The sequence below is a fragment of the Vidua chalybeata genome, chromosome Z (genome assembly GCF_026979565.1).
Source record: "Vidua chalybeata isolate OUT-0048 chromosome Z, bVidCha1 merged haplotype, whole genome shotgun sequence".
Taxonomy (NCBI): domain Eukaryota; kingdom Metazoa; phylum Chordata; class Aves; order Passeriformes; family Viduidae; genus Vidua; species Vidua chalybeata.
The window spans coordinates 29,406,979-29,640,676 of record NC_071570.1 but is presented as its reverse complement, the minus strand read 5'-3'; the positions used below and the strand labels follow the sequence as shown (position 1 = coordinate 29,640,676).

Below are 233,698 nucleotides of genomic sequence, written 5' to 3'. Positions count from 1 at the left end.
GGTGCCAGAAGCCTGATCCCACTCCCATTTTAGTCAGTAAGGATTTTACTACAGAAACTGAGGCTGGATAAGACCTTTTGTGTGAAAAAATTCAGTCCTGTTAAGTAGCTTCTTATCCTATAGTTAAGAAAACAGCTCATAAAGATGCTGCATATCAGAAGTTATATATAAATACAGGCTTTAATAATATGCAAGCCAGACATGCAAATTTGGATTTTTTTCAAATCTGCATGGGAACATTTTAATCTGTGAGCTCAGACTTCCTAGACCTCAAACGTCTCTATCACAAAAGAAGGTAGTGTGTCCTGAATAGAATGCAATGCAAATACTACTGCACTTCCCTGTGTGTTAAATTGAATGTTTAATGGCAGTTTGGGCAATCCTGCAGCACTGCGCCATACTGACAGTCCTGACAGAGGCACAGATCCAATAGGGAAAAGAAAGGAGGTGATCATGTAATTTAAGACTATATCATAAAGCACAGTCACCAGTGGGTGTAATTATGGTTGAACATAATTATGTACCTCCTAACCTTATGTACCTTAATTATAGCACCTCCTGACTCTGCATACTTGCCTTGAAACTCAGTCTGGTGTAACTGTGCTGGCCCACAAAATGCACCATGGTTGTATCAGCTGTGATCCTCTTACAGCTAAAGACAGTTACTTGACTAATGCAAGCATCAGTGGGTTTTCTCTATCTATCTAACTTTTTAAAGCTAGTTAGTGAAGAAATTTGGCAGTCGACTGTGAATAAAGTAAAGCTGTTGCTGAGGGCTTTGCCTGCTTTGTTTTTCTGGGGAATGAGAGTTATTTGGGAGGGCTCTGGGTAGCAGCTGGGGAGCCTAGGAATTTTGGAAGCATCTTGGAGCATCTGGAGCAGCCAGCATGATTTTGGAAAATGTCCAAACTGTGTGTTGGAGCAAAACACAGTACCTAGCAGCCACAGTACACTCTGACACACAGAGTCACATGGCATGACAGTTCCCTCCACACAGGTGATCTTCACCACTCTTGCCTCTACTTACTTCTCTTTCTGGGAAAAAGGCTCCGTCTTCTCTGAAATGAGCCATTATAAAATGTGTGTCTTTCACGTGCACAAATGTCTCAAGGGTGCTCTATTGTAAGGAAGCCGTCCAGCCAGTTACGTCTATGTAGTCATGGGGAAAGCAGAGAAGGGCTCCACCCACAGCAATGTTTTGCCCTTAGTGGAAGAACTTGGCCTAACTCCACACTTATTTGAAAGCGTTTAACAGCAGTAGGCAGGGAGATGGACTATGACAAATGCATCTGGATGATAGAATCTTTTTTCTCAATGGTATTTTGTTGAAGAATAACAGCAATTTTAGATCTCAGTGTCTTTACAAAAAATTCCTGCACTGAATAAGTAGAAGAAAATTACTTGATATCTTAAAAGGTCCTGAAAATCCAGATGCGTGAGAAACAGCTGTACAACACATAGCTTAAAGCAGCACATTTCCCCCCCGCCACTGTACTCCCCTATATTTAGCCAACAAAATAAAAGTTCACTATGCTACCTTACATCACTGTTGATGGGGATAGGAAGAGCAAAGACACTTTATTTGCTCTGCTGTGTAGTGACCAAATTGTGTGATAATGCCTAAGTAACAAGATGCTCAAAGGGAATAGACAGGGGGGTATGAACACACTAACAAGTAGGACTTGCATAAAAGACATCCCCCGGGAAACAGCTTCATTTCACAGGTTCTGCCCAGAGTTTGGCTCTGCTGCCGAGCCCTACCCAAAGGCAGCCTGAAAGAACAGTATGGAATGAACATAGGTAATTAATAGTTTTTGGGTTGCTTTTTTTTTTTTTAATAACAAATATGTGTTTAGAGATTGTCAATATACACTAGTAAGCCAGTAAATTTACAGAATTTTCTTACTATCTTGCCCTATTTTTCTGCAGGGTGTTCATCAGTTCCTTCTGAAAGTGTGTCTTTTTCTACTAAATAACCACAGCCAGAACTTTTCAGGCTGTATCCAGCCAAATGTTAATGTTTTTAGAAGCAGTGATAATTATGCAAGGAGTCTCTTCACTGGTCACTGAAGGTGAGTTCTGTATTCAACCTAAATACAGGCAGGCTATTGTGGAAGAATTGAAGAAGCATAAAATTGTACCAAATTCCAAAATTCCCTTCTGACCCTCCGTAGTTAAAAATGTTGTTGGAAACACTGAGAGACCTTTGAAGGCTTTTGCATTGTCGTAGAAACCAGTACAGATCATAGTGTACTAACTGCTACACTCACTGTCTGGATGAAAGATTTGTGCATAGGGACTAGGTAGCACTGCTCTGATGAGCATTTTTTTGTCTAGGTATTTCATTCAGACAGTTGCAGTATGATAAGAAACACTGTACTTAGATTTCTCCACTAGTTTTTTCCTCTCGATGATCTCAAATTTTGTTCCTGTAATGACTTCTTTCCCTTCCCCTCTTCTGCAAATTTCATTGAGCCATCTCCAGGAGCTTCTCTTCACTTTAGTATCCTTTCTCTTGACGCTGAATTAATTAAGGATGAAACTGGAGCAGTGACTCATAGCAAAGAAGCAGAGTTCCTTATTAGTAATAAGCAAAGAAGGCCACAGGAACCCACTGCTTCCCGGTTCCAACAATGCCTTCCTTTTGTGTGTCATTCCCACATTGATCATGTTAACTGATGCCTCTTTAGACACTAATTGTTATATTGATGAGTCTGAATTGGATGGTTTCACTATTTGGGAGCTTTTGGGGATGCAATCTCCAAAAAGGTGAAAGTGCTAATTACATTGGTAATTACTTTAAAGCTCTAATCCTACTTTTGCCAGTGTCCATTCCCATGGTAACAGTAGCAGGTACAGCAGCATTCAGCCGAGCAGCATTCAGAGCTCTTGGCTATGTCAGCAGTGGCTGAGGTTGGAAAGACTATACAAATTGTTCATACAGATGTTCTAAGATTCCATAGATTTCTTCGCCACAGACCTAACTTAAAATGCCAAAAACAGCAATGCCAAAATTTCATTTCTTTCTTTATGAGCTATATTGGCTATATTGGCTTTTTAAAATCTTTGCTTTTGCCCTTAGATGTGCTGGCAGGTCTTCCAGAGGCTGGTCTGCAGCCAGAGTCCTCAGGGGAAATTCTGTCTGACTCAGCAACTGTCTTTTTTCCTGCAGCCTCCTGGGCTGAGAACAACAGCTTTGCCACTTCCTGACTCTTGGGTCTTGTCTACCAGGCAAATTTTGAGAATGAAATTCCCACCAGTGCTTTGAGCATGTCTGAAATTGTAAATGGATTGTATTTAGAATGGTTTATGTCGCTGACTTAACATTCAGTATTAAACCTACTTAGTCTGCCATGAGCTACAGGAACTTCTAGATACTTAAGCTTTTACTGTGTAATTGTGATGTTTCCCTGAATGTTGTAAATGCAAATTATTAAAATTTTCTTTATGAAGTAGCACAGATTCTGTGCTGTGGTAGTTGACAATTCATTGTGCTCAGCAAAGGCAAGCATGACATTTCTGTGCCCTGGACTGAAAGTTCTGAAGCGATCTGAGTGGAGTGGTGAGCAAGATAAAATGATAAGGTATCTTGGTTTTTGCCTCAGTGAGCTTCAGAACTCAAAATCAGCTCCAACAAAAGTACTTCAACAGTGCACTTTAACAACTCACTTCAAGAGAGAGTGTTTGGCTTTACAGACAGGTTCCTCCACAGGGTGTTTTAAATTACATCATAATTCAATAAGGATCATAAAGATTCTGTAGTATAAATTCCTTTTCGGTGATTCTGGAAGTCTTAACAGCCAGAAATATTTTTTTTCTGGTATTAGCACTGATACATTTTAAAATAAAATGTCACCTAATACATTTCTTTTCATTTAAGATAAATAAAGTTTATTTAATTCTGCAATTCATACTAAATTTCACTTTTGAGAAAATCTGCTGTTTACAGTGAGATTATACCTATTCTATTTACTTAAATAAAAACAATAGGGAAATTAGCGATACTAATATATGGTGCCTTAAGATCCAAGGAGGAACTGGATGATCATAAATTTTGAAGATCAGGACACTTTATTTATTTCTATCAAAATATTGTAGCTTAAATATTTGCATTTGTTTTAGTTACTTCCTTTTATTTTTGGCATAGCTTTTATGACACAGGATCAGTTTTCTAGTTTTAGATACCTGAAATAAGTGAGAGTTAATTGGGCATGTTTTATCTTCCCTGATTTCAAGCAAGGAAAGATTAAAGTTCATAGGACTTTTTCATGCTGAGACATATATACTTGTAAGTTCTACTGTTCTCTACTTGGCAAGGCCCTTAATGTGCTAGCAAAGGAAAAAATTCCCAAGTGATGGGTCTACCTGAAGAAGGGAAAGGGAATGGAAAAAGAAAAGGAAAGGAAAAGTTGCTTTTGAGAAAAATGTTTTTTTCATGGCTAGCAAACTTGAGAGCAGGGAAGGAAAAGGAACTGTTGACAATGACATTCATAGTGCTGCTGTTATTTTACTGACAAGTGTCATGGTTAGTAAATCACAACTAGTCCCTGTATTGGGGTAGTGAAGCTACCCCAGTGGTGGGGTGGTATCACAGTTGGACTCTATGAACCTTAGTGTTTCTGTGTTTTCCTTCAATCATTCTACTTACACAAACAAACCATGTTATTGAGTATCAGAGTCTGATAGGGTGTTTACAAAAAGGCAACAGTGTGAGACATCTTGTACCATCCTCTTGTCCTCATTTGGCTTATGATTATTTTAGATGTCCTCATACCTGGGGTTAAAGGCCCATCATGTTTCTCTTGTGTTTTCTGTGTGGTTGCACATTAGCTACAAATTGCCTTGTCGTATGCAACATATCTGTCTGACAAATATTCCAGCTCCATAGGAGTTGGAATAAAGCAGAGGAGGTATCTCATTCATTGTCTCTGTCATAGTGCTTTAAAGACAACTTCTAGAAAGAGAAACCTGGGAAAACTGATTCTTTATAATCTCCTCTGCCTCTGAGCAGACAGCTATGGAGCCTGATCTGCCATCTCCCAGAAAACTCAAGAGTCCTCTGCAGCTGTAAAACAAGCAGGCTAAATGAGAGCATATGATGTTGTTTTGCGTCCTGGCAGAGAGCTGGCTATCACCCTGATTTTCCTCATGGAGACATTTAGTAGGTGAACTGGGGATAGAATACTCATAAATGTGTACAAATGAAATAGCAGGATTAAGGATGTTTAATCAGTTTACACAGAAGTAACAATGATCTGAAACTGCAAAACTGAAAGAAAGTCTGATCTGAATATCCAATAGCATACTCTGCTCAACTTCAATTGTGTTCTGCAGAGCAGGCAAACGACTGGCATCAGGAGATGGAGAATCTAACACAGCAAGCCTGCAGATGGCTGGGTCAGAGAAAAGGACACTTGTTCTGGTTTGTTGAACACTTAAAATTTACATGCAGAATATCTAATAATGACTACTTCATTTCAAGTGCCATTTGTATTTGACAGTAAAACTCTTATGAAGCAGAACTAGAAGAGACAGGGGGGAAAAAGGAGGGAGAGCAGAGAGAATTGTGTGAACAGCAAATGGATGTGCTTTAGTGGAGAGGGAAGACCTGGAGAGGGTGGGAGAAGATAAACCTGTGCCATTTGCACATGATGCACATGGCTCAGACTGGTACTTTGGAGAACCATTTCTATGTTGGCACTCATGTTTAAGTCCACTTTGCAGAAACAAAATTATAAATTCTCTCTATTAGAGAGAACCCCTCTCCAGTCATGCTGCAGGCTGTTTCCCATTGAAACATGCTTCCCATGTTTGGATTTGTCTTCATTTGTACCTTCAGTAATGAGGCCTTGGGCTGTGCTGACAACAAAGCCATTGACCTGGGCTTCTCCTGACCTTGAGTTTGTCCTCATATACTTTTCTTTATTCCCTTCACCTGTCCTTGGCTATGTGGCTTTTTGCCCTTTTTAGAGAAAGCTGTGCAACCACTTGTTCTTATTGGCAGACTGAATTGGCAAAATGTTTCTCAAAGGCCTGAGGCTGACTTACAGGGAAGAAAACAACCAAACACAAAGCATATTGTGCCCTTCACCACCTCTCAGCAATGAAGTGCAGCATCGGAAGCTTTTGTAAGGCAGGTGGCATGCCAAAGTCCATGCAGTGGCTATGGCGACCCTAGGAGTTTTGAATGGCTAAGGAAAATACATATGCTGTTCTTCTGGTAAGCTATTACCATAGTGTTTAGATGTCACGAGTCTGCAAGTGTAGAAACTTATCCGGTTTATCAAGCTGAACTGCTTTTTAAATTTATTTATCTTATTTTGGTCCCCTGCCATGTCTAAGCAGTTTGTGGTTTCCCTGGGGCCTTCAGCAGCAAGGAGAGGAGCAGCACGGCAGCTCCACTGCTGGCCAGCAGTTGTGGGGGACTCGCTTCTCAGATGCCAGAAGCAGAAGGTTCAGCTGTACCAGTCCCCATGCTGCCAGTCATGCTCCACTGGTCACCACCACCAAAGAGCCCTGCAGACCGAGCACCGCTGCAGCTCTGTGCTGGGTGACCCAGCTGCATCTGTCAGCCACATTTCCTGCGGCAGCTTAGCAGATATTGACACACCAACAACAGTTCATTGACTTTGACAGGTTCCTCCCACACTGCAGCACTTATGATTTGTATTAAAATGGCATACCAAGTCCTGCAAATGCTAAATAAGGGAGGTTCCCTCTCCCAGGTTGTGTACCATCCAAGGCTGGAGGGATTGCTGCACTCCTGCTACCCGTGGTCCGTGGCAGACCAGGATAGAATTCAGAGCTTCTAAATCCTAAATTAGCGAATTAACAAGATTATCCTTTCACTCTGAAAACAAGATTGAGAGAGACATTTTGGTAACATCCAAAACTAGTTACATTAAATTGCCTGTAACTGTAAAACATTTCGATTTTATGCTTAAGGAAAAAACCAACCTACCCACCACTCTGTTGGTAAAGTGTAGAAGTCCCATCTTGATCACACAGATACAGGCACATGTTAGTTGCAAGACTGTTTGAAAGTTATACTACTGACATGTCTTTTATTTTTAATAGCTCATGATATTATGAATGCCTTCATAATGAAAATAATTTGTTCCATGAAAGAGTAGATATCCTAGTACTTAAATACATGCTGCTGCCATGCCAGAGTCTTTGGCTTAATGGCAGCAGTTTGTCCTGATCAACAGTTCTGCTAATATTCTAGATGCCACAGAGAGCCAGAACAGGTGGATCCCCATAAAAACGAGTTTTTATGGGACAGGTTTTGTACAAAGTGCTGGGTGTATACAGTTCCACAGAGCCACTTCCAGCACTGGGTACTTAGGCTTCTCTACACATTTCTATTATAAATTATTTTCTGACATTTATGATATGTCTATTTGAATAATTGTGTTACACCCAAGCAATATAGCTCTAGCCAGACAAAAGCAATGAATTGTTTAAGAGAAAGAAAAAGTCAGAGACAAATCTTAAATTTAAAATATATCTTTGGCACAGAAATCTGTAAATCCAAAAATTTACAAATCCAAATCTGTAAGTCCTTCCTCTTCACACATTTTTCAACAGACCAATTCCCTTCTTTACAGTATTGCCACCTACAGCCTCTGTGGTTTTTGGGGTCTCCTGAGGATGAGGAAACAGAGTGCCCCTCTGTGACCAGTTTCTTGCAGGTGTGAGAAGATTGCAACAGATACAGCCTGTGCATGTCTGTGAGTGGTGTGAGGATACCACAGGCCAGGCTGGATGGGGCCTTGAGCAACATGATCCAGTGGGTGGCATCTCTACCCACAGCAGGGGAGTTAGAACTAGATAATCTTTAAGATCTCTCCCTACCCAAGCCATTCGATCATACTATGTTAGGGCCTGGCCTCTATTGGGCTCCGTCCCACACACTTTGGTCAAACTATGGCAGCACTTCAGTGCAGTGACAGAGGTGTCAGGACATCCAGACTGCTCCTCTCATGGCAGAACGTGGTGGATAGTCACTGTTAGCATTACACAGCAGCATGCCCTTCTGGTTGCCTGGTATGCATGTGGGGAATGCATATACCCACCAAGAGACTACTTATGCACCCTTTATGGAGGCAAAAGCTATGTCCAGCCATGTTCCCTGTCACATGGCTGGATGTGTACTCAGCATTTGGTGGGAGTTACGAAGAGTTTCATCATGTCAGCTTTAAATTCAGAACATACCATAGAAGGAGCTTTATCCATGTCTCCCTTCACTGTTCCCCTTAAAAGGCTCCGTTGTCCTGAGCTGGTGTCAGAGTGCTTCATTTCAATCCCAAACACCAATTTTTGAGTACAATGAGGGCTGTGCCCAGGAGCTGGCGGGACTGCCTAGCAGGGCCTTGAGGAGAGAGAGGAGAAAAGATCAGGTAATTGTAGATATGTTTGCTTGAAACTTGTGTGTTAGGAATATGAGCAGTGGAAAAACTGCCATTAACATGCTTGTAGAACTGGATCTGTTCTCCCATCAGTATTTATCACAATGAGAAAAACTATCTGTGCTATCCAGTAAAATAATAATAATAATAATAACAACAACAAAACCAGCAAAAATAACAATAATATATTTTAGCCCAATTCCATGAGACTTTATTGCTTTATCATTTAGTTTATTAGTATTATCTGCATTTCCAGTAAAACTAAGGCAGTCCATGATAATGAGGGAAAGCAGAGTTGTACCAAGGGCAAATGGCCCACTCCCATATTACCATATTCCCAAAGCAAGGAATTTCTACTTTTCCACTGAAATCCAATTTTAGTTGTTTAAATACACATTTCTATTGTATTGTTCCATTAATTTTTTCTAAGGTTTATGATTTGCATGAAATCCACCATAAATCAGAAATATGCAATATCTAGACTGTGTTAGGAATGTCCATGCTCCAGGAAGGGATTTTATAGATTTAGAAATCAGCAATTTAGAAATTGCATTGTCTGGCTGCAGCAGAGCAGCTGCGGGACATCAGCCTTCCCCTCGAGCTGTTTCATGCCTCTGCCACTGCCTTTTGGCTGACAAGGGTAAATGTCACTTGTGTGCTGTGCTGCAGCCCACACATTTGTCAGGGCCAAAGTGCAAGCCTTACAGCCTGGGTCAGGAGCAGGCAACATATGCCTGTTTCTTTCATTACCCTGCGAGACTGGAGGCCCTGATTGTTGCAGCACTGGGTCCCTCTGGCTGGGACCCTGCTCCCACTCCATCACAGGAGCACTGTTTACCCAGGGTACCCACAGCTGTCTTCCTCCAGCTCCGGGATCAAGAGGCTCCTCTTGCCACCACAGTGCTCTGTGTCTGAAGTGTGTCTGCGCTGGAGGATTGGAAAAGTTTTTCTTTTTTTCCCTACAGGGTGTTTTTAGTTTTGAAAACTAAATCTGCAGAGAAAAGAGTACAGAGATTCTGCTACTGGAGCCAAGTCTTCGTGCCAGATTTTGCAATATAGTATATACACCTTCAAAGTCTCATCTTATTTTGCTCATTAAAGAATTCTTTGCATGGAGAGGCTTTGATTCTGCATGAGCGGATAAACTGTTGGCATGAAATTTCTTTCCTTCTTTAACAAACTACTATTATATATGGATTTTACACTGAATCTTAAATTACCCTACATAGTCATCTGACAATTCTGTACTGTATTTTGGCCTAAACATGCCTTAATGTCACTCTCTTTTTTAACTTTAATTTCACTTGTTAAATTCTTTTGCCTGGAAAATGCCACATGAACACTGGGGAGAAACACCTCAGTTATTTGAAAGATAAAAGTAATTTGAAGTGGAAGAGCTTCAACAGTGTGCTTTAGACCTGAACACTTATGCCAACACCAAATTTCAGCAGGAATTCAGTAAGATACTATCAAATTGAAATAGTTAATATACATTTCTGAAACTACTAGCACATGGATATACCAGCAGTTTTTTCAATAAAGATTGCTCAGCAACTGAGGTTAAAAAGCAACAGGGTAGGATTATTACAAATGAGCAGAACCCTAAAAATATATATTTACCATGTTAACTTTGAAAGATTTGCATCCTCCTGCATATTTTAGAACAACAAAACTTTAGTGGACCTAAGGGTTCCATGAATTCAACAAAATGTTACAGCCACTTCGGATCATTTTAGTCGAGTATTTAGACTACGCTGTTTATTTGATTTGCTGTTTGCTTATTCAATGCTCATTTTTAGTGCACCTCTTCCATAAAGCCTTTTTATCTTCAAAAGCAGCAAAATACACTAGTGACGTGTAATATGGTTAGAACAGGTGATCCTGAGTGTTCATCATTGTCCTTTTCTGGATCTCTGTGACCTCTGTGAAAGTCTGCAATTTTTTTCTATGTGGCTAAGTGTAGTATCATTGGTGGAGGTAGTGGTGGAAACAATACAAACCCACTTAGCAGTTGATCAAGCAGAAGAATGGTTCAGAAAGAAAAACAATTATCACTCAAAGTCAGAGGAGTATGTTCAAAGTCAGAGGAGTAATAAAAGTAATGGTGACCTGTCTACCTTAGTGCTGCAGTCCTTCTTGAACTGAACCTAGGAGAAGTAATAAACCATTTATACATATTTTCCCAGCAAATAAATATTAGAAATTATTTCTAATAAAATAATGGGCTTTCACTTTTTAATGAAGCTGAAGGACCAAGAAAAAGACTGTTGTATCTCTGTTAAATCTGCAATAATGCCACAGCATGAGTCCTATTTCTTAAAGCATTTTCTAAAAGTGATGCATGAATGAATACTGTACAGGCATCAGATTTGGAACAGAATTGGGGTTGTTTATTGTAATCATAAAACCTGCTTTCCTGTGTCCTAAAGGTTTTTTTTTTTAAATCAGCCAAAATATCGGATTACTTATGATTAGAAAAAAAAACCCTACCAAACAAAAAGCCCTAAGTCCAAACTAAAGAAAAAAACTCCTTACTTGTTCTGCTTGCTTTCTTCAGCTGACCAAAAAATGAATTTCTGTTCTTATATTACCTAAATTATATTAGCATAGATGCTGTAGAACTGTATTTTAACCAATGTGAAAGAATTGTCTTTGAATTTCTTCAAGTAAAATATTGCTTAAATGGTAGATGCATTCAGAAAAAATATTTTACTGGACAAAATAGTACTGGGTCTTGGGTAAAAAAATTAAAAACAAATTAAATGTGATTAAGTAATGTCATGGTTTGACACTGGCCAAACACCAGGCATCCACGAGAGCTGTTCATTTACTTTCTCTGGCTACAGTTGGGCAGAGGAGAGGGAAAAAAAATTAATGAAGGGCTCATGAGTTGAGATAAGGATTGGGAGAAAAATACTTTAAGGGCAAAACAGGTTCAAATTTAAAGGTATAAAGTAAATTTATTATTAACAGAGTAAGAGGAGGATAATGAGAAGTAAACAAGCCTTTTAAACACCTTTTTCCTCCCAGCCTCTCCCTCCTTCCTACCGACAGTGCAGGGAGGCAGGGCCTGGGGTTTTGGTCAGTTCATCACTGGAGATGATTTTCTGTTCACTCAGGGAGAGCAGTGTTTTCTCTGCCATGCCATGGCATCCCTCCCATGGGCAAACAGTCTTCCCAAAAACTGGTGTGGTGTGGGTCATTCGTCCACAGGGTGCAATCCTCTAAGGATGGGCTGCTGTACTTTGGAAGCAAGGGCCCTCTGTCTCTGGAAGCAGAGGCCCTCTCCCTCCATTCAGGTCTCCAATTGCATCACAGCCCCCTCCAACATCCACCTGCTTCAGCATGAGCACTTTTCCTACTTTTCACCCATGCACTTCATGCATTACAGGGGGACAGCCTTTTTCACCATGGTCCTCACCACAGCTTGCAGGGGAATCTTGGCTCTAACATTTGGAGCATCTCCTCCCCCTCCTTCTGCACTGACCTTGGTGCTGCCATGTTATTTTCCTTCACATCTCCTCACTTCTTCCTCTATCTAGAAGTAAAACTGCTGTTCGTAGGTACCATTGCCAACAAGTTCCACTAATGCAACAATTCCTGCAGGATCCCACAGCACCAAGAAGTTGATCTCACCTAGGTTCCGTGTTGGGGAGTCGTTTGCCGTGTTTTCGCCATCAGCCATATGGCCGTGCCAGCACCACGTGAACAGTGGTGGCTGCCACAGAGCTGGCACTGTTTAACGCTTCTCCTCCTGCAGGATGCTGGGAGGGGGAAGCCCCTCCTGCCCCTGCCCTCTTTGCCAGCAGCACAGCTGGCTTGGGGCACGGGCCAGGCAAGGGGAAGCCATGGGCTGCACCCAGATGGTGGCATCCATGCTGCCTCACCACCCCAGGGAAAAATATGTGTGTGTGTTTATCGCCCTGTTCTTTAAAAAGTTTTAAAGTTCTTCTAAAAGTTTTCTATGCCTTCTGATGTTTACATATTTCTACTGGAGTTTCTCATGCACTGTCATGTAAATAATGATTGTTTTACATTGTTCTTTGTGGGAAGAGAGAATTGATGGACTATTGGTTTGACCAGTGTGGTTGGAGAGGTGGTAATTTCGTCCTCCAGTCCACTGTCAGTTTTGGAATTCTATATATTGCAAGGTCAGAAATAAAACTTGCTTCCTTTTGCTCTTTTGATCTTAGCATGCATGTGTGAACTATTTTGTGTCATAGTGCGACATGCACTGTTTTGATTTTCTTCTTAAATGTCATCACAGAGGTGTTACCAACCTCTCTAATTGGGCCAACAGCATGTCCATCTTCAGAGCCATCAGAGTTTGGCTCTGCTGGACATGGTAGGACTTTCTGGAAGCTTCTCACAGAAGCTACCCCTTTAGCCCCCCTTTGCCACTACCAAAAAATGAGACTGTGCCAAATCAATACAATTAATTAATTGCCTCTACTTCTTTTAGTATATCAATTAGCAGCCCTAACATCTGAATGATTAGTCTGTATTTTATAGTCAAGATGCATGGCACAGAAGATCTCTAAGCAAATGTATTTATACTTTCACCATATTGTGCTTAGCTTTATTACACTAAAAATGCACATTCCTTCTCCATTGCAGCCTAAACAAAATCAGTGCCTTGTGATCTAAATCAGTGCCTTGTGATCTGATCAATTTTCAGTAAGAGATCTAAGCAAGACTCTCTTTTTTTCAGCTGGTAGTAGAATTTGGAGATTCTTATTCTTTATTGCATAGACACTTATTACAGTAATTCTTAGTTTAGTTTGAGGTGTAAGTCAGCAGAAAATTCCCAGCACTAACAGGTGCTGCTCAGAGTCTCAGGATTTTCAGAAGCACTGTTTAAATGAGAAAACCCAACATACCTTTTCTGGAAAAAAAAATCTTAATTCGGAAAATACAAGATAAAATAATTTCAATTTCATGCTGCATATATAAAATTTAAGTTAATGTTAGCTTAAGGTATATTGATTTTGAGTTTTCTGGTTGAAGACTGATGATCATAACAGGGCATTTATTTTGCAACTGAAAACATTTTTGACTGAGATTTTGGAAAACATGGGCATCTTTTAATGATTTTACATTGGTCAGAGAGTGGGCTACTCTATCACTTTTCCTGTATGAAGCTATCTACATGGGAGAGTTAGTTATTTCTTAATGAATCTGCCATTTTAAGAATTTTTTTCAAGAACATTTTTAAGAGAAAGGAATATAGACTTACATTGAAAGTCTGTCTTCAGTCTTTGTTCTATTGTATTTACTGCACTGGTAGCTTTTAAACTTCTGCTTTGCCACTCTTCCCCTGCACTGTCAAACTGCTGCAGGGCATTAACAGTTTTTTATGATCACTTGACAAGTATAAAACTGTCTTTCACTTTTTGGAAAGTAACATCTTGTACTGTATATAAACAGAACATTGACCTCACACAACAGTGTCATTAGAAATGCTGTATTTGTACTCAAACTAATTGTCATTCTGTATATAGATAGGATATGTGTTATTTACTATGGGATATCCCATCTGGAAAATAATGGTATGTATTGCAGAAAATAAAAAGACGGGGACAGGTTGTATTTAAGTGGGGTTAAATCAAGCTCATTTTATCACTGCTGTGTTTATGTTATGTCAGGTTATGCTATGTTTTGTAACTGAAATCTACACAAAAATATCTGGGTGTGGAAGAGAGAAACAGCAAAGTATTTCTGTGAGTTATTACTCCCCAAACGTCATAAGGAACTAATTTTAACATAGGTTTCTGTTATGTAAATTGCCATCAATGGAAATGGGAAAATTATTGTTCCATGTAATTTTTAAATTCAGTGTGACTTGTCCACTCCTTTAATATTTTTATCAGCAAAGTTTAACGAGTATTCATAAAGATGTATTTTACAATGCTGTTGGCTATATATGAACCTTCTTCAAAAAGATACTGTTCTTTAAAAATGGTCATCTTCAATATATATGAAAATGTTTCTTAAAAAACAAAACAAAAACCAACAAAAAAGAGTATTTGCAGAGTAATTTTTGTTTAAAACACCTAGTGAATAGATGCCTCTCTCTCTATATATAAAATACTTTCTCTCTTTAAAATTTATGTGATTTAGACAGCAAAGACCACATGAACTGAAACTCAACCTTTTATGATTCAGAAGTCAGTAAAGGAAAATTAAAAAAGTGTACAAAACATTCAAAATTACAAATAGATACATATAATTTTAAAATGTCTAATACTTCAGTTATATAAAAGGCTAACAATTATATAAAAAAACATTTTTGTGCAATATGATTCATGTGGATGCCTCAACATATTTAACACCTGACTAATTAATTTCAACCATTAAAAACAACTAAAATATATCCCAGTTTAATTTTTTAACCTGAGTACTAGGTGAATAGTATATCTGAGTATGTCTCATGAAGTACAAGCAAAATATCCTTTATTTAGATGAGCCACATTTGCTGCCCTGTCATACTGCCATAGTGGATTTTTCCTACAACTGATGAGAACTGTCAAGTGGCATAAATTTGCAGAGTCCTAGGGCCTCCATTGTAACTGTACTTTCTGTGAGTAACACATCCAACTCACACCAGAGGAAGTATTTAGGAATCTTACTTCCCCTAAAATAAATGGAATTAAATGCCAAAATACATTTACTGGCTCTAGGTTCTAACCTTTTGTTCAAAAGTCTGTACTTCATTTCAGTCTTTTATCCTCAAGAGGCTGTAAACAACCACAAGGCTCTTGTAGAACTTTGTAAGGCCGAAAACAGAAAAGTACTGAAATCAAATTTAAATCCTTTGCCAGAAGTTCCAGAGAACTGATGTTATGTATTTATTGATTTCATTAAGTGGAAAATTATATTTGTGTAGGTCTGTAGTTTTCTTTTTGGAATGGTGTGCTGGGCCAAAAGTGGTTATTTTATTACCTACCGCTTCTGTCCTCTTTCCCTACCCTTCCCTCCTTTCTGTCCTTCCACTTACTAATCTCCCTCTCCTTCACAGTCATATTCACCACAGATTTAATGACTTTTCCCACTCCTTTGGTTGTCTTTACTTCATTTACCTCATCAGACTATCTCTTCTGCTCTTCATTAAAGCCCTAGGAGAAAAAAGCAAGTTACCCTGAAGAGAGAGATGGATGATGAAACAGTTGCAGAAAGGGTGGTGTGACTATTGCACTGTGGTAAGAAAGCATGGACATGGCAGCCTTATGTCTAACATGGTCTTCACCCCAATTGCATGTCTCTGCTTGTTCTGCAGAATGAGAATGCCCATGTTTTCCCAGACACATATGACTATACTAATTTTGAAAATTAGTTCATGTCCTTTCATTTCCTTTTCCAGCTTACCTGTTTTCCCAAGACAAGGCCACTGAATAGCCTTCTGTTCTACTTAATAATATTTATTTTCATTTATATCCTTCATTTCTTCACAGTTGTACATTAACTTGAGAGTAAATACTAACTCCTCACATCGATTTCCTCTGTAGTAACCAACAGGTATTACTTTCTAAGTATTATTCCTCATGTTTCTCAATGTCAGCAGCTTCTCCCTACTGTAGACTTCTTAGTAGAATCTGTACTTATATTTCTTTCCTAAAAGATGATTCTTACAGTTTTCAGCATGCTGATTCTTCCATTACAAAGAACCCTAACATCTGCATCTCCAGAAGCCTGTATGCACAAGCAGCATAACTGAAATTTGCCAGGACTTTTATCTGCTTCACACACAAGAAAATAAAACAACTATTGGGACACCTGCATGATATTTGGATGTGGTAAAACTGGGCCCCACTCATTCCACAGTGGTTTGCTGGGACAGACTTATCTATTCCCAAAGCAACACTCTCCTTCACCGGACACCAAAACACCTCTGTTTATCATTCTGCTTTTCACCATTCAAAGGCTGGTTCTCTGAATGACAGCTGAACTACCTCATTCAGCTCCAGAAAGGTCTTCAGTATTCATTAGCAGCTAATCAATCTCCTTTTTATTGCAGTCCTGTAAATAGGACAGAGAATGCAGCACTGGCTCTGGGTGATTTCCCTCTTCATGCAATCATTATGGAAAGAAAGGATTCATAGGACATTTTCTATAAGTAGTTGAACAGAAGCAGTCTAATCTCTGGAAGCACAGTCACTGCTTTCAATGTTGGAATAAGGGACAAGACAGCTATACAGTAATAATTTTGGCATCTTAAATTTAGTTTTTAATTCCCCTAAGAAATGCTCTTTTTGCAGTGAAGCTTGGTTATTTAAAATTTCAGTAGCTAACAGTGAAGAAGAGGTTCATGTCTCTTCTTTTATTGGTGAAGGATGATGGTGGAGAATTTTGACATGTTTGCTGCACTACTGAGATTTCCAGGACTTTTACCTTCTAAGATCAAGCAGTTGAGAGGGAGGGGAGGAAGGAAAAAGTGTGTATTGTGGGGGAGAAGAGGAAGGGAAAGAAAGGAGTGTTTTCCACTGAACATCTGAGAGCAACTATTGCATTTGCTGAGACACCATTATTTTTAACTAGCTCTTGAAACTTCTAGTATGATCACTGTTTGGAATGTAGAAATGAAGGCAACTGAGCAGTTAGGGGAAGAAGAAATCTGCAGACTGCAGCTGGTTGTTAGGAGCAGAGGAATTTTAAATGCCTACAAGTAACACTGCAAGTCATACTCCCTCACCTGCTACCTCTTCCATAGCTTTTCACATTAACCTGGCATATTAACCAGGCAAAACAAGATGTACTGGCTGATGTTCCCTTCTCAGGATTGCCAGCACAAGTAGTCTATAATATGGGCAAATTGAACACTTGCTCTGCTCCCCTTGCATGTATCCAGCCAAGACACTTACGCAGTCAGACAAAATGGTCCTGGATTTTATCTGAGTCTTGTTGATATGTCACATCATGTATCAGCCTTGGAGTCCTCATTGTGTACACTGGTATCAGCACTGCCTACAGCAAACTGATTTTGGTGCATCTTTCCTTGACAAAAGCCAGTCAGGCTTCTCCTAATATATGCAGCTAAATGCAGGATTGCTGGTGATCTATTTTTGTTCTTGGAAGTAGATTATGATATTTTATTTAGCATGGCAATAGAGCAGCAGAACAAATGCTGTGAGCTGCCTATGGCAGCCAGACATTGTGGTCTTCATTTCAACAAGGTCTAAGCTCCTTCCACTGTATGAGGAGACTGTTTGTTGTAAGTGTCTGTAAGTGCCCTCTGAAGCTCTGTATTTGATTTCTGCTGAACAAGGAGATGAAAATGGCTTGCTGTGCTGTTATGAGCCTGTAATGTCATAATGAGGAAGTGAAGTTCAGGGGCAAGGAGGACCTTTCTTAGCTTCCTAATCATTCCAATATATTCTCTTTGGAAAGCTTTGGACAGGCAGGAAGGCAGTAGTTCAGAAAAACATGTGTGCCTCATTTAATAAGTACCAGATGGGTACTTACTTAAGGCTTTACCTTATCTCAACAGTGAGTACTGTATCACATGGAATTAAGGTGTTTCAATGTACACAGTGTTAGTATACTTTTCTGATTCAGAGTAAACAAGTCCTTAGGTAATTGATCTAGAGATAGGTGTAGCATCTTATTTCAATTAGCAATATCAGTGAAGGCAATAAACTTGCTCCTGTGAAAAATATCTGTGCATTTGAAAAAGCAGATCCTTATATTTTAAATCTCTGTGACAGTAGCATATCTATTAAATTACCTGACTTTCTGGCACATTACTTACCTTTCCTAGACATATGTGTGATTCACATAGCTTTTGTGTCTATATATTTTTATTGACATTTATCGTCTTAAAATCAAAGAGGAATTACATCTATACCATAAGCATTTCACACTGTAAGGATGAATGCTTTCACTTCAATATTTGTGCACATATGTATGCATATACATATGTGTATATATGTACATGAGACATTGATTTATATACATAAATGTCTCATAATATTTCAGATTTAGGCTTTCATGGATCAATTTTATATATATATATATATATATATGTATATATATATAAAACTGTTACTTGTTTTATGTTTGTATTAACACATAAAGACATGGCTGAACTAGAAGCAAAATAGCTTATATAGTCAAAATAGATATGTGATGGAAAAGAACACAACCACACCCTGGCAATTTCGCATTTCTTCAGAGTATGACAAGAAAATGTCTGCATAGTTCTAAAATGCTGAACAGCCTGACAAGAACAGTGCCATTTACATTTGAATGTCTTAAAAAGCAGTTTATGAATATTCACATCTTAAAGGATTTCTCTCCCAAACGTCTCTTGGACGTGCAGGGGCTTAATTCAAGATGGTTTCTGTCAAAGATAAAGAAAGAACTTGAAACAAGAACAATTGTTTCTCTCATTTAATACAATATTGACACACCTAAGTTGGTGGTTTTCAGATGAAGGTGCCTACTACTCATGAAGAACTGTGGAAATCATAGGAGAGAGCAACCAAAGCTTGAACATATTTTAAAATGTATCCCTCATACCAGTAATGGCATCATATTCATGAACTACTCATGGGAAAGTATTTCAAAGGACAGTGCCACTAAACCTCACCTAAACTTATCCACAGATTTTCACTGCTAAATTAAGAATTTATTGCTTTTTGTGTACTAGAAGATGAACATCACCTTTCTAGATTACACGGCTGGCAAAAAGTGACAATACAAAGTACCTCGTAGAGGAATGCACAAATCAACAAACTTCAGAAGATTAGCCACTATGTGAGACACTAGAAAAAAAGTCTCCGAACTACCTTGCAAGGAGCAGGCCTTGCATTTGAATTAACCTCCCAAATACCACCTATCAGTGTAATAATTCAAAATGGAAGACCTCATTGATAAAATATTCCTGTCTATTGCATAATACTCAATGCTGGTATATATAAAACAACTGTTAGATAATTACAGCATTTACACCTCCTTGAAGACTCCTTCTTTCCCACATCTCTTTTAAACAATGGTTCCTGTATTAAACTCACAATCCAAAGCAGACCTCCCCTGTACTAACAAACACTCATTAGAATGAAACCTTGCTGGCACAGCCAAAGTAAACTTCATGAATACTGACGTATTTAACATGATTGATATCAGTGACCAGAATTAATGGAAATTAATGGAAATTAATTCTTTTAGGTTTTCTTCATACTCTTTAAAATGTGATATATTACACTATCACACATCCTCATAAGAATTATATGCATGGAACTCATCAACTGTTATTCACTGCACTGAACTAGCACAGATCACAGACAAAACACAGCAAAGGGTAGGAGAAAAATTATGTCATTACAAAAAATAATCTATTTCTTGTACAGAGCAGGGACTAACAAGGGACCTCCAAGTCATGTTTAAAAAATAATCATGGAGACAGTAGCAACATTGTTTTTAAAGCTGACAGCTTTCTTACTGATTCATCCTCTGTACATTCATGTTAGCAGCTGTTTTCTCACTAGTGGTTTAATTGATTAAAATATACATCTCACTTGTATTTAGTTTGGATTTTCTTCCTTCTCAGTTCTCATTAATGATGTCAGTCAAGTCAAAACCTTTTTCTCCATTTCTGTCAGTTGATCTAGTGGAAGGTATCACCTTTTCTACAAACTTTGTCTAATTTATACCCCAGTATCAAAATTCATGGAAGGTCTGTCTCACCTGAGCTGTGTGCCTGTTCAATCTGAATGTATACTGTTTAATCACAGCAGTTAGAAATATGTTCATAGAAACGGGTTGAGTCAATGTTGTCATGATGCTCAGAAGTATACTCTGCTACACTGCTAATAACATGGTTAAACAGAAGCTATGCATTTTCACTTTTGTCTAAGAAATATTTTAATTTTTTTTTCTAAAAATAGAAACAATTACACCTCTAGACTGAAGTGCACTTCTCAAAGTACTCAGTAAAGCCAAGCTCTCTGTTGAGCACTTTTGCTTGTTTGCAGGAATAGAAATGAGTTAATAGACAACTTTTTCACTTTTGTGGCCTGGAAAGTGACTATTTCCTTACTGATGTGGAACAATGCTGTATAATATTCTGCCATGTAAAGATGTATAAAAATATCCTTTGATGGAGGAAAACAGTAGATGAAACCTGTGAACTAAAACATAAAAAATTTATTGTTTATGTCTTCCATGCCTTAGAACATAGGACAGATACAACTGAAAAAAAAAACTTATTTGAAATTTTAAAAAATACTCTGAAACCATTTTTGACAAAGGAAAATTAAAAATATATATAATGTTTCTATAAGGCTTTCAGTGATACTAGTGGTAAAGTGTGATTTCTAATATTTCTAATATTCTAATTCAAAATATTTCTAATGTTTTGTTTGTTCCAAGGGAAAGGGATAAAATATTCAAAAAACGAGAACATTTTAGCACTTAGAACTATGTCATCTGTACTGATTGTGTGAGGAGAAAAAAGGCAAAAAATAAGTAAAAAAGGGGAACTGAAGACTTCATAAAGAGGATAAATGGGGAAGACAAAATTATTCTTTTTTAATTGAACTTAAAATTGAATTTCATATGTAATGAAAGAAATCTGCAATTGCTCTAACAGATTCTAAAAAAAATTAATAATTTTCCCCAAAATGAAATAATCTTTTATCATGAACCATATTTTGCAGATGGGCAATAATCAAAAGGATTTTTAGAACTCTCCTTAAAACGGTCCATGGTGGCTTTTGTAGAAATCAAAAACTCTTTTCTTAAAGTACAATCTGTCAGTTTAGCTGGTCAGGAGACAGAATAGTTTGTCTCACTGGACTGTTTGCATGTCCTAGCTTTGAAAAGATTTACCTTGTGATTCCAAATATGGTAGTCCATAAGAAATTAAATTTGAAATATCATTGAACCAACACTGAAATCAAGAATTCACACATTTTTAGCATTTATTTTTACATGATAGACATTATTCCAGAAAAAGACAAGGGAAAAGTAAAAAATTTATGTGTGCATACACACAACACTCTGCTAAAGACTACTAAGAGATTTGTATTGTCAGCATTAGCATCTTCTAAGAAAAATTAATTGTCAAAATAGAGGTAAGCCATAAAATGTAAAATAAATGCAATTCATCCCACAATTAGAGAAGTCTGGTTTTATTTAATGCTTGTGTGATGCTGGGTCCTATAGAGCTGACATAATTGATTTTCCATAGAAGAGTATTCCCAGATATGACTAGAAGCTGGTACAGCATTCTTTTAGGATTTATATTTGGACACAAACAACCTCAACAGCATTAATTGCTACCCTTCTAGATTCAAGAACTTAGCAAAGGCAGTCCAAAACTACCATCGGTGCATAGGCAACATACTGAGCATATGGTTTATTTTAGGCAACTTTGCAGTTGGCTCTTTCTGCCAACTTAATGTGTAACTCTTTGTCTTAAACTAGTCAGCAAAGAATTTTTGGTTATGATCTACAGATGTCAGTGTCCTCACATAGTATGGCTTCATTTTCATTCCTTTCTCTTTGTTTTCACCAGCACAAGATTTATGTGGTGGCATCAGCTGTCAAAACAGACCCGTAGGCTAAAAGGCTGCAGCATAGCTTAAAATCAGTGTTAAGGAGACTGGCCAGGAGCAAAGCAGTCCAAACCAGGAAAGCATAAAAGTACCTAAACACCACCTTTTTGTCTTTTCTCTTTCACATGAAATGCTCCTTTATGTCCCAAATGTTCCTCAGAATTCACCAGCTCTCCCATGCTAACCAAGGAAGATAAATACAAGCAAAAAGTCACAATGTAATGGTTAAAAATAACTCTAAAACATTCCTAACCATTTCTAGAACACATCATATAAAAAATAGGTTGTGGCGTTACCAAGGTTTTCTATTGGTACTTGCATAATAATTCATCACTTTGATTTTACTGTTTGAGAAACAAAGCAACCAAATACAGAAAAAACTTATTTGTGTGGTGTATTTAGCCAGTGTATATTTAGGATTGTACTGAAATTAGACTGAACAGAAGTTGTTTACTTAGCTTCTACAGTAGAAATGCATTATGCATTTAGATGTTATAGCAGTACACTTCTAAGACTTAATTGCCACTGAATTATACCAGTTTTGTGTTAATTTCACCAGCATAAATGTGGTGTCATCCAGTTGTGAACCACATAAATTCAGAAAATGCTACAGTAAGATATTTTGGCATGTTTAAATTATGGAATACTTAAAATAAACTTCAATATATCCTTGTTAAAGAAAAAAAAATACTTATTGTCTCTTTGTGTCTTTCAGGTGGTTATTATTTCCACTAATTATTATTTAATATTTGTATTGCAATCATGCCCAGAAGTCCCACTTCAAATCAATTTGAAATCCACCATTCAAGTCATTACCTGAGCATTTAATAAGCAGAAGTGCTTACCCAGAGGCCTTTCAATCTCTTTGAAAAGTGGAAATCTCTCTAGAAAAGTGGAAACATGCAATCATAATGAACAACAGTAGTAAGAATAGGGAAAACCATCAGTTAAACCCTGTCACTCAGAAGAAACTATGTAGTAATTGTTCAGACCACTTAACTCCTGAGAGACAAACATACAGGTGACTGTTTCACCAAATGTTCTTTCGATTTAGCTGCATGTTGTTGCAGTATTTACTAGTGCTCCTGTTCAAATATAAAAATAAAAATTAAAATGAGAGGAGTTTGGGGTTCATGTCCAGCATGAAAGTGTGTATAAAGGATTTGTTTAAATGTTCAGTGGGATCAGATGCATTGTCTCACTTGAAAGACTTATTATGTAACTCTGTATTTTGTACTTTGTGCACCTAATCTGTAATTATTTGGTAACTGGGATACCAACTCTGGGGATTAATATTGCTGGGGACTCTGCTGGAGCTGAAATCTAAATACTGTGTTGATAGTTATTTAGATCTCTAGGATAACTCTCGGTATTTTCTTAATTTGTACAGGTAGTTGTATCTTGTCTGTGCAAAATGTCTTCAGTAGTTTTGCTCCAGCTAGCTGTAGTTTCAGCAGACTTTGGATAGGCTTTTATTTTGTTGGCTAAAATTGTAAGTGAAACAGCATCTTACACTGCAACTAATGTTAACAACTCTGGGAGATTCCCCATCTGAGCAACAGCTACTATAAATTCTCACACCCACCTATTACGCTGCTTCATTAATAAATGCCCTGGGCAATTTGCAATAAACAGTTTAAAAATACTTTCACATTAAAAAGTTGTGATAATTCACATAAGAAAGTGCCTTGTAGAGTTCATGATGGAGGGCATCAGTTGCAGAGAGCTAGTCACATTAATTATGATAAGGATATGTTATGTGGTATACGACAGGAATGATCAATCATTTGCAAGAGATTTTTTTAAAAATAAGTAATTTTATTATAGACACAGTGTAGGGCACTACTGCAGGGTACTGTAGTGAGAAATTCTAAATCTGTTGTCAGTGGGGGTAAAGTTCTCTTGCTTGGACTTAATCCAAAGCTGACTCATTTGAAGAAAATGGCTTTTCTGAACAAGAAGAAATAGAAGCGATTTAATGTTTTGGGAAATATTATATTTGGGAAATATAATATATTTGGGAAATATACACATACAATTCTCTTTTTTATAAACTCTGATGATTACATTTGATTTAGTTTAATTACTTAAATTTAGGCAGAGATGTAGTACCCAAAGTAGGGCTGTATGCTGTGTGAAGATGGAGAAAAGTAAAGAAACAGTAAGTGAATATTATTATCCTGGTAGAAATGCATGCTTATTTTTTTGATCTGGATACAAGCTGGATATTTGAACATACAATTCCCATATATAGGCAAGAAGTTTAAAATTAATAACACTATTGTTAAACACAGTGTGTTAAACACAGTGGACTTTTATAAAAATGTGATCATCTCTATGTTTTATTGCTAAAGATTAAACCCTTCATTCAAAACCCTATGAGAAAATAGATGAAGCAAACAATGATCCTGAACAGGAAATATCAATTTGAGTTACTGTCAAGGACTGGTAGGGGTGTGAACAACTTTTCTTATCTAGTCCTATGTTAAAATCAGGGACAGGTCAATAGTAACATGACATACCATTTCCCTTGCTGTTCAGCGTCTCCTATAACACTTCTTAGCATTTTGCCAATTTCTCAGTAAACCGATTATCATCATAAAACACTATTCCATCTTAGTTGGTGGCAGTCCCAGTAGAGTAGCCAGGGATTAAATTAGTGTGAAAACAAAACTACCTCTGTCCTTAGATCTGGTCTCTGCTGAGCACAATTAAGGAGCATAAGGTGAGCAGCATGTACAATTCCACCCTGCTGTCAGCTTCATGTGCTCTGTTATGGCTGAGCAGAACTACAGGCTCCAGGACTGTTAAAGTGGCATATTGCTTACACAATAGGTTATCAAATACCCATTTCAAACAATCCAGGAAATTAAACAGAAACTCACTGTTTCTGTTCAGATCACAACTGTACTATTGCAATCCAAATCCAACTAATACCAAAGCCTAGTAATCTATGTGCTGCCTGCTTTTCAAACATGTATTTGTACATGACTCTGTCAGTCCACACGCATTTTCAGTACCATTGTATTGTACTGACAGTGTTGAAATACTTGGAAGAGAAAGTACAGCAGTGTTCTAGGGTTTATGTGAAACATTGTGACAATATGGGCGGCATTATTTTAATTGTTGATGTTTGTATCCAAGTTTAACGTACCATACCCAAACACCAAAGCGTGGGTGGAGGCTGTCAGTTTTTCCCTTGGATGTGTTCGTTCTCTCAGACCCTTGGTTAACTCCGAGTCAGGCAGCACAAGGTGCGGGAGCAGGGGTCGGATGGCCACGAAGGCACAACGGCCAGCGCCTGATGGCGTGAGCCGGCGCCCCAACGCTTTCTAACAGAGAGTGTGCAACCATAAATTACGGAGCTGCGCTGCTAACGAGGAAACTTCTGTCATTCAGGTCTGAATTTGTCAGTGCGACTAACGCTCCCCTGCAGAAGACAAACTAGGACAGGCCCCACACCGGGCAGCAGCGGGAGGAGCCACTCCGCGGCGGCGAGACGGAGCCCCCGCCCGGCGCCACTCCCGCCTCCCTCTGGCCCGCGCCTGCCCCAAGCCCGCGCCAGCGCCCCCCATCCCGCCTCGCCGTGTTCCTGCACAGCCCGCCCCCGCCGCTCCCCATTGGCCGCAGCGCCCGTCCCTCACAGCCTTCCCCCAGCTCGGACCCCAGCCCGGCGCTGTCCGCCCATCCCTCCTCCCGCCCGGCACAGCCAGTGCGGGCGCGTCCGCCGCGCCTGCTTGCTCCTGCTTCTGCTCCCGCTCCCGCCCGATCCCGCTCCCGCCTCCGCCAGGTCTCGGCCCGGGCTCTGCTCCCGCTCCGCCCCCCGTGCCGCTGCAGTGCCTCCCCCGTCTGGCCAGCGGAGCGCGACGCCGGCAGCAGCAGGGGCGCGGCTACCTCCCCTTCCCCCCGCCGCGTGTCTGCCCGGGACGTTCATTCCCTCTTCCCACAGCTCCGCCGCCTCCCCCGGCCGCCCGCTGCCGAGGCCGGGGAGGGGGGCGGGAGGCTGAAGCCGCGGGAGAAGGAGGAAGTGTGCGAGAGGAGGCGGGGAGCGAGGGCGGCGGCAGGCAGGTGAGGCAGGCGGCCATCCCGCTTCCCTTCAGCCCATTGCTCGGGCAGCGCGACCCCGGGTGTGCAGCCGGCGGGGAGCGGGGGTGCCCGTCGCGCCGGGGGAGCGGGCGGGCGAGGAGCGGCGGCGGGTGGGCTGGTCCAGGCCAGGCCGGGCCGCGCTGGGTGGTGGGGGGCGCTGCGGTGTCGCCGCCGGGCGGGGCCGGCGCGACGTGGGGCCGGCCGCGGGGCAGACCTCGGCGGGGGCCGGGAGGAGTCTGGCTTTTCTGGAGCCCTCTCCCCGTGCTCACGAACTCCCTCGTCCTCGGCGAAAGCTGCTAACATTCCTTCTCCTCCTCTCCCCGTTTTCTGCCCTTGTTCTCCGTGAAGAAGAAAACTCGATTGGATTTAACTTGGGGTCGGAAGAAACTCCTGCCTCCTGGATCTAGTTTCGACGCCCCGACAGCTAAGGTAAATATGGAAGGCTTGGGATCAACAGCAACAAAAAAAATAGAAAAATCCTTCCTCTGGGAAGGGGGTGGAGAAAAAAAGCAAGGAGTTCAGGCTTCGTTTTATATCCTGTTTTTGGCCTTTATATTTTGTCTCTGTTTTCCGCCTTGGCCTGCCCTGTTTAGCAGCTCATTGTGTTTCTCCCCGTCTCGCTTGAACGGGTGAACCGAGGCGCTGGTTTCATGGAAGCCGAGAAAGAGTCTGTGAGACCGAAAGTTTTTAATCTTATCGGACACAGAAGTTTCTTTGTTCTGTCCGAGAAAGCACTGAGCTGAAGCTGCTCGACTGCGTAACTGCTTCTTCAGCTCTCCCTTGCAAAACGTTTGGTAACCCTGCGAGTACAATTAACTTACCGGGAAATGAGAAAGTCATGGAGGAGGTAATATTTCTTATTTAATCGAAAGCTCTTGAGGCTTTGTGCTTATGTCTGTGTTGTTTTCTGGAATATCGGTTAGTGGCTGGCTGGACTTCTTCAGGGTTGCTGTTAAGTTTCTTTATAAAAATATGCCCTCCTGGTCATCTGTAAATGTCGCAGTTTTTCCACCTTCGATTGCTGCAGTCACCCGTCTTCTTCCCCTTTACCTTCTCTGTTCTCAAACCAACGGGTTGGACTGCTTGTTTTTCAGCTTGTATAGCAGAGGTCTATCCTGCATTTTGATCCTGGCAAAGTTCATCTTAAGAACCTTCATTTAAAACAAAGAACAAAACCAAAGCAGATAGCTAGTTGTCTGACTTCTTTAAAGTGCATGCAATTGAAGCTGTTACTGCAGCCTTGTTGGCTTTGGTGACCACTTTCCCCTTTCTAATTTTTGAAAGAACTCCTTTTTTTAAGCTGTTGAAGAGGAAATTAAATGTGAAGTTTTAGTGTAAGATTTTGTACCTCTAGTGCTTGTTACACCAACTAACTAGATGCACTGTTTATTTCTCATGCATCAAAGGGACAATTACAGGTTAGTTCTTTCGTGAAGGCAAGGAGTTTCTCATATTGTGAATGTTTAGAACGAGGTAGAAACCATAGCTCTGGAATGTTTGTTCCTATTTGTCAAACTCAGAAGCAACATGTTGGTCAGATAGGATGTGTATGCTTCAGTCTTGCCAATGTGTGACATGTATTGGTATTTGGGATTCTTGGACAAAGTCATTTCTGTGCAAAATTTTTAATACTCCTTCATAGATAGTTCTTCAACATCGTGGAGTAATTTAGTGCTTTAAGAAAAAATAATCCAACTCCTGCTTGATATATTGTAAGGAAAAATGTTAACATATAAATGCCTAAAGTGGGTTCAGTGGCTGATAACAAATAAATTATTTGACTTGCAATTTATAGACTTACCTTTCTAGGCAGCAGTAAGGGTTATTCTTAGGCATCAGAAAGATCTGGACAAAATAAATGGCAATGAACTTTGCTTTCCTTATGTGGCTGATGCTTGGCAGAAAGTCTGAATAGAGTAATCCTTTTACAAAGAGCCATCCCTTTCCAGAGCAGTGTTTCAGTCCCAATAATGACTTGAGATTCTTGAGGGGAGGGTGAGGAGTTGTAGCGTTGCATGACAAATTTAGCTGTAAACCAGTATGTTCATAATCAAGGCAATTTTGTTTCTTTTCAGGCCTTTTGTGTCTCTCATGATGCACTTGATATTTTTCAATGCCGTGCAGAAGAATAGTTCCTTGTAGTGGAGGCACAACTTTTTTTAGTGTTTTGTCACCATGGTAGCTATGGATAAGGCCCTTTTTAATGATGAAAGTGTGATTCAGTCCTGCTTACAGCTCATGGTTATATCATTGAATGCCATTATGTCATTAACATAGTTTGGGAGTAATATGAAGGGATGTGTTCTTTCTTGAGGTCAACGATCGCAACTAAAAATCAGTCTGACATTGATATTCTTATTATGAACAAAATTATTTAATCTTACACATAGTAGTGCATGTGCTTGAAATAGCACTTTATATTATAGTTATGTGTTGATGGCTTGGGGAAACGTTCTTTTGACCTGACTGGTTCTTATTAATGAATTAAATTAAGCTTGAGTAAACATCACTAATTTTAAGAAGGTATGCTTGCAATCAGAGAGCTAGAAGTTGCAGTATATGGCATATTATGGAATGTGATTATCATTAAGATGATAATTATATTAGTAAAATATGAATAGATTTGTCTTATGCATAAGCTGCACATTAGATAATGCTTAGTGTAAACATAAAGCTCTGTAGGGTATCAATTTGCACAGCATGTTCATATAGAGTGGATAAGGGGGCTCTGTGGAGAAAATACTAAGGATAGTTTCTTAGTGTATTACATTGGTGGTCTCAGAAAACAGTGTTATGATTTGTTCTCGGTAGAATTTGTTGAGAGTTTTTAGTCCCAGTCATTAAGAGCTATGCTTGGAAGATCAAAGCTAAGGAAAGCCTTGCACATGTGTAACATACATTATACCTCACGTGTTAGCAGTAGGCCCTAGAAATAGAAGGGGATGGGAGCAAATTTGTCAACTTGGCTTTCCGGTAGGGCTGTAATGAATCACTGTCTGTCTGCTTTGCGTTCTTGTTTTGTTTTTGTCCTTCCTGCTCCTAAGCAAAAAGGAAAATCTTTTTGGGAAAATGTTATGTGAAGATCAAATAGTTGATATGTCATATCTTCAGCAGATTCTCCCTATAGAATAACCTGATCTGCTTAAGAAGTGCCTGACATTTAATCCACATAGAGGAATTAGAAATCTAACCTTTTCCAAATTAGTTACTTGTGGAGTTGTCCGAAGAGTTACTCATACGGACATGAAAATAGTAGACAGTATTCCTATGTGAGCATGCAAATATTCATGGTGACATTTGAAATAGATAGTTAAATGAAGATCATCTGGAAAATGAAGATTTATAAACATTCCTATTTTACCTTGTTGGCTTTTGAGTAAGTGAAATAATGTGTCAAAGGACACTTTTCATATCAGAATGAAAACATTGAAGGTAGTTTGAGTAGTAAATAGTCTGTATTTAACCTTGGTAATGGGACTTTTTTTAGGATTTTTTAATTGTAAAAAGGTTACTTCACTGAAATAGAGCTTTCACATTGAACTAAGAATACAGTGTTTGGATATTGAGTTAAATCTTAAAAATACAAGATTTCAAAATATGGATGCAGATTTAGGAGAGATTTATGTATGTCTCGTCTAATTAAAATGGAAAAAATTGTTATGCTGGAATCAATAGTATTTTTCTTTTCTAGTAATCTCAGGATAATTAGGCTTTTTCTGCTGGCTTGCCTTCAGTGTTGCCAGATGAAAAATCGTTTGCACCTGATAGGCTAATACAATGCTTATTCTTAAAAAACCACTGGCCTATGGAACTGCACAATACATATTCTTTAGGAAGAAATGGAAAGCAATCAGCCCAGTTGTGCCAACTTTTACCAGTTCCCAAGCAGTCAGCTATGGCTTTGGGGTTGGTGACCACCAGGGACCACCAAAGAGACCCCCAGGACAGAAGGACGCATGTGGAAAGGGGAGGGAAAATATGTTAATGATTTTGGGGAAATGGTTATCATATGTATGTTTTTTCCAGGAAATCAGTGAATATGTATGTAAAATACAGTGTATAATCAGGAGATTTTTCTGTACTCAGCATGCATGGTATTTTGGAGGAGATACCCTCTCATGCATCCAGCCACATAAAGAATGCCTGGTTCTTAATGCTGCCCTTGGGGGTAAGGAGTTTTTTATTTTTACCGATTTTTGGTAACAGTTTTGCTGACCAGATGGGACTTAGTCCTGAATTTCAGTGGATCCAAAGGAACATCATCAAAGTCAGGTTTTTTTAAAATTCTTGTTTCTCTGATGCTTGAATTTCAGTACAGGTGTTTGAATTATTACTCTTTGTACTTTCCATAAAGGGGATACAGAAGTGTGATATTTCAACACTAGGCTGCAATTCTGCCTTCAAAAATACACTGCAACTTCACATAATTGAGAAATAAAACTGAACAAACCTCTTCCTTTGGTCTAAATGAAACCAAACTGAAGTGTACTTATATTGGAGAACACCAGCATTGCAGCTGTCCTGCCTAGGGTAAAAAGTTAAAGTTAAAAATCTAAGTTAAAAAGTAGATTAGTTTTTTTCTGTTCCTGGAAGGAATTTGTAGGTGCTTGACACTAAGTGATCACTATGTGTAGGAACAAACAGTGATGATTAAGCAGAGTTTGAGGGCGGTCTAAGCAATCTTGGCTGCTGTGGAAATTCTGGTACTTGTAATAATGTCAGAAGGTAACTGAGCCTTATAAGGTTCAATCTTACTAGATAAGATGGTTTGTATAGGTTGGGGTATAACTGTCTTGCTGTGAGCTTGTAGTGCTCAAGAGCTACTTCTTGTGTCAGTTGTCTGTGGCCAGCTTTAGGAATGAAAAAAGCTCAGAGATGGTTTAAAGTATTAGTAAAAGTTAGAAATACTTGAAGTGAAACATTTATAATTTGGGTGTTAATTTGGAATGGGTGGTATTTTCCTGCAAAGTGGCCAGGGCTTATTCTCCTTGCTGGGGAAAGCTCTAATCCCAATAAATAAATAAATTCAAAATATTTGCAGTTCTGGTATTGCATTAAAGATAGATGCAGAAGGGCGGTCTTGTTTTTCTGAAGTAATGTGCTTTGGGTTTTACTGCTGCCTTTGGAATCTTCTCACCAGTTTTCATCTCTAAGTTGGCATGAGTAGTTCCTGTAGCAACTGTGAAAGGGGTTCCATCTTGGCAGATAGTTATGGAAGAGAAGTTTCATATTATTCCTTTGTCCTCTGCCCCATGATGTGGGGTATGTGATTAGTACATTTGCAGAAATTATTTCTTCAGCATTCTTTGCCCTTCTTGTCCATGGAGTTTTTCAGTACATATCTTCCAAAACTTCCAAGTTTTAAGAAGCAGAAGAGAGGGCATAGGTGCTTTGAGCTATATCAGTGCATCTACAGAAACATCTAAAACTCAGTGCCAGATGATTGAATGTCATTCACAGGTTTGGTCATGTAGAATGACTGTAGATATCATTGTAAGTGTTTGAATGGTGGAAAGTGTTTCCAGGCTTGTCTAGAAGACTTCTGATAGACTGCTAAGGTTTGAGAGCTGCTGCTTATTCCCCATGTGGCTGTTGTCTTCCTGGCGTTACTCTATCAAAGGGAGAAGTAATGATTCAGAAGATCAATCAAATGATCAATTGCCAAATGATCAAATTTATCAATTTGATCAAGTTACTGCAGGTCTTTTGTCTTACAGGTAACCCTGAAGGTAACATGGATTTTTATATTTGAAACTGGGTATCAGAGAATATTTATTATTAGGAATTACAAGTTTTTTATGTCTGTGGAAAGTTGTTGCTTAAAAAGTCTGTATGTGCTTATGCACACTTATGGTGCAGCAAAACAAAAAAAAAACACGTGGCTGCAATATTATTTACAAGACTGAGGCCTGTATTTTCAGTAAAATTAGACTAAAAAGTGTGTCAGCATAGCAATCTAAATCATTTGTGACTTAAATGCTTTGTAAATGCTTGCTTTCCATGCTTATGCTACTGAGTATGATATTTAGATATTTAATTTACTTAGGTTTCACTTTGGTTTCACTTTGAGATGGGTCTCCTTGAAGGAGGATCAGTGAACGTGCAGACGGCAGATAATGTTCACTGGTCTCCTCTTGGTGGTATGTTAGTTTGCTGTGGCATGTTAGTCTGTGGTGGCCTGGAATGTGAGGTTGATAGTTAGCTCCTTTTGGGAGAACATACTCATTTTGGGTTACTTCTGGTCACAAAATCATATGTGGTGCTAACCCTGGAGCTCTGTTGGTTATTTAATTTCTGAACTGCTCTATATTTTTGGGGGATTGGCAATAAAATTTCATTACTGAGGGAGAAAATTCAGAAGTTAATTTCTTCCTGGTTCATACCTATTCAATCTTTATACCATGCCTGCTATGCTGTAGTAAACGTATACAGGATGATTTATTCCAAGTAATTAATGAGTTCTTTAAACCTCTTTGAGGAGTTACAGGCAAAAGGAATCGAGTGTGCAGTGCTAGAAAACAGGGTTTGGAACAAACCTACATTTTTTCTTGTGACTTTTGCCAGGTCACTGTTATTGGTTCACATATGGGTGTTGGGAAACTGTTTAAAAAAAAGTAACAAAAAATAAGGACTATAAGTAAGAAGAGGTGAAAAGGTATGTAAATAAATGTTTAACCATCTTCTCAGAATGTGACAAGGAGAGAGAATCAGTTGGAACTCAAAATTTGTCAATCCATCTGTCTCTGATCCTGATGGATAAGATTGGAAACATTGATATGGGGGAAAAAAATCCTTCAGAGCTTTTCTATTTTACTGTAATATTTTTTATCTCTAGTGCATCTTACTTGTGTTTTTTAGGAGAGTTTTGTTTTCCTGAACATTTTGTGAGGATGTGAGCTTTCTATGGCTATTAGACAATCCTGTTCTTCCAGTATGTTACTATTGATTTAGATGTTAAGACTTTTGGTCTGGTATCAGGTATTTCATCTATCTAAATGAAAATGTAAGTAATACAAGTACTAGAAAAGCAAGATATACTTAAAATTGAATTTAATAGACTTGGCACTAATTTACTCTTTCATTTTTATTTATCTGAGTGTGTTCATCAATTTTTCAGGGAGCATTTCTTTTGTTTTGCTTTACTGAAACAAAGCAGAAGAAATGCTGAGGATCCTGGCATTATTCTGTGGTTTTGCAATGCTGTTCTTATGAGAAAAAGACAGTAAAGCAGGCAAACATTTCTGTGGGATATTTCTGTGGGAAGTTGTGGGATCTGTTGGAGATGTGTTGTCAACATTTCAAATATCCTGTAGTCTTTCATGATGTCAGTTACTGAATTGGTTTTGCAGCAGCAGGTGGTGATGTGTCAAGGGAAATATTATGGCCTTGTCAATGGAGCAGGTTAGAAGAAAGTGTAACAGAGTGGGAGAGAAACATATTGTTAATATTTTTCTCTTCTCTTTCTTACTTTGCTTTTCCCGTTACATAAACTAATCAATGAAAAACCAACAAATTGTTCCTTAACCTTTTAAAAAAATCTCTCTTGTCTGTGAAGAGTCCCTGCTTACTTCCACTGAATTTAAATATATGTTTGCTTAGTTTAGATTTGTAGCTCACACGTCCTTCCACAGGTGTTGAATTTCTAGATTTTAAATTTCAGCTTCAGAGCATGAAATATCTGCAGAGGAATAACTTTCCCTCAAAATCAGAATGTTACTAATTTCCTCCAGTTTTGTATTAACATGGTTTTAATCTTTGAGAAGTCTGAAGTACGCATTGGATGGTTCAAATTAATTGAAGTCACAGCTATGAAATTCTCTGGAATTCCTGCATTGTGTTCTTCAGTCACTTTTTCTTGTTCTGAGAAAAGAGGGTGACATGTTAATAGCAAATCAGCATGGCAGTGTCCCTTTTTACTTTGGTAGTGTCAAAGTAGTATTGTACCTTTATTTTTTTCTCATGCTGGAGAGCACAGGGTATCAGAAGTTAAGTAACACTTTAAGTTGGGAATTATTAAATCAACTTCAAATTCAGCATTTTGATGAGAAAGAAGATTCTTTTAGTGCATCTTAAATCTCCTGTGAGGAGAAAAGCTTGTTTTTGGCTTCCGATAGTGAATTGTTATCCCTATTGAAAACAACACTTTTAAGAGAAAGTGTAATTAAATATAATTGTCTAAATTCTAAGTTATTCATAGAAGTTTTATTGTAAGCAGTGCACTCTTGTTATTCCCTATCTAAAGAGGCAAAAATACTTTATATGCTATTCAAAAATAGCCTTCTGTTTTTTTTTTTTTTTTGTATCAGTTGCTTATGTGATCTGCAAAATATCTGAGAGTAAAATAAAAATAACATAACAGCTCTCTTTAATCATCATCTATTCACTTAGAGGAACAGAACACTAAGTAAAGCAAAAAAATTAGTACAAAAATACTAACTCAAATTTTTCATCACTTTGTTGGCAGTGAAAAGAGATTATAAATTGGCAAAAATCAAACATGCATTGTGAGAGAAAAGCTGAGTAAATAGAGGACAAGAATAACAGTGCTTACCCACATGGAAGACGTGAAAAATGTTGTAGTTAGAAAGAACCCCAGCCAATGCAGAGAGGTGTAATTCTTCTGCATCACTGTTACAAACAGCAAACTGGCATGTATTGGGATCCATGTAAGTAAAATTAAAGTAAAGAAAAACCATAGACAGAGGTAAGTAGCTTCAGGGGTTCCTTTATATGTTCAGGACAGTAATTCTTAAAACTGTTGAGAATTATATTGAGATAATATGTAGCATAATTATTGTAGAAACTAGAGGGACGAGATGCTTAGAGTCTGGAAAATACAACTTATTTCTGTTTCAGTTTTTGAACCTTTGCTTTTTTTTAAAACTAGTGGCTACTTCTTATTCTAGCCACTCCTTATTGTAATGAAAAAGGCATATTAAAGTGAAACTGTATTTAAAGCTGCATTATGAATAAAGGCTTCTGCTTTTAGTACAGCATTTTATAGTAAACATGTAAGAACAAAAACCAAACTGGCTTGTTGAAGTGGATAATACTTAGAAGACAGACAGAAGTGTTCTTTAAAGGAAGAGAAATTATAAAGTAAAATGGAAGTCCAGTTCTATATACTATTTCTCTTCAAGTAGTAACTTGTACTAGTGCACTGTATAGTCTTTTAAATGTTGGGGTGCATGTTTATTTGTAGTTTTTGGTATGACATATTTTTTTGATATCTGCCAAATTCAAAATAGGAAATGAATATATATACCCCCACGTACTTCCTTTGAACTCTGATCTATGAATGTGTTTCCATTTATCTTCCTGTTACCATAAATAGAATTATGTAACCTGTCTGGATTTGTTTTTTTTTGAGCAGTTACTAGCTAGAGGGTTTTGAGTGTGGTTCTTCCTTCCCCCTCCTGTGTACCCAACACTGCTTACTTTGTATTTCAAGTGTTCTGCACCTGCTGTGTTATTCTGATCTCTGTTGTTTGATCCTTCCTAGCTTTTAGGTAGGAATTCTGGGAATTGCATTTTTGAGGGAGAGGGCATGTAAGACAGGGCATTGGGGACTGGATTTTTTTGTGTAGACCATACAATTTAGTAAGCATTTAAATAATCAGTAACCTTCTGATAAGAAATAGTATATTTTAAATTTTTTTCCCCTTTTTTGTTTCTGTACTGACATGTTTTATGTTGCAGATCACCTGAATTTATCTGCAGGCAATTATGTGCAGAGTCTGATTAATAGATGAGAACTTTTCTTTTATATTTAAATACTGCATATTTACAGCAGTGCAGCTTGCTTGTCAAAAACCTTTCGTGTCTGCTGCAGATGGCTGCAGAGTCTTGAGGAGTGGCTTCCTGGCTGCATTGTACATGAAGTGCCAAACGCTGAGAGCGGTTTTGTTCTGGAATGCCAAAATACATTAAATCCATTCAGGAAACAGCATATGTCAAACGAATAAAAATACCATAGTCACGTGAAACTGACTGACTGAAAGAATGTGGTAATTATGTTTTTCAAACATATTTTATTTCCTGAGTTAAGAGCATAAAGAGAGCTTTTCGTATTGAGGATGGTATTAACTACCAATTGCTGACTTACACTGTTAGCATTTTCACTACTGTTTGTTTTCCCCATCCCCTATTTTTTCTTTCTTTTACATATGCCATAGCTAGAAGTTGAAAGCAGGAGTCTATCAATACGAGTGAAGGAAGAGGAAAACCATAATTATATTTTCCTCCTTGGATATCTAGGCCTGTGCACAGTATGCAGGTTTTTGGTGGGTGAATTTTTTTTTTTTTTTTTTTTTTTTTTGGTTTGGTGGAGGTTTTGGTTTTATTTGTAGGGTTTGTTTGTTTTAAGGCTAGTAGTGTATGTGGTCTTTACAACACCGAGAGAAGTATGTAGTTACTTAATAATGCGGGAAGAAAGCCATGGTTGATAAAAATAACCAGTGAAGGATTTTGCTTCTGCTCAATATCTTAATTCCAACAAGTTCTCAAGACAAGGAGTAAGAACATTTACTAGCTCCAAATATTGCAGGGTTTTGTTATTATAAAGACACAAGCCCAAGGCCAAGCGTTTTGTTGCTTGTTATTCCATGTTGGCAAAGTAGGTGGGAATTCACTTTAATTTCTTCTAGTTAGAAGGCAAAGGTATTAAAAAGTGCATTGACAGAAAAATACATGTATATCTAAAAGCTGTAATTTCATCTGATTAGTTTCTAACTAGTATATTGCATAATTTTTACTGATCTGAAATAATTTAACAGCCTCTTTAAGACAGAGGAATGAAGTATGTATATTTTAAAAGCAATTTTGCTTGTTCTTTCTGAATGTAATTTTTCTCTTGTTTTTTTCTTGTTGTTCAATCCCTGTGATTAGAAATGGAGTTAAAAATTAACTTCAGTAAATTAACTTGCATAACATCCTAATTGCTGTTCAGTCTTGTGTAAGAAATGAGAGGTCCTTGAAAGAGAAGAGAGGGCAAATATTTTACTTCCATAGCTGTGGAAAGCACGGATTTGTTTAAAACAAGCATTTACTAATAAAGTAGCTTCATGTGAAGCAGAGTCTGTAGCAGAGGCCGTAACTGCTGTAGTTTTTTGGGGTGATTGTAAGAGATCTGTTGTAAAGCAGGGTTGGAAGCATGATACATTCATGTCTCTCGAGTTGAAAAGGTGGTGCTGCTATGTTTGTTTTCTGGTTTAAATTCCAGTCCCTGAGATTTTTAGCTGTCCAATGATAATGGTACCACCATTTAAAGATTTGCTCATCTGCTGAGAGATGAGACAAATCCTGGAGTTGCCTGTTTGTATCTTGGTCCAAGCCAGCTGGGTTATTGATTGCTTATGTATCTATTCTGGCAGTCCAGCTGCCTTCCCTGATTGTGATGTGTGTTAGTTTGATTGGTCTCAGCCTTCTTTGGGATAAGTATGAGAAAATCTACAGACATATGTTCAGGTACACATGAGCTTTCCTCCTCCTCAGCCTTTGTTCTTCTTTGAAGTTTGGTGTTTATCTTCATTCTAGTTATCAAATTTTGTGTTTCATGAAGGAGTAGTGGTCCTGTTAGCCACAGAGAGGCCTCACCTGTTCAAGCACAGTTAATTCCAGTGTTTCTGCTTGTCTCCCAGCTATCAGTGGCTACAGGAGTGGTCTGTAGCTATTGAATTGTAGGAAGTATCAGAAGTAGTAACTCAGAGAAATGTTTTCCCAGGTCTATGTTTTCCTTTTGTTCTTTAGTGTATCTGAAATGTACTTCAGGTGTACAGGCAATTGTCTATGGGTGTTCCTCTCCTCCCTGCACCTTAGACCTATGTGTTCATTCTCTTGAGTCTGGCCTGGTTCACTGACATTTTCCGTGTGAAATACTAAGTTGAATCTTACTTGCACTTTAGCCCATGTCATCATGAGTAGCAGGGATTGATTTTCAAACAGACTTGGAAATTAGTTCACAGACCTGTCTTCAAGTTGGACTTGCTGCTGTCATAGTGTTAATGCAGTTGTCCAGAAAGCATAAGCTTGAAATAAAATTTGGGTTTTGCCTTTTGGAACATGTAAACCTTGCAGATTGCAGTGCACTTGCAAGAGTTATAATGTATTGTCTTTTCTCACTCTATAACCAACTGCAGCCGTCATCAAAGTACCTGTCATTTCTGGTTTTAATAGACAAATAATGCTATGGAATCTACAGGGTTTTTTTTTTCCCTCCTTGGCATTTATTCCAATTTTTTTTCCAAGATTTTCCTGTGCTGTTGGTTGTAAATACCTATTTTATACCTCTCCATTAAACAGTTGAGTTATTTTATCTTTGGTTGTTTTTGTTTCTTTTTGAGGTACTTTGTAACTTAATTTTACCCTGTAATTTAATTTACATGGCTTTATAACTGTTGTAACTTTTAAAAGCATATTGACTGTTACACTTTTGTTTCATTGTTTCTTGTGGTTTCTTCCTGAAGATGTACATTCTCCTTAAGCTCTCTAAGACTTTGGTAATGTTTATTTGAGGGCAAAACAGCAGACAGCATCATGGAAGAATTCTTTTTAATGAAAAAAAAGCTGTTTCTATTCCTTCTTATCAAGATATACTGTTAAGTCTGTTTTTGAGGTGCATGGTGTGGGTGGCTCTAGGTTAATCAGTTGGTATGAGGGGCTGTAGAAGAGGAATTTAGATGAGAAATTTGGGTGCAGTGTAGAGACAGGTTTTGTTCATAGCAATTACTAGCCTTGCTTTATATCCAAGCATCTGAAGTCTATTAGGAAATGTCATATTTTGTGGACTTGATTTAGGACAAATCACCTTTACTGTCAATACTGGAAATAGGTTGCATTCTCCTCTAAGTTATGGGCATCATGGGCTATAAAGTGGCAGCTTTCTGATACTCTAGGAATTTGGCATTTTTTGTACCTTCACTACATTTTAAAAACAGTAGGACATGTGAAAGAAAGATACATCTAAATTAGTGGTGCTGTTGTGTATATATAAATATCAATTTTTATAAATCTATTCAGTGTATCTATTTATGGTTTGAGTTGCAGGTTGATATTAATTGAAGATTTTTCTAAATGTTTTTTTAACCTTAATATTAGGCCAAAGTAAACAACTGAGACTTTCCCTTAATAGTGCTTCTTTGCAAAACACCTCCTTGTATTGATCACTTTAAAATCTATAAATGGTTTTTGCTTTGGTTAAAAGAAAGAAAGTGTATGTAAATTTTGAACCTACCATGTTGGGGAGGATGATCTGTATACTTTTGTGTGCTTTATCCTCATTCCCTCAAGTCTCTTTTAATTTAAAGTGTTGCTTTGTAGGCAAGTAATTGAGTTTTCATTGCAAAAACATGCGCAGCACTTGCTGAGCCACAGTGTCTTGAAGTTCAGACCACATCCTGTGAATATTTCTTTCAGTTTTGTAGAGTAAAAAAAGTACTGGTACAGTCAGTGTCTGGACCAAACTGTTCACTGGATTCACTGAGTATCCTTGTTTATTCTTGGTTGCCTGTAGATATTTATCATGGTTAATTTTTTTTTTAATTCTTCCCTCCTGCCCCCTCCACTAAAACTATGAATCCAAGGCGGACTAAAATATAAATGTGACACACATTAATGAATTTTGCCATCAACATGTGCTATTGTGAGCATTAAAATATGCTTGCATATATTTTTTGATACATTTATTTGTGCTAAAAAAATACCAGTAATAATGAAGTTATCACCTTTACTTTAAAGGAGTTTTAATTTATAAAGCCTCTGGCTAAATGTCTAACATTCTGCTGCATCTGCTTTGCACACTTCCTCCTTGCTTCCAATGTGGTTCTTTGCATCAGAAGGAAGACAAGGTATTGAAAGTGAAGACAAGGTATTGAAAGTGAAGACAAGGTATTGAAGGTGGAGATATGGTACTGAAGGTCAGTGAGTTGTTGAGCAAACTGATCTAAATGAAAAAAAATTCTCCTCAACGTCTTGCAGGTTTAGGCTTTTTGGATCAGTTACTGATTGGACTTACATTGTGATTATGAAACCCTTGCTTTAATAAAAGGCAGGTGTGAGGGAGAAGCAGCAGGCTGTAGTTTGAATTTTGCATGATGGAGATTGACTTGTCTTTTGAGTTCCAGTTGCTGAATTGGAATAGTCTTCCACTTACACACAATAAATGTAAATGTTGCTATTCATCATCAGTGATTTGATCCTTGATAATATGTACATAAAAGTCAAAAGTGCAGTTAAAAACTGGGATATTTACCCAGTTACATCTTCTTTTCAGCAGATTTATAGTCTACCACCTCCCATCTCTCCTACTTTTTCTTGCCATAGGCAGATTGACTTCTAGACTTGAGACGGTAGGCTGGGATTTTCATGTTTCTTTGTAAAATGGTTTTTAATTGCTGCAGGAGTGCAGCCATGGAAAAGAAGAAGAAACTAACCATGGAAAAGGAGAAGAAACAGTGAAGACCTTTTCTTCTGAAAGCTACGTTTCAGAACACTTGCTTTTGAGACTTATATATCTAGCCTCTTTAGTTCGTTGAGGTTTCTGGTTTCATTGTGTTTTTCATTATCTAGAGGAATCTCTTGATCGAAATGTGTAGGTCAACAGTATTTGAATGTGGCATGCTATTCCTTCAGATTAGACCTTAAGCCTAGTGTGAGTGGAGAACAGACAGGTGATGGGCATTTGGTATGATTAGTAAACAAGTTCATATGTTATGTATTACGACAAAATGACGGACTTAGGTCTGTCACCTAGAATGTGCCATGCCTTTATGGTGTTTTACTTTTTCAGTTTCAGATGGGCAGGATAGAGTCACCTTTATTCATGGAGGGATTGAAAGTGCGAGATAATTTAGGGGCAGAGGATGGAAGAAGAGAGGACATTTAGCTTCATCATTCTCAAATCTTCTAGGAAGATTGCTAGCTGGGTGTGGAGGTGCTTTGGGTCTGTACTGAGAAGCCATGTATAGTGGCCTCTCTTGACTGTACTGCAGTTATGAAATGCAGGTGACTTCTGATCTTTCCCTCCTGTTTCAGAAGGGCCAAGCCCCTATATGAGAGAGGAGGTGGCACTCATGGGCATGAAGTGAACAGAAAGAGCTGGTATTTGTGCTGTTACCTACTTTTTAAGACTCTGATACTGTGCTTATGTCTGCTTCTCAGGAGAGACTACAGTGCAGTGATATATTAAGGCACTAGTGAGTTTAAAATGTATTTCTTGTTATCTGAGTTTAAATTGCTCCCTGCAATGCATTTCTTAGAGTCATCGCATGAAAAACGTTTAAATTGAGTTGTGAGGACTTTTTCCTTCTCCAGGCACACCAGTGTTAGTAGCAATTACTTCTGATAGCTTAGCTGTACACTGCCTGCTTGCTGGAATCCTAAGGTGTCAAATGGATAGTTCTCAGCACATCCTTAAGCAGTTAAGCTATTTCTTATGACAGCAGTTGTCTATTTGTATGTCCTGCTCTTTTTTTCTGTAGAATAACACCTTACCTTCTGGTTGATTGATAAGTATTTGATGTAGCATTTCAGGGGAAATAGTGTTTGCTGTTAAGATAATTTATTTTCCTGGAGTTCGAAGGCAGAAAAAAAGTTCAGAATATATTAAGTCCCAAATTTTCTTGAACATTATAATTGGGAAGATAACTTATGTATTAGGCTTTTTCTTTCAAATGATGCAGTACAAGGATTAAGTGGTGCAGGATTTGGAGATACTGAATTCTTCCTGAAGATTGTTTCTGAATGATGAACTTCTGCATACTTGAGAATAACTAGAATAATGGTATTAATCTCTCTGGGACTGGAATTTTTGTTCCAGTGATGCAAAGGTTGGTTGTTTCATTTCCTTCACTCACCCCCAGATTAAAAATATACTAGGATTTTTTTCTTAAATGCATTCATAGTCTAGTTAGTTATTAAGATACTGAAGTATCTGTTGACCTTGCAAATGAGCATGGGAAAAGTTGCACTTTTTTTGTTTCCTTCATTTGTTATTTGATTTTTGAGAGTCTATCTGTAATAAGAATCTAGAGTGTGGTAAATTGAAATTGAACCTGAGGGCAGGTATATTTTTTTTGGTACAGTTTCATGTTTGCATTAATCCCTTCCCCTCTAAGTGAATGTGTGACTGAAATAGTATCAACTGCATTCACTTTTACTGTTTTTAGAATTATCTTTTTCCTGCATTTTTCTCCACTTAAAACACAAAATTTTTTTTTTCTTTTTTTTTTTGATGCTACAGTTTTGGGCTTTGGGGGAAGAGTCAGATTTTGAGAGACTGGTGTATAGTTTCAGTGCATCTGGCATATGTTAAAATGCTGGGCAGGAAAGGTCTGTGAAAGATAGCTATGTATTTTTACATTTGTTCTGCTGTGTAGTTGGAAGGCAAGTTGACACTGCTTTTTGGGTGTATGTGCCTGTATTTATATCTCTGTATCTTGAAATAAGCAGGGGGTGCAGGGGGACAATATTTAAAGATCCATAAAAATTACTCATTCTCTCTCTGCTGTGGTGATCTCTTTTCTGAGATCTAAGCTGAGCCTAGTAAGGGTATTATGTACTGCTGGAGTGGATTTCTTCCTATCCTTTCCTTGAGTCATTGATCTAGAGGAGTCCTTAGGATCCAATGAAGAATTTAAGTCTTAAGGTTGTGTACAAATCAGTCAGCTACTCAACGTAAAATAAAAAAAGCTCACAAAGTATCTGCTAGTTGATGCCCTCTCCTGCCCATCACCTAGCTTCTAATAACTAGACTATCTTTTAACACTTTTAATGGTAGTAGTCAAGTGTGTTTAAGCACTTATTACTGGATTTTTAAAAGTAGAATAAATACGAATCAAAGCAACTTCTTGTAATATAGGCTAACTAATTTTTGTTACCTGTAATTATATGCATCCTCTGTTTGTCCAACTTAATGGAAAAAAAATACTAAGTATTTACTTCCTTTCAGAAAGCAGTTGAGGAAACCTTTTTTTTCAGTTCATGACTAGCTGCATTAATGTAATTGCTGAAGTATTGATTTTGTGTGTGCACTGCTAGTAATTATGCCCATATATTCCTAAGTTCCTATTTTTCTTATTTGGCACTTTAGATTCAGCTAAACTATGCTTTAAAAAAAAAATCTAAATAGCATTTTAAAATTTATCATGGTAGATGAATAAAATGGAGGGGAAGAATCCTGTGGTACTAAATGATTTTTTTTCTTGTTCATTGTGAAATCAAAATGTTACATTTTATGCATAGATCTACTGATTCAGTAGAACTGACTTAATAAATATCTCATCTAATCTTTTTTACAATATTAAAACTTGATTAATAGAATATTTCTAAATTAATTTTGCTGCTTTAAGCTATCTTTTCCATTACTCACTGCTATCATTAGTTGCTCTTATATTGCTAAGATAGTGGTGTGATGATGCTTCTTGGCTCTGGGTGAAAATGAAAGTAGCATCCATTGCGGTGTTCCATCTGACACTTTTTTCCAGTAAGTGTAGCCAAAGTGATAGATACCCTTGGTTTATAATGTAATATTACCAGTCAATTTAGCATAGGCTCTCAGATACATTCTTGCAAACTCTGAAGTACTTGATAGCAGTAGTAACCACATCTAAATTTTCACAGGACTTCAACAAAATTTCATGTAGATAAGCAAACCCTGATTATTCATGTCATATATTGAAAAAAATGGAGTAACAGTAACAGCGGATTAGATACAGTAAAATGGAAAAAAATTGTTCTGTGTCTCAAGTAATACTTTTTAAATGCAGCATGGTTTTCACAAGTGTGATAGTAGAGTAAAATCCAAGTTGATTCTTTTCCTAATTGTATTTGCAGCCACAAAAGCTCCAACATATTGTCTGCAAGGGATGATTTAGGTATTCAGCAGAACAAATTTGTCTACTTCTGAAAAGTTCTGGCTGTTCATAATTGTTCTGAAATGGGTTTTTAACTCAAATGTAGTATGGGTCCTTCTTCCTGGAGTGACCTGTCCATCAGGGATTTGAGTTGGATTGCCTTGTTGATACTAATTAAGTAGTGTGTTTTAATTAAAAATTACAAGTCTCTGATAATGAAAAACTAGAAGTAGACCATAGCCTTAGTTCTACTTTCTAAGTTACCCTATTGTGGGGAATATGGCATTAGGAGAAGTGTCAAAGGTCTCTCTTCTAATGATGTGTAAAATTCTTATGTTTTTACTCTTCCTCAGCTATTAACTTTTGGAGTCTACATCACCACAGAGCTCTTGTATCATGGATGCCAGGTAGTCACAAGCTTGAATAGGTAATCTGGAAGAGACAGCATATTCAACAGTCCATTCTTCATCTGTAAAAATACCACTTACATTTCAAATTGAACTGAATCTTCTTTGGAAGATCACAAGACAAGAGAGAGGGAAGTTAGCTCTCCTTAGTTAAGAGCTAAAAAAGCTGTTCCAGGCTTTACATCATAGACCATCAATTCCTAAACAGGGTGTGTATGAAGGGAGTTGCTGGCTAGATATAAACTTGATTTAAGGTGATACTTATGTTAGTATTTTCAACCATGCAAGAATTTTGGTTATAGGTGGGAAAGCAGTAGGAAAATTTTCTAAGGAAAATTCAGAGCCACTGCTTTAAGGGGCAGCAGCCCAATTTTTTCTATTCCTGAGAAAGCCAGGAAAGTAGCAGTGCAGTCATCAACTGTGGCATCCTTCAGAGTTTCTAGCTGGGGTGTCCATGGCACCCTGGGGAGCTGGTAAAACAAATATTTTGGAAAAGGTAGCTAAGATCTATTAAACAACTGTATTACTATGGATGCTTCATGGTTTGTTAAATCTCACAGTGTTCTGCCAGCGGCAGAAACACTTATTTTCTTGGCAATTGCTGCTGTTTGTTGTAGAAACTTTAGGAATTACAAAACTCCAGGAATCGTGAAACTCAGTTTTGTGGCTGTGTATTAAGAACTAATCAGGATCTGATCTCCTGAATAATAGCTTCTTTCAGGAGAGATTCCATTTATCAACACAGAAACCTATATTTAATAGACCATTTTCTTTTGGGTGAGATGTGTTAGCTGTTTTAAAACCAGATGAGAAACCATTCTTCTGTATTTTGGCACTGTATTTGAACTGTCTTCAACAAATGTCACCAAGATGAGGCCATGGGTGTGTTTCACAGGCATCTCAGATTTACTGCATTATTCTGGCCTACTAGCCAGGACCACATATTAAAACTTTGTTTTCTCAACATACAGAGTATACGGCAATATTCCACAAAAGCTCACCAGGCAGAGTAAGCTTCTGAGAAATAGATCCAGCTACTTGTAAGCAACTGTCTCCACTCTTGTCAATAGCTGTGGCTGCAGACCTTCAGTAAAATATGATGTTAAGCTAAATCAAAGGCACCTGGCAGGTCCAGTTAAATAATTGAAGCTTTTTTTAAATGCTCATTTGTTGCAGTGAGTTTTATTTCCCCATGAGGGTTGTGGGAGCATTTGTGTCTGTGTGGGTGGTGTAGATTCTCTTTCAGAGAACATGCTTGAGATTCATCAGAACTTTAAAGAGGAAGTCATTCAGTCCAGGTCCTGCACATAACTGCTTGTTGGTTTTGGTTACATTTTGTTAATCTGATAATTGACTCCATTCATAGAAATAACAGAGAGCTGTTCTGAACTCTAGCTTGCAAGTGTATGTTTCAGTTTTGGCTGCCATAGAAGGAGGAGATTGTAATCAGTTCTACCTTTTCTGTGTTTTGACACACTGCTTTTTCTGGTTGCATTATGTTCAGATTTGACAAAGAAAAAAAATTAATGTTGATAGAATGGTGGTTGTTCTGGTAAGCTACATATTATTGTTTCTGTGTTGTCTGTGTTTGATTCTGGTGTAGAACAAAGTAAATGTGTGGATTTGAAACTGTTGTAGTTTTGTGCAAGGCCGCTTACACCCATCATTTTGAAAACAGTTCTTAATTATCTTTCACAGATCCATGTGGATGGTTTAATAAACTGTTCGATGTCCTCGTGAATCTATGGTCCCAGCTGAGAAGTTGATTCAGGCTCCTATGGTGTAAGTTGGCAGTGGTGGAGTGATTTGGGTAGGTGACTGTCTACATATATTAAAGGAGATAAGGGAAATAAATGTTTTGGTACACTTTTTGTTTCAGTTACACTCTTAAGTGTGCTATTAATATCTTCTCCCACTCACATGTAAGAATGACAAATTTTTAACTGCTGAATTTGTATTACAGTAGCTTGTAGGGATGATGCCTAAGAAATGTGAATTATATTTGTTTTCTCTCAAGGAAAGCTGGGAATATTTGCTATACTGGCACTGTCTGATGCACTTGGGTCATAGAGCATGGTCTGTTTGTATTTTAAAGTTGGTACAGCTCTATGTGAGCACTTGTATAGAATGACTTCCATTGCTTCTGCTCTATTTTTCTGCATTATTTGCTTACTTTGAATTCATAACCCATTTTATGGTAATGTATTCAGGTAGCTTTGTGCAAGAAATAAAATTAATTTCAAGAAAATATTTCTGCCCTGGATAAGCTAACTTAAATGCTGTTGTTCTATCTAGGGAAAAGTTAGAGTGATTTGGGTTGGTTTTATTTTTGTGTTGGGGAAGTAATCTTTTTTTTTTCAGTTGAATGTGTATACTGTTGTGGTTCTATATCTTTGTTAATGGTATGTTTAAGGTGGGCTAAGATTGAAAGCATGTTTTTTTTTTTAACTTAATTTTCATTGCATTATTTAATAGCAAATGCACATAGATGCTCAGAAAGGAATCATACCAGAATAAGGAAAAACTGATTAGAATGATGTGGCCCTTTTTTTATTGTCCAGTTTTTGTCCCCTAATTGAAGTGCCACAAAAATCTTTGGTAAATTACAGTATATACTGGAGTAGGATAATACACTGTCTTAGTCCTAATAAAGACTGTTGAGCAAATGCATTTTTTTTATTCTGCTATCACCATCTTTTGCTCTGATTCAAGAATATAGTTAGAATGCACCCACAAATATGTGTAACTAGCCACAGAAAATGTTTGACTTTTGAGAGGGGAAATATTTTAATGGCAAAAATAATGTTTTAAATGCTTAATAATTGCTGAAACTGTGTGCTTGGAAATAGAGATGTTATGATACTTAAATTAGGTACAATTGTGGAAAGACAATACCAGGTGTAGGAACTTTTTATTGAAAATGAATTCATGGGGAAAGAGTGGGTTTTAATGAAAAAAAGTTAGATTTTGAGGAGCATATTCTTTTTTTGAGAGGAAAATCCTATATATGTATGTGTATATATATATATAAAGTACTTGATGATCTGTGTGAGGGCTTCACAATTATTTCTGTAGATCCTTGTTTACAGAATGTTAAGAAGTGCCATTTTTCTCTGTTAAACTTCAGAGATTTCTTTCATAATTCTCTGACTAGAGAGTGATATTATGGAAAAAATTGTCACAAAAGAGAAACAATTTTATCATTTGGATAGGCTGGGACTTCTAGTAAACTGCTACTGCCAAGCTAACCACAAAGTGGAGAGTTCAGGCAGCAGTGCACAGCTTGGATTTAGTGGGTGTTCTTTCTTTTTTATGCTACTAATATTGTTCAATAACATTGATTATGGGTAAGATAATAGGCAAATACACATATTTAAATGTTGCTAATAATTTTATGTTAAATTAGAACATTGCTTTATAATCCTAGTGTCATTGTGAATCTGCTTGTTTTTACTTGGAAACATGCTTAGATCTAGATTTTGTTTCTTGCTTTGCAGTAGTTTGCTCTTAAGTCTAGTCCCCTTTTCATTCCTAACAGTTGATTCATTAGCAGCTGTGATTAATGAGTCTTTATTGGAGGAAGAAAATCTCTACCTGCTAAAAAGAACAGGATTGTGAAGGAAATGCTTTTTGATAAGCTTGTGGCTGCACACATAGCTTCAATAGCTGAATTGTAAAGCATGCTGTAATGAAAAATTTACTGTAGGCATTACAAAAGACCTAATAAGTGTTCCTCACGTTTTGTGATCATCTTGAATAGAGGCATTTTAATGCCAATTTTTAGTGCATGTTCTCTGGCTTCTCAAAAGCTTTTTGTAATGAGTAGGTTTCTGGAAAAGTTGCTGTATTTGTCAAGCTGCTAAATTCATAGTGAGCACAATGTTAAATGCTTAGATCCAATGTAAACGTAATGTATCAACATGTATTTACAGGTACTGAAATATGACATGGAAATAGAAACCATAAACAAGTTTTTACTTGAGAACAGCCAAAGTATATGAAAGAAACATAAGACTAAAAGTTGTCAGAGTTCTTTTATTTTTTTTAACTTTTTGTAGTTGTCTGATAGGTGAATTTGACAAAACTCTGTAATCTTCACTCTTAAGAGTGTATAGCAGCTTCTTTTGAGATGTATTTGGAGTATATTTGGTCTTTCGACAATGCTTTATTTAAGGATGCAATTTTGAAGCTGTGTGATTACAGTTAGTTAAGAAAATTCCTATTTCATTGTCTTGCTATCAAGACTTCCACCTGAATAAAGAAAATTGTTGACTAAAAAGGATCCCCTGTATCCCATCCCTTTGGTGTTCTTGTGACTTATTTATTTTGGACATGTTCCAAGATTCTTACATAAACTCTGGTTTGCTTATTTAATCTCTGAGCTGTCTTGACTTGCTGATTCATTTCTCCTTGTAGGAATAAATGCTGCCCCAAATTCTCCCCCTTCATAGTTATATTTGACAAGTTATGGCATGAAATGCCTGCTCAAACATATCTCAGCTGTGTTTCAGCTGTGAAGGTTAAACTAGTCAGCATGAGATATATTTTATCTTGGCAATACACTTGGGGAACTCATTGTTCTGTGACCCTCGTGTTCCCTATAGTGTAGGTGAGGTTATGGACATGCTGTCTCTATAACTCACATGTTTCTCAGACCCATAGGCACTTCCATTAACATATTCTAGACTGCTTTGTTGAATGTTTTTTTCTTTAGGTCACAGAAGGAATAGTAGTTAGTTTGTCCCTTAAAATGTGTGCCCTGCTAAAGAGTCTAAAGGAGATTAGGTTATCATAAGGTGGACTTGTGTAACAAGCTTGCTGGCTGTCACATGGTCAGAATTGGGTATTATAAGGAAAGCATCCTGCCTCCATAGAGGCAACTTTGTTTAAATCTGTGCAAAAGGTAGATGTTGGGATACTCATGCTTGCATTATGTAAGCAGTTCTTGAATCTTGCTTGTCAATTTAGCAGCTAGCAAATAAAAAACTTCTTAAACAGTGTCATAAATGTGTGGTGGTGTCAGAGGGGAAGTGTGCAGAGAACATTCTGGCTTCCTCTTCCCTCTATCCTTTTCCATCTGCATTATTCCATGGAGATAGAATCAAGTGCTACCTAATGTAGGCAAGTTAACTTGCTTTTGACAGTTGTCTTTGAATGTCAGTGCCTATTTATTCAGTTAAGATACTGCTTCTGTGTCAGTCACACACCTCTCTGGCAATTTCCTCCTTTCCTTTTGTTCCTTGTTTCCCCCGCTAACCCCAGGATATTTTTTTCATAATGGTCCAGTTGTATACATTATAATATGAAAGTATATTTTCCTCCTTCTGGGAAGAAGTGATGGTGAAACTGAATTGTCTGATAGAATAGCTCACTTTCAGTGATGTCATAAGCAGCTGTGGGTAGTTGTAATGGATGTGCCGTAGTTTGTTTTTCTGCCAAAATACTTGTCTTAATTGTATGAGTTTACAAATTTAATTGTACAAGCTTATATAAAAATTATGATTTTCTTCCTGTATCATTGCTGTGTCAGAAGGATCGTACAACAATGGTGTGGAGAGCTGGATAGATGTTTTATAGAATTCTACATCAGAATGAGAAATACTGGATTTCATTAAATAAGACCAGGTAAATTTGAAGCTAGCCAATCTGCATCAAGTTCAGTCCAAAGAAGCCTTGTACATAGAAAGCAAAAAGAATGAGTTGCTTTGATTTATAGGGAAGGAGTAGCATGGTAAGTAAGTGCTGTGTGTTTTGGAATGCTATTGATGATGCTGTACTATAGATTACATATCTCTGAAGACTCTAGCCATCCAAGACAGACAGACAGGCAGTCGTGTTTTTATAAATGGACAAAAACCATACTGTTTCTGCAGGTCCAAGTGGTCTTCTGATACTTCTGTTGATAAGCAAATGAGGACAAAGATGATAAGAGTGAGCTAGCTGACTAGGTAAGTGGTGTAAAAGGAGTGGGTTTTCCTGTTATGAACCAGCAGCTTGATTTTAGGGTGAAAAGAGATGACAGATTTTCCTCAAAGAAAAAAGACTTGAAGTAAACATCAGTTACAGAAAAGAGGCAAGTAGAATATCTCTTAAACACGTGCAGAAGGAAAAATATCCAACTTCTTTCTAATACAAATGCAAGATACTGGAAATACTGCTCATGAAAGACTGATGAATAATTCTATAATTAAGAAAAAAGTGTTAAGTACTCAGTTTGAAGGAGAAAAGAAAACGCTTAAGGTTGATCTGTGTAGTGTCGCTGACCCATGGTAGAAAAAGTGATGTGTTTGGTGGTTAAAATAGCTGCTTGTAATTTAGGAATGGCAAAGTGAAGAAAAAGGACAATTCTATTTTGATGAGAACTGAAAATAAAAAAAAATAACATCAATTGGTTTTCCCTGTGGCCACAGCAGAAATAGCTTGCTATGGACTATCAAATTGCAGTTATATACAGGATGACTAACTCCCTAAGTACAGGAAACTTAATTTTATGTGCAGTTGGTCTTGTACTACTAATATTAAAATGTTCATTAAAAAAGATGATGGATGCGGTATTTTTAGAAGTAATTATAAAAGTATTTGGAGTCACACCTATTATTGAAAGGAGCCGAATAACTAGTAGTGTATTTAAAACCTCCTTGTTTTTGATAATGCATAAATGACTGTGAATTGACTTTGATTGTACGTAATAAACATGAAGTTTAATCAGCAGCATTTATTTGTTCCTTTTTATAAAGATCACTTGGAAGCCATTCAGTGAAATCATCTGTATAGAAATTCCTTTTCTACTAAGTTTTGAAGGGAAATCAGTTAAAGGATGTTTTACTAGATGCTTAGAAAACATTGAATCTAAAACAGGCTAATACAGTAGTGAGAAGTGTGCATCTGTTAATTAAATGAAGGGGGGGAAAGCTATAGCAATGAATTGTGGGTTAGAAGAGGAAGACTTCAGAAAGTAAAGGATGATGGGGGTCTATCTAAGATATCTAGGAGGCTAATATTAGGACCACTAAAGTGAATGAGAATAAGATAAAATATACCAAAATATACTTACTTCTTATAAATTTAAAATATATGTTTAATTTGCTTGGCAAAATAGGAGACTTTTTTAATTATGAAAGTTGAGAAGAACTTGATGATCAACTGACAAATGGTTCACATTTTAAATTTTTTGATAATTTGGAAAATTGTTTGATTGTAATCCTGTAATTAGATAGGTTCATTCTGGATTTATAGAAGAGGATTAATATTTTCCCCAGATATCATGTAAAACTCTTGTTTTACTCTTGTGCTTCCTTTCTCTACCCCTTGAACTAATTGTCTAAGTGAGAAAGGAGCACTGCTTACCTTTTGCATTATCTGCTGCTGTTTGAGGATACAAATCTGCTTGATTTGACTCTTGGCTAGGTGGAGAAGCCTCTCTGGTCTTTCTGCTAATACCAAGCCATTTTAAATTCAACCAAGAGAATGTTCTTGCTCAGTTTAGATGTTTGTATGGTTTCTGCTTCAGTCCTTCCTTACTTTTTGTGCTGAAATGCAGACTTCAAGTAAAAAGTATTCCAGAGTTATTCTGAATCTCTATTCACAGTTAAAAATGCTGTAATTTATTTTGGAATAATACCTCCCCTTGAATCCAGAGGTAAAACTTTCTGAAAGTTTGGACCTTTTATAGTAGGTCTGTTTCATGTAGGGCCATGAAAATGATTGGAGGGCTAAGGCACCTCTTCCGTGAAGACAGGCTGAGAGAGTTGGGGTTCTTCAGACTGGAAAAGAGAAGACACAGAAACCTTACAGCACCTTTCAGTATCTGGAGGATGCCTACAATAAAGATGGAGAGGGACTTTTTGCAAGAGTGTGTGGTGATAGGAGAAGGGGGAGTGGCTTTAAACGGAAAGAGGGTAGGTTTAAATTGGATATTGGAAAGAAATTCTTTCCTGTGAGGATTGTGAGGCACTGAAACAGGTTGCCCAGAGGAGCTAGGAATGACCCATCTCAGACTAGATCAGGCTTTGAGCAACCTGATATAGTGGAAAGTGCTTTTGCCTGTGGCAAAATGGTTGGAACTAATGATCTTTAAGGTCCCTTCCAGCACCAGCCATTCTATGATTCTGTAGCTGACCTAATTGGAGCACAAGGGGGAAAAAATTTACCTTCTTGCAGATATCAAGAAAATCGGTTGCCTCCTGCCTCTCATGGTAGAATTGTGGGCTTGTTCTTCTCCCTGAATAAAAAAAATTAGGACTCAAAGTATTTCTTCACTTGGATGGTATGTTTTTTATTAAACTTAAATTGTATTTTTGCTTACTATGATTTGGAACAGTAAAGAAACAGACCAGGGAGATATGTCTGCTTTAAATTTTCTTTTTAGAAAGCCTAAATGTTTGTACCAGCATAGCTGTCCTATTTGTTTTTTATACATGTATTTGTAGAGGTGTAACATATGTAGTGCATTTCCATTCAGGATGGGTAAAAACAATTTTTTCCAAAGCATTATGATTAGCCTTTGTGTAATCTAAAGGACTTTCAGTAAACAAACTGGAATTGCCTCTCATGATTCAACACAAGTGTAGGATAGACAACAGGTTGATTGTCCTTCAGAACAGGTTAGGGTGACTTAGCTCAGTAGAGGAGCACATGATGTGGGGGATGGTGATGGTAAACACTGTTTAGTTTGATGAGCAGTAGTATTTCCACAACAGCAGCCTGGAAGCTGTTGGGATTTTATTTATAAGCGTTGTTGTGAAGGCAAGAAGCAAGGAAAATGCAGTGAATACTTTTTATATATCTCTGTGGGAATGCTGTGGATAGTTACTGTGAAAAATGGGTGAAGCTAGATGTCTTGGTTTGAAAAGACAGGTGTTTGCTAAGGAAGGCAGGAGCCTCCCCTGAAATAGAAAATGTAAAACCCCTCCCTCCGAATTATTATAATTTTTGAAATTAAGAGGCTCTCAGGCAAAGATATGGGAATAGGAATAACAGTTCTTTACTAGGAAAATTAAAAATACAAATGCAATAGTACAACAAAAAAAACCCTTCTGACCAAAGTCAGAATGTGACTTGACACCTTGTGGTGTCGGTGTTGGTAGCAGTTTGATTAAATGTTGGCTGCAGTCCTCCTGGAGTGACAGCTGTGGTTCTGTTGAAGCAGTGATCCTGTAGAAGGGTGGAATTTTCTTCTGAAGGTCCTGTGGTGGTGTAGATGGGCCTGGTCTTCCTCTGTGAATCCAGTGGAGAAGACAGCTGCTCCTCTTGGAATCCAGTGGGAAAAGGCTGACTTTGGTCTTCCAGATCTCTCATTATATCCAGGTAGGAATGTTCGGCTCCTCTGGGCATCGTATCTCCCAGTGGATGATGTAATTTTATCAGTCATGCAGTGAGGCTCAATGGCCCATTAACAGAAGATCTCTCTGGAGGGAGGATTGGTTGTGGGGGAGATAAAGAAAACTGCCCAATTAACAGAGGATAACTTCCCCACCTCTAACAGATGGGAAATAGAATATCCCCAGACCATATCTTACAACACAGGAGACTGGATAGGTGGTGGTAGAAGCTAACTTTATTGACTGAGGAGTCTCCCTTTTGATTTTGAATGAGAAAATAGTTTAAAAAATAAGAGAAATAAACTGCTTATATCATCACAGGAAAAGGGGCAAAATAGGAGTACTTAAACCAACAATACAGTTAAGCAGTGTTCTAGAAATTAGTTTTGTAGCAAGTTTGGGAGTTAAGGTTTTGTTTTGGGTGTTTGGGGCTGGGGACGGATGTGACTACAGGGATTCAAAGGATGAAGAAGGAAGGAGAATTGTGGGCCAGAGTAATGGACAGGGTACTGGTGATTTTCAGAAGTAAGCAAAGCATGTGATAAACTCAACCATCAGCAACAATGTTTTTATGTTTGGTTTTATATGCATTGAATGTAAGTTGACAATTCCCAGCTGTGCTTATCATCTGGATGATAACACTCTTTGAGATGGAAGCATGTCAGGGACACTAGTATTAGAAAGGCAGGGGAAGCAAATTATGGTATGGAAAAAAATACATTGAAACAGAAGAAACAGTGGAAGAGTGGAGAGGAGTGGACTGACCAACAGCAGAAGAAATCACAGTGGTATGATAAGGAAGCAAGAGAGGTGACTCTTTAGGGGCTCTCATGATTATTGAAGACTTTGTCACTGGAAGGATCACCTGTAGACCTGTACTAGGTCTCTGAGAAGTCTTGGACTGATAGGAGATATCAGCAATCCAACCCAGCTTTTCTTTTCCCTTTTTTGTATTTTGGTATTTCCCTTTTCCTTATTTTCCTTTTTAGTTCCATACCTCTGAAAGAGTCAAATTTTTACTTAGGGTCAGTACTCCTCATTTTCAAGCATGTGAACTGTAGTTTTCTTCACATGTATTTAAAGCAAACAGTAACCATAGGAGATAAAGATTTGGTATCTGTAGGGTGCGATTACCCACACATTTTTACATCTAGCAAGATTTAAGTTTTAGGCTCATTAGACTTAAACTAGTGAGTAGGTGATAGATAAATTGGTTAAGCTCTGTTTCAGTATTTGCTATTACAGATTTAGATGCTGGTCTGCTAGTCTAGTCAAAGCTGTTGAAAATGTTTCTTTTTAAATGAGGTGCTAATAACACTACTGCTATCTAACTGCTAATGCTCATTCTGGTTTCTTTATGTGCCATACTGTTAATGTTTATTCTCAGCCCAGTCTCTTGTGAACACCAGAAAAGATTAAATTCATGTGCATTATTTTTTGGATTTCTGTAATTTTATGGGAAAGCTGGACTATATGCATTGTCATAGAGCACATACATTAATACTGTTGAGTGATTTTGTCCATCATTTTAAATCTGTCTAAATTCTAAACCCTTAATGGTATTAAAATGAAAGCTGGTATCTAGAATGAAATAAGTCCATTAATCTCACTATTGATCTTTAGTACTGAGGTTTTTTCCATACTAGAAAATATTCTAGTGCTTTTTCAACTGTTAACTGAGCTGACTGGCATGTTAGGAATCAACCTGTTGGAAAGGGTTGATTTTACGGTCTTTTTTAGTTACTGTGTCTTGCTGCTGGACAGAATATTGCATAGAGGTGTAATCTAAAGCAGTTTTTCTCCTAGAAATTGGAATCCAGTAATCTGCACATAAACAGGTGGCTTCCTTTATTGCTAGGAAAGCTTTGAATACAGACTTAATTGATTTGCCCAGATCTTGTACTAGCTTATTGAAGATCTGGAAGATTCAGAGAACTTAGATTAAACAGATGTTAGGTTGTTTTCAAAGCTCAGAACTGAGAATGGACCAGTGTCTAGAAGCCAGAAACCCCTAAGAACATCCATTGTTTGGCTATCAGATTTAATAATGCATTTCAAATATTACTGGAAGACCTTTTGAACTGGAATGGGCAACTACAGCGAAAAGGATTTTGGAAGATGTATGGATATAATATTCAAATGCATTTTAGGGCATACATTTTGGTAGTGCTTCTATCAGTATATGATACTTCAGACTACACACAAACAGCCTTTCTGCATGTGATGCTATGTTGGTTTAAATTAAACTTAAAAAAAGGGTAAGAACTGAGACAAAAAAATCCTCACTGCAATCTCATTATTGAAGGGAATATAATAAACTCATATGCTGCTCCTTTCCAGAGACTACCGTCCATACATGGTTTTTAAGTAACTATTGTGGGTTTGTTTTTTTTTTTTTTTTTTTCAGATTGAGAAGCTATGTCCACATTGGTTACTTCAAATTCAATCAGCAGAGGGTTTTTTTTAGGCAGGAACAACTAGGGCTATTTTCCAGTCATAAATTCAGCATATTAATTTCCTTAAAATATATTGTGAGCTGGGGATTAATTACCTTGCAGCTCTGTAATTTCAAACAACATTTTTTTTATTACCTTAATAAGCTGTTTGCCTTTTAGTTCAGGTATGGGCCCTGGATTGTTTTGTGTGTTAGAGGAGGATTGTTATCCTATTACATAGCAAAAATCCAGGGGGATTCTATAGCTTCTTTTAATCTGTGAAACAAATCACCTTAACAGTGTTTGCAGAATATAAATTAGCTGCAACAAAGGGGTTGAGCAGTTTTAAATTGTTGATTAAAAGTGACAATTGTGCTCCATCATTGTTTCTCAGGCAGGTAGTGAGATCTGACAGCGAGCCAAGGCTTAGTGTTTAGAAATCGGCTCAAACCATGAGATTAGGCAGTAGCATTAGTCTTTTTGAGAGTAATGTGATAATGTCACAGAGTTACAGATCATACCTCGGTGACAGATGGTGCATGCCTGTGTGAAGTGTAGTAGAGTAAAAATACTTACTGGTTTGATGTTTTATATGTTTAGTCATAATCTGTAGCTGTTGTAGTTAGTTAAAAATTTAATATCAATTCAAACAGGAAACACCAGCTTCCAGGAAGACACCTGTTCAATTGCCCAGAGCTTACAAATAAGTTTTGATACTGGACATTTGCCTTCAGATCAGTGTGTTTTTAAAAATTCATATCTCTGATTCTTCTTTGTTGCTGCTTGACTGTATAATTTCCATTTTCAATATAGAAATGTATTATTCCTCCTGGTGTGTTTGTTACTGTTTACAGACAACACTGACTTTCAAGTTGGCATGTGCAATAATTGACAATTTAAGCTCTAATAAGTATCTGATGGTTCTTTTTTTTATTTAAACCCACTCAGACAAGCAATTACACAGAAATATTTTTGTTTCTCTTCACATGTTAAGAGCACAGCTGAAGTTAATTTCCTTCGTGGCTATGAATATTTAGCAATTTTGCAAGCATGTTGTCAGATTGCTGATTGTAGTTGTAATCAAACTGGCCAGTGATGTCTCCTAATTCAATTTTGTAAAGCAGTGAGGAACAAAATAAAAGCAGATGGAAGTAAAAGGTTCATAATAGCAATTGTTAATTGGAAAGTTATGCACATGTTGGGGAGGGAAATGACATCTAAAAATAGCTTTAAATGTTGCTTGACTAGCACTGCTCACCTCTGCCCTGAAAGGAAAGGGAACTCAGGAATTTACATACCCTAACAATGACTTGGCTGGTAGTGTGAGATCTATAATTAAGTATACAATTATATACAACAGCAACTGTTTGCTGTTAGTTTCTTTTATTTTTGAGATCATTTAAATATGAAATCTCCATTATGATATAAATTTTTGTTTCTTAACAATGTGAAATATAAAAGACTCATCCAATTCCTAATATCAATTTCATAACATATTAAGACAACTTAGATCTTATTACTTCTAAGAATTCCGTATTTTATGCATAATTTGGTAATTTCTAGTATAAAGCCTTAGCTGTTTAACAGGTCAAACTGTGTTGTAGTATCTTCTGGACCAACCAGTAGCCATAAAAGGCCACAGACACAAGATGAATTCAAACATTTGATGCCACAAACATTCTCAGAATTGTTAAAATTTGTAGTCCGAATTCTGTCATGACCATCTGTATTTTATTGGTTTGAAACAGCTCTAGAGTTTGGTTTTGTGCATAAGCTGTGTCATAACTGGCAGAGTATCTGCCTGAATGCAGGAGGTGTTATCAAATGTCTATCTGACTGCCTAGGTTTTAAATGGAGATAAATATACCATCTTTATTGGTCTTGCTATTGGGGTGTAAGCAATAGGTGGTTCATCTGCAGTGCAGGGAGCCTATACTCAAAATGTTGTCCAAGAGGACTTGAACCTTAGGTCGATTGTCTTTCAGGACAAGAATACACTGTCTGTGACAATCTTGGGTTCATTCAGATGGAGGACTTATTCTAGGATTTACTTGATTAAGTTTCACATGTTTTTGGAGAATTGAGTATACAGGTTTTTATTCCTTGCGCTTTCTCTCATCCTTGCATATGCTTGCTTTAATATCTAAATTGCTTCTTTTTTCCTCATATTAAGTAGCTAACATGTTATCTGTTAGTGACTCAGCATCTACTTAAAGCAATATTTAGACAAGTGCTGTTTGCACACAGAAGTGTGGGTGTTGGCTGCCACCAGCATTTTATATATGCCCATGGTCTCTATAAGACTTGGTGCCATATTTCTGAAGTACTGCACAAATAAAATTAGATAAGCCTCCCTGAAGTATTTCAATATCTAATAAAAGATATGAGTGTGATGAAGTAGGGGAGGAAAAAGGGTTTATCTGATGAATGGCAGTATGCAAAAAGAAATTAGGATCATGATAACAGCATAATACAAGTGAGCCACCTACTTAATTTTGATCAAGTATGACTTTTCTAGAAACAGTGGTGTACGTTCTGGTGTTGTTTAGTATATATATATACTAGTATTATATATATATATATACTACTATTAGTAGTATATATATATTATTAGTATATTATACTACTATTATTATACTATATATATATATATATACTACTATTTAGTATATATATATATATGACTGAGTTTTGTGATTTTAGTTATAATTATTACAACGGATTCAATTGGCATATTATTTTATGTATTCTTATTCTCTTAGTCACTTGTTTTCCAAATTTTCCACATTCCTCATCTTTCCCCTCATCAGTCTCTCTTGTTCTGCAGTGAAAAAAAGCTGAGTTCTGACCACATTTGCTGTGGCTAACAACAATAGGACTGAAAAAGCTTTGACCTTTTGGAGTGGTTACTGTCTAGGATCCATGTGCTGATGGAAAACTAAAGAATGAAGGGGTGCAGGATGAACAGGAACATGGCCACATCGGAGTATAGGGTGAGGGCACCAGATCTAAATAGTTTTCTCTTGGATTTGCAGTCTCTCTTGTTATACTAAGTGCTTGTGTCACGTTGTTTGTGGTGTTAATTGGCCTTCTGATATCACATAGATATGTTCAGTTATCTCAAAAGTTAATGTCAGTTCAGTAGCAGTGGAAATCTTTGGAATGGCTGAAGCTTGTGTGAAAGTTATAGCTTGAAAAAAAATCTTTTTTTCTTTTTAATTCCTATATTAAATCAAGTTGGATTCTTTCTGTTGCCACTAAAAACAGAGCTTCTTCAGGGTTAACTGGACCTCAGTGTGTAGCTTGGCACAGCTGCTGACTTTTAGTCATTGAGCTAGTACAACTGTCACTTTTAGAAAAATGGTTTGGTAAAGAATTGTGACACTGCACAGGGTACAGATTGTTGCTATTCTGAAATATGTTGGTTTTGTCCCTAAGAATGATCTGTGAGGCCAAGATAAATGGTCTACAAAACCATCTCCGGTAGTTTTCTATTGTGTATGGGGTTTTTGGTTTGGTTTGGGATTTTTTTTGGTTTGTTGTGGGGTTTTTTTTTTTTTTTGTTTGGTTTTTTTTTGTTTGTTTGGGTTTTTTTGTTTGTTTTGTTTTTGTTTTTTTTTTTGGTGGGGGGAGTGTTGGGGTTTTTTTTGTTTCTTGTTTGTTCGGTTAGTTTTTTATTAAGTTCAGGTATTGCTATATTGTATACGTCAAAGAGAAGACTCAAGTTCTTATGAAGAGATCACTAAACTTGTTTATTTTGTGTTAAAACAGGTATATATTAAATGAGTACAGTGTTTAAGGATGCTGTGAATAGTAATATTTTAAAGCCTTCCTAAAATTCTTAATTTTTAGCATTAAGTTGGACAGTGTTGGTTCAGTTTTCTGTGTTTTCATTTCTGTTTTGGTTTCTGGTTTCTTGAGCTAATGTAATGGCATCAAGTAACAGAAACAGTAGACATTAGTAATGCCTTAAGCACAATGATTAGGAACAGCATACAGTAACAGTTTAATCCCCCTCACATTTACCATTCTAGAAAGCAATCTCCATTTATAGATTTTAATAAATTGTAAGTCTGTGAAAACCAACCCTACTTTCTTGTAAAGCAGAATATACTGATATAAGCGGTCATAGTTCTGCAAAGAGATTTGCCTGATACCTTTTTTTTTTTAACGTGAGCTGGAACATTTTACATTATGCATTCATGTATGATTGAATCAATATGTGATTATTCAGTTGCTTTAATAAGACTTGGAAAATGACTACCTAAGATAGTAATTACATTGACTGGACAATTTTGCTAGAGTGGCCATGTACCGCCATGTTAGCAAAAACCACCAAGTCTCAGCTTTATCCCCTGTAAATGTTTCCAAGTAATCCAACTGATCTCCTTCCTTTTTTACAAACTGACATTGACCTTAACTCAGAAGTAGAGTTTGACTTCGTACCATCTGATGTTGGTTTGCTCTGATGTGGTAGGCTGGGTGGTAGATTGGACCAAATGATCTGGAGAGGTGCCTAAGAACCTCCCTCATTCTGCAGTTTTCAGTGTTTGGGAAAGAAAATAAAATAGTGCTATATCTTACTGCTCCTCTGGAGAATATAGAGTTTAAAGGCAATTAAAAGTCACAATGTGATTCTTACCTGCAACAGCTATACCTTCTGAGGGTGTTGTGGATCTAACTGTTTATGTTTAATAACAACATGGTATTTTGTTCTTTGCATTATTGAATAACTTTTCACAGCATATGAGCTGAGGCTTATGCTTTGGGAAGCAGGCATCTTGATTTCTAAATGATTTCTTGTAGTCTGATGAGATCTAAAACTCCTCCAATCTGGTGCATATGCATTATAGCAGTTTTTCACTGATGAGATCAAATGCAGACATACTGGTCAGTTCTGCATCAACTGCACTGTTATAGAAGGGAGTTTTGAACACCAGATAATTTTCCTAGGTCTAGGTATGTTTGTTTTATTGCAAAACCACAATTTGCACTCAGAACACTAAGACAAGGTTTTTGTAGCTATATCCACAGAGGTGGAAATGCTGCCTTTAAAAAAATTGAGGTCACAGGTGCAGTCTTCATTTATGACTTGGAGACCCTTTTTTGACCAGCTTTCCCAAGGAAAAGTAGTCAACCACAAAATCCAGCAGCTCTGATTTATTTGTGTGTGCACAGCTATGAATGTGTTTCCTTAACTGTCTTGTGCAAAAGTGCTGTTGTGATATGGAAAATAACAAAATTTCACTTTATTGCACTCTACGCAGTCCATTAAGTTTTAAGATAATTAAAAAGACCTCTAATAGAACTGTAGATGATCTGGCAGAACAGTGAAACTCTTAATATTAAAATATAAGTCATATAAGAAGTTAGCCATTCCAGGGACCTGTCATAGTGCTTTTTGCATTCCATATGTTGATAAGCATACCCTTAGCCCTTGGCAGAACACTTTTGAACTGCATGTCTCCTGTAGTACACCAGCAGGTTATTTTGGGGCATTCTGGAAGCAAATGTGAACCTTTGTGTGCCTGCTTAGAATGTGCCATCAGCTGTCCTCTTCCTGCATTAAAGGATTCTGGTCGTCAGCAGCTCTGACAGCGTTGGTACTAGGAGGTAACAAATTGTCAAGCAGGTCAGTCTCATGCTGATTGAGGTAATGTTTTGTTATTAATATCTCAGACTTGTCCACCCCAAATCAGTAGAAAGATAGTTCTGCTCCCTGAAACTTGCTAGATTTCTGTCAGTGAGACAGTTCAATGTTCCTTTGCTTTACTCTAAATGTCTGACTTTGGTTCAGATACTGAAACAACAAGAAACAGTGGGACAGGATGACAGCATCTGCTTCCAGGAAAAGCAAGATGAATTTGTTTTTGAGAGTGGTCTCTGGATCCTTTGTGTCTCCCTGGTCCTTCTCTCTTATCTCTTTGTTCCCCAGTCTGGGAATCTGAGATGGACTAAGCAGTCTGTGGTGTACAGGCCTTTCTACTTTGTGCAAAATATGTTTCATTTCAAAAGATATATTGTCTAGAGATAAATATTTTCTCAGCTGTGTTTATCTTTTGTTTCCTCAATCAAAATCATATGTTGTTTTGTTTGTTCAAGTTAGCTCACTGTAAGGCACACATTTCCCTCCAATGTGGCAGGTTGTGAATTAGGTTGCTTCTTGTGAGTAAACACTGACAGTAAAACTCATTTATTATCATTGTGTATGAAATGATTATGCTCATCTTCATGTACTCCCCTGACACTTTAAAAAAAAAAAATCTGGTTATGGGTATCCTTTGGCAGGCAGAGTCTTCTTGTACAATGACACCAATGGTGAATACAGTTGCTCTTTCTCAGTCTTTGGAATGCCTCAACTTCCTCATCCCCATTACAAAGGGCAAAAAATCAACTGATCTCCTTGCCCTAAATTTGTTTTTTGTTTACTAGACTGATTTTAGTGGTTCACTATGGGATCTCTTTCTGCTTAATATGAGTCTCTGGTATGGATGATTTCAGTGTTTAAAATGGAGGATGGTTATCGAGAGGCTGTCTAAAATGTCTCTGAAGCAAGCAGTTTTTAAGATACTTATTTCCAACCCTTCCTAAAATGAAGAGCACGTTGTGGTTTGCGCACTCTATTGCTCTCTCCCTTTTTGTTTGTTTGTTTGTGTTTGTTTTGGTTGTTGTTGCTTGTTTTTTTTGTTTTGGGGGGGTGGTTTGTTTGTTTTTGTTTTGTTTTTTGTTTCCTTAAACAGCTTGGAGAAAGTAAAAACTGCTTGGGCCTCATTCATTGTACTGCAGTATTACCCTACATCCTGATCTGTTGTATGAAAGTTCGCTACATGTTCTGGGTACATCAGTATTCTTTCCAAGTTGACCTCCAAAACCAATTGAAAGAATTATGAGGATATGAGGTAAATTGTAGCCCTATTGTAGAAGGCAGCCACATTTGTCAGACATGACTTCTCCTTAGTTAAGACATGCTGGATGTCACAAATCACCTCCTTGTTTTCTGTGTGCCTGAACCGAGTTTTCGGGAGGATCTGCTCAATGATTTTTAGGAGCAGTGAGATGAGACCTGACTGACTTGTAAATTTTATGGGTTTTTATTTTCCTTTTAAAAAATTGTGATTATGTGTCCTTTTTCCAGTCATTAAGACTTCCACAACTCCTCAAGTATGATAGGTAGTGGCTTATCTACTTCCTTTGCCAATTCCAGGATCTATGGATGTACCTCATTGGATGCCATGGACTTGTAAACCTTCATATTCACTTAGATGGTCAAAAAACAGATCTTCTTCTACAGCAGGTAGTTAGTTCTTCATTCTTCCAGTCCCTGCCTTAGTCTTCTGCAGCTCAGGTGAGGTGGCTGGAGAACTTGCTGGTGAAGACTGAGACAAAAAAAGTAATTGAGTGCTTTGGCTTTCTCCATGTCCCAGATAACCAGTTCTCCCATTTCCTCTGGAGAGGAGCCACATTTTCATAGTCTTCCTTTTTTCACCCATGTGCCTATAGAAATAATAGAAATCACCTTCCTTCTGTAAGGAAGGAACCTTAAAGATCATCAAGTTCACACCCTTCTTCTCTGGACACTTCCAAGGATGGGGCATCCACAGCTTCTCCAGGGCAGTCTGTTCCAGTGCTTCATCACCTTCATGGTAATGAATTTCTTGTACTGGACATGATACTCCTGGTGGGGTGTTAAAAAGGCAGAGAAAAGGGGCAGAATCAGCTCCCCCAGTTGCTGTTTTGATACAGACCAGGATACAGTTGGCTTTATGGGCTGTGAGCACACACTCTTGTCCAGCTTTTTATCCAGGAGAACCCTAAAGTCCTTCTTGACAGGGCTGCTCTCACTGAGTTTGCCCCTCAGTCTGTGTTCATGTCTGGGATTGCCCTGAACCAAGTGCAGCACCTTGCATTTGGCCTTGTTGAACTTTGAGATTCTTGTGGATCTGCTTCTGAAGTTTATCCAATTCCCTCTGTATGACAAAGAAGGTTTTCTAGTTGCCTTTGATGCCCCTGGCCAGATTTAGTTTTACCAGTGCTTTAGTTTTCCCAACCTGATCTTTGACTGCTCAGACAGCCTTTCACAATTTTTCTTAGGCTGTCTGTCCTTGTTTTCACCTCCATAGGCTAAAGCCAGTGTAAGTTGGAAATGAAATACTTTGTGAAATGAAAAATACTTGCCTACTTAGTTGTGAGCAGCCCCTGGAGTAGAGTGATTGGAATGGCTGCTCTGAGTCAGACTGGCAGTCCATCTGGCAAGCATTGCTAGTAGCATTTGGATTTTAACTGAGAAAGAGTACAAAAAGGACGGATACCTAAAATAGTTCCCCGAAGTACTCTCTCCATAAAATCTGAGTGCTAGAGATTTTTTTGTTAGAGAATCATATTGAGACTCAGTCTGATGTGATTGATATAATTTGCTAGAGTATGGTTAAATAAGATTTCATTGGGTATTTTTACCTTGAGGGTAAGTTACCTCTAGTCATCTAAAACACCTGTTACCACTTCTGCAAAACAACTAGAAAAGTGGTGAACTGAACTAGCTGAGGTCTTTGTGATGTTGCACCCTTAGGGGGAGGGGAGCACCCAAGATTTGTTGATACTCATTGGTTGAAAGGAATGAGAAGTCAGATGATCCACAAAAGCTTATGAAATTTTATTAGTAAATTACACACTTGGTTTGGAAATTGGTATGTTAGTATGTACCCTGGCCTCTTATATAAGCACATGACCCTGGATTTTGGATAATGGGGTAGTGTGTAAGGGAAGAGAGAGAGATTAATTAAAGAGGGGGAGAAAGGAAGGAAAGAAGAAAAGAGATTACCAGTCCTGGCTGCAGCATCAATTCAGCTGATGGCATGTCCTGGGGCCACTTCCTGGGCTTAAATCAGGGTACCTATAAATAGATAAGCTTTCCCTGCCCTGGGGATGTGTCACGCTTTCTATGTAAATTACTTACTACTCACAGTCCAATCTTCCAGGTCCTTGTGGAAATGGGTCAGAGGGCTTTGGGTCTTTGGTGGTCTTGTTCCCCCCATACAGTCCGTGCCTGCTTCTCCACCTCATTTCTCTGTTTGTGCTGTACTGAGCTGTGCTTATCTCCAGGAGGTAGATCAAAGACCTTTGTCCCAGAAAAGTGCTGTCCTACCTCCATATGGCCCCTTGTCCAGTCACTTCTTGTTCTTTCTCACAGCATGTTACTGCCAACAGTCCTTGGCTGGTGCCACAACCTCCCTGCTATTGGTGTTTGAGGCAAACACATTAGCCCCTTGTCTTCTAGATTTCTGCAGTTCTGGTGCATGGTTACTTTGAGCTCCTCCAAATATCCCAGTTTCTTTTCTTAGAGAGGTTGTTTCCTGCAAACTGTGTGGTGATCGGAGGTTTCTGCTATTGCAAACTCATCAGTGCTTACAGCTGTAGTTACAGCACATCCTGAGCTGGCGTCTTTTGATCGAGGCTTAAGGTAATGTGACTCAGTGTCACAGTTTCAAGTGACATTACGTAAAGATCAGTTGCACTGAGTTCATTGCTTTTGTTTGATTTTGTAACTGATGTCTCTTATTCAGAGACTTGTGTAGCTGCTAAATCTCTATAAAGCAGCGTGACCTGAAATATCCAGGTAGCCTTATGTATTCTTCCCCTCACACACACACTTGCTGTATTATTGCCTCTGGATATTTGAGATTGGATGAGTTCCTTCTGCTTGTGTTGGAAGTCTGCAAACAGTTCAAATGATAATGACTCCCTACCACTAGATTTTATTCTTTTAGATATTTCAATAGAGGCAGCCAAACAGGTGTCAGGAAATGATGCAAGAGTAATCCCTTTTTGTTTATTGTTTTTGTGATTATAGGGCTAGCTATTTCTTTGATAATTTTTCTACTGTGAATGATTTGCCTGCAGACTCTTGACCTTAAGTCTTTATCTGTCAGAGGCATGGTCACCTGACTGTCTCTTTGTCAGATCCAGCTCTGCACTGTTGTGTTCTCTGGATGAATTCTGCTTATCCTAGCAGAACTATTGCAGACCTGCATTTCTTCTGTTTGGGAGTTTGTGTACAGTGCCTCTGAAATAGTTTTTGTAAAGATCACAGTTTTGCAATAGGAGCAAAGTGGTGTGGGAAAGAAGCCTGCAGCCATGGCAATTTGACTGACTCTTTTAGAGACCAAGTTTCAGAATCTGGTTTGATCATTGATATCTTTCTTGATATTTTTGTCTTGAGTGGTTCTGCTGTTCTGCTCTGCATTTCTGAGACTGGCTAAACTAATAGAATTTTTTTTTCAGTAGGAAGCTTGAAAGACTTGTGGCTTTTAATATTACTTTTAACCCTTGCTATTTGCATGTCTTGGATGCCCTTCTATTGAAAATAACTGTACAGATGTGTGTAGTGCACTGGAGTTCATTTGGTATGATGCAGAAGCTGACACTATTGACTCCCAAATGAAGAACAGGACATGCGATATACGAAAGTTGATTGTAGTACAATCCTGCTGTGAGTGTCCTGACTTCTGTGGGAGTTCATTGTCCTGTTTATTACCCCAAAACAAGGAACTTGCTTTTCTCCTGGAAAAAGTTGATTTTAAAATACCTTTCAGGATCTATTTATTAATTTTATGGTGGCCTAATTCTGCTTTTATTGGAAAGAAATGAAATATAGTTCCATTTTTAGGCAAATCCTTTGAATGAAGCTACTACCTGAGATCCTCACAACATAAATTCTTTTCTAGATACTGTGAATTTGACAGATTATACTCTGCTTGACTTAGCTTCTTATCTGCTCTACATAACTTTGTGTTCCATTAGAAGATCTGTCTGACTACAGTTGACATTTAATCCCTCTGAAGATATGTTCTACTTCTGCCTTTGTTGGAGGCAAAATGAATCCTTCCCATCACTCTAGCCAACTAATTTTGTGTTTGTTCAGTCAAAAACACTGGATGCCTTCATGTGTTTTTAATTGTTCTACATCAGTGAAGTTAGCATCAGAGATCTTTTACGCCTTATGTTGCAACTTCCTAAAAAATTCCTAAAGTTAACAATGAAAAAATGTGCTCTTCTCATCTTTGGTTAGTATTTGATGTTTTTTTTCTTGGAATTCTTCAGAATTGTGTGCAAGAGAAATCTGTGTGATACTTAATATTTTTATATAGTAACTATAAAAGGAGTAAAAATGAAACAACTTTGTAGACAGAGAGCTTTAAAATAAAAACAGGGTAAAAAGCAATGTTTTGTAAACAAAAGAATGATCTCCTTTAAAAGAATATATGCAGTCTTGGAAGTCTTTCAAGTACTCTGAAATATTCAAGCTGTTGTTCATACACATGTAAAGCTTTTCTTTTAACAAAACCAAAACTGTGAAAGCCAAAAAATATCTAATACAATACAATAAACCACTAGTTTGCTCTTATCTAGTAGTGATAGGATTTACTAAAATTTGTCCCTTTGTCTTAAACAGAATGTTGACTTTGAAAGCTCAGGGAAGAAGCAGCAGGGAGAAGAAAGTAACACAGTGGTAAGTACATTATTTTTCTTTCCTCTGGACCAACTGCCTAATGTGTTAAAATAGAAATCCTCTTGTTTATTCATATTTTGTTATAATTGCCTTCAAAGCAATTGAATTTAATTCTGCATCACATCTCATGTTACTTTGAAGGCTGGTTTTTTTTAGCTCTGAATATCTATTGAAGACCCAAGTAAATTATATTTATTTACATGCATTTGTGTGCTTATATAGAAGGGGAAATATATGAAAAAGTAAAATAATTATGTTTTAAAGCTCAGAGTCCATTAAGTGTTTTGGCTTAAGAACTTTAGAATACTGAGTTTTGTATTTTTTTTTCAGTTCTTAAAAATTATAAGCATATTTTTCCTGAAAACTTGGATAAAAGGTGCTTGAAAAAATGCTAGAAATTTTTGTTGAGCCTCCTGCTGTCCTTTTTGGTTTGCTGCTCTAAAGCCTAGACATACAGTACATCATATACTTTGTCTCTTACTGGTGTGTTGACATTTTTTAGCTAGAGAGCATATATAAAAATGTGAAAAGTGTTAACAAGACAAAGTTTGATTTGCTTTCAAAGCTCTATGGAAAAGCAACACATGTTCAGAATCAGCTTTTTTCTTTATTAAATGATGCTAATGCAGATGGCACTAACTGGCTTTTGCCTCATAGTGTAAGGCTTTGTAGAGGCAAGTATTTTCCATGAATAAAAAGAGTACCCAGTAGAATATTTAGTCGTTGTAAGTTCTATATGAATTCCTGTAGAGGAACTGTTACTGCCGAGTCCCCCTCCTGCCCCAGAAAAAAAACCCCAACATAATATGACAGCAGCTTCCATCTCCTCTGATTTTATTAATAGTGCTGCTCAGATTGTGGAAATACTAATAAATATTGACCCCTCAATTACTTTAATTTTGAGACTATAAAATACTGGTTCAAAGGATACAAAATTTTCTGCATATTTTATCTGGCATTTCTATAAACAGCAATGCATAAGTAGAGAGAAGCATGTGCACATGCTTTTGTTTTCTAAACTTTTGTGTAGCCTACAATGCTGTAAGGTTTGTGTGCTTTGGCATTCTCCACTGAGCTAATAATCCATGCTGTTGCTGCACTGCCTCAGCTGTGCTTGCTGCACCATAAGGTTTGTTGCTTCTTGTGGGCATATGACTAGCACTGCCTCTGGCCTTTACTTTCGCTGTGCTCGTTCATCTCTTTTGACTGTGGTGGTATAACTAGAGGAATTAAGACAGTATCTCTTCCTTTCTGCTGGAATAGATGGTAACTGTATGTGCTAAAATATTTTCTCATACAGTAGTAATCCTTCAAAAAACTAAACCTGAATCATAAGTTGTTTATTATGGTTTTTTACCTTTGCCTGAAGCTTGCCATCTTTTAGTCTGGTTGCTTTGTGTATTTAATTTTCATTGTTTTCTTTGTATAGAAAGTCAGGAGTTCGTTTCCGTGGATCTTTTTCACAGTAGCAGTGAAAGAAAATGAGGCTATTTGACATAGAAATTAGTGGATTTGGAAAGCAAAGCAGTTCTGAAGTAGCTTAGTTCCAGATAGCTACACCAAATAGCTGTGATTACTAGGTATATAGTAGCTGTGATTATTTCCACTGCATATTTAAAAAAAAGATGTGGCTAGTGGGGGATGGAGTGCACTTCAGTGTCCTGTTGGGATAAATATTTCATATTTCTGGCTATGTATTAACTTAAAAATGAGAAAAATTAAATCTGTCTCAGTTTGATAATGTAAAGGAATTTATCAGCCATCTGAAAACATCAGAGTTGAAATACTGAAATATCAATGTCATGGCTTTTAAAGAAGCTTGGGTTGTTGCATATTCCATGAAGATTTGTGGGACTCCTGCAGTTTCCTTCGGACTTAGTTTGCTGTTTTAAAAATCACTGCATTTATATGGTGTTTCTTTTTTCTTTTTGATTTAAGGAAGAGAATTGGATGAGATTCAAATGCAGTAGTTTTAAAAATCAATTTATTCCTCCCTCTTAAGGCTTTCTTAGTAGCACGACAAATACACACCCAAAGAATATGCAATCAAGTGAAACATCAGAAATGAAGCTCAGATCTAATGCTAATCTCAGCAGTGTTGTTAATGGTATCCAATTAGAAACCATTCTTAGAGGAAGTGCTACACTGGCACTTACTTGGATAGATTTACTGTCCAGATGGAAGTTATTTTCTAGGGCTGTCACAGAAAAAGAGCAAAAGAAAATGTGTGAGAACATATTTGCAGCTACTGGGCTGCAATTGTGTTATGACAGTGTGTGTGTGTGTGTGTGTTGCTGTGTATTGTTAAATAGTGTTATTATGAAAAGTCAATATAAATACTTAAAAAAAAAGTAACAAGTACAGTTGCTTGGTTATCTGAATATTTTAAAATATAATGTTTTCCAGTAAACTTAAACTGTAATTTTTCACTCTCCCTTTTTTTGTACGGTTATTGCTGTGAATGATCTTGCCTTAAATACACAGAATCACAGAAGAGTTACAGTTACAATGACATCACCTCATCCAAGGCAGGTTCACCTAGAGCAGGTTACAAAGGAACAGGTCTATCTGGGTTTTGAATATCTTCAGAGAGGGAGGCTCTATGACCTCCGTGGGCAGCCTGTCTAGTGCTCTGCCACCCTCGACATAAAGAAATTTTCCTCATCTTGAGGTGAAATTTCTTGTGTTTTAGTTTATTGCCATTGCTTCTTGTCCAGTATCTGGGCACCACTGAAAAGAGTCTGGCACCATCCTCTTGGCACCCACCTTTCAGTTATTTATATGCAGTGATGAGATCCCCCCTCTCAGTCTTCTCTTCTCTAGACTAAACAGGCCCAGCTCTCTCAGTCTCTCCTCGTAAGAGAGGTGCTCCAGACCCCTCATCATCTCTGTGACATTCAGTAATTCTGCCTTCTCTCTGTCTTCCTTCACCAGGACAACTATCTGATTCAGCAGTGACCCCACATTTTACCTAGTATTCCTTTTGCTGCTGATCTACTTGTAGAAGCCCTGCTTGTTGTCCTTGATATTCCTTTTACAGACTCAACTGGAAGTGGGTTTTGGCCTTTCTTGTTACCTCCTTGCATTCTGTGACAATGTTCCTGTCATGCTCCCATGTGGCCTGTCCTGTTTTCCACATTCCATAAATTTAATTCTTCTGTTCAAGATTTGTTAGAAATCCCCTGCTCATCCATAAATGGTTCCTGCCCCCTTTGTTTAATTTTTGGTTCATGGGAATGCACTGATTTCAAGCTTGGAGGAAATAAATAATGCTTGAATATTGACCAGCTTTCTTGGACCCCCTTCTTCTCTAGAGCCCTAACCCATGACATTCTGCTAAGCCAGTCTTAGAAGAGACGGAAGTTAGCTCTTTGGAAGTTCAGGGTTCTAGTCCTGATTGCTGATTTGCTTCCTCTGCACCTGGTCGTCTTGAGTTCCACCATCTCCTGGTTGCCCCTACACACAGTCCTTCTTGGCTTGTTTGTACAGTACAAAGTCCAACAACACACCTTTCCTTGTTGGCTTTTCTATCACTTATGTCAAAAAGCTACTGTCAATGATCTGCAGGAACTTCTTGGACTGTGTGCTGAGTCATGTTGTCTCTCTCCAAAAAATACTAGGGTGATTGAAATACAGATCTATATTCCCACATACATCTGACTTACTGATGTCTTGGTCTAGGCTTATAAGGATATTGAGTATTACTGCATTTCAGCTAAAGGCTGCACTTGAAATAGAACATTTTATTACATAGGTAATTTGCCAGAGATTTTCTTCTTTTCACTTTAAAAATAATGCTTGTGTTCTGTTTTGACAGAGTCATTCTGGTTTTGTCATTGTTAAGCTTTTTCCATGATAAGGCCAAGTACTGCTGACTGCTTTATTTTGGAAAATAAATAGAAATAATTATTCTAAAGAGTTTTTTTGATATGCTTAGGGTGGATTTTACTTGTTAAAATTAACTCCTGAGGTTGGTTTTAGTGTAGGCAGTTTAGATTAACTTTTCAGCTAAAAAGTATCTGTTACAATACATAGTCTAGTCAGAGATTCTTTCACTCCAGTAAAGCAGGAAAATGCTGTTGTTGAATAAAGAAAATGTTAGGGATACAGGTAACAGCACTGTAACTGCAACAAGTAAAGAGATTTTATAGTATGGGTTGATAAGAAGCTTCTCATTCTAATTACGTAAAGGATTTCTGATTATTTTAAATCAAAGCAAAATAGAAATTTGGTTGGAATTTATTTATAGAATGGAAAAAAAAGAGATAATTTAAGCAAATGTCTCTAGAATTCATGCCTGACATTGCTTTTCTGGCAATTAACTGAAATTATCTTGCTGCCCTGGCCCTTGGAGATGGGTGGATGGTTTTGGGTGGTTTGTTTTGGTTATTTTAATGTGTAGAGGCACTGAGAACTTGCAAAGTAGTTAACCCCAAGAAAAACTTTGAACTTGATATTTATTAAGCTAGGAGTAGAGAATGGCTGGGTTTGGTAACATTCTGGTATGCTGGATCAGTAAAACAATCTAAATTCTGTGCTCTCTGTTCTCTTAGCTTGCTCAAAAAATTTAGCAAGCATCCTTAATATTTTCTCATTTAACAATTGGCCATTCACTGTATTTATAACATGTTCTTCCTCCTGTTGTTACCATTCACTATTGTTGTTTCAAGAGTAATGGCTTTTATTTCTTTTTCTCTGAATGTTGTCTGTGAGCAAGCACAGCATGTTTTTTGATGTTCCTTGCCTGCATGAGGACACACAGCCATGGATGCATTTGAGCATTGTTTTTATGCCAGAACCAGGGAGCCTCAAACTATAGCTTCATATTAAAATGGTGCCCATTTTATTTCCAGCCACTTGTTCTTTCTCCAGAGTGCAGTACTTTGGTTCATTTGTTTCTACTGGTATGTTTGCCAGTTTCATTCAGTGAAATGTATGACATAATCAGTCCTGTTTGGGGATTTTTTTTTTCCCTAGAAGAGACACAAAGAAATAGCTTGGATGAAAAGGGAGGAAGCAGTGAAAATACCTGAAGTTGGCATTGTAGCCAAATGAGGTTTCACCAGCTCAACCAGAGAATGCCAGTGATCCTTAAAAAGGGAAGGCTTCTTCATAGTGCAGGCTGTTTTTGCATGTTTCAGGTCCTTTTCCATGGCCATCAGGTTTGAGCCATCCTTTTGTTTCCCAAAGGTGACAATAAAAAGGATTGAAGAGAAACACACTTTCAAGCTAGGGTGTGCAAAATGGTGGTTGCAGTTTGTTATTTTAAGAGTTCACCTTTCCTGCACAAGAGGATGGGATTGATCTTAGGGGGCGTCTGTACCAAGCCTTAGTGCCACCCCCTACACATTTTCCCCACCCCGTTCCTGACAAGTAAGAGGTGGCAAGTACTTTGGGTTTAAAGAGTGAATAATTCTGTGCTCTGTTTACTGTAAAAACCTAGGTTGTTTTTTGTTCCTTCTAGAAACAACTATATTGTTTATAGTTTTCCCAAGTTCATGAGAACTAGTGCTGTTTTTAACTGTACATTCATGTACATTGTGCTGTTACTTTTCACAATATAGCATGTCTCATTGAGAAACCAAAAAGTCTGTGTTTTGGTGTCTTCTGTGGTGCTTGGTGCTGCTTTAGGCAGAGAAAAACCCCTTGCAGTTTTTTTCATAATTCTTTGTTTCAACATGAAAATGTTGGGACTTCTGTCAGTTGGTCAGTTAAGCCTTTCTGTATTTGTTAGGCAGCATGTTTGGTTACATACTCCTCAACACAATTTTCCCCTTTTCTTTGTTTACATGTGCTCAGCTCCATAATTCTGCATTAGTTTGTAGACAGTGAGGTGGACTAAAAAGTACTTCACTGTGTATTTTGTGTGCCTAGTTCGTCTTGCCTTTCTGTATAGACATCTGATACCCGGTTTCATTTTCAACTGCTGTTGATGTAACATCCTTTTATGAGGCCTGCAAGGGGGAAGCAGTGCTTTCTTGACCGTCAGTGATCCCATCCTGTTAGCATCAGACAGGAAATCTAAGGGACTAATTTCAAAACAAATTAACATAGACTGAGGACAAAATTACTGTGATCCTAAGCTCTTCTTGAGGTTAAACTGAAAATATCCCATGGGGTTCTGGCAGGTCTCTGGATGCTGTTGAACTGCCAGGTACATGGGTGATGAGAGTATGCAGGGAATCATCAGAGTTAAAGGGAAGAGTCATGGTTAACTAAATGATGCTAGTCTCTTCTGGATTAGAATTTAGTGTATATCCAAGCTTGCTGTTGATCTTGTTATCTTTGACTGTTTTCAAACCAATGCTTTTCTTTTCAGCTTCATTTTGCAATAATTTACATGATTGTATTCTATTCAGTTTTACTGTTCATAGTTTGTATTGGGTGTAGGTGGCATGGATTTAGTAGTTGGGGTATGATGTCCCACCTGAAAGGGGAAGGGAGAACCCAAGATTTGTAGATGCTTTTCAAAAGGAATAAGTGAAATTAGAGAGTCCACAGAAGCTTATGAAGTTTTGTTAGTTAATTAAACATGGCGTGCAAGTTGGTATGTTAGTCCTACACCTCCTAATGTAAGTATACATCAGTGGATTTTGGATAAATGGGGTAGGGTGAAAAGAAGGAGAAAAAGAGACAAACTAAAGATGGAGAGAGAGGGAGTAAGAGAGACAGAGCCAGTCCTGGCTCCAGTATTGATCTAGCCAATAGGATGTCCAGGGACTAGGGGCACCTATGCACTTGGGCTTGGTTTTGGGTGGCTTTTTAATTGGTAAGCTTTCCTGGACCTGGAGAAAAGTTTTGGATTTTCTATGTTAATTAGTAATCATGCACTGTCTGTTTTTCCAGGTCTTTGTGGAAATGGGTCAGAGGGCTTTGGAGGTCTTTGGTGGTCTTGTTCCCCCAGTACAGTTTGTGCCTGCTTCTCCACCTCATTTCTCTGTTTGTGTTGTACTGAGCTGTGCTTATCTCCAGGAGGTAGATCAAAGACCTTTGTCCCAGAAAAGTGCTGTCCTACCTCCATATGGCCCCTTGTCCAGTCACATCTTGTTCTTTCTCACAGCATGTTACTGCCAACAGTCCTTGGCTGTTGTTACCTAAAGTCCTTGGTGCCACAGCCACTGTGCTACTTGTGTTTGAGACAAACACATTAGCCCCTTATCTTCTGGGATTCTACAGGGGATCTGCAGGTGTGACTTCACCACATGCAGAAGCTGCCTGAAGCTGCCCCCATGCTGGTTGGAACTAATTCCAGCTGTTTCCAAGATGGGCCCGCTACTGGCCAAAGCTGAGTCAGTCAGCAATTGTGGTAGCACCTCTGTGATAATATATTTAAGGAAGCATTAAAACCAACTGTACAATAGCCAGCCAAGAAAAGTGAGAATATGTGAGACAACCCTGCAGACACCAGAGCCACTGAAGGAGGGGGTTAAAGGTGCTTCAGGCACTTGAACAGAGATTCCCCTGCAGACCATTGTTCACGGTGGAGCACATATACACCTGCAGCCTGTACAGAGTGATTTTTTTCCCCTTCCTATTCCTTCAAGAAGTGAAAAAAAATGCAAAACAACCCAAGAACTATATAAAGGTCATAATTTTCCCGTTGGCTGTGAACACTGTTTTATGGGCAGGAAAAAAATCACTATCTTTTGTGTCACCTTATACATTCTGTGTATTTACAGTGTGTATTTACAAACGAAACATGGAGAAGTTCCTATTTGAGCAACATAGGAAAAGCATATGTGTCTGAAATTACATTTTCCTGTCTTTGATAGTTCTAACAGTGGATTCTCTTCAGTATTTTCTCATTCCTTTCCTCCATTACAACTTTTCTGCTTGGGCAACTGACCACAAGACTGGTAGACAGAGACAGATAAGTGCATATGTCTGACTGTTGGTTTATAAAATATATATTGTAGAGGAGTGACAGTGGGGAATGCTTCCTGCCACTATCCTGACGCACCCATTTCTTATTATTGGCAGCCATCTCTGTTGTAGAACATGAGTGTTAAACAGTTCTTCCTGTATCTGTAGATAAGTAAAATTTGAACAGACATAAAATCATTTTGAAATAAATCACATTGCAGTTTCCTGCCTTCACCTAAATGAAGCTTTTTTGGTTCATTCTGGGTTTTGAAGAGTTACCGTTAGATATATACCTAGGTTGGTCAAATCAGTGCTTTAGGGGGTGTTTGTTTATTTGATGCTTAATATGAGTTTTGACTGTTTTGGCTTAAGATGTGATGTGAGCTTAGCTACTTAAAGGTACATGGTAACTGAAGGAGATACGACCCAGCACTGTGATATTGTCCAGGCATTTGTTTACTAATCTGTTTATAGTGCTGTGGATGCATGTGATCTTTTACCAGATCCTTTTTCCCCCACGCCTTCCAAAACCTCAAGATCTCTCTTACAAAATAAAGAAGTTAGGAAAACTAGGTATGTGTGGGTTTTGCATTGTTAGGCTTTATGAGTTTTGATGCTTCAGAAACTGTAGAGACATGGTCAAGTAGAACTCTGTGTGAAAAGAACAGCCACTGAAGAAGTGTAATGAAAAAAAAAACAGTGTAATGAATGTGTTTTTTGAGGGATTTGAATAACAAGTAGTATCTTTTTTGTTATTTATATGAAGCATGTAGTAAACTTCTTAATATTCTGCTTTCAAAATATAGTTATCAGAAGTTGAAATGGCTGAACTTATTGACAGCTGCAGCTGGTGCGATATAGGTGTGCCTTTCCCTGCCAGACTTCTGGTAATCAATTCATATGTACAATCTCTGCTTCCAATGCTTGTTTCCATGACATATGTTCTTCTGTTTATACTCCTCTTTAAAGAGACTGCTGTTGATGCTTCTTTTGGAAGTATTGTGTTTTTCCACAGCTGTGCCATTCTCTGAACTACTAGCAAAATGAGACAAAATTTCTTTTTTGTCAGAAGCTTTTTTGTTTTTAGATGTTGGCCAGGGAATTCAACTTGTGATTTCATGTGCAGCAGAGAAGGCATGGATAACTTTGACCAGTGAGCACATCAGCTTCCATAGCATCTTTGGCATCTGTCTGTGGGTGGCTGGAGGATGTAATTCTTGAGCCTTTTCCTGTGAAAGAGGCAGGAGGAGGTTATGCTGTCTGTTTTGCTGACTTTTCCATTTTGTGAGGATCCTCAGTGTGAAATTTGGAGTTTCCAATCTCTTCGTATTGCAGTACAGTCAAATAGTTAAAAAAAAATTAGATCACTTCTTGTTTAACTAATATGGCTGCAGTTTTATGGGAAATACTGTGTTCTAATAATCAATGTTGTAACAAAATTCTAGCAACATGGAAGCATTGTTAAACAAATAGGTTTTGACATCCCACTATTCTAATGAAAAGTTTTCTTCCATTTTTTTAATGGATGTATGTAGAATACGACTGTTCACAGCCTAAGTGATAAATTCTACTTCTGGTTAATGAAAACACTAAAGTATAGCAGTCCCTTGATCTGTTGCCATATGAATTATACATACCGTGAAGTATCTGCAAAGTTAAGCTGCACATAGAGGAAAATTGAAGTGCATTACTTGTTTCTGTGTATTAGTGAGAAAAGGGGTCTTGCTTGTGACTTTACACAGTGCCATGGGCATGGTATTTTATGTTCTCCCTGAATTACTAACATACTGTCTGAAAGTTGAAGTGCAGTCTACTAAATGTGTCTGAAAGACTTTTTTGGCATTTGGAGGAGAAACTTTCCTGTCACTCGTCCAGAAATTGAAATATAATTTCAGCAGTTCAAAAAAAAAAAGGAGATAAAAAAGGCATATTTTCATTTGGAGTGTTGGCAGTTTGAAAAAATAAATACTCAGTGCTGTTTTGGGGAAGAATGTACTTTTAGGCCAATTTCCTGAGGAAATGAAGCTGACATGATCATGGTGTTCGTCTGCATATGTTGGTCCTTCTTGAAAAATCAAGTCTGTCGTCTAATTTCAGCCAAACTTGAAACCTGAGGTAACATTCTGAAGATTTTGTGAAAATCCATTGTTTATTAGAGAAAGAGACCTAAACTTGTGCTGTTGCGGAGAAGAAAAGAGGCAGGAACATTGCTGGTGTATGTTGTCAGTGATTAGCGAGTCAGCACCATTTAGGTTTGCCTTCTCTGGCTAAATAGGGATAATGTAGAAGTCATGGAGAATAGAATGAACTGTTGTAACAATGAGTTTAAAGGAAGAAAGGTACATTCCCATAGCAAGCTGAAGTTTTCTTGTTCCAGTGTGCGCAGCAAGATGTGTTGAAGTTTTCCAAGAGGAGTGAAGTTGCAAGAAGAGGTCGTCTTGTTATCTCTGAACTTGGAAACCTGTCTGTTTAAACTGCAGATAGAGCAGTTAGTAGGAACTGGTCTTTTTTATTGTATTCTGTCATTAAATGAGGGATTTGGAATTAAGGTATGTGAATTTACATGTACAAAAAAAAAAACCTGATTAGATTTCCTATAGCTACATTTTAATTCTCTGTAGAGGGTGAATTTTGTTGTGCTAAAAAAAAAATCCCACTGACCATTGTAAAGGTGTGATAAGCTGTACTGTAAAGGCACAATTAACAGTTCAGAAATGCCCGTTTCAAAGTTCTCTGATTCTCTGCAGTGTAGTTGGTGGATTGTGTTAGTTGGTGACGAATCATAGGCTAAACTTTGGCTTCATCTTCTGGTATCTGCACATGTGTTAACCCCATTTAATGTCAGAGTTTTGTTGTATTTAAAAGAAAGTAAGTCCGTGCTCCTCACTGTGTCTTATGTGTATACAAATATATATGCAGAAACATATATATGCTACTTCTTTTCAGTATTTTGCAGCTGGTGGAAGTTTGAGAAACTGCACGTGAGAATTTCTGAGGTTGTCCTGGTTTATAAATCGACCAATTTCCCTTTTGCAGTGCCTGAAAATGACAACAAAGCGGAATTTGTTTTTGCGGCTAGTGCCATGCCGCTGTCTGCGTGGAGAGGAGGAAACTGTGACTACACTTGATTATTCTCACTGCAGCCTGGAGCAGGTGCCTAAGGAGATTTTTACTTTTGAAAAGACCTTGGAAGAACTGTATTTAGATGCTAATCAGATTGAAGAGCTTCCAAAGGTATGTTGGATGATTTTCCTTTTAAGTACACTTACTATATCTTTACTTTACTAGCATTGTAGTAGAAGATAATAGTGTCCAGCTTCAGCTTTTGGACCACAGTTTGCCATGAAGCAGCCTTGGTAGACTGAAAGTTTATGCATTCCAGCTGGATGATTTTGTTTTATGAATTGGAATGAAATTGTTCAAGCAACAGATCCGGCTCAAGAGAGTTAAAAAGCAGAAAAGACTGGCTAATAAATCTTTCTGTGCACCGTGAAGTGGGTAGGCTACCACTTGCCATGGTCTAGTCTACAGTTTAATTATCCATGTGATTATAAAGATTGCTTGAACATTTGTCTTTTGTTCATTTTTGGGTTTTGGTTTTATTTTCTTAACTGCAGGGATGTGTAATAGCCTACACTTGCTTGAAGTGTATGTGTTTTTATATTAGAATAAGTCATACTTAAAGGCATATTTCTGAGAAACTAAAGTTTTTTTTTTCCCAGCTTTTAAGTAATTTTGGTCATTATTTTTTGCTTCCCTTTCAATTTTCAAAAGAAAACACTCCCACATATAAATTCAAATATGGCAAAAGACACAAGCAGAGAGATTAGGGGTAGTGAAGTGTTGTCAAATGATTTTTATTCATTTGACCAAATTTTTTATAATTAAACTTCCAAGAAGAAATATAGGGGAATGCCTGTAATATTTGAAATTCTTAGCCAATATCGAGATAAGAGTTTCAAGCTGTGTATTCCTTTTCTGTTCTATTTAGTCTTCCAACTCTGAAAAAGGCTTTTAATTAAGCCATTTCAAATATGAAGGGTGTGATACTTATCAGGCCCTCTCTAGTTTTCTGAAACCCTGTCAAGACATTCCCACTCTCACCTTTCCTCTTTGCCCCAGTAGTGTTTTGTGATCTGTTTTGAGACTGCTTGTCAACCTTATGACCCATCAGTGTGGCTGTTGTATTTTTTTAATTGCTCTGAATCTTTTCAGAATTCTAGCTTATTTGAAAAGTCAGTTCTTACAGTATAACTCCTTAATTTAGCTGACTTGTCAAGGGCACAGTATGAGCAAGCTGGAGGAGAAAAAAGTTGTGGTAGGGAAGGAATTGACTTTACATGAAATGTTGGTGTGTAGTTTCAGCTTCAAAATTGACTTGGCACTTGAAATTACTTCATCCTCCTTCATCCTATATACTAAATCACATCTGAAAAAGTACCCTGCTTTACTCCAGGAGCCACAGTGTGCATTTGGGCTGAAAAGTTCAAACTGTAACAGTTTTACTTCTATTACTCTGTTTGGAAGAAATAAGAATTATTTAGTAAAACAGTCTTTAATTATGTGGCTTCCTGCATTTACTGCTAGTAATTATGAATATATAAACACTGAAAAAGAACAACAAAAGGAATGACTGCAAAGTCAACATCATCCTCCCTTCCCCTTCCATTTTCCTTTAGGAGATTTTGCAATACCTTGTGCTGCAAGTGCCTTGACCTGAGTTATCAAAGAAAATTTTAATGATTCCAAGAGTTTAGATTATTGCTTTCTAGGGAAAGAGTCTAAGTATATATTCTTGAAATAAGACCTGAGCACATCAGTGTCTTAAGTGACTTGTAACTCTTCAAAGCCTTAATGATAAATGAGTTCTAACAGAAAAATTTTGGTCAAACTAAGCCCATGGCATGGTAGTGATTGAGATAATTTTTTTTAGTCAATAAACCCTTCCTGTTTATTATATTTTCTCAGAATTCCAAAACAGAAAATAACTAAGTCAAGGCATTTATGAATGATTTTATCCAAAGCTGTCGTGAAAGGAATACTCATCATCAATTTTTCAGATGAATCTTTTCAACTTCTTTCTTAGAGATATTTATTTTATACTATATGTAAGTTTCCTGCATATCTTGAGGTTTTCTTTTCATTACGTTAAGATTATTTGCCCTGCTTTGTCAATTTCTTAAGCTTTTGAGGAAGAATCTCTAGGTACCCTGCATTTAAGAAAAGATCTGGCTCTGAGGTAGTATTTGATAAGAATGGTAATGCATGTATACAGAAGAGATTAGACAGTTTTCTGTACCCCTAGCTTGACTAGTTTCAATTTTTTCACTAGTTCAATATTTTTCACTAGTTTTCAAGTTTTTTTCAACTTTTTTTGGATTTTTTTCGTACTTAAGGCAGGAAGTATGAACAGAAAGAAATATTAGAAGACATAACAAAATGAAATTTATACTTTTAGATGAGGTGCATACCTACTGAAATCTTGTGTTCAGAACGATTTGACTTCAAAAGATGTGTCTGTCAATTTTTTCTTCTCTTTCTTCAATAAACTCTACTCACCTCTGGGTTGTAACATGGCATGTCTATTAAAGAAAATGTTTTGCAATGTTTGCAGGTCTATATGTAACTACAGGTCACAGTTTCTGAGATCCTGGAAGGAATTTGTAGGAAGTATTAAGCATAACTACTGCCTTGTAACCATCTACAGTTTTTTGCTTTCTTATGTGTTGTAATATGAGTCAATTTTCAAGGAAACTAGTTAAAAATTTTTGGTAGACAAAAACTCTAAATAGCTTGGTCTTCAGGCCGTGAGGTTAGAAGTTTCAAGGGGTTAAAAACAAAAGCTGTATAGAGAAAACTGTGAGAAAATCAAATTAACTTTTTCCTTTGTTTCAATAGCAACTTTTTAACTGTCAGTCTCTACACAAGCTGAGTTTGCCAGACAATGATCTAACCACATTGCCAGCATCCATTGCAAATCTCATTAATCTCAGGGAACTGGATGTCAGCAAGAATGGTAAGTCACTTTGCTTATTGTATTAAGGTAACTAAAAGGCGAACCACCACTGACTGTACTAAGACACTAGCGAAACTATAACTTCTAGAAGCTGCACAGCTAGTAATTTTAAAACTACTACTCTAAATCCCTTCTTACAATAAAAAGATCTCTTTTATGATCTGATTGTGATATTTAATTGTATCTCTTACATTGATTGATTTGTAGACAATGCTGTCTGGCTTTTTATATTCTCTCAAAATGCGTAAGCTCAAATATTAATTTTAGTAACTTTTGTCATCTGTCACTATATTGAAGAAAGTTTGCTCAAGTTTGCACAACTTGTAAATTTTGCTGGCTTTTATTAGTATTATTTATTTAATATGAAAATTGATTTGGGTTTATTTTTATAAGCTCTTGGAATATTGTAGTATAGTAGGACTTGGCTTTGCTGTCCTGCTCTGGGGATGGTAACTTCTATTGCATGGGGAAGTGTACTTATGTGTCCACAGACGTGACTTGGTTCACTTGCCTGACTTATTAAAAATCTGTAATTCTGTGGAAGTCAGACTTTTATGAGGTATGAAATGTTTTCAGCCAAGTATTGTATTCATGGGGTTTTACTGATGGTGCTGCTTTGGTAAGCTCGCAGATGTGTGCGACTGTGAGGAAATTGAAATAACATTGTCACTGAACTTAGCTGTGTGACTTACATGAGAGAGAAGTCACGCTAATTGAGGAGAATAGAATAGTTCTGTCTTACTAATTTAAAATAAAGTAAGAGGATACTTCATTGAAATAATACTTGAAAATAAGAATTACATAAATATTCCAAAGATTTTGTAATTCAATTTATTCTTTTATTTGGGCTGCTAAGTAATTATGACTCCACAAAGAGAAGTTCAGCTTTACTAAGAAAGCATTCCAGTTGTTGCGGTGTTGGTATTTTCCTTTGTTGTTTGTTTTAGCCCAATCTGTACTTAAACTCTTACTCTATTATCTCTATTTAATGAACACAGCATTTAGTGTGATAAATTGTTACTGATGTGTTCCTGGTACAAGTGGATTGATAGTCTTTCTTAAAGAATGCTGGCATTAAAACTGTCACAGTGACACACAAGAGAGAAAGAATCACCTTTTTGTCCTGGACTGAACTGTTGAAAGTATTAACTGTTTGCAACACAGGTTCTCAATGCAGAAGACTTAAAAGCAGCAAAATGGAATTTGTGTGCTGCTGTTAACGAATTCCATAGTTCATGTACATAAATAGGCAGCTGAAGCCAGAGACCTACTTGTCTGTCTAAAATGTCATGGCCCTGAACTAAGCCTACAGAGGTCAGTGCTGAAAGAGCACTTGTTCCTCTGAGGCATATGATACACTATCCCAGTAAACTATCTGTCTCTGTTTTCTAGAGGTTGGGTTTTTTTTAACACCCTTCAAAGAAATGGCAGGGAGTACAAGCTTATTTAAACTATTATCATGTGCCTGGTGTCAGACTTATCACAATTTGGATAGCTTCTCTGACTAGTGTTGCACATAAAAAATAGTTCTGAGGTCACAAGTTTGTTTACTGAGGTCATTTTGTCTTCCAGTAGTTCTAAAACCTCTGTAAAATTAAAAGAACCAAATTATTGTCCCTGTTTGTTCCTGCTGGGTGAAGTAAGAAATAGTGGTATTTATTCTGTAATAAATTTGGTATTATTTGAGACCTTGCTTGTTGGCATAAGTACCTTTCCCTTTCTCTTCAGCTCTCCACTGTTTCAACGATGAAAAATTTTGCTCTTGACATCTGCGAGCCTACTCTCCTCCCCTGTGTCTGTTTTTTTCTTTGTAAGAATTTACTGCTCACTTTATCACTCACACCCATTGTTCTAATGGGTGTCTTTAAAAGAGCCAAATAGGAGGTATTTTACTACTTTTCTAAGAATAGCAAAATTTATCAAATATGCAGTTCTTTCTTTTTCTGTTATATCTCAAAAGAATAGAATGTGGACTTCTGTGGAAAGAATTGCTTTTTTTTTTAGTTTATGAAAAAAAGCATCATTAGTGGAGATTAGGCCCAAAAAGTGCAGCATGATGAAAGATACCAAATTCTAAAATAATTCAGTGGTTTTCACATTCCTGCGGTTGTGGCAAGTGAATGGTGATAGTTCCTCTGTTTTTCTTGAAGTATTGATATACCATTAAGTCTTTCCTTCTGAGACGGATTGGGCGACATCATGAAGTGCAGATGCCTTGACATCAAATATGCATTTATTTTTAAAGGTTGTATTTTTAGAAGAACAGTTAGACTTTAATTTTCAAATACCAGTGCACATGAAATATGATAGGACTTTCACATAAAATATTTGAGCTGTTTCTGGCAGAGACATAATCAGACATATTGATCAAAGTATTTAATTTTCTAAAGAGCTGATAGGAAAATGAAAAACTAAGCTTCAAATTTAAAATGTTTCCAGGTTACTTAATGAATTGCAGTCTGGCTAACAGAGTGAGACCAGCCATATGGGAGACCATCAAGTTGTCCAAGTAGAATTATATGCATATATATGTGTGTACTTAATATTTGATGTTTAGATGAAAGATCAAAATCAGAAATTTTTCAAGGTAGCAGATTTGTTACATAAAAGGTTTTAGTCCAAGAAAGCAATGGTGCTCTAATAGCATGGGTGCGATAAGGAGATAAAAGAAGCTTCCCTCAAAGCTGTTAAAACCCCATTGGCTCCTTCCCCTGTTCCTATGTTGGTTCCTGTGTGCCTGAGCCACTCCCTCCCTATTCCCTGATTGGCCCATATCTTTGTACTGCCCCGAGACTACGGTGTCCCTCGGGCCCCTGGGGAGTGGGTAAGCGGGACTCTCCGTTTGTGTGCCGGAGTCCTGAGCATCTAATCGCGTGGCTGAATTAAACATCTGTGGATACAATGCAAAGGCCTTTTCTGCTTCTTTACCCTGGACTTTAGTAGCAGCAATTCAGGCTGCTACACATAGGAAAAATCTTGCCCTTTAGATTTCTGGCTTAAATGTGTTTGGTTTCATGCACACAATATATAAAACTGTAACAGAGACACGGCACATGTGCAAATGCTGATACTTAAGAATATTTAATAACATTTTATCAGAACAAGGATTCATCTAATCTAGCATCCTTCAAAAGTGACCAAAAGTAGTAGCCTAAGGAAAATCTAGTAAAATACAGGAAGCCAGGAGACGTGCATGTTTCCCTGTATGCTCCCAGCATGCAGCGCCTTCTCTTATTTGGTCTCCTTGAGCCAGACAGGCTGGTTTTTTAATTTACAAATCTTCATTTGACTACTTCTCTTCTGTCAGTTTATCTACTCTTCGAAGTGATGTATGTTTTGAAATATGCTGAGTTAGAGCACAAACCTTTAATGGAGCATAGAGAAGTCTTTGTACAAGAGTGTGGTCTGGAATGTATTATCCTTGGCTGCTGAAATGGTTGTGGCGCAAGTGTAGCCTTGAAATACCAAATTGCTGCTATATGCGCAGCAAGGATAGACTAGAGTTAGTCTCAACTCTGTTTTTATTATTTGTAGTAGTCAATAAGTTCAGTAGGTTTTTGGTAAGGACATCTGCTGTCTTTTTATGGCATTTTAACCAGATTCCCAAGGCTACTGTGAACCCTTAATTTAGAAGTATTTTGATGCTTCTTTCCAGATACACTTCAGCTTTGAAATTTCTAGCTGAAGCCTTGTGCTGGCCTAGTCACAAAGATGAAATCATACTTGAACAAATGGTTCAAAAATAAATAAACTGCATTCCTATACCAGAAATTACATCCTGAACTATACAAAGCATTGAGAGACGCCTTTTCTCCCACCCCTGTAACATAATGGGTTACATCTTAAAAATAAGTTGCAGCATACAGAATGTGGGACCAGTGTAGAAAAAAAAAAAAAAGTTTTATTTAAGAGGCTAAAGGAAATCAAAGCATTTTTAATCCTGAATAGCTAATTTATTTATGTGTTGACAGCTGTACAGGAAAAAAAAACCCACCTTCCAAAAAACCCTGCAACACCACTCGTCACCCTAAATCAGTCTCTTTTGGGGTTAAACTTTAGGAAACAATAATTTCCTTGTGACTCTGGCATGTCAACCTTAGCATGCATCTAGGGCAATGTGGAAGGCTGTCAAGGAAATATTTTTGACTCTTTGAAGAAGGGGAAAGCATTTATGTGCAGTGTCTGATGGCATATCTAAATGTACAGAAGAGTTAGCTTTATGGGTTACTTGAATCAAGTGGTTTGAAAGGCTGAAACATAGGATGAGATGACTGCCAGGAAAATCAAGCTTTCCTGGAAACTTGGGAAATGCACTTGAAATTGCTTGTGTCTGTGGGTTAGTCTAGTGGGAAACATGATCTACCTTTCCCTACATGCAGGTGGTGAAAGAAAAAAGATTGAATTTTTAAGTTCCATATTATTCAGGCCTTTGGAGGATTAAACAGCAAGATGAGCAAATTACTAGCAAGATCAAGAGTAACCTGGGGCTTTGGAAATAACAATACCTTCAGTAATCTCTGAGATATTTCTTTCACAGTGATGTTAAGCAAATTTCCTCCTGTCAGTTTGTTAATCTGTATTACAAGGAATCTTCATGGAAAAATAGACAGCCTAAACCTAAGAAAACCCTCACCCCCCTGCCTCCAGGCATATCTGCCTATAAAGTTATTTCAGTAATTTTAAAGAATTTTGTTAACAGATGCAAATTTGTATCAAATATGTTTTCTTCAATGTTCTAAAATAATCTATTGGTTTGGCAAATTGTCTTTAATATGCTCTGTGCCAGAAGTTGTGGAATTGGAGAATGAGAATTCAAGAAACTATCCAGTTTTGTGTTGCCTATCTGGTATGTTTAGGAATATGGCTTTTCTAAGGGATTGAGAATTGTTCATAGTAATAGGGGGAGACAGATCCAAGTTCCATTTTCTGCAGGAAGAAGTAAAACAGAAAGATCCTGAATACAAAATAACTTGCTGTAAATTTGCTGTTTCTCTGCTTATACTGACAGAGAGGTGGACGCAACCAGGGTTTTTAAATCATCCGTGATAGTGAAATAGGTAATTGATTTCCTGCAGAGTTCTGAGTCTGTAGCTCTGTGATAGTGTATCACTGTATAGATCCTAGAAATGTGCTCTAAATGTAGGCAGCCTTTCTATTTAAAGTCTTTTTTCAAGTGTTTGCAGTACTTTTTCCTTAAATACATTGTCATATTGAAGGTACTGAAAAGAGTCTGTCTATTCACAGTAAAATTATTTCTGTGTGTAAGAGAGGATGGGAATGGAAATAAATTTCAATGCAGATAAGGTTTTGAATGTGAAATTTGAGTGTATGTATCTGAAATTCTGAAATTAGTTTATTAAAAATGTCTTCTTGGACTCAAAAGAAATATTTGTAACACAAGAAAAGATATTGTAAATGTAATTATAGTGTTTGTGGATATGGATTTACATGTAAAGACAGCATAGAATAGGATCATAGAATAGAATTATTTGTGTTGGAAGGGACTTCAGAGTTCATTCCATTTCAGCTCCCTTGATAGAAGCAGGGACATTTTTCACTAGACCAGGTTGCTCAGAGTCCCATCCAACTCAACCTTAAATACTTCCAGGGGAGGAAGCATCCACAGCTTCTCTGGGCAGCCAGTGTTCTCCACCCTCGCAGTAAAGACTTTCTTCTTAGCATCAAATCTAAACGTAGTCCTATCCACCCCATGTCCTGTCACTACTTGCTCTTGTAAAAGGTCCCTCTCCACCTTTCTCATATGGACCTTCAGGTACTGGAATGCTGTAATTAGGTAACACTGAAGATAACTATACAAATTTAGTAGAATTCTCTTCTTCTGGATCTTAACTACCTATCCTAGATTCTTCTCCTTCTAACTCCAGAACATCTTATCTATTTTTAGGGGCAGATTGGTAGCACAGGGAAGATTCTTTCTCCTGCTCTGAGCTGAGACAAGAGTCTGTTCTCCCTTGCCATGTGAATTAGCTGATCCTACTTCCTTGGGTTGGATGTTAACTTACCTTCAGCTCTAAAGGATTTAAGGGAGGGTCATCATCCTCCCTGTGTGAGAGCTTAATGCTAGCATCAATGGCCTGCTCAGATTCCCAGATGTTACCCTGCCTAGTGAGTGCTTTATGCAATGAAGCTTGTCTGTCTGGGCACACTTGCACCCATGGCACCCAACTCTGTCCTTGGGTTCTGGCAGGGCTCCCAGATTCTAGTGTTCCCTGCAGCTGAGTCTCTGAGATTTCAGGAGGTCTGTTCAGGTGTAGGTATCTACCTGAGGAAGCTGTGGCCTGTTTGGGTTTCATGCTCAGAACAGGAGTCGCAATGGGTAGATTGTGACCAATTTTGTTGCCAAAAAAATTTGCTATGTGTTGATGACTCCATAGGATGAAGTGGCCCTTCCTCATGAACTGCCATGCAGACCCCTGCACCACTTCTAAAGCCACACGTTCTGTTCCCCACGCTCCCAGTCACTTGCACTCACTGGACCCATTTAAGTCTCCCATGATTGCTTGCCCCTGGCTATTCTTTTCTCATCTGTAGAACTGCTCTCTCTCATTTGCAAGAACTGCTGGGACTTGTCTGTTTCTTGGCAGTCCTGATAGGTCTCTCAGCTGTTACTCAGTTTACCCTGACTCCAGGAACCTCCTGCCCAGCTGAAACCTAGTGCTTAGTCTGCCCAGAACTTACTGTAGCAACTGGTGGTGTCACCACTGTCACTATGCACCTCGCCAATTACCCCAAGGAGAAACTTCTTTCTTTACTTTTGTAACAGGGTGTACTTTGAGTGACAGTTGTCATGTCACTCAAAAGTGACAGCAAAAAGTGACTGGATGCACAGCACTGATTTTGCAGTCCAGGGTAGTAGGGAACAGGACACGGAAAAGCAAAGCCGCTTCCAATGGTTACGTTTTGTGCTTCTCTGGGTACGTGACAGCATTCCATCCATGAATTAGACATGATTGAAAACCATGTAACCTTGGAAATTGTCCAAAACAGCATCATGGCCACAACTATTGTCAAAAATTCTGCTGGTGCCCCACATTTTGCAATTTTACCCTGCCCTGGCATGTTTTAATTTATGTAAATGAATGTGTCAGGCATGTCTTTAAGAAGCCTGGCTGAATTACTCAAGAATTACTGGCTATCCTTTTTTTCCATAGAACAGGTATTGAGAAGCCTGTCTTGCTACTCGTATTCCTTCTCATTTACATTATTTTAGAGACATGACTAGAACATGCCTAGAGAGACCTTACTTTAAAAATTGAAGGTCTTATAAATGGTTTGAGGAGGAATGCTTGGAAGACTCTTAAATGTTTGTTGCACTGTCTTAGCTGTGCTAGGACATATGTATAAAAGCAATAAAAAACGCAAACCCACAAACTCCAAAACTGTAATGGGAAAGGTGTTACTGCTGTCCTACAGATGAGCCTTGCATCTTCTGTGAACCTGAAATGCTGGTGGGTCTGAAACCAGTGCAGTGAGGAAAGAATATGGAAAGCAGAATGAATGTTCAAAATGTAAGGGTAGGTGGGTACGTATTGTGCTTTGAATTGTTTGGGTTCTAATACACTGTTTACTTCAAATAATGAAAAGTGCTCATTTTCGTTCAGAAGGTGTGCAGTTTTAAAGTAAAATGTATAAATATGTAAATACATAATTATGTAAGAATATGGGCTGTGACTGATACTTCAGGTTTTCAGTTTAAAATTTCAGGTTTTGCAAACTGATCTTTCATATTCTTTGGGAGATTTGTGGCATATATTCTTAAAAATATTTTACTTGGTAGATCCATATGGGTTTGAAAGACAGTTGTAGCAGAGGCCTGAGGGGAAGAACAAACAACAGCTTCTCTTTTTGTGGTGGAGCTGCTTGTCCAGAAGTTAGACCCAGGATAAACAGACTAGGTGAGGTAAGAAAGCGGGTAATTTGTATTTATGCAAGCTAAACCTATATGTTTGCCTGTGTGTTCTCTATACTTGCAAGGGTGTCAAATGGAGTAAGTGCACAGCAGGCTGTAGTTTAATATATTTTGCTCCAAGAGAGCTTTTTAGTGTGCCTGTTGTTTGGAGAGAAGATTTTCCCCTCACATTTTCTGCAAACTGAGAGATCTAGCTGCAGACTCCTTTGGGAACATCACCTGTATGGCTTCTAGACGTCTCACATGTGTTAGTGATTTTCTTGCTCTGTGCATTTTAGGTATTGAACCAAAATGTTTTTCTTGGTACTATTTAAGCTTATTTAAAATTTTTCTGTGTAAGAAGAGGTGTAACTCTCTATGAATAGTGTTACAAATCTGTAGATACTGCCAATTCTGTATAGCAGTTTCTATAACTGCTGTCTGGACATGCTAGCTTTAGCATTTGTTTCTGAATTAAGGTATGACCACAGTATGAACTGCAGAGCAAGTCCCCATCTGCATTGGGGCTGAAGCAGGATTGTACAGGGCTGTCAGCACTGAGACCTATTGCAGTAAATGATTCTGCAAACAGTGGATCTGACTTGCACAATTTTCTATAGATATGGAATTGCCAGTATTTGAGTAAAAAAAAAAATTATCTGATGGAGAGAAAAAATTGTCTCTGTTTTTTCTCCTGCTCTGCAAGTTACACTGACCCTAGTTGATAGGAGAGCATTGTGCTGTGTAGGGGAGGAGATGAGTGTAACTCCAGATGGTGAGGGGGACCCCATTTATACTTACAGTCCTTAATCCAGGCAGAAGGACATTTGAGCACACTTGCTGTGACAGGCTATGCAAGAAAAAATCATTGTTCTCCAAGGAGTTAAAAATCAGGTGAAATTCTGTATTTCACTCATGTTATGTGATCAAGAACTGAGGTTGATTGCCTCTAGATTTGCATTTGTTGACCCGAAATCCCTGTATGACCTTTTTGTTATGTTCTTTGGGCATGTGCCACAGCTGGTCTTGGATTGTAATTGAATACCACAAGGTTTTGCCAAGTAGAGTTCTGAATGATGAATGCTTTCTGCTTTTGGCTTAATCCAGACAAGAATTTTAAATTCCTCTTCCTTATCTTACTGCCAGATGTTCTTAAACATATTTTCAGAGATTTTTTTTTTTGTTGGTTTGATTTGTTTGTTGTATTTGTTTGTTTGTTTAAACTTTTGTTTGGACTTTTTGTTTGTTGTTTTGGGGGTTTGTTTTTGTGTTTTGGGTTTTTTTGTGGGGGAGTTGTGTGGGTTTTTTGGGGGTGGGTGGGTTTTTTTATTTGTTTGTTTTTTCCTTGTTGGTTGCTTTTTTTGTTTTGTTTTGGGGGGTGGGTGGTTGTTGTTGAGGGGGTTTGTTGTTTTTGATAGAAACTGGCCAGCGAGTTTAAAAGTCCTTGAAATCTGGGAAAACAAGGAGGAAAGAACAGACAAGTGAATGCTAAAAGCTATTACATAAATCTAACTTCTGTGGTAAACTACACTACAAAAAGAGATTTACTCCCAATTCAATTGGATCTGGTGGTTAAAGATGATCAGCAAATTGTGTTTTCTCTTACTGTGCTCTGCAGATGTTCATGTCCAGAGGCACGATTTGTATTTTTTTGGAAAACAGTGAGCGTGATCTATAAACAAATTGAGCACTGAAATGTGTTGTGTATAGTGATTGTTACCATGTAAAGTACAAAATTAATAATATGTTGAAGAACCTGTCCATATAATGCTTTTCAATGAAAGTGGAATAAGGCTGCAACAGACTAGGTGAACTATTGCACTATCTTCTATAATCCTTGGGTATCAGTGTACAGAGAAAGCAGTAAAGACCCCTAAAGAAAAATAGGATTTAGAAGGAATGTGGATCTCAATTTGCAGTATTCATCTAATGAGAGGCTCGTGGAAAGATTGAATTGGCTATCAGTTGAATTAATTAGCACAATGTTAAAAATGAGTGAAGATACATGTGGTCACAGAATGTCTTGATTTTCTGAGCTTCCTTGATGAGGAAGAAGATTCAGAATATTGAGGATAGATGAAAAGCAGAAAAACAAGCAACAATTCCTCTTACAAAGTGCTCTTTACAACTCCATTTTCCTTCCCTCATAGCTTTTTCTCATGTCTCTCTGCCTTCTTATTTATTCTTCTTTCTACTTGCTTTTTGAATTTTTCTTGGTGGGAGAAATTAAACAATACTAATTCAACAATAATTGCATGTTTCTAGCATGCAGGAGGAGTATAGTTGAGGAAAAGGGAGTGGTCAGAACATTGTTATGTAGCCAGTCAGTACATGCAACTTCCTATCATGTGGTAGAGAGTAGCAGTCTCCTGATTTTTTCCCCCTAGTTTCTGAATGTATATTACAAATATTTGGTATATTTCATACTGTCATTCTCAATATGGTGCTCTTTTGAATGATGGCCATTTATCTGTACTGAAGTACTGAGTGAGGTTGGTTAAGATGCTATGTACCATAATGATTCTGGCTTGAAGAAGAAGCAAAATTAAGTTCCCAGGCTCCCTCATTGTTAGGTTTCTCATATCAGTTGAATTTCTATTATTAATTTGTTGCTAAAACTGTTGCTGTCTCTTGCCCAAGGCATAGTCAAACAGGGACTACTGTAGTGTCCTCTGATTATGTATAAAAGCATGCTGATTTAACATGTCTGTATTTGAATAGCTAATATTTTATTTGGCTGTTGTTTTGAGAGTAAGCTTAAATTGACATTCTCCCCTCTTGTAGATGTGCTATGTGTTTTGGTTTTTAGGTAGTTACTGCAAATTTAAGCATTTTGTCCTTCCATGAATTCATTACACAGACAGTGGAAACTAATGTTAATATTGCAAACACAAGGTTTAATGTGTTGGACCAGAGCAATCTTTCATCCAAGGACCAAGCCAAGGCCAGTAGTGAGAGCATCTCTCAGAAAAACTAAGCTTAGAGAATGTCTCAGTATGATTCAAACAGAAAAACTAAGGGCACAGAGTGAGCCTGAGACACAGCTTGGCCTCCAAGGAAGCGCTTAGCTTTTCTGATTAGTGTAAATGCTTATTTTAAGCATTTGCCTTTTCTCCAAGAAAGAGCTTAGCTTTTCTGATTAGTGTAAATACTTATTTTAAGAAGGTAAATTTGTATCCTCAGAAATAAAGAGGTCTTCATTTTTTTTTCAGACACCAGAAGTTCACTTCATACAAATCATCTGTAACTTCATTTCTGCAGGCTCAGATTATTGTGTCATGTTAGATGCTTTCCATGTATGGATATTATTTTTGCTGAATGAGGTTTATTGCTACAACTGGAATTAAGATCATGTATATTTGAGTTTCTTAGAAGTGTGTTTCTCTTTGTAAGAAAGAGAAAATATACCCATATACTAAGGGTATATGACAGCAATAGATAAGGTATGGTTCTGCTCTGTCTGTGGTAGTTTCCTAATCTTTCTTGGACTCAAAAATAACATTACTGCTTTACAGAAATGAAACTTTATAACATTATAAATATTACCTTTTTAGTTTTGATTTTGTACTGAGTAATGGAAATTAATTAAATTAGTATCCCATTGCCATCTTCTACTTTGACTCCACTCACAGATTCAGTAAATTTCACATGGCTGAACTCATACACATGAACACATACTCACACACGTGTATATATGTGCGTGTATATATATATATATATATATATATATATATATATATATATATATATATATATATATATATATATATATATAAAGCTATATTTTTATTTACACCTGTGAGTATGCATAAACATGCATGTTACTCAGGAAGCATCAGAAATGTTGGCCTGTTTTACCACTGATAGTTCTGTTCTTCCTAGTCCCTTCTGCTTCTGAGTTTAGCAAATTATTTCCCAAAAATGTCCATCATACTTAGGTGTATTTAAACTCATGGATTAACTAAATGTCATGTTTTTTTCTTGCCTTTTACCTTTGAGTAATGGAGTACAATAAGTCAAAAAGTATCGTTTCGATGGTAGTATTGACAAACAAGTTCCTGTCAAGAAAAGACCTAAAAGTCTAGTTTGAAAGAAATGGTGTCACTGTTTTAGTTGAACTTATGGAAAAGTCAGCACAGTATCTTTGCCACTCATTATAACCAATTGCTTAAAGTTTTTATTTTGTTACTGTTTTTCTTGTTTACTGCTATCTCTTAAGTCATTATATACCAGGTCAGTCTTGTTACTGCACAAACATAGACTCAAGCTTTAAGCTAAACATCAAATATTCTGCAATTTTTTTATGTTAGCAAAAATATTACTTAGCAGCTGATGCTTCACCACATGTTCTCAGAATAGATACATGAAGTTCCACCTGCCAGCCTGAATGAGAAGTGATGCTGCCCTTGTCTTTCTCTCTGAAGCTGGACTGTTAATGTTGTTTCAAGCAGCATGAAATTTAGTACTCTTGCTAATCTACAAACAAGCATTCACAGAGTATGGTTCCTTCTTGTGGAACCTGTGATCTTGTTCCCTGGGTTCAGTTGCACTTTCCACATATCTGATAAAGCTCTCACAAACACAATTACATGCATTAACTCAAAAACAAAGAGCTAAGGCTTGGTATCTGGGGGAAAAAAAAGTAATTTTAAACTAGCTTTATTTATTAGCATATGGTGTTTTTTTGCTGCAAACAACAGCGTATTCTTAATCCAAATAGAAAGATACCAGTATGAATGGTTATTGTATTTAGGACAAATATATTTAAAATAAAGACACCTGTACCAGGATGTAAGAGCATGTTGCAAAAGCAACTGCAGTTGTGATAGCAGTGGGTTTATTTTAATTTTTTTTCATGGTGTATATAATAAAGATGGAGGTAACGGTTTGCATGGTAGAATGATTCAATACTGATTTCCTTCTGATGTGGTGGATACGTGTCATATTCAAGGCCTGCTTTTTAAGTTTCTGACAGATAGAGATTTTGCAGATATGTGGAATGTAGCACCACTCTGGCATTTTCACAGATAATCTTGGAAAAAAAGAAAGTTGCTTATTGTTTTAATTTTCAAACATAAGTGTGCTTGGAGCATTTTTTGTCCTCCTCTCATATGATCTAGATGCTAACAGCAAGCATACATCACATTTTGGGATGGATATCTGTTCATAACTGTGAAACTGTAAAAATACTCAAAGATTTGAAGCATTACCATTTCACCTGGATGTTATACAAGCCATGGATTTGATAAAGAGATCCCACTGGAAACTTTATGCTACCAAGTGATTGCCTTTTTAAAAATTAATTATGTTGGGACAGAGGTTCTTATCTTAAGTACATTCCAAAGCACAAGTAATTCAATATTTGTCAATAAGCAATAGGAATTTAGTGTACTTTGTGTTTGTAGCTTGTGAGCTTCATGCTAACCTGAAACATGAAAAGCTTTAGGAATAGTATAGCAAGAAAATGATATTGCGTAGGAGTATTTCCTTAATGAAAACTGTATGTAAAATGAGACATCAGAAAAACAGTTCACTAGTTGCTAAATAAATCAGAGTTTTTATGGCTCATGGTTTCATGTGCATAATTTTTATGGATGTGGTGGAATCTAATAATTAAAGGCTGTTTTTCTACTTCTTTCTGCATCTTGCAGGCATACAGGAGTTTCCAGAAAATATAAAAAACTGTAAAGTCTTGACAATTGTCGAGGCAAGTGTAAATCCAATTTCAAAGTAAGTTTGTAAATTTTTCGATGTTTTATGTTTTGTCTAGAATTTGCCCCAAGACATGTGCCAGCCTTTGGAGGCGAGAGCAGAGTTCCCTGAGAAATCTCTTCAATTAACCTTGTTGCACTGTGATCCAGTATAGCTATCTCATTAAAGTACTTTGCCAAAGCTAATAGGCTATGTGGACTATCCTTCATTATACCATGTAGCTTTGTCAGCTTAAAATCCATCACTTCTCTGTGACTGTACAGAAGTGTGCAAAGAGTTTTCTTAATAACAAAAATTAATTCTGATTTAATATGCATTTCTGCTATAGTGACAAAATTGATTTGCCAGAAATTTCCACTGCCAGAGATACAACATATCTCTTCTGGGGAAAAAAGGGGTTGTGTATTTTTTAATTTATCCCGTTGTTTCTAATTAATGCCTTCTTCTCATTACATATCAGGACATCACAAGTTCATGGCAAGACTACATCTATTTGTAGTTTTTATTGCCTGTAGATATTTTTCTCAATACTTAAAATAATTTTGAAACCCATCTTCTAGAGAACAGCTGTGTAGTGTGGCTTTAAAGAAATTCACCCCTTAATTTTATCAATATGTAGGACTTCAGTACTATACTGTTGCTTAAGAAAATACGACTTAATGCCTTGAATTTAAATGAAACTAAGGTACTATGTTATTTTACTTCTATATAGGCTGCCAGATGGATTTTCTCAACTGTTAAACCTAACACAGCTGTACCTGAATGATGCTTTTCTTGAGTTTTTGCCAGCCAATTTTGGAAGGTAAGTTGAACATGAAACTTTATATGTACATTAGTTTTAAGTTTCTGCAGAGCAGTTTCTTCTGGTTCTGAAGCAAAGTGGGTACTGAAGAAAGGGAAGAAGTGTACATTATGGATTTGCAGTAGTTACAAGGAAAAAAAGCCCTGAATCTGTATCAGCAGCTTTTAATTTTGACTTCTGAAGGACAAAGGGAATGCTTATGAAGGCTGTAAAATGCATTTACATTCTTGTTTCTTTTCCAACACTAGTCCGGTAAGTAAGGAAGTATTTTTGAAATTTGTGTTGCTTGTCCTGTAATAATTCGAGTGAAGCAAATAATGACAACTGTAATTCCACTTGTCTTGCTTGTCCTGGATGCACAAATTACTTCATGCACAACTGTAACTCTCAAGTCCTTTATTGTCAGGAATATTTCTGAAAAACCTGGCATATTTATGGTGCATACTGACTATGCAAAACTATTACATGTAATAGTTTTAGTACAAGGTAAATACTAATCTGCTACCAATGTAAAATAGATTAAATCTTGCAAGCAAAAATGAAAGGGTAATACTCATAAAAGGAAAACTCCTAGATGAGTATAGGTTATGCTGTCCTAGGTTATGATGTCCACATCACAGTGCTTTTAGCCATTTCTGTAGTTTTCCCCTCTCCATTCTTATTTTATGCTCTTTTCTCCTAGATTGTCGCTTTCTTGACCCATCCCATGTCCAGCAAGCATCTCTTTCAGAAAATACAGCAATTAGTTAAGCAATCATGTTGCTGAGTGAAAAAAATTGCCTTAGGCCATTTTTTCACTGTGTCTTTCACATTGTGCTGTGTGGGCCAGCACAGTTTGCAAGAGATTAGTACACCCCCAGATAGTGCTGGAGCAGTTGGGCAGATCAGGAGATGAGCAATGGAACATAAGCACAGGTGCTCTCCACTAATGACCCTTAATTTATTAGTCATCTGTGATCAGAGCTGTTGGCTTCCTCTTCTCTGTTACCAGTTAATGAATGACTAAGAGCACCAGATCTGATACACATTCAGCTATCAAAACAGCTGCTTATGATGCAGATGCATTATTGTCATGCTTTTTTTTCTTTTTCTGCTGCACAAAGTTTGCATTTCAGAAGCCCTCATTAAGGTTGAAGAATATCTGGAATATACATAATCTTGTTGAAATTCTAATGATTGTGTATGCTTTTTTCTGTTCTGTTTTTTAATAGTCTAACCAAATGGTAAGATTTTCATAATTAAAACAGGTTCTACAGATAAACTTGAAGACTTGAGGTTGACACAGCTGATACTTTAAGTAGTTAATCTTACACATAATACATAATACACATTAAAAATTCTCGTAATTTTTTTCTTTGTCACTGTCAGCTTCTATAATGCTTAATGATTAGTGAAATGGTGAAGTAATTTATTACTAATATCATAAGAATAAATCAGTTACTGAAGACAACTTGAAAGCCAGTTCTCCATTGCAGTGTTTCTCTTGATAGTTATGAAGAATTCTGCTTTGCTTGTTAAAATCTAGTGATTTGCAGCATCCTGTTCTGTACCTAGAAGAATTAATTTGAAGTATTCATGTATGTAAGTTTACCTGCTAAAACAGTGTTGCATAGAAAACATAGTGTTCTATAGGGAGATGATGTTTAGATCGAATAAATTGGAAAACAATGAAACATTAAAATACCATTTCAAAGTAAGGTTCAGACCCCTTTGACATTGTCTGCTTCTGTTCTGTAAGTGATGAGACTGCTGTACTATCCCACAATTTTACATCTAGGTATAAATACTTTCTAGTTCAAAGTCTTTTAACTTGTGCTTCAGAATATGGAAATACTTCTTTTATAAACAAATAAATTCTCCTAGAAGCTTTTGAAATATTTAATCTCATAAATGACAAGCCTTCAGTTTCTTCCAGTTTGGTGCATTATTTTTTTTTTTTATACAGCCATATAGCTATTACTTTTCATTGTTTAGGAATATGTGAAGTAACTGAGTTCTTTTGCCTGCTGCTACTGCCAGCTGTTGTCAATAATATCTCCTAAAAGCTAAGCCAATACATATAATGGCTAACAAGGTTTTTCTGCTCTGTGTGTCAGGTTAGAAACCTGGTTTACATCTCTTTCTCTCTGAGTGTTCATTGTTTCTGCAGTTTAATTGCTGCCATTTCTCATGAGTGTTGTCCCTCACTCTCTCACCTGCTGTATTTGTAGTGTTCTCACATCCTTCAATTATTAGACTAAATAAAATTTTGTTTTCTTCTGGTGTGGTAGGTTTTCCTCTGTGTCTGAGTATATTAGTATATTTTGGAACAGGTTTCAGTTTTAATTCATCTTCTTTTCGACAGAGGATGATGACATCTATAGCTATATTTAGAATTTTAATTGGGGTCTCTTCATGGCTTGTCCAGTGTCATGATTATCTTCTTGTTTCTATTGGAAATGTCTGTGGTTGTGCTCCAGTGTTCCAATTATCCTCTTTGCAGCTGCCTAGTGTAATTTCTTACATGATTAACTGATGTGTTGGACAGTTCAGTTAGAAATGGCTGATGCCTACAAGGAAATCCTAAGTACTTGGCTTGGTGTTATGGTATCTTGTCCTTTTTTCTTTTTTTTTTTGTCCATAAGTCTGTACAGTTTTTTTTCCCTATGGTGTCTTACTAAATCACTGTATTGTCTGTGACATAAGCCAAGTTAAACATTTTTCTGATCTTAAAAGATTGCTATTAAAAAATCTTGTACAGGATAGTCGTAGAAAGCGTCTTTGAGCACCCCTGTCACTACTAACCTAACACTCACCCTGATGCTTAGGAAAAAATTTTTATAATGGAAAGCACTTTTAGTATATCCATGCAGTGTTTTATTGGATTTATCTCCATGCTTTATTCTCATCTTCAGAATTTGTGCTAAAGATTTTCATAATTGCGAGGTCAAGATTATGCCATCTTTTTTCCCCTTTTTTTTGTGAGTATTGTATATTGGCTGTCTTTCAATGATGTTGTTCTTGTCCAGCATGTTGGGTTTACTAAAAGTCACCGGACTTTTGATATGATGAGAGTTCCTTTGGAATTCTCGGGTGACAAAGTGGGGGTTTTTCCTCCATTTCCAAATGGAAATTTGAATGTGTTGATATTGGCACACATCGTGGCTTTAGTCTTCATGCCAGTGCACAAATATCTGAGAATTAATATCCTTGCCTAAGAAAACCATATATGTTGTATCTGAATACTTGTATATTTACATTTAAATACACAAATACATAAGCAGAAAATGTTAAACTTGAAACTCATTTCTTGCTCATTTTGAGACAGGGTTTTAAAAGGGAAACATTATTTACTAATGGGTGTTTAAGATAAACAAGGATTTATCTTCAGTGTAATTCTAAAAATCTGGCAATGGTGTCTATAATGGGATATCGCTTCCAGAGCCTCTTTACTGGATGTTGCAATTAATTTGCTTTGTATCTACTTTCTCAACAATTTGCCAGTAGTATCTGTAGTGGTAGATGGTTTTAGTAGTATCTACTTCGGGATATTTTTTACATAAGTGTACAGTGATAATCAAATTTAGTTACATATCGATATATATATATATATATATGTATTACATATGTATATATGTGTTTTGCAGAAACTTTGGTAAATGCAGCCTGCAACATGCATACTTTTTATTTCACATGCCTTTGCATTTTAGTAATAAAATAAAAATATTCTGCTTTAGAAAAACTGCTGAGGAGGTGTAAAGTAAAGAACATCTCTCAATGCAATATTTTTATATTTCCAAGGAATGACTGCTTGTTGCACAGCAAGTTTCAAGTGTACCTGCTGTATGTTTCTTTTCCATTTTTTACAGGTGGTACAGTTTATGAAGTCAGATTTAAGAATGATATTGATCTTCTCCTGGAAAATTGTTCATGTAGAGATTTTGTTTTATTGAAAAGTTGTGTTGCATTTAAAATGCAGGCGAAGATGGTTATCATTAAAGAACAATGCTGAAAAAATAAATTTTAAGCTATTACAGAACGTATACTTCCATATATAACTGTTACACAGGTATACCTGTTACAGCTTTGTGCATTGGTGATGTGCAGATAGTTCTGTGGTGATGGGTTTTTCAAGTCCAGAAATTAAATATTTCTGTACAAGAAGGACAGATCTTTGCCACAGAATGGCACAGATAATACACATTCTGCCACTGTGAATTCTGTTATTCCTTTAGTATAGGTGAATTAGTTCTTGATTTCTTTTCCAAATTAAATGCCACTTCTTTGGGTCCTTTATTGCAGTTCAGATGCTCAGCTTGGATGGATGCTGGATGCTTAGCACTGGCAATTGGAAAAAACAGCTAGACCTAGTATTTGATGTGCATTTTTATTTTAATCTTGAATTAGCTCTTCAAGTCATAATGGAAGAGGTGACAACTGCTTCAGTCCAGTATTTCTCATCAATTACTGGAAAAAAATTACATGTTTAGACACAGCCTGCATCTCCCAGCCAGGAAAGGTTGAGAATGTTTTCCTAGTAGCTTCTGTGAAGTTCTATGCATAAGAAATTCAATATTTATATCTTCAGTCTCTTAAGGCTAGCTGAGAAAAGATCAGAACAGGAACAAGGTGACAAAGCTGTAAACATTTCTGTCACCAAAGGCAATCTTTAAGTTCACAGAACTAGCTTATTACAAGCGTCACACAGTTTTGGCTAAGGTCAGCGAAGTGTGGATATGCATATTTATAGTTTAGCATATGAAGGGAGATTGCTGCCATTGCATTCAGTGTAAATTTGACTGCATATATGAGTTGTGAAAAAAACCCTACAAACTGTGTAGCTGTCGTCCCTGTCATCAAAGCAGAAGACCAGCTGAAGCCTAATGCAGTGCTTGGTTTAGAAATCAAAGCCCAAAATGTTCATTCATGTCTAAGGGTTCTTAAAAGAGTTCTGTTTTGCACTAGATTGGTATCTTAGGGTGCTGCTAGAGTAAAATGCTTAAGAAGTCTTTCCCACTTATGTTCTAGGTGAACAGGAGTGCTATTACCATGAATGGAGTTTTTATTAGGGTATTCTTTCTGTTAGGGTATTCCACTGTTAGGGTGTTGGGGTTTTACATTTTTTTTAAGAAGTTGGAGGGAGGAGGTTCCCCTCCAGCAGTTGCTACCAGATAGTGAGTGCTGCTTGCAATGCTGGGCTGCACTGACCTCTCTTCTCTTTCAAGGTGACTTTTACATTCTTAGGTTATTTGTGCGCATGGCAGATGGCTGCATTCAAACTCATCCAAAAATGAGTGAATATCTAGAGGAAATACAAATATTGTTTTCTGCTTTCTATTTCTACAGAAAGTATAGTTCTTACCACTTAACTAAAATTAAGGTTTTTGTCTCTGTCCTTACAATGCACTAAGTTAAGCACCTTCAGGAAAGACTGGTCTACTCACCAGGCTCCTTTCTGATTCAAGGACCTTAATACCCTAGTCTGTGTTGTGTGAGGGCTGTCACTTGTCATTACAATCCTATCTGTATTTAAACTAAATCAGTTTCTTAATTTCTTTTTTTAACAAATAGAGCTTTGTCACTTCTGTCCCAATACAGAAAATTTCAATGGGAATGGTACATTGCATGTATGTCAAGACTGCTTGGAACTTACCTTGGCTCTAAGCAGTTGAGTTGGGATTTAGAGGTTATTTGTTTTGCAACCAAGGATGTACTGGAAAAAAGGTCAAACCACCTTCTAACAGAAATGTCAAAATGGATTCAGAAGCTGACTAGAAAGAGAATATAGAAGGAAATCCAAGATTAATTTAAAGCTATAAGGTGGAAGACTACAGGTATTCTCAGATAAGACTTTTTGTATTAAACTGTTTGATTGCCAGTAGTAGAAATTGAACATTTTTAGTTGTGCAAAGTAACTCTGTTACTTCCTGTGTACTTTTCATTAGGACTATAACATGTACCCATAATTAATCCAATGAAGTGTTTCAAAATTTTTGGGATGAAGGAACAAAATGTGTTCAAACAGGTCTAGAAAAGCAGACAGAATATTGTTTGTTGCTTTACCAAAATCAAACTCCAACCAATTAATTTAAAATAACATGCAAATTTTGCACAAAATGTAGTTACAAGAAAAAAATTCAAGCTTTCAGATTTTTTTTCTTTTAATTCTATAATAATAACTATGGTCAGAGATTGCTTTTGTCATTAAATACAGAATATTGTAGTAATTTGTTATGCCTTTCTGTTACAGATTAACTAAACTCCAGATATTGGAACTTAGAGAAAACCAGTTAAAAATATTGCCAAAGTAAGTATTGTATAGTTCTAGAAATTCCTACAGCATTTGTTTAAACATTAATCCATTGTACCTCTCTCCTAAAATCTAACATTTTTCTAGTCCCTGCCTTGCAATTCTCACTTCATCAAACAAGCCTTGGCTGATGGTGATGCAATTCCTGCTGTTTCTATGAACAAGAGCAATGCTCAGTATTTTCCAACTGGGACTCTGGAGCTCCAAGCAGGTTAACAAAGATACAAGAGGTCAATGAAGAAAGAAACTGATCCCAAAGATGGGATGTGAATAGCCACCCAGAGTCATGAATATGTTGTGGGGTACTGTAAAAGTGATCTTTCTCTGGCAACAGAAATTGGTAGAGTTGCTGGTACTGGTGGATGTAAGACGTTCTGGTGGAGAACAGGAGGCTCTAACAATCGAATATTCGCGCTGTCCAGTTCATGCTAGGAGGTACTTGAATGTCGTAGGCTGAAGTGGAAATTACCAGCTCTTTAAATACAACAGCGAGTTTTTTTAGTGACTGTAGCTAATTATATGCATAAGACATGATCAAGGGTTATGTTCTATTTGGATTCCATTTTTAAGTCCCTAGATACTGTACTGTGGAGTCTGTGGTATAAACAAGCCAGAACTCATATATCTAGAATGACATGTACAACATCAGAAAGTATGAAGTTACATCTTCAAAGTGTGAAGCGTTCTGTGGTATAAATGCTCTCAATTCTATTCAGCTCTCTCTGCTATCATTAGTTTTTAGCAGAAAAAAAATACAGGGCATGTAATTTAGAGTGGTACCTCTCTAAATTAAGTTGCTCCCAACTGAGGAACAGTAGCTATAATTAAAACTTACAGCTAATAGAGATTTTGTTTATAAGATCACTCTGGCCTTAATTGCCATAATTAACATTAACAGCATGAATTACATGAAATATTTCTAAAATTTAGTTTACTTGTAGTGATGAGACAGTAATACATGCTTTAATGTGTTTAAGTCAAATGTACCCTCTGTTGAAGGTGCTGGGAAACTTTTTTGTTGACTTCAGTGTTTTCAGAGTTCTGTTCTCAATTGAAAACTAAACAGTAATTGTCATGAAGAGCTCCTCTCTTCCATAATAATCTATGGTACATGCTGGGCTGTCAGCTTCATTATTCTTTTCTGGTACTCTTATAGAAGATGCAACAGCTTTAAAAAGTATAGAAAATTCAAAGCAGTTAATAAGATGCTAAGCAGTTAATAAGTAGTCCTAATATTTTTGCTATAAAATACCAATATATTTCTTGTTTTCCTGTGACTCTCATCTTTCTAATATTCTTACAGTAAATTCTTTTCTATTTGTAATAAGAAATGTATTTGGATAAATTCTGCAGCATCAAACTAACCCTCTTTCTGAGTAAAACATGCAAATATTTTATGACACTAAAGTATGAAGTACTTGAAAGAATGTTAATCAAAATGGGTAATCAATGCCAACACACTACATCAACCTTACTTTGTGCCAAACTTTATGCCAAATATGTATCATTTTGTTTGGAGCTTATCCACAGCCAGAGACTGCAAGTGGCACCATTCTAATGCAAAACAGCTGGATGAAACTATTTCCACTGAAAGGAAAGCAAAAACACTGAGACTATTTTAGAGGCATTTTTCTGATGGGTAAATTGGGAAGATGGTCCAGTAAAAATATGGTGGTACTTTTTTTTTTTTTCATTTTTTTAAGGTTCTATGGCCTAATTGTCAATAAAAAGAGTAAACATTTTAGAAAGAAGCATGTTATTTGAGAGTATAATTACAGCGATGCAAGGCCCAATCTTGCCATCACACACACTCTCCTTGAATTGTATGCCACTTGATATAAGCTGTACTGTTAACCTTAGTGAAGCTGTCTGTATACAACAGAATTTGAGACATAATTTAGGCTATCTGATCCCTTAGTATTGAGTTGAATTGATGCCAAGTTCAATATTATGAATTACGAAAGAGGCTTTCAGTTTATGGGAAGGATTACACAGCACCATGTCAAAGATGAAAATAGGTCCATGATCTAGTTAATGTTTGTTTCAACATAGTTTGGCATTGAATTTTCCTGCTACCATAACATTATTGGAAGCTTTGTTTGCATTTTGTCTGGTGGTATTTCTCTATAAACAATACAGAAAAGCAAGAAGATAGTCCTAGAAGATAGTGCTATTATGTAAACAGCAGGGAAAGGAGGGAATATTTTGGTGACCTCATCTTGCAAACACATTTGTGTATGTTTTGTCATCGAGCGGATGTGTTTGCTAGATCATGGTCATTTGGGCAAGGGAAAAAAGGGCCCCAAATCAATAAAGTTAACTTGTTATCCCTGTCATTGTTACATAACATTGGTTTGCATAGTGTGGTCTGTGAAGTTGCAAAAGCTACAGAATGCTATGTTGGATTCTTCTAAAGGAGTTCTTCAGCAGTGCTTCTGGGAGACTCTTTGGGGCAAATTTGTTAGGAACATACAGCACTAAAATTGATACTGGCATGGTCTCACAAAGCTTTGAGGGATCAATCTTCAGCAGGATTTCAGAAGGACTCAGATAAGTTTAGTTAGAAATTGAGAAAGAATATTAGCTTACTGGTAATCATCCTGTTCATTAGCTTCAACAAATGAGGGAATTTTCTTAGAGTCTTCTGAAAGTAGTATTTTCATGTTTTACTGGGTTTTTTTTCTTCTCTAGCAGGAATGTTAGCTAGGTGCTTTCCTTCAAAGCCTGTGTATACTATTTATACAGTGCAACAAAGGTTTCTGCTGCTTTTGTCTTGCTCTTGTCTTTACCTACTTATGCTAAATTCCTTGTTTGTCCCTAGCTTAATTACTCCAATGTCATGAAAATCAGATTTCTAAATAAATGTTGAGTCTCCTTCTTGGAGATTATTCCATGAATAATATTAATTATCAAATTACTTTCAGTAAATATGACATTTTCCAGTATATTATTTTTGAACTGTATTTTCAGATCAACTATAGATCTTACTGTATTTGAAGAAAAACTGAAGCTTTGACTAGCTGCATAGAGCATCTTGTGCTCATGCAACTGTTTCTTGAAGAAATTAGTGTGATATTCTGACAATATACAAGACTCTACCTTTTAGAAGCTCTTACATTTAATTTTTCCAGAAATTGATAGTATGTACATAGTTGCAGTTTATACATGAAAGTTTTAGACACTTCTAATCATTCTGTGAAAATCTCTTATTAAATAAATACATAAATATGTTTTTATATGAGGGATTCACACTCTCTTAAAAAATACTTCCAGGTAGAACTGCTATTGACTGTGAAGTACCCATTGTGACCACATATGCAATGGTAGATAATCTCTATGGTGTCCCCAAAGTGCACTTAAATAGAGGAAAAATGTTTCCAAAACACAGCTTGAAGTAATTGATTTTACTTTTATTTCAGACATTGATTTAGTATTTGCCATAAGTTATGTTAAAGAGTATTGATATGTCACAAAATCCAATTTAGTAATCTCATTTAATGTACAACTAGAGAAATAATTAGGATTCCAAACCACATCACATGGAAGTAACATAGCAGCCTGGAGAGGTACAAGGGTGGTGTTACATACTGTGTTTCAACAGTGCTCTTCTCCGTTTTAATTGATCACTAGTCTTCCTTTCAGAAGGAAACATGTAGTTAACCAGCCTTTGACTGCTGAAGAGACATATTGTGATTGGAGGTGAAAAGCTGAACCACTCAAAAGAAGAGATGCACCACTGCATTACTCATTATCTTGAAGATTTCTTTACTGGTCTTTAGTTTTTGTAAGTTCATCTTGCAGCCTCAAGTGTGTTGCAGTATATGCTTTGTGTGACACTCAGCAGTCTGCAGGATCAGTAATATCTGCCTGGTTGACCAGTGTGTGAAAAATTTCTCTTTAATTAGGTATTGTTCCAGTTACAGAATAGCAGCACTACTTAATACTGATTACTAGATTTTTGTAAATCTGGAAGATTTGATGTAGCTAGTATTTTCTTAGACCTAATTTTTTATTAATCCCTTTCCTGTGCAGAACCATGTCCAGACTGACTCAGCTGGAGAGACTGGACTTGGGAAGTAATGAATTCACAGAAGTGGTGAGTTTTGCTTTGTAAAAGAGCTATGTATCTCTTATAAATCTTCTTATCCTTTGATCTGTTATTAACAAATACAAAAACATGAACATCATCTTAAGAGTTCTGCTTCCAAGCATTATTTATACCTTACATTACTTTATGGAGCCTGTTATAAAAATCATGTGTGTGATCTTATGAAAGAGAGTATGTTTTTACTGCATGTTAAAATAACACTCTGTTATATAGTGTGGTTACTGTACTGCTAAATAATTAAGAGTAATATGTGTTTGAATTAGAAAAATAATTGTTAGGCTTAGAATAAATTCAAAACACTTATTGATTATAGTGTATTGAATGTTACAATTTTTTGCCTAATCTGCTTTTATTATTGTGTACTATTTAGATCCAAAGGAAACTATATTAAATTTGAATGTTGTTCAAAGCAGTATTTACAGTTGAGGTGCTCAGATTTTTCCTTCAGTATGCATTGACTTGTTTCCTGCTTGTGGTCTCACAGGCCAATATATCTTGTATTTAAGGGTCATACAACATCTCTCTGCTTTTACAAGTACTTTCCTAGGTAAAGGAATTGAAATAGAAGTATAATGAAACTTGATGACCTGCAACACAATAGAGTCAAGCCCTTGTGTGCCACTAGTAGAGCATGCAGAGCTGAACGCTTGCCTAGTGATATGGTTTGGAAAATAGGGGAGTCTATTTAAGGAATTTTTCATTATTACGGCTAAACATCTAGCCCTTACTATGACTGCCATATTCTCATCAGAGGGTAGATATTTGTGTGGGAGCCTTAAACTAATGTTTAAATTACATCTTCTTCTTGGAAAGTGAGTTATTGGGAGTCAGGACTGCAACTTCAGCAGAAATACTGTCTATTTACTGTATAACAAAATTTACTTAGCATTTATCTGAACTTGGCTGTACTTATTAAGGTGCAGTAGTACCTCTTTTGTATTGCTTTCTCTGGAGGGAAGTTTAAATAGGGAAAGCATATGCAACATTAATGTTTACGAAGAAGGGGTCTTTCCCTGATAAACAAGACACCTTTAACAATAAGTTGTATTGGAAACACAATCCCACACTTCATTTTATGGATAGTGTGGTTAGCTTGTATCATGGAGATGCACCCTTTGTTGATAGAAAAAATGAAATTTGTTTTGATTTTTCCCCAAATCAAAAAATCACTGGGGTTTTTGAAAAACAGGTCCTCTGAGTTGAGGAAATTTAAAGGTTTTTAGATGTCTTCCATCAAAACTGTACATGTAGCATGTACTTAGAGTGTGTGCCTGTTGAAAAATAATACTTTCTGTAAAAGACACCAAACCAACAGAAAGCATTTCTCTGAAAATTATTTGGTGCTATGGTCAGGTTCTTCAATGTTTTTTTTTATATCTAGTATATATTTTCATTTAAAAGTGAGTTATCTGGGTTTTCTCTGATGACCCAGTGAAAAAAGTGGGTATAACAGCTACAGTAACACATTACTGAAGTTGCAATAGACAAATCACTGGAGTTGGTTTTGCCATTCACTGGCGATTTTTCATAAGATTTTTTTTTAAAATGGCTTCCCTTTACAGCCTGAAGTACTTGAACAACTGAGTGGATTAAAGGAATTTTGGATGGATGGTAATAGACTAACACTTATTCCTGGGGTAAGTTCTTTTGTTGTTTTAAACATACAGTATTTTAAATTACACGGGTACTTGCTTTGTCAGTATGTATGTTGAAGTTGTTACATAATTTCAGTGTTACTTAAAGCCAAAAGAATAAATGGCACTTGAGTGCTTAACTAGTCCACTTAGAAATTATCACTGATCACGAGAGCTGCGTTCACAGCTTTTTGGTGGGTTTTTTTTCATTGAAAGTTATATATTTCTCATCTAAAAATTATGCTGCAATTCAGGAAAACGAATAAAAATCTTAAATCAAATTTAGGTCTGAATAGCCCTTCCAAAAAGGGATTATTCTGTGTTAGATAGCAAGCAGGAATATATAGGATAAACATGTTGTGTGGTTTTTCACTGGTCACAGTTGTAAAAAAGCAGTGCTTGTTCCAGTGCTTTGTAAACAGGGAGCATAGTCAGTTCCTGAGAAAACAGTCTGTTGACTTTGTATGGGTTCCTGATATCTGTCAAAATTACATGTGGTCCAGGGTGACTGATTATTACAGTACTTGAGAATCTGTGCTTAAGTTTAGCAAACTAATAAATGAGTATTTGAAATTTGGGAAGCAGTTGGTTTGTTTTCAACCTTAAAAGCACTAGCAGTCTTGTGAAATGTGGCCTTCCTGCCTGATCAGCAGTCTTTTCTACTGCTTTTCCATCAGTTAACTCAGAGAGAGTTGAGTGGTTTGATTGTAAAATACAAGCTGAACAGTGTTTTGCAGTAAAATAAAACTGTATTTCTGAGAGTGAAGATTTCAATAGAGTAGTGTGCATAAATTTTAAAGCTTATGCTTGGTTCATGTGGAATGGTAATACAAGCTTGTATTTTGGCTTGTTTCTTTCAGTTTAGTACAATTAGGGATTCATTGTTGTTTTTGAGGATGCAGTTTTACACAAAAGGCAAAAATGAGCATTAAAGAAGTCTACTGGAGCATAATGATGTTCTCACATTATGTGTTTCTTTCTGAAGTCTGTTCTAAAGCTTCAATTACTTGATTCATGGTAACTAATCAAACCACTGAATGTGCAGAAGACTGACTTTAGGGATGTGCAGAGCTACTGTGGGGTGTCTCTGTGTGTAAAAACATTAGCTGTGCTTCTCTGCACAAAATACTTCATTTGAAAGTTTGTATATTTTGCATAAAACTCTATTTCACTACTCTAAGTCTTTTCCTCTGGCATTACACTTGAGAGGTCAAATTTGCCAGATTTTTTGTTTTGAACTTCCAGTTTTTAGAATGCATTATTTTCTCTTGCTTTTAGTTCATAGGCACTTTGAAACAACTGACATACTTGGATGTTTCTAAAAACAACATTGAAGTAGTTGAAGAAGGTATTTCAGGTTGTGAAAGCCTACAAGACCTACTGTTATCCAGTAATTCACTTCAGCAACTGCCAGAGTCTATTGGTTTGTATTTTAAGTTAATTCATGTTGTTAGAAGCCTGTAGTTCAGACACAGAGAACTTGAAAATACAAAAATTACATTCTAAATCTGTTTCTGTGCCAGCTCTTGATAAAGCCGTAATGCATGACTGAATAATAAATTAAAATTGGTTTGGAGCATTCTTTACTTTATACACTAGTTTGTAAATGGATGAAAACCTGCTGTCTCTATCAGCAAAAAAACCCCAAACAATTTCTTTTTCTCCCTTTCCCTACCTGCCTACCCAAATGGTTGACACATTGTAAACCAGCAGACAAGTTCTGTAAGCTCATCTCCTTATTTCCTTAAGAATACAGCACTATAGGCACATCAGGGAATAGAGAAGATGTGGTGGCTTGCCCATAATGTTGGATTTTTTCCCCCTCTTAATTTAAAGTTAAAACTCAACTTAATGAAGTCAAATGTCCATTTTGATTTACTTGTTCCTATTGTTATAGGTTCTCTGAAAAAGGTGACAACACTTAAAATTGATGAAAACCAGTTAATTTATTTGCCAGACTCCATAGGAGGGTAGGTATTTCACCAAAATAAGAAGTTGAATTGCCTTTCTGAACTGAATTACTCTTCTGTAACAGTAGCTCCTCTTTTGGAGTTTTTTTTATAACTACTTGATTTAATTTCTTCTATGTGTTAATGCCTTAACACAATTTAAAGCAAGAGTTTTCCTATCTTAGTACTGCTTTGCAGAACGAAGTAATATAAGTAAGGTTCCTATTACTTAATACCAAAGGTATTAATGCAGCCACCAATCTATAAAACAAAACTTGAATGTGACAGAAAACAAGGTTCTTAAAGAGTCAATTAGCTTTCTGAAACTGTTGTGTGTTGTGTTTTTTTTTTTTGACAGTAACATGGCTATGGTAGATATTGCAAGTGATTATTGTCCAATCTCAAAAATCTTGTAAAAAATAAATATGAACATGTATTTATCTTTTATATATATATATGGAGAATTTTCAGCTGTACATCACCAAGTTTTTAATATATATTTTGATGTTCAGTAATTTAAGTTAAAACTTGCAAATAATAGCGGAAATAATTGGCTCACAATTAAGTGCTGTACAAATGTACAATGTCTTCCACTTTATTTTCATATATTTTAATTAATATAGCTTATCTTTTGTTGTCAGAGTTTACAAAGTACTGCTTCACTGCCAGATACTTAGGTTCACAGTCTGTAACTCTTGAAATTCTTTGCTTGTTCAGAAACTGCACTCAGCTCTGATTTGACTATGATGTATCCCATTCTGAATGTTTTCAATGCCTTACACTGGCATGTTGTCATGTAGTACACAAGCATTCAGTGTTGCTGGTCATTGTTTTCATTGTGAGGACAGCATAAAGGAGATTTTAAAAAAATAAGCAAGCTTGAAACAAAACCAAAAAACCTGCAATCAACTAACAGCACGCAAAAAGCACATTTTAGGCCATCAGTAAAGAATTCTTCTTGGATTTTAATTCCTTTGGGTTTATTTTGAACTACATTTGCGATTAATAATTAATAGTGATATTAACTTAATTTAAACTGCAAGTATTCAATTAATGTTGGATTAATTAATCGGTATAGAGGAATTAATTTTTTTTTTTGCAGGTTAATATCAGTGGAAGAACTGGACTGTAGTTTCAATGAAATTGAAACATTGCCTTCATCTGTTGGGCAGCTCTCAAATATAAGAACCTTTGCTGCAGATCATAACTTTTTAACTCAGCTGCCATCAGAGGTATGTATTTAATTGCAAGTCTGTAAATTGAATATTTTAATGTGTTTATATAGTCTGTACAACTTGTGAATAACAAGTTACTAATTTTTGAGAGGATTTTCTTTGTATTTCTTAAAGGAGGATGTATACAAATATACAAGTTTATAAATAATGAAATTTGATTTTTTTTTTTAAGCAACAAGTTTTAGTATGTAAGAATAAACTTTCAAGGCAAAATAGCCTCAATACTAATTGTTTTTAAAACTTCCATATGAATGTTGTGAAGATGAATTAATTCTTTGTGGTTATTTTTATTTTTTTTGTTTTTGTTTTGTTTTGTTTTTGTTTTTTTGGGTTTTTTTTTTTAGATTGGAAACTGGAAGCATGTAACAGTGTTGTTTCTGCATTCTAATAAGCTTGAGTTTCTCCCTGAAGAAATGGGTGATATGCAGAAATTAAAAGTCATCAATCTGAGTGACAATAGGTTTGTGAATGCTTTTAATCAAGTAGAAGTTGCATAAAACACAACAATAATGTAGAGGGATTGTTATGAATACATTACGGCTGTCTTTCCTTATCTCACACATAGCTCAGAAGGTGACTGAAATATATTTAATGTATTATTGTTATATTCTGGATCTTGCAGCTCCATTATATTAAGCTATCTTTATTTTAATGACCTGGCAGATGCATTGAAGTGCAGCTTCATTACATTCATGATTGTTAGCATCTGTTTTTCTAGGGAATTACTTGGTTATTTTCATAAAACTTTTGATTCTTACTTAAAGATTAACAGCTTCTTGAATTGCATATGGAGCACCCAACAGTATCATAGGATAGTGTAAAAGACCTTGGTGTTCTGTGCAGGGGGGAATAAGTTATCTTATATTAGAGATCGTCATTAAAAATAGACAAAATGTTTAGCTTTGGGGAATTGTTAGTTTATACAATTGAAGTATACTGGGAGAGAGAAATAGCAGAGCTCTCCCTCCTGTTCTGTCAATCCAGCTTCTCTGTACTCTGTTTGTAGCTTGATTTATCCCTTAGTGCCAGAGCACCCATTATCCATGACAGTCCAGTCCCCATACATGTATCTTTTAGAAAAAAAATTATTTTCAGGTATAACACATTTTTCCTTAATTGGCATGTATATTGACAGATAAAATGGTGAGGATTCAGATTTATTAATTCACATTAATTGTCTTTGTATTCAGGTCACCCAGTTGAGTTAAATTCAGGTCACAATGTCACTTCTTTATTTTAAGCTACTTGCTATACTGGGCAGACAAGTTTTTCTTGTTTGGTTGTTTTTTTTTTTTTTTAATTTGAATTTAAATTGCATTCTGTAGCCTTTCAGCTCTCACTATTAAGTTAACTTCATATGAAAATATCCTTTAAAAATATTTTACAGACTAATGCAGGATTGTTTGAAGTCTGAACAGTATGGCTAAATGTACTTACATATATTCTTGTAATTTACAGACTAAAGAATTTACCATTTACTTTTACAAAACTGCAACAACTCACCGCTATGTGGCTATCAGACAATCAGGTAAGGATTTTTTTAATATTGAAAATAAATGATTTTTGACTTCATTCCTAATGGGACTGACAAGAACAGAGCCATCTGTTAAATAAAGAGACCTAGTACTGTGTAAATCAGTACTTCCTTGACATTACTATGTCAATTCTCCTTAAGTAACCAGTACTGAGCTTACCTGTCTCTGAAGGCTCATAATCTTGGAGAAATTCAGTGGTGTGAGGAAATGCATTTTAACAGATATTGGGAACTTTTGGGTTTTTTTTGTGTTTTCTCTGGGTTTCGGGGGGGGGCTTTTTGGGGTGTTTTTGTTTGTTTAGTTTGGTTTTTTCTTTGGGTTTTTTTGTGGTTTTGTTTTTTTGTTTTTGTTGTTGGTTTTGTTTGTTCCGGCTAATTTACTCAGGTGAGTTTAGTGCTTGATAAGTTTGAACTTGAACATGTAGCCTGCTGTTTCTTTCACAACTATACCAGCGGGTAAACTCAGCATGCCTGGTTTTGAGTTAGGTTTTCTGCCATACCTTTGAACTGCGTAACTGTTCAACTTCAAAGCTCTTAAGCAATAACTCGTGTGTTTGTATTTTTCCCTTTTATTAAAGTCCTTGATATTATGCTGATTTTCTGAAGGGCATTAAAATCTATAGGGTTGTCAGAGATCCACTAGCCTCAGATATTCACTTTTACTAAAACAGTAATTTCAAGAATCCTCTGCCTTTCCCTGTAAGGGGTGGAGGATATTCAATCTGGTCTCAAAATGAAAAAACAAGGGTGCTGAATTTTTCTTTTTATATGATTGTCTGCAGTTTTATATAGCTAAATATATCTATGCATTTCTGATCAGTGTGCTTTGGGATAGTAGTAAGTACGAAAAAGAAACTGGGTTACTTTTTGACTATCTAGTGTTTTCTTTTCACAAAAGCTGTTGCTGAGTTTGTCCTCAATCAAAAAGCCTGTCATCAGTAAAATACAGACATATTAATGTCTTAATTTTGTGAAAATTATTCAGAGGAGAAATGGTTTAATTCAAGGGAGAGTAGTCTTCAAAGTCATGGGACAGGCATGCTTTGTGATATATAGGTAGTATTTACTTTTTTTATATATTTATATATATATATAGTCTCATAACATAGCCTTCTTTTATTTACTTTCTAGTCTAAACCACTTATCCCTCTTCAAAAAGAAGCTGACCCTGACACACAGAAAACAGTACTTACTAATTACATGTTCCCTCAGCAGCCAAGGACTGAGGAGGGTAAGGAATTTCTGAAATTACCTGTCACAGTGGTTTCTGAAAATAATAATGAGAAGGCTTCCTGCTAATATGATTTTCATTAAATAATGCTTAAATACTTAAATGCTTAAAGTTTGAAGTATACTTGCAAGAGATGATGAGTTCTGTCTGATGACTGAGAACAGTAACTTAATGAGATTTAGATGTTGTAGATGAAATTCTAGATGAAACTATTTCAGTGAGTAAAGTGAGAAATGAACTAACAGGAACACATGGTGATTGCCACTCTCAGCATGACACCCTCATTCCTTCCAAAAGAGCCTAATGGTTTGGGTTGAAATTCTCTTAAGTAAGTATTAGCTTTAAACTGACTATTTTAGGAAAATGTTTCCTTTATTACCAAGTATGTATTTTTTGACAAGTACATAGTATTCTCTGGTTTATTTTGAAATAATAAAAAAAAAATCAGTCCAGAAAAAGCATATTGCTCACATGTAGTTTGAACTGGTTTTATATAAGGTTAGGTTCCTGGCTTTTGGTCAGGAACTCATAGTGATAGTGAAGTTTATTATAATATTTTCAGATGTGTTAAAATTTTAAGTTTACCCAATAAATGCAGAGTAACAAATATTCCACTGCACTTACTAAGCCCTAAAATTAAGTATTTTTCTATGTCAGGCGTAGAAGTGGTTAATACGAACAGTCTTGGTATTGCTAGTGAAGGATATAAATTTTCTGGGTGGCAGTGGTAAATTTATTAGACTATTTGTCATGCTAAAAGTAGAACCTGGCTGATGTAACACCAAGACATGCTAAAATAAGAGACATCGGGTACCTGCAAGATTTTTTTAATCTCTTGGAAAATTAAGCACGAAACACTTGTATCCAAAGTCCCTGTCAACTGCGTAAGTGCTGCAAAATCATGGAGATTAACTTAACCTTCAGTTTTAGGTGCTTACATTGCTTTAGGAATAGTAAGATCAGTTTTTCTCACTAAGTCATTCTTAGTTTTCGTTTTATATTTTCATTAAATTAAATCAGATGAATTAATTTAATGAATGTACTTACCTGTGCTTAATGATGTTAACCACTGATAATAGTCTGTATATATCTATACAAGTATAATTAATGTTTATAGATATATACACACACACAAGTACGTTATTTCATATTTAGATATAGAATAAAACCACTCAGCAGATTTCTGCTGAAAATTTTCAAATGTGAATGTTAAGACTAGTGTACAGCTAAGGATATGATTTTCTTTTTAAAGATAGGGATTTTTAAATATAAAAGTACAGCCAAATTCATAAAGCAGTGGCATTGCATCCAATCTTCACTTAATGATGCTGTTAAGTCTTTCATCTTTTAAAAAGAATGAATACAAAAGCACACCAATCCCACCCAAGTGAAAGAAAAAGAGTGTATTTTGTTTTACATAATGTAACCTATTCTTATACTTCTTTGGGTTCTTTGGGGTTTTTTTTTTTCCAGTTATGTTCATATCTGATAATGAAAGTTTCAATCCATCTCTGTGGGAGGAACAGAGGAAACAGCGTGCTCAGGTGGCATTTGAATGTGATGAAGACAAAGACGAGAGAGAGGCACCACCTCGGGTTAGTATTAAATTTATTTTTGCATACATGGTGCTTCCCTCCCTCTTACTTCCACCCTTAATCTCATCCTTTTCCTTACTTTGGTTAGGGGTTTCACTCTCCTGAATAAAGCAAGTCATCAGTTTAGAGTATCTAGCAGGATGAACCACTATGATTTGGATTTTTTTGTTGTGTTTGCTTTTAGTTTCAGCGTTATTTGGCCAGATCATTTTCATCAGGGCACAAGGGAAGAACTCAAGCTGATACTTGGCAGTGAAGGGCTTAACTAGGATGCTACCTGAGTAATAGTGCTGTGGAGAACAATTGGGGAAACCATGATAAATCCTGATTTTATTTTAAGTGAATTAATAGTTGGTTTAATCTTTGCTTGCAATCACTGGACATGTTGGGGGAAAGGGAGTGAAAGTGATTCATAATCTTGCCTGGTTGTATAAGCTTATGTGTGCCTCAGTGCCAGCAGACTTGAGTATCAAGGTGGACATTCTAGAGTATTCAGTGGTGTGGCCTAACTAATTATTTTTTTTAAAGCTTACGTTTTAGTTCTGACATTTAAATAAGTGTAGAACCTTATTGCCTTTTGTTACACAGGAGGGCAATCTGAAGAGATACCCAACTCCATATCCTGATGAACTGAAGAATATGGTCAAAACAGTCCAGACAATTGTACATAGACTAAAGGATGAAGAATCAACTGAAGATAATGCCAAAGAGTCAAAACGTGAAGTCCAGACAGTTTCTGTAAAAGATGTGGGGGTAAAGGTTAGAGATAATATTATCTTCTGGTTTTGTGAGAAATTCCAAAGACTAAAGTGTCATTGATTCCTTTTAAATCTCTTCTCCCTTCCCTTTGATGCTTTAGAAAGAAAAATTCTTAGATTACAGAACCAGTTTACCTCTTCCCCACCTAAGGAGGTCTGTCACAAACATAAGGTTTGCAGTAGCAGTCTTCCTCCTGCACTAAAAACAAGAAAAGTGACCTAATTCTCAGGCACATATACAAACATATACAAACTGGATGTGTTAAGGAGGTGCCTTCTTTGGTTTTTGGAGGATGGCATCTTTGTCATCCTCAGATCCTCTTTCATCTGCAGACTTCACAATGAAATTTGAATAATCTCAAAGGCTTTTACTGCTCATGACTGAAAGCTTTATGTGGTAACAAGCAGTAATAGCAGACTGGCAAAAGTGTCCACGTCTCTAAGAGCTTGATGCAGCATCATAGAAGATAGGACTACTTTTTGGTGCTCACATAGAATCGTTGCAGGTATTGACCTGTTTGATTTTTTTCATCTGACATACATATTGAAATAAAATGGTGCATATTGACACCAGTAAGGATAAGAGTCAGACTGATTGACTGATTGACTGTACCTTAGTTATCTATGATGTTTTCTTAGCATTTCATACCTGGTGCATTCTGTTCTTTACAATTCCAGAGCTCAGATTTTTCCATTCCATGTTTCCCGAAAATATATAATGCTGGGTCTGTATGTTGCTAAACAGGTTTCAGGATGCTTTCTCTTCTAATACTCTTAATTCTGTAGACCTCAGAAATTGGTTCAGTAAAGAACAAAGCCGATGAGAGAAAGCAATATTCAGCAGGAAGTTCTGTGCAGAAGCCTAGTGAACCAGAAGCTGAGCACAGCACTGCAAATTCACATATGACTGCACTTGTTAAAACCTTGCAGAACACGAAAAAAATTGTCAACCATGAGGACATGCTTGAGGTATGGCATTGCTATGAGCATTATAGCAGTTAGAAATTGTGCTGGTGTTGTACTGAATTTGTTCTTCTGGGAGATGAAAATTTCTGTTGACAATAGAAGAAAATTGCCCTCCATAAATGTTGTAAATTCAGATAATTTTCAATACAGTACTTTTCTTGCTTCAGATTGTATTAAGTAAAAGTTGAAACAGCTAATAAAAAGTTCATAATAAAAGATGCATGAATTTAAAGAAAAATAATGCAAACTCAGTTAAAGGTTGATATACACTGTGAAAAGACTCATACTTCTGTAGAATTCTCCAGTTGTTTGACTGTCAGTACTTCACTAAATAATCTCTTTTAATTATTGCTGAAATGAGAAAATGTCAGTGGTAGCAATAAAATGTTTCTGTGTCCAAGTGATTATACACATGCATTTCAAATGAAAAGTGGAAAGTAATTTTAAAAATATTTACTCCTCTGTATTTACTAGTAAGCTGTCAGGAATATTACTTGGAATATACTTACTAAGGTCCTTCCCTTACAGTGAAGGATTTTAAACTTCTGAACTTTGCACCTCTCTGTCAAACGCCATGAATTTATTTATTTAGGAAGTTTGAGCTTTATGACAAATTTTGGAAGTTGCCATTCAATCAATTCCCAGTCACAACCTGTAAAATACTTCTTTCATAATTTCACAAGTGATTTTTTTTGCCTGTGTTGTGTAAGCTGTGGAATGTGCCTGTATCATACAGTGAAAAGACTTGAGTGACAGGCAGTAGTGGCTGTCACTGGCTGCTTCCCCACTAGTATATTCCTGCTTCTACATTCTTTTTGAAAATACTGGTATTGACATTTTTTCTTTAGTTTTAAAATATTTCAGAAGATCATGATAGTTGTCTAATGATAGTGACAGTAATTCTTTGTAACTGTAGTAAGTACACAAGTCAGGTACAGTGATGTCCTTGTTTGAATGTATTTCCTTATTTCCTGCTGGTAACACTGTTGCAGAATCCAGATAGCTAAACTTTGCCTCTATGTAAGCTTTTCATTTCAGCATTGATTACACTTGTATGTCACATCCAAGAGGAAGGGCATGTGGTAGATGTAGTGAAGAAGTTGGATGTTTGGATTGTAGAGAAAAGCCAATGATTTTTTTTTATTATTATTTTTAATTAGGACTGAAATAGCTTGTTTGTTAAGTCTCAGTCAAGTTTGTCCTTCCTGTAGACCTAAGAACTGGCCAGGTAATTTGTATAATGGGAAGATGATGCTCCAGTAGGTTCCATGCATTAAGTGTTCCAAAACAGTAAGAAAAAGTGAATATTGGCAGGCTTTCTTTGCAGTTTGCAACATGGATTTTGGAGCAGGAAGCATGTTTACTAGAAAGAAATTTCTGCTTTGAGGAATGGTTTGTTGGGGATTTGTTTCTTACTGAAAACAATTGAGTTTTGAAGATAAATGAATATAGGGCTAGCAGTTGGATACTACAGTAGGAACTGAATCAGTTGCATGGCTCCTCTTGCAGCAGCTTTGTCAATTAATCTCTCTCATAACTGCACTGAGTTCCATTTTTTGGTTCAGAACTAGTGAACATTAATTTAAATGTGTTCAGTACTGCTTTTTCTCTGCCATTGCTCTTGAAGTTAAGTAACTTCTTTTCCTTTTGGAATTTACCCCTGGCAAGCTACCCTTACTCTGTTTCTGTTAGATTAGGCAAGCCAAGTTCCTTCAGTTTTTTCTCACAGCATATGTCTCCATTCCTAGGATTGACTTGGTAATGGCTACTTTATAGCCGTTTAAGTTTGAGCTCTCTTCTTCAAAACCAATACCCAGCTTGTCAGTCTGTGGTGTTTGCTGGTTCAGTGATCACTTTGACTTGGACTCAACTGGATGCTCTCTCCAGTGCTAAAATGAAGGCTTCATCTGCTTGCTCCAAGAAATTTTTTGCAGTTAAAATTATCTGTCTGGGTGTCATCCCACAGAGTTCAGCAGTGACAATGCAAGTCTGAAAGTGCTGCATCTTAAAGATAATTCAGTTGACTTGCACTACAGATGCACTACAAAGTTGTTTTGCTTTGCATATGTTATGTGGCTCGTTTATCTTTTTACCCCTTTATTGTTTAGTGGGTGATAGTTTGAACAGCATTTACTCACCTTTGAACTGCTCTTCAAAATAGACAGTGTAAAGCTGGTTTTTCTTTAGCAGGAGTCAGAAGAACTCTCCTCTGATGAAGAGATGAAAATGGCAGAAATGCGACCACCACTGATAGAAACCTCCATAAACCAACCGAAAGTGGTAGCCCTAAGCAACAGCAAAAAAGGTAAGATACCATAAAACGCATTGGACATGTTTTGTGATTTTGATGATTTCTTGACTCAAATAAAAGTGGTTAGTTTTTCAAATTAAATTCAGTCAAAGTAGGCTTAAATTGTATATTTTAAAAGAAAGATTTTCCTAATTAAGCAACGAAAGGGGGAAAAATTGCATATACTGGAGTACATGGTAGGGAAATCTGTGTTGATATCTTAATTTTCTTGATTCTTGTCAGTTTAAATCAGACAGGAAGAGAAGGGGTGTTTGTTTTGAGGGTTTTGGAGCTTGAACACACTCTTGATGTCCTTAAGAAAAGGACTGCAGAAAGTGGTATTTATATTAGAAATACTCTGTAACTCCCCCTTCATCCAGATTTTGTGAATTCTTGCTGCAATAGGCAGCTGCTAGAACTGCTGCTGTAGGCAGCAGTATCACTTATTTAAATTTCTCTACAGAAGCTGTGCTCTCCTCCTAAGGTTTAAGAATAATCCTTTCTTGTGAAAACTCTTTCTCCAGAGTTATTTCACTCTTCTATTTTTTTTTGCTCCTCTAGCATGAAAATTCTGACTCTGTTTTTTTATTAACTAAATTTTATATTCTCTGAAATATAAATTTGGTCTGGGTAATCATTTCCTTAAGAGTAAGAAATGGCCTAGGATTCAGAGAAAACATGATATAGAAAGAGGATAGCAAATAATATTTTGCTTCATATGACATCCAAGTCCAGTACTTCCAGGACAAAAGGCTTTTCTGGACATCTCATAAAAAGGTGAGATTTGGTTAGGAAAGCCACATGGTGGAAGCAGAATCTGCTGAGGGTCACATACAGATGAAAAGGTGGATGTTTACCAATGCTGTCCTTGGATTTTTTTGTCTGACTAAAGTACCAGGTCAAAACTTCTTTCTTGTCTCTGAAGACAGACATTAGTTCCACAAAATGTATGCATTTGGCATCTGTAACTGGCTTGAAGCAAAAATTTAAATGTATTTGTTTCTACACTCATGTCAGAATCACGGCTGCCTTGAATTCTCCCAGAGAAATTATTTTTATACGGATGTAGTATGTAAGTATGCATACATTATGCAAGAATCAATGTGCACAGGGGTAAAGTACTCTGAAAATGTTGTCCTAAGGGATCTGCAAAGCATGGGAATGCATTGAATTCAGAATCTGCATAAGACCGTTTTTCATTGCCGATTTTTTACTTTACCTAAAAAGCTATACAGAGCTTTTCCAGTGATCTAGATGGTTCCAGAGTAAATAGTAAATAGTTGGTCTAGTAAATAGCTTCAATAATGATAGAATATTCAAAATAAAGAATGGTGTACCCTTTCAAAATACTGCATGTGAAGCAATGTGCTTCATTTTCTTAGAGGCCAATAGACTCATGTAATGGACAATTCTGAAATCCATATAGTAACAAAAGTATGATTTGGTAGATATTTTAAGGAAGTACTCAGTAATATAGCACTCGTGTATGACAAGGGAAATGGGAATAAAGCAAGAATTTAGATTTAATTAGCAGATAAGGGCTGTTTACATTAGGCCAAATATTTTAAAAAATAGGAACTATTTCCAACAGTATTTTGTAAGTTTAAATGAATTATGCAAAGATGTTAGCTTACATTTTAGTTTCTGGTAGTAAGAATTACTGAAGAACAAGAGAGAGTTTCTAAATACTATACATACATATATGAAATGGCTATTAATAAGATCAGTGTATCTAACTAAATTGGCACATTTTTATTTCAGATGATTCAAAAGATACTGATTCCTTATCAGATGAAGCTACCCACAATAGTAATCAGAATAACAGCAACTGTTCCTCTCCTTCTCGAATGTCAGATTCTGTTTCCTTAAATACTGACAGTAGCCAAGATATTTCTCTCTGTTCTCCTGACAAAGAAACACATGCTGCTGTTCTATCCAAAATCAGGTTTGTAAGATACTGTGGATCACTAAGAACATACATTAGAAAAATGTTACTTAATATTTTATATGGTGTTCTTTCCTTTAATTAATTCATTTATCATTCATTAAATGTTTAAAATATCAGTGTTTTATAATAGGGTTAATAATGTTCTCTTAAGGTTAATAAAGTTCTCAAAAAAAAAAACCTTTCAGAGACTAGCTTTAGTATACAATACATGGGTATACAATACATATTACACCCTTAATAATAGAGTGTAATAATTTTATCTTTTTAAGTTTTTATCCCTACAAAATACATCAGTATGCCATTTTGAAAGTGCTGTGTTTTTATTTGCTTAATTTTGAAAATCATTTTGACTGCTGACATGACTATTAAAGGTTCTTAAAAACTTACAAAGAATGGAATTACAGGTTGTTACTCTTCTAGGAGTTCTAGTTAAAAAGTGCCATTTTTCAAAAAAACTGCTAATACAAACAGGAAAATTGCCCAAAATGGAAACTAAAATAAATTAATAAAAAAATAAGTATTATCACTTTGTACTTGAAACTTTTGAACTGTTTTTAATTATTGTTGTTGAGTTTAAACAAACTTCTGAAACCACATGATATAAAAACATTGCCCAAATGAGCTCTTTATATAACATTTCTTCAATATAAGATAGCAAATCACAAATCTGTTTCATTGTCCTGTTTTGTATGCCCAACATGGTTGCATATTAGTGGTAATTTTTTTTCTAAAATGATACTTTGAGAAATACATTCATTCTTAGGAGAATTTCTTTAAGAGCCATCTTTTTTTCTTCCAGGCAAGAAGATGAAAATTTGAATAATATCTTGCAAAATGGAGGAGAATTGAGTGTTACAGTGGAAGAAAAACTAAATGTGCAAGAGAAGGTTACAAATTTGTCTGAATATGAATTGAGCATTGAAGAAAGATTAGGCCTAATAGGAAAAGGTGTTGATCTAAGTACTCCTGTAGAGGAGTCTCACAAATTAGACCAAATAAACATGAATATCAATAAACTCGTTAGTGAAGAGGCAGTGGCAGTTCCTGTAGAAAAGTTAGAAACACAGAAAATGGTTTCAGTAATGGGCTTTTTGAATAACAATGCAAAAGAAGAAAGTGAGCACTTGGAAAATGGAAATAAATATCGTGTAAATAAAGTAAACGGACTTGCTGAGGAAACAGTACAGTCTCCCGGTAAAGAAAAACTAGCAAAAAGCACTACAGTTGATGGGGATTCTGCTGAGCTATCTGTTTCTAGAAGCACTGAAGATTTCTCCCCACAGAGAAGTGGTCCTGTGATGAAATCTCACAGCATCACAAGTATGGACAGTGGTGGGCTGAAAATCTATGATACTGTAAATGAGAATGGATCTCAACAACCAAACTTGGCGGTAAAATCAGGATCTGATACTGCAGACGGAAAAAACATAGTCCGAAGTAAATCTGCTACTCTTCTCTATGATCAGCATTTACAGGTTTTTCCTGGGTCATCGTCATCATCTGATTTAGTATCTTCTACAAAAACGGTGTTCAAGTTTGACTCAAATCACAATCCTGAAGGTGCTAATGTAGTGAGGGGATCAGTGACAGGCGGTGCACAGATGCTCTGTGCTCCCCAATATAATATTCAGTACAGCAGCAGTGCACCAGCAAAAGATGCCTTGTGGCCCCAGAAACAAACCACCCAAGTAGATCAGGGCACTTTACCTCCTTCGCATCTGCTTAGGTCTGACAGTACAGAAACTCCCAGTTACGTAAAGCATTCTGGCAACATGAATTTCTCCAATCATAACAATATCCGGGCCAACGCTGTGTACAACACTCACCAGCGGATGGCTGGGAGACACACAGATCTGTGGGCTGTTCCACCAGGTGACAGACTGCTCCCAGGAGCAACCAGGCACACTCTTCAAAGGCAGAGCAGTGTATCTTCTACAGCTTCCATAAATATTGGGGATAGTGGACCTTCAAGACGAGCCCAAGTTCCTGAAGGGGACTACTTAACATACAGAGATTTGCATTCAATGGGAAGAGCTGCAGCGGTAATGTCGGGACAGCAGAGGCCTCTCTCTGCTCGGACATACAGCATTGATGGTCCCAATGTGACCCGGCCGCAGAGTGCACGACCGTCGGTGAGCGAAATACCAGAAAGAACTATGTCAGTCAGTGACTTCAATTACTCGCGGACTAGCCCCTCCAAGAGATCAAACCCAAGGGTTAACTCCGAGCACTCGTTATTAGACCCTGCAGGAAAAACTAAAGTCCCTCATGACTGGAGGGAACAGGTGCTGCGACATATTGAGGCTAAAAAGCTAGAAAAGGTAAAAATAATAATTCTAAATTTTTTTCTACTTTTCTGTTACCTAGATATGGAATAAGGTAAATACTCTGTTTTGAACAGCTTTTAATTACTATTGAAAATCTAATTTTGATCCTGCTTTAAATAGGATAAATGTTTGTGATGAATATCTAAGAAACACTCAGATGGTAGACTGAACTAAATGAACTTTTCCCCCAAAGAAAAAAAAAGAGCTTCTCCCCCAAAGAAAAAAGAAAGGTGCTTTTGTTTTTACATCATACTTGCCAGCTTTGCCAGATTACTTTTGAATACATTAAATAATGTCATACAGACCTGCCAGACTGCAAGGCCAGATCATTTAAGGTAATTTTTAAGGTAAATTTTATTGTAGCTTTGTATTGACAATTTACTAAAATATTCCCTTACACTTCTTAATCTTTCCGTTCTGCCTTTTTTTCACCCTATTTCTTCTCTTTAAGAACAAGGAAAAAGAAAATCAGTAATATCTATTTAGAAGTATAGGTCTGCAGCTTTAGTTGCTGAGGAATTCAAAAGCTGTAATTATCATGTATTTGCCTCCAAGCCAGTTTTCTTTTGAAGTTGGGTATCTGACAGATTGTTGAATGAATATTTATTGCTTGCTGTGAGATGAGAACACTTAAAAATCTTGTTCATTTCAGAAAAATCACAGTAGGTTTTGATATAAGTAGAGATGATGAACAGGATTATTTATGTACTGTAAATGCCATCAAGAATTTGAGCTGATAAGTAGAGCTGAACAATTATGTATCTTCAAAGAATTTGAGTAGAGCCTGGAAGAGTGTAATCTGTGCTGTCCTGCTAACCCAGTTGAAAATATCATCCCTAAAAATGGCTTAAATGTCATTTAGCCAGATCATGTTTCTTTGGAAGGGAATTGAGTAAAGTATCCAAATTTCATTTTGATTGTGCCAGCTAGATGGATTTTGTTTTTTAGTTTATTTTCTAAGAACATAGTTTGCTTTGTAATTATTATGGTAAATACTTGAATATCTGTGATGGCTAGAGAAATTTAACTGGAGATGGTTGGAGAAATTATTTTTAACTATGATTTTTCTTCAGAAATCCCAGTATTTGCGGGGAGGGGTTTGCTTTTTGTTTTCTTGGGGTTTTTTTGGTTGGATTTTTTGTTTCAAATTGCATAAATTTTGGTGACAGAAGGGGATGGGTTTCATTTTTATAGACACCTGTACAAAAGCTGTACATACTCTTCTGATCCAGCTGGTCACCCGCAACAGGATGTCTTAGGGTAGTACTGTGCTGTCGTGTGGGGACCCTTGTCCCACAGGAGGACCACTAATCTCACCATGTTCCAACTCTATTAAAACATGCATTCCCTCATTTTCCATTCTCCTGGATGGATGTATCAAATCTTACATGAAGTGACAAGAGAAGCAAAAATACCAGCAATCCTTGAGTGTACTCAAGGATTCAGTGATTCTGTACTCAAGCTTCAGTGCTCTGCTAATGCAGTTTGTTTATAGCTTGTTCATTGGCATGTTAGGAACAGTGTTTAATGCAGCAGTGTTACCTGTGACTTAAATGACATTGACTGCCTGACTTGATTTCCTTTATATCTAACAATACTTTTCATTATGCTTTATAGGTAAACTTTAATTTTTGCTGTCAGAATTATGTGGAACAACTGCTGTTGAGATTTTAGCTGTGCATTTAATTTAACAGTTCTTTTAAATCTGTTTTTTATGTTTCTTTTGTTCTGGCCTTGAAGTTTTTTTAAAGTAGCCTTAACAATCTGAGACTTACTTATGGGTTTAAAGTGAATTTGTATATTGAATTGTCTACTTTATATTCTTTAGGATATAAGCGACTTAAAAAGAAAAATCTGAATTGTGAAAAATACAGATATGATCCTGTATGGCAGCTGGCAGATATGATATTGTGGAAATTCTAGCAATCAACTTAATATTTCTTAGTTCTTTTTAAATAACGGCTTTGGTATTTCTGTTTGTAATTTAAAATTAGCCAAGTGGTGCTTTATCTATAAAGCAAATTTCTGAAATGTTTTGAAATCTGAAAATAAATCCAGGAATTAACAGAACTCATTTAAGGAACAAGTTGAATTACAGAGATTGTTTAAGGAATGTTTACTGGAAACTACTTTGACAGAACTTTCATGGATTTAAAATGGCACTTTTTTTTTTTAAACATAAGATGCAACACTGAAAAAACACATATACAAAATTAAGATTGTGATGAATATTTAATACCTATTTTCTTGACCAGTATGGATTAATAGTACTACTTTTGCTGCGACTCTACTATTACTGAATTTAATCATGTTTATCATTTCTATCCTTATAGATAGAAATGCTTATTAAGAAGGAGGGTGTAGTGGGCTTTTGGGGATTGGTTTTGTTGGTTGTTGGTTTGTTTGGTTGTTTTATTTTCTTTTCCTAAGCTCCTGAAAGACATGTTGTGTTTTTATAACATTTAGCAACTGAAGAGAGAGGGAGGAGTGAACCCACTTAAATTTGTCCAACAGTGTCTGCTTGTTGGACAAATTGGAGAAACTAGTTCGTTATTTATTAGCCCTTTTTACCTGAGATAGGTAGGAAAGACTTTTAGGAGTTTAATTTGCATAAGCAAAAATGCAAACTAGTTTTAATTCTAGCAAAAATGGTTAAAAATGGGTTCCAGCCAAATAGCTAGCATTTGTAATACCTTTAATAAGCTGTAAGGGTCGTGGTATGGACCATTCATTTAGGAGTTGAACTTGACGATCCTTGTGGGTCCCTTCAAACTCAGAACATTGTGTGTTTCTGTGAAATGTAGAGAATAACTAAAATTACCCATCTGAGTTAATGAAGGTGAAAACAGTTCATGAGACCATTTGTAAATAGAAATTCTGCATATATTAGAAGAAACAATTTGCTTACCTGATGCAAAGCATATTTTACTGGGGGATACAGGAGCTTATTTAAATGTAAACTGCTCTCTAGTGGTTGTATACATAAGATGTTGGAAAGCATGCAGTCAATTTAGCCCCACCCCAACCTCATAAATTTAATACAGAGTTTTAAAAACAGTAATATTTTTTAGCATATTTTCCTTTTTGAGTGTGACATACCCATTTTACTACTTAATATGTTACAATAGACTCTTATAGTATTCCTGTTGGCTTTTATTTAGGAATTGAAACTAAAATTACGCCTGTGTAAAAACACTAGTGTCCTCTCTTTTTATCTACTTTATCTACTTTATCTACTATTTATCTAATCTACAGATTATCTAAAATGCATTCAGAGGAGGGATCGTAGTTTAATTCCTACTTTTTTTCGTAGAGTTGTCAGTCTACAGTGCCTTATTAAAAGAAAAATATCTAATTGTTTCAGTACTGATACAGAATTGCAGTTTTAATTAAAGTTTGAAACTTTTTCTTCAACACATTTTTAATGCCACATAATTAACATGCAAAAATATTTTAATTGATATGACCTCAGATTTCCTCCCTAGTTAAACTTGCTTCAGTGTGTCAAAGACAGTGACTTCAGTGGGTCTGTGCATATGTAAAATAAAACGCTTAAGTGTTCATAAGATCATAACCTGAAGAATATTTTTGCATAATTACTTATCCTAATAAATTAAAGTATTATCTCTTTAGTACTTGTTAGTTTTACATTTTGATTTTAGTTATATTTATTATTTTTTCCTTTTTAATGGACATCTGAACCATCAGTGTGTTATAATGATATTTTGTGGAGTTCAGAAGTCAAACCACCATGCTTTAAAAGGAATAAAATTCTTGTGCATTTGGTATGTAAACAGCAAAAGTTCTCAATCTGCAAACATTTTCTGACAGGGGAATTTAAATTATGTGTAGTTTTTCCATATGTAACTCTTCAACAGGAAGAGTCTGTTATGTGGATAGTGGGAATGAAATCTGAAGGGATTTCTTGACACTTAATATTGTCTCAAAGGATGACTTATGTCCACCTTCACCCTGCAGTTGATTCTAGGTAATGTTAAATAAATCAATAAATAAAAAAGACTAATACTTAGGTTTAACAGTTACGTTACCAGTTTATGCTGTTTCGAGATAAGTAGAATGTAGAGTCTTGTTCCCTGCTGATATTGAAATTATTAGTTCCTCTTCTATGCCCAAATTTCATGGATTGTCATGACAGACTCCAAACAGTCTTAAAATTACAATATTATTCCATATAAATTCTCCTAAATAAATTCCACTACTTATTTTCTTGCACCTAATTAAATGCATTAAGGCATTTTAATTCCCACATCACATCCTTTTGGAGTCTGAAATGTTAATTCTTTTGTAAGCTGCAAAAGAGAGAACATGTTCCAGCTTTTATCATTAAAAAAAAATATAAATAAACCCCAGAATTATGCTACTAGCTGCCTGCATTTAAACTGATTCCATTATAGGCTGATTTGACTACAAATTGGAATTATTATGATGAACATACTGATTATTACTTTGTACATAGACATTTTTTCTTGATGTCTTGTAGTTCCTAATATGAACTATTGATGGCTAAATAACTGATTTATAGTAAAAATATATTAAATAGAAATGCAAATTAAATCTATTAAATGATATATATATATAATTAAATATATAGTAAAAATATACTGAGACATGACATGTATATTTCTTAGTATCAGTTCAGAATTACTGAAGTAATTCTTCTCAAGCCTCAAATATTTGAATTATTATTTTGCAGGCCATTATGCCTTAAGACATGGTAGCAAACCAGGTGACTAATGGAACTGGTACATAGAATTAACAGTCATACTTAGTGTGAAATTTAGATCATGTATTTATTCCATATTCAATTTTTAATAATTTGGAGTGAAAATCGGGGGGGGGTTAATGGCATTTGCATATTCATATTTCAGAAAGTGTGTTCTCTGGTGCAGCAGTCTTCAGGAATTTTTCTAGGAAATGTACAACCTTCATCATTCTCATATTGAGAAACAAAATTAACAGGAATGCTGTTCACATTCCAAATGCATCTGTTTCTCTCTTCCCAACTAGAAATAGGTAGAGGACAAATACTCTTGTTTTGTCCCTAGGAATCTCTTCTTGTGTTAAACTAAAAGTTTCTTATATGACCATGTATGTCAATTTTAAATAGTCTTTATTTTGTACTGTTAGTACAGCTTTGGGGTTTCTCCTAATTTAGTGTTGAGGTGCTGTGCTCATGTAGAAAAGGAAAGTAGTGGTGTTTGCAGTGTTCTCAACTCTTCCCTACATCAACTGCACAATCCTTTCTTGTACTTTTGGAAAAAGTCTCTTCCAAGAAAGAAGATTTTATAAACCCTTGAGAGTTCATACTTCTCAGATTATGTAGTCGCCTTGAAACTAACTTTAATGAAATCTCAGTTCCTGATGTACAAGTTCATACCTCTGTAAATTTTAGGAAAGTTCTCCCTCTCTATTGCAGATCTATCTTAGATTTTAAATCCAAATTTGCATTGTTACTTATCTCTTTTGTCACATAGATTGTTGCTATTTATTGGCCATCTGTTTGGCTCTGTCTAAGAATGAATCCAGTGAATCTAGGGGTCTTTACAGTACGATGGTCTGCTAGAGACACTTTGAAGAGAGAACTTTTTAGTCCCACCATGCTTTCCTTCTATTTTTATCAGTCTTTTTGCCACTTACAGAGGATGGAGAGATACAGGAGCCTCTGAGAGCTTCCTGTAAGGATACTTCAAGGAATTGCCTGTAGTGGTGGGGCAAGAAGATCACCTGGTTAATTACAGACACTGTTATGAGAAGAGTAGTAAGAATATTGTTTGAGGCACTAAGAAGCTAAGGAAAATTGACTTTGGCATCTTTGCCTGGGTGTTTAGCCTGAAACTTAGAGGAACAGTAAGCTCAGATTGAATGTTTAATGAATGTAGATTTAAATGCTAAAAGTTAGACTTTTAAACTGCTAAAAGCAGTCTTCCTCTCCCAAGGAAGGGAAAACATCTGCAGACTTCTTTGGAAGCTTGAAAAATCCATTGGCTAGAGAACAGGGAAGGTGTAAAAGAGAAACATGAAGAATGCTTACTATGTCACTGAGACAAAGGTTATCCAAGAACTTTGGCCAAGATAAAGGGAGTTTCCAATGACTGTGCTACCAGAGCATCTGGGGAATATGAGTATGCAGAGGCATATGGCTTTGATTATTAAACTAGTTTAGTTTCACAAGATGAAACTGGGACAAAAGACCAGATGTTTGCCTAAGGATTAGTGACTATTTTCAGAATCATATTAGTATATATAATCAACAGGCAAATGCCAAAATGTATTTATTTCATGTAAGAATTGTTACAGCATCTTAATCAATTATACCTATTTTGAACATTCCTTCCTTTAACTTGGAAAAATTAAAAGTTTAACAGAAAACAACTTTGAATTTGCTGGGTTTTAATGCTTTGTGGTGTATCTTTTTCCTATAATAGTATTTTTTCATGGGGTTGTCACATTTTCAAGATAGCTTTGTTTTATTTATCAGGTGGCCCATGGAAGATTTTCTAGTTCTTCCTTTGCACTGTCTTTTTATTTTGTTTTGTTCTTAAAGCTACAAAAGACCATGGTGGCAAGATGGTTATGTCTCTTGCTTTCATTTTGTTATCCTTGCTAATATTGCAGGGGTCAGGTTTGCAAGATAATGAAGCTCAAACCCAAACCACTGTCACATCTGTCTTTGAGGTCACGATACCTCTTAGATTGCCTACAGTTGCACAGGGGTAGTCTCAGTTTCATTCAAGCCTCTTCCTTTAAATGAGGCTTGTTTGCATTCTTGAGTGAAGTATTACTGGAATGAACTGGATATTATCAGCATGGTTATAGCAAGAAAATTCAGTCAGTCAAACCTCTGTGTAAATTTTTATTTGTACTTTACTAGCAGTGGGATGGGGGGATGAGACAAAATAGTGAGGGGTAATTAGACAGATTTCCACAGGTGTTTTACTTGACTGCCAGCTTATCTTCCTATAATATATTTGATATTTTGCAAATATAATGAAAACCTGGATATTTTGATATGCATCTTTGTTGTTTTTTCAGACATGTGAATATTTAAATTACTTTATTTACATGTAATTCTGCATGTGAACTGCTGATTGCATGCTGATTTACAGTAAATAAAGGTAAATAAGGTCACTGAGTTGTGTTTATAATCACAGTGGTACTGTTCTTGCATGGTTTTATCTTGCATGACAATGGAATATGTTTGTATTACATGTATAACATGTCTTGTGGTTTATGCATGCTGCACTAATCTCTGTGTTAAATCTGTCCCCTCTTTATTCAGAGCATGCTGTCTCGGTCCTTTAATTCCAATTATGCTGCAGTTAGCAGCTTTCACTATGGCAGCTCTAGGGATCTGCATGGCAGCCAGGGTAGTGTTGCCTTGAGTGTTGCAGACGGAAGAGGTTCTGGTGTGCACATTGTTCGAGTGAGTACCTAAGTAGGCTATTGCAATATATAGAGGGGGAAAGAATAAACTGTAAAGGGGTCCTTAAATTGATATAGTTATCCTTTTACATACGTATAATGCTTTATTAAAAACAATAAAATGTATATGCTGAAATTATTTTTTAGGCATTAAATATTTTACCTTCACTTCATATGCTGTAAACTTATTGCAGGGCTTTTCAGTTTAATGTCATGAAGTTGAGTTCTCTAACTGGCTTTGTAGATGGTTGCACATGTGTAGAACTGTCTAGTTTCATTGTACCTTTGTGATCAAAAGATTACCATTCTGAATTTAACCTAGGCTGATAAGGTTTGAACAAAATCTTACTATTCTTCTTCCTCCCCCGAAAGAAATTCTGATGATATAAATTGTAAATACAGTAGGCATTCAAGAAAATTTACAGTCTGAAAATATGAGGAAATGAGCTTTTAAATAAGCACCCTGAGTTGTGTGTGTCCATAGTGAGCAGGATAAAATCAACAGAAGACTTCCTTGAATCTTTGAATAGTTAGTCCCTGGGATTTGTTAATTCATTTACTGCTGATAAAAGACACCTCAACAGTTGTGAGATTTGTACATGTCCATCAATATTTTATGGGTGTATGTCTTGGTTAGTGAGATTTTCTGCATAAATAATGTCCTAGTTAATAAAAAAGATAAAGAATTATAAAGCCCTTAAAATGTTTTATCCTAAGTAACTTTTGAGAATTTTTTGTTTTAATTATATAAAGACATATGTCTTTACCACGTTTAAAGCATCCCCAGGCTTCTGCTCCAGGAGACCAATGCCAGGATGAAGTATTCATTTCGGGACAGCAGAATTACTCATCTGCCACACTTAGTCTCAAAGATGTTCCTCCAGACAGCATCAAAAAAACAGCTGTGCAGGTAGTTATCTGCATGACAACATGGATAAGGCATTATTTGCTTTTATTTGTAAGGCTGTATTTTTTATTAGCAGTAGAAACTTACATTGGGGTAGCAGTTGGAACTAGGGCTTTTTTAAAATGTAATACACAGGCTTCAGAACTGGCATAAATGAAACAGCATCCTTAATGAAACAGTTGACTGTATGAAGGAAGATGGTTCTTATTTTTCTTCAGTAGGTGCTTTGAAAGAAGAAATTTGCAGCCAAACAAGTACTTCCAAGTAAAAATTGGAATACGGCAGATGATTTCAAAAAAGTAATATGAAGCTGATTAAAACTTTTAAAGAACAAACTTGAAATCTGTTGTGATGAAATTGTGATGATAAACCAGAATTAGTAGGAGACACTCTGTATTCATCTCTAAGCACCATCTCTTGAAGCAGGTCTTACTACCATGAAACTATATGGATTCTTGTAAATTATTATGATGCAGAAGCTGATTTTACTCTTACACCGTCAGTAATTTCAGTTGCATTTCTACAGACAATGGGTATGGGAACTTGAACAGCTGTGGATACATTTTACCTATATAAACTCTACCTCTGGCAACAAAAAAAAGTTTTCCTGTCATACTTCAAGTTTTCAGAAAAGGCAATGAAAAATTGTATATATTAAATACATATGATATGTAAATAGTCTAAAAATGTATTATATACACACATTATAATTTCTCAGAGTCAGTCTGACATAAACTCAACAGAGCAGATTCTGATATGTGTCCATTCACATAGCATGGTTACACGTTGAAATTTACACACTTGTTACTTGTAATACTAAGAGGGTGTTTTAATATCAGTGTATCCCAAAACTAATGTGATAATGGTGGCAGGCTAATCTGTAACTCAAGTGTATAGCATTTTTGGAGTCATACAGATGAATCAGTGACTAAGGTGGATAAGAGCACAAGATGTATTGGCAAGGAGATAAAAAGGCCCCCCCTCTCAACACAGCTTCACTAAGGAAACATTGCCACCTCCAGCATCATACCTGGTAACATGATTGGAGTGCACTGTATGTCTTGACAATTGTGTACCTCACTACTGCTTGTCATCATTATACCTATCAATCAATTACATATGCATTAAAAAAGAGTAACATTTGTCTGAAATACTACAATTTTGTTATTAAAATCTTGATCTTGGATGGGAACTTGCTCAGGGAGTTTTCTTGTGAAGTGGTCACCATAATATGCTTGGGGAACATGTAGTCTGCCAGCCTGGGATGAGGGGGCGGAGGGGGGGATTTTTTTTTTTTTTTATGATTTATTGGAAATTTTTACAAAACCTCTGAATTTTTTGCAAGAAAAGCAAAGACTATAATGGTATGAATCAAATGTCAATACCATCAGTTGCACTGCTGGAAAATAATATTTGAGGAAACTCCGTGAAAAAAACAAGAGCTAAAAGCAAAGGCTGTATAATTTGTGCTAATAAATTAGCTCTCAAATTAAGTTTTTTTTTTTTCATATTGTTCAGTAGGTCAGAGCTGATAACTATAAACAAAATTGATATAATTGTACATAATCCAGAAGAGTAGTTTTAGTAATGTTGCTGAAAATTAAGAGCAGTCACATATGAGAAGTATTGAATTAATGAAGCAAGAATTGAGGATTGCTGCTTATAAAATGTATGTCCCTGAGTATTCATGTGTTTTTTCAGATGCCTTTAACAAATGGACAAATGTGCCAGCCTCAGAGACTTCCAGCAAACTATAGCCAAGTCCATCATCTCCCTCCTCAGTCATCAGTTGCAAGACACCCATCTAGAGAGCAATTAATTGATTATCTGATGTTGAAAGTTGCCCACCAACCTCCCTATACCCAGTCCCAGTGCTGTCCCAGACAAAGCCATGAGTTGGCAAAGCAAGAGGTAAGAGTAAAATCTATCTGACAGATACATCTGTCAGTCATAGACATTGTTACATTGTTTTCATTTATTATCATTTCTCTGTAAATAGTGATAGAAGCAATGTAGGGATTTATCTCCAGCAAAAGATCTCGGATCTTCAGATTCCTCAGATTACACATTCCTTCCAGTTTTGAGAGAAATGTGATAGAATTTTAACTGAATGCACCAGAAACTTTAACTTGCATATTTTTACTGAGCTAAAAATTAATTTCTCAACTAAATTTATTTATCTCAACTTCATTATTTAGCTAGTAACTGAAAAAAACACAAAGTCACAGTACAACTTCGAGTACTTTGCATCTGGAATGGTTAAAAAAAACCTGCAAGTGCAGAAATGTGTATCCATAAGCAAAAATACATAAAAATGTTGGAGCAATCTGATACATACCTGATAATTATCAGTTTTGTTTTTGATAGACAGATGTGTACATAAGAAATTCTTATACCATTTAATGACTGTTTCATTGTGACAGCCTTCTTTCTATATTGTTTGAGATTTTTTGAGAAAATCCTGGTATCTTCATTTTGATTCTGTGCTAGAATAAGAATGTCCACTTCCTGTGTAAAATAAATTTTTTATTCAACTCTTCTAGCAAGAGAAAGAGAACAGACTTGGCTATGTACAACCTTCAGTCAAAGTAGGAATGAGGTTTGATTTTCAAAAGTTATCTAGAGGTAACAAAGAAATAGGAGGAACAGATTCTTTCATATGAGCATGTATATTTGCTGGGGGCATTAAAGTAACCTACATAATACTGAAATATCTCTGAATTTAAAGCCCATGTGAATTATGATTATAATAATAGTGATACTGGAGTAAAACTTAGGTACAGTGATACATGATGTTACATTGCAAACTTATTCTGCAATTAATATTATGAGATACAATACTCTCTGACCTGCTTTTTAATTTTTTTTTTCATTTCAAAGCTTTTATTCGCCTGAATTCTTTAGTAATAATTTCATTACAATAGCTTTTAAAATAGATTTTCAGCCAATTCATCTAACTTTGGTTGTAATCACTTAGATTCGAGTGAGAGTTGACAAGGATCCAGAACTTGGATTTAGTATATCAGGAGGAGTTGGGGGGAGAGGAAATCCATTCAGACCAGAAGATGACGTAAGTATTCTATACTAATGCTTCTTGAAAGCCTTCTAATCTATAATGTTTTTCATGTTCAGCAATGGGAGAAAAGAAAATATATATATTTACCAAACCACTGCACGCCAGGATGGAAGGGAGAAAATTGGAAAATTATGTAGAAAATCAAGGTTGTAGGTGGTCACACTTGAATGACAGTATAGAGAATTATTCCATATGAGTAGTTTTTGCAGTGGTTAACAGTTCTAGTTATCAGTTAGCAGGTTTGAGATAGTGAATTGTAGAGTGTACAATTAGGAATCCTCTTATAAAAGAGACAGTGATTTAGCTTACAGCTCTATTTCTGGTAGTAAATAATTCGTCTTGATATATGCATCTACCAAATTAAACCAAGGTAGATCACAATTATCTTTAAAGATAATTCTAGAATTTTAACATCAGAATAGGGAGGCAGTTTTAAAAGCCAGAGACCTGTAGAATAGTATGATGTTCTCTTCTGATTAGGATGGAAAATAGAAAAAATGCTTTGAATTACATCTGTTTGTTGCTATCCTGTTATTCATAAAAAGTTGTCAAAAATATTTCTACATCTGTTTTTCAAGGGCATATTTGTAACCAGAGTGCAGCCAGATGGACCGGCATCTAAGTTGTTACAGCCAGGGGATAAAATAATTCAGGTAATGTATTTAATGTAATTAATTACAATAATGACTTCATTAACTAGCCTAGATAATATACCAGTTTGGTTTCAGTTTGCACCTAAGAGCAGAATGTTTAATTTTTAGATAGATTACCTATCTTTTCCTGATTCATTCTTTGGTATCTATTCCTGATACATTCCGGCACGAAGCTTTTCATTTTCTGCCACCTAACACACCAATAAGTGACTCAGACTAAAGCACAGTGGATCATTTTTTCAAATTCTGAACATTTTTCACACATCTGAAGACAAAAAGAAGTGACAAAAGATGTCATTTGAGATAGAACAGGAGCATTTCATTAGGCTACACTATCATTCAGTTGTTGCATTTGTGGTCATTCACATGCAGTGTTGTGAACAATGAGTTGTCTGAACACCAGCAGCTGCCCCTGACAGCCACTCTCCACAGTTGCATTCTCCTGTTACATCCCTCTCCATGCTGCAGCTCCTGGCAGCCTTTGCTGCCTCTCCCCTGCTGGCAGGCCAGACATGGACGAGCCCTGGCCAGAGCTGCCCCTTTGCTGCCTGGTGAATGGCTGGTCACAGCATGCACCTCCTGGCTGCCCATCTGCTGCTGGCCAGCCAAGTCAGGCATTGGAGGAGCCAGGGCTTCTGGACTGCAAGCTGTGTTGTTCCTTTCTCTAGGAAGTCTGTACCTATCAGACCTTTTCTGTATCAGATTTGTTTGAAGTTGTCTAATGAGCTCGTAAGCTATTGGGGGAGGGGTCAGGGCAATGAGTAGTATGTTCATAGTGCCTTACTTTCTTAACCAAAATGGGCTAGTGGGACATTTGAACATTGTTCTAGCTACCCTTAAATTCCAGAGCTTGTTAAAAATAATTATTCATCATATCATTAAAATGTCGACGGAGTTGACTCTGCTGCATTTCAGTTTTCTAAAAACAGAACAAAAAGCCCAAAACCAAACACCCCAGCCCTTACTAGTATCTCGATTAAACCACAACATCCTGTGAATTGTATTCTAAAACAAAGCCAAATTCAAAACTCAGCCAAATTCTTCAAATGAAAAATAAAGCCAAAAGGCATACAAGAAAACTGAACTAAGACTAAGTTGTTCCAGCTAAAAGATGGCTTGTTCATGAGCACGATAAATCTCTGCTTGTTTCTTCTCAGTGGGGTGAGAGAGGTCCTAGTTCTCTTACTGATACTGGGATGGTGGTAACCTAACACCCAGGGTTACCAACACATACAGGAACAGGAAGCATGTTAAACCTTTGAAAAAACTGCTAGCATCTTTGTTACATATTTGTAAAGTGGAACATACCTGAAAGGTAATTTCTGTTTAGTGGTTTATTCCTGTCATTATAAATGCCTTGCAGACAAATCAAATTACTTAATGAAGTTTTTTTTAATGTTGGCACTGCTTGGGTTTTGCTTATTGTTTAATAAGGAATTCAATTTGAAAAAGAGCTCGAGAACAAGTTGCATTTCCATGCTTAGACAATCAGAAGCCACTTTATTTCTCATAACAAAGAGTATTTTTTTTAATTTAACAGCACATTCGTTTTAGCTGTGATAGTCCCAGTGATGAAGTAATGACAGTCCCACTCTGTCTTGAGCCACTCAGAGTTAATGTGGAGTTTTTTAATGAATATCACATCTTCCAAAGTGCCTTTACTATGCTTGATATTGCAATGTTCTCTGTAAAACATTCAATAGGCATGCATATTATAATGCATGTCTAATACATATTTCTAGTAAAAATCTACTACATGACTAGTGACTAGATAATTGCAAGTAAGACTTAAGACTAAGCTAGGATATTCTGTACAAATTATGATTTGGAAGGGTTGTTGGCACTTTTGCTCTCTGAACAGTCTACATAAATCTTCCTCTGCAACTCTAGAAATATTTGAAAACCCCTAGCTTTCTAATCAAGGATTCAGCTGGTAATAACAGTGAGTGTTCAGTGATGGGATAAGAACTGGAACTTTCAAAATGTCACTGCTAAGGCATAGAGAGCACATCCAGTTCTCTGTCACCACATAAGCGGCTCAGGGAAAAAGATGGGATGCACAGCAGTTTAAATGGACAAATTTGTCCTTTTGCAACATTTTGCTGACCAGGTTGAGCATGATCTTGCACTGGTACACTCTGAGCCATAGCTATGTTTTCCCTGTCTTTTGTAGGCCACTTGGGCCTGTCTGTGTTTGCCTGTCTGTGTTGTCCAAGAATAACAATATTGTTTAGAGTCACACGCAAATATAAGTTGGGAATTATCTCAGAGTCTAACACAAAAAAATTACTCCCAGTGCCATTAATGTTTTTGTCGCAGGAGTCAATAGTTTTAATTTATCACAGATGCCTTTTCTAATATTCTGATACTTAAAATAGGATGCGTAATTTGTGGTACATTTGGGGTTTTTTGGTGTGTCTGTATAACAGCTGATGAATTAGATGACTCATGTTAATAGCCTAAAGTTCAGTTTTCTTTTGATTATTTGCAGTATTCTTCCAAGGCTGATATGGTAGTTTAGTTTTCTGTAGCATGCGGGTACAAATTCAAGTAACCTGCAGTGTTTTATTTTGCTCATTCATATAGAGACCTTAAAGCTTAAATAAATGTACATTAAATAATGAAATATGTTTTAGTAACATGGACTAAAAGACTGTCATTTTCAAATTTAAATATTTCTTTTTAGGCTAATGGATACAGCTTCATCAATATTGATCATGGACAAGCAGTATCGCTGCTAAAGACTTTTCAGAATGCAGTGGAACTCATCATAGTGCGAGAAGTTTCTTCATAAGTACCGTGGATTGTGGGGATAAACCAACAGAATTCATTGAAGGACTAGGGGAAACTGAATATTTTGCATATTTTTATACATTAAAAGAACTCAAAAAGAATTATGATCAAAATTTGTACAGGAAATACTGAACTTGTGGTTAAAGGGGGAAAAACCACTGTAGAGAACATACAGGAAATAATTTTGGAAATGCGTATGGTGAATAAACTTCTTTTTAAGCATTATAGCAATTTAAGGATCACTCCTCCAAGAACAAACCTGTGTTGTTTTTTTGTACAGATGGTAGGTTTATTTTTGGATAATTCATACACATTACTAACTTTGTGCAAGGCTTTGTGAAGCCTCAGTTGTAGCCAATGGACAGATGGCAGGGCTGTCTGTCCTGTAGCTGTTTATTGCCTTTATTTTTATTCACCAGATATTAATGTGTTATGCTGAACCACTTCTGTAGATACGAACGGGGATATGAAGTGTTGGCTTTGCTATGTGCACATTGTATAGATGAATGGGTAGATGGAAGGTGGTGCTGGTTGGACAGAATAAAGGTTAGGTGAAACAATTATCTGCTATCTAAATCTGGAATCAGGAGAGAAGAAAAAGTGTTTAGTTCCGGCGTGTACGTCTACCAATAGAAAATGCAATAAAAGCTTATGGTGTTTTTTTTTAGGAAGACTGTAACTACAAATTTGTGATATTATACAGGATTTGTTCTTAATGTAGTCATTGAATATTCATTTGCCACATGTGATTTATGTTTAATTGTTTTCTTGCATACATAATTTTTTCAACTGTACTGTGGAATTGTGCCCAGAGATTTCTCTGTGCTATGGAAATCCCCAATTTTGTGGAAATGGTGATAATTTTATCTTTATAAAAAAGACTCCATTTTAAGCTGACAGATTTTAAAAATGAAACTGAAATGGCCAGTTTTTAAGATTGTTGCCTGTAATATAAATTTAAACACAAATGATGCAGGAAAGGTTATGAAAAACATCTCGATGTTGTTTGGCCTTTGCATTGCCTTGTTAATCAAAAAGGAAACCATACGCATGGAGCTAGGTAACCAAAGCAAGTTTGTGAAACTTTGAGCAGTGATGGAGAATTGCTGTGGTGAGATGGAGAGCAAAGGGAGGGTGTACTTAAAACCCACCAGTTCGTAGTGAGGTTTCTTAAAGGGCTGTTCCTACAGGTAACATTAAATGTGAACTAGACACTTCAGAGTCATTAAAGGGTTTCTAATTACATTAATGTAATAGTGATTTACCACAGGCTGCCTTTGTTCCTTATTACTGTATAAAAGGTTCAATTATGCTTCTATTAATTTTGTTTACCAGATACATTATCTTTCTCCTTTGTAACTGAATAGAGACTGCATAGTCTGCAGTGATAATTCATACACGTTTGTTATGGACCAGGGAAAAGTGCCATAGAAGACCGATAACTGTTTTTAATTAGGGTTAATAATTAGCCTGTCATTGGAGCAATATTCAATTATTGCAGTTCATTTTTAATTACATACAAGTTGGTAGTTTGGGACAGGTATAAGCGCTTTTTTCAACCCAAAAAGTAAATGCTTTTAATAAAGCTAGCAAAAACACCAGCTTTCTTTAGTTTTGGAACAATGAGCTGGAAGAGAAAGAATTATACATAGCTAGCAGTAATAAACAGGCAGTACTTTTTTAATAAGTGAACTCCAATATTATTGCACTTCTTTCAAAGATGTTACCTATTGCTTATTGTACTGTGTATAGTTCTAATAATTTTAATTGAAACCCTTTAACAACTCTTTGTATATTTTAATTCTTTTTAGTTGATTTTCAGTAATATTTACATAGAATATGATTTTTTTGATATATTAGCAGAAATGTGCTGTATTTTGATAAAATTCACTTATTTTCTGTGTGCTGTTAAAGAATGAGAAACATAGCTATATAATGGCAGGCTTCAGTGTTTAGTTGTTATTTAGTTTCTATTTTTTTATTGAAAATGCAAACTGTTCACATCATATGTTCATTACTTTTAATCATGTTCTTTTTATCACACACTGCCTTTTAATGGGGATACATACAGACAAGTCCTAAATGACCTTGGTCTTCTATAAAACCTGTATCTTTGAGAAGGGAAAAGTCCAAAAAGCAGAACTGATTCTTTACTGATCTTGGACTGACTTTGTATACATTTTGCAGTACATTTAAATATATCACTGAGAAATTATACTGTATTGTATTTTGCTTTAATGGTAACAGAAGTTTTAAATGTTGTTGTGTCACTTAATTTTCAGATTTATGTATCACAGAAAAATTCTACCAAAAACTGTTCGGCTGGTAGAACTATCTAACTAGAGATTTATAGCAAGAAGTTTAGTACTTCTTGTGGAAATACTTGGCCAAAGCTTGTCTTCCGTCAGTTAGCAAATTAATTGTCTAATAAAACATGAATTATGCTGATTTTACTCACTAAATGTTTGAGTTTTCAGTGAATTGAAATGTGTTTGTTTTGTCAGTGTCAGTGTGTGAAGGTAAACATGTCAAACTAAATGATTTTGTGGGGAGTGGGAGAAAGATGTCTCCTGATCAAGTCCAACCAGGATTCAAAAGGAGAGACAGACAATATCAGCACTTTTCAGTTTGAATGCATTGTAAACTACATTTTGAATAGAATAAAATCCATCAGCAACCTGAGTTACTCAGCATGGCAGTAAATTGATGCAAACTGTGTTAATTCTTTCTATTCTTAATAGTTCATTAAAGAATCAGTTCAACTGATGTAATGAAAAGATGAAGTCTCCCACGTATTTATTATGTAAATATTTTTTTAGTTTCTTTTTTGAATGAATTTTAAAAAAGTGTATATACTTGAAAGCATTTTATGAACACAGACATAGCAATAAGCAACACACAAAATAAAACATTCATTATTATTTTGGTTTTGTTTAGAAATATTCCCTTGTCAACAGCAATGTAATGTTTCTATTGATCAGCATTTATTCAACATTCCAAATTTTTGTATATAAGAAGACTGTTTCTGAGGTAACACATGGAGAATAGATAATAAACTAATGCTCTTTAAAGCTGTGTGAAATTGACTTATTTAAGTTTTAGGAAATTCTCCATAACACTATTGATTAATCTACAGTTTCTGTAGACCTCAGTACTCAATCAGTGTGCATTAGTAAAGTCTTATTTGTGTTCCTGCATCTCAGTGCCCACAGGCCTGTTCTAAGTGATTTCCTTGCAAGACTGGATTCTTCACAACAAATAAGTGTTTTTGTGAATAACCCCATGGGATGCGTTATCCTTGCCTTGGATGCCAGGTGCTCACCAAACTGCTCTTATCACTCCCCCTTTCCCAGCTGCACAGGAGAGAAAATAAGATGGAAAACAGCTTGTATGTTTAAACAAGGCAGTTTACTAAAGCAAAAGAGAAAGTTTACATACATAAAAGCAAAGAGAAAATAAATAATTTTATTTTCTGCTTCTTATGAACAATTGATGTCCAGGAAGCAGGGCATCAGCATGGGTAGTGGTTGCTCTAGAAGGCAAACACTGTAAAACACCAATGCCCCACCTTCATCCTCCTCTTCTTAGCTTTTCTATCTGAGCTGACACGATATGGTATGAAACAGATCACCCTTTGGTCTGATGGGGTCAGCTGGCCTATTTGTGTTCCCTTCCAAGATCTTGTTCACCCCCAGCCTACTGATGGGGTGGGGGGCAGAACATTGGGAACACGGCGCTGGTGCTATGCCAGTGCTGTACAGCAGCAGCCAAGCACTGGGGTGTTATCAACAACTCTGTAGCTACCGGTGCAAAGCACAGCACTGTGAGGGCTGCTGTAAGGAAAATTAACTTCATCTCAGCCAGACCTTGTGCATCCCAGTCTTGCAATGAAATCAGATAGGGCAGTTAGTGGCTTCTGTCACAAGGAGAGGACTTTAGTTGCAAGTTTACTAGTTTTGATAGGCAGAGGGAGATGCCTAGGTCAATGAGTAGGGTTAAAATTCAGAGTATGCTAAAAGCACTCTGAAGAGGTGTACAAGGATAATGTGGTAAAAAAATTAAACAGGTAGGCACAGAATTTCACAGGAGAGCTAAATTTGGCTTTACATCCAGTTTTCTTGAAAATCACAAAACAATGTGGTAACACAAATTGTTTTGTCTTCTTGTCCTTGTGTATGTGGATCTGATATACCACTAACACTGTTCTACTTCCTCCATAGAGAAATCTGATTCTCACTATTAACATGTTATGGCCTTGATGACCCTGGAGTGTTGTTTATTTAGGTTTTCTATATCTGCTCCCTATTTGGACATTATTTCATAACAGTTTACTTTTTCATTAAGCATCTGAGAATACTGGGTCTAAATTCTGTTTTTCTGCCTGAAGGCACTTTTTCAGAGAGAAAGTGTATTTTTTGGTATGGTATCCCTGCTGCCATGGATTATATTCAATTTTGGAATGTGTACAGAAGATTCTATTGTAGTATCTATGAGACTGCCTAGAAACTGGAGCTCTGCTACACCATTAAAACTGTAGAAACTTTATATGCAGTGCTAGAAGCCACCAGTTTCCAGCTATTGCCTTCCACTGGTATTCCACCTGTGGTTCTGCTAGTGACAGACTGCACTGTGGGGCCAGGGCTTTTGAAGCTGTAGGGTCTGAAGAGGTCCTATGGTCCTATCTCTCCCGAAGCTGCACAAGTTGCTGAGTTCCAAAATTCCTCTGCTTAGCAGGACAGGTCTTGCATGAAAGGTCATGGGGGGGGGCACGGGGGGGGCCTAGGTGCTCCCTCTGATCCAAAAAGCCTCTTTCCTAGCGCCAAGCTGAAGGGTGGGAGGATCACCCTCTCCAAGCAGAGGCAGCTGCAACAAAGGCTCCAAGCAGGCTGCACCAATGGCTGCTGACTACACTTGCTACAAACTGCCAGTGTCCCCAGACCCCAGTGCCCCCCTTGTCTTGTACCTGGCAGCAGCATGTGCCTCAAGTTTCTCAGAGGGTTCCTAAGAGCATCTGGTCTCTTCTGCTGCTGTCGTCTGAAAGCCTCGTTTCAAGTACTGACAGCATCACAGTTCCTTGCAGTTCAGACCCTCTTCTCTGTGGGACTCCTTGATTTCCATCTCTTTGTTCCCCTTTGTTCGCTTTTCCTGAATATTGTCTGTGAGAATGTGACTTGTATTTCAGCTCTGCAATCTGAACTATTTGAACTATTGCTTTGTATTAAGGATAAGCATTAAGTATGGAAAAAATAGCAGCTGTTTGGCTTAAAGGAAGAGAAAACATGAAATGAGCACTAAATCCAGTGTTTTAAACTACATCAGAAATACTGTGCTCAGGACGTTGTGCCTATGGAAAGTAATTTGCAAGTGTGGATAACCATTACTGAGCTGTGAAAGATTCAGTTAACATATAGCTTGCAATACTTGAGTCAGAACACTTTCAGCCCCTCATATTTAGATCAATACCTGATTAAAAGCTTTAGAGGTGCATTGGGAACGTGCAAGAAAACATATGACTAGGCTGGTAAGGTTCCTGAGATGGCCAAAAAGAGTTCCTCATGAAAAGTCATGTTGCTGAAGTAACAAAGTTTTCTGCATGGCCCAATCATTAGAGCACCAGGAATTAAATTTCTTATAACAGTAGTCTGCAACATCTATTTTTGCAGCTGCATAACACAAGGGGGAGTGTGGCTCTGCGCTGCATCCATTTCATGAGGCATGGCTGGATGCTGCAAATGGCTGAAATGTTTCTGCTTTAGTATTGTTCAAAGTAATAAAAAAAAGTGGCAAAATATTCACTCCTGTTTGCCAGATGTATTTATACATCTGGGACAGGGACAAACCTTTCATGGACTGTCTTTTCATAGACACAGTAGTACCAGATGAACCAGATGCTCTACAGAGAAATTCTCATTCAACTGCTAAAGTTGGTAATTTATGAAGGAAACTTTGGAGAAAAAAAACAACAATAAAAAACCCAAAAAAAAGGGGTAAAAGCTTTCTACGGAATTTTAAGTATGCACTGGCAAAATACAGGGTTTTTAAGTATTGTGCCATGGCTCTTAACATCAGTGTTTTAGCATATTTGATTTATTTTCATCTGCAGGAACTTCCACTTACAACAGAATAACCAACAACTGGTTTTGAATATGGAGAAGGTATTTTTTGCTGAGAATGTTTCTGCCAAAAACTACTTCAGCTGAAAGCTATGGCTTCACTACTCAGAAACTGAAGTTTACTAATACATATTGAAATAGATAGTAACAGCTGGTTAGCTGACATAATACTAAGTCCTGGAAAAATGAAATAATCATGTAAAATTGTCTCATTTGCTATCTTGCATGAGCAATGTATGATGAGGTGGGAGTTGATGCATGCAAGGGTTAGAAACCATGCTGAAAACCCCCAAACAGATAAAACATCTAAACAATTTTTTTTTCTGCTGCTTTTTAATTTTATGAAAACTGTGTAATTTCCTGACCCTGCAGTAAACAATGTGTGATGTTATTTAATTGCAAACATAGTTAATCTATTATAGATTTAATCATTATGTGCTTATATTTCAAGACATTTGAAGACAGCAGTAATTTTTTTAGAGTTACTACTTAACAAACTCACTTTATTTTGTAATGCCACCTATTTTATGCCACTTTCAAAAAAAAAGCTGGAAGTAAAACATTAATGCTTATCTGCACCAAGTTTTATTCCAGTTCTCAAACTTCACAATTATAAAGATTCCATTATATTCTTATGCCACAAAGAAAACTTCTTGCCCTGCTCCTACAAAATGTGACTGGAAAGCAGAAGAAATTCATCCAAGTGAATTCAGAATTTTCTATCCAACACCTTTGAATTACCTTGTTCAGACAGGGTTTTTTGAGGTTTAAAAACATCCTCCCCTTATGCAGAATTACGTGCTGTGATTCCCAGCAGGATAACCTCACAGCAAAGAAGAAAGGTGCTTTTTTTTCGCTCCAGTGGGCACCTACCCAAACAGTTCCAATTGCATATCCTGCCAGAAAAACAGCAAGTAGCACATCTTCTAGCAGACATAGAGTTTAATTTAAAAAAAAAAAAAAAAAAAAAGAGCTGAGTTTTTACATTTCCCTTTCATTTCTCTAGACATACCTAGTCACACATATGGGTATTAAAAGTATATAATAAAACTATTAGTTTATCTACTGATGTGTAGGCTTTTATATAGCTTTTAAAAAGGGTTTTCTAAAATCACCTTTTGAAGAAAAAATGCTTCTGTAATCCAAGTAGAATACATACTATATTTCATAAGTAGAAATGCTGCCTTGAAAGTAGCTGGTGTTTTCAGATTAAGATTCTCAAATCTTAACTGCTTTTGTGCATTTTCCCAGTCTCTCAGTGGTGGAAATCCTTCTCCTTTGTTAATATGTGCTTGAAGATTCAGAGTTAGCAACACTATCTCAGGTTGTCAGCTAACCCCTTCATCTTATTTTGAAGTAAGTTTAAAAATAATTTTAAGTCAAGAAGAGGTACTCCATTTTGATACAAACAATTTTATGGGGAGAAGAATGTCATTGTAAAACACACTCAACACACTCCTAGAGCTGCTAACGTGACTCTTATAATTGAAACTGCTGTGCTCAAGACAGCAATTCTAAATTTTTTCATGTGTTTGCTGTAAAATAGATAAAAAGCAGATGCAGAAATCTCACAGCTGTTTCAGTTTACCAATGCTAACTTGTACAGCTGACTGCCATCCAGAGGCAGCAAGTTTAAACTGGTTTCAGCTGCTTACACTGACCATGTAGCATTCATCTGTTAATCTCATCATAGGCAGATTTTAAACTTGAATCTGGGAAAAACAATTACTACACTAGAAATTTTATCTGGGAAAAATATTTTCATTATTTTTCTGGGTAGGTATATAAATTGGTCTTATACTTTCTTCTTAAATTATTTTATAGAGGTGATGGATTGAAGATTACTACACAGAATTAAGAGTTTGTTTTCTGTAAGATGTTTTTCTGTTCTACATGACTCTTAAAAAAAAACTCCATAAATTATACTAAGGCATACATACAAATGAGAGCAGTTACCTGATAAACCTTAAAGGTATAACAATGGAAAGGGGATGAAAGCCACTTCTTGTACTTGGGAAGCACTGTGGATCTGCTGGAGTTTAGAATAAAGTCTGTTGTCTTTGAAATGTTCTGATTTGTCTGTATTTGAAAGTTAGTTCAAGTTAATATGACGTGCAAATGTGTCTGTGAAACTGGAACATGTGTCTGAGCACAAACAGAAAATAGAGTATTATCAGCAGTAGTTTGTACCCACAGTCTACTGTGAGTAGTAGGAGATTGGCATTTAAAGATTATGCCTCTTGATTAATTCAAGAGAAGGAACATTCATGTTGTAGAAGAGAAACTGTTTTCCTGTGTTCTGCATCACTAATCTACACAAAACACTGACATCTTGGTTATACAATAAGGAAAGTGGTGTAAAGTTACTGTGTATGAAAACAAACTTAGGTAGCACAGGCTATACAGATATATTGGCTTTTAGTGGCATTCTAGTACTGCTTTCAAAAGAGCAGTCAAAGAAAAATACTTTAAGGGATATTATGGGACAAAGTTACAAAAGCCTCGAAAAAGTCAAGATAAAAGTATTAGCTACTCTCCCCTCATTCATGAGCCAGTTATTTCATGGCAGCAGAAGGCTACCAGGTGGTTAGGCACAGTTTTCTCTTTATAAATCCATACTCACAACTCCCAGTCTTCTTGCCATTAGCATGCTTGAAAATGGCTGTCAGGGGAATTTGCTCCATCACTTTCCCAGGGACTGAGGTGGGGCTGATTTCCTCTCTAATTTTACCGATGCTCCTTTCCTGCCCATCTGGAATCTAGGGGTGATATTCCCCTCCCCAAACACTATAACTTTGAATGATAATTAGGAGTAGCCACACAGTACCCTGGCTAGATTCCTCAGCGCTCACAGAAACATCCCATCATGTCCTGTGACCTTGCCTGTGAACAACTCCTTTAACCTGGTTCTCCTCAGCCATGGGTACATCTTTTTTGCTTGAGCTTTCTCATTAGTCTCCAGGGCTTTAGATTTCCAGAGGCAAGTTTTACCAGTGCTACAGGAGTTGTTGAATCTGAAGTTAAATTTCACTTCTCATAAATTGCTTAAAACTTAGAACTTTTTTTTTTTTAATCAAATAATTGTTAGCTCTGTGACTAACATTATTTTTGAAGTCTTTAAGGCTCCATTTAAGGAAAGCTGATGAAAGCGTTCTGATGCTTCTTTCTTTTACCTCATATTATTTCAATTCCCTTCCCCTGCAAGCACAGCAAATACCAGAGATGTCCACCTCTATCAGACTACCTACTGTCTGCTTAAAAGCTGACTTCTTGTAATGAAAAGATTTTTCTCCTGAACCACTAAAACACTTTTTTACTGTAACTTCCTTCTGAATTGCCAGTATTTTTCTACTGGTATATGCAATTAACATTACGCAGTAAATGCTTTTTAATCCTCATGGGAAGATCACAAAATACAGTCTTAGACAAAAGCTTAATAGTCACTCTTATTTAACAGCTTCACCATTTTATATTTAGGTAACCTGGAATTTAAGTTTACCTCCAAATAGCCTAAAGTTTTCTCTAGGCCTACAGCATTTTGTAAGACGCAGGTCTGTTAGCCATTGATTAGAGAGATTATGTTTGGGCACTGCTTGTACAACGATTCCCTTTCTGCATGTCAACTCTTTTTATTTAACTTGTTCTTTCTCAAGAGCTTGGAGGATTTTTATTATAGGAGAGGGAGTGGCTCCTTAACACGTTAAATTTTGAGTGGTTTGACTAAGATAGTCATTTGCTTCCAGCCTTTTAGTGGCAGCACATGTAACTCAAAGATTTCAGCATTAGATTTTTGGGGGTCTGGGATTGGTGTGATTTTTTTGACAATTCTTCTTGAAATACAAATTAATTTATTTTCCAAACGAATTTTGTACTATAGCAGGGACTGATAATTACAAAATTTAAACACTGCTTTGCTTGCTTTGTTTTCAAAGAGCAGATGAGTAGCTCAGAATTTTGTATGTACTGTTATAGGCTTTATCTGAAGGAGGGTATCCCAGTCAGTTCTGACATCACAAGGCTCTTTGTGAATTTTAGAGTTAATTTTTATTTTGGACCCCCCACTGAGAGATGCAAGGAGAAAGGATAAGAATATTCATAGCAGAAATAGCTTCTACATCTATGCTAACCATCTTTGGATAAGATGATCTAGTGAAAGCATAACAAAATTTTATGTAAGGTTCCTATATGTAGAATAATAGTATCAGTTTCATTTTCAAAAATACATAACAAAATATGTGGAAGCTCCAGTTAAACTTCTCTCAACTTAAGCTAACAGAATGGCTGAAAAATGTATTTAAAACGGATTTTTGTACTTTTGGAATACAGATTTCATTTAGAAAGAGAATGAGTGAGTGCACTGATAACAATTTTGAAATAAGCCCTATCTGAAACATATGCATAAACATATTTATATAAAATGCATTTCTGACAATTGCTTGGAATTACATTTCTGTAATGTATTGAGCATCAATAAAGGAAGCACTACCCAGACTTATCTGTGGAGATTCTGTAACAACTGACCTACTTGCTCAGGGAACTGTCACAAATTTGCAGTATTTTTCAACCCAGATAGCTTCAAAAATACTTCACTCTCTTCTCAGTTGGGGAATGGAAAATCTTACAAACTGCCAGAAACCTTAAACCTTTCAGTGCCAAGATGCACAGCTCCATACCACTAGGAAAGAGAGCAGTTTGATCCCTAATAGTGATAGCCCACACATGAAGTGCTCAGCTGCATTTGCTCCAGACAATGTAGTTTTTAAGAACTTGAACTACAACTGCAGGCAAGATCAATTTCACTGGGATAGCGTCGCAGTCAATTTAAACCAGAACCATTTATAACCCTTTCTATCACAAGCCCTTCCTGTTTAGACAGAGGGTGTGTTCAGAGGTCTGTTCCCTGGTGTGATTAAACTGTCTCTTACTGATCGTGGACACCAAGCGCGCAATTAAATGGGAAATCTCATTTTTCCCCGGGGTCTGACCCCTGAAGGGCCCGGGCAGCCGACGGGCTAACCAGGCCAGCCCCTTGCCCGCCTCGCCTTCATAGCCGCCGCCGTGCGCACGGAAAAGCGCGAGGCAGGGGCGGGCCCTCACGGACCGCGCCTCTTCCTGGGCGGGGCGCGGCCCCGCGCCGGTCCCGCCCTACGCACGGCGGCCCGGCCGGCTCCATATGAGGTGGCTCCTGGGGAAGCGGCTCTTGGGGAAGTGAGTGATATCCAAGCCGCGGGCGGGCCGAAGGCCTCGTTGGCAGGGGCCTCCAGTTCCTCTGAGAGCTCTTCTGGGAGTAACCGAGTGCACCACTAGAGCGCCCGTCCGCGGGGCCGCTACGGCCGGTGGCGCGCGCCCCTCTCGGTGGGCGGGCCCGCGCCCCCGGGTGCGCGCGGTAAGGCTGGGCAGGCGCCGCCATGATGAACAGCGGCGGCATCGGGGTCCCGTTGGGCTTCCCCCTGGGCCCCACGTCCGTCATCCAGGTCACCAACCTTTCCTCGGCCGTGACCAGCGAGCAAATGCGGACGCTCTTCGGCTTCCTGGGAGATATTGAGGAGCTGCGTCTCTATCCCCCAGAGTAAGTGGAGCCCGTGCCGCCCTCGGCAGCGACGGAGCCTAGGGATGAGGGAGGGCGCGGAGGAGCCGGGGGTGGCAGGATCGGCAGGGGCAGGAGGCCAGAGCCGCCATTTTGATTGCGGGCACCAGGGAGGCGTCACGTGGTCCTTGCCCTTTGTATGGCCGGAGCTGCGGAGAAGGCGCTGCGCCCGCACTTAAGATGGCGGCGCCGGCGATTTTCCCCTTTTCCTAAAAACTCGCTTTCTGTGTCTTGTCTGTCTCCTCGCCCACGCTGGGTGCAGGCGAGCTAGACCGGGGAATTCCAGGCCCGCCGTCGCCCGATTGCCTTTATTCTTTTAATTTTTTTTCCCTTCTGTTGGAAGGACCGTGTGCTCCGAGAAGGGGCCATTCGAACAGAAGCCAGAGTATCTGAGGTTTTGCGGAGGGCAGAGGAGGGAACCTGCCCTGTCTCGTAGTTGCCCCCAGTAAGGCTTATGAAGTAAATTAATGCCAGGCGTCACATCTCTCCCTATGTTATAGCGGTTCGCGTGGTGTCAGCGGCGTGCGAGAGGTGCGCTCAGGTGGGAGATGCAGGGGCTTGCAAAATACCAGTGTTGCCTCTCCCGAGAAGGCGATGATCAGCAGGAGGAGATGATTTTTTTTCTCTCGAGACAGCAGTTATACTGGGAAGCGAATAACAAATGTGCCTTATCAAACCTTGTATTTTCTTAGAAAAATTAAATCGGAATAGTGGAAAGGAGAGGACATTATTAGCATCCCAATACGTGAACTTTGATACAAAAATGCTCAGGCTAACAAAACCTTGATTTGCAAAAGAGAACAGCCAAAAAAGTTGGTGTTCATTAGTTTTTACGTAGCTGCATAACATCTGCCTATATTTGAATACCAACCATTCAGAAAAAAAAATACATAAAAATACGCTTAAAATAAGACATGCATTACTGATAGCTATATTGTGGATTTTTATACAGTTTTATAGGGCTTTGTCCTGGACTTGTTCCATAGTTGCTTCTTTATATTTTGGGTTTTCTCTTGACTGAATCGATTTTTTTGTTGCAGCTGCTGTTCTTGTCTTTCACTAGGTTATATAACAGGTTTTAAGGGAAATGGGGACTTTCTTGACATTTATACACAAATAAATGTTTATGCCAATATGTACAATTTTGCCAGGGTGTATATACACATAAAATACTAAAATCCAGTACCATAGTAGGGAATAACTTGTGAATCAAGGTTATAATGCTGATGAATTCAGTTTTCAGAGATAGAATGCAGGATTGTGATTACCTGCTTGACTCTTGGTTTTATTTACCGTTATTTATGCATACATGTTAAAAGTATGGTTTTCCTTGCCTCCTACTTATGGACATTTGAACTGACTTCCAAATTGCTACCTTGGGAGAAAATTAAGTAATTACTCCAATGCCTTTCCTTTAAAAAAAAAAAAAGTGTTTCCTGTTGGCTTTCTGAAAATGTATTTGAATAACATTGTGATAAATTCGTAAAACAGTATTTCATTGACAAGTGGATAGGAAGCAGAGGTGTCCCAAACAAAACATAAATCACTGTCAGTTTGCAGTACAGTTAGAAACTGAAGCTGGTTTGCAGGTTGTGACAGGTCTTTTGCCTTGGATGGGAACTCTAGTATGCTAGCCCCTGCTGTGGCCTAGTGGTGTTTTCAGTTTAACAGGAGACCAGTGACACCTGTAATTGGATTCTTAGTCCCAGACATGCACAGAAAGTTCCATACACTTGTAACCCAGTTGAAGTCTGCCTTTCAGAGTCGGCTTCAAAATTACATGTGTAGGAATGAGCCTTCAGATGTGGCCTTAAGAAGATTTTTGAATGGTTAAATGTTGAAAAACTTATTGAGCAACAATTGGGTTTTGGCAGAATGAGTTGTTTGAAAGCAGGGAGTCGCAAACTGTATCTATTAGGTGTGGAAAGACCTGCTGTGTAGTACTGCTTGCTACTGAATAGTCTGGAGTGGTCTTGGAAGCTAGAACTCTTTTGGTGAATAAACTTTTGGTTTAACAAAAAGTTGGATGACTGGCTAGTTTGTCATAACCCTTCCCTAGTCAAGGGCAAGACTGGGTTGGCCTCTGTGTTCTGCCACCAGGAAGTTCTGCTCTGGTTGTAACCCCGCAGGTATTGAGAGGTGGAGGCACATGCCATACCAGACCTTGGCAATGGGGTTTGGGGCCTCCTCTAGTTTGGAGTTTTAAAGTGTTCTGTTCATGAACGAGATATTTGGGCAAAGCCTAGTTTAGCATTGAGGAGTGCCACCCAAGTCACTCTCACTTGTATACCTTATCTGTTCTGACACAGCTGGATGGGCCACCTTCAGTTAACCAAGAAAAGGGAAGTCTCATCTGAGAAAAGGGGTTGTCATCTGTGTAGTCCAATAAATAAAATTGTTATGTCCTGTAATGACAGCAATGAGGCAAAACACACAGAGCCTTTTTAAAACTGATCTGCAGAATTATACCATGATATTCTATTGAATATGAATAACTCATTTTGGTCATGTCCTCCACACCTCACACACCCCACATCCCTGCCCCACTTGAGAAAATTTGGAGAGAGTTAGAGAAATGTGTTGTAGCATTATCATTATTATCATTATTATCATTATTATCATTATTATCATTATTATCATTATTATCATTATTATCATTATTATCATTATTATCATTATTATCATTATTATCATTATTATCATTATTATCATTATTATCATTATTATCATTATTATCATTATTATCATTATTATCATTATTATCATTATTACTGTAGATTTCTGAATAGATCCTTCTTAGGAAATACTTTGGTTGATTTTTATTCTGTTAGGAGATGAATGTTGCTGTCTTCCTGCAAAGTGAAACAAAAATGTTAGAAATGTCGAAATACTATCTAGATATTTATTTCCTCTTAATTTTTTTTTTCAAAGAGACTAACTGCATTTTAGTAACTTTGAATTAGAGATACATGAGTTGCTTTTTGACATCAAGGCTGTGTAACCTAGGAAAAAGATCATGAGTCTCCCTCAATTGAGCCTCAGTAAAGGCTAGCAAAAAAACCAAAACAAAACAAAACAAAAAAAAAAAACCACAAAAAAACAACACCACCAAAAAAAACCCACCAAAAGGAATTAGAGTAGGACTTCACTGTTTAGGAAAAGCCTTCTTAAAAAGGATGATGAGAAGATTTTGGATGCCCCCTTCATAAAAGGAGAGGACTCGACCACTATTAAACCTTCTAAAATTTTAGATCTCTTAGATCTTAATAGTTTCCCCTGATGCAACTTTGATATGTTTTTAGTAGAGAGTGTCACCTTGTAGAGAATTTCTCCTTTCTAACCTCTGGAAAACACTTGGTATCAAGATGTCTTTGTAGGGCTTCATTTGCACAAGTGTTCAGACATCTAATATTTTTTAACGTACTGTCCACTTAACTTTTGTGTTCTAAATCAGGGAATACAGGGGAGAGTAAATATTACAAAAACACACTTGATAGTGCAGGCTCTATAGATATTAAAATTTATAAGGATTATTGTGGGGGTCTGAAACTCCGTGGAGCGGAATTATATTTTTGAGTTGGCAAAGAAAATAAAAAAGGAAAACAAGTCAGCAGATCTTAGAAGTCTTCAGCAGTGTGGGCTATAGAACCTTCAGTGGTGACTTCAGCCGTTTGGGTTATAACACTGAGGGATGTATTTTAAAAGAAACAAGCAAACACCATACAATAATGACAAGAAACTCCAAGACATGAGCTCCTCCCTCCCCTTAGAGTGCTCTCCCCCACCAAACCAAGCCAAACCAAATAAAAACTACTTGTGGCCATGGAAGTCTTTGTGGGGAATGAAGTATCTCTAGAGTACTGAAAAAGTCACAGCTGGCTGTCACCTCTGATGTTGGAAACTGGTCTCAACCGAGACCTTACAGCTGGCTCAGAAGCTGTTTTATGCAGTTATTTCCTTCCTGAATGTGGAAACTTGAAATGGTAAAAGCATTACCCATCACTAATAAATAAAAGTGGGCAGAAGAAATGTAGTCACCTTGAAATGTTTCTCTAAATTGTATGACATTGACTTTCATGTTTATGTGTCTCCCACTCCCTGTCTAGTTTTTCTTCCACAGTGTTGTCTGTTCTTACAGAATTTTCCATCATAGATGTTTCTGAGTGTCATTTTGAATTTGGCCATCTCTAGATATTATATATTTGTGCTACTGTCCTGGTAGCCAGAAACATACTGGTTTGCCTGACTCAGGCTTACATTTTTGTTTATTTTTATAATTAATATGATGAGATCATGTGTCTGAAACTTTTGATTTGTATGTAAATCCTGAAATCTAATAGAATTTCACAGAATAACTGGGGGAAACACGTCCTTGGAATTCGAGGGGACTCCAAGATGGTTTGTGTTAAACTTGAACTGCTGCTGGTGCTTCCAGAAATTTGACAAGTATTTCCATTTTGGTTGTGACAGGACCAGGGTGAAACAGTCTATGCAACATTTTTTCCATGATTTCAAATGAAAATTGCTGATATTCCAGCAATACTGTATTTTCTCTTTGAATATTTACCTGTACTTCCTTCATGTGAAGAAATAAGCTGCTAATATAAAGGTTACAAATATTGACTATGGATTCAATTTTTAAAGCAAACTTAAGTGGTTTTGATCAAGATTGCAATGTTCTCTCTTGGCATACAGTGCAATGGAAAAACGAATTACAAATTTTTTTTCCCTTTTGTAGCCATACGGTGAGTTGCTCATACTTCCTCCGATGTTACTCCATGCTACATTGTGCTGAACTGAGGCAAATTATTTTTGTTACATTAGTCAGCTAAGACCCAGTATTTGAAAGCCCTCTCATGAACTGTTTTTATCTTTGTAAGAATTAATAAAACTACTTTTGTGAAAGCTGGAGAAAGAATATTGATTATTACAGGCTAATATCTGAAGGACCCACCAAAAAATGGCAGGGTTTCTTGTTTGTCTTTCCTAAACAAAGATTATTTTCAGAAAAAAAAATAAACTATTATTTGGCAATTGTAATTGTCAAATAAATATGCTCCTTAAAATGGTAATTTAAAATGTACTATTCAGTGTTGTGTAGCTAGATAATAGAAGAAAATTAGTCTTGTTAATTAGTGATTTTGGCTTATGTAAGTTTTCATTAAAAAAGTGCTCCATCTTTTCTCACTGATACAGCAAGTTAGTAGATTTCTATACTTTAGGCTTCCTTTTCTAGGAAAAAACCTTTTGTTTTCCTAAGGAGTAATAGTTGAAAATACGTACATACAGTTAAGACTAATTGGGTTTTTTTTCCTTTTATCTTGCAGCAACGCACCTCTTGCTTTTTCCTCCAAAGTATGTTATATTAAGTTTCGTGAAGCATCGAGTGTTGGTGTGGCCCAGCATCTAACTAACACGGTTTTTATTGACAGAGCTCTGATAGTTGTGCCTTGTGCAGAAGGTTGGTATTTTAGACATTCTCCTCTAATGTTGGTCTTTGTTGTGTTTGTTAATTGTTTTAAGCTTTCTATGTAAGGTGATGCTCTGTTGTTGTGTTATTTTATTTTATTGCTTTTTGGAAAAAAAAGGCCTTGAAACAAAATTGAAAATTGAATTAAAAAAGCCCCAGTTATACATGTTTAATGGAAATTCAGCAATAGCCAAAAGCTAGTTGGTTTAAGTTATGATAACTCAGGTTTCCATAGTTATTACGTATTTTGAAGGAAAAGAAAGGAAAATAATTCCTTTCACTATGGTTTGTGTAGGCAAGTGTGTTTGCACACAGAGTTCCCACTGAAGTCAATGGAGCTCTGAGAAGATCAGGCAATTTCCTGACACTTAACATTGCAGTTTGAATCTTAATGTGTCACCTTTGCTGTAGAGATTTTTTTTGCTGATTTGTGCTTTTTTAAATATACTGATTATTTCTGCATTTTTAGAGTGCATCCCAGTTTTGTCTTACAGACGTGATATACTCATTTGGCCATTTTAGAGTCATCTAATCCAAGATACTTAGCATTCAAAATACTGTTTGAATATAAATGTTTATGTGCTAGTTTAATTTTTAAACAAACATTTTTCCTTCTTGTTACTGTTGAAAATGTACTTCATGTGCCATAAAAAACTTTCATTATGTATACTGGTACTCCTTTTTTGTTTTGGATATCTGTTTAAATATGCAGTGATCTGTCCAGAATGCTCCCATCATAAAGTGTTCTTAAAAACATTATTGATATAATGTAATTGCATTAAATGTTCTTAAAAATATTACTAATGTAATTACATTAAAACTCTCATAAGATAAAATAGTTGATGAATTTTACATTAAGAGATGTTCCTTCCCCTAGCTCTGAGGCCATGTTTTTACAGATGTGTTGAGTACAAGACAGTTTGTGTTGTTAGTAGAAGCATCCTAGATTTGAATACAATTACATGAAGCAAGTTCTTGTGGCAGGCATATCAATGGATTTAGGCAGAGCCCCATTGACTTCATTAGGATCACTGTGGAATTTAGCCTCTGACTGGTACTGGACCTTTTGCCTCTTCAGAATGGAATCATTCCAGCTGATGGAGTGAACCTGACTGTACTTTGAACTTAATTGCTGTTTTGCCATGAACAGCAAAATGTAGAGTGATTGAACTGTAAACTGCAGCAGATAAAGAAATACCTCTTATTAACATCTCTAACTGCAAGAGTCAGGTTTTGGTTCAAAAAAATACTATTGACTTCTTGCAGTTTGTTAACAAGGTCCCAGAGCACCATGTTTTGGCATGTTTGCTGCATCATGATCTAAATAGTGTGAGGTAAGTGCTGCTAAAATACTCATCTGGGACATTCTTAACAAACTGACAAATCTCCAAAATTTCACAAAGTATAAAAGTACTTTCACTAAAGGCCATATTGACCTACAGTATACTGCCTTTTCTTGTAGCTTTCTTAGGCAGGTCATGCAGCACATACATTTATCTTTGTAAAGCCTAGGTTTTTAGTTCCTTTTGTATTTTGTTTTGGAGGCTCTTTGTTTTCATATTCTTAACTTGTTCTTAAGCCACGAAGAGAATATTGCTATATACATGGACTGGAAACTGTGTAGAGGCTAAGGGGACCAGAGTCTCCAGTTGAAGAATTGCCCCTAAATAAATAGACAGAAGATTGTTCAGAATCTTAGTTTTATATTTCATCAATAAGATTTTAACACTGGTTCAGTATTGCCAGAGAGGGAAGATGGCTGCCTAATGAGGGAACAACACTTCCTGGTGTTTTTCTTGTGATGAGATTACTGCCTGACGTGATATGGCAACAGGCAGGTAAAGCTACATTTTCATGTGTCTTTTGTGGTAGACAGTGAATGAAAGGAGAATAAGTCAGAATTCTGGCAAATCTTGTTCCAGCTCTATTCATAACTGGCTGATCAGGCATTTCTGAGAAAACACGGTCACTGTTCAGATACATTCTGGACTCCACAGTAATGTATGCATAATTAGATGAACAAGTGATTGGGTTTTGAGGTTGCCTTTTTTGATATCAGAATGCTGTTCTCTGTAACTTCGTATCAAAATCACTCATTTATAAAAATATGTGAAATTATACAAATTTAGCTTTCTGATTAATTTATTGTGTGAAATAAGTATGGCTTTGGAGACCATGGCATAAGGGTTTTTTCACTATGTGTCATATGATGCACTGTTAGTAGAGTCAGTGAAGTGGATCATGGGTTTTAAAAGTAGTGATGGCTTTTTATGCTACCATTGACCAACATTGACAGTAATAAAAAATTTAATGTGTGAAGGTAAACATAGAGGAGAGGTAAAGTGGAAATCTAAAAACCTGGTTCAAAAAAATAGGAAAAAAATCTGAAATTTGGAGTGTGTTTAAAGAGTGGTAAATAAAGGAGGAAATCACTACAGAATGAAATCAATGTAAAGTATGTGACAGTTGATGAACAATTTAACAAAATTGTAATTGTAAGTGAAGTAAGCTTATTAAGCTGTGAAAATACGACTTTTTGTGTGTGTCTGTATTGGTAGGTTTTTCTTTAAATATGCTTTGAAAATGCAAAGGTTGAAAGCTAAACAAAGATGCCACCCTAATCTTTCTAAATTTTATGTCCACATTATCTGGTAGATGGATTTTGACTATTAATTTGGTTTTGTATGTTTTCTCTGTGTGATATTTGTGCATTATTAGATGACTAGACTGGCCAAGGCAGACCTGTTACACTTGCCTGAGTTAGGCATTGTTTGCCATGCCACTAAACCTGCCGCCAAGTGAAACCTTCATGGGGGAAATGAGATCGAAGTCTGACCTGCTGAAGATGGACGCCCTGTCTCTGTTTTTATTTTATTTTGCTTTCTTTCCTTTGTTTCTTTTATTTTTATTTTATTTTGTCCCTTTTTTGTTTTGTTCTGTTAAATCTCTTTCCCTTGTACTTGTGAACTGGTACTTCAGTTCTGTAAAATGATGTTTGTAAAGGGTTCATGGTGTTTGATTTTGAAGTTGACCTGAAGCTGCTTATGAATGGTGGATGGTATATGGAGAATTTAGAATATGATTCATTTTTAGTGCTCTGAATTAAGGATATCTTTGATTTGGAATTTAAGTATCTAAATTCAGCAGATGAGTACATTGTGTCAGAAGACAGGAATAGTGTTTCGAGATCTATTCTTCCATATGTTGTGCTTTATGAGTTTGTCTTGGAAAAGGACAGTTAAAACTCTTACTTTGGGAGAAAGCAACTTTAGAAAGTAAAGTCATAGTATTTCTCTGCTACTTTCCCTCAGCAGAGTGTTCTATTTTATGTTGCACCAGCTATTTAAAAGAAGGCTTACTATTTATGTCTAACATGATGAGTTTAAAATAATTACTTCTGAAATTGAACTTTTATGAATATCGAATGTCATTAAATACTTGTTTACTTCTGATGAAACCTTGCTCCAGTGAGATCAGTGGTAGTAAGATTTCATCTTTTTTTTCTGTAACTTTCAGAAAAAACTATTTACCACTCATAAGTACAAATGCAGCCTGAAGTTTTGGTTGGAGTGTGTTATGTGAGACACATTGTCTTTTAACACTGTTACTTGTGGGAAGATTGAATCAGTTTTCTTTGTGTGGGTGCGTGTGTGTTGCACTTTGACATGCTCTAGTAGTAATTATTTCAGGAAGATGTTTTAAAAAAACCACTAAAGTCAGAAAAAAAAAGGGGTTTTCCAGTCATCTCAGATTTTCAGAAGCCCTGGCAGTTCATGCTGGAATGATTGATCTCTAAATGATGTTCTTCTTGTGAAACAGAAGCCCTGAAACAGAAGTGGTGGTGGATAAAGTGGTGTGTCTAGTCCTCAGGCACTGCTCTTCCCAGCCAGCTGCACTGGGATCTCTTGTTTTCACTCCTTTCACCAGACTCTGCACTGCAGCTGGGAAGAGCTTTGATTTGTGATCTTTGTTGAATTTGGCTGTGACAGTTGTAATTGCCAGTAGCTGTAATCTCTTCATTCGCTTCTGCTAAGTCCACTACGATTCATAAGTTGGATCTAATAGAAATTACTTTATTTCTAAGCATACGTGTTCCATTGATGTAAAATAGCAGGAAAATAATGACCTTTTTAATGTTTATAGTAGACTGTGAACTCTTTTTAAAACAAGCAAATACGTTGCAGAAGCACTTTGGATGTGAGGCTTGACTGTGTAGGTTCACTACAAAGAGTTGGAAATTAATTTGAGTGCTTGAAGAATAAAAATACTGTTATTAGTACTTGTTTGATGCAAATGATTCTGTTTAGCTTTCAGCAAAATGGATTCTAGTATGGACTAGGTTGTCTAGGGCTCTTTAGACTAATGGTACAAAAAAGTAGCAGTCACAACCATGCCTTTAAGCAACACTGTGACAATGTACATTTGCTTCCAGATTGTTTTGCAAAGGGGAGAATCAATAAATGATCATAGAACCTGTAGTTTGCTAAGCAGAGGAGCTTCTAAGAAATCTGTCTAAGGATGTGGTATAGATACGGCATCATTATTTTGACTGCTCCCTCATTAGAAAATAAATATCTTCACCTCATTCTTACTCAGATTTTAAATACCATGTTCGAAAAATGAAAGTATTATTTTTAAAATAAATTGTCCTAAACTGTTGTGTCATAACCTGCATGTTCTGATGTATTCAGTGGGCTTGTATTCCTTTTACAAATACAATCACACAGGTAAAACTGCAAAATTTAAAGCTCTTTACTCATTAAGTTATTTGGACTCACATGTTAATTTGTTTTTCAAAACTATTTAAAGAATATGAAGGTAGATACTGAAGATACTGCAGTTTTTTGGTTTTTTTTGGTTTTTTTTGGTTTTTTTTGGTTTTTTTTTTTTTTTGTTTGTTTGTTTGTTTTGGTTTTTTTTTGTTTTGTTTTGTTTTTTTACACAACAGTGTTCTGTAGAATTTTTTTTAAAACTTGACCTGGACTTAAAAACTGTAAAAGTTATTCTGGAGAGACAGTGTCATTGAATATACAGGCAATTTTTTAGGATTCTGTCTGTAGAAATAGACCCTTTCTCATTCTTGAAAACAAAATAAATGAATCTTTCTTTGTGGTGTGGAACTAACCTACTTGATTTTTGTATTTAAAATAGAACTTTACATTGTTGAAAGACCAAAATATCTGGAAATAATGCTGCAAACTTTATAATTTACTTATGCATGCTGTTCATTCTGTGAGCTGCTATAGTGTTGAACCTACCTGAAATGTTCAGTGGATTTCTTGAACAATAATTCAGCAAGTTAATGATTTCAGTTATTTCAGTGCTATGATGCGTATACTTAAAGTTTAGGCTTCTACTGAAGTCACTTTGTGAACTTGAGTCATCGTCTTAGTTGTATGTGCCTAACTGAACTCCTGTTTAAAAGGGCTAAATGCCTAAGCATTTTATAAGTTTACCTGGTTAAGTGTGTATTGAATTGGCTGTATGTAAGTGCATACTTAAATTAGGCATATACTTATGTACAGTACTGACCAAGGATCTCAGTTAGCATGCAGGCACACCACTATCAGAGCCATTTCTACCATTGGATTTAATTGTGCCATGTCTCTTGAACCATAGAAACCTGCAGGAGTAGCTGTTTAATTGCAAGATGCTGACTGTTCAGGATAAGTTCTGGTTGATTACTCATTTGAAAAAACTTTTAATACTTTGATTTTCTGAAGAACTGGTACATAACTCTATGCCTAATTTGCATGCACATCTGCTGGAACTGTATATTCAAAAGCCTTTTAGTAGGCCTACATATTAGACAGGATACACAAAGTACCTGATACTTTTGAGTAGCCAGGCAAATCAGGTACCCTTCTCATTGCATGCCTGACTTCAAAATGAGATCTGTTAAAAGGGCTGAACATTGTGATGGTGGCTTAGATTCATGCATGTTTTTTAAAAAAGTCCTGGAAGTCATTATTGCACAGTTAACTCTTAAGCACTAATTATTTTCCTATTTTTCTCTCTTAGTGAGCAAAATCAAGTGGTTTCTTACATGTTAAGTTGCAAGGTGTCTAAAAATTTAACATAAATAAAATAGATGTAAATAGAAAGCATGAATAAAAATGGATACTGTTATTTTATCTGTTCTGTTTGACCCATGCTACATATAAATTAAGTTTCCTTTAGATTTGTTTTGTCATTCAGTCATATCCAGCTGTAACCCACACTTTCCCACAGATCTGTAGAGCAGGTTTGCAGCACTTGTTTCTTTTCATTTTTTAAATCAGTATGTTTGCTGTGGTGTCAGTTGGAACTCCTATCGCTAAACCTGCAGGTTGTTCTGAAACCTACTTTGAATTTTCCTTTTCGATAAGAATATTAATCTTCAAATTTTGGATTTAGATGTTTTGTAGTTAAAACATGCAGTTTTAATCAAGGCAGGAAACCACTGGCACACTTTTTATGTATTACTTGACTATTAAAACAATGTTGAAATAAAAGCATTTACTTTATTAAGATCCATGGGGCAATGTCAAAGGACTCAGTTGATTAACATTTATACAGTTATGCCAAGTAATTTTGAACGGATCATAGATACCTAGTGTAGTTAGAACTTCTTTCACTATTTTTTTAGTTTAGTGTTTAATGTTTCTGTCAGTTTTAATCCCTTTGCATTTCACATTTAAAATGTAAACTTAAATGTAATCATAATTGTTTAACTATTAATCTTTTTGGTGTTGGAGATATTTTGGGGGTTCATTTATTAGTGTAATCATGGCTAACATTCAATGAAACCGGCATTTAATTCAGATTAGTTGTTACTTACTTTTGGCATTACAGGAGGCCTATAATCTGGTTAAAATAGCAGGAAGTACCTATGTTGGGAAAACAGAGCTTGCTTAGCCTGATCAGTTATGATTTTCTTCAGTCTTAGTAAATTTAGAGTTAACTTACCAGTTTCAGATAAACTGAGGTGACTAGAATATGAGAGTACAAATTTAAGTTTTATCTGCTCTTCCTTCATCCACTTTCAACTTCACTTGTAGTATGTATTCTATGCAGTCAGAGTAGTTCAGTAGTTTATTATTTTCTGTTTTATTTATTTTTACATTCTAAGTAGGTAGCACCAGAGTAATAAAGAAAAGCACAAATTTCAGTCAGCACATACTTTGGTTATTTTTTTCTTTTTTTTTTCTTTTTCTTTCTTTTTTTTCTTTTTTTTTTTTTTTTTTTTTTTTTTTTTTTTTTTTTTTTTTTTTTTTTTTTTTTTTTCTTTTTTTCTTTTTTTGGTTTTCTTTCTTTTACTGATTTGGTTATTTGCCATTTCTGGGGATTAAACTTTAAAAAATGTTCTTCTTTTCTGTATCTGATGTTCTGTGTGCTATTAGTGATGCAGCCAACACGAACGGTTGTCATGTGTAAAACAACTTTCGATCACCGCGAAAACACCGCCCTGGGAAAGCGTCCATGCTTGATATCGTTTGGTTCATGAACGTTAAGTTTCCAGTACAGGTGACCCATAGCTCAAAGTGTTAAATAATTATATACATTATTCAGTTTTTAAAATAATAATCCATTAATGAGATTGCTAGTCTTTGAAGTTTTGCTCACTTTTGTTTTTCCTAATAGAGCAGGGTAAAGGGAAAAACTTACGTTATTTGTTTCTTTGTAAGGATCTGGTAGATAGATTCATTGTTATTTATTACATTTTTAAATGCAAGGGTAATTGTAAAATCATAGAAAGAGTAACATCTGGCTAGTGTTCCAGCTCTGTGTAATGCTTTCATTTGCTTCTTCAGGTAAAATCCCAGATGAAGCCAAAGCCCTGTCTCTGCTGGCGCCTGCTCCTACTATGACAAGTCTCATGCCTGGTGCAGGGTTGCTTCCTATACCTACACCAACTCCCTTGACTACAGTAAGTGAAGTTCAGTATAATTTCCAGTTTCCTCTGTTCTCTGTAGCCTTTTCTGTAGACAAGGAATGAGGACTATCTGGTCGACAGATGTTGCAGTGAGGGTTTAGCTGTGGTGGCTCTCCTGAGGATTGATCAGAAGATATACATGTGCTACCTTCCCAGGGTTTTTCTTTCAGATTACTATTTTCCAAAATAGCGGGTAAAATACTGGTTTTGGTTTTTGTTCTTTTTTAATTGCCATCCTACCTTGTAGGATCATGAATTTGGTCCAGTGGTAGTTACCACTGACAAAAAATTTATTAAAACCTAAGTTACATTGACACCAGTGCTGCAGTAGAGACTTTTCCTTGATATCTCTATGGCAAGATTTTTGACTGTTAAGACTGTCTAACAATGTTTTCACTATGAAAAGTAGAGGAGCTTGGTTATGCAATTTCTCCTCCATTCCCTTTTGCCTCTGTAAGCCTTTCTTGACATCAGTGAATTGCTGTGGGTTATTGAAGGAAAATTTAAGGCTAAATAGAGTAGTATTTTCCTTTGTTACATAAAAAAAGGTACTGAGGGCTTGTTAAGAATTCCTCACACTTCTTAGAAAATTCATTTCTTGAAAAGACAGTTGCTTTTTGGGTAGAGAAAATTCAAGCCAGGAACTCAGTGGACCAATTTTGTAGTGATTTATAAGTGACTTTTTGTAACGTTTCATAGGAGAGTTTTCCATTTCCAGTTCCAAACATGAGAGCTGTATACTTTTCTCATTCTCTAGGTATGAGTGGAAGAACTTAGAACATTCTTTGCATTTCAACTATAATTGATTTTATCTTTGTCCAGAAGACACTTGTGTCCCTTTGATCCTGAGCACTGGAAGTTCCCTTCTTTCCTTGCTGAGCAAGATCTCAGCCATTCCTCATCTAGTCCAAATACTTTTTTCAAAAAAATAAGAATACTAGCAGTGTCTGAAAGAGTCTTACTCAATTTATTTGACTCTAAGCATTAGAGCCTGTATATTTTGTGATTAATATATATCCCTGTCCAGATCTCTTCAATAATATGTTAACTGATAACCCACAGAATATTTTAACTAATAGCTATATCTTAAGCTAATTTCTGAGTAGATTTTTCTTCTTTAAAAAAACCTGCTGCATTGTGACCTTTAAAGTATTGCTTAGATCTGTTTTACATTAGATCTGTTCATCAGATCTGTTTTACAGAAATACATCCAGGTAAACAAGTATTAAGAAGTAGAATATCTTTCACTAGTGCTTGACTGCAAAGTGTATTCTGTGTATTCTGTGCTTGTATTTTCCAGCTTGGTGTTTCACTTGGTACTTTAGGGGCTATACCAGCAGCAGCATTGGATCCTAACATTACGGCGCTGGGAGAAATACCACAACCACCAATTATGGGAAATGTGGATCCATCCAAAATTGATGAAATCAGGAGAACAGTCTACGTTGGAAACTTGAATTCCCAGGTAGTTTTTTTTTGTTTCTGTGTTGTAGAAATACAAGCAGAAGGTGTGTGTTGCATCACGCCGCAGGTGTGAAAATGTTATCTATGAATTCTAATCTTGCATGTTAAAAGAGTTTCCGTTAGTTAATGATAATATGAATTTAAAATGATATGATTTTAAACAAAACTAATTTTTTTATTCATGTTGTTTCAAATTTGAAGGTTCACGTGCCAGTCAGATTAGATCAGACTTTGTCAGAATACCAGAGAATCCACTGTAGATCAATTAAAGAAACCTACTTCTAATTGTGTGCGTTGGTTAAATGTACAGCTTAGTTGTGTTAGATGAGCATTCCTCAGAAGTCATGAGATCATGGTAGCTGTCTCCCACATCACAGTGTAGTTGCTTAGGTACAGTAAGATGGAATGATGTGTCCTACTGGAAGTTCTAAAATTAGCATAAATCTCTTTCAGTCAGCAGCTTGGTTTTTTGAGAGGCGATCGGATTAATAGAAAAATATTTGCTTTTGACTGATAGTAATGTAAGTATTACATTTTGAGGTTTTTGACTTCTGAAACATCTAGTGAGTGTAAAAGTACTATTGATTGGGATAAAATAAAACAAACTGGAAGCTAGTAGAAAGCCACATAAATCTAAGTCCTTTAATATTGTTTGGATTTTTTTGTTTTAGTTGATCAAAAGGTAGAATCAGTAGCTTGGAAACAGGTACAAGGAAATTTCTTACCAGTTACTTCAGATTAGTTGCCTAAAAACTACAAAATCCCATGTAAATATATTTTTCTTTTTTTCACCTAGGTGAAGGACTAAGAGCTTGTGGCTGTACTATTTAAAATTGTAGAATGTTCTTTGGATTAATGGAAGAAAAAATATACATCTTTAAGTCTTAAAAAACGTAACATTCCCAAATTCATGTCACCTTTTTAATAATGCTGAGATAGCATTCCAAAAATCTGTGGCTCTTGGGCTACTCAATATAATAGATAATGGTTTTCATTGTATAGTTTACTTCAGCTGAGCTCTTCTACTCTTTCTAGACTACAACAGCAGATCAGCTGCTTGAATTTTTTAAACAAGTTGGAGAAGTCAAATTTGTGCGAATGGCAGGTGATGAGACGCAACCAACGCGATTTGCTTTCGTGGAATTTGCAGACCAAAATTCTGTACCTCGAGCTCTTGCCTTTAATGGAGTTATGTTTGGAGACCGGCCACTGAAGTAAGAAATTAATTATCCATATTGCTGTTGAATGAGATATTTGTTTGTGTCGTTATACACACATTTATGACTTATGTGTAGCAAAATGCTGTGACTAGTATTTTTTCAGTATGTGGACCTGTTAACAAACCAAAACATTTTTATCAACTCCAGTTTCACAGTTTGGCATAAATTTCTCTCAATGGAATACATATAGCATTGAGTAAAATACATTTATATGAATCTTGAGGTAGTGTAAGCTATAACAGTGAAAAAATCTTTGATGTCCATAGCACTAATTAAGTTTTCAGTATGATGTGTATGTAGTTAGTAGGTGTTAATGTGAAGATTTGATCTGAAATAGAGAAGTAACTTCCTGGACTTCTACTAAAAATATTGCAACATAAGAATACTGTTCTGCCTTTCTTTAAAAATGGTACAATTTCAAAGTAATAAAAGATACTTTGGATACTTGGAACAGATGGGTGTTCTACTAAAGTTTTAAGTTTTAATTTTATACAAATTTGAGATGTTTTCCTGTTTTTCATTTGCCCTGTTCAAATCTTTAAGAATGAAAGATTTTTGTTTTTCTTTAACTTAGGATAAATCACTCCAATAATGCAATAGTGAAACCTCCTGAAATGACACCACAAGCTGCTGCCAAGGAGCTAGAAGAAGTGATGAAGAGGGTAAGGGAAGCCCAGTCTTTTATATCTGCTGCTATTGAGCCAGGTAGGTATATTGTGTTAATTACTGAACAGGCACATCCTGTGTTTACCTTGGTACACATTTCTAAGAGTATTTTCAGACACAAGAGAAGGGTATCCAGAAGTATTCAGTACATGCTGGGGGGAAGAAACCAAAATAATCAAAATTCTGTTCATGCATCTAAGAAGTGGACTGAAGCTTTTTATTTCATCATGTGTTTTCAGATACATGTTCACTGAATGTTTTCAAACATGCAAATTTGATACTAAATCCATACTTAATGATGGCACTCTTTAAGTTAAGAGCACTTGACAACGTTTAAAAGAAAATGCTTTCTATTTTTTGTTGTCCTTTAGCACCCATTAGTGCCATAGTTTTACGATCAGCATTAGCTAGCATGGTTCAGAAAGCAGTAATACTATGCTTTACTTATCTATGTTTAGCAGGATAATTTGGTTTCTTTTTCATGGTGCCTAAAGGCTGTATGCATCCTCAAAGCAAATGGGATCAGAGGATGAATCTGGGATAAATATTAACATATTGTAAAGGACTTCTTTTCATCCAGTTCCCTGTTCCCTGTTAACACTGATATGCCAGCTCAAGGAGGAAGGTGATGTTGTGTTGAGAGGTTAGACAGACATTCCAGTGGTGATTTATACTGGCTTAAACTGATTGCAAAACCATAGCATAAAAAAAATCTCAACTTCGTAAACTTCCTGCTGCTTTTTGTCATTGCCATTCTTCTTCCTAACAAACCAGATACTGTCTAGTGTTGGGTAGATAGTGGGGAGTCTTGATGGTTTTTTGAGGGGGGGAATAATTTTCTGTTGTGTTTTTTGGTTAGAAGTAAAATAACTCTACCACTTTATCACTGTTAAGCAACAGAATAACAATTAGACTCTGAGCTGTGGTGAGCTCACTGTTTAGGTTTCTGTTGACTTTCTTGCCTTCAGTCAGACTTTTCAGCCTCTTCTGTTCTTCCTTTCCTCCTACGAAACAATGAGGAATAAAACTTCAGTATTTGTACAGTTTGAAATATCTAAAAATACAGACAGTAATTCTTATATTTTATTCTTGTTTTCAAAATTATGCCCTCTAAATTTACTCTATTCTTCTCAAGTTATTAAAAAAAAAAAGGTAATTATATTAACTAAATAGAGCAAAAGGAGGACGTGTTATGATCTTGTGCATTGTGGCAGCAACATAAATCACATTCGTAGTAGAGCTAGCTGTTTATAATTATCTGGTTTATGTGTACTACTGCAGGATGGCTGCACTCAATGAGTATATGCAATGACTTTCTTGGATGTTTCTGAAGGATATTTGCAAAGAAGGAAGATGTGTAATATATGTGGTACATTCCACTTGTGCCAGATTGTTAACTGGTATCTTTAAATGTTCTGAGCTTACACTGCAAAGTGGTTTTTCCCTCTCAGAGTCTGGAAAGAGCAGTGAAAGAAAAGGCGGTCGATCTCGTTCCCATTCTCGTTCAGAATCCAGGTCTAGCTCAAAATCCCGATCCAGAAGGAAAAGATCACACTCAAAACACAGGTAGGTATGCTTTTTGTTTCAGACTAAATCATATTGGGATTTTTGCAAGGTGCTGGTTACTGATATTTTTAGTTATAGACAAGTATTGCTATAGAGATTACTAACTTGCACCCAGAAGATCAGCATAACCAGAAACTTTGTCTCTGAATAGATACTCTTTTCCTCTAAACCCTAAATATTTATAGGATTACTTTCACTTTAAACATTCTAGAAGGCACTTCCTGTGTCACGTAAAAAGTTCTGTGGATTTTTTGTACATTTTATGTTTTTGTACATTAGGCTATGTAGCCAAATATCATTTTGTGACCTGTATTTTATAGAGAAACCTGCATTTTGTGGATGAAGCATATAATTTACTGGTAATACCTGAACAGATAGGTTGGCTGGTTTTTTTGGCTGGTTTTTTGGTATTGTCCTCAACTTCTAAGCAGTGAGTTAATTTCATCCTGTAAATGTGAAGTTATGTTTTTAAAAAGCATATGGAAAAGGTTTCAGGGGCAGTTTTTTATTTGTCAGGTTTTATTTGCTTTGCTAAATTTGTTCAGTTCTGAAACAGAAAATTATTAGATCATTCTCAAAGATTAAGGTTTTTTTTCTGTGAATGAAACATAGAACTTGTTCTGTGAGAATTATAAGGCTTCCCAAAATGGTCCAGATTCTTTCAATGTCAGGAGTATATTCTGAGAACCTAGGCAAATCAATCTAAAGATACTTGGCTAAGGATAAAAAAAAGCCCCACAATTTGGAATGTTATTTGATTGCTTACACTTTTAAAAGGTGGGTGGTGTCCATATTGCAGCAACAGCTCTGAGGCATCCTTTCATTCATGTCTTCAAACAAGGCTACTAGGATACTTTTAAATACAGAAAATCTGGTGAGAGGGAATTATCATCAATTTTACTATCAAATAAATGTGATACAAATGCAGGCTTCAGTTTTGCAACAGTAGAGAACCACAGCACATGTTTTCTAGTGACTTCAAAATGTTAGGTACTTTTTAATGCAAGAAGGACCCTTTGGTCACTTCCTTATTGCTTGCTTTTCTGCTATGTCCCTAACTCAAGGCATAATTGAAAAACAAACTGGTTTTTGTTCAACAATGCAGTAATTTAAGTACTATGTTGTATTAGCACAAACCAAGTGGAATTTTAGAAGACAAGCTTTTCTTTTTTTAAATGCAGAAAACCTGTTCCTTAAACAAATGTTATTATATTTTTTGTTTTGTTAAATTGTTTAATATTGCTACTGCCAGTTTTGAGAACATGCTGAAAAAAAGCCAGTCTGACCTGTTGAGGCAGCCTCATCCATAAAAATAATCTATGCTTACTGCTTCCCTGTTTCACTGTTTTATATAACATCATTTTTGTCTCTGTGACATAAAATGTATTGGAGGTTGTGCTTTGATTCTGTTGCAATAAATTGGACTTGCAGATGATTTGTATTTATCTGCTGATAAGGAAAACAAAGCTGTAGGTAAAAAATGGCTTCCCCTCTTCTTGGTATATTTTACTATGCTGTTTGGAACTACCTAAAAACAGGGGCCAGACAAAATTAAGGGAATAAAAAGTGATTATATTTATTGAAGGGCCTCCACATACATTTAGGGCAGACAAAGCTCCGCCCCCAGGGGCTACACCCAAAGTGGACAGCGGGTCACGGGTTTTCACACTTCTGTAAGTTTGGTTCCTTTGCATACTGGGGGTTAATCTTCCAATTACAGTTTCAGGTAATGAAGTCATTTACCCCAAGTTTATTCTCCCCCTAACTCACTTTTGTTTACATTTCTTGGGGCCTGAGAAAATAAGGTGTCCTTGATTCCCAGGCCTGGAAAGGAATTGTTTTGACTGATCAAAATGGGAGATCAGTAGCTAACACTCTATATGGAGTTATACACTAAAAAATTGCAGGATTACAAATGTATGAAAAATATAACAGCTAAAATCCTGAGGCATCGTTAAACTGTGTGCCTTGAGCTGTGGAAGGTAGGTGCAGTTGTTACTTTTTGTACTTCACAGTTCTTTAGGTTTTATTCAGTAATATTTATGATCTTTCTGTCTATGGTAAGTTAAACTTTGTGGTGCCTTGGGAAGCAAAGTATCCAATGATGTGGTTTTTTGAAACTTAACATGCAAATTCAACTTTTTATTTTTGTTTCCCTGGGGAAAAAGGTCTTCCAGAAATTAACGAGTATTTTGGAAAAAAAATTTAAAGTGCTATTCATCAAACCTGCATAAGAGCATAAGACTTTTTTTTTTTTTTTTTAATCAGAGTATCTACACTTTAATTACAACTGAAATCTATGCTAACAGATCTTTTTATCTGGAAAGGTAACTTGACTTTATGAATTTAAATTATAAGAATGGAGAACAGAGCAAAAAGAGATTGTTGCAGCCAAAGTCCTCTTTCTTTGAGGACTGAGATTTCAGTAAGTGCTTGGGCCTGGAATGGAAATAAAATGTAATTAATTATTTTTACAATCTGCTAGAAATTGCCAATCAGATTTTGTGCAGTGTCATTTCATAAAGACACCTGTTGTAAATTACAGTAACTTCTATTTTCCAGATTCATGGAAATTATTATGAAACACTGGTATAATTTAAATGGTTTCAAAGTAGAGCATGTTACACATGGTGAAGCATAAAGTATCCGTGTTTGCAAAAACATTTACAGACGGTATGTTATCAAGGTGTCATTCTTGAAGGTGTCAGATAATACTTTGTGGTGACACAACACACGTATACTGTCGTTTTATTGGTTGACTTTATTTGTATGAAGTTTCCATATTAAAATATTTTTCTTCTGGCATTCTTCGTTTAGAAGTAGATCTGGCAACAGATCTCTCTCAAGACACAAGGACAGACGCAGATCCCGAAGTCCTCTGAAGAAACGGTCTAGATCTACGGAAAGACGGAAATCAAGAAGTCGCTCTCGTTCTCGGTGAGTTCTGTTCCACAAAATGGTACTGTTAGCTCAGAATACAGTTTTTGAAAAAAAATTTAATAAAGCTTTTATGTTTCTGTAAAGGGTGGAGTCTCATCTGTGGGACAAAAAGACAAATTTTAATACTGAATATAGTAGTTTTGGCTAGGATAGAGTTAACTATCTTTCTTGTAGCCTGTAGGGTGCCTCCAGGGGTTAAATGATCGTGATGAGGCACTTAAACTTTCATAGCTTGGATGTTAGTACAAATGTAGATGAGACTGACTGAAAAGAGTAATTTTATCAGACTAAAACCAATAGTTAAGGAATATCCTCTGTAGCTTGTGAACCTGCTAAAAATGGATAGTGCTTGTTTGATGTGTATCTTTTGAGAAGGTTGAATTCAGACTGACCTTTATCCTGTATTGTGAGAATATGTGTAAAGTTCTTGTGCATAACCGTTTATTTTCATCTTTGACTTTTCTTGTTTGTCAAACAACAAGAATGCATGTGTCAGTTGTATGGCATATATGTGTTTCAGGATGTAATTAATATGTATATTTTATCTAGTTTATTAGTTTTTATGTCTGATCATCTAATTACTAAACTGTAACATTTTAACAAGATCATAGCATAATTTTTAGGGATGAAGTAGTGAATAAGCTCAAACCAAAAGTGCCTGTGAAAATAGCTTCATGAATAGAAGTCTTGGTATGTTCTTAGTTTCATTTCTGTAATTCCCCTGATTTATTTGTAGGGAGATCTGTACTTAGGTTGTGCAGCTGCCTCTTGTTCTATGAGACAAGTTTTGTGGGAAAGACAGCTGCAGATCTGTGAACCTATGTGGGAACAAAACTAGGCTGCATAGCTGGCTGGGTTTTATTGGTGGATCCTTTTGATGGTTTCTGTTTTCTGGAGCTTCTTGAGACATCTGCTCACTGGAAGGGGAGAGCCCAATGAAATCTCTGATAAATTAACTAGACATTTCTTGGGAGGCTGTAAGGCTGGTATTGTGGGGACTGTGCACTCTTTCATCTTCATAATGTTATATTCCATCTGAGACTCCTAATGAAGTACTTGACAGAACCTGATGGGAATCAAAGTTGTCAGGCTGTAGAGGATACAACAGTCTGCTGTTTATTTGCAGTTGAGAAGGAGATACAGCCAAACACTTCTTCAATTTGAGGAAAGTTTGAGTGCTTAGGACCTTTCATATGTGAAGGAGTCTCTTTTAGAATATGTAAAAATCTAGAATAGATACCAATAGATACCAGCTAACTTCTGCCAGTCTGGTGGTTCTTGACACAATAAGGCCTGCTAATCAATTTTTCCTCTACCTCTTTCTCCTGTTTCTCTCTCTGAACAATCGTTCTTTCATTATGTGTCTCTGTACTAGAGGGACAAGATGGAGTCTTGCATTTTCAAATAGTACTATACTAAAATGTAATCCTCCAGCCAAAGCTGTTACCTAATTAGTTTTTGTTTGACTTGATAACTTGAACATCAGATGGAATTTTCCTCACTGTTCTTTTTATGAACATGTATCATATTTGCTGTCCCAAAGAAGCTATTTTCCTTTCTTCTGTTTTTACTGCATTAGCATTTTTCAGTAATTCTCAAATTCCTACTGACATTATGGATGGTTGAATTGTTTTGATTAAGTTTTGATCTTATATTTGCCTTTTAAGGGAATCCGGTGACATTTTATCCATGTTGTCTTTTTTTTTCTATGTATTAAGTGTTGTTGGATTGCCAAGCAGTTCAAGGATATTTGTGTGAGAAAAAACTGTAGAATATAAAGACTTCTGTCAGTCAGCTGTCAGTATTCATTTGGCAGTGATTAATCTGAAGGCCATTTTATTTGGATATATTTTAGTAAAGAGTAGATTTACAGATTGTAGAGTTTGTCTCTCCTGACAAAGTATAGAAAATTTATGTATGTATAATTACATAACTGTGAGGTGAAAAGACACATTCTCTCCAAACATAGTAGCATCACTTGGAAGATAGTGGTTTGATTTGGTTTTGGCCTCCCCTTCTCCAGTTGGGTTTCCAAATTCTTCCTAGCTGTACATAGCTGTTTATTTCCTAGCTATATGTAGCTTTCCGTTATTATGAACAGGGGTGAAAAATTAAAATATTGAAGAATTACTATTTTTTAACAGATTCATTATCTTGATGTACATTAAAAAGTTAGTTGTAATTTTAATTGGAAAGTTCAAAGATGAATTAATGGGTTTGTGTTTGGCTTTTCACAGGGACAAGAAAAGAGACAAAGAAAAGATCAAGGAAAAAGAAAAGGCCAAAGAAAAAGAGAAAGACAGAGACCGAGACAAGGAGAAGGATAGGGATCGAGACAAAGACAGGGAAAGAGAGCGAGATAAAGAGAGAAATAGGGAGAAGGACAAGGAGAGAGATAAAGATCGAAGCAAAGATAGAGAGAGAGCCCGAGACAAAGACAGGGACAAGGATAAAGATAAGGAAAAGGAAAAAGATAAAGATAAGGAAAAAGACAAGGAAGAGGTAGATCAGAACAAAGAAAAAGAAGATACTGAGAAGGACAGAGAGAAGATTAAGGACAAGGAGGGAGATAAGGACAAAGGAGGGGACAAAGAAAAGGACAGAGATAAGGAAAAAGATGGGGATAAGGAGAAGGAGCGAGAAAAAGAGAGAGATGATAAAAAGAAGAAAGATAAGAGATCCCGAACACCCCCAAGAAGCTATAGCTCTTCAAGAAGATCTCGTAGCTCCAGCAGGTTTGTTTAGCATTTATCATGCTTTTTTTTTTTTTTTTTTTTTTTGACTTGTTAGTTCAGCGAGGTACCATCCTAATTTTTATGTATTGATGCCACCATAGCTCTTTGTATTATTTCTTCATAGATTTTCCTTTAAAGTAACATCTATTATAAAAAGCTCTATATTATGCCTGATGTAGCAGAGTTTCTTGTTGGGCTGCTGGTGGTTGACTTTCACGTAACCATATTGTATGAACCTTGAGGACAATAATGAGATTATTCTTGTGCCAGTTCTGTATGTTACAGACAGCCAAAAGTTCTGACCAACATCACACACATTATCTTTGCCCTGATGAAAGTTTGAGTAACTGTTACATAGTTCTTTCATTATTTACATACTGCAGCATTTTGGTCTGTAGATCTTGCAAACGGTTGTTTTCTAATACTTGTGTCTCTTTGGCTGGATGACTGAACTGCAAGAAGCAAGCATGTAGGTTGGCTGGCTAGCCTTTCACGAGGTAAATGTATCTCAATTGGAAGAGACAGATGTATTGTTTATATGACGCCCAGGTGTAAGTTAAAAGTATAACATTCCTTAACACTACTGACAGTAAGCAGGAAAACAAAGATAATGTGGCTGTTGGTTTTGGCTCTGAGGGAAGCCTAACTGGCAGGAAGTCTGGATAAATTCGTTACAGCAGAAAGAGGCTGTGAGATGATAAACAATCTCTGTAAGCAAGCTCAGGGCATATTCTAAAAGCATTACATCTAAGTTAAGTTTAGAAGCATTGGTGGATAAGGTCCTTTCTGTTACATCAGGAATTAGGGACTTCAGTAGTATTGTATCAGATTTAAACACCAAATTATATCTGTAACCTCGAGATAATGAAATGCTGAATGAGTTGGACAGGTTCTACCTATTGTAATAGTTTCACGCAGACCTTCTCTAGTCCTCAAAATTCATCAGTTCAGGGTTCATAGAAGGCAAAAAAGGGTGTAATAGTTTCTGAACACTGTGTTTGTGTTACGAGGTTTATGGGCAAAATATTGTTTCTTCATTAAGCATATGCAGCTTCCTATTTAAATGTCTGGAAGACTCACATAGAGATACTTCTGTCAGCTTTGAAACCATTTTTTTTCAGTCCATAGGCCTCAGAGTTTTGAATTGGATAAGTGCATAAAAATATGTAAGGGTTTTGCAATATGTATCTTACATAGGAGCCTTGGTGGAAAGCCAGGCTCCTAGTGCCAAATAGCAAGTGTAGTTAAATTGATGTTAACAAAAAACTCATATTCTAGTTTGCAATAATTTTGCTCCCCCTTAGGAATCTTACTAGTTAAGAAATCGCTGTGGGAAGGCTCCAATGTCATGTACTTGAGCATGGAATTCTTGTGAAAATTAGTGCATTTCTTCTAGTGCAGTCAAAGTCCAAAGGGTACTTTGGTATAATACAGATATTGTTAATCAAGGGTAGTGTTCTTTTGAAGCTGGAAGATAAGAAAATACACTTTTTATTATGCATTTCCAATTTTTTTCAGATATAACTATCCTTAGAGCATCAGTGCAGAGGCCAATACCTGTGAATGTTGTTATCAGAGGCTTAGACAGTGGGACAGAGTGCATCCTCTGTAGCTTTGCAAACAGCAGAGAAGCAGCTGGGGGGGGAGGCTGATCTGCCATTAGAGAAACCTTAGCAGATGGGAGAAATGGGCTGATAGTCATCTCATGGACTTGAACAAAGAGAAAGGACACATCCTACACCCAGCCAGAAATAATGCCATTGCACCAGTATAGCATGGGGACTTGCTGGCTGCCATGTCTTTGCAGCCAAGGAAGGCAGCAATGTTGTTAGTAGGTCAAGAAAGGTAATTCTTTCCCTCTTCTGGTGAGGACACATTTAGGATCCTTTTCTGGGCTTCGCATTACAAGAGGTGTGCAGATGTACTGGAGCGAGTCCAGTGAAGGACCACGAAGCTGATGAAGGACTTGGAGCTTCCTTCTTACAAGGGAATACTGAGGAATCTGGGATTGTTTAGCTTGGAAAAGAGAAGGCTGAGGAGCATCTTACCAATATGTATGAATATCAGATAAGAGCTTGAAGAAGACAGAGCCAGCAGAGGCCTGTGACAATTAAGAGGTGACAGGCACATATTGACCTATGGGAAATAAAGGTTTTTTTTTCCTAGTGTTGAAGTTGTGGTTTTGCTTGGCAGACTGGAACCAGTTACTTCAAGGGATTGTCTCTTCCAGCCAAAAATCTGACTGGGTATGGCCCTGAATAACATACTATGATTGACCCTCTTGTAAGGTGGGGAAGGGATAGGTTGGACTAAGTGATCTTCAGAGGGTTCTTCCAATCTCAGTAATGTCATTTACTTTTTATACTGAGTAGGTTAGGTTATGTTAGGGGTCTTTCTTTGGTGATGGACATTGCATAGTTGAAATGGTTGCAGACTTTTCCAGTGAAGATCATTCAACAGATGGATATTTCAATTGCCTGAATTTCAGTACAGTAGTTGACTGCTGATCATGTAAAATGTGAAATATAAGTATAAACATAAAATATTGGGCAAATAGTCATCTTTTTGGAGAAGAAGTGAAGGTGGAATAAGACATACAGGACCTTCTAAGAACTAAATGGCAGCTGATCTTGCTTTGCTGACTTGCTTTGCTCACAGGTACTGGAAATAAGATGGTTATTTGTGATTCCTAGCTGAAAGAAGAGACAGACCAGGGGAAGTGAAATCGGTTGGAAAAGGAGCTATCTTACAGGCTAGCAGAGCCAGTAGCACCAGATGGCATACAGAATGTTATTTCCCTGTATAATTAAGAGACATAAGATCACTATCAAAGCATTCAGAACTTGTTTTTCTTAAATTCTGCTGTTAATATTGTGTAAGACATTTAATTAAATGGGTGCACAAAAATCTTCTAATGTACAAGTGTAATAGAGATGAGAAGAGATGCAGTGAAACGCAGTTATATTTCTTCAACTTGAAATAAGGAAAGCAGAAACTGAAAATAAAATTTAATGAATAAGCAGTTTCTAGTTTCAACACAATTGCTGAAGCACTTGATTTGCAGGTACATAATGCTGGAAAGCAGAACTAAGTGAGAATGTATTCAGTGTAGCCAAAGTGACAGCACTGAGAGAGAGTGATCAATTTCCAGTATCCTTAATTAAATAAAGGTGATGATCAATGTGGAGATGTTCAAAATGCATGTTAAGTAGTGAACAGCTGATGAGTGATTGGTATTTACTACACAATTTTGAGGCTATTTTGTATTTTTAGTTTATCAAAGATAAATCAAAAGCTTGCTGAACTAAATACTTTAGAAATCTTGTCCTGTGCAGCTTCAGGAGGTCACTGTATTTGTTTTGATTGAAAGAGAGTTAATTTTCTTACTAGCAGCTGGTACAGTGCTGGAGTTTTCCTTGCTTTCCTGCTTATTTCCCTCCCCTGGTGGGGTGGGGCTATGGAAGTTGATGGGCAAAGGGGGCAAAAGAAGGCAGGGAATAAGCAAATGCCACTTGGGACTTAGTTGTCATCTGAGGTTAAACCATGACAGTTCTTTTTTGACTTTTTTTTCCCTCACCAGTCCCTCCCTTGCTCATCCTTGTCATGCTCTGCCAGGCTCTGTTTTGAGAGTTCAGGAAAGAACACATTAGTAATTGAAACAAAATAAAATAATTATAGTAACAGTAGTAATTGTAATGGAAAGGACAGAGAGGGATAAAGCCCAAGAGAAACAAATGATGCATTACACAATCACTCACCTCTCTGACTTTTGGCCAGTTGGGTCAGTTCTCCTGGTCATCCTCCCTTGCAGTGTCTTGTGTACCTGTTTGCTGGTAGGGCATGGGAAACAAATGTCCTTTGTTTTAGGATAAGTAACAACTAAAACATCAGTATATTATCAACATCATTCTCATTCTGAATCCAAAATACAGCACCGTTCTCGTTGCTAGAAAGAAAATTATCAGGACAGTCACAGTAGATGGTATATTGAGTATCACTATGGATTGGTACTCTGATAGGTCAGAATATGAATCCATATAGTGATACTGGCTACAATTTAAATATCCTTTTGTTACTTATCTAATAAGTGTTGATTTCTTGGCTTTTCTATATATTGAAGATTTAAATAGTCACAAATTGCAAAAGCTGTTTTGTAAAAAAAAAAATGTAGCTCATCTGCTGTATCTAGAAGTAAGTTTTAAACGTCCCTCTTTTTCTTCAGTTGTTCTTCCAGTATGCTTTTCCTGCTTTACAAAGAGTTGATAGGAAAAAAGTAATCTTATTTTGATAGATGGCTTCTGCATTTATGTTAAATGAAGTTGTACTGACTCAGTTTTTGCTTTAATTTATATAGTATAAATGACCAGTTATTTCATGTTTTGTTATATTCAAGATCAGACTCCATAAGGACTTCAGGAAATTCCATTTAGCTATGTATAACAGTTTCTTTGTAAAACACTTCAAGCTCTTCCATGTGTTACAGAATGATGACATTCTGTTTGCTAAGCAAGGACCACTAGAGAAACAATAGATTTTATTTATTCTGACTTTGACTACAGCTTGGGCTTCATTTTGCACTGTTTTCTTCTAAACGAACTAATTCTAGCTCATACATTTAGGAATTAAATTTCAGTCAGGTTAAACTGAAGTTGCAGTGATCTTCAGGTTGTAAAGTTATGAAATTCATATTGCTCAAGTTATACCTTTTGTCTTAATATGGCTCTTCATTCAATTGAGTTATTTTCCTGACTGAAGAAACTCAACTGATACAGTATTACTGACTTCAGTGTGTTTTCATTGTTACCAAGCATATAAGGATTGTAAAAAAATTTTTGAAAGGGCATATTTTTCTTCTTGCATTGGCCTTGCCTTTACCACTAAACTGAAGCATACAGATTTTTTTTTTTTTTTTAGTTTGTACAGTTCATATTTTGTTGGTAATATAGACTGTTAAATTCAGTGAATATGTTTAGATCATTGAAAGAGCTTTCTCTTTTTATATCCTTTGAGTTTATTATTTTTGGATTTTGATGATAATGAATTACTTGGTCCCGCAGAGAAAGGCGTAAAAGGAAGAGCAGAAGTCCCTCCAAATCTCCTAAAACATCAAAAACAGCAAAAAGAAAGTCTTCACGAACTCCTTCTCCAAGAAGGTCAGTTTGATGTAAGCACAGAAGTTAATGATCAGTGAAGAAGGAAGAATTTATAGTACTTTCACTGTTTACTGCCTTTGCGCTAGTGATTTCAGATGATTTCAGTTGGTCAGTATGATTCAGTTTTAATTTAAAACTAACTCAGAACTTTAACCAATTTGAGCTCCGGTGTTCTTTCAATGACATAGTTTCAAATCAACCAGCATTGCAAATTGCTTCAAATCAATAAAATCCCTTCATCTGATACAGATTAAATTGGTTTTTTCTTTGTTAATACAGTATGTGGTGGTTGTGTGAACTGTTTAGCTCTCTTCAGCCAAAAAAATGCCATTGTCTTTGCAAAAGGATTTTTGGTTAAATTTTGGCATGTTTTTTGAAAACCCATGCTGGGTGTTTAGTTTGCAGTCAAATGGTTTGAAGTTTGTTGTAGTTGGATCAAATTCTAATTTGAATTAAAAATTTCTTAAACAGAAACAAGAAAGAAAAAAAAAGAGAAAGAGATACAAATAATGAAAGAAGAGAAAGAGAGCGCTCCACTTCAAAGAAAAAAAGTAGTAAAGAAAAAGAGGGAAAGGAGAAATCTGACAAAAGCACCACTACTTTGAAGGTAAGTTTGTGTGACCAAGTGATCAGCAGAATGAAGAGGTAGTGAAGCCATTACTGAAATTCTCTGTCTACTTTCTCTTTGTTTTACTCCTTTCTCCTATTTCTCCTGTTCTTACCAAATTAGTGCTGCTTGAGTTCAGTATTTGCTAGTTGGGGTTAGTAGGCCAGTTTAAGTCTAGATATTTGATCTTCAGCTGACCTATTGGAGTTTGTGTGCTTAGGTTACAGAAACACCTTGTTTCTCTTTCGTGTTGGTGCCCTATGTTAGGTCTTGCCTGGCTTCCTACTTTTAGGAGCAGGCAGACTATTGACTAACAAGCAGTATTCAGGGGTGGCTTGATTGTGAAACTGAAAAGATTACTTTTAAAATAAACTCTCACTATGCAGTTCAAACTCTTATTTAATTGGTCCTGGTCTGTATATTGGATTCTGTAAGGGTAAAGTGGAGGAGTTGTGAAAGAGTGGTATAGGATTTTCCCCTGCAAAATAGAAAGTACTGCAATTAAGAAAAGAAATATCTTCAAATTGTTTAATCTTAGAATTTGAATAGCCGCACACCTTTAAAGAGTAGTTAGTTGTGCTCAGAATTACTCAGCTGGTTTAGGTGACTGTTCAAATGCTTGAGGAAGTATCTTACTCAAGAACTCTAAAAATGCATCAGATACCTGATAAAAAATGAGAAAAAATTTAGTCCTGTTCTATTTTAAAAATTGTAATCTTAATTTCTGGAGCTGCTTCTCATACGTTCCATGGTGCTGCTTGTTCTATAACTTTATATATGAGTTTATTTTAGTTCATAAAGACAGATCATTCTATGGCATAATTTCTTGGGTGAGGAGTTGTTATGAGTGCTGAACTTCAGCCAACTGAAAAGCATATTTTGAAAAAAGATGGAGGGGCAAAGAAGCTCACACCTCTATTCTAAAATATGCAGACACAAGATACACATGTAAAACTTGAAACAATAAAATTACTGAGAGTTGGTTGGAAGTCATAGCCTGTAATGCTAAGAATATTATTTTGTTGTCAAATACTTTTATCTTTGGTAGGACAAAGATAACAATAAAGAAGATCAGAATTCAGAAACTGACAAGGAAGTAGACAATAGAGATACACAAAGGACAGATGAAGTCAAGCTACAACAGAATGGGAATTGTCAACCAAATGAGGAAAATCTCTCAATTAAAATGGAAGAGGTTTAAAGCAAAGAATGGACTTCTAATTCAAGTAAGGAATGAAATCCAAAGCATTTTGTTTCCCAGAATGAGGAAGAAAATGTCAAAGCAATCAACCTGAATGTGTTGATAGTACTAGTAGCTCCTCCAGTTCATGTGATAGCTTTGTTGTCTTCTTGCTGTAAAGCAAGAGAGCACAGACCAGTAGTTAATACCATGAAAAGGCAGATGCCATCAGAACTATTCATCTCTGAAAATCCATGCATTTCCATGATGGCTGTACTTGTAAAATGATTTATGTTAAGTTTTGCTATAAGCTGTTACAAATAACTAGAAACTGAAAGATGTAAACCTGTACTTCCCAAAAAAAGCTGAAGATATGCATTGAAGGTTGTTTAAAATACTGCTTGTTGATGACTTCTGGATTGTTTTACCCTGTAGGTTAAAAAAATCCACAAAAACTTTAATGTGTGCTGTTTGATGTGCTTGAAAATGGTGCATAAATATACACACTTTCTTTCCTTGTAAATTACAACTGTGGGGAAAGGGGGTTTTAGCATAAACATGTTTTTACTGTTCTACTGTTCTTATGTTAAATAGATTAGTATGTTTTTCATTTGCTCACTGCTTGAGATTCTTAGGATTTATTATTTAAAATAATTTCTTACTAATATCCTTGAAATTAATATTTCTTATAAAGTATTTGAACAATGCATGCGCTTCTTCTGTTCCTAAAAACATTGCCATGTTATAGATACTAGGTTAGCTTACAGGGTTATTTTGGGGTTGTTTTGTTTTGTTTTCTTTGTCCAAAGAGAAGTGAGCACATCTGTATGATGATACCATAACTTACAGCTTTGTTTTGCAATGTACTGCAGTGTGTCTGTTCAGCTGAGAATAGTACAGGTGCCATTAAGAAAATAAATTTTTCCTTTTTGTTAAAAAAATATGGGAGCACAAGCAGAAGCTTTAGTGCCTTCTTAAAATGTGGTATTTTCTAGAAATGTATACGTGCTGTTACACATTTTTAGCTAAATCTTATATGATCTCTCTTGCTACTTTGCCACCACCATACTGTAGACAAAAATGCAAGTGACTTGCCAGAATGGTTGTTTGATTCATTTGTTAAAATAGTGAAGCTCCATTTTACTTTTATTTTTTATTCTTAGAAGAGATTTATAAATAAGAGAAAAGATGTAATTTAGGGACCACCACTGTACAAAAGTAGTAGCTGAATACAAAGTGTGCTCTCATCACCTGCATCAAAGAAAGCCCTTAAGACATTTAATATACATTTGGATGGCCTTAATTGTTACCTCTCTGTTATTTTCTCTGATACCTGTTTGGTGATATAAAAGGAATGGCATGCAGAGAAATAGGGGATAAATAATTTGAGGAAGAAAGTTCTAATTTATGCAGGGCTTACATAGTAGAGATTCTTTTATCATTTTTTGTAGAGAAAGCATGCAAGAAGAGAATGACAAAACAGGTGGTTTTGTCATGGCAGAACATGGCTTTTGTTCTTTGAAGTAATTTAATCGGTTATATGAGATTTCTGATAAGTTACGCTTTTAAGACATAATTATAGCTAAAATCGTGTAGATTATTTTTACTACAACTTAATGCAATCAAATTATTAATTGCCTTACCTCATGGGAAGTGTTATTTCTTTCAGTTAAAATAAAAAACTAAGTGTATTGCCTGTTTGCTTTCTACTTGTTTTACTTTAGCTCCACATAGTTAGTTTTTTCAGTGGAAGGGAAGCATATTACAGGGAATGAAAACTTTGCCGTACTCCTAAGGTAATGAAATCAAATTTGATTGTGAAGCTGCTTAATCACGCCTCATTTTATGTAAGGTTTAATGTTCTTGCCACTGTGTACATTTAAGGCAACAGAAAATGCTTTACCATGTAAAGTATAGAACAGCCATTTTTGTGATCTTTTAGCCACATGCTGTTGGCTGGTAAACAGCTAATTCTGATAAAAGAATAAAAAATCTGTATGCTTACAGGAAGACTGTGAAAGATTCTGTCTTGCAACAACAGCTGTCTTATTTATGATGTGTAAGTAGCATAGAGCAAAGAGATTGTTTGTATACTTGTTATCTTTGGTACCATTTCACTAATAAAGTAAGTATTTTAGAGGGATGTTTCTACTGGTACATACTTATTAAAGGAGTATTTTTAGACCATCTGGATTTACTCATAGAGCATCTTTTATTTTAAGTGTGGATATTAGTGAAAACATGTATGTATTATTTATGTTTTCTTTGAAAAGCTGAATTTCTCTGTTGGGAAGAACTAGTATTCTTTCAGTGTATCATGTTTTGGCTGGTATTAGTTTGGTTTCTTGAGTTTTATTATCTTGAAATAGCATAGTTCTATGATGTATCAGTTATAAAATATGTGAAGGATTGTGTATACTTAGCTGAGAAATGTGCCTTTGGAAGTTAATAGTTATGGGTGGCAGCCATAACTTACTAGCTAGCTTATCACCTGTGTGAGGCTATATGCAGCACATTGTTATACTGTATATTAATTATGGTTCCCCTACAAAAAGTGTCTTGGGGTTTTTGTTCAGTTGATTTTATTGGTTGGTTTTTTGTTAAGGAAAAAAACCCAACCAAAGCAACCAGCCACCAAACACACATTTCTTCCCCTCCTCGTGTCATATTTTCTTGCAAATGCTGTATTTTCTGGTTTTGTTTTGTAAATACTGTACAGGTATGTGAGGTAGTTATGATCCGTCCATCTCACCAAGTGTTCCTAAAAAGCCACCCCGGAGAACTATTAGTCTAGAAAATGCTTATCTCTGCAGAGGGTAGCTCACTTACAAACTGGTTACATAGCATAGTAATGAAGTTCCAGCCTGCTCCTACAGGACTGAGTGCATCATCCACTGGAAGTGTCCATCTTCATGGGAAGTCCATTGACCTTCATCATTTAACAAGCTTGTGTGATGAGATGCTGTGTCAGATTATCTGGTCTTGCACTTTGTAAATGGGATTAACCTGGGTAGAGGTTTTGAGAAATGTGGTTCATGGTAGCTGTATTGTTTTACATGTAGTTTCATCTGAATCAGCCCTTACTTGAAATGTAAATTGCTGAGAAGAGTAATTACACATTGCCATTTTGCTAAGATCACATAAAGCACATAAGCATAAGTATCCATTAGTGCCCATAGCAGTTTCCCAAGAGGGTTCTGGATTGCATTCTGAAAAGAGAAGGTAGCAGAAGATAATGTGGCGGATCAAAGAGGATGTCAAGCTCAAAACAGATGTGGCTGTGGCTTAGATGATTTCATCAAAGTCAATGGATTTACACAGGTGTGAGGCATGGAATTTTGTTTGCAAACTCCAATAGTAGTATGGTATGTAAAGAATTCTTATGTGTTGAAATTGGGGATTAGGGATTATAAAAGCACTTGGTTAGAAACCAGAAATATATGAAGAATACTTGGGAAATGGGTGAGATGTGGGTTTTGACTATTAGGTAATCACTTGCTAATTTTTTTTATGGCAGTTTTAGATTGCCATAGATAGATAGATTCAGTTACATCTGAACTAGCCTTATGTTAACGGGCTGACAGCAATTTATGTACAGCTTGGATTCTGAAATGAGCTGTGGATGCTTCAGTGCCATTTATGCTGCCAGAATTAAATTCATAGTAGCATGCTTTGCATTAGGTGCTAGTGTTCACTGGCCCAGTTACATTTAAGGCAATACCTGAAATTATGTTGAAACTCTTCAGATCTGTTACGTAGTAGCTTCTCTCTTTTGCCCTTTGCTTGTACTGCTATGTTGTAATAGTTACTAGTTTAGGGAAGTGACTTTTTTTTTTTTTTTAATTGTTGTAAGGAAGAGATAGTAAGTAAATCCTGCTATGTATGTTATAAATTATTGTATGTGTATTGTCAGTCCTTACTTAGTTATTTTCATTGATGAGTATGAACCTTGCAAACAGTAATGCCATAATGGTATGTGTATTGTCTACTTCTAGGTCTGAAGCATCTCTGCACTTTTGTAGTGAAAGAAGATCAGAGCTCATGTATTGTTAGAAGAAAAAAAAAATCCACACAGAATAATCTTGGATTTTTGTAAATGTTAGTGTGATAATAGCATTTTAGTGGTAAAACAGTCTTAAAGATGTGAATTCTGAATCATTATCTGGGACATAATGTTGCTTGGTATTTTCCATTTTATAGCAGTCAAATATCACTTTTGATGTTATCATAATTTTGAACATGAAAATTTGACTTAGTGGCATAAATGCTGAAATCTGTAGATGGCTAAAATCATGTCAATCAGTAGACAGTTCAGAGAGATGTAGTTTTCTCACCAGAGACTGGAGTGTGGAGAATTGAATATATGTAGATATCATTAAGTGCTAGAGCCTAAAGAGAACCTGAAATTTAATTTTGTTTGCATAAACAGAAGTTTTCAGCTTGTAGTTTAGCTTTATTTTTATATGTTGAAAAGTGTAATTAAAATCATATTGAAAACTAAAAGCACTGTACAAAAGGATTTTTTTAATGTAAGAGAACCACACTTTTTAATTCAAGACTGCCTCATATGTAGGTAAGTCCTATTGCAAGATGTGAGCACGTTAGCACAAGGGTTTCTTTTCTATTATCTTGAATGTAATACAGCTTAATAAACTGCTCAATATGTTGGCAGATAATGTCTCTCTAGTTTGAGAAGTGGCAGTTCACACTTCGATTCTGTATTATTTAAGTAAATACTACAGTTGAGTATCTATCTGTCTGTCTACCAGCTTCAGCTTGTTTTCTGAATATGTGAACTCTGACTATCCAAGAGGGCAAAAATTTTTTTTATTGTCATGACAAGGCAGTTTTAAGATTGTCTAACTTAATGCAGGAGAACATGGACAGCAAAAATTAGATTTTAGCTATTTGTACTGTTCTGAAAAGTTTTGGCTTACACCTTTTTGTTACATTTTTTTATGTTCCTCTAGTGTCAAATTTTATGTGAGATCAGAAATTTTTGGTGTACGAAGTGTATTCTATCATAGTTGCTAATGGAATCATTCTTTTTCCATTGAAAAGGCTATGTATGTCTTTTTTGGCCTTGAAAGGCTTGTCAGCAATAGTAAAAGAATAATTTCATCTCCCTTTCACGCAGTTCTTGGTAGTCTTAATGAGGCTGCCAGTTAACTGGCTTTCTTAGAAATCGTTGTTCTGTTCTTTCCTTAGTGCAAAGATTTAGAACTGCTGCTGCACTGATGAGTAAATCTTGGGCCATTTAGAAAGTGCTACTTTGAAAAGCCGTCATTTACATAACAATCAAAGGAATTAATAATTTGGCCCAGAAAGATCGAGAGAGGAATTTAACATTCACAGTTAATGTAGCCTGTTAGTGGGTCCTTTCTGGTATTTTCCCGACTGAAGCCAGAAATCCTCCTTTTTAAACATGATTCTGTGTATCATTTACCAGAAATTTCCAGATCATAGTCTTGGGTTTGCTGTAGCAATACATTGTTTTGAAAGCGTTATCCTTATTGCTGAGAACACAGGCTAGTTGTGTGACCCAAGAGAGAAACCTCCAAGAAAGCTTCAAGCCCCTGAAGGATTGTTGAGGAGATTACAGTGTAGAAACAAAAATATTTAAGCCAGAATCAGTCCTGGAATTTCAGAAAGTATAAGTGTGACAGCTAATGTAGGAAGAGCATCTTCTGGAAGTTAGGCACTGCAGTGTAAAACTCAGTGCTGGAGCACCCCCTTGTGAGCTATCACAGTAAGATTTCAGGTAGTGTGTGAAATACTGCGTATTTAGACACTGAGTGTGCTACACGCTTTGTTACAGCAAGCCTACTACAAAGCACCACTATTTTTAGTACTCTACTGCTACTAACTAATGCAGTAGTAATCTGCCAAAATGCACTGGAAAGTGATGTGTCTACTTACACATTAATAGGAGATATTCCATGTACAGGTGGCTGGGTCTTTTTAGTCATATCTGAAATAGGTTTATTTTGATTTTATGCTCAGTTCATTACCTGGTGCCTTGGACCAACACTCGAGGACTAAAGCTGATGCATTTTGGAGGTTTGCCTTTAATACTTAATTGATTAAATGTATTGTTTGAACTATTTCTTCTGGAGGTGGGAAAGTAAATTAGAATGCCTGACAGCAGGAAGGTGCTTTTATTTAATCTAAGTAAGGAGAAAATTAAGTAAATCAGAACTCTGTAGTCCTTGCTGCAGTGCAGCTTATGACTGCAATGAGTTTTGCCAGCGAAGAAAAGGAACGGGAGCTGTAAGGTTGGATTCTGTAAGATGGCTTTATGCAGAGTACCATGATGCCAGGGTGTAAAACTGGGCCACATGGGCAGCACAGCTGTGAAAAATGCATATTTTATGATTGGCTTTTCACAAATGTTACAATGAATATTATATGTGTAATGTTGGAAAGTTATGCTATATTAATTCTCTCAAGTAGTGTGTTGAATGTATTTTTAGGTTATAACACAATGTTAAAAGAGAAACTATACTATGTAAGATACTTTTTAACTAGCTCAAGAAAGAGATGAGATAATCAAGGAATTCTTCGCACAAAGATAACAATTACTAAATTTTCCAGAGGAGAGGAATTTACGGCTTTCCTTATCAATAGAAATGAACTTCTTCAAGCCTGACTTAGACTCGAAGGCGCCTGGGCATTAACAGAAAGGTTTTGAAATTCATACCAGACGAATTTCTTGTTTTAAATAAAATATATGCATAATCATGAAGTGTTTTGTATATGCAACAGGCTATTGCTTTTAAGGTTATTCCTTTGTTCACAAGGCATGCTTGTGGCTTAAGTGCCCGAGAGCATCCGGACGTCCGTAATTCTTTGCTTTTTATTGTCTTGTAATTGTCCTAACTCTAAATTTTTATTACTCCAATTGTATTACTATTTTTATAACCATTATTATTAAACTTTAAAAATTTTAAAAACTAAGTGATCGGCGTTTTTCACAATTATGGTAGCAGAGGATGGTTTCTAACACCTCTCTGCCGGTGCCTTAGGAGAGTCAGAGTGAGGGAGACGCGTCCTGCCCTGTTAGGCAGCCTCACTGTGCTCCCCTGGTGTGACCGACAGATGCAGGTTAAGATCCGATGGACAAAAGAAGACAATAAAACAAAGAAAAAGGAAGAGATTCCCTACAACCGCGGTAGTTAGCCGCTAAGACTAAAGTGTGCACGAAGAACAAAGACCCAAGGACAAAGGATAGGTAAGTATTTGTTGGGACGGGGCGGATAAAGGGGGGATGAATGTGTGTGAATGAGAGGCGGGCTGGTTACCCAGACCTGCTAAGCGAGAGCGGTAGTCTCTCATGCTGCGTTTCCGTCTTTTTCGCGAGAAAAGCGGCCAGTAAAGAGACGAAGCGAGCGATAAAAAGAGTGAGAGAATCCCGCCCCTCCACCCCAGGGAAACAGTGGGACCCCTTGGTGGGGGAGGAAAATAAGAGGTAATTAATTGGGAAGAAAAAAATAATAAAAGGTAAAAAGAGGGTTTTCTTAGCATAAGCTACTGGGGAAAAATAAAAGGTAAAATGTGTGGGAGGGACCCCTAAAAATTCTGCTGGATTGAGGGATAAGAATGCCCAAGAACATCCAGGATTAAACCTGCTGGGTTGACGGATTAATATTCCAAGAGCATCCAGGGTTGATTCAAACCTGCTGGGTTGAGGGATTAACATTCCAAGAGCACCCAGAATTAAGTTTGCTGGGTTGAGATATTATTATTCGAGAGCACCCAGAATTAAATTTGCTCGGTTGAGATATTAATATTCGAGAGCACCCAGGATTGAGTAAAAATTTTGCCAGTTTGAGGATAAGCCTGAGAGGATCTGGGGTTGGGAACAACACAGCTGGATTGAGGGGTATCCAAGAACACTGAGACTGGCCAGGGACACCTAAAAGTGTAATAGGTGTGTTGAAAAATAAAAGGTACCTTGTTGTTGTGGTTGTTTTGTTGTGTGTGAGAGTAAGTGAAAAATAAAGTTGAGTGAATGTGGATGAATTAAAATATATGTAATGTAGATTGTTTATTTTAAGTTTTATTATAGTTCCTCGGAGGAAAGTGTATTGTATTGAAAAGTAGTGTGAGAAAAAGGTTTTTTGAGAATATAGCCGAAAGAAAAGTGGTATTTAAGTAGTGAGAGGAAAGTGAAAAACAGAGGCAGGGGGTGAATAGATAAGATCTTGAAAAATGGGACAGAAATCCAGGAGTAAAAAATTATCAACAGAGATACCCCAAGATAGTCCCCTGGGAGTTATGTTAATTAGCCAGCTGGGAAAAAAACCCTTGTACAAGAAAAAAGGACAAAGTAAAGATGATACAATTTTGTATGCTTGAATGGCCAACAAAGGAAATAAGATCTGACCACGTTTATTGGCCTAGATATGATTCTTTTGAAAGATGGATATGTCAGGCTCTAAGTGTATTTGTAAACTCAAAGGAACTGTTTAATCCAGAAGAAAGAGAATATGCCACATGTTGGACTGGGGATTTTAGGAAAATAAAAATCTTTAAGGTAGCAGAAATCCCCGAAACAAAACAAAAAAAGAAAAAAAGGGAAAGAGAAGGGAGGGGAGCAAGAGGAAAAGAAAAAGAATGGGATCCTTTAAAAGTTCTACCCCCTCCCTTCCCATTCGTGCCTGCACCACCTGCGGCTCCAGCGCCGGTTTCATGTCCCAGCGAGCTGCTCCGTTCAGCTCCGCCGGCCCCGGTGTCGGTGCCTGTCCCGGTCCCAGCGCCTACCCCAGGTCCTGGCTTGCCGCGTGTTCATGCCCCAGGCGCGAGTTCGCTGCCCGCGGCGGCTCTGCAGGTTCCCGCCCCGCTGCCCGCAGCAGCTCCCCCGCTCTCTCTTTTGCCGCCCGCCGCTTTGGTACCGGCCCCGCCTCGCTGCTCGCGGCTGCCCGACCGGCCCAAAAGGGCAGCACCTCGAGGAAAAAGGCTTTTTGAGGCACAGAAGGGGAAAGAAGAGACTCCAACCAAATGGTTAGACAAACTTAGGAGAAATATAAAACCGGATTCCGGAATAGATCCTGAAACTGATGTGGGAAAAGCTTTGTTAAGAATTAACTTTGTTATAAGTGCTTGGCCAAATATTAGAAAGAAATTAGAAAAAATTGAGGATTAGCATGATAAACCATTAGATGACGTATTGAAGGAAGCTCAGCAAGTTTATGTCCGGAAAGATGAGGAAAAAGCTAAATTGAAGGCAAAAATTATGGCAGTCACCATGAGAAAACAATTACAAGAAAAATCAAAAACACATGAGCACTACTCCTAGATATGATGGTTGTAGAGACAGGGGAACAGAAAAGAATAAAACCCCAATACAAACCAAACCTCAAGAGCATTCCAGGAATGTCTGTTTTTACTGCCAAGGTGAAGGACATTATAAGAGGGACTGTCCTAAATAGGCAAAAGATCTGAAAATCTTCAAAGAGATGAACACTGAGGAAGAATAGGGGTGTCAAAGGCTCTATTTTTTAGGGGACAGATACCATCTGGAGCCTGTGATGACTTTAAAAGTGGGTCCCCAAGAAGAAGAATTGGAATTTGTGGTAGACACAGGGGCAGAAAGAACCTGTCTGTTAGATATTCTAAAAAGTTATAGTGTGAGCAAAAATACTGTAAAGTTACAGGAGCAAGAGAAGAAAGTCTCACAGTTCCTGTCATTAAAAATGTGGCAATTGAGGGAGAAACTAAATTTTAAATAAGGAATGTCTTATTAGTCCCAGGGGAGGGTAGCAGCTTATTAGGACGAGATTTACAAGTGAAATTAAGAATAGGGGTTATCCCAGAAGATGGGAAGATGACAGCCAGAGTTTTAAAATTAAGCCAAGAAGATAAAGAAAAATTAACAAGGAAGTTTGGGCTGGAGAAGGAAATAGGGGAGGATGCTTCATATGGAGCAGATGTCTTCATGGAGCTGTTGATTCAGCTAATTCTTTTCCCTTTGTGTACAAGTAGTTTAAACTATTTATTCCAATTTGCATTGTGATTTTTCATCTTCAAATATGTAACTTGCTGTACTCATAAGATTGAAAAACTAGCTTACAGCTGTGACATAGCAAAACCTAGTCTTGATTTATTTTGAGTCGAGACCAGGTTATTCAATCAAGTGGTTCTCATTGTGTAAAGTTAAACTAAAAGTAACACCAGCTGATTAGTAGGTCAATGAGAAACATTTTTCCTTCCAGCCAGTCCTTTTTCAGGTACGCAAAGGTGGTTTTGCTTTGTTAGTTTTTGTTTTGTTTGTTTGGTAGTTTTTCTGGAAGTACTGATTACTTGCAGTGCATCTGGAACAGCGGCTAGAGTTGTGCATGCATAGCCCTTCTGAAAAATAAGGCTCATTTTTTTACCCAGAATTGGAGGTGGCTACATATATAAAAGGGAACCTACAAAGCTAGATGAAGAAAAGGTTTCAGTATCTTCTAATGTAAGCTGTTAATTTGTTACTTTCAGCATTACTGTGGGTGTGTGACACGCACATAAAAAAAGATGGTGGAGGGGGATCTCTGCTTGCTGTAGTTTTATTTCTTGAGTGACTTGGAGAGCTGTGAGGAAGTTGTGGGTTCCTTGTGTGGTTTTTCCAGGCCTGCAGGGAGGGCTTGGCCATGATTCCCTCTGTGCTGCAGGTAGCCCTGCAGCGTGGCAGCAGTTGCTCGCCTCTGGTGAGTTTGCAGGCAAGGTGCTTCACCACTGCAGTACTCAGGTGCTGTTTCCTATTATGAAATTCAAGAGTGCCTCTTCCCATTCAGTTATTGTTTGTACCACAGGAACCTCTTTGGACAGTGTTTCCTAGCAGTCAAAAGGAGGGTATTGCAAAGACAAATTCCTTACTTGCTGTCTCCCCACTGTACTCATATTTTGTCCATTCCCTCTTCAAAATATGGATTTGTAAAACTCATGCTCTGTGTCCTCAGATGCCCTTCCCAAATCAAACCTTAGCTTTATTATTCCACTCCATGACTTATGGAGGGATGTTTTCAATCCATTGAATTTGGTGCCACAGTACCTTTTTACCTCAGAGGCCCTGGGATGTTGAGGCAAGGGTGTCATCAGAACTAGTGTTTCTGCCCAGGGGTGAGTTCATAGTGTCCTGAGCAATTGGTGATAGAAGAGGTGCTTGTTCTGATGTTTGACCATTTCTTTTGCCTTTTAGTGATGGAGTTCCTTGAATTCCTCTGTTTCAGTAAAACGGAGGTGGTGAGGTATTTCTTGAGAGCTGTGGCTGGAAATCTGTGAATGGAAAAACTCTGGTTGCAAATTATATTGCACTAACTAACATTGCCTCAAATTTTTTAGTGCAGGCAGGGTCACTTTGGAAGTTAGTTGTAGTTTACCTTGTTCCTGCCACCTTTTCAAGCTTGTGAATAAAAAAATGGTCATAGCAAAGCAAGTCTTTTGTTTTGGCACTGTGTCAGCTGTGAGTGGCTGGTAGCCTTGGTGGAGGATGCTGTGAATTGCATGCTTGCAGAAGAAATTGAGAAAGGGGGGAGGGGTGATTGGCAGATTCACCTCTCCAGGATGTTGGAATGTAGAGTGATGTTAGAATGTAGATGTTGGAATGTAGAGTGGTGATGTCTTAGTGTTAGAAGAGGGCAAGTGCTTGAATGCAGTCTCTGCATAAAGGGCAGAGAAGTGTCTTAACACATGGTTGTTAGAAAGTTGTTCAATGATCTGTAGACTAAGGAAATATAATGCCAAAAACACCTGGGGACGCCAGGTTTAGAGTTGTTGAAGTTGAAAAGTGTTTGGCTGCTCTCAGGGGCTGCGGCAGGAGTGGATTCATGGAGGTTACCCAGCGCAGCAACTCCCAGTGTTTCGCCCACCCGGTAGAAGTGGCACAGCACGAGGTGCCACTGGGGTTTGGGGCTGGCTGGGTTGTGCCAGGATCCCAGAGAGCGAGGAGCTGCCAGAGGTGCTCGCCGGCCCAGTAGCGGGGCTGGGTGTGGATTGTGCAGGTTTGCAGCCCAGGAGTGGGCTGCCAGGGGCAGCTCCCAGCCTGCCAGGGTCCCGAGTCCAAGATGGCAGCCTCTGCCCCGGCACATAAGTCAAGAAAGAGAGAGAAAGGGAGAGAAAGAGAGAGAGAGAGAGAGAGTGAAAGAGATAGTGAAATAAGCCCCCAAAGTCACCATGCCCGTGGCTGTCTGTAAGTTCTCCCCCGCTAGGTAGAGTGACAACAAGGTAGGGAGAGAGGCCAAGAACAGAGTTAAACGCAAAGCTGTGAAAAAGAAGATAAAAGGATTAAAGCAAAAATAGTTGGCACTCCAAAACCTCACAAAGTAGGTTTTTTCGACAAGATTTTTTCTTTCTGTTTTTTTTTTCTTGTTTTTTTTGTTGTTGTTGTTCAGAAGAGGAGGCTTTTGTTCTAAAGAATGGGTCTGTAAGGCTAAAACAGTTAAATGTCACCCAAAAAGTAAAAAGCAAGAGATGTGATACATCTCATTTTAGAATTGGCCTAGTGTTTAATTGGCCTCTGCAGCTATTAACACAGCTGGATACAAGAAGCAGCTGTAGAAAAACAGTTTTAGTTAAACCCAAGAAGTTTTGAAGAAAACTAATGGTAAAAGTTAATGCAGTACTGTCTTTCTTTTAACACTGTGTTATTAAGAAGTCCTTTCCAGGTACTACTAAAGCAGCAATCCAAATCACAGAAAGAGGGTGAATTCATGCCAGCAAAATCAAAGAACTTGTGAAGAAACTTGAGGAATGGACTATCACATCTAAACTGGGTGATACCAGATTGACTTTCAACTGGGACTGGGTGGTAAAAGTTTGGGAAGACCCAAATGATCTAAGGAAGGTACAAAGAATAACACCTGCCTGAGAAATAAGGCAAAGCATCACTGGTTACATCACTGGTTTTAAGCACTGCGTGAATAAGCCCTGAGACGTCTCTGACACCTCCTTGGGAGAGGAATACTGCCACTTCAAACAGGAAGATCAGGACTATTTTAATTAAAGAGTTCTTATATTCTGGCCTTAGCCTGGAACTTGTACAGGGAAGAAGGGAAATTGCGATTAGTACTATACTGTATACTTTATTTGATTCATCCCAATACTGGACACATTAACTGGGTTATAAGTAAATGTTCAAATTATGGGAATAATTGGTATTAGAGCTCACAAAATCTATGTTCTTGTCGCAAGAGGTATTGAGTACTGAATCTATCCCCTATACAGATAGAACTCAAAAGAACTGAAGTAAAAACTTTGTTTTGTGGATGGGAATTATCCATGCCTGTTGACTGAGAGAAACCTGAGGAATAGTGGGAAACCACAGTTAAGGAGTGTCAAAAAGGACTTGCCAAAAAAAAAAAAATATTAGTAAAAAGAAGTGACAACGGAAACAGAGGGCAAGCCTGGATTGACCACTGTACTTGCCACCGAGAAGATCACACATACCTGCTACGGGAAGCAACTCCATAGGCAGGGGAGGTAGGGGTATAAGCCATTCCAGACCTCTGTTATTCCTGTTTCTGTCTCTCATTTGTTGTCTTTTACCTTTCGAGATACCAGCAAAATTGTATCACAAATGCTACAGAAAGTATTACATGGAAAGAAACCAACGTTCCTTTTTTGTTACACACACCCATGTCAACAGCCACTGTTATGACCCATCCAAATTAAGTACCTGCAGGCCAAATGGGGAAAAATACAAGATAACAAGGAGCTTAGGAAAAAGCGCTAATAGATGGGGCATTGAATGTCCAAAAGGAGAGAGATGGATTTGTTTTACATTTGATCTCAGAGATATAGTCCAAGATTCGGTAAAAAGGCAATTAGTAAAAAAAAAAAAAAAAAAAAAAGGTGATACCAGCACAGCAATCTAGCTCTATATTGACCCCAAATTATATATGAATCGTATTATAGGACTCCAAGTAGTTATAAAGATAACAAACAAAACCGCTCAGGCATTGAAATTAATATCAAGTCAGCAAAGCCAAACAAAAACTGTAGTGTATCAGAATAGGTTGGCTTTAGACTATTTATTGGCTGTCGAAGGGGGTGTTTGTAGAAAGTTTAATATATCAGATCATTGAAAATAGATGACAATAGGGAAGTCATCCTGAGAAAAACAAAGGATATCATAAAAAAAAATTATAACCCAGGTATCAGTCCAAAACTGGGAAAACAAAGTAAAAAACTAACTGGTGGGGTAATGTATTGAGATTGGGATGGTGGATTAAGATTCTTCCTTTTATGTGTTACAACTGTTTTGATGTTTCTTCCTTGTTTAATCCCATGTTTTATTTAATTACCAACAGAGTCAAAAGAATGCAAGTGGATAAGAAATATTGCTCAAGCCAAATGATTTATAAAGAATAAGAGGAGGGATTGTGAAAAATGCATATTTTATGATTGGCTTTTCGCAAATGTTACAATGAATATTATATGTGTAATGTTGGAAAGTTATGCTATATTAATTCTCTCAAGTAGTGTGTTGAATGTATTTTTAGGTTATAACACAATGTTAAAAGAGAAACTATACTATGTAAGATACTTTTTAACTAGCTCAAGAAAGAGATGAGATAATCAAGGAATTCTTCGCACAAAGATAACAATTACTAAATTTTCCAGAGGAGAGGAATTTACAGCTTTCCTTATCAATAGAAATGAACTTCTTCAAGCCTGACTTAGACTCGAAGGTGCCTGGGGATTAACAGAAACTTTTTGACAAGTACCAGATGAATTTCTTGTTTTAAATAAAATATATGCATAATCATGAAGTGTTTTGTATATGCAACAGGCTATTGCTTTTAAGGTTATTCCTTTGTTCACAAGGCATGCTTGTGGCTTAAGTGCCCGAGAGCATCCGGACGTCCGTAATTCTTTGCTTTTTATTGTCTTGTAATTGTCCTAACTCTAAATTTTTATTACTCTAATTGTATTACTATTTTTATAACCATTTTATTATTATTAAACTTTAAAAATCTTAAAAACCAAGTGGTTGGCGTTTTTCACAACAGCTAATCAGCAAGGCAGTCGCCTTTCCAAGACTTATTGGGCTGCTGGAAGGACAGACAATGCAAGTGGAGGGGTGTAAAGAGAAATATAACCAGTATGTCTTTCATCACTTGTTCTCTGCATCATGCTTTTTTGGTCCTTGAAGCTTTCAAATAACCAACCACTATTATTAAAAAAATACCAAACTAAACAACCCACCCAAAAAACCAAACAACAAAAAACTGCAAGACATAACTGTCCTTAGAAGTTGAAAAAAATATATTCTTTTATGCTTGTGACTGGATGTCCAGTGTTATTTCTCTGTGTCCTAGGATCAGCATACCTTTTAATCAGGTCTGGAGAGCAGAAAATTAGTCACATACAGTATTACAAACAAAACAGACTGATTATTTGTCAGTAAAATATTTGGTGGATTGAAGACTTTAAAAAGTTCACTGCAACCCTGCAGCTGCAAATAGACAAATATGGAAACAGAGGAGAAACCCTAATGTTTAAAAAATGTTAGAGTAAGAAACATTGCTAGAGCAAATGACCTCAAAGCAATTGTATAATGGATTTATGAGTACACACAACAGTTTTTGGAACTGCAGACTCCTCAAGCATTCCAATGGAGATACAGCCTAGATATGGTGAATTCAAGTATGCTACCACACCTTTGCTTTTACTTGTTTTTGTGAAATCCAGAGGGTCTTCTGTTGAAGGTTGAATGAACATTGAAACAGAATAGAATCACATGCGACTGGATTATTTTAACTGGTTTTGGAGCTAGAGATTTTCTCAACATTCTCAAAATCTCTTAGCTTTTAGTGGAAATATTTGTATTCTTTTTCATAGTGGGTTCCTTAATAGTAATGTAATTTTAATTGAGCCAATGCATTCAATGTAAATTTTATCTTAACTTTTTAATAAATGTTTTACAGCATTGGAAGAACATTCCTATGACCCAGCATAACTAGTTAGAACTTCAGTGTGACTAAATGCTATTTTTTTTAAACAATGAGGTTCTCACCCTTGTTGTGTTGAAAAGCTACAATGCAGTCTTAGCCTAGATAAATAGCACATCTGTGTATGTTGTGTGGGCATTGGCAATTACAGCTTCTTTGACACAGCTGTAATAATTAAAAGTTGCAGAAACACATGTAGCTTCCTTTCCAAAAGTCAGTAGGTAGCACTTGAAAATAATACACAGAAGTCACAGTGGCCAAGTTCATTTCAAGATTATGTAACCCACTAAACCACTAGATACTAAATATGCTACAACAGCTGTAATGCCAAAAGGGCGTTATTGCATCCTATGGATCCTAATTCTGATGGTACCCAGTAGGCACACATGTGAAACGAATGCCAGAATGGTTAGTTAATTAGAACTTGGAAGAAAGCCAATGGTTGCTGATTGCTGAGTACCTTGGCTAGAACCACTACCAGCAAAGTTTAACGGTAGCAATTACAAAATTACAGAATCAAGTAGAAAAAGACCTTGGAGACAAGTCCAACCTATGACCTAACACCACCTTACGAAATAAACCATGGCACTGAGTGCCACATCCAGCCTTTTTTTAAACACTCTGAGGGATGGTGACTCCCACCACCTCCCTCAGCAGCCTATTCCATGGTCCAATCACTCTGTGAAGAAATTTTTTCCAGTGTCTAGTTTAACTTCTCTGGCACAGCTTGAGGTTGTGTCCTGTCAATGGTTGTCTGGGAAAAGAGACCAGCCCCCACCTGACTGTGCCCTCACTTCAGGCAGTTGTTGGGAGCAATGAGGTCTCTCTTGAGCCTCCTTTTTTCCAGGCTAAACAACCCCAGCTCCCTCAGCTGCTCCTCACAGGACTTGTGCTCCAGACCCTTCCACAGCTCTGTTGCCCTTCTCTGGACATCCTCTCTAAACTGAGGGGCCCAGAACTGAACACAGGATTTGAGGTGTGGCCTCACCAGTGCCAAGTACAGGGGGACAAACCCTGCCCTGGTCCTGCTGGCCACACCATTGCTGATCCAGGCCAGGATGCCATTGGCCTTCTTGGCCACCTGGGCACACCCTGGCTCACGTCCAGCTGCTGTCAGTCAGCATCCCCAGGTCCCCTTCTGCCTGGCCACTGTCCAGCCACTCTATCCCCAGCCTGCAGCACTGCAGGGGATTGCTGGGGCCAAAGTGCAGGACCTGGCACTTGGTCTTGTTAAACCTCAGATTGCTGGACTCAGCCCATCTATCCAGCCTGTCCAGGTCTCTCTGCAGAGCCCTCCTACCCTCCAGCAGATCAACACTCACACCCAGCTTGGTGTCATCTGCTAATTTACTGTGGCAGACTCAATCCCTTCATTTGGATCATCAGAAAAGACACTAAACAGGACTGGGCCCAACACAGATCCCTGGGGGATGCTGCTGGTGACTGATCCCCAGCTGGATGCAGCACCGTTCACCACAACTCTCTGGGTCTGTACCCAAATTACTGTTTGGGAAAGGTCAGAGAATACATATTGTTCTTTTTCTGTTTATTGTTCTGTTATCCACTTCTGTGCTTGCAATCTATGAAAAACTATGAATATATGAAAAACTGGCTGCAGCCTGTCATTTTTTCAGGTAAAATAGCATGTTTACGACTCTCCAGCTTACCTAGGCTCCAGTGTTTCCAGTAAGGCCTTGAACCCATTTAATTTGTTTTCCTGTCAGCGCTGGCTGTAGCTTTGCCCGTCATTCTTCAGGACTTATCTTTGTCCTTCCTGTGTCTACCACTTCAACAAATCCAGATTACTCCCTTCATGTGCTCATTCTAGTAAAGTAATAAGCCCCGTTTGTTTGGGGATAGCTTTGTGGAAGGAAGTTAGAGCATAGGTCTTACAAGAGATGACTGAGGGAGCTGGGGATGTTTAGCCTGGAGAGGAGGCTCAGGGAAGGGATCTTATCAGTCTCTACACCTGCCTGAAAGGATGTTGCAGTGAGATGAGAGTCAGTATATTCTCACAGGTAACAAGTGACAGCATGAGAGGATATGGCCCCAAGTTGCACCAGGGGAGGTTTAGATTGAATATCTGGAAACATTTCTTCACAGGAGGAGTGGTCAAGCCTTGGAACACGCTACCCAGGGAACTGGTTAAGTCACCATCCCAGGAGGCACTTAAGGACGTGGTTTAGTGGTGGGCTTGGCAGTATTAAGTTTGCAGTTGGACTCAATCCTAAAGGTCTTTTCCAACCTCAGTGATCCCATGATTCTGTGAAGCACTGGAGGGGTCTCTGAGGATGGGTAATGGGAATGACCATTTCTAGCACAGCAGGTTGTTTTCAATTTTATTATCAAGCTGGTGCTTCTTCTGCAGAATTGAAATAGGTATGAGGATAAGATTATTCCCATCCCAACACCACTGGCATGGAGTGATTTGTCTTAGCAGTCTTCTATAAACAGTGCTCAGAAGTGAGTGGTGTAAGCCATCACAAGTTTTATTACCCAGGTTCATATAAATTCCATCAACATTGTATCAGAACACATTTAACCTCATTCAGGCAGCAGACACACAGTGCCATTGAGAGAGAAAAACAGGCAAGCCAAGAGTCTGTGACACTGAGTTAAGAGTATCTTCTGTAACCAGAGGTCTTTCATGAAGTGTTTTAGTATTTGACAATTTTTGTAGCAATAATTGTAGTTGACTTGAGTTGACAGGATGCTCCTGTGTTCTCTGCTTTCCAGACAGCTCTGCTCGAGTGCAGATATTATTGTGCCATAAAAGTGGCTCTAAGGGTTAAGGGTCTGAGCTTAAAGGCTTAGATTCTGGGGGAATTTGTAGATATTTGGTAGATATTATTATTCACTTGTTAACTAACACAGAATAAACCTCTACAATATTGTGGTTGCTGCAATCTCCTGTTCCAGGGTGAGTACTTGTTTGTTTTGTCTCTGACACAGTGTTAATTTTCAGAAGTAACTACTGCACTGTAGTCTGACTTTAAGCACTAAATAAAAAATTTAATAAAAAATCAAAAATAATAATAAGTCCTCATGTCCATGCAAGAGAAATCATCTACTCTGGATACCAGAAAAATGCATGTGTACTAACCTAGCTTTGTGCTATATTAGAGACCGAGTATTACTTTCCTTTCTCTGTAAATATAGAATGCTAAAGTACTGCAACCTTGCAGTATAATATCCCATGCTATAAATCACGATGATGATGTGCTTCCATGTCTACAGTTGTCTAAGCTTTCATCATGTCTAAATTCTCACTAATGCTGACAGTGATCATCCAGAGCTATGCTGACAGTGAAAAAACAGCAAAAATTTAATTATAAAATACCTTGTCTTTGTGGTCCTGAGCCTTCATATCTGCAATTTCACTCAACATAATATATGTTGAAGCTAAGAATATTGATGCTAAGAACACTACACTAACCACTTGAACAATACTATAGCACATGGAATAAACTATCTTACATGTTTATTTGTATAAGAAGACTTCTGCAGTCACTACACACCAGTATATGCACAAAATTTTCTAAACTGCCTGAAGTTGTCAGGGAGTACAACTAGATGATTGTTGTAGGACTCTTCTAACTGAACTAAAAATCACCACAGGAGAGCCAACCAAAAAAACATACCACAGACATTGATTTTTTCCTAACCTGAAGACGTGAGCATGGTATGTCTCCTAATCCTGTGTCCCAGAGTAAGTACATTATTCCAACTAAACCTCCTTTTTGGCTGCACGAAACTATTTAGCAAACATATTCTTCTATTTTTCTCCACATAAAAGGTTCTTTCCTTGCTTTCAAACCATACATCATGCTGGGATAAGTTTTAATTTATTTCTAATCTCCACACCAGGATTTTTCATGTGTATCTTATTCTCCCAAATGTACTGTTTATGGCCATTGTGCAAATGTTGCTTTAATGAGATCAACTAAGAATTACATATATTGTGAACTTTATAACTGAAAATAGAATACATCTACACCTCCTATTTAATATCCATGGATGCTTCTAGTAAACTCTCCTGTTCTGCTATATGAATTTTCTGTAGCAAGATGTCAGACAATGGCTAGTAGAGTGGAGTTGATAATCACCAGGTTAAAAGCCCAAACTGTCTGTTAAGTTTCATGTATCAAGACTGTTTCATACACTGAAACTGCTTGCAAGCCTTTAGTTTGGTTCTACTTACTTACTTTATATATATTTTATCTATAACAGAAAAATACTTACTGCTTTGTTAGATGCGGAGTAAGAAAAGAAGAATTTGGTATTTACAGGGATGAGTAAAGCCATTGAAGGTGTGCACCAGGAAAATAAAGTTCTTTGACCAGAAATGAAAGAAATACTGTAAGTAACGAGCATGGATAATTCTTATATTCTGGAGAGGTATAAATTATGACTACCTGATAAAGATTATATATCAGGACTTCATTGTCTGTAACAGCATTTCAATACCACTACTTGATATTACAAGTAAAAATAGCTCCACTAATAGCAGGATCATTTGCATTCTCTTAAATTCAAATCAGGCAAACTCACCATAATAAAGTTCAAAAAAAGATATTTAAAAGACTGTCCAAAGTTGTGTGATCTCTAGGGAGTGCTTCTCTTACCCTTTTTTGCAATTTCAATTTAACAGCTATGAGTGCACATTGCTTTGTGGGAGAACAAGGAATTTTAAGTGCTAAGAAAAAATACAGTGCATTACCCACAGTGAAATACAGGTTAGTTCCTTGCAGTCTTAACAGATATAGAGAGATGTAGTTAAAGAGAGAGTGAATATAAATAAGGAAAATGAATAAACTAAATTTTCTTATGGATTCTCACTAAACCAATGAAGGGAGATACGGAATTTCTCTGAGATTTTGCAAGCATGGCTATTCTATAATTCATACTGCCTAGTATGAGTGGAAATATTTGTGTGAATGCCAATCATCCTTCACTTTTAATGAGAAAATGTTAAAAAATATCCATCTATGGATTCTCTGGTGCTTACAGGTGATAAATTTCTTTCTCCACAAAGCAATTTTAACAAAATACTCCTTAAACTTGAGACAACAACAATAAACTGGGTCTTCTACAGTAAGTGCAGACCATTAATGCTTGGAGAGTTCAAGACTGAGAAACTCTTGTAAGCCTGAAAATGGACTCCTTGCATTGCGGAGATACATGATGGAGTTGCATAGAAAGCATATTGAGGAAGACCCTTTTTATCCCCTGTATTCCAGTGGCTCCTCTACCTCTTTGGAGGTATGGGTACTTGAAATATCTGTTCAGCTCCTGAAGTCTGTTTAAAAGTTATTGTCATTGCAGTGTGAAAACATATCTGCAACTACACCTCATCACAAATTATGGATGGGTTTTTCTGAATGTGTAGGTAATTGTAGGAGGAAATAGCCTTAATTTAATACAAGTAACATCTCCAATACTATCAATGAAACTTATTATCATCTTCACTTACACAGCACTATTTATCTACAATGACTAAAGTTGTAAAGTTCTAGAAGGTAAAGCACTAATGGTGTTTTACATAGATCAATAAACAAACTTTTGATTCCTAATTTGAAACATTTTCACTAATTTCTGCTACCAGCTTTGACCAACTGGAGATCTTCTTTGAAGTGGTAGATACTTTTGCTGGAAGTTTTTTTGGTGGAGAACTTACTAGATTTGAAAATCAGATCTGAAGCTGGTCATAGTGAGTAGAGTTGTTTTCTAATATCTACAATGACATTGTGCTTAGAGTGGAAGCCTTGAATGGCTCCTGAATGCCCTGGAACAAAATACCAAGCAAGAGGCACTGAAAGATTTTTTCATATAAGTCCCTAAAGGTTTTGCCTGTGGGACTTTCCACTGGATGACTGTGGTGAAATAGCTAATCTAATAATACAATCAATCTATTTTGCCAAGGAAACTTACTATAGTGGAGATAACTATTGTCACAAGCTCACTGCGCCATAAGGTCCTAGTGGCTCCACTGAAGAACAAGATTTGGAACTTCATTTTATGGTAAGGAAAATAATGAAGATGCTTCAGGTTTAATTGGTTTGTCCCATGAAATTTGGTCCAGATGGCAGAAGTACCACCTGGCTTTGTTTGAGGTAGTCCTGGGAAGGAAACAAAACCTTCTGCACAGTTTGTGCTGGCTTACTGCTTAGTTCCATCTTCAGACGAGGATGAGCAGTTCTTTCAGGTGTGCTCACTGCCAGACTCATCAGGGCTTTCTGACTAAACTCCATGCTGGCATAGTCACTCAAGAGTGGTACTTCCATGGCAATGGTGTCTTCTTCACTTGTAACTGCTTCTGCAGGGATTTCTTCATGCTTCAGGCTCATGTCTATGTTATTGCTAGGTTTTTCTGATTGGCAGGTGTTATGCTTGTCTTCTCCAACCTCTGTGGAGAGGTCTAGCGTCAGAGGAACCTTTGACTCATGCTCTATGACAAAAAGGTTGGTGGTATCATTGTCTGAGAGGGCCTGAAGCAGTGACCTTGAAACAGGTTTCCAATAAGTCTGTGAGACAAAGCAAGAAAAAAGAATAATATGCTAATTAATCCATTTTAGCTCATCTTTGGTTTTAGAAGTATGACTGAAAGTACCTAATTTAAAGGACCATCTTCTCCAGTCCCATAGTATTTAACCAGTTTTTCTTGCTTTTATGTTTACTTGGGACTAAAAGTAGTGATGATAAAATGTAAGCCTCATGATGTGCTGTTCTGAGAACACAGCTTTCAAAAAATTTAGCAAATATATTACTATAAAAAGGCAGCGACTTGAACAGCAGCCAAACAAGATTAAGCTGTCAGCTACTATGAACAGTTTACTATTAAACTTCATGCTATGAAGTTTGTGATCTGAGTATACCTAGGGTAACAAGTTTTTTGCAAATTCTGGATAGTTAAATGGAGAACAGTTGGTAACACCAAGCTTCCTTATTTTCCTCCTAGATTGTTCTGTGTTTGCCATGTTTTTTAAATTATGGGCAGGTTGGTATAGCTATTAGATTTTTTCTTTCTTTCCCCCCCTGCCTCCCTGCCCCCACTTGCTCTAAACTTTTTTACACTGGGCTTTTTTGCAATAAATAAGTGTGCATTGTTTTTTATTTTCTTTCTTCTTACAAGTTGTGATCTGACCAAGAAATGAGAATATGTTGTTCTTTGAAGTCTCAGCAATACCAAATAAAATATCTCTCTTTTTCTCTTGTAATGGGATAAGTCGACATCACTGCATGGTTAACTTCTGCCTTGTTTTGAATAAAGATCTGTATGATATGTATGTTCATTATAATATTTTTTTAGGAAGAGCAGCCCAAATTCGAAAGCTAACAAATCTGAAATAGGTTTTACGTCTACCTGGACTTTAGGAAAGCCTGTGATACCATTTCCCACAGAATTCTCCTGGATAAATGGGCTGCTCCTGGCTTGGGCAGTTATACTGTTCACTGGGTAAAAAACTGCCTGGATGGCTGGGCCCAGAGAGTGGTGGTGAGCGGAGTTACATCCAGCTGGTGTTCAGTCACCAGTGCTGGGGCCAGTCCTGTTTAATATCTTCACCGATGAGCTCATGCAGTTCATGCAGTTCACAGATGACACCAAGCTGGGTGGGAGTGCTGATCTGCTGGAGGGCAGGAAGGCTCTGCAGAGGGATCTGGGCAGGCTGGATCATGGGCTGAGGCCAGTGGTGTGAGGTTCAACAAGGCCCAGTGCTGGGTGCTGCCCTTGGGTCACAACAACCCCAGGCAGCTCCACAGGCTGGGGCAGAGTGGCTGGAAAGGACCTGGGGGTGCTGGTGACAGCAGCTGAACGTGAGCCAGGGTGTGCCCAGGTGGCCAAGAAGGCCAATGGCATCCTGGCCTGGATCAGCAATGGTGTGGCCAGCAGGACCAGGACAGGGATTGTCCCCCGTACTGGGCACTGGTGAGGCCACACCTCAAATCCTGTGCCAAATTCTGGGCCCCTCAGTTTAGAGAGTATGTTGAGATACTCAAACATGTCCAGAGAAGGGCAACAGAGTTGTGGAAGGGTCTGGAGCACAAGTCCTATGAGGAGCAGCTGAGGGAGCTGGGTGTGTTTAGCCTGGAGGAAGGGAGGCTCAGGGGGGACCTTATTGATCCCTACACCTGCCTGAAAAGAGGATGTAGCCAGGTGGGAGTTGGTCTCTTTACCTAGGTAAGAAGTGAGAGGATGAGAGGAAATGGCCTCAAGTTGCATCAGGAAAGGTTTAGATTGGATATTGGGAAGAATTTCTTCTCTAAAAGGGTGGTCAGGCTGTCCAGGATGTGGTGAATTCACCATCCCTGAAAGTGTTTGGAAATGTCTACTTGTGTCACCTGAGACATGGATTAGTGGTGAACAGAGTGGTGCTGGTTAATGGTTAGAATTTATGATAATGGAGGTCTTTTCTAAAGAACATAGCAATGCTAGGATTCTGTCTGAAAGAGGCAATAGGTGAAGAAGAAGAAGTATCTTCGAAGAATCTTGGCTATATGTGAAGAACATAAAGAAAACTGGTTTGGATGACTGACTTGACATTTTAGTTCCCCATAGTTCATTTACCTGGTCTCTGTAATGAGTGTCTTCAGTTCCTCCTGCTGCTCTGTACCATGGGTTGTATGATTCACTTATATTTTGTTGAGTAATCCCCTGTCTGGACAACAAGTTGTCTTGCTGCTTTTTTTTTTGATTATTTTTGTATTCTTGTCAAGAGTTGCTAAGTTGCTCAACTAAACTGATGTGGTTCAGTCTTGGAACAACTAGAAATCAAATGTATGTACAGAATATAGCAAGATTTGCTCCCTGTCCCTGTTTTGCTATACCTACTTGGGGAATACCTTTTTCCACAGTTCATTAACTGTTCAGAATACCAAATTACTTCTAGACAATATGTCTGGTAAACTGTTTATTGCACTGTCTCCTGACATAGTGCTTTTTCTGCTTTCTCCCAAAGCATTATCCTGTATCTGGTATTTCTGTGTCTGATGTGTTATCAACATTACAATATTCTCTACCAGGCATAGTTAATACAGACTTCATTTTCTTTGATAGTTGCTTTACCTCTGCAGGAAAAGTTAAAGGCATTTTAAATTAATATATTTTACTTTTAAGCATTTTATGTCAAAATGGCACTGTGGTTCATAAAACCTATTTGTCCTTTCTGTAGCATGCAGTCTCAGCATATTTCACTTGCAATTCTTCATTGCAAAATGGCTACCTGATGACTAGCTCTGAACTCATCACTTCTTTATCTACATTTAGGTGGAAGAAAGAAAGAAAGCAAGTGAGGAAGTCCTGATCTGAAATATGAAAATTCATACTTGCAGGAAGCAATGCTGATGTTCAGCAAAACTTCTGATTATCAGCAGACTATCAGGGTCTTCTGAAATATTGTTTCTCATTATTTCAACCTGTATCCCAGTTCTGGACAGTAGATACATACTAGCCAATCCATGAAATTTGATGAGATAGAAGTCTGCTTGTTAAATTTCATGAGAGAAACAACTAGATTGTCAAGTGCCAAATTAAGTTCAAGTCTTCCAGAAAAAGAGATTTATAAAGGAAAGCAGTACTAATTCTTGCTACAAAAACACAATCATAGGTGGTCTGACACTTAAGAGATAAACTTAGGTGTTCTAAAAGGAGGATTTTTAGTATTAGATGTCACCAAAACTGCAGTAGAAATCTTGTTAAAAGGTGGAAGGCAAGAAGGTGAAGAAAAAAAAAGTCCACTAATAGGCAAAAGTAGATAATGTGGTCTCCAGCAGCTGATTGTAATAGCTGTATTTTTTCCTAACAGGTGATTTTCCTGCTTATTTAGTGCTGAAATTCAGGTATACTTACCAAAATATATGGGAAAGCTGTGGGCAAGATGTGAGCATGCTGCTGAACCTTGTTACCTGTTGACTGGCAGATGCTCCTCAGACAGCTCCCAGCTGCCAATCAGAGCCCCTGGATTAGAGGCAAGCAGGGACTGAGGAGCAGACTTCAGAAAACACCATGTTACATGGCCTCTGTTATAATACTTCTCTGGAATTAGGCCACAATTCACTACTTTGTATTTTGAATATCTTGTACTTAATCATCAGTTTGAGTTGGTAAAAACTGACTGGATATAAAAACTGAATTTCTCTCTTTAGACTCCATCTACCTCCATTCAGCTTTTATTTGTTCTTTTAAGGATCATGTATTTAAAAATTATTTACAATGTACTAAAAAAAAGTCTGAGACCGTTATTAAATTTAAAAGTGTACACAGCCTATGCCTAAATAGAAACTATCCCCCATCCTATATTTGGAATATCACTCTGGCTTCCAAGCAGTTGATATTAGACATTTTCTAGAGCCAAGTGTGAAAGGACAGATAACTAGCATTATAGATTAATCAAAGATCTCCCCTGTGCATTTTTTCATGCTGTCAGAAGAGTGCTTACCATATCTTGAAGTGCAGTGCTGTTTCTTGGGGTGGGTACACTGCGCCAATATGACATTTTCAGCCTGTAAAACAGTATTTTACATTTAACATCAGGTTAGATGACTGACATTTCCTATACATTTAAATTAATTACTCTTCATACATAACATATTAACATTTTTGTAACCATTAAAAAAAGGTGTTCTATAGAGACATTTAAACATAATGCTAATTAAAATCTGAAGACCCAACTGGGTAGTCTACACTGAAATACTGAGTTAATGATGATTATCATCCTTGTTTAATGACAAAGGAGCTGTGAAAGTGCTGGCAATGTTGTCTCTTTCTGTACATTTAGTCTATATATCTAACATTTCTATACATCTAATTTGCTATCATTTCCACAAAACTTCCATCTTCCTTGAGGGCTTTGGGACATATAGGATGAAGCTTGTTTCAGTAAGTATTTCCTCCTGGGCTTTGATTTAAAAGTTTCCTTTCCTCTGAAAACAAAGAGCAAGACATGGTTGCATTCAGCCCCTGTGTAATGGCACTGGTAGTATGGAAGAAGCTCTAAGGAAACCAACTCCTGCTCTTTCCTGATTGTTTTGAGTTTGGCTCATTCTGGGAGCTTTTACATACAGTATCTCACCTCTATAAAAAAAGCCTCAACAAAGCTGTAAGAGAGGCTGAGAGTTTAAGTAGTCCATCGCTCTACCTTAGTGTTGGCTTCAGTATTTTTCAATTTTGAAATTAAAGCTAGATTTCATTAGCTTTAGGGTACTTTGCCTCTGCTTAGGCTGTGGTTGGAGTGAAGACTGTGGCTGAATCTCCTGCTGATCCTGTGAAGATAGGTGTTTGGCTGGCTGGTGACTCCTTTCTTAGAAATCAAGAAGGCAATTGAGATGAGGGCATCACTGGGACCCTTTATCTCAGTTCAAAGTGTTCAATATTACTACAAATTTAAGCACTATTTTGTAGTGCTACACTGGGCTCCTGTGTGCTACCTGGTTGTTTTGTGGTTTGTTTTTTTATTTCCCCCTTTCCTCTTTCCTATTGGGCCCAGACAATGAAGTGTGGTCTTATGTTGGACACAACGAAGTTTGCTCTAGGTCAAAACTAGGTAGGTCTCAGAAGTTCCTGTCAAAACTGTTGTATCAGACGCAGCACAACTTAAAATACAATCTGAAAATGCAGAATCTGTTTCCCAGAGGCAAGGACAAGAGTTTAAAGCTAAAGCAGGCTATGTCATGCTGTGTGGCTCTCAAGCCACAGGTTGTGCCATCTGTCCTTTAGCAGCTGTGCTTTCAGCTTATGAAGCTGGTGCTTTGTGAAGAGGAGAAAAAGGGAAGGTGGTGTTCTAGGACACCAAATAGTAACAGGAGTGTATTTTAGTGTTACTAGTGTCATACAATTAGGTTTGTCAGAAAATTATTATTAGAACCCATTACATCCAAATGTGTTTGCAAGAAACATCTTAGAGAAAAATAATCAAATGCATGCTTTATCTATATAACATATGTCCCAGTGTGAGAAATGATCCTGACTCTTTCTAAGCATGTTTGTGACAGGAGGTTGTTAGATAAAGGAATCAAAAGCTAAAGCGTATAGATTTTTACCAACTTAATCAGCTTTACCATTTAAATCAGCTTATAGTGGCTTGTAATTGTTCTCACTGTGAGATTACTATGGTGGCTTTTGTGTTGTGTGTTTTTTGAGTTGTGTTGCCTTTAATGACAAAAAAGGCCCACTGTTGTGAAACTCAGAGCTAAGCAAAACAAAAGTGCTGCTAACAACTCCAGTCAATATTCTGTTCTTACCTTTTAATCACCAGAAAACAAGTGAGAGGTGCAAAAACCAGAATGAGTATCATGCTGAAACAAAGACCAATCACAAAACCTTCAAGTTCTCCTTTATCTGATGGAAAACAGAAAGCTTGAAACAGATTTATGGTGTTAAGTACAGAAAAACCTTATTAACATCATGAAAGAAATATTTCAAACAGAAGCCAAAGCCAACTTTACACATCTTCTGGAATTTAAGAAAATCTAGTTAAAAGTAAAGCTGGTGTTCTCAGGGGAGTGTGAGCTTTTCAGGTTTGTATTTTTAAGATATCTAGGTATCATAGAATTACAGAATGGTTGGCATTGGAAGACATCTCTGAAGATCATCTGTTCTAATCCCCTGCTAAAGAAGGTTCACCTAAAGCGGGTGAGACAGAATTGCATCCAGACAGATTTTGAGTATCTCTAGGGAAGAAGACTCCCCAGCCTCTCTGGGCAATCTATTCCTGTACTCTATCACCCTCACAGTAAGGAAGTTCTTCATATTCAGATGGAAATTCCTGTGTTTTGGTTTATGCTCAATGCTTCTTGTTGTGTCATTGGGCACCACAGAAAAGAATCTGGCCCTATTTTTCTGACAATTGCCCTTAGGGTATTTGTATACATTGATAAGATCCCCTCTCTGTTGCCTCTTCTCCAAGATAAAAAGGCTCAGCTCTCTCAGCCTTTCCTCATTAGTAAGGTGTTCCAGTTCCCTAAAAATGTCTGCAACCCTCCACTGGACCCACCCCAGGTGCTCCATGTCTCTGTTGTCCTGAGAAGCCCAGAACTGGACACAGCACTCCAGGTGAGGCACACCAGGGCTCAGTAGAGGGGCAGGATTATCTCCCTCCACCTGCTGGCAATGCTCTTCCTAATGCCCCCCAGGATAGCACTGGCCTTCTCGGCCACCAGGACACGCTGCTGGCTCAAGGACAGCTTGTTGGCCACCAGGACCCCCAGGTCCTTCTCCACAGAGCTGATCCCCAGCAGGTCAGCCCCAGGCTGTGCTGGTGCCTGGGGTTGTTCCTCCCTGGAAAGGGCAAGGACCCTGCACTTGCCCTTGCTGAATTTCAGATGGTTCTTCTTTGTCCATCTCTCCAACCTGTCAAGTGTTTTTTTCCACCCCATGCTGTTATGTGAGCTCTAGCTTGTTTAACAGGTCAGGACCTTCATGCCCGTCTAACTTAATGAGAAACTATTTGATGAAAGTGTCTTTTAATCTATTTCAGGATTTAGTAGTAGTATTTGGGTTTGTGTTTTTTTTTTTTTTTTTTTTTTTTCTTTTGTTGGTTGGTTTTGGTTTTTGTTTTTTTGGGGATTTTGTTTGTGTGTTTGTTTGTGGGTTTTTTATTTGGTTGGATTTTATTTTTTTTAGGGTTGTTTTAGGAGGTAATGCCTGGTCCTGATAGCAATAACATAGCTTGTGTATTTAGATGGTGTCCATGCTTTAACTTTTAAGATCATTCATCTGTAATCAGTCATTTGTCAATACTTGAAGCAAACATATGTCTCTTATTGCCTCTTAATACTTGCTTGAGATGTTTTCTATTAAGATCCCACCCACCTAAAGAGAAGAAAGTGTTTGAGAGATTAATGAAGGTTGATAAAATGCTCAGGCTAACACAGGAACCAAAACTGACAATGATGTTAAGAGTGAGTCAGTGTAGAGGTCTTCAGTATAGATGGAGACACCAAAAGTTTAAAAATAATGCCCATAGAGTGTGGTCAGTTCATGATTGTGTTACTGATATTGACAAACCATATTTGCAAAAAAAAAGCCACTTGCTTTTTCTTTTCCTACCCATCCCCCAACAATAATGTCTCTTTTTTTTTTTTTTTTTTTTTTTACCAAATAGCTACCTAAAGTTCAAAACTAATTTGGAAAGCTGCAAATTACTTTGTTGCTGAAATTTGTTTTTTATAGCAAAAAAACCTGAGATACTTCTAATGGGTTAAATAACCTATGAAATGTTTGGGAATAGCAAAAATAATAAATGTAATGTTTAAATTCAGTGTAATTACTCAAATTTTTAAAATGTTGTGTTAATTTCACTCTGCTTTTTTGTTACTGTACTGAAAAATTGAATACTTTCCAAATATACATTTGGTAGGATGAATGAAATAGAGTCCTGAAGAAAAGCTCCAGGGAGAGAATTTAATATTTTGTGTTGGGGGGAGGAGGGGTGCAAATCCTGTTGATTTCAAGGAAGATTTAAAATTTCTTTTTTATCTCTGCTGTACATTTTTTACTATTCAGTTGTATTGTTTTATAACTCCTTCACTTAATACAAAAAAGCTGTTGTGGGGAGAAACCATTTGCATACTTCTGCTTTTGAATATCACAGGTTACTGATACCATCTTAGCATGTTCTTTTATTTTTCTATTTAGAAATCTTCATTAAGGGAAGCTGTGGTCAAAAAAAAAAAAGTCTGTTGCAGTGTTTGTTTTAGTTTAACTGATGAGGTGTTAAAAATGTTTGAAAGACTAAGTTTAGCCAACCTTATATGATTTTAAGGTTTTTTTTTTGACTTTTTAAATGTAATTATATTGGTCTTAACCTATCCAGGCACTTCTGAGAAAAGCAAACTTTTCCCACTGACCTAAAGGACCTGTTACTTAAAATGTACTTAAATTATCAGAAAGCAAAGGATACTTTGATTAGTGTTCACCCACCCTAGGAGCAATTAAAAGGTACTTAATCTTTTATTTTTGCTGTTAATGGCTCAGGAAGCCAATTTTACATGATTACTCAAGATTTTGCCAAAAGCAAATGATTGAGCATTACTAGTCACAGGCAAAAATTTCATTTGCTGAAATCTAGACAATAACTGCCAATAAATAAAGATATGTACACATAGCTAGCACTAAAAGGTCAGAAAAGGTTTCAGAGATTAAGAACCCTAGCTAAGTTCCCTGTATATTAGGTAATAAAATGCAGGTAATATACAGGTATATAATGAAATACTTTGTTCTGTGACACAAAGCTTACCTCTTGCAGAGGAACAATTTTTTTGTATTTGCTCTCAGTAACTGAGGATTGAATAATAAACCTTGTGAGTGAACACTGACAGAACATAAAGCAAAGATTCATGCTGGGTAATGCAGATGCATAGAGGTTCCACAGTACCATATTTTGGAGTGCTGAAAGGTTGTGAAAGAGTCAGAGGTCCTTCTCCAGCATTAGTGAATCCTGAAATCTGCACACGATAGGTGGTCTTTTCCTTCAATCCGGTAAGATGGTAACTTGTGACAGAAGCGTTGAGAGTAACAGCTGAAACACAAGAGGTTTTAGGAGATGATTAGATGAACTCCCATGGCTGAGCAAATATCAGCGTAGCTGACTGGGCAAACAGCAAATTTCAATTCCCTGATCCTCATCTGGAGGAAACCAGACTGTGCAGATGTTCTTTGGGTAGGTACAAGATTTCTCCAAAATATTTATGTACATTTTAAATCCAGAGATTACAAGCATAAGCTTTTAACACACCAAGGCTGTATTTGGTTTGTATGGCCAAGTTTTGGAAGCAGGGGTGCTGCAGGGGGGGCATCTGTGACAAGCTACCAGAAGCTTCCCATGTCCAACAGAGCCAATCCTGCTGGCCCCAGGATGGATGTGCAGCTGGCCAATGCTGAGCCAATTATAAATGGCTCTGTGACAACAGATTTAAGAAAGAAAAAGAAGTTACTCTGCAAATGTAATTGCAGCCAGAGAAGAGCAGGGTGACAATATGTGAGAGGAACAGCCTTGCAGACACCCAGGTTGGTGAAGGAGAGAGAGAAGGTGCTCCAGGCACCAGAGCTGAGGTTCCCCTGCAGCCCAGGGTGAGACCATGGCCCTGCAGCTGTGGCCCTGCAGCCCATGGAGGTCCCAGGGGATGCAGAGATCCACCTGCAGCCCCTGGAAGAGACCCAGGCCAGAGCAGGTGAATGCCTGAGAGGAGGCTATGAATGTGTGGGAGGCCTGTGCTGGAGCAGGGTCCTGGCAGGGACCTCCAGACCCATGGAGAGAGGAGCCCACAGTGGAGCAGGTTTCCTGGTAGGACTTTTGACCTTGTGGGAAATCTGTGCTGGAGCAGGCTGTGCCTGAAGGACTTCATCCTGTAGGAAGTAAACACTGTAGATGCTGGAGCAGTTAGTGAAGAACTGTAGCCCATGGGATGGACTCATGCCAGAGAAGTTAATGGAGAACTGTCTCCCATGGGAGGCAACCCATGCTGGAGCAGGAGAAGGACTCTACTCCCTGAGCAATGCCAGAAACAATCTGTGATGAACTGTGTGTAACTCCCAGTCTGTGTCTCTGTGTGCTGCTTGTGGGGAAGAGCTAGAGCCTGGGAAGGAGGGAGTGGTGGAGAAAGGTGTTTTAAAGGTTTGTTTTATTTGTCATTATCCTACTCTGAATTTCATCAGCAATAAATTCCATTAATTTCCCCAAGCCAAGTCTGTTTTGCCCGTGTGGTAATGTGTGATCTCTTCTAGTCCTTATCTCAACCCATTAATGTTTTGTTACATTTTCTCTCCCCTGTCCACTTGCAGAGGTGATAGAGTGGCTCTGGCATCCAATGACTTCGGTATCCAGCCGGAGTCAAACCATCACAGGTGATGAATGCAGAAGGCTGTTTATACTTCATGAGAGGAAAATACATCTAACATGCTGAACAGTCATTGGAAAGGTTGGAAAAGACCTTTAAAGTTGGAAAAAACCTTTAATGTTATCCAAACTTAGACATAAAAACTACCAATTTAATAAAATGTTTCCAAAATTAAATTTATAATGGTGTCTTTGGAAACAGGTAAGAAATAAAAAACTGCTAATTGAGTTGAAAAATGAAATATAGAATGTCTTACATCTTATAGAAATGCTCAGACTCAAGCTTGGATGAGGTGCAATGAAACATAAAAGAGTTGTGACTGAAATCGTAATAGTGAAAATGTGTGTCTTCCTTTAAGTGTTCCTAGAGAATTCTGCTGTAGTCTTAGAAATTGAATTTTTAAGGAAATAGCAATGTTTAATTTGATATAAAAACTAGAAAATTCTAAGAGTTCTTGGGAGCATCTACAGCATTAAAAGTCTAACCAGGAGCTGACCTTTGAGAGTAGAGCACTCAAATTGTACAGAAATCATAATTAACTCAGTAGACTTAATGGTCTGAATGAAGCATTTCTTTCATGACCCTGAGCTGCTGCTTTGTTCTAGCAGTGGTCACTTACCTGGAGACTTTTTCCTTGATGAATCTGTGTAACTGATCCTGTATCCCTGGAGAAAGCCCAAACAGTCTTCTGCAGCTATTTCAGCCCACTTCACAATTGCAGAATGCTTTGTGATATTCAGAATTGTCACATTAGTGGGACCAGTCCTAGGAACTTGAAAAAACCAGATATTTGAGTTCTGCATCAATACGTGTGCAATGGACATTTGTTTCCAAGAGAGTTCTTGTCAACTTCTAGATGCTATAAATGGAATGTAAAGGGTGTAAGAGAAAGGCAGAGTGCCATAGAGTAAAAACCCCTCACCTTAAACAATGCCAAAGTAGGTAGAAATTGTGACTATCTCATTATGAATATTTTACTCCAATAGCAACAGCCATACTCATTTCAACTTGCAATATCAGACACGATGAAATTGGGACTGGAAAATCTGATTTAATTTAAGTTTGAGCCACATGGGTCTGAGACCATCTTTCTGTTATTCTGGGTAATGTCACACATAATAAAAATATTTCTTTGGACATGTCATTAAGGAACAGATTTCAGGTTGTTCACTGCCAGGACATAACTGCTAAGAATAAAGGCAATGCTAACTGGAGAAAGCTGTTCAGTCACCTGGAAAAGAAATTTTGTGTATCTTCCTTTTAGTGCTACAAATAGGAAACAAGAAGAAATATAGAGGGTTGGGTTACACAAAGGGGAGGAATACCTCCTTCAACGGAGTAAAAGTGGGTCACTCCAAAAGTCTTTTCATGTCTTATGAAACTTTCACATTGACACACATCAGATGCATGTACCATTATTTTGTACAACTTATATGGCTGAAAATTGTCTGTAAAACAAATAAACTTATGTCAACATCTACTGAAAAGTTATAAATTACAAAGAAGAGGAAAAGCAACGGCTTCATAGATTTTCTGTCAAGTTCTTGCTTTCTGAGACTCATGGCATAGCAAAAGTGTATAGTGCTTTCCACTGAGTACAAAATATGTACATCCTTCTTCAGTGTCTCTAGATGCTTTATGTAAACTATTTCAAAGCCAGAACGGGACAAAACATGGGTTTTCTTTTAGAAGATGACAGGTGTGTTTATAGTCTCCCTATGGGAGGCTTTAGCTGCTGAAGGAGAAATTAGGAACTAAAATGGCTGTAGTTATCTTATTTCAGGGATAGGTATTTCCCACTCAGCTAGAACATATAAACCCAAACAAAAAACCTGGATGTAATGTGGCACTACAGATGTTGCAGAAGGACGAAGGTAAACAGTGCACTCTCTAGAAGACTTTGTAGAATTCTGAAGCTAAATGTTCTCTGTTGTACATACAAACCAGTGCTGAATGGCCTTTGCAAGAGTTATCTACATAATTTTAATCAAAAATTTCAATGTCTGTTCCATAAAGAAATCCCTGATTGAAACCCATCATGTCTAGCATGGTAATCAGAATACTGGAGTTGAGAACTTAGGCTTTGACAAGTATAGACATTGGTATAAAAATAGAAATTAACCTTAGGGAGTCTGTAACAGAGTAGTTTATATTGAAAGATAAGCTTACCTAGGTACAAGATGAAAGGGTTTTTTTAAGCCAGTAATGTATAGGAATTCCTGGAATATGGGCAAGGAGAGACATTGTACCAGTAGTTACCTGCATTCCTTGCCCAACAGTATCCAGAAAAACCCTAATGAAAACTCTTCTTTTTATCTGCCTTAATGTTGCTAAGCATTAGATGATGACTCAGTACTGGACAAATATTAAGAGCTGTACTTATCTGGATGGATCTTCAATATGCCCTTAAAAACAAAACAAAAATCCCACTCCACCCAACCAAAAATAACCAAGAAATGAAAGGGTGCTTCTCCAGGAGATGTGGTGGTTGCAGTTACCTAATGTGAAATTTCCAGTAGCTGTGGTTATTATCTTCATGTTCATATTCTCTTTACTGGTGCCCCAGTCAACCACAAAACATTTTGGATTGTATTCTGGAGTCCATGTGACAATTGCATTTGTTCCCTGGCTTTTGATATGGATTTGACCAGGCAAGTCTGTGAATAAATACACAATTAAAGGTCAATAAACAGGAAAGCAGTTTTCTCCTCTGTTGTTCTCTCTTTCTCCCTTGTGCTCTGTTTTTAAAAGATTATTCATTAAGCAGTTATCATAGCAAGTGACTTGATACTTATCATAGTAAGGTTTACAATAGTATTTCAATAGAAGAAACTTGGCATTTACGACTTTGCAGAGGTGTCTGGGGATTACAGTGTGGATTGCTGTTCAAAACTTTTCCTCATTTCTGATTGTTTGAAATTAAGTGGCTGTTCCAAGCCTCAGGAAAAAGATATCAGGCGCTGCTAAATAACCTCCTGTGAGCCACTAGTATCTGCTATACATAGAGAAACTCTGAAATAGTGCTTGCCTGAGCAGGGGTGGAGGAGAATGGGCTAATGATAGATCACACCTAGATGATTTCATATTTCATATTTTGAATTTTCTGAAAGGAGCTTTAAAATTTTGACATTTTAGAAGATAGGGTATCAAACTAGGAAAGGCCTTCTGACTGACACTAAGGAAGGAAAAGGGCAACCTGCCATTTTGAGGTAAGAAGTGGACCTTGTGAGAGACATAAAATTCTCAATTTTATCTCCTGACTGGAAACAAATACAAGAAAGGCAAATTAATTCTGAGGGAGCTGTAGTTGTCTGAGGGACCTGGGGCTGTCTGAGGTTGTTTAGACTGGAGAAAAGGAGGCTGAGGGGAGACCTTATGACTCTCTACAATTACCCGAAAGGAGGATGTAGCCAGGTGGGGGTCAGTCTCTTCTCCCAGGCAATGAGCCATAGGACAAGAGACATAGTGTTAAGCTGTGCCATGGGAGGTTTAGGCTTGACATTAGATGGAATTTCTTCATAGAAAGAGAGTTTGAGCATTTAAATGGGCTGTGCAGGGTGGTGGTGGAATTACTGTCCCTGGGATATTTAAGTAGAGAGAGGATGTGTCACTTTAGTGCCATAGTCAAATTGACAGAGTAGTGTTAGGCCATTAGTTTGACTCAATGATTTTAGAGATCTTGTCCAAAATAGTTGATTCTGTCAATCTGTAAAGAAAATTACCGTACTAGCTAACAAAAAGTTGTGTATGCAAAGAAGGAATTTATCTTAAGAATGCACTTAATGCAAGTATCCTCTCAGTAATTCATGATAGATACAGAGAAGCTGCACTGAAGAACAACCAAACAGAAACAGGCATCTGGAGAGAGCCATGAGGTTCAGAGGTTCAATAGACAACTAACTGTCAGTCAAAAGGTGGCTTGAACTGGTAGATATATTTTATCAGAAGAAAGCTAAGGGACTGAAATGTAAGGGCAAAATCAAGTTGTTTCTTCTTTGCAAGGAAAAGGAGAACAACATGAGGGGAGTGTTAGAAAATTCTGGATAAGCAATAGTTTGCAGCTGTTGGAAGATCAACAAGAGTACTTGCACATTTCTTTATTGTGAATGCTATAGCTGAATTTAAAAAATCTTACTTCGTAAGAGAGGTTCTTCTTATACTGCAATAAATACATCTCAAGACTTTAACACATGAATCTAGCTTATGTTATAAGGAAGACATTATACAATAATTTTTAATCTTAAATGAAAAGACTGTCTATTTAGGTCTCAGAACAGCTTAGATCTTCATTAGAATGTGGCATGTAGATCCTAATGTGACATGTATATACTATCTATTCATTTTCCTATGTGCCAGTTAGAGTAATACTGAAATAAAGGACAATAGGAAGTCTCTTAATAGTTATTTAGCTCAAGAACTTAGACTTGCACATAGTTCTGTGAACCTTTTTTAAACCACTGGCACCTACTTGATACTGAGAACAGTCCATAAACTATTTTCCTATGTAAAATCCACCATTTTCCTAAGTAGATCCAACAAATGGTACTTTCTCTAGTTGACAAAGAAAGCAGTGAGTGCAAAAAGGAATATTAAATTGCTAGTTTGTTAACTTCTGCTGAAATATCTTCTTAAGAAACAATTCTGAATCCTAGTATGTAAAAATATTAGCCTAATATATATTCAAGAGAATGCTTTCACCTATCCTAAAGTCCATGAAAAAGTAGCCTTAGAGATTGGTCATAAAATTTCCCCACCGTTATGGTGAATAGATCATAAGGTAAATAAATACCTGTTACAGAGAATTCTGGGACAATGTAGATAGCTGGTGGAGATTCTCCTGCTTCATTATAGGCAGAAATATTAACTCTATAGTCAGCCATAGAGAGATTAACAAGAATTTTTCTGTCTTTGAGAGAGATATGATTTGGTGGGTGGCTGCAACTGTTGGGTATTCTTTCCACATTAACAAAATATCCCAGAACATTCTTACTTTGTGCTACCTGGCAAGAGGAAAAACATTATTATTTTATAAATGCTGTTATTTCCTGTGCCAAAAATCAAGAGGAATTTAATTTTATAAACAAAATGTAGCCTCTAATGATGGGGATAAAATCATACTAATTTAATTAGGTCATTAGGAATCAATAAAGAAAAGCATTTCCTTAAAATTAAGAGCATGCTTAAATTGAGAGGATTTAAGTACACAATTACAAATTTTCCTTAATTGAGATCTTAGTAATGTGTATGCAATTAGTAATAACAGCAGTGAAGCAGCTGTAGCATTCTCTACATTTCAGAGGAACATATCCCTCATTTTCAGGAACTTGACAGTTAATGAGAGGCGTTTAATTGAAATTTATGCCTGTGGATATCCTCGTCTTCTAGGGCTTGATTACATATGTAGTATCTTTAAAGACAAATGCTAGCAATTATGCTACAAATTTGGAACGTGTTAAATATCCACTGGTAGAAATTCCTAGTGGTGGTTCACTCATTATTTTACTGTACTAATCTTAATAAGAGATTGGAAAATGAGTGCACAGAAATGGAAATTACTGCAATGTAGACAGAAACTTAATACCTTCAAGGTACCTTGAATTCTTCAAGGATTATTTCTGATATCAAGATTGTCTGTTATTTCTGGCACAAAATTAATAGTATGTAGATACCGTGAAGCTGTGAGGGTGGGTTATCTTAATGAAATAATTGGATACTTTTAGAATAACATAGACAGGAAGACATTTACTAATTTAAAAGGCAGAGACACATATCTTGTGAGGAATTTCAAATGAAGCTGGAAGCTCTTAAAATAAATACATGTTTTTCCCTGGAAAAGAAGGGAAGTTTTAGTAATTTTTCAAGATTATAAATTGATATCATTTTTCTCTGTTATTTTCTAGCACCTAAATCATCAGCATACAGATGCAACTAATTCTGCAGCAAATATAAAATATCCTATGGCTTTTGCATATCAAGTGTAGACTCAATACAATAAGAAAGTCTGTTTTTCCCTGCAGTGCAAGAAATAAATAGAATACATATCTGAAGGTACCCAGACTCAAAGTGAACCTTACTTCCCACTTCAGAAGAACACTTCTTCTTCCTGGAGAGACTTGTGTAGTTACATTATATGATATTCTTGGCTTGTTCATGAGTTCTGGTAAACATGGAAAAAGATGGAGACATGCACTCAAATGAATAATTCTGATATTTGTATTTTCAAGAGTATCTGAAAATCCTATTCCATATGACACAGAATTTGGAAAAGCCTTTACATTCATACTTACTACCAGTAGGATGAAACTACATTTCACTTACTGTGAGGGACCAGAATCTCTTTGCTCCAAATGCAAACACAGTTGAGACCATCCTTGGTTATGCATCTGAGCTGAACAATGTATGAAGACATAGCATTTAAATTTGAAATGGTGACATTGACAACGTTGCTTCCTACAGCCACCTAAAAAAAAATCATTTATGGAACAGCAATAAAACATTATCTTGTATTGTTTTCTCAGCCTAAGACCAGTCTTCTGACTCAGCTGAAAGTAGAGGTTCCCGTCATCAAATAGGAATTATTGCACATTTTAGTCAAGGTATTTTCATTCTTTCAAGGCAACACACTCTTTTTCATGAACTTGTTCTGCTCACTCAGGACAGTAAGTAATCAGGTATAAATATTACTTTTTAAATCAATTAGACATTACATATACTGAAAAATAAAAATTTACTTAACTCCAAGCCTTGTTAGCATTCTCAAGAACAAGAAGTCAAGGGAAAACAAAACATTAAAAAAGCTCTTATTTTTAAAAGTGTTATTATGTCTGAATAGATCTACATGGCTGTTTTCTTAAACAGCATGACTGGATTGAATGTGTGGCTGCCTATATGCCTTGGCACTGCAGAAGAGATTTGCATCTGCAGCTGATGATGGCACTGGAGCTCCAGTAACTGTAAAGGGAATGGCGTTTTTCTTGAAACAAAGACACCACCCGTGTCTAAGGAAAACCCTGAGCTGAAAAATACAGAGAAAATAAGAGAAAATACATTAGGAAACTGTTGTTATCACTTAAACTCTTCCCTAAAACCCCACAAAATCAGCAAAGCCCCACTCTAAGGTGAGCAGCTCTTCTCTTTGAATTTCTGCAGTCCTTTATATTTTGGTAAGTTAATTAATTAACTTCTGTAGGAGTGTGCTCACCTCCCTCTCCTCCACTTCCCCTCCTGACCTTTATTTCTTGTAATCCTGATTAAGTGATAACCACTATCAGCTGTCATATTAGATGTGTCTGGACCAGCATCTGGCTCAAAGTCATTTCGGGGCAGACAGATAACAGCATGAAAGACAAGGGCTGATTTTAACAGTTCATCCACCTACTCATAGTGCTGGTTAAGATTCAACTCAAGTCAGCTTTGGAAGAAACTAATATTTGAAGAGAGAATGCATATATGTCTTTAAGTGTCTCATCTTACCCTTTAAATAGTAGATAGCCCACAGCCTCTTGAGCTCTCCTGCACAGCAGTGGGCTATACAACGGGATCTCTTGAGTAACCTTCTTAACCTCTGAAGGTTAGTCCTCAAGGATGAGAGAGTATTCATCTCATCAGATACTTGATAAGTGAATTGGAAATTAATACACTGAAAATTTAAAATCTCATTTAAGTGATACAAAGGATTAATTGTGCACATATAATCCTTTAGACAACTGTTGACCAGGTCTGGGACTAAGTCTGGATCCAGAAGCAACTAGACTTGCAGGGGCTCTTTAGAAGCATTTTAGAATGCAACGGGAGCCTTTTTTAACTATCATGACCCAATTAAAAGGTCTCCGTCACAGTTCTGTCTGACTCTGTGCTCTGTGAAGTAATTATGCATTCCTTGCCATCTACTCCTGTTAAACCCCTGCCACATTTACTATCAAACTTTGCTAGATTTCTGTTTTATATCAATAAATATAGCTTCTTTCTTATGAGTGAAGGGTATTACCCTGTCCATGACAACTTCATATAATTTTTTGGTTGGTCGCAGAAAAATCCCACTACCCACAATATTACAGAAAGACTCCAAACAAGAGGGAAGTGGAATTGATTTAAAACCCAAATGTTAAATTGCATTACACATACATTTATCCTACTTGTGACAAACACTAGCTTTATACATCCTTTGTGCATGTATGGCCATACTCACTTATTCATCTGTGAGCTTAGCCTATGTTTATTTTATTAATAGATTACAGCCTAATTCATAGCATCAGCTGGGACCTGGGAGATCATGAATATTCATAAGCTGTAGTCTTCACTCATTTTTGTCACCCAGTGGATATCTCTACTAGTCCCTCCCAGTACTCATGTGACTCTTCCATCTCCCCTGACTCCAAAACCTGCAGAGCATGCATTTGTACTGCTCTTACCCCTCTATTCTTCCACATGCCATGTGCCAGACTGTCTGCACGTGGTTGTCTATCTATTTGCACTACTGGGTGGGCTATGCATGGGTAACTGGCTGCCGCAGGATGGTCTAGGACTTGTATGCAAGTGAACAAGGGGACCTTTCCAAGACCTGAATGTTCTTTGTATTGAGATGAAACAGTTCTTACATGGTCCTCTCAAAGTAACTCTTCTGAAGTGGCTAAATAAACCAGCAGTCAGCTACAAGAGAAATAGGAACAGTCTTCTGAGACAAAAGGAAGAACAAGAGAGATTTTTGTAGTAAAAAGGAAGCAAAGAGGCTCCTGAGTAAGCAGAATTTCCCAAGAAGTGGGGACTGTTGCTATTTAAACAGTTTTCTTCTTTTCCTTGATAAATGGATATTTAAAACCTGATTAACACATATAAAAGTAACAGAGCTTGTAAAACAGGCAATTTCAGGGACTTTGTGATACAAATCATGCTTATGTGCTTGCCTGCTGGAGAAGCCTTTGCTTGATATGCTGGATGGGAAGGGGCAGGATAAGCAGCCATTGCTTCTGCATGCAGACATTATTGAAATTATGACTCATTTTTGATCTGCATATTCCTTTTAATTTTGTACTGCCCTGTTGCTGTGGTATATTGCATGTCCTAAAACGCAACTGGAACTGATCTTGTGTCTCACAACATCCTTCTCTCCAAATTGGATAGTGATGGATTTGATGGGTAAACTGTGACGTGGATTGGGAAGTGGTTGGATGGTTGCATCCGGAGGGTAGTGGACAATGGCTCAGAATCCCATTGGACATCAGTGACAAGATGTGTCCATCAGGGGTCCATAGTGGGTGTTACCAATGTTATTTAATGTCTTCAGTAATGACTTAAAGGGGTCAAGTGCACCCTATGTGAATTTGCAGATGACCCCAGGCTGAGCAGTGCTGTTGGCACTCCTGCCGGATGGGATGCCATCTAGAGAGACCTGGACCGGCTCCAGAGGTGGACCATGGGAATCTCATGAGGTTTAACAAGGTCATGTGCAAGGTGCTACACCTGGGTCAGAGCAACCCTGGTACCAGCACAGGCTGGGGATGGGCAGATCACAGCAGCCCTGCCCAGAAGGACTTGGGCGTGCTGGGGGATGAGAGGCTGGACCTGACCCAGCCATGGCACTCACAGCCCAGAAAGCCACACGTGTCCTGGGCTGCATCCAGAGCAGTGTGGGCAGCAGGGCCAGGGAGGGGACTCTGCCCCTCTGCTCTGCTCTGCTGAGACCCCACCAGCTCTGGGGTTGTTACTGAACAGTCCTGTAAGAAGACATCTATGCAGCAGTGAAGGAAGGTGCTGGAAATTCTTTTAAATTTAGCACAATAGAGCATGACCCCTATATTCGTTGTTAGTGCTTAATTTTGTACATACAGTGCTTAGTACAAATACCAGAGAATAATGTGGCCTTGTGCTAATTCCGTACATCTGTGACTAATAAATTTGTTCCAGTTAATGCTTTCTTGTTTACTTCTGTGATTTAATATGTACTAACTAATATCTCAGTTTTGACAATAAGGATTGTGTGTCAGAGCAAAGAATCGTAAAAGAAGTACATTATGACCTGATAACATATTTGAGATACTCCCAAGGAGAAAAGATTCTTCAGAAGATGTGGAACCATATCCAAAGAAGTAGAAATAATCGGCATATATGCAGGTTTTCAGGAAACATGAAAATACAATAGTTTCAGGAATATAACCTGGTCTCTGAGGTTACTGGGCATACATGCTTTGAAGAGAATTATCCATGCATTCAGTATTGCTAATGAAATAATGTTGGCTTCCTAGTCACCATCATAACACATATTATGGAGAGTTCATTTCCCAGTTTTCAGGGACAGGGTCCCCAGCACAGGCAGGACATGGACCTGTTAGAATGAATCCAAAGGAGGGCCACCAAATCAGTGGGATGGAGTACCTCTCCTGTGAAGAAAGGCTGAGAGAATTGGGATTGTTCAGTCTGGAAAAGAGAAGGCTTTGGGGAGGTGTTATTGTTGCCTTACAGTACCTCAAGAGAACTGACAGGAAAGATGGGGCAAGACTATTCCCAAGAGCATGTAGTGACAAGACAAGGGGCAATGGCTGTACACTGAAAGAGAGTACGTTTAGATTAGGTATGAGGAAGAAATTCTTCTCTGTGAGGGTGGTGAGGCACTGGAACAGGGAAGTTGTGCATGTTCCATCTCTGGAAGTGTTAAGGCCAATTTGGATGAGGCACCCCGGTCTACTGTAGTGTGGCCCTGTACATGGCAGGGCTCATTGGAACTAGGCTGGTTGGAACCTTCTAACCCAAACCATTCTATGATTCTATGACTGTATTACAGGAAAATTATTTCTCTTCTTTTCAAAGAAGAAAATCTGGAATAATTACACAAACCAAAAGTGTGTAAAGTATGAATTATTACCTCAAAAAACAAAGCTACCTGATCTCTAATCTGTTTGAAAATGTAATGATACCAGCTAAAAGAGCAATATTGTAAATATTGTAAATTTGGATCTTTTACATGGCATTTCTGATATTCAGCTCTTGCATCACAGGTAGTTGTAATGTCTCACTGGTAGGTTAATGAACCAGATAACATGCTATTCTATTTTACTTTGTTTAAAGCTACTATTCCTTCTTTCCCAAACATTTCATGATTTTTTAGAACTAAACTAAGGTGTCTTAGTGGGATCTGCCTACAAAGTGACTCCTTGCTATGCTGCCTTGCAATCCTTGTGCTGCATACAATATGTGCAGCTAAGCTGATATTGAGGCACCTTATATTCGCATGAAATTGTCATCTGGAAGTACTTACCAGTGTCCATGGAGCAGATTCTGTGAGTGCCTCTCTGTATCTCAGCTCATATGGTGTATGAGCTGTTGGCAGGTCCCACTTTATTATTAATTGGTTTGTGATCTGATAAGCATTTATGTTAGATGGTGACAAGCACTTTCCTAAAATGGGGGAGATACAGTCATTAAAAATGCAAGAGAAGCAGGAAAGTTTTGGTAATTACATCTGTTGAGTGTGGCCTATAAAATTAAAAGACTTGGCACACAGTATTGAATGATGTGAGACTTCAAAACACCATGGAAATGAATAATTACTAAATCTTTATGACATCAACAAAATACAGTTGTTTGTAAGGACCCTGGGGGGCATCCCCTAAGTGAAGGTGCTACAATTGTTCCTCTTGCCTTTCTTTTGTGAATGCTTCTACTGATTTCAGGAACACTCTTCTTCTAAGCAGTTACTATTCTGAGTGAGGCTAAAAGGCAAAATCAAAATGTCAAAAGTAGCTGTAATCATGAATTGTATAAAAAAATATCCAGAATATCTTTACATTTCAGTAAGGGCAAATATACTTTCATTTTCCTCTCCAATAAACACAATGTGGCCAAAAGTCTTCAGTAAAGATTATACTATTGATAATTTAGGTTGTACTGGTAGTAACTCCCAGCAGTGAGAAGCATTGGTTTTTCTTTGACCTGAGTTGTCTGAGCAGGTGAGGTTTTGAGAAGCTCTTAACATCAGTTACAATTCTAATGCCCTATATCAAGGATTCCTGAGGTACACAGTGCTGAGTCAATCTGCTCTTTGTAAACCAATACAAAGAAATTCGGAAAACCATCGAAGAGAGCACAGAAAGCTGGTACACAAATATTACTATATATTTTTCTGGATAAAAATATGAAATATTCCAGCAAAATATTTAAAGTAAAACCCTCCTCCCATAAAACATTATAGGCTTCTGTTATTAACTTCATTCAAAGTCAAACTCAAACTGCATCTTAGCTCTCTGAATCAGTTAAAATAACAGGAGTGTTTTGGGAGCTGAAATTTTGGAAATAATCTTTAAAGAATACAGCTTTAGCTGGGCACTGCAGTAACACAACTTGTAAAGACGCTGTACCTGCTTTGCTTGGTAAAACTGAGATATTCTTTCCTTTTGCACATATGTGATGGGCATAATTCACTGCTATCCAAATGGTTGCAAATCTCTCAATGTAGAGATTCTTTCGTTCTATCGTGATGGAAGGTGACGATGTGTTTCGCTGAAAAGGTTTACGTATTTGGTTCCTTCAGAGAAAAGGAAGCAGAACGAAAAACATTTTATTGGATTATAGCTATTCTTTCCTCCCCTGCCCAAGAAAGCAAAATTATAGCAATTTATAGCTTTCCAGATACTTCTACACATAATTCCACATCTGGAAATCTTGAAGGTTCACCTTGAGCAGTTTGAAATAGCAAGAATAATTCCAGCACCTCAGCAACCCTAGCAAATTTAAATATGCAAATCCTTGTATTGTGTGGTGGAGAACTGTTGAATTCCTTAAACTTTTAAGGCATAGCATGATACAACAAGATCTGTATGACCTTCTTTCTACTCACAGTAGGATATATAAAGCATTTTGAAAGTAGAAAATTAGGTTAGAAATTACTTCATAAAGCCTCATTTCTTATAACAGGGGCACCCAAATTCCTTTTGAACAGCAAAATTTTCCAGTTACGTGCATCTAAATTACCATAAAGTTATGAAGCCTCTTATGAGTTATATGCCTATCTTCTGACTTCTGTTCCTGCAAATCGTCAGAGTTTGATGGAGATATTTAAATGTCACCTGAGTCCTCAACCCTGTAGATTTCTCCTGGTATACCTAATACACACAGCACAGAAAATCTGAGAGTTTTAATGCCTTACATCCAGCTTTGCTGCCTATTTTTTTTCTTGTCTCTCTCATTTAGTCTCTGCCACAGGACAGAATTTTCCAAGGTTGAAATTCTGCAACTTCAGTGCTCTTAAAGAGAGGGGCTAGCATACTAATTGCCTACCTATGCATTTCAAGTATTAAATTACACACATCATGATTCAATATTTAATACCTAAGAAAAACTGCTTGAAGGTTTTCCTGTCTTCTGCTACAGGCTAGATGTGAATCACCCATTAAAATTTCAAAGCATGATTTTGAATTCTTGGTTGGAACTTTTTCTGCGGGAGTGTTTGTCTTTAATCTTTTTCTTCCTGACAACTTAATCACAAGGAGCAAGGACAAAGAACTATTACAATGTCAAACTGATGTTACATGCAGGAAGGGGCAAGGTAAAAGCCCTTCCTCTCCTAGGCAAGGTAAAAGCCTTTCACATGTGGTTTTTTTTCTTTTCTTTTAACCCAACAGAGGCAGAAATAGTAAGCTTGTCTTCAAGACCACCAGGTGGAAGCTTAGGAGACTGAGGTTAAAGTCCTGACTGACTTGGAAACATCAACACCTCTGCCAGGGAATTGTCTCCCTCGTCCCCCACTAACATCCTCTTTCATTCTTTTGTCTGTCTTGTCTGTTCATGACATCAACCCTGCAGCCTGGGAACAACACAGTCTGGTTTTTGCTTATGACTTTAAGAGCAAGTAGCTTAAAAATATTTCAACTGATAACATCTCTTCAGAAACAGAGCTGTTTCATAGATATTTCTGCACTTCCAAAAAATTGGTGTTCCTTGAAGTTCCAAGAGTCAAGACAGCAAATGCAGTGGAATTTGGTGCTTATTGCAAATTGGTGCCTGCTGCTACCTCCAGTGAAAAAATATTGAAGGTGATGGAGGGAGTAATCTCAGCCTTGAGGTGGTTGCTTTGCTCCTGTGCAATGTGAAGATGATCACCCTGGGGAATTTCCCAGTGTGGTGACATTTTCTTAGCTTTAGGAGATATTTCTAACCACAGCTCATTTTTAATGACAAGGCGTGGTTATGTGGCCAAAAAATCAGCAATGAATATTAGAATTTACCTATGGTATACAGTGTTGTACTCTACGAACCCTATGATACGGTCTCATGGCGAAGATCATGTCTTCTGATCTTACATTTCTATTTCTGAACATGCCCCTAATCTCATGGGAGATTCCAAATATCTAGATATAAAATGAGGAAATTCAATTTTGTAATGCAGCTGCAACTGAAGATACTGTATTTTAGGTAATCAGTTCAAAATTAACCCTACAAGTTCATTCCATCTGCTAAACCACTACTTGATAATTCAGAATTACCAGAAAGTATGCTACATCTGACATCTCCTTGGGTACATGCTATAGCAAAATACATAATACATAAAATAAAAGCTTAGTGTCTGTTTATGTTTGAATGTTTTGTTTTAATTTTTTTTTTACCTTAAATACATCTGTGTTGAATAGTCAATAAAAGTCAATAGCTGCAAATAAAGGTAATTGAGTAAGCTGATCTTTGGCAATAATGCTTTAAACAGTATGTTGGAGGCATGGTAAGATGTATAATGACTTTGTATTGGGTTTGCATAGCAAGGTTTTGGGAGCAAGGGAGCAAATTGCTAAAGAGGTGGTTTCTGAGAAGCTGCAATAAGCTTTCCCATGTACAACAAAGCCAGTTCTAGCTGGGCTAACAGGACAGACCTGCTGCTGGCCAAGGCTGAGCCCATGGTGGTAGTGCCTCTGGGATAATGCATTTAAAAGGGGGAAAAAACTACTGTACAACAGCAGCTGGCAGAGAGGAATGAGAACATGTGGGAGCAGCAGAGAGCAGCCCACACTGCAGCAGGTTTGCAGGGCTTGTGAGCACATGAGGGACCTGCTTTGGAGCAGGCTGCTCTTGAAAAGCTGGCACCCCATGGAAGGTACCTACACTGGAGCAGTTAATGAAGAAATGGAGCCCCATGGGAAGCATTCATGTTGGAGTTAATGATGGACTGTGGGAGTTCATATCTCCTATAGGAGGATTCTCATGCTGGACCAGAGGAAGAATCAGAAGAGAAAAGAAGTGACAGGCACAACATGTGATGGACTGACCACAATCCCATTTCCCATCCCCCCACAATGCTGGGGTGGAGGAGGCAAAGAATTCAGTCAAGACCAGTAAGAAGAAAAGAATGGGGGTGGGAGGCAGAGAAGGGGAAGGTGTTTCAAGTTTTAACTATATTTCTCATTACTCTACTCTGATTTGAATGTTAATAAATTAAATTAATTTTCCCAGGCCATGTCTGTTTTGCCCATGACAGTAATTGCTGAGAGACCTCTTCCCGTTCTTATCTCGACCTATGATTCGTCATATTTCCTCTGCCCTGTTGGGAGGACTAGAACGGCTTTTGTGATGTCTAGCCAAAATCAACCTACCACTCTCTTACCAAGCTCTTACAAATCAATAGGTATTGATGAGAAGTGATGGAAGGTATTGACTAGCTTTGTTTAATAACCTATAAAGTGATGAAATACACTGGAACAAAACTCCAGCAGATGGGAACCACATCTAACTGCAATAAGAGCTTTTGTTTTTGTTTTTGTTTTCTGAGATAACTTTTCAGACTTACCATTTTAAGTATACAGTATAATTAACTGTATTTGCAGCACTAGGTACTGGCAGCCAGGTACAGGTTAGATCCTCATTTAATTCTTTGTAACACACCAATTCATTGTCCCAATCTGAAAGATGAAAACATGGGCACTGAAAAAGACGTATCACAGGCAACCATTAACTGACTCAAAGGGATTATGAGTAATGAAATCAAATACAAACCAGGCTAGAACTGGTTGACTAGATCCCAGAATTGCTTCAAAACCATCAATCTCTATCTGAAGTTCAGAACTACACACTATTGCTGGATAAAAACAATATTACTTTCAAACTGCCAGCTTCATAAAGAATGCATTATAAAACAGGAGGAGTATAAGTTCATGTATAAAATTACCTGTTATTAATTTTTTAAAGAGAAATATGGGGATTTTTTTGCAACTGAACATACCCTTTTTCAGTTGATGTGAAAGTAAGCACTGATGACATTATTAAACAAACTTGGTTTTTGTCTTTAGTAATTAAGTTTATGTCAGTATTTCAAAAATCTCTTAACAAAAATACTAATGACAAAATATGACTGTTGTTCTTCTTTTGCTTTGTGTCTTACTGTCTGAACTATTAGTTCAGAAGAATCAGTCATGGTGTCTCAAAGTCCTTTGAGAAGGACTCAGATTTTTTGTTGTTTTTGTTCAGGAAAGTAGACAAGGATCTCAACAGGAATGGGATGATTAAGCTAAATATTTCCTGATGAGTAGAGTCACACATCCTTCCTACTGTTAGGTCTAGCAAGTTGCCAATAGGCCTATCAATCTTAAATAGGAAATGTTTTGCTATAAGTAAATATGAATATGTCTGGAGCTAGTGTTGCAGCATAGTTATGGTATCTCATAACCTAGGTTATGAGTTAAAAGATCAGTTCTCTTTTCCTCATTTCTTCCTACAGCCTGAGTTATAAAGTATCCTTGGCATTCTTTTAATCATTGAGATGGAAAATGCATACTGAAGTTTAAAGGTGTTTTGGAAAAAGAAGTGTGTCAAATGAGTATAGCACTGACTTTAATATCCTCACCTTACGACACTTATTTTCTCATACTAAATGAATAATGCTTTTCTAATAAACTATGCTGCACCAGTTCAGGTGTGTACAGTTTCCTTTCAGGAAGGTGGAGATTATGTCTTCCTTATTTCCATAGCAATGTGAAATATTACAGAAGTCTTTGCTTTTCTAGTCTGGCCACCAAACCACATCTTGGCCTCCTCACCCATGAACACGGTGTCTGTCAACAACAGGGAAAACAGCAACAGCTCTCACATTCTTCTTCTGTTTTACTTTGAATTAAACCTTACACTTACTTAGTGTTTCTTTATTGTTGTTTTGAAAAAACACCTGAAAACACAATCTTTTTGGAACTGCTGTTATACTTCATGTCAATACATTGGTAATACACTGCTCCTGACACTATTTGAAATAAGAGTTCTATTAACTCAGATCCACATGGTGTCTACCATGTGCCAGACCTGTCTCTGCTTACAGAGAAACAGTGGTTGTATTGTTCCTCATGCTCTAAGTTTTGCAAAATCCCCCGGTCTTTCTCTACAAGATTATGGTATTAAAGCAGACAAAGAAACAATAGTAGATTTCGTGTGTGGAAATAGTGTACTAGCTCACCTAACAGCCCAGTGTATCCTCCCACTTCCAATATACTGAAATTCTACATTACTTTGTCCAGATGAATATAATGAATCTTGCACACTTTTGTTTTCACTTGTCCTGCTTGTGGATATTATGCACATGCACATTAATTTTGTTTCTAGTGCTTTCTTTGTTCTACTGTACACCTTAATGTACACCTTAATATGCATATTAATAATTCTTCCTGGACCTAGCATAGTACCAGAGCTGTATCACAACTGTGCTCCAAGAGCTATGCAAAGAAAGAAAAAAATTCCTTTGCTCTAAAGAAAACATAGTTCGGTTTCTCCACTTAAAAAAAAAAAAAAAAAATTCAAACCAACAAACAAACCCCAAACCACTTACCTTTATTTTTTTTCACTCTAGAACTTTCTGTTTTTCTTCCTGAGCATCTGGTTTTCTCACTAATGATTTAGTGGAGCTTAGTCTGGCAAGTTAATTGCAAGGACTAGAAAATTATTCATGGCTAATTTCAGAAGAACACAGTCCTCCAGCAGATGTCTTGCCCTGTGTACTCAAAAACCTGTCATCTCTGCTGTGCCTTTTAGCAAGTAGGACGTTCCTGACCACAATAAATCCAGCACAAAGTACATCAGATGACCACCCACTGCTCTGTAATACTATCTATCAAATGTGTTGTACTGTTCCTTCTTGCCATCATCAGTAATTTCCCAGTTAAATGGAAAGCAGAGATATCTATCACACTTAAACATTAGAGGATTCGTGGTCTTTTGGAACGACAGCTGTTTGTGACGCGCTGGCTGGGCTTTCACTCACAGCGTGCGGGTTAGCCCGGGCGCCCTGCCATCACTCAGACACACCTGCCCGTGCTGCTCTGGCCGGGTTTTCCTTTTGGGAAAGGCGGGCGTGCTTTTAGGGGCGATGCTTCCGAGCGCCGGCAGAAGCCCTCAGCAGCACTCATCGCCAGCCGGAGCCCGGGCACCGCGCCGGGACCCGAGCGTTCCACCCACCTGGTAGCTGCCGGCAGAACGGAGAGTCCCAGTCTGTGCAGCGGCAGGAATCTGGGGAGCACAAGGAGGAAGGGGTAAAAAAGAAAAAAGGAAAAAAAAAAAAAAAAGAAGAACAAGGGGAAAAAAAAGAGGAATTGTTGGTCAAGACAACCGCTAAAGAAACCGGAAAAATGTTGCTGGTGGTTGCTTCTCCTACTCACAGAATTTAATTTGGGCATTATTTTCTTCATACAGCCCCATCCTTGAGTAACATTAAGGATTTTTAATGTTCGTAAGCGGCAGTAAGCAGTATATGAAAACTCACCTCTGATAAGTAAAAAGATAGCTGCCAGCAGAGAGTTCTTCATCTTCTCTGTAAAGAAGCGTAATGATTACCATCAACATTACACTGTCTTCAGTCTATTTTCACACTTCCTTTTCAAACTTCCTATTCATTTTAACACCTATCCTGCTACTGGCTGAACAAAAGTAATACATTTATCAATGACAATGGGAAGGACACTTGAGTTCTGTGTTATTAATTATATTTACAAGATCCTAAAAATCTTTCTGGAAAACAGGAACTATCTACCCTGGATTTTGTAAGCACTCACTGTGAGATTCTTGACGGTGTCTGCAGATCAGCAGTGCAACCTGAATTAAGTTTATAGGTACTTCTAACTCCTTTGAAAACCCTAACTGTCACTGCAAATTAGAGCTATTCATATCAGTAAAAAGGAAGTCAAGGTGATTGACTGAGTCTAATATGAATTCTTGTATACTGTAGAAATAATAGCAGCAGAAGACTCTAACTTGTCTTCACTTTCTGACTTCTTTTATCTTTCAATGTAATTTCCCTACCTCAAAGATGCTGTATCTACATTGCTGGTACCTACACCAGGGCCCTAAAACAGACAAAAATCACCATAGCTGTAAATCAGATGTTTGCTCCACATCATTAATTCAGAGAATATTCTGAACACAAAAGCCAGCAGACACATAACAGCTGTTATTCTTACAGCAGTAAAGGGAAATTTTCAGAAAATTTTGCTACTCTGGAAAATTTCCCTTCTGGGCTTAGACAGCTGCTATCAGAGACTGGATCCAGACTTACCTGGAGATAGGCAAATGATTAACTTATCTTGGCAACCATGGTAAATTTCAGGTTGAGTATTGAATAGAAAAAAAAAAAAATGTCTGTTTAAAATTAATCACTTTCCTAAAGAGAGAGGCATGCTTCTCAGCATGGTCTGCAGTAGGAGTGGGTGACTAATGCAACAACCATGTCTTATCAGATTTTATGAAGAGCACAGTCATGAAAG

At 37.1% G+C, this 233,698-nt stretch overlaps 3 protein-coding genes across 10 annotated transcripts; 2 read left to right on the top strand and 1 right to left on the bottom strand.

Annotated features, from left to right (window-relative positions):
* The first annotated feature begins 26,357 nt into the window (after positions 1-26,357).
* On the top strand, positions 26,358-141,676 carry ERBIN (erbb2 interacting protein). 7 transcript variants are annotated; one of them, XM_053931334.1, is made up of 29 exons: positions 26,406-26,479; positions 46,005-46,116; positions 50,180-50,254; positions 67,511-67,567; positions 78,467-78,664; positions 81,329-81,446; positions 95,007-95,085; positions 95,780-95,869; positions 102,099-102,155; positions 106,191-106,254; positions 107,829-107,903; positions 109,179-109,323; positions 109,798-109,870; positions 110,952-111,081; positions 111,429-111,544; positions 112,543-112,612; positions 113,750-113,849; positions 115,323-115,444; positions 116,033-116,203; positions 116,989-117,171; positions 119,356-119,473; positions 121,220-121,403; positions 122,206-123,727; positions 131,034-131,177; positions 131,955-132,086; positions 133,785-133,994; positions 135,061-135,153; positions 135,738-135,812; positions 138,499-141,676. In XM_053931334.1, the coding sequence occupies exons 5-29, from the start codon at positions 78,476-78,478 to the stop codon at positions 138,604-138,606; spliced, it is 4,368 nt and encodes a 1,455-aa protein (XP_053787309.1). In that variant the 5' UTR covers positions 26,406-26,479; positions 46,005-46,116; positions 50,180-50,254; positions 67,511-67,567; positions 78,467-78,475; the 3' UTR covers positions 138,607-141,676. The 7 variants fall into 7 exon arrangements, with proteins under 7 accessions (XP_053787313.1, XP_053787309.1, XP_053787310.1 ...); XM_053931335.1 differs by lacking the exon at positions 50,180-50,254 and having other exon boundaries at positions 119,359-119,473; XM_053931333.1 differs by lacking the exon at positions 50,180-50,254.
* An 8,037-nt stretch (positions 141,677-149,713) lies between these two features.
* SREK1 (splicing regulatory glutamic acid and lysine rich protein 1) lies at positions 149,714-183,408 on the top strand. Of its 2 annotated transcripts, XM_053931387.1 has the most exons (12): positions 149,714-150,287; positions 155,633-155,766; positions 163,569-163,684; positions 164,991-165,155; positions 166,190-166,368; positions 166,949-167,079; positions 168,492-168,606; positions 171,424-171,543; positions 173,784-174,281; positions 179,339-179,434; positions 179,906-180,041; positions 181,090-183,408. In XM_053931387.1, exons 1-12 carry the CDS (start codon positions 150,127-150,129, stop codon positions 181,240-181,242), a joined length of 2,004 nt encoding a protein of 667 aa, XP_053787362.1. In that variant the 5' UTR covers positions 149,714-150,126; the 3' UTR covers positions 181,243-183,408. The 2 variants fall into 2 exon arrangements, with proteins under 2 accessions (XP_053787362.1, XP_053787363.1); XM_053931388.1 differs by lacking the exons at positions 149,714-150,287; positions 155,633-155,766 and adding an exon at positions 163,201-163,281.
* Positions 183,409-203,203: 19,795 nt separating this feature from the next.
* On the bottom strand, positions 203,204-232,744 carry LOC128781654 (interleukin-6 receptor subunit beta-like). The gene is made up of 15 exons (XM_053931389.1): positions 232,702-232,744; positions 232,398-232,448; positions 229,750-229,861; positions 226,337-226,503; positions 225,238-225,377; positions 220,305-220,446; positions 220,061-220,143; positions 218,776-218,986; positions 216,485-216,643; positions 215,312-215,434; positions 214,606-214,758; positions 212,525-212,668; positions 209,391-209,487; positions 207,590-207,653; positions 203,204-203,677 (listed from the first exon to the last, which is right to left on the bottom strand). Exons 1-15 carry the CDS (start codon positions 232,742-232,744, stop codon positions 203,204-203,206), a joined length of 2,163 nt encoding a protein of 720 aa, XP_053787364.1.
* Positions 232,745-233,698: the final 954 nt, after the last annotated feature.

Coding starts and splice junctions, on each gene's coding strand:
- ERBIN (XM_053931338.1), top strand. CDS start 78,476: ATGACAACAAAGCGGAATTTGTTTTTGCGGCTAGTGCCATGCCGCTGT. Junction 78,665..81,328: donor AGATTGAAGAGCTTCCAAAG/GTATGTTGGATG, acceptor TTGTTTCAATAG/CAACTTTTTAACTGTCAGTC. Junction 121,404..122,205: donor GCTGTTCTATCCAAAATCAG/GTTTGTAAGATA, acceptor TTTTTCTTCCAG/GCAAGAAGATGAAAATTTGA.
- SREK1 (XM_053931387.1), top strand. CDS start 150,127: ATGATGAACAGCGGCGGCATCGGGGTCCCGTTGGGCTTCCCCCTGGGC. Junction 155,767..163,568: donor AGTTGTGCCTTGTGCAGAAG/GTTGGTATTTTA, acceptor TTGCTTCTTCAG/GTAAAATCCCAGATGAAGCC. Junction 165,156..166,189: donor TTGGAAACTTGAATTCCCAG/GTAGTTTTTTTT, acceptor TACTCTTTCTAG/ACTACAACAGCAGATCAGCT.
- LOC128781654 (XM_053931389.1), bottom strand. CDS start 232,744: ATGAAGAACTCTCTGCTGGCAGCTATCTTTTTACTTATCAGAG. Junction 207,654..209,390: donor TGTTTTCTGGTGATTAAAAG/GTAAGAACAGAA, acceptor ACTGTTTTACAG/GCTGAAAATGTCATATTGGC. Junction 203,678..207,589: donor GCACTGCACTTCAAGATATG/GTAAGCACTCTT, acceptor TTTGTCTCACAG/ACTTATTGGAAACCTGTTTC.